General features: G+C 48.2%; 2 protein-coding genes across 3 annotated transcripts; one reads left to right on the top strand and one right to left on the bottom strand.

Annotated features, from left to right (window-relative positions):
- Positions 1 to 15,989: 15,989 nt before the first annotated feature.
- Positions 15,990 to 134,830, bottom strand: DDX49 (DEAD-box helicase 49). Of its 2 annotated transcripts, XM_075315102.1 has the most exons (13): positions 134,689 to 134,830; positions 129,985 to 130,108; positions 117,146 to 117,231; positions 116,938 to 117,059; positions 98,393 to 98,580; positions 98,132 to 98,272; positions 95,876 to 95,951; positions 72,672 to 72,748; positions 71,701 to 71,798; positions 27,696 to 27,770; positions 27,343 to 27,431; positions 27,168 to 27,239; positions 15,990 to 20,921 (listed from the first exon to the last, which is right to left on the bottom strand). In XM_075315102.1, exons 1-13 carry the CDS (start codon positions 134,801 to 134,803, stop codon positions 20,736 to 20,738), a joined length of 1,449 nt encoding a protein of 482 aa, XP_075171217.1. In that variant the 5' UTR covers positions 134,804 to 134,830; the 3' UTR covers positions 15,990 to 20,735. The 2 variants fall into 2 exon arrangements, with proteins under 2 accessions (XP_075171217.1, XP_075171224.1); XM_075315109.1 differs by lacking the exon at positions 129,985 to 130,108.
- An 89-nt stretch (positions 134,831 to 134,919) lies between these two features.
- On the top strand, positions 134,920 to 216,301 carry COPE (coat protein complex I subunit epsilon). The gene is made up of 10 exons (XM_075338373.1): positions 134,920 to 135,077; positions 138,509 to 138,571; positions 138,652 to 138,752; positions 150,620 to 150,772; positions 169,240 to 169,293; positions 174,249 to 174,330; positions 174,925 to 175,080; positions 196,745 to 196,813; positions 199,009 to 199,083; positions 215,971 to 216,301. The coding sequence occupies exons 1-10, from the start codon at positions 134,979 to 134,981 to the stop codon at positions 216,016 to 216,018; spliced, it is 900 nt and encodes a 299-aa protein (XP_075194488.1). The 5' UTR covers positions 134,920 to 134,978; the 3' UTR covers positions 216,019 to 216,301.
- The last annotated feature ends 27,492 nt before the right edge of the window (positions 216,302 to 243,793 follow it).

The following is a 243,793-nucleotide window of genomic DNA, read 5'->3' as shown; positions in this document are numbered from 1 at the left end:
GCAGAATGCTGCGTTTTGCTGCTACCGCCGTATCTCTCGCACCCATTCAAGTGAATGGATGCGAGAGATACATCGGACTGCACTCGGATGTTATCCCAGTGCAGTGCGATCTACGCACAGGCTGACAGTGGAGGAGATGGGAGGATTAACCCCTCCCTCTCCTCCGCAGCGCCTGCACTCAGCTTAGTAAGGTAAGGTACAAGAAGGTAAATATCGGGTAACCAACCCGATATTTACCTTGGTTACCAGCTCACGCAGCTACACGTGCAGAGAGCAGGGAGCAGCGCACACCGCTTAGCGCTGGCTCCCTGCTCTCCTAGTTACAGCACACATGGGGTTAATTACCCGATGTGTGCTGTAGCTACATGTGCAGAGAGCAGGGAGCAGCGCACACTGAGCGCTGGCTCCCTGCTCTCCTAGTACAGCACACATCGGGTTAATTACCCGATGTGTGCTGTAGCTAAATGTGCACAGAGCAGGGAGCAGCGCACACCGCTTAGCGCTGGCTCCCTGCTCTCCTAGCTACAGCACACATGGGGTTAATTACCCGATGTGTACTGCAGCTACATGTGCACAGAGCAGGGAGCAGCGCACACTGCTTAGCACTGGCTCCCTGCTCTCCTAGCTACAGCACACATGGGGTTAATTACCCGATGTGTCCTGCAGCTACATGTGCACAGAGCAGGAGCCGGCACTGACAGTGAGAGCGGCGGAGGCTGGTAACAAAGGTAAATATCGGGTAACCAAGGACAGGGCTTCTTAGTTACCCGATGTTTACTGTGGTTACCAGCCTCCGCAGAAGCCGGCTCCTGCTGCCTGCACATTTAGTTGTTGCTGTCTCGCTGTCACACACAGCGATCTGTGCTTCACAGCAGGACAGCAACAACTAAAAAATGGCCCAGGACATTCAGCAACAACCAACGACCTCACAGCAGGGGCCAGGTTGTTGCTGGATGTCACACACAGCAACATCGCTAGCAACGTCACAAAAGTTGTTCGTTAGCAGCGATGTTGCTAGCGATGTTGCTTAGTGTGACGGGGCCTTTAGATTAGGCAGCAAAAACCTGGTGACATCTGCTGCTGTCAGTCACTGTTCACTTGTCTAGTAATCATCTATTTGAAATTGATCTAGTAAGCAAAAAACAGATCTGATTCAAATGGGAGAAAAATAGAAAGCTATTTAACGGATACCTTTCTCATAGACTGTAAAAAAAACAAAACGCCAAAGAATCAGTTGCATTCAGTATTTTTTTTAGCCGGACAAAAAAAAAGGTAAGCCTCTACAACTTGATGGTCCAACTAATTCAACTGATTGCTGCTGGATCTATTTCAAACGGATGAAATACTGGACACGTGAACTAAATAGTTAACAACAGTGATTAGTGCTCATGTGCAGCCGCGGCTATTAATGATAGATGCCAGCTTTGTAAGGCCAGTTTCAGACGTCAGTGTTTAATCAGGTACAAGCTATATGTATTGGTATGGTCATACGTGTGTCATCTGTATGACACCTACTGGAGAAAACATGTGTTTTTGAAATAAAAAGATTTTCTATATACACCTGTATCCAGCGCTGCTGTATTCGGCTCTGCTGCCTCCTGCTTCTGACCTCCGCTAATTATGCTCATTTCATATTCACTGCACCTCAGACCTGTAAGCAAGAGCATCAACGGGGATAGTGCCGCTGACAGGTGAGTATCCAGCAAGCAGTGTGTGTGCGCAGTGACATCCAGGAACTCATCGGAGTTCTCAATGATCTCTGATGACCTCCTGATGACGCTACAGCGGGTGTCAAGAGGTGACTTCACGGGTTCATCAGATTTCATTGGGAACACTGATGACCTCCTGGACGTCACTGCATACACACTGCTTGCTGGATACTCACCTGTCACCGGTGATGCTGTCCCTGGCGATGCTCCTGCTTCCAGGTCCGAGGTGCAGTGAATAATCAATGAATATAATGAGCAGGGGTCAGAAGGAGGAAACAGCAGAGTCGAAGACAGCAGCGCTGGATACAGGTGAATATAGACAATCTTTTTATTTCAAAGACACGTGTCACACTGATGTCACACGGATCACATCAGTGTGCGATCCATATGACACCCGTGCTGCCGGAGTAAAAACAGACATGTCTTCGTGTGTCCTTGCGCTGTCACGAGGGGTCACATGGTCCATGTGAAAACACGGACGTGTGTGTAATTCCAGAGAATAACATGGGTACATGTGGCATCCGTATTAAAAACAGATGTCACATGTACCTGAAACACAGATATCTGAAACCGGCCTAATATAGACAGCATCCACCACTCTTGGGCTGTCCATACAGTCACACCAGTGCTTACGTACCTGTATGTCACTATGCTAAGGAGTTCTAGAATTATTTCCATTGTTTTAAATGACTGCTCTATTGCTGGGGCAACATTTGTCTTTTTGAGCCCAACAGCTAGTGATGGTCTGTAATGTCTCATCTAAGTACAGACTCATGTTAATAGAAATCTTCTAAAAATGTATTCCATTACAAGGGTCTATACTGCAAAGCTGATTAGTCAATTGTTCTCTGATTAGTCAATTGTTCCAGCTCATAGTAAAATATTGGTTATCATTAGTGAAATCCATGTCTTAAAGAATTCAGGCTGGTTTATTCTATATTATTTTTTTAGCTCTACCAAATCAGGAAAATCATGCTATAATAGAGCGATTCTACAATTCTTGCTAAAAGTTTTTCAATCCAATTGCTAACAAGTGAAAGATTGGATGCAGCACTGCAGAGTACACCTGCGCCTTCTGTACCCTTGAGATGACAGTTTTCTTAGTGGGGTTCTGGTACACAATGCTGTACTATGGTTTCAATGTGTTGGTACCAAGAGGAATTATAAAAGGAGCAGGTGTGCAGAGAGCAGTCAGAGCAACCGCAGCTTCTTGTGAGCCACTGTAATGTGACGCCTGCTTTTTCATGCTGCAGTGGTATAGAAAATAGCATGGTATGGGGCTGCTGTGATGCCGACGAGGTGACACAATTATGCATAATGTTAGGAATAATGAAACCATAAAATTACCCCATCATTTCATAACTAAGTTGCCTACGGTAAGCTCTTGACAGGTGTACAAATGTGTTCCTCCCTGCGAAGAAACCTGGAGCTACAGAATAGTCTCTAATGGATCAGCCATGATAATCTCCAGATCTCAACCCTACTGAGGTTTGCTATAGGATAATAGAAAAATACTCTACAAGAGCCTAAGACAGGGCCACAGCTGTTGTGGGCTAAAAGATCCCCTGAATATCTTCAAATTACACTGAAGATTTTGTGTCCTTAACTCTTTTGGGTGTATCTTATGTACTTATAGCTGCTGATCACAAAAATCACCTTGATATATTCCGGTCACTTACAGATTTTCTGAAATCTTCAGTTTTAGCAATTTTATTTCATATTTTCAAGCTGTCCATGTATTCTCCACAATAGATGTGTGGTTATGTAATTTTATCAACATGTTGACAACCTGTGCTTTGCACCGACATCAAGGGGTTGTTCACAGCTTTGGGTTATGATGAGCATGAGCTGAAACATTATCGTCTTGATATTGACTCATCAGTAGTGATGGGCAGACTTAGACTATAAAAGTCCAGATCCGCGTGGGTTCAAAAGTACCCACCGCCGCTCATTATGCTTCATACATATGCACTGCTTCCCCCGCTAAGCGGCTGTGCTGGCGTCTGATTAATTGCAGTCAGACAGTGCCCCCACCCTATATGACAGCATGTCTGTCTGCTTGCAATCACAGGCACTGTGTGTCCCCCTATCGTGGTGTAAAAATAAATTTTAAAAAATTGGCATAGGGTCCCACCATATTATGAAACCCAACACAAATAAAGCATACGGCTATAGGCTCCAGACCCCAGCCGTGTGCTCACCTTGGTTGTGTATCAAAATAAGAGGGACCACATGCAACTTTTTTTTCTTTTTTTTTTTTAATTACAAATAAATCATTTTTTAAAACACGGCGGGTTGTCTGCCCCAATTTTGATATCCAGCCATGATAAAACAGACAGCTGGGGAGACCAATTGTTATGGACACCCTTAAAAATAGCAGCCTGCAGCCTCCTAGAATTGTCGTATTCAATTTTACTCAGCTATTCCCGATTGCCTTGGTGCGGTGGCAATCGGGGTAATAAGGGGTTAGTGACAGCTCGCAGCTGTCACTAAGCCCTAGACTAGTAGTGGCAGGTGTCGATAAGACCCCCCATTACTAATCTGTAAGTGAAAAGAAATAAACACAAACACCGAAAAAAATCCTTCAATTGAAACAAAATACAAAAACCCCTATTATTTATTACACCACCCCTGCAGGTCCCACTTAATTCACACGAGGTCCCATGACGATTCCAGCTTTGCTGCATACATACTGGAGGCAAAGCGCATCGGCACAAAACATGTCCACACGCTGTAGGCTTCAGGCAGAGAATGACTGAGCCTCAGCTGTGAACAGTGACATCACTGCAACCGCAAATAATCTGATTGATGTCACTGCTCATCGCCTTGGCTCAGTCTCTGCCTGAAGCCCCCGGTGTACGAACATGTTCTGTGTCCGCGCGCTGTGCCTTCAATATGTAGCACAGCTGGAATCATCATGGGACCTTGTGAGGATTACATCAGACCTGCAGAGGTGTATAAAGGGGGTAAAGAGGGTGTTTTTTTGTATTTTACTTCAAATAAAGGATTTTTTTTGCGTTTATTTATTTTAACTTACAAATTAGTAATGGGGTGGGTCTCCGACGCCTCCCACTATCTATCTACCGCTTATTGGCAGTTGTGAGCGGTCATTAGTCCCTTATTACCCTGATTGCCACCACACCAAGGCAATCGGGAAGAGCCAGGTAACGTTCCAGGATTGTCGCATCTAATTGACGCGACAATTCTGGGCGGCTGCAGGCTGCTATTTTTAGGCTGGGGAGCCCAATAACCATGAGTCTTCCCAGTCTAAGAATACCAGCCCCCAGCTGTCGGCTTTATCGTGACTGGGTATCAAAATTGGGGGGACCGCATGCAAATTTAAATATATTTCTATTTAAAAAAAAAAAAAAAAAAAAGCCGCATGCGGTCCCTCTTATTTTGAAGCACAGCCAAGATAAGCACATGGCTGGGGGCTGCAGCCGTATGTTTCATCTGTGATGGATATCATAATATGGGAGGACCCTACGCTAATTTATTTTTACACCAATATAGGGACACACACACCACGCCTCTGATTAAATGCAGTCACACAAGCTGTCACACAGACTGCAACCAGAGACGTCGGGACTGTCGATGAGTGGGGGGAAAGCAGTGCATATGTATGAAACATAATGAGCAGCCCCGGAAGTTGTATGAATGGTTTGGAAGCAGTGTTACAGCCACAGAGAAGGCTCTGCAAGTATAACGCGCTTGCTCTAATCTCTCTACCACCATCTTAACCCCTTCACAACCTAGGACATAACGGTACATCCTAAATCTGCTGCGGTGAGCCAGCGGTAATTCCCGCAGATGTCTGCTGATGTGACAGCGCCAATTAAAGCGCCGCAGAAAGAAATGGACTTTTCCCCGCCGACATCGGCGGTTCTGTGACGCAATCATGGAGAGCCGATGGTTGTCATGGTAGCACAGGGTCACGTGAGGACTCCTGTCGCTATCATGACGTAGTTCCTGTTACAGCTGACAGAGCGCTGGCTATTACATTTCTTCTGATAAGAGATCAGATTCCGGTTATCTGTGGATCCACTCATTAGTGTTAAGCCTCAAGACTGTCATGTTACACAATAGTAATGTTCATCCTTTACCCCATTCACCCCTGGGCGATTTTCCGTTTTGTGTTTTTTTTTGCTCCCCTTCTTCAGAGAGCCGTAACTTTTTTTATTTTTATGTAAATCTTGCCATATAAGGGTTTTTTTTTTTGCGGGACAAGCTGTATTTTTAAATGAAACCATGAGTTTTACTATATAGTGTACTGGAAAAAAGCAAAAAATATTTCAAGTGCGAAAAAACTGCAAAATAAAGTGTGATCAGAATAGTTTTTGGGATATTTTATTCACAGTGTTCACTATATGGTAAAACTGATGTGTCAGGTCGGTACGGGTTTGTAGACACCAAACATGTACGTATAGGTTTACTATTTTCCTAAGGGGTTAAAAAAAAATTCACACGTTTGTCCAAAAAAAAAGTGCACTTTTAGCACCATATTCCGAAACCCAGTGTTCTCATTTTTCGGAATCTATGGCTCAGTGACTGCATATTTTTTGCGTCTCGAGCTGTTTTTAATGGTACCATTTTTGCGCAGATGCTACGTTTTGATCGCCACCTATTGCATTTTGCGCAAAGTTTGCGGCGACCAAAAAACGTAATCTTGGCGTTTGGAATTTGTTTTTTTGCCACTACACCATTTACTGATCAGATTAATTGATTTTGTATTTTGATAGAGCGGGCGTTTATGAATGCGGCGATACAAAGTATGTGTATATATATCTTTTTTTTCACCCCTTTGATTTTCAGTGGGCCGAATGGGGGATGATTTGAACTGTTTTTTTTCTAATTTTTTAAAACTTTTCTGATTGCTCTTCTATTTCTCCAGCTCACAGCTACACAGCTGAGATCTTGTGAAAAGCTGCTTTAGGCCAGTATCACACTTGCGAGTGCTTTGCGTGTAACTCGTGTGAGTCTCTTATTGCAGCACCTGGCACGGCTGCACACTCTCCGGACAGGAGCGTCTCATCTGCATAGCGATACATGGAACCAACCTGCACCTGTCAGGAGAGTATGCAGCCTTGCTGAGTGATTCAATGAGAGACTTGTGCGAGTTACATGCAAGGCACTCGCAAGTGTGACTCCGGCCTTACTGTCACACACCGGCCTCTGCCGGCAGTGAGAGAAAGTGACTCATGATAGCTACAGGAGTCATCACATGACCCTGTGCTACAATGGCAACACCGGAAGTCAAGTGATCACGTCACGTGTCTTCCGATGGGGGTGGGTAAGTTACCCTTATGGCGGCACGCATTTACATCTTTCTGTCAGATTTGGCAGCGAGATGTAAGGGGTTAATAGGCGCGGGTGGAAAGAGATTCCACTCGTGCCTGGCAGGCACACATCTCAGCTGTTGAAATCAGCTGAGATTTGTGTGGATCGCCATGGACTGCCCACGGGGATTAACCTCACACGATCCCAGACGTACCCAGTACGTAATGTGTTGTGAAGAGGTTAATACCTGTTGGCTATGCTGCACACACGAGAGAAACATACAAGAACCTGGAATTGTTGCAAAACATCAAGTACAGCAACTACAACTGGAACATCTGTGAAGATATAAAGAAGGGAATTTTGTTTACTTACCGTAAATTCCTTTTCTTCTAGCTCTAATTGGGAGACCCAGACAATTGGGTTGTATAGGCTATGCCTCCGGAGGCCGCACAAAGTACTACACTTAAAAGTGTTAAGCCACTCCCCTTCTGCCTATACACCCCCCGTGCTCCCACGGTCTCCTCAGTTTTGGTGCAAAAGCAAGAAGGAGGAAAAAGAATTATAAACTGGTTTAAAGTAACTTCAATCCGAAGGAATATCGGAGAACTGAAACCATTCAACATGAACAACATGTGTACACAAAAAAACAGGGGCGGGTGCTGGGTCTCCCAATTAGAGCTAGAAGAAAAGGAATTTACGGTAAGTAAACAAAATTCCCTTCTTCTTTGTCGCTCTATTGGGAGACCCAGACAATTGGGACGTCCAAAAGCAGTCCCTGGGTGGGTAAAATAATACCTCGTAAGAGAGCCGTAAAACGGCCTCTTCCTACAGGTGGGCAACCGCCGCCTGAAGGACTCGTCTACCTAGGCTGGCATCCGCCGAAGCATAGGTATGCACTTGATAGTGCTTCGTGAAAGTGTGCAGGCTCGACCAAGTAGCCGCCTGACACACCTGCTGAGCCGTAGCCTGGTGCCTCAAAGCCCAGGACGCGCCCACGGCTCTGGTAGAATGGGCCTTCAGCCCTGAGGGAACCGGAAGCCCAGCCGAACGGTAAGCTTCGATAATTGGCTCCTTGATCCACCGAGCCAGGGTTGATTTGGAAGCCTGTGACCCTTTACGCTGGCCAGCGACAAGGACAAAGAGTGCATCCGAGCGGCGCAGGGGCGCCGTACGAGAAATGTAGATTCTGAGTGCTCTCACCAGATCTAACAAGTGCAAATCCTTTTCACATTGGTGAACTGGATGAGGACAAAAAGAAGGTAAGGAGATATCCTGATTGAGATGAAAGGGGGATACCACCTTAGGGAGAAATTCCGGAACCGGACGTAGAACCACCTTGTCCTGGTGAAACACCAGGAAAGGGGTTTTGCATGAAAGCGCTGCTAGCTCAGACACTCTCCGAAGTGAAGTGACTGCTACTAGAAAAACCACTTTCTGCGAAAGGCGTGAGAGAGGAATATCCCTCATTGGCTCGAATGGTGGTTTCTGAAGAACCATCAGCACCCTGTTCAGATCCCAGGGTTCTAACGGCCGCTTGTAAGGAGGGACGATGTGACAAACCCCCTGCAGGAACGTGCGTACCTGTGGAAGTCTGGCTAGGCGCTTCTGGAAAAACACAGAGAGCGCTGAGACTTGTCCCTTAAGAGAGCCGAGCGACAAACCCTTTTCCAGTCCAGATTGAAGGAAGGACAGAAAAGCGGGCAAGGCAAAAGGCCAGGGAGAAATACCCTGAGCAGAACACCACGACAGGAAAATTTTCCACGTCCTGTGGTAGATTTTAGCGGACGTTGGTTTCCTAGCTTGTCTCATAGTGGCAATGACGTCTTGAGAACCCTGAAGACGCTAGGATCCAGGACTCAATGGCCACACAGTCAGGTTGAGGGCCGCAGAATTCAGATGGAAAAACGGCCCTTGAGATAGCAAGTCTGGTCGGTCTGGTAGTGCCCACGGTTGGCCGACCGTGAGATGCCACAGATCCGGGTACCACGACCGCCTCGGCCAGTCTGGAGCGACGAGGATGACGCGGCGGCATTCGGCCCTGATCTTGCGTAACACTCTGGGCAACAGTGCCAGCGGAGGAAACGCATAAGGGAGCTGAAACTGCGACCAATCCTGAACTAAGGCGTCTGCCGCCAGAGCTCTGGGATCTTGAGACCGTGCCATGAACATTGGTACCTTGTTGTTGTGCCGGGACGCCATGAGGTCGACGTCCGGCACCCCCCAGCGGCAACAGATCTCCTGAAACACGTCCGGGTGAAGGGACCATTCCCCTGCGTCCATGCCCTGGCGACTGAGATAATCTGCTTCCCAGTTTTCCACGTCTGGGATGTGAACTGCGGATATGGTGGAGGCCGTGGCTTCCACCCACATCAAAATCCGCCGGACTTCCTGGAAGGCTTGCCGGCTGCGTGTGCCGCCTTGGTGGTTGATGTATGCCACCGCTGTGGAGTTGTCCGACTGAATTTGGATCTGCTTGCCCTTCAACCACTGCTGGAACGCTTTCAGGGCAAGATACACTGCCCGTATTTCCAGAACATTGATCTGAAGCGAGGACTCTTGCTGGGTCCACGTACCCTGAGCCCTGTGGTGGAGAAAAACCGCTCCCCACCCTGACAGACTCGCGTCCGTCGTGACTACTTCCCAGGATGGGGGTAGGAAGGATTTCCCCTTCGATAATGAAGTGGGAAGGGGCCACCACCGAAAGGAAGCTTTGGTCGCCTGAGAGAGGGAGACGGTCCTGTCGAGGGACGTCGGCTTCCTGTCCCATTTGCGTAAGATGTCCCATTGAAGGGGACGCAGGTGAAACTGCGCGAAAGGGACTGCCTCCATTGCTGCCATCATCTTCCCCAGGAAGTGCATGAGGCGCCTCAAGGGGTGTGACTGGCCTTGAAGGAGAGATTGTACCCCTTTCTGTAGTGACTGCTGCTTGATCAGCGGAAGCTTCACTATCGCTGAGAGGGTATGAAACTCCATGCCAAGATATGTCAGCGATTGGGCCGGTGTCAGATTTGACTTTGGAAAATTGATGATCCACCCGAAACCCTGGAGAGTCTCCAGGGTAGCGTCGAGGCTGCGTTGGCATGCCTCTTGAGAGGGTGCCTTGATCAGCAGATCGTCCAAATACGGAATCACCGAGTGACCCTGCGAGTGTAGGAGCGCTACTACAGTAGCCATCACCTTGGTAAAAACCCGTGGGGCTGTTGACAGGCCGAACGGCAGTGCCACAAATTGCAGGTGTTCGTTTCCTATGGCGAAGCGCAAGAAGCGCTGGTGCTCTGGAGCAATCGGTACGTGGAGATAAGCATCTTTGATATCGATTGATGCAAGGAAATCTCCTTGGGACATTGAGGCGATGACGGAGCGGAGGGATTCCATCCTGAACCGTCGGGTTTTTACGTGTTTGTTGAGCAGTTTCAGGTCCAGGACCGGGCGGAAAGACCCGTCCTTCTTTGGGACCACAAACAAGTTGGAGTAAAAACCGTGGCTCTGTTGCTGAAGAGGAACAGGGACCACCACTCCTTCCGCCTTCAGAGTGCCCAGCGCCTGCAGAAGAGCCTCGGCTCGCTCGGGAGGCGGGGATGACCTGAAGAATCGAGTCGGGGGACGAGAGGTGAACTCTATCTTGTAACCGTGAGACAGAATGTCTCTCACCCAGCGGTCTTTTATTTGTGGCAGCCAGGTGTCGCAAAAGCGGGAGAGCCTGCCACCGACCGAGGATGCTACTAGAGGAGGTCGAAAGTCATGAGGAAGCCGCTTTGTTAGCGGCGCCTCCGGTGGTCTTTTTAGGACGTGACTTAGACCGCCATGCATCAGAGTTCCTTTGTTCCTTCTGAGACCCTTTGGACGAGGAGAATTGGGACCTGCCCGCGCCCCGAAAGGACCGAAACCTCGACTGCCCTCTCCTCTGTTGGGGTATGTTCTGTTTGGGCTGGGGTAAGGATGTATCCTTTCCCTTGGATTGTTTGATGATTTCATCCAGACGCTCGCCAAACAGCCTGTCGCCAGAAATTGGCAAACTGGTTAAGCGCTTTTTGGAAGCAGAATCTGCCTTCCATTCCCGTAGCCACAAGGCCCTGCGGAGTACCACCGAATTGGCCGCAACCGCCGTACGGCTCGCAGAGTCCAGGACAGCATTAATAGCGTAAGACGCAATTGCCGAGGTCTGGGTGGTAATGGATGCCACTTGTGGCGCGGCCGCTTCAATTTGCGCCTGACCTGCTGAGATAGCTTGTAGCGCCCATACGGCTGCGAATGCTGGGGCAAAAGAAGCTCCGATAGCTTCATAGATGGATTTCAACCAGAGCTCTATCTGCCTGTCAGTGGCATCTTTGAGCGAGGCCCCATCTTCCACTGCAAGTATGGATTTAGCCGCCAGTCTGGAGATTGGAGGATCCACTTTGGGACACTGAGCCCAACTTTTGACCACGTCAGGGGGAAAAGGATAACGTGTATCCTTAAGGCGCTTAGAAAAACGCTTATCTGGACAAGCATGGTGATTCTGGACTGCCTCTCTGAAATCAGAGTGGTCTAGAAACATACTCGGTGTACGCTTGGGGAACCTGAAACGGAATTTCTCCTGCTGAGAAGCTGACTCCTCCGCCGGAGGAGCTGAGGGAGAGATATCCAGCATTTGATTGATGGACGCAATAAGATCGTTCACTATGGCGTCCCCGTCTGGAGTATTAAGATTGAGAGCGCCCTCAGGATCAGAATCCTGATCAGCTGTCTCCGCATCATCAACCAGAGATTCCCCCCGCTGAGACCCTGAACAATATGATGTCGAGGGAAATTCTAAGCGAGCCCGCTTATTCGGTCTGGGGGTGGGGTCTAAGTCATAACCCTCAGCCTGGGATGTATGAGATACCCCGGGAGGACATTGTTGGACCAACTGAGGGGTGTCAGGGGACAATGATTCAACAGAGTCCCTTTGCTGAGATACCGGCCTGGACTGCAAGGCTTCTAGTATCTTAGCCATAGTCTCAGAGAGTTTTGCAAACTCAGTCCCCGTCACCTGGACAGTGTCAACAGGTGGCTCCCCCTGGGCCCCTCTTAGCAGAGGCTCTGGCTGAATAAGTGCCACAGGGGCCGAACAGTGCACACAATGAGGGTCAGTGGAACCTGCCGGTAGTGGGGTCATACATGCGGCGCAGGCAGCATAATAAGCCTGTGTTTTGGCACCCCTGCCTTTTGTGGGCGCCATGCTATTGTTTTCCCTGTGTAACACAATAGGGTATATAGCCAGAATGAACTGTGCTCATACAGTGTAGAGTATATACTATAAACAAATAATGGATCAATACACTACAGCACCATGGGGCTAGCACCAACAGGTGCTGCTTACCACCCGCTTTAAAACGGTTGTGAGGCCACCAGAGACCGTGTCTGGGTCTCCCAGGGTTTGTCCCTCTCTGCAGCGTCGGAGGAGCTGACAGGAATGGCTGCGGCGTCCTGACGAGAGGAGGGAGCCGTGGGCGTGGCCGAGAAAGTGCGGGAACTGGTGCCCGCACTGTGCACAGTGAGGGGGGGTGGAGTATGCAAATCATACTCCAGCCCTCAGTGCTGCTCGTTCCGTGCAGCGTCCCGCCCTTCCCCCTGCCTGTCAGGGCTGAGGGCGGGAGAAAGGGAAAACTAGGCCGCAAGCAAGCCGGGGACTCGAGTATAAGCGTGGCCGCCGTAAAAGCGCGGCACACGCCGAAGTCCCCGGCGAACTACAAGTCCCAGCCGCGCCGCAGTTTCCCATGGCAGCGGCGGTTAGCGCGGTAGCCCCTACATATAAACACACTCAGCGACGCTGAGTGTGTAATGGCACATTTAACCCGGTCAGCGCCGCGGCCCGGTGCACTAGCACACCCAGCAAAGCTGAGGTGTTGCCGTGCGCGGTCCCCACAGGGATACAGAGTACCTTCACGTAGCAGGGCCATGTCCCTGAACGGTACCCGGCTCCTATCCAGCAGTCTCCACAGGAGTTGTGGATGAAGCACGGTCTCAGTGCCTGGAGACCGATAGGATCCCACTTCACCCAGAGCCCTGAGGGGGATGGGGAAGGAAAGCAGCATGTGGGCTCCAGCCTCCGTACCCGCAATGGATACCTCAACCTTAACAACACCGCCGACAAGAGTGGGGTGAGAAGGGAGCATGCTGGGGGCCCTATATGGGCCCACTTTTCTTCCATCCGACATGGTCAGCAGCTGCTGCTGACCAATCTGTGGAGCTGTGCTGTGCGTGTCTGACCTCCTTCGCACAAAGCAAAAAACTGGGGAGCCCGTGGGAGCACGGGGGGTGTATAGGCAGAAGGGGAGGGGCTTAACACTTTTAAGTGTAGTACTTTGTGCGGCCTCCGGAGGCATAGCCTATACAACCCAATTGTCTGGGTCTCCCAATAGAGCGACAAAGAAAGTAGTGGTACTGCTACTTGGATCGCCACTTGGACATGCCAAGTACTGCTGTTTCCTGGGTGAATGGGACAACCGTGCTAAGCAGTCACATTACAGTAGAAAAGTGGCCAATCCGTAACCAGTTGACTGTCAGGCAGAAAAATGTCGAACATAAAAGCACTTGTGGACCCAGCAATGATATCTTTGCCTTCGCTTCACTTAAAACTCGGACTGTTAAAAAAAAGAAAACTTTGTGAAAGCAACACAGAAGCTGAAGATTTTCATTATTCGAATAACCAATGCAAAGATTGAGGAAGACTTTTTTTAAAAAAATATCGACATCATGAATGAGAAGCACTTAAAGCTGCTGGTGGGACCTAAGAAAATAGCTTGGAATTCATCCAAGGATGTTTCGGAGAATTTTCTTGGCAACTGTCGAGCACTACACTATATCCAATTGGTTGACATCCTTCTTGAAGCTTACAAAGAGTTGAAGTGCAACAGGTCATTGAAAATTCATTTTCTGCATTTACGTTTGGAATTCTTCCCTGAAAATCTTGGTGCAGTCAGTGATTAACATGGCGAACGGATATACCAAGACATTTCCAGGATGGAAAAGCATTATCAAGGCTTTTCCCTCTGTCTCGACCGTTATGCGCAAGCGCTGGCCATATGAACCCACGTCACCTATTACCGCAGGCGCGAGATTATGGGCGGGTACTTAGATGACGCTGCTGATGACAATCACAGCACCCCCACCATAATCTTGCGCCTGCGCAATCACTTCACCAGCGGTCACGCTTTACACAATGCTGTCCCGCGATAGTGCCACTGGGCATGCGCGAGACCTCGGGAGCACTGGGTGGTGTCCTTGTGTATGGAAATGAGCAATGGGGGATGGCGCAAAGATGCAGGAGGCGAATAACGGACGCAAGACAGCCCGCCCCCGTGACCATAAAAAAAAACAAAACATTTGCATACAAAAAGGTAAGACTTTATAAAGTATTTATTTAGGTCTCAAAGGAGGCACAATAGCAACAGGAACCTTTCTAGAATGCAGCCCAGGAGCTGCAGAAGGGGAATCTTTTAGGTTTATTGCAAAATTTGTGCTGACAGGTTCCCTTTAGCAACCTGCCCCAAAATTTGCGAATACATTAGATGCGCCAATCCTGGTGCTCTCCCAGCTCATACCAATTGTTAATTACAGCTGTGATTTGTAAAAACAATAAATAAAGTCACAGCGGTCATTGAGCCTGAGGTTAGTAATGGGTAGGGGGTCTATGACCTTTCCGCAATTTATTAGCCCCCAAAACACCCTTGTTGGTCTGACATAATCCACACATCACTATCCCAGCTCTGATACATCCTGAAGTCACAGTGCACAGTCACATTAGAAATCGCAACTGAGCACTGCAACGTCAGGGATACACGGACAAAGTTGCAGCTGTGACGTCAGTGAGTTCACCTGAGGTCACAGCTGCCAGTTTCCATGGTACTCTGAAACTGACACCATTGAAGTCAATAATATGGTAATCCAGGACCATTGAACTCCATGCCGGATTACTGGATTTGAATTCAATGAGTTCACCTGAGGTCACAGCTGGGGTACCATGGGAACAGACAGCTGTGACTTCAGCTGAACTCACTGACGTCACTGCTCTCACAGCTGCGGCTCCATCAGTGTGACCCTGACGCCACAGTGCTCAGTTGCATTTTCTAATGTGACTGCAAACTATAACGTCAAAATGAAGCAGAGCTGGGATAGTTGTGATGTGGAATACGTCAGACATGCAGCGGTGGTTAGGGGGTTAATAAACATGATTAGTAATGGGGGGTCTCATAGGCTCTCTATTAATAACCTTGGGCTTGATGACAGCTGTTTTTTTTTGTTTTTTTTTTACAAGAGACAACTATCATTAACACTTTATATTACCCCCGATTGCCACCACACTAGGGAAACCGGGATGAGCCAGGTAAGTGCCAGAATTGGCACATCTAAAAGGATTCACCAATTTGGGGCGGCTGCGGGCTGCTATTTTTAGGATAGGGAGGGCCCAATAACCATGGGCCTCGCCAGCCTGAGAATACCAGCACCTGGCTGTGTGCTTTATCTTGGCTGGGTATCAAAATGAGGGGGGACCACACACAGTTTTTTAAAATGCTTTAAATATTTTAAAAAAAGCCACATGGGGTCCCTCGTATTTTGATATACAGCCAAGATAAGGCACACAGCTTGGGCCTGCTGCCTCCAGCTGTCTGCTTTATCTGTGTTGTGTATTAAAATACAGGGCACCATATGTCATTTTTTCCAATTTATTTATTTTTACACTCCACTTCAGGGACCCATAAAGCTAGCCTGACTGCAAGCAATCACAGATGCTGTCACATAGGGTGTGTGGGGGAAGCACAATATTCATGAGATTGAATGAGGGGACCCGGAAGCAGTGTAACAGCCGCACGGAAAATTGTATAATTGTCCTGCTTTAATCCCCATTTTGTTTCCTTTTGCTGCCCCCTAGCCCTTACTAATAGCATTGTATAACACTAAAGTTCAGGTACCTTAGACTTATATGGGACTTGGCATCCAGGGTCAAGTCTGTTACCAATCCAGACTTTTAAAAAAAAAAAAAAAAGTCTGTCAGGACCTGCCAAATCTGGACATCCGCGGGTTCGCTCATCTCTAGTTATCATACTTTGAAAATACTTTCTATACATTTTTTTTTCTTCTTACAACTGAGCGTGAAAGATTAATTTTTTAGTAGCCTTTTTTCATACTTGACAGGTATTTTAGTAGCCTGCTAATTGGGGGGGGGGTTGGTCAGTTCCTAAGAGGTGCATAATCGCTAAATAGACTCCTGAACAGTACACAGCTCTTGCCTGAGTGCGCACACATTGCATTCTATTGAATTCATACCCTGCTAAGACTTCATTGGCTATGCTTTTGAGTGAATCCATGTTCCACTCTATAGATGCACGAAAGCAGGAGCTGTGCACTGTTCGGAGGTCTATTCAGCAATCGGTGGTGGATCTCTAAACCCAGATCCCCATTTGACTAAGCAAAAAAAAATACTTGCGGAATATGAAAAAATAAAATCCTGAAAGCCTGGTTACACTTGAAAGTTGGAATTAAACCAGGACCAAGAGCTACAGTCACTTAGCACAGGGTTGTCAAATCTTGACAGTATGCCAACATTCAAGTGCCAAGGTACCCTGATCACTGCATCAGCTGCAGGACCTCTAATTACACTGACAGAGAAAGAGTAAGAGAAAATGAGCAAGCCAGCGCTACACGACATTTATATCGGTCATGAGAGGGGCTTGTATTACCGCGTGATAATGAATACTTATAGGTCATTCTGATTTTAGGATGCCCACCAACATTATCCTAGCAGATATAATACACTGCAATATATATATTTTATATAAACTGTTGTAAATTCTATAAATGATCATTCTTATAGATGTTGAAGTCCCTCAACGGTCTCTGTACTGGTAACAGATAAAGCGATAGCTCCCATAAAAATCATACTAAGTCCCTTACAACAGTGAATGGAACATTTAAAATGCATTTTGGTGATGAAGAAAATGTGAATAAAATATATATTATATATCATATTGGTATGGCTGTAATCATGCTGATAGATTGAAAGGTAAGTCACTTGCACTGCAGGGACTGTCTGAGGGTCTGAACACAGCAGCCTCGTAGGCATATATGAGACTGTTCAGTGTGGGTCTTGGATTGTGACACACGGAGGTATAAATCCCTTATATTGCAGAGTGAATGTAAAAATTAAGGTGTAGCTCACAGAATACAATGAACAGAATATAGAAAACACCCACTTGTGCTCTATTGGGTGAATGAACACAAGTTCCCACACAGTGGGCACGTATTGTCCGGTGGTGTAGGGAAGCAGACTCTTCGGCTCTCGCATTTATGATAAGAGTTCCAGTAACCATGAGACATATATAGCTTTGGTACAATTCAATCTGTGATATAGGACATAGATTTCAGAAAAGGATCCATGAAAAATATTCCATTCAAGCAGATCGGATCCCTAAACACTTGTTGGTCTTTCATCCAGTGAGAAATGGTTAGGACATCACAATCGCATTCACAGCAACTTCAGTTGATTCAAAATAATAATGCCTTTAACATAAAAAATATATTACAATTATTACAAAATAGTTTTAAACAGGTTGCTTAAGGTGATAAAATAAATACACTAGTCACAAAAAGTTAGGGATATTTGGATTTCAGGTGAAATTTCTGGGTGATGCTACAATGCCCTCTAACCTTTTCAGGTGATCTTAATGTGACCTTCTCTAACCTCTTGAATGCTCATGTCCAACTGTTGAATGTTTCAGTACTTTTTACACAACTTGTTCTCCAACAAGGAGCTTAATGGCAAAACTCACAACAGGTATTTGATACATTATTCGCCCAATAAATGTGGGGATTCAATTAGAATTTGTGTTTAAATAGTCCTCCCCATGCTGTTCACACTTTGACATTATGAGACCAAGACAACGCCTAACAATTGATCAACATTACCTCGCCATTGCGAGGCTTCAAGCAGGATGTTCTCAGACGGAAGTGGCCACTGAGCTTAGAGTGTCACCAGCAGGTTGCAACAGAGATGCAGAGAGACATAGAAGTGGATGTCCTTTACCACATCCCACACTGATGACCACTCTGAATTGGATGATAAATGCCACACAACGCCAGGCACATTTAAGGAAAGTGACAGGCACCCAAGTATCGAGACAAATCATTGGAAAAGTTTTTCATCAGTGTGGTCTGCGTGCTAGATTACCTGCAAGGATACCAAACCACATCACCAAGCACGGGCATCATTATGTTGCATGGGCCAGGGAGCATCTACTCTAGACAAAGGACTATTGGACCTCAGTGCTGAGTCGATTCACGCTGAGCAGAAATAATGGCCGTCAAAGATGTTGGAGACATCAAGGAGAGCGCTGTGCATCAGCCACTGTTTTCACCAGATGAGCCTTTGGTAGTAGTGTTACAGTGCGGGCAGGTGTGTCTAGTCAATATAGAACTGCCTACACTTTATGAAAGGAACAGTGACAAGCCCCTACTACTTGAATAACATGATTAATCCAGTCATTGTGCATCTGCATGAACAACACAGGCCTAACTTCATCTTCATGGACAACTGTGTTCGAGGTCACATCATTAGGGAATGGCTGCTGGAGACTGGAGTTCCTTAAATGGAGTGGCCTGCACTTTCTCCAGACCTGAATCCCCTAGAAAACCTATGGGATCTGCTCAGTCGCTGTGTAGAGGCTCAGAACTCTGTACCCCAAAACCTCAATGACCTGAGAGCTTCACAAAAGAGTCGGATGCCATGTCTCAGCAGACAGTGACTCTGCTTGTGAACAGCATGAGACGTCATTGTCAAGATGTAATTGATGATCATGGCCACATGACAAGTTATTTAGACTGACATTTTTTGGGGCATATAGCCACCACTGTTGGCTTTTATTTCAAAAAATTGTTTGGGATTATTAAGGTACTACTGCATGCTTCTACATAAATGCCTTACTTTCATGATAAAATATAACTGTAGTGTGAACTTTTAATGTTTTCCATAACTTGCACCAGAAAGCCAAATATTCCTTTTTGGGAGTAGTGTATATAGATATTGCCAAATGGCCCATTTCTGGAAATTGTTGGATACTTATTAGATATCTAGGTGTTTGAATTCACGTTTATTATCTGAAATCAGGCTGTGGAGTCTGTAAGCGAAGATTCCTTCTGAAAGGGCCAATAAATCAGTAATAATACGTTAACTGTAGTAACATGATAGCATCAAGTAGATTGAAGAACAAAAACTATATAATATTAGGATTTTAAATTCCAATGACAATGAATAAATTAACAAGTATTACTAACGGATAATATTTATGTCTATTGACTTCATCAAAAATCACCTCCAACTCAGACTTAAGTCTTGATAAAAAAACTTTAAGATGTTTTGTGCACCACCACCAAAACCACGTGTTGTCATATACAGTACAACTCTATGGTAGGAGGTAAAAGCTTGAGGACAGATGTGGTTTCTTTCAAACACTTTCCACATAGAACAGGGACAGAAAATGATGAATGGATGTGGAAATGCCTTTTAGGATTTTAAATATTAAAAGGGGTTGTCCACCGGAGTACATGGTCAGCACGCCGGGCAAGGTTGTGGAATCCTAGCGGTCTATAATGTACCCACCATAAGGATTCACCACTAGTGTTGAGCGAGTATGCTTGTCACTACTCGGTACTCGCACGAGTATCACTGTACTCGGGCTACTCGGCGGGGACCGAGTAATTTCACGATACTCGTGCTGTACTCGTGGTCTTCATGTTGGCGCTCTTTTTAGAGCCAGCCCTTATGCAGGGATTGGCTGGCAGACCGCAATGCCACAGCCCTGTTACTTGTGGAATTGCAGTGATTGGCCGGCCCTCACAGAATGACCGTGCCTTTAGCCCGACACTTCCCCGCTCGGCTACGGCCCCTCCCGCACTCCACTCCGCGTGTATATATATATGCACGCTTACACACACACGCACGTTTTTTTTTTTAATTTACAGTTTTATGGTTTCTACATGCTGCCGATGGTCATTTCACAAAAATACTCGGGTCTCCCATAGGATAACATTGGGCTCGGTGCTCGGGCCGAGTACACGAGTATCTTGGGATGCTCGGCCCGAGCCTCGAGCACCCGAGCTTTTTAGTACTCGCTCATCACTATTCACCACTCTATAGATTACAGTGATCATCACGAGACCGTACATATGCGATTTGCATACTCAAATATAATGTAGCATCTAGAGTCTCACAATGAGCAATGAAGCAAGGCAGTTAAGACTCTAGTCGGCACGTGACAGTGCAAGTGTGCAAATCGCATACCTGCTGTTGTGAGAGGACGCTGAAGCCGGCAAGCGAAGTTGAATACTAAGGGTGGGTACTTTACATTCTGATAAGATTCTGCAGTTGCAGAAAATTTACTTGAGGTGGAAAACACCTTTAAAAAAAAGCATTATATTCTGACTTCGTAACCCACAACCACATACAGTAATGGCCAACATTGAAGAACTGTAAAGGTATGAGTATTCATTGTGGAAAGCCACAGATATCGACAAGCAAGTGGAAGTCTAAAAGCTGCTGATCCGCCAACAAATGATCCATACCAAGGGTAAAAAGATTGACGCAACCCATTTCCTGTCAACAATAGAGGAATCTTATGGAAGGACACATCTAATGATGCCATACATGTAGTGGCTACATCAGAGAACTGATCACCCTAGCTTTATCCATAGTCTGTCCTGGTGAGTATATAAAGCGGGCAGGTAGCTCCAGATTCAGACCGTGCTCAGCTGAGAATTGCCACCCTTCTTCTCTTGTCTGAGTTTTTTCTTTTTCTGTTTCCTGCGTAGTTGAGCATCTTGTTGTTTCTGGATTGTCTCATGAATGTGCTCCTTGAACTTCTTTTTCTGCTTCTTGATTTTCTCCAGCTCTGCTTTTCTTTTCTTTTCCAGATCTGGATCCTTATATTAAAATAAAAGTATTACATATATTATATTTCTTTAATAACTTTTTTCCATCACACTACCATAAATAGTATGTACACAGCAGGAACAGAGAGCAAGTGTTCGCTGACAAGCTGGTGCACACAAGTATAAAATCACCATGTGCAGCATAAATATGCATGGGATGGAGGGGTGTAAAGATGCAAAGCAGCAGTGCAAATGTGTTCTCTGGAGTCCAAAATCATGTACAAGCTCCATAAAAACACAGTGTGACTAGTTTGGTGTGGAAGAACTTGAGCATCTGCAACATCAAACATCCTTAGGATGAACTGGACCATTTTTTCTCATCCAATATCAGTGTTTAACAATGATCACTATGTAAAATCTCGTGGAAAGCCTTCACAGAATAGTGAGGGCCTCTTTTTAGCAGCAACTATTCAATAAGCTTGCATCAGTGTGATGACTTCCATACTACTTGCCATGAAAAATGATCAGATAATGATTATATGAGGGGCTGCTGATAAGTTTTTTTTTTGTGAGTTTTTTTGTTTCTATGGTAATGAATGTTACATCACATGAAAGCCTTGTGTGTCTAATATAGGTTTTCAAAATTTTGTGTTTCTTATGGCAACAGTGTTCTACCCATGCGGAAAAACAAAATGCTGGAGTCTAATGCGATATTCACATCAACAGAGCAGAGGAGCGATAAAATTCTTGTTTCTGCAAGGAGAGTCCACAAAATATATTCATGGTCATATCGCAGACATTGGGAGATCAATGCCTTCATATTCTACAGTTAAGAACTGGGCTGGTTTGCCAAATGTAAAATGGGCCACTTCAGCACCAATAATGAGGAACGTCCTGGACAACCAAGAGTGGTTATGTTTCCGGAGATCGTTGATGTTGTGCACAACCTCATACTGGAGAAGCGACAAATTTTAGCTAAAACAATAGAAATCATGGGGATTTCCAATGAACATGTTTGTGTCATTATCCATGAACATTTGGACATGAGGAAGCTATCTGCAAGTGGGTCCCCAAATGTTTGACAACAGATCAGAGAAGCAGATGAGTGAAAACTTCCGTGTCCATTTGTCAGCGTTTCCAGACTGATAAGAACTTTCTGGATCGACTGGTCACTATGGATGAGACCTGGATTTATTTGTATAACCCTGAAAACAAGGAGCAGTCAAAAGAGTGGAGGCACAGTGGTTCTTCTCGTCCAAAGAAGTTCAGGGTGCAAAAACCAGCCACTAAGGTGATGGCAACTGTGTTCTGGGATATGGAGGGCGTGCTGCTAGTGGACTACCTTCAAAAGGAGTTCCACCACCAATGCAAGGTATTACATTGAATGTTTGGACCAATTGAAGGCAGCTCTGAAGGCCAAAAGGCACGGAAAGCTGTCCAAAGTAATCTTGTTCCAGCAAGACAACACCTCCGCTCACACTGCACAAGCGACCACAGCAAAACTGGGCTTCCAGCTGGTTGACCACCCACCTTATTCACCAGATCTAGCTCCCTCTGACTATCATCCTTTTCCAAACCTGAAGAAACACCTCAAGCGTACCAAATTTCCCACCATTTCTGATGCTATGGCTGCTACAGATTCCTGGTTTGAGGCACAACCATAATCCTTCTATTTGCTAGGCTTACAGAACTTGGAATACCAATGTAAGAAGTGTGTTGTCATCAGTGGAGAGTATGTGGAATAAGAAGGGAATTTTGTTTACTTACCGTAAATTCCTTTTCTTCTAGCTCCTATTGGGAGACCCAGACAATTGGGTGTATAGCTACTGCCTCCGGAGGCCACACAAAGTATTACACTTTAAAAAGTGTAACCCCTCCCCTCTGCCTATACACCCTCCCGTGCATCACGGGCCCATCAGTTTTGGTGCCAAAGCAGGAAGGAGGAACTTATAAATTGGTCTAAGGTAAATTCAAACCGAAGGATGTTCGGAGAACTGAAACCATGAACCAAAAGAACCCTTCAACATGAACAACATGTGTACACAAAAGAACAACAGCCCGAAGGGAACAGGGGCGGGTGCTGGGTCTCCCAATAGGAGCTAGAAGAAAAGGAATTTACGGTAAGTAAACAAAATTCCCTTCTTCTTTGTCGCTCCATTGGGAGACCCAGACAATTGGGATGTCCAAAAGCAGTCCCTGGGTGGGTAAAAGAATACCTCGATAAAAAGAGCCGAAAAAAACGGCCCTCTCTTACAGGTGAGCAACCGCCTCGCCTACCTAGGCTGGCATCTGCCACAGCATAGGCATGAACCTGATAGTGTTTCGTGAAAGTGTGCAAACTCGACCAGGTAGTGCTGCCACACCTGCTAAGCCGTAGCCTGGTGACGCAATGTCCAGGATGCCCCTGCGGCTCTGGTAGAATGGGCTTTCAGCTCCAAAGGAATCGGAAGCCCAGAAGAACGGTAGGCTTCAAGGATCAGTTCCTTGATCCACCGAGCCAAGGTTGACTTGGAAGCCTGCGACCCCTTACTCTGGCCAGTGACACGGACAAAGAGCGCATCAGAACGGCGCGGGGGCGCAGTGTGCGAAAAGAAGAGCCGGAGTGCTCTCCCGAGATCTAACAAGTGCCATCCTTTTCACAACTGTGAACTGGATGAGAGCCAAAAGAAGGTAAGGAGATATCCTGATTGAGAAGAAAAGGGGGATACCACCTTAAGAAGGCATTCCGGGACCGGACGCAGAACCACCTCATGCTGGCGAAACACCAGGAAGGGGGCTTTGCATGACAGCGCTGCTAGCTCAGACACTCTCCGAAGTGATGTGCCTGCCACTAGGAAGACCACCTTCTGCGAAAGGTGTGATAGATATAACTCTAAGAACGCTAAGAGCCATGACTCAATGGCCACCCAGTCAGGGTGAAGACCGCAGAATTCAGATGGAAAATGGCCCTTGGGACAGCAAGTCTGGTCGGTCCTGGGAGTGCCCACGGTCGACCCACCGTGAGGTGCCACAGATCCAGGTATCACGACCTCCTCGGCCAGTCTGGAGCGACGAGGATGGCGCGGCGTCAGTCGGACCCGATCTTGAGTAACACCCTGGGCAGCAGCGCCAGAGGAGGAAATACATAAGGCAGTCGAAATTGCGACCAGTCCTGGACTGATGCGTCCGCCGCCAGCGCTCTGTGCTGGTGGTTGATGTACGCGACCGCCGTGGCGTCGTCCGACTGTATCCGGATCTGCCTGCCGTCCAGCCACCGCTGGAACGACTTTAGGGCTAGCTACACTGCCCTTATCTCCAGAACATTGATCTGAAGGGAGGACTCTGTCAGAGTCCAAGTTCCCTGAGCCCTGTGGTGGCGGAAGACCGCTGTCCACCCTGACAGACTCTCGTCCGTCGTGACCATAGCCCAGGATGGGAGCAGGAAGGATTTTTCTTTCGACCAAGAAGTGGGAAGAAGCCACCCCTGAGGAGAGGCTTTGTCTGCCAGTGAAAGAGAGACGTTCCTGTCTAGGGACGTCGACCTCCTGTCCCATTTGCGGAGAATGTGCCATTGGAGTGGACGCAGATGAAACTGCGCAAAGGGAACTGCCTCCGTTGCTGCCACCATCTTCCCTGGGAAGCGCGTGAGGCGCCTCAAGGGGTGAGACTGGGCCCGAAGGAGAAAGTGCACCCCTGTCTGCCGCGAACTCTGTTTGTCCAGCGGTAGCTTCACTATCTCTGAGGGAGAATGAAACTCCATCCCGAGGAAAGTCAGTGATTGGGTCGGTGTCAATTTTTACTTTGGAAAATTGATGATCCACCCGAACCTCTGGAGAGTCTCCAGAGCAATGTTCAGGCTGTGTTGACATGCCACCCGGGAGGGTGCCTTGACTTAGGAGATCGTCTAAGTAAGGGATCACCGAGTGTCCCTGAGAGTGTAGGCCCATCGCCACTGATGCCATGACCTTGGTGAAGACCTGTGGAACTGTCGCCAGGCCGAAAGGCAGAGTCACGAGCTGAAAGTGTTCGACCCGGAGGCGAAACACCGGAAGCGTTGATGCTCTGGTGTAATCGGCACATGGAGATAAGCATCCCTGATGTCGATTGATGCTAGGAAGACTCCCTGGGACATCGAAGCGATTACTGAGCGGAGAGATTCCATCCGAAACCGTCTGGTTCTCACGTGTCTGTTGAGCAGAATGAGGCCCGGAACGGACCGGAATGATCCGTCCTTTTTTGGTACCCCCAAAAAGTTGGAGTAAAGACCGCGACCACGTTCGTGAAACGGAACGGGGATCACAACTCCATCTGCAGAAACGAGTCGGAGGGCGAGAGCTGAGCTCTATCCTGTAACCGTGAGACGGAATGTGTCTCACCCATCCGTTTTTCATCCAATTGCTCGCCAAACAGACGGTCGCCAGAAAATGGCAAACCGGTTAAGAACTTCTTGGACGCAGAGTCTGCCTTCCATTCGCGTATCCACATGGCCCTGCGGACTGCCACCGAATTGGCGGATGCTACCGCTGTACGGCTCGCAGAGTCCAGGACGGCGTTCATGGCGTAGGACGAAAAAACCGACGCCTGTGAAGTCAAAGACACATCCTGCGGGGCAGAGGTACTTGCGACCCCATTAGTCTCGGACAGACAAGCCGATAGCTTGGAATGCCCCCACGACTGCGAAGGCCGGAGCAAAAGACGCGCCTATGGCTTCATAGATGGATTTCATCATGAGCTCTATTTGCCTGTCAGTGGCATCCTTGAGCGATGAACCATCTGCCACTAATACTACGGATCTAGCCGCCAGTCTGGAAACTGGAGGATCCACCTTGGGACACTGAGCCCAACCCTTAACTACGTCAGGGGGGAAAGGGTAACGTGTGTCATTAAGGCGCTTAGTAAAGCGCTTGTCCGTAAATGCTCCGTGCTTCTGGACAGCATCTCTGAAGTTAGAGTGATCGAAAAAAGCACTCCGGGTACGTTTGGGAAACCGAAACTGGTGTTTCTCCTACTGTGAAGCCGACTCCTCTATAGGTGGAGTTGGGGGAGAAGGACTAGCACCTGGTAGATGGACGTTATAAGGTCATTTACTATGGCGTCCCCTTCAGGTGTATCCAGAAAGAGAGCAACGTCAGGATCAGAGCCCTGAGCTGCGACCTCCGCTTCATCCTCCAGAGAGTCCTCATGCTGAGACCCCGAACCACGTGATGAAGTCGGGGAAGGTTCCCAGCAAGCCCGCTTAGCCTGTCTGAGGCTGCGGTCCGTGTCGGAGTTCTCACCGTGGGATCTGGGTGCCACCCCAGGAGCCCTTTGCTGTACCGACCGAGAGGGGCCTGGGGGCGATGAACTCACAGTGCCCTAGCCCTGTGTTACCGGTCTGGACTGCCAAGCGTCTAGTATCTTAGCCGACCATCTGTCCATAGACTGAGCCATGGAATGTGAAGCGACTCAGAGTTTCTCAGTCAAAAATGTAAACTCTGTCCCTTCCATCTGTGCAGTGGAAACCGGCGGTACCACCTGAGCCGAGGGTCCCACCAGTGCCGGAGGCTCCGGCTGAGTGAGTCCCTGTCCCTGATGATATCCAGGCTCCTGTCCATCAGATTCCCCCAGGGGCTGCGGATGGAGCTCGGTCCCAGTGAATGGTGACCGGTTAGGATCCCACTTCTCCCAGAGCCTCTAAGGGATGGGGAAGGAAAACGGCATGTGGGCTCCAGCCTCTGTACCCGCAATGGGTACCTCAACCTTAACAGCACCGCCGACTTAGTGGGGTGAGAAGGGAGCATGCCGGGGGCCCCGTGGGGGTCCTCTTTTCTTCCATCCGATATAATCAGCAGCTGCTGCTGACTAAAATGTGGAGCTTGTGTGCATGTGTGCCTCCTTCAACACAAAGCTAAAAACTGATGGGCCCGTGATGCACGGGAGGGTGTATAGGCAGAGGGGAGGGGTTACACTTTTTAAAGTGTAATACTTTGTGTGGCCTCCGGAGGCAGTAGCTATACACCCAATTGTCTGGGTCTCCCAATGGAGCGACAAAGAAATATAAAAGTTTCATAATTCTATCGTTTATTTCTGGGGAAAGCCAAAGACTTACCACTATTTACCAGGGGCTGCTGATTAGGAAAAGCAGTCTCAGTACATAGATTCAAGTGGGTATGTCCATTATAAAAGATTAACTAGTTTTGTATATCATGTTATTTGACAATATTTCTAGCTTTGATCATTAATGTAGGGAATATTTACTCTCCATGTATACATTTAAGCATGTCCCCATGAATTGACATCATAGAGCCAATTCCATTACTACAATGGGTTGCACCTCACCTTCCCTTCTAATATAAGCTGTTTCCTCTTGTTTATCTCCTTCTTCTCATCAAAGTCTGTACATTCAAGTTTCTAGGAGCAGTAAAGAATGATTGTCAGTACAGAGCAGACCATCGCGTGTTACCAATGTAATAGAAGGATTCCATGACAGCTAGGAGGAGCTGAGCAGACTTACAATTTCACATTCCCGCTTGGTAACATTGACTTGGGTGAGGATTTCCAGGACTTCACTTTCTTTTACCTTATGTTCCTGTAGTTTCAGATCTGCAAATGAGAAACATAGATTTAATAAAGTGAAAGCTTACGGTTAAACATCTTCTGATATATTGTCATGTCCATCACCCAGAACTCCAAATGCACATGATTAAGAAGCACGCAACATGAACCATGAGTAAGGAGATCCATGGCAAACTTAATAGGAGGAAAGATCACTAAGCTGAAGGCCAAAAAGGGCATGATCCACACAAAAGGAATTGTAAACCAATGAAGAATGCAAATAACCAAAAGGAGAAATAACCAAACACTCACTGATTTTTTCTTCTATAGCGTGCACCAGATGAATATCATACTGAGTCACCAGCGTTATTGCCATGCCATTACGCCCTGAAAAGAAAAGAAAAAAAAGTTATAAAAACACCACATGGGGATTTTCTCGTTTTTTTTTCTTCTTCTTCCAAGTGTCATAACTTATTTATTTTTCCACCAATATAGCCATATGAGGGCTCATCTTATGAGGAAGGCATTATACTTATGAATGACACCACTCTGCCACAATGTAATGGAAAATGGGAAAAATTCCAACTGCAGTGAAATTGCAAAAAAAAAAAAAAAAAATATATATAGCAGAAATATCTCCCATGAATGTCAGCTCGCAGCCAGCTTTCACAGGAAGATTGTAATGACAGACGCAAGGGTCAACAGCTAACCACTGGCAGTCATGACAGCCCATTATTGGCACCCTGCAACCATGTCAGGGGAATGACAATGCCCACATCGGCTTGTGTTAAATCCCACTGCGAGATTGACAGCTGGATTTAACTGGTTACCAGCAGCAGGCATGTGTTAGAGACACTTGATGGCTGATTAAATCAGCAGTCATGTGCCCAGTTTTAGTCTCAGGGGATGTGCGGGTTCAGTCACCACTCTGTGAATGGACAGGTTTAGAATGCTATTAAAAAAGAGAATCTGTCACCAGGTTATTGCTATCTCATGTGAGAGCAGCCTAATGTAGGGGCAGAGATCCTGATTCCAGCGATGTGTCCCTTACCGAGCTGTTTAGTATAATTTTGATAATCTACTGCTGATTAAACAAGGATCTCATTCATTACAGGACTATTTAGCGTGCTGCAGGTAGTCCAGCATATTCACGATCTCTGTATAACTGCTAGATCTGCAGAAGAGAGAACATGGATTATATAAAAATTGACATCAAACAGCTCAGTAAGTGACATCGCTGGAATCAGCAGCTCTGTCCCTACGTTATGCTGCTATCAGATCAGGGAGCAAAAACCTGGTGACAGATTCAGTTTAACCTGCAAATTAACCTCATATACATGTTAATAGCATTTTTTCAACGTGACAGATTACCTTTAAGTGAAGTATGGAGAGATTCCCAATTTAGCATTATGTATTGAGCAATAAAATAGTCAACAAAATGTACCCTTTTATACTAGTATAGGGGGCCATAAACTAAATCATACCAATCACCAACAGAAAACCAGAAGTATAAGGCCGAATATATATTTTAATTGTATCTAAATTAAAATTAACAAAGAATAAAAAGCGTCTATTATGGTGATACAGGTATGAAGACCGGACAGTGGGTCAAGATACGTGCATTGGGGCGGCTGGACTGGACGGAGCTCATTTGCATTCATCCACATGTAAGTTTACCCGATTAACATTCTTGTTTATACTATCATTTGATAAATACTCTGATCTCCCCTATTGTTGCATGTACAGCTATTTATTTTGACACCCAGACTAACTATACTATCAGTCTCTACACTGCACTCTGTATAGGCTCACACTTCGTGCTCAGCTGATGTGGCTCTGCCTATTTATTTTGACACCCAGACTAACTTATACCAGGGGTGGGGAACCTCTGGCCCTTTTATGCAGCCCCCGGGCAGATTCCCGGGGGGTGGCAGTGCTTGAGCTGCCACCGTCATCTTGTTCGCCACCGGCCCTTTAAATCCGCACATGTGCTGCTGTGCTTACCAATGTGTTCTCCCGCTGGCCAGTGCCAACGAGAGAGGACTTAGTTTGTGGGCGGGTTTAGTGCTCTGCGTTGCCCGGCCCTCTGAGCTGCGTTCCCGCCCCCCCCCCCCCGGCCCTCTGAGCTGCGTGTCCGGTGCCTGCTCTCCGATGCTGCGAGTCCAGCGCTGCTGTGTCCAGCGCCAGCCCTCTGCTGCTGTGTGCCCTGTCCAGTCCTTTGTGGCCCCCCCTCCCCTCAGTGCTGTGTACGCCCCAATGCTGTGTATCACCCCAGGTTTGTGTGTCCCTCCTCCCGCCCCACTGATGTCAGGGCTCCGCAAGTGATCTCTGCGCCCCAGCCCTCGTGTGGCGCCTGCGCCCCAGCCCCTCTTGTGATGTACATGTCCTCAGCGTCTCCTGTGACTTATACATCACAGGAGGGGCGGGGGGCATATACATCACAGGAGGGACTGGGGACATATTCATCACAGGAGGGGCTGGGGACATATACATGTCCCCAGCCCCTTGTGTGATGTATATGCCCCCAGTGTCTCCTGTGATGTACAGTTAGGTCCAGAAATATTTGGACAGTGACAATTTTCGCGAGTTGGGCTCTGCATGCCACCACATTGGATTTGAAATGAAACCTCTACAACAGAATTCAAGTGCAGATTGTAACATTTAATTTGAAGGTTTGAACAAAAATATCTGATAGAAATTGTAGGAATTGTACACGTTTCTTTACAAACACTCCACATTTTAGGAGGTCAAAAGTAATTGGACAAATAAACCAAACCCAAACAAAATATTTTTATTTTCAATATTTTGTTGCGAATCCTTTGGAGGCAATCACTGCCTTAAGTCTGGAACCCATGGACATCACCAAACGCTGGGTTTCCTCCTTCTTAATGCTTTGCCAGGCCTTTACAGCCGCAGCCTTCAGGTCTTGCTTGTTTGTGGGTCTTTCCGTCTTAAGTCTGGATTTGAGCAAGTGAAATGCATGCTCAATTGGGTTAAGATCTGGTGATTGACTTGGCCATTGCAGAATGTTCCACTTTTTTGCACTCATGAACTCCTGGGTAGCTTTGGCTGTATGCTTGGGGTCATTGTCCATCTGTACTATGAAGCGCCGTCCGATCAACTTTGCGGCATTTGGCTGAATCTGGGCTGAAAGTATATCCCGGTACACTTCAGAATTCATCCGGCTACTCTTGTCTGCTGTTATGTCATCAATAAACACAAGTGACCCAGTGCCATTGAAAGCCATGCATGCCCATGCCATCACATTGCCTCCACCATGTTTTACAGAGGATGTGGTGTGCCTTGGATCATGTGCCGTTCCCTTTCTTCTCCAAACTTTTCTCTTCCCATCATTCTGGTACAGGTTGATCTTTGTCTCATCTGTCCATAGAATACTTTTCCAGAACTGAGCTGGCTTCATGAGGTGTTTTTCAGCAAATTTAACTCTGGCCTGTCTATTTTTGGAATTGATGAATGGTTTGCATCTAGATGTGAACCCTTTGTATTTACTTTCATGGAGTCTTCTCTTTACTGTTGACTTAGAGACAGATACACCTACTTCACTGAGAGTGTTCTGGACTTCAGTTGATGTTGTGAACGGGCTCTTTTTCACCAAAGAAAGTATGCGGCGATCATCCACCACTGTTGTCATCCGTGGACGCCCAGGCCTTTTTGAGTTCCCAAGCTCACCAGTCAATTCCTTTTTTCTCGGAATGTACCCGACTGTTGATTTTGCTACTCCAAGCATGTCTGCTATCTCTCTGATGGATTTTTTCTTTTTTTCAGCCTCAGGATGTTCTGCTTCACCTCAGTTGAGAGTTCCTTAGACCGCATGTTGTCTGGTCACAGCAACAGCTTCCAAATGCAAAACCACACACCTGTAATCAACCCCAGACCTTTTAACTACTTCATTGATTACAGGTTAATGAGGGAGACGCCTTCAGAGTTAATTGCAGCCCTTAGAGTCCCTTGTCCAATTACTTTTGGTCCCTTGAAAAAGAGGAGGCTATGCATTACAGAGCTATGATTCCTAAAGCCTTTCTCCGATTTGGATGTGAAAACTCTCATATTGCAGCTGGGAGTGTGCACTTTCAGCCCATATTATATATATAATTGTATTTTTGAACATGTTTTTGTAAACAGCTAAAATAACAAAACTTGTGTCACTGTCCAAATATTTCTGGACCTAACTGTATATACAGCATCTGTTATGTGATGTATATGATTTACCAATCTTATCACAGAGTTGACTGCGCTCCAGACCCAGACAAAAATTAAAAAGCAGCTGTGAGAAGCAACAGGATTAGTATCACCAAACATCACAGCCGCACCAAAGAGAAGCCGCTCCGGCCACCACAGTAGGGGTAAGTTAATTAATTGTTTGACCAAATATAGCAGGGTCATTTTCACATTGATAATTTTGTGCGGCCCCCGAAGGTTGGTAGAAATTTCCAAATGGCCCCCGGTTGGAAAAAGGTTTCCCACCCCTGAACTATACTATCAGTCTCTACACTGCACTCTGTATAGCAGACCTGGGCAAGGGGCAGCCCGCCTACTGTCTGTGACCAGCCCGCCCCGCCAGTCTTGCTGAGAGTTGGAGGCGTGGCCTGATCTATGCCTCAGCTTCGCTCTCACTGCCGGGAGCTATGCATCCCGCAGTGCAGTCATAAGCAGCTGCCACGCCCCCACTCTGTCGGTCATGCCCCCTCTGAATGCCTTCTACGGCATCTGTTAGCCACGCCCCTTTTGATGTCGTCCACACCCCTTCAATGTTGGACACACACTCCTCGGATGCCTCCCTTGTCCCCTCCTCCTGCTCGCTCGATGCTGGCCACGCCCCCTCTGCCTGCCCCTTCTACCCAGAATCCTCACATATGACTGGCTTATCTACACAGCGGCTGCTTCAAAAACGTCTGTTCTACAAATTGAGGTAAGTGCACCAGTAGCAGCAGGGAGAGAGCAGAGTACCTGCAGGAGGGGGGAGAGCAGGGGAGCAGCGCTTGTGTCTTCTCAGGTCCCCCCTGTGCCTGCAATAGAAGAAGTAGACACACAGGGGACACAGAGAAAGCAGCCAGAGGAGCACTCAGGCTCTGCTGCTGCAGTGCTGCCTGCCTGTGCCCTCAGCACCCCCAGGGCCAGTATGAATGCCCCACTGGCCACCACTGTTAGTATGCATGCCCCACTAGCCACCACTGTCAGTATGCATGCATGCCCCACTGGCCACCACTGTCAGTATGCATGCATGCCCCACTGGCCACCACTGTCAGTATGCATGCATGCCCCACTGGCCACCACTGTCAGTATGCATGCCCCACTGGCCACCAGGGCCAGTATGCATGCTCCACTGGCCACCAGGGCCAGTTTGTATGCTCCACAGAACACCAGGGCCAGTTTGTATGCTTCACAGGCCCCAGTAATGTGTATGTTCCTACTGACCCCAGTAATATCTATGCTCCCCACTGACCCCAGTAATGTGTATGCCCCCTACATTTTCATTGAATCTTATGGCTATGTGCGCACACTGCGTCTTTTTGACGCTGCGTTTTTGGCCGCTAAAAACGCACAAAAACGCACCTGCGTCGAAAAAACGCGGCAAAGAAGGGAATTTTGTTTACTTACCGTAAATTCCTTTTCTTCTAGCTCCAATTGGGAGACCCAGACAATTGGGTGTATAGGCTATGCCTCCGGAGGCCGCACAAAGTATTACACTAAAAGTGTAAAGCCCCTCCCCTTCTGCCTATACACCCCCCGTGCTCCCACGGGCTCCTCAGTTTTGGTGCAAAAGCAAGAAGGAGGAAAAGAATTATAAACTGGTTTAAAGTAAATTCAATCCGAAGGAATATCGGAGAACTGAAACCAATCAACATGAACAACATGTGTACACACAAAAAAACAGGGGCGGGTGCTGGGTCTCCCAATTGGAGCTAGAAGAAAAGGAATTTACGGTAAGTAAACAAAATTCCCTTCTTTGTCGCTCCATTGGGAGACCCAGACAATTGGGACGTCCAAAAGCAGTCCCTGGGTGGGTAAAATAATACCTCGTGATAGAGCCGTAAAACGGCCCCTTCCTACAGGTGGGCAACCGCCGCCTGAAGGACTCGTCTACCTAGGCTGGCATCCGCCGAAGCATAGGTATGCACCTGATAGTGTTTCGTGAAAGTGTGCAGGCTCGACCAGGTAGCTGCCTGACACACCTGCTGAGCCGTAGCCTGGTGCCTCAAAGCCCAGGACGCGCCCACGGCTCTGGTAGAATGGGCCTTCAGCCCTGAGGGAACCGGAAGCCCAGCAGAACGGTAAGCTTCGAGAATTGGTTCCTTGATCCACCGAGCCAGGGTTGATTTGGAAGCCTGTGACCCTTTACGCTGGCCAGCGACAAGGACAAAGAGTTCATCCGAGCGGCGCAGGGGCGCCGTCCGAGAAATGTAGAGCCTGAGTGCTCTCACCAGATCTAACAAGTGCAAATCCTTTTCACATTGGTGAACCGGATGAGGACAAAAAGAAGGTAAGGAGATATCCTGATTGAGATGAAAGGGGGATACCACTTTAGGGAGAAATTCCGGAACCGGACGCAGAACCACCTTGTCCTGGTGAAACACCAGGAAAGGGGCTTTGCATGACAGCGCTGCTAGCTCAGACACTCTCCGAAGTGAAGTGACTGCTACTAGAAAAACCACTTTCTGCGAAAGGCGTGAGAGAGAAATATCTCTCATTGGCTCGAATGGTGGTTTCTGAAGAACCATCAGCACCCTGTTCAGATCCCAGGGTTCTAACGGCCGCTTGTAAGGAGGAACGATGTGACAAACCCCCTGCAGGAACGTGCGTACCTGTGGAAGTCTGGCTAGGCGCTTCTGAAAAAACACAGAGAGCGCTGAGACTTGTCCCTTAAGGGAGCCGAGCGACAAACCCTTTTCCAGTCCAGATTGAAGGAAGGACAGAAAAGTGGGCAAGGCAAAAGGCCAGGGAGAAAAACCCTGAGCAGAGCACCACGACAGGAAAATTTTCCACGTCCTGTGGTAGATCTTGGCGGACGTTGGTTTCCTAGCCTGTCTCATAGTGGCAATGACGTCTTGAGATAATCCTGAAGACGCTAGGATCCAGGACTCAATGGCCACACAGTCAGGTTGAGGGCCGCAGAATTCAGATGGAAAAACGGCCCTTGAGATAGCAAGTCTGGTCGGTCTGGTAGTGCCCACGGTTGGCCGACCGTGAGATGCCACAGATCCGGGTACCACGACCGCCTCGGCCAGTCTGGAGCGACGAGGATGACGCGGCGGCAGTCGGCCCTGATCTTGCGTAACACTCTGGGCAACAGTGCCAACGGAGGAAACACATAAGGGAGCTGAAACTGCGACCAATCCTGAACTAAGGCGTCTGCCGCCAGAGCTCTGGGATCTTGAGACCGTGTCATGAACGTCGGTACCTTGTTGTTGTGCCGGGACGCCATGAGGTCGACGTCCGGCACCCCCCAGCGGCAACAGATCTCCTGAAACACGTCCGGGTGAAGGGACCATTCCCCTGCGTCCATGCCCTGGCGACTGAGATAATCTGCTTCCCAGTTTTCCACGCCTGGGATGTGAACTGCAGAGATGGTGGAGGCCGTGGCTTCCACCCACATCAAAATCCGCCGGACTTCCTGGAAGGCTTGCCGACTGCGTGTGCCGCCTTGGTGGTTGATGTATGCCACCGCTGTGGAATTGTCCGACTGAATTCGGATCTGCTTGCCTTCCAGCCACTGCTGGAACGCTTTCAGGGCAAGATACACTGCCCGTATTTCCAGAACATTGATCTGAAGCGAGGACTCTTGCTGGGTCCACGTACCCTGAGCCCTGTGGTGGAGAAAAACCGCTCCCCACCCTGACAGACTCGCGTCCGTCGTGACCACCTCCCAGGATGGGGGTAGGAAGGATTTCCCCTTCGATAATGAAGTGGGAAGAAGCCACCACCGAAGGGAAGCTTTGGTCGCCTGAGAGAGGGAGACGTTCCTGTCGAGGGACGTCGGCCTCCTGTCCCATTTGCGTAGGATGTCCCATTGAAGAGGACGCAGGTGAAACTGCGAGAAAGGGACTGCCTCCATTGCTGCCACCATCTTCCCCAGGAAGTGCATGAGGCGCCTCAAGGGGTGTGACTGGCCTTGAAGGAGAGATTGTACCCCTTTCTGTAGTGACCGCTGCTTGATCAGCGGAAGCTTCACTATCGCTGAGTGGGTATGAAACTCCATGCCAAGGTATGTCAGCGATTGGGCCGGTGTCAGATTTGACTTTGGAAAATTGATGATCCACCCGAAACTCTGGAGAGTCTCCAGGGTAGCGTCGAGGCTGTGTTGGCATGCCTCTTGAGAGGGTGCCTTGATCAACAGATCTTCCAAGTACGGGATCACCGAGTGACCCTGAGAGTGGAGGACCGCTACTACAGTAGCCATAACCTTGGTGAAAACCCGTGGGGCTGTTGCCAGGCCGAACGGCAGTGCCACGAACTGCAGGTGTTCGTTTTCTATGGCGAAGCGCAAGAAGCGCTGGTGCTCTGGAGCAATCGGTACGTGGAGATAAGCATCTTTGATATCGATCGATGCAAGGAAATCTCCTTGGGACATTGAGGCGATGACGGAGCGGAGGGATTCCATCCGGAACCGCCTGGTCTTTACGTGTTTGTTGAGAAGTTTCAGGTCCAGGACAGGACGGAAAGACCCGTCCTTCTTTGGGACCACAAACAAGTTGGAGTAAAAACCGTGGCCCTGTTGCTGAAGAGGAACAGGGACCACCACTCCTTCCGCCTTCAGAGTGCCCAGCGCCTGCAGAAGAGCCTCGGCTCGCTCGGGAGGCGGGGATGACCTGAAGAATCGAGTCGGGGGACGAGAGGTGAACTCTATCTTGTAACCGTGAGACAGAATGTCTCTCACCCAACGGTCTTTTACCCGTGGCAGCCAGGTGTCGCAAAAGAGGGAGAGCCTGCCACCGACCGAGGATGCGGAGTGAGGAGGCCGAAAGTCATGAGGAGGCCGCTTTGGTAGCGGCACCTCCGGTGGTCTTTTTAGGACGTGACTTAGACCGCCATGCATCAGAGTTCCTTTGATCTTTCTGAGGCCTTTTGGACGAGGAGAATTGGGACCTGCCCGCGCCCCGAAAGGACCGAAACCTCGACTGCCCCCTCCTCTGTTGGGGTATGTTCGGTTTGGGCTGGGGTAAGGATGTATCCTTTCCCTTGGATTGTTTGATGATTTCATCCAAACGCTCGCCAAACAATCGGTCGCCAGAAATTGGCAAACTGGTTAAGCGCTTTTTGGAAGCAGAATCTGCCTTCCATTCCCGTAGCCACAAGGCCCTGCGGAGTACCACCGAATTGGCGGCTGCAACCGCCGTACGGCTCGCAGAGTCCAGGACAGCATTAATAGCGTAAGACGCAAATGCCGACGTCTGAGTGGTTATGGACGCCACCTGTGGCGCGGACGTGCGTGTGGCTGCGTCAATTTGCGCTTGACCTGCTGAGATAGCTTGTAGCGCCCATACGGCTGCGAATGCTGGGGCAAAAGAAGCGCCAATAGCTTCATAGATGGATTTCAACCAGAGCTCCATCTGCCTGTCAGTGGCATCTTTGAGTGAAGCCCCATCTTCCACTGCAAGTATGGATCTAGCTGCCAGTCTGGAGATTGGAGGATCCACTTTGGGACACTGAGCCCAACTTTTGACCACGTCAGGGGGAAAGGGATAACGTGTATCCTTAAGGCGCTTAGAAAAACGCTTATCTGGACAAGCATGGTGATTCTGGACTGCCTCTCTGAAATCAGAGTGGTCCAGAAACATACTCGGTGTACGCTTGGGAAACCTGAAACGGAATTTCTCCTGCTGAGAAGCCGACTCCTCCGCCGGAGGAGCTGAGGGAGAAATATCCAGCATTAGATTGATGGACGCAATAAGATCGTTCACTATGGCGTCCCCGTCCGGAGTATCAAGATTGAGAGCGGCCTCAGGATCAGAATCCTGATCAACTGTGTCCGCTTCATCAACCAGAGATTCCCCCCTCTGAGACCCTGCACAATATGATGATGTCGAGGGAAATTCTAAGCGAGCTCGCTTAGTCGGTCTGGGGCTGGGGTCTGTGTCAGAACCCTCCGCCTGGGACCCATGAGATACCCCGGGAGGACATTGTTGGTCCAACTGAGGTGGGCCAGGGAACAAAGATTCAACAGAGTCCCTGTGCTGAGATACCGGCCTGGACTGCAAGGCTTCTAGTATCTTAGCCATAGTCTCAGAGAGTTTTGCAAACTCCGTCCCCGTCACCTGGACAGTGTCAGCAGGTGGCTCCCCCTGGGCCCCTCTTAGCAGAGGCTCTGGCTGAGTAAGTGCCACAGGGGCCGAACAGTGCACACAATGAGGGTCAGTGGAACCTGCCGGTAGCGGGGTCGTACATGCGGCGCAGGCAGCATAAAAAACCTGTGTTTTGGCACCCCTGCCTTTCATGGGCGCCATGCTATTATCTTCCCTGAGCAACACAATAGGGTATATAGCCAGAAATCAACTGTGCACCATACAGTGTAAAATATATATACCATAAACATATAATGTTACACTACTGCACAATGGGGCTAGCACCACAGGTGCTGCTTACCACCCGCTTAAAGCGGTTGTGAGGCCACCAGAGTCCCTGCCTGGGTCTCCCACACTTTGTCCCCCTCTGCAGCGTCCGAGGAGCTGACAGGAATGGCTGCCGGCGTCCTGAGGAGAGGAGGGAGCCGTGGGCGTGACGCAGAAAGTGCGGGAACTGGTGCCCGCACAGTGAGAGGGGTGGAGTATGCAAAGCATGCTCCAGCCCTCAGTGCTGCTCGTTCTGTGCAGCGTCCCGCCCTTCCCCTGCCTGTCAGGGCTGGGGGTGGTAAGAAAGGAAACTAGGCCGCAAAAAAGCCGGGGACTCTAGTAATAAACGCGGCCGCCGTAAAAGCGCGGCCGGCGTGGAAGTCCCCGGCGCACTACAAGTCCCAGCCGCGCCGCGGTGGCAGCGGCGGTCAGTGCGGCAGTCCCTATACATAAACACACTCAGCAGCGCTGAGTGTGTAATGGCACATATTAACCCGGTCAGCGCCGCGGTCCCCGGTGCACAAGCACACCCAGCAAAGCTGGAGTGTTGCTGTGCGCTGTCCCCACAGGGATACAGAGTACCTCCAAGTAGCAGGGCCATGTCCCTGAACGATACCCGGCTCCTATCCAGCAGGCTCCACAGGAGTTGTGGATGAAGCACGGTCTCAGTGCCTGGAGACCGATAGGATCCCACTTCACCCAGAGCCCTGAGGGGGATGGGGAAAGAAAACAACATGTGGGCTCCAGCCTCCGTACCCGCAATGGATACCTCAACCTTAACCACACCGCCGACAAGAGTGGGGTGAGAAGAGAGCATGCTGGGGGCCCTATATGGGCCCACTTTTCTTCCATCCGATATAGTCAGCAGCTGCTGCTGACCAATCTGTGGAGCTGTGCGTGCATGTCTGCCTCCTTCGCACAAAGCAAAAAACTGAGGAGCCCGTGGGAGCACGGGGGGGTGTATAGGCAGAAGGGGAGGGGCTTTACACTTTTAGTGTAATACTTTGTGCGGCCTCCGGAGGCATAGCCTATACACCCAATTGTCTGGGTCTCCCAATGGAGCGACAAAGAAAAACGCACGCGTTTTGCCACGATTTGGTGCGTTTTTTTGCTGCGTTTTGCTGCGTTTTTGCTCACTGCGTCTTTATGAGTTTATCAGTAAACAAAAAAAAAAAAAAAGGTCTGATGTCATTTCCTTCTTCAATGTGTTCTTCATTCTCCACTAGTATATGCAGAAGAGCAGACAGCTGCAGAACTACAAGGCTCAGCATCCTCCTTCCAGGACTGTATGCAAGATTTCTTTGCGCCCCCCCCCCCCCCCCAAACCAAAAAAAATGACGTGGGCGTCACCATATTTTTGTATGCTGGCCGGGTACAGCAGGCAGGTACGGGCTGCCCCCAAGCTGCCTATTTGTACCCGGCTGGGAACCAAAAATACAGGGAAGCCCTTTTTTTTTTTTTTTTTTTTTTTAAATTATTTCATGAATTTCATGAAATAATTTTAAAAAAAAATGACGTGAGCATCGCCCAATTTTTGAGTCCAGCCGGGTACAACTAGGCAGCTGGAAATTGGAATCCACAGTGCAGGGTGCCCATGCTTTCTGGGCACCCCCGCTGTGAATTGCAGTCCCGCAGCCACCCCAGAAAATGGCGCTTTCATAGAAGCGCCATCTTCTGGCGCTGTATTCAACTCTTCCAGCTGCCCTGAAGCCGGGTGGCTAGCTAGGTAATAATGGAGTTAGGGCTAGCTGTATATTATCAACTGGCCCTAAGCCCGAAATTCATGGTGTCACGCCAATATTAGACATGGCCACCATGAATTTCTAGTAAAGATAAAAAAAAACCACAACACACAGAAAAATATTTTTATTAGAAATAAAACACAACACAATTAGTGACTCCATCTTTATTGAAATAAAGAACCCCCCCTCCGCAGTAATCCTGGGTCAGGGTCCCGCGCCGTCCAATCCGGATCCAATATCATCTGATCGGTTTGCTGGAAGGCAAAGTGATCAGATGATGTGTCAGGATCAAGTGCCTGAATCCCATCACACATCAGCTGATTGTATAATCGGCTTTTATACAATCAGCAGATGCATCGGTGCAAAAAAAAAAAAAAAAAAAAAAAAATAAGTGAGTATGTGCTGATTACCGGCAGCTCCTGCAGCGATGGGGCGGGAGTCTGATCCCGTCCGATCGCTGCAGCAGCTGCCGGTAATCAGGGATGAAGTCTCCTGACGCATCCGCTGATACCGGCCGGGCGCCCGCGTCACCGCGATACTTACGATCACCTGATGCGTCAGGTGACTGCATCAGGTGATCCATCGGTGGTTTCCCGGCCGTCTGCACACAGCCGGAGCGGCGATACCGTGACAGAATCTGGGAGCGGGCATAGCACCGGGAGGCTGCAGACAGGTGAGTATAACTTTTTTTTTTTCTACTGTTAACTTTTGTTTTCGCAGCCGCTTCCACCTCCCGCCCAGACATGGCGCCGCACGGCAGCATACATGCACAGGACGGGAGATGGAAGCGGCGGTGACGGTACCGGGAGGATTCACGCTTCTGTATATACTGACAGAAGGAATACTCTTCCTGTACACGTCACTTTACTACCCACCTCCTGCGTTTATAGCTGCGTTTTTGGTCTTAGAAACGCACCAAAACGCAGCTATTTGCGTTTCTCATTGCGTCTTTCAACATCCCATTGAACTCAATGGATGAAAAGCGCAGTGAAAAACGCGGGAATAATTGACATGCTGCGTTTTTGTGGCACCACAAAAACGCAGCTGAAAAAAAAACAGATGTGTGGGGACAGCAAAAATTAAAACTCAGACTTTGCTGGGGAAGCAAAGTCCTGCAGTTTTGAGGCCAAAAACGCACCCGAAAAACGCGCAAAAACGCCGCGAAAAACGCACTGTGTGCACATAGCCTATTAATGTTTAACTTACTGTTTGTTTATGAAGGGATAGTATATATTCAGTATTGGGTAGAACTGAGCTAATTATATTAGTCCGGCCCTCTAAAACAATCCCAATTTCTCATGCGGCCCATTGGGAAAATTAATTGCCCACCCCTGCTGTATAGGCTCACACTTTGTGCTCCGCAGATGTGGCTCTGCTTATTTATTTTGACACCTAAACTATACTATCAGACTCTACACTGCACTCTGTATAGGCTCACACTGTGTGCTCAGCTGATGTGGCTCTGCCTATTTACCTTGTTAGTTATAGTTGCTATACGTCTCAGCTTTTGCACTATATTGTAATGCATATAGCTAGACACAATCTGCTTTCTTTTGCACTTTATCCTTTCACAAGGAATTCATTTTTTTTGCAAAAACTTTTTAAATTTTATTCTTGTGCGATAGTTTAACCCCTTCACGACGCCTGATTTTTCGCTTTTTTTCGCCATTCTTCAGAGACCCGTAACTTTTTTATTTGTCAGTGGTCATGTTAGGGCTCATTTTTTGCGGAACGAGCTGTACTTTTAAATGAAACCATGAGTTTTACAAAAAACTGCAAAAAAAAAAGTGCGACAGCACTATTGTTTGAGATATTTTATTCAGTGTTCACTATATGGTAAAACTGATGTGTGGGAGTGATGCCTGAGGTCGGTGCAAGTTCGTAGACACCAAACATGAACAGGTTTACTTTTATCTAATGGGTAAAAATAAATAAAATAAAAAAAAAAAAATCAGAAGTTTGTCCGAAAAAAAAGGCGCACGTTTTACGCCATATTCCATGACCTGCAGAGTTCTCATTTTTCGGGATCTATGGTTCAGTTATGGCTTATTTTTTGGGTCTCAGGCTGACGATTTTTTAATGATACCATTTTTGCACAAAACTTGCGGTGACCAAAAAACGTAATTTTGGCGTTTGGAATGTTTTTGCCGCTACGCAGTTTATTGATCAGGTTAATTGATTTTATATCTTGATAGATTGGGCATTTCTGAACGCGGCAATGCCAAATGTGTATATTTTTTTAACCCTTTAATTTTCAATGGGGCGAAAGGGGGGGGGGGTGATTTGAACTTTTAGGGGTTTTTTTTATTTATTTTTTTTAATTTAAAACTTTTTTTTATTTTACTAGTCCCCATAGGGGACTATATGGATCAGCTGTCTGATCGCTGTGCCATATCTGATCACAGATACACAGCTGTGAACAGCAGATATGCTCATTTTCTGTCTCACCCAGCTCTCGGGCGGGTGAAACTAAAAGTGATTCATTTGAGCTACAGGAGTCATCACATGACCCTTTGCTACCATGACCACCACCAGAAGTCACATGATCACGTCACGTGACTTCCGGTATCTGCCGGTGAGTAAAGGTTTACCGCCGATGCCATAATGGTGCTGTCACATATTGACAGCGTCATTTAAGGGGTTAAACGGCACAAGCAGATAACGATTCTGCTCGTGCCTAGCAGGCACACATCTGAGAAGTGAAAAAACTGATTTTTGTGTACTCACCGTAAAATCGCTCTCTCTTAGCCATCATTGGGGGACACAGGACCATGGGTGTTATGCTGCCTATCCATAGGAGGACACTAAGTAGATGCAAAAGCATAGCTCCTCCTCTGCAGTATACACCCCCTGGCCGGGCCAGGCAAGCTCAGTTTTAGTACACAAGCAGGAGGAGAAAAAAAAACCCAAAAAAAACAAAACACAGTAAAAACTTCTAAACAGAGGAACATGAGGAGAAAAAAAAAAAAAAAAAAAAAAAGAGTCATTACCAAATAAGGTACTGAGAGAGCCAAGGCCCAACAGGGCAACAGGGTGGGTGCTGTGTCCCCCAATGATGGCTAAGAGAAAACGATTTTACGGTGAGTACACAAAAATCCGTTTTTCTCTGACGCCTCATTGGGGGGGACAGGACCATGGGACGTCCTAAAGCAGTCCATGGGTGGGAAACATAAAAGAAGACAACATAACCCAAGAACTAGGAACCAGTCCCGGACAGCCTGGAGCGCCTACTGAGAGAGGTGCTCTACTGCCGTTTGCAGAATTTTCCTACCCAGATTTGCCTCAGTTGAAACCTGGGTATGGACTCTGTAATGCTTTGAAAACGTATGTAGGCTAGACCAGGTCGCAGCCTTACACACCTGTTCCACTGAAGCCTGATGCCGAATGGCCCACGAAGCACCAACTGCTCGCGTGGAATGAGCCCGCAGCCCACTAGGAATGGGCTTGAGTTGCAAGCGGTAGACTTCCTGGATCGCAGAGCGAATCCAGCGAGCCAGCGTCGCCTTTGAAGCTGCCTGTCCCTTCTTAGGCCCCTCAGGAATGACGAACAAAGAGTCCGTTTTCCTAAAGGGGGCTGTCCTGGATATGTAATATCTGAGAGCTCTGACGAGGTCTAACGAATGCAGAGACCTTTCCACCCTATCAACTGGGTGTGGACAAAAAGGCAGAACAATGTCCTCGTTCAAATGAAACTGGGTAAGAACCTTTGGAAGGAAATCCGGAAGGGGGCGCAGAACCACCTTGTCCTGGTGAAAGATCAGAAAAGGCTCATGGCAAGAGAGGGCTGCCAGCTCCGAAACCCGTCTGATGGACGTAATTGCCGCTAAGAATGTTACTTTCCAGGACAGAAGAGCAAGGGAGGATTCTTTGAGAGGTTCAAAGGGAGACCTCTGGAGACCGTCCAGAACAAGGTTGAGGTCCCCTGGTTCCAGCGGCCGTTTGTACAGGGGAACTAGATGGGAAACGCCCTGGAGGAAGGTCTTTACTTGCGGTTTTTGAGCCAGGCGGCATTGGTAGAAGATTGAGAGCGCTGAGACCTGCCCTTTAAAAAGGGAACTGAGAGCCAACCCCGCTTGCAAACCAGACTGTAGAAAATCGAGAATTCTGGGGATCACCAGAGGCATAGGCTGGACGTTAGTTTCCCTGCACCATGAAAGGAAGATTTTCCACGTACGGTGGTAAATGCGGGATGAAGCAGACTTTCGGGCACTGATCATGGTGGCAATAACCGCGGGGGAGAATCCCGCTCTTGTTAATATCCAGGTCTCAATGGCCATGCCGTCAGCTTCAGGGCTCTGGAGTTCTGATGGGAAATGGGCCCTTGGGTCAGCAAGTCTGGGATGTCTGGAAGGTGCCACGGTGCGTCTGTGAGCATTTGTACTAATTCGGCGTACCAGGCGCGCCTGGGCCAGTCCGGTGCCATCAGTATCACCGGGACTCCCTCTGCCTTGATCTTCCCGATTACCCGCGGCAGCAGGGGGAGAGGTGGAAATAAGTAAGGCAGGCGGAATTGGTGCCAGGAGCAGACTAAAGCATCCGCGCCGATGGACTGTGGGTCGCGTGACCTGGCTATGAACGCGGGTACCTTTGCATTCAACCTTGAGGCCATTAGGTCCACGTCTGGTGTGCCCCAGCGAGTGCACATGTGTAGAAACACATCTGGGTGGAGAGACCATTCTCCGGCAGCCAGGCCTTGGCGACTCAGAAAGTCTGCTGCCCAGTTCTCTACCCCCGGTATGTGTACTGCTGATATCACTGATCCCGTCGATTCGGCCCAGCTGAGGATCTTGTGGGCCTCGACATAAGCCGCTTTGCTGCGGGTGCCCCCCTGCCGATTGATATAGGCTACAGCTGTCGCATTGTCCGATTGGACTCGAATCTGACGACCCGCTAGCAGAGGGCTGAACGCTCTGAGAGCGAGGAAGATCGCGCGGAGTTCCAGGATGTTGATGGGAAGGAAGGACTCCTGGGGCGTCCAACGTCCTTGAGCAGTGTGGTGCAGGTACACTGCTCCCCAGCCTAGGAGGCTGGCGTCCGTGGTCAGGACCAGCCAGTTCACTGGGAGAAAAAAGATCTCCCCTTCGATAGGGATGAGGACCGAAGCCACCAGCGGAGTGCGTACCTGACTGAAGGAGTCAGGTGAAGATGTCTGTCCAGGGAGAAGGGGCTTTTGTCCCAGGCCGATAGAAGGGCTAGCTGCAGTGGGCGGAGGTGCAGTTGAGCAAAGGGTACTGCTTCCATAGCCGCCACCATCCTGCTGAGCACTTTCATGCTGAATCAAATGGAGCGAGACGGAGGACGTAGAAGGCAGCGTACCGCTCATTGAAGAGCGAACGCCTTGTCCTATGGGAGAAGGATCAAGCCCCGACGGTTGTCCAGGGACATGCCCAGGAAGGTGATGGATCGTGATGGGATCGGGGATGATTTGTCCAGATTCACTAGCCACCCTAAGCGGGAAAGGGTGTCCACAGTGATTTGTACGCTGGTTGAGCAGTCGCGGAAGGAGGGGGCCTTGATGAGGAGGTCGTCCAAGTAAGGGAGAACGACTACTCCCCTGGCGTGAAGGACGCTGATGGCGGCCGCCATGACTTTGGTGAAGACCCTTGGTGCGGTGGCAAGGCTGAAGGATAGAGCTACAAATTGAAAGTGGGAGTCCTGAATTGCGAAGCGTAGGAACTTTTGGTGATCTGGGGCAATGGGTATGTGCAGGTACGCGTCCTTGATGTCTATGGAGGCGAGAAATTCCCCTTCGACCATGGATGCAATAATGGACCTTAGGGACTCCATTCTGAATCTCCGTACGTGCACATGTTTGTTCAGGTGTTTGAGGTCCAGGATGGGTCGAACTGACCCATCCTTTTTGGGGACCACAAAGAGGTTGGAATAACAACCCCCGAACTTCTCGTCGACTGGGACAGGTATTATCACTCCTGCTGTTTGGAGCGAGTGGATTGCTGAGAAAAAAAGCTTTGCGTCGTTTTCGAGTCTTTGGGGGGTTTGAGAGAAAGAACCGACTCGGGGGTCGGGTCCGAAATTCTATGTGGTAACCGGAAGACACAAGGTCTAGCATCCATTTGTCGTCTGAGGCAGCAGCCCAGATGTGTTTAAAGAGCCGTAGTCAACCTCCTACAATGAGTGTGTCTTCCGGGGCGCCGAAGGAGTCATGAGGGGGAAAAACCTCGTGGCCGAGTCTCCCTAGTCCTGGACTATTTCGGTCTAGGCTGCCATGACGAAGTGGGTTTCGGGGAGAGCTAAGAAGGTCGGTCCCTGCGTATTCCACGGCTGGTGGCAGGGACAGCACGGGATGTCGACCAACCAAATGAGTTCCGAAATGAGTTCCGAAAGGAGCGGAACGAGGACTGTGGACGTCTGGTGAAGGACGTCCTGGACTTCAGCTGGGGGTGGGAGGTACTCTTTCCTCCCGTGGCGTCAGAAATGAGCTTGTCCAGATGTTCGCCAAACAATCGGTCTGGAAAAAAAGGAAGGCCCGTGAGAGACTTCTTGGAGGCAGAGTCCGCTCGCCATTGTCGGAGCCAGAGAGCTCTACGGATGTCTTTGGTATTTGAGGCGGCAAACGCTGCGCAGGTAGCAGCGTCCATGGAGGCCTGGATGAGGTACTCCGCCGCAGCGGCAATTTGAGCTGTTACCTCTGTGAAGTTGTGAGTGAACTGGGATTCCTCAAGCGAAGTGTTAAGGGATTCTGCCCAGACCGAGATCGCCTTTGCGACCCACACAGAGGCAAAAGGAGGGCGAGAGGGAGGAACCCGCAGCCTCAAAAGCAGAGCACCTGTCTGTCTGTCGGGTCCTTGATGGAGGAACCATCGGGTAAAGACAGGAGTGTCTTTGTGGTAAGGCGGGAGACGGGGGGGGGGGGGGTCGACCGAGGGCGGATCGGCCCAGCCCTTAGGGGCAGGTGAGGCAAAAGGGTACCGGGACTCCATGAGTTTTTGGTTACCGAAGCGCCTGTCAGGCTTCTCCCTTTGCTTTGTGAGGATATCCTGAAACTCTGGGTGATCAGCGAAAACCTTTTGGGGTTTCCTTGCCCTCTTAAAAGAGACCGCATGGTCAGTGGTAGTGGATGGGGGATCCTCCACATGAAGAGTTTGGTTAATTGCTACTATGAGGGAGTCTATTGCAGCTTGATCATCTGGGGGGTGATGAAACCAAGGAATCCTCCTGGTACAAACAGCATTCTCCCTCCTCCAGCTCTTCAGAAGCCGGAGCGTGTGGGAGAGCGTGCCCCGTGTGCTCCCGAGGGAGAGCCTGCTTGAGACACCCGGCCGTGTGCCCTTTTCCTGATCCCTGCAATCGGTGAAGCATGTGCTCGGATTACCTCAGAAGGATCCTCCATAGGGGTATCCTCAGGCTGCGTTCCGTCCAGGGACCCAGAAGGGTGTGGAGGACAACATTGCATAGCCAGAACCAGGTTCTGTGACAGTTTTTCCATGGATTGGCACAGAAACTGTGCCCATTCCGGTGGGCTGGGGGCCCTAGGCTCTGGGCTGCCGATTGCGGCAGTGGTGGCAGGGGGGTCTTAGGGGGCTATAGGGGCACAGGACTCACAGAGAGAAGAGGTGTGTTTACGTGGTAGCTCAACGTGGCAGGCAGTGCAGGCTGAATAATAGACTATATGAGCCTTAGCCCTCTTAGTGCCTTTTGAATTCTGCATGTTCCTAATAGGAGTATGCCAGGAGGGGGAGCAATGCTCAGCAGAGCTACAATTGATAGCAAGCACCTTACCAGAATCAGCCGATGACCCTGACCTCAGGAAGGCTTAAGCTCTAAGAAGATCTCGCACGCTTCCCTGGGGGGTGGGGCTTATCACGGCCACGGGGGGGCGGGGCTTAGCGCTAAAAGAGCGGGAAGATGAGTCAGTGTGCCCCCCCCTGCTGTGGGTAGTAGAAAACGGCGGGAAGGGAGCTTCTAAGTTTTCCTCCCTCTCTCTACAGCAGACCTGGGCAAGGGGCGGCCCGCGGGCCACATCCGGTCCGCCTGCTCTCTGTGACCGGCCCGCCCGTCTTCAGCCGGTGCAGTGGAGCCGGGCTGCAGCGTGCTGAGCAGGGAGAGATCCTGTGCAGGTCCGCACAGTCAGTGCAGGCAGCGGAACGCAGGAGTCTTTCCTCTGTTCCCTGCCGGCACTAATTGTCAGTGACACACGCGCGCGCTCTGACGTTGTCAGTACTGCGCTGCGTGTGTCATTTCAAAAGTTCCCGCCCGGGAGAGGAAGAAGCAGCACAGCAGACGGAATAATTCATCTTGCAGGACCTGTGATGATGTCACGCCCATGTGACTGTGTGGGAGGAGACACGGGATGCCGGGCAGAAAGCAAAGATACTGAATCCTGAAGGAGATGTGGACACATGATGACTGGTAATGAGAAAAGAGGGGACATGAGGGGGAGGGGGGCTGCAGGGTGAGTGGCATATGAGGGAAGATGGAGTTGCAGGGTGAGTGGCATATGAGGGCTGCAGACTGACAGAAGGATGTGAAGGGGTGCAGAGTGTTTGAGAGGGGTATGTTGGGGTACAGGCAGGGTGAGATATGTGGGCAGGGTGTGTGACATATGGGGGTGTAGTATATTACAGGTGTGCTATATGGAGGTGTATATAGTGGTGTAGTATATGGGGGTATAGTGATGTAGTATATTACAGGTGTGCTATATGGGGGTGTAGTATATTACAGGTGTGCTATATGGAGGTGTAGTATATTACAGGTGTAGTATATGGGGTGTAGTGATGTAGTATATTACAGGTGTATATAGGGGTGTAGTATAATACAGGTGTATATGGGGGTGTAGTACATTACAGGTATATGGAGGGAGTGTAGTATAATACAGGTGTAGTATATAGGGGTGTAGTGGTGTAGTTTATTACAGGTGTAGTATATGGAGGGGGTGTAGTGATGTAGTATATTGGGTAGAACTGAGGTAATTATATTAGTCCGGCCCTCTAAACCAATCCCAATTTCTCATGCGGCCCCATGGGAAAATTAATTGCCCACCCCTGCTCTACAGTCAGCACACAGCTTGTCACCGGTGGTTATCAGCTGGCTTTTGCTGGAGCAAATAAACAGAGCAGATAATACACAGGGTGAGTCCCTGAGCCCTGGGTCCTCCCCCTGCCACCGGAAGTTATCTGCAAGACTTTCTGCAAACAGCAGAACTTCCCCCCCAGCCAGCAAGCTAGAGAAAGTTAACACTGTGTGTGCGCAGTATCCTTGCTCCTTGCACATAAATACTGTAAATGGCCTGGGAGCCTTCTGCAGCGTCCTTTCTCCCTTTGTCTGGGAAACCAGTCAGGGGGGATACTGCTTTCCAGGCAGTGAAAATAGCAGAGCCAGCTTGCTGTGTCGTTGTCATATTCATCTCAGAGCCTGCAGAGAGGGGCTGAGGAATTGGGCTATAGGGCACAGGCCTCTACCCTGGGCTTTGGAAAATCGGTGTCTGTGGAACCCGTTGTCTAAGCCCAGGATCCAGCGTCACGGGAGGGGGTACGTGTAGGCAACGCTTCACGTTCCCACCCGTTGATGGTAGTGGGAGATTGGTCCCAAAAGGAAACAGTCGCCCTCAAAAAATAACAAACCTTAAAAGGAAGTGCCTCCTACAGACACTAAGCTAAAACTGAGCTTGCCTGGCCTGGCCAGGGGGTGTATACTGCAGAGGAGGAGCTATGCTTTTGCATCTACATAGTGTCCTCCTATGGATAGGCAGCATAACACCCATGGTCCTGTGTCCCCCAATGAGGCGTCAGAGAAATCAGCTGAGATGTGCGCCGATCGCTGCAAGCAGCAGACTGCGGGCAGTAAAACTATGACCGCTAGGAGGTAATATTACCGCCCGCAGTCGTTAAAGGGTTAAGCTTACTTCTATATATTGACACTTTGGCAATTTTTGCACAGCCTAGATCTATGCGTTTGGACTTTTTCTAGGCATACTGTATATTACCATCTAATTGCAGTAATTTAATTTCTTTATTCAGTGACTTTTTATATGCACTTGGCACTTTTTTGTGGCTTTATTTATGCAAAAATTTGAGTTGTATATACGAAAAAAAAAGGTCCTCATACCTGTATCATAATATTAGCTTCTTATTCTTTGTTCTATTTTAATTGTAGCTAAATAAAAATTAAATTATTGAGCGAAAAAAGAATTTAACATTCCAGCTTCCAGGTCCATGAAGTATCATCTGATGCATTGCCAAGTGCATACTCAGTGAGGCTGACCTCCTTCATGAATTACAGAGGTGTCCGAAGGTGCAGGAATTTTGGGAGAAAATAAGACTGCTGGTGAACAGCTTGTGGAATATAGATGTACTGCAACACCCGCTACCGTTCTTGTTCCACTATTGGGTAGGCGATGAGGGAAAAGTAGAAAGAATGGAAGGTATTGCTCCTGGCCTTGTTCTACTCCATATATCTCATAGCCAAGAGGTGTTTGCTAAGACGGTGGCTGCAAGAGATTTTGCTGCCCAGTCAGAATATGATAATAGACCAAACCAAGGCTTTACAAACAACATCTGAACAGATGGGGGAAATTTTTGGTGGTCACATCCGAATACCATAACCCCTATATAGGACAGAAAGGGTAATAAATCCCCGGTAGAGACTCCATAAGTATCAAAAAACAACGAGTCATGACCACTACCTTGATGCAATTAAGTATACAAAGTTTATTAATCAGTTGTATAAAAAACACGCAAGTTAAAAAGGTTCAATAAGAGTGCTAGAGAGGATACAAAAAAGAGAGGAGCTGCACACCTATGCTGAATATGTGCGAAGCACATCAAGTACTGGCTAGGAGCCTGTGTCCTAGACTGATAACTCCATAAATAGCTCAAAGACTGCAATAGTTGCCATATAAATCAAGTGGGGTGCAACGTGGTGCAAAAATACTGGGCACAGAGATGGTACACAAAATATGCCCAATGCACATACACCAAACTAAACTAAAGGTAAGGCAAGGGGAGATAGTTCGCCCCTAGTATAATGAAAAAGGCAAGAAGGATTGCAGGTCAGAGGATTATAACAGGGACACATACCCATAATCGCCAGATCAGCAGAGATAAAGTGCAGCTCCACAGACCCCAACGCGTTTTGCGAGGGCTTCTTCACTGGGGGTCGCGCATATTCAGCATAGGTGTGCAGCTCCTCTTTGTATCCTCTCTTGCACTCTTATTGAACCTTTTTAACTTGCGTGTTTTTTATACAACTGATTAATAAACTTTGTATATTTAATTGTATCAAGGTAGTGGTCATGACTCTTTTTTCAAACCAAGGCTTTGTTTGGAGTGGTAGGAGGCAGAGCGAAACAAAAAAAGAAGCGCAACGCCATTAATTGAAAAGCAGAAACATTTTCTGCGCAATCATTACTTTGAAGAAGAAATTAATAAGATCCCTTTGTATTGAGTTGTTGGGCAGGGAAGGAAGGGATTTCAGTAGGGTTTTATATGCAAGTACAATGTAACAAGGGCAGAAAAATTGATACACAACATGATATTGTACAGTATGGTTGTGATTTATACATGTTGAAAAAAAAAGAGAATTTTGTTTACTTACCGTAAATTCTTTTTCTTATAGTTCCGTCATGGGAGACCCAGACCATGGGTGTATAGCTACTGCCTCCGGAGGACACACAAAGTTACTACACTCAAAACGTGTAGCTCCTCCCTCCCAGTATATACACCCCCTGGTAGCCAGTCCTAGCCAGTTTAGTGCAAAAGCTGAAGGAGGACATCCACCCACAAGAAGAGACAGTAGAAACCGGAAGAACCGGAACCTCTGTCTACAACAATAACAGCCGGTGAAGACACCAGAACAAGAAACCTGCCAACAGGCAATAGGGAGGGTGCTGGGTCTCCCATGACGGAACTATAAGAAAAAGAATTTACGGTAAGTAAACAAAATTCTCTTTTTCTTTATCGTTCCTATGGGAGACCCAGACCATGGGACGTTCCAAAGCAGTCCATGGGTGGGAATAAAACAGACAACTGAGAAGCAGGCAAAACCTAACTTCACAAATGGGCGACAGACGCCTGAAAGATGCGTCTGCCTAAGCCCGTGTCTGCCAAAGCATAAGCATGGCTTGGATAGAGCTTCGAAAAAAGTATGCAGACTAATTCGAGCTGCAGTCTGACAGACCTACTGAGCCGTAGCCTGGAGCCTGAAAGCCCAAAAGGCACCGACAGGTCTGATCAAATGTGCTCTGATCCCCGGCGGGGAAGGCACTTGAGTACACTTGTTGGGCCTCGGAAATGGCCGACCTAAGCCAACGACCCAGGGTCGGCTTAGATGCCGAGAGACCGCTACGCTGACTAGCGGTCAGCACCAGAGAGAGGTGCACTGCCTAATAACGGCAGTGCAAGACACATAGATCCGGAGCGCCCGCACCAGATCCAGGATATGCAACGCTTTCTCAAACGATGAACAGGAGCCGGACAAAAGGAAGGCAGGAAAATTGCCCCGGATAAGGTGGAATGCCAGACGGCTGAATGTCCCGCCCTGGAAGTTGATGTAGGAAAACGCTGTCACGTTGTCCGACTGGCTCGAATGTGCCTAGCCGCCAACAGATGGTGAAGGCTTAGAGAGCTAGAAATACAGCTCTGATTTCCAGCACATTGAACCAGAGGGCTGAATCGGACAGAGTCCAAGCGCCCTGCGCTCCACGGTGGAGATATACTGCTCCCAAGGCGGAAAGACCAGCACCCTGGTGAGGATCACCCGGGACGGGGCTAGGAAGGAGCATCCCTGAGACAGAGTGGCCGAAACCACCACTGCAAGGAGCCCCTGGTCAGTGGCGAAGCCACCACTCCGAGAAGGAGGGAGGTCGCGTGTACAGCGGAAACCCTCCAGTCTCAGAGGACGCAGGAGAAACTGGGCAAGGCATCGCTTCCATTGACGCCACCGTCTGACCAGCACCTTATTTGGTGTCTGATAGAACGACGTCGACCCGGAGGGACTACTGATCGACTAAGAGCAGCTTCACAAGTGCCGACAGAGTCTCGAATTGCGTCCCTGAAATCCTCTGGTGCGAAGTCAGAGTGGACCTGGACAGAATGACAAGCCACCCGAATAGATTAGAGTGGCGAGAGTAAGCGAAGTATTCTACTAAGAGTCTGCGCTGGATGAAACCCCGAGAAGAAAACCGTCCAGGGCAAACGATCACTGCCAACCCCTAGGGGTGCAGGACCCTAATCACAGCAGCCCCAAGGAGAATACTCGAGGGGCCGTGGCTAACCCAAAGGGAAGAGCCACGAATTGGACCACTCCGATGGCAAAACGTAGTCAACGCTGGTGTGAAACTGCGATTGATCCGTGCCGAAAGGCATCCCTGATGCCGATGGCTGCTAGGGAATCTCCTTGGGTTCTTGATTGATCCGGTGAAAAACACACGGAACAAGACCGAGACTCCATGTGAAAACGCCACACCTGACCATGCTTGAAAAGCTAAAGATCCAGGTCGGAAGGCACCGCCCTCTTCGGGGACTAGAAATAGATTTAAGCAAAAATCTCAGAACCGTTCCCAGTCGGGAACCGGAACAATTACTCCGTTGGCCTGCAAGAAATGCCACGGCCTGTGAGAAGGCGGCGGCCTTGGAGCCGGGAGGAGTTGACAGAAAAAATCTGTTTGGCGGGTGGACAGAATTCCATCCTGTAGCCATGGGAGATATAAACTCGCCCCCACTGAACGGAGACGTGGTAGAACCATACGTCGCCAAGTGGAGAGAGCCTGCCACCGACCAAGGAGGTGGTTGGCGTGGCCAGATAGCTCGGAGGAAGCTGACTCCGAGTCTCCTGCGGTCTTCTGAAGACGCAGCTTCAAGCCATTTGGTTCTATGAACTAAGGCCGAGCTAGAGGACGATCAGAAGGAGGAACGGAAACCACCGAAACCTCAACTGATTCCTGCCCTGGTTTAGGTTTGTGGCAAGGAAGAACTCTCGTCGCCGAGAGCTTCCTAAATTTCATCTAGTTGGTTCCGAAGAGACTGGTCCCACCAAAGGGGAGCCCAGCAAGGAACCTCTATAGAGGCATCTGCCTTCCATTGCCGAAGCCACACCTGCGGATAGTGAGGAAAGTAGCCAAAACCACCGCTGTGCGGTGTCCAGCATGGCAGACTTGGCAGAGGATGGAAAGACTGAAGTCTGGAAGTTCAGGCAACCGTCTTGGGCATAGAGTCCCTGTGAGGGAATGCATCTCCTCTGAGGAGCCATCAGCCACTGACATAACGGTCCGGGCTGAGCCACCTGAGGTGAATGAGCCCACCTCTTGACCATCATTGGTGGACGGGGGAAACCCAGTCCTCAGAATCACGCTTCATGGGAAGCGACTGTCAGAGCGGACCCTGGGCTGGTTACAGGGGCCTGACAACTGCGTGGTAAAGGAACACACGTTGTGTTCACCTAGATAAGGTAACTCCGGCGGATTGAGGTCCAGTACAAAGTTAATGTACCGTGGGATCCTTATAGAGGTGCCGTCAGCCACTGATACAACTATCCGGGCTGAAAGTCTGGACACCAGAATGGCCACGCTTGGCGAATGAGTACACTCCTTGACCACCTCTGATGGGAGGGGGAGACAGGCAGCAGAACCCCGCTGTGGGATCTGCAGGACAGGCTGCGGGCTTGGACGCAGCGGGTTGAAAACTGGAGTGGTTAAGGAACACACTCCTCGTCTTGTTAAAGGTATACTGATGCCTTTTTGCCAGCGGGGAATACTCCCCTGATACAGGCGGATGGAGGTCCAATATAATGGACGCAATCTAATCAATCGCATCCTCGTCATCTACGGACGGATCAAAGTACGTAAAGCAGCGTCCGAGCCCCTGATAGAGACATCCTCCTCGTCCAGTGGGTCAGCTCGTATCGGAGCTGCGGGACGGGGAGGACAGGGGACCCTGCGTCTCCCTGTCAGGAGGACGGGGTCTGTGAGCTTTGCTGAGCAAGCAGAAAACGCCCTGAGAAGGGGGTTGCATGCTCAGGGGATGCCGGGACAGCCGACCCCTGGAAAAAGAGATTCCCCCAGGGGTCAGCCACCGAACCCGGAGCAGCTGGAGGGACCATGCATGAGGCTCCAAGCTGAGGGGCCACAGCTGTTATGAGCTCGGTACAGCCGTACGTGACTACCAGCAGTGGATAATAAAAAACAGCCTGCAGCCTCGCTCTGTGAGACCTGCTGCAGAGGTGGGGGGCTCTGTCTAGAATGTGTAGAAAACACAAGACAGGGGTTCAGCCTGGGGAGACTCCATGCTGAGGCACCACCACCTAAGAACCATGACCGTATGGGTCTGTGCCGGTTCAGGCAATATGAGCTTACATGCAGAACATGTAGTGTACAGCCTTGGAGCTCTGCTCCTAGTGAGACATGCTGCTGAGGAGGAGGTTCTATAATAAAGAATTAACTCCTTCACGATGCCCTGATAGTATATAAAAGTGCACAACCAGAGGTTGTGACTTGTCAGGCCGCTGTGAGTGCCCCCCCAGGTTCCAAGCCTGGACCCCCAGCGCCGATCAGCGTACTAAGAACGCTGAGAAAATGGCGCTAGAGTGAGGGGGGAGGGCGGGGGTTAACCCAGGAGCGGGAATCGGAGGGCTAAGAAATGTACAGGGGAGGGAATCATCTCCTCAACAAGGAGTGTCCTCCCCTGTGCAGAGCGGCCGGCGGGCGGTGCTGCAGCGTCCCCCTGCATGACTGACATGCAGGGGAACGAGACGAAACTAGGCCGCGGCCGAAGCCGGGGCCTAGAGTTAAACATGCGGCCGAAAATCAGGCATCATCGGCGCGGTACACAGAAAAAAACAGTGGAACCGGCCGGAAACACAGTACAAGCAGCATTATCAAAGTCAAACACTGTCCCCCTAATAAAGTGCCCCACATTGCAGAAGGACCCTCTGAATAACGTCTCTATACTTAGCTTTGAGACGCAGGGTCCAGTCCCTGGTGGGGTGGGGGTCCAGTGCTCCGTCCAGCAGGGTCCTGTCAAAGGGCTGCGGATGGAGGCCGGTCTCCTGCAAAGCAGTGAGAACCGTGTTGGCTCCCACTTCAAGCCAGAGCCCCAGCATGGGATGGTGAAGGAGCGCGGCATGAAGGGCTCTTGCCCTGAATCAACCTTAACAGCACCGCCGCCAGGGGGGTGTGAAGGGACATGCCGGGGGTCCAGTGGACCCGCTTTTCTTCCAAATCTGTAGAAAAAATGAAAATCAAAAAAGGATGCATGTGTGTGTGTGATCTCTCCTGACACAAAGCAAAAAACTGGCTAGGACTGGCTAGCAGGGGGTGTATATACTGGGAGGGAGGAGCTACACGTTTTGAGTGTAGTAACTTTGTGTGTCCTCCGGAGGCAGTAGCTATACACCCATGGTCTGGGTCTCCCATAGGAACGATAAAGAAAAAAAAAAAAACCTGCTGATGCTGAAAAATGTAGCAAATTTTTAAACTGTTTAATTAATTGGCATTAGTGTTTCAAACAGAGGAGCACTGGGGTCCTGGGTTCAAATCTCACCAAGGAAAATGTCTACAAGGAGTTTGTATGTTCTCTCCGTGTTGATGTGGGTTCCCAATGTTTTCTTCCCACGTTCTAAAGACATGATGAGCCTCAATGGGGACAGTGATTATGTTTTTAAAAGCTTAGTCCTAGCTAAGTGAGTAAACTAAATAACAGTGCACGTCTAACAAGATCATAGAGTGATGGTAACATCTCTTTCAATACAGAGCAGCATGTCTGGGAATTCATAATACTATCAATGAAATGTAGCTCCTCAAGACCAGGAACACTCATACAATTCCACATAAAGACACTGCCACCACTATGTCTCACTGTAGTCACTGTGCATTTTCTTTGTACTCCTTATCTTGACTAGATATGAGCAAACCTTTGAAAATTTGGTTCACTGGCAGCAAATCAACCAAACCACCACTGGTTTGAACTTGAGGCCCCGTCACACTAAGCAACATCGCTAGCAACATCGCTGCTAACGAACAACCTTTGTGACGTTGCTAGCGATGTTGCTGTGTGTGACATCCAGCAACAACCTGGCCCCTGCTGTGAGGTCGTTGGTTGTTGCTGAATGTCCTGGGCCATTTTTTAGTTGTTGCTGTCCTGCTGTGAAGCACAGATCGCTGTGTGTGACAGCGAGACAGCAACAACTAAATGTGCAGGCAGCAGGAGCCGGCTTCTGCAGAGGCTGGTAACCAATGTAAACATCGGGTAACCAAGAAGCCCTGTCCTTGGTTACCCGATATTTACCTTCGATACCAGCCTCCGCCGCTCTCACTGCCTGTGCTGCCGGCTCCTGCTCTGTGCACATGTAGCTGCAGGACACATCGGGTTAATTAACCTGATGTGTGCTGTAAGTAGGAGAGCAGGGAGCCAGCGCTAAGCAGTGTGCGCTGCTCCCTTCTCTGTGCACATGTAGCTGCAGCAGACATCAGGTAATTAACCCGATGTGTGCTGTAGCTAGGAGAGCAGGGAGCCAGCGCTCAGTGTGCGCTGCTCCCTGCTCTGTGCACATTTAGCTGCAGCACACATCGGGTAATTAACCCGGTGTGCTGTAGCTAGGAGAGCAGGGAGCCAGCGCTCAGTGTGCGCTGCTCCCTTCTCTGTGCACATGTAGCTGCGTGAGCTGGTAACCAAGGTAAATATCGGGTTGGTTACCGATATTTACCTTAGTTACCAAGCGCAGCATCTTCCACGCTGCGCTGGGGGCTGGTCACTGGTTGCTGGTGAGCTCACCAGCAACTCGTGTAGCGACGCTCCAGCGATCCCTGCCAGGTCAGGTTGCTGGTGGGATCGCTGGAGCGTCGCAGTGTGACAGCTCACCAGCAACCTCCTAGCAACTTACCAGCGATCCCTATCGTTGTTGGGATCGCTGGTAAGTTGCTTAGTGTGACGGTACAGTTGGCCCGAGCCCAGTTCAAAATCACTTCCGGGGAAGAGTGGGCAGGCTTTTTCAAAACAGTTTTTTTGTTTCACACTACATCCAATCATGCTGTTGTTACCCCCAGTGTACGCCGTTTAAACACTGCAAGCGGCTCACACTGGGCTAAACAGCAAGTGTACCTGAGCAGTGCTGCGAGTGATGATCGCACGTAAAGCATACGTACTCAAACTCTGCTTTTTTTTTTAAACAGCCTTCATTTTTCTTGTGTATAGAAATGATTTTCTTTCTCAGGTCTAGTAACATCTCTTCAATGTGGTGCCATTGCAGATAACAAAGGGAGCACCTTCCCATTTCATGCTAAGTAATGCACTTTTAGGCTGAAATCACATGGTTGTAAATTCTCTCATGCAGAATCGGAACGAGCATGCTAATGACACTTGGTTCAAACTCTGATTACAGTTTGAGTAGAGTGTGTACGGTGATCTGATTCGCTTGCAATTCACAGAATTGGAGCACAGGTGCGGAGAAGATGGAGAACTTAATTTCTCCATTTTTTTCCATTGTATGTGTTGTCTTAAAATCGGCCTGCTGCACCCAATAGTATAACAGTGTAGAAAGCGTTATCTGATAAAACATCAGACAGCACTCTTCTGTTATATTCTCAACTGAGCGAGCCCTGATACAGGTGTCCAGCAGACAGCTGAGTATGGTGAATAATTAGACTGACCTGTGTGAGTTGTTGTTAAGACTTTTGTTGGGGAGTAATTTTTTTTTTTTTTATAACATGGCTTTGAGTTAATTTGTTAGGAAAATTATTTTTTGCGTGTTGCAAAGAAGGGAATTTTGTTTACTTACCGTAAATTCCTTTTCTTCTAGCTCCAATTGGGAGACCCAGACAATTGGGTGTATAGCTTCTGCCTCCGGAGGCCACACAAAGTATTACACTTAAAAGTGTAAACCCCTCCCCTCTGCCTATACACCCCCCCGTGCATCACGGGCTCCTCAGTTTTGGTGCAAAAGCAGGAAGGAGGAAACTTATAAATTGGTCTAAGGTAAATTCAATCCGAAGGATGTTCGGAGAACTGAAACCATGAACCATAAGAACAATTCAACATGAACAACATGTGTACACAAAAAAACAACAGCCCGAAGGGAACAGGGGCGGGTGCTGGGTCTCCCAATTGGAGCTAGAAGAAAAGGAATTTACGGTAAGTAAACAAAATTCCCTTCTTTGTCGCTCCATTGGGAGACCCAGACAATTGGGACGTCCAAAAGCAGTCCCTGGGTGGGTAAAAGAATACCTCGGTAAAAGCCGTAAAACGGCCCCTTCCTACAGGTGGGCAACCGCCGCCTGAAGGACTCGCCTACCTAGGCTGGCATCTGCCGAAGCGTAGGTATGCACTTGATAGTGTTTCGTGAAAGTGTGCAGACTCGACCAGGTAGCCGCCTGACACATCTGCTGAGCCGTAGCCTGGTGCCGCAAAGCCCAGGACGCACCCACGGCTCTGGTAGAATGGGCCTTCAGCCCTGAAGGAACCGGAAGCCCAGAAGAACGGTAGGCTTCTCGAATTGGTTCCTTGATCCACCGAGCCAAGGTTGACTTGGAAGCCTGCGACCCTTTACGCTGGCCAGCGACAAGGACAAAGAGCGCATCCGAGCGGCGCAGGGGCGCCGTACGAGAAATGTAGAGTCTGAGTGCTCTCACCAGATCCAACAAGTGCAAATCCTTTTCACATTGGTGAACTGGATGCGGACGAAAAGAAGGTAAGGAGATATCCTGATTGAGATGAAAAGGGGATAACACCTTCGGGAGAAATTCCGGAACCGGACGCAGAACCACCTTGTCCTGGTGAAACACCAGGAAGGGGGCTTTGCATGACAGCGCTGCTAGCTCAGACACTCTGCGAAGTGATGTGACTGCCACTAGGAAGACCACCTTCTGCGAAAGACGTGAAAGAGAAATATCCCTCATTGGCTCGAAGGGTGGTTTCTGAAGAGCCGTTAGCACCCTGTTCAGATCCCAGGGTTCTAGCGGACGCTTGTAAGGAGGGACTATGTGGCAAACCCCCTGCAGGAACGTGCGTACCTGTGGAAGCCTGGCTAGACGCTTTTGAAAAAACACAGAGAGCGCCGAGACTTGTCCCTTAAGGGAGCCGAGAAACAAACCCTTTTCCATTCCGGATTGAAGGAAGGACAGAAAAATGGGCAAGGCAAATGGCCAGGGAGTAAAACCCTGATCAGAGCACCAGGATAAGAAGATCCTCCACGTCCTGTGGTAGATCTTGGCGGACGTTGGTTTCCTACCCTGTCTCATAGTGGCAATGACCTCTTGAGATAACCCTGAAGACGCTAGGATCCAGGACTCAATGGCCACACAGTCAGGTTGAGGGCCGCAGAATTCAGATGGAAAAAGGGCCCTTGAGACAGCAAGTCTGGTCGGTCTGGTAGTGCCCACGGTTGGCCCACCGTGAGATGCCACAGATCCGGGTACCATGACCTCCTCGGCCAGTCTGGAGCGACGAGGATGGCGCGGCGGCAGTCGGACCTGATCTTGCGTAACACTCTGGGCAGCATTGCCAGAGGAGGAAACACATAAGGTAGTCGAAACTGCGACCAATCCTGAACTAATGCGTCCGCCGCCAGAGCTCTGTGATCTTGAGACCGTGCCATGAATGCAGGGACTTTGTTGTTGTGCCGAGACGCCATGAGATCGACGTCCGGCGTTCCCCAGCGGCAACAGATCTCTTGAAACACGTCCGGGTGAAGAGACCATTCCCCTGCGTCCATGCCCTGGCGACTGAGAAAGTCTGCTTCCCAGTTTTCTACGCCCGGGATGTGAACTGCGGAGATGGTGGAGGCTGTGGCTTCCACCCACAGCAGAATCCGCCGAACTTCCTGGAAGGCTTGCCGACTGCGTGTGCCACCTTGGTGATTGATGTATGCCACCGCCGTGGCGTTGTCCGACTGAATTCGGATCTGCCTGCCTTCCAGCCACGGCTGGAACGCCTTTAGGGCTAGATACACTGCCCTTATCTCCAAAACATTGATCTGAAAGGAGGACTCTGTCTGAGTCCAGGTACCCTGAGCCCTGTGGTGGAGAAAGACCGCTCCCCACCCTGACAGACTCGCGTCCGTCGTGACCACAGCCCAGGATGGGGGCAGGAATGATTTCCCCTTCGACAGAGAAGTGGGAAGAAGCCACCACTGAAGGGAGGCCTTGGCTGCCCGAGAAAGGGGGACGTTCCTGTCGAGAGACGTCGACTTCCTGTCCCATTTGCGGAGAATGTCCCATTGAAGTGGACGCAGATGAAACTGCGCAAAAGGAACTGCCTCCATTGCTGCCACCATCTTCCCTAGGAAGTGCATGAGGCGCCTCAAGGGGTGCGACTGGTCTCGAAGGAGAGATTGCACCCCTGTTTGTAGTGAACGCTGTTTGTCCAGCGGAAGCTTCACTATCGCTGAGAGAGTATGAAACTCCATGCCGAGATATGTCAGTGATTGGGTCGGTGTCAATTTTGACTTTGGGAAATTGATGATCCACCCGAATCTCTGGAGAGTCTCCAGAGCCATGTTCAGGCTGTGTTGGCATGCCGCCCGAGAGGGGGCCTTGACAAGCAGATCGTCTAAGTAAGGGATCACCGAGTGTCCCTGAGAGTGTAGGACTGCTACCACTGTTGCCATGACCTTGGTGAAGACCCGTGGGGCTGTTGCCAGGCCGAAAGGCAGTGCCACGAACTGAAGGTGTTCGTCCGCGATGGCGAAACGCAGGAAGCGCTGATGCTCTGGTGCAATCGGCACCTGGAGATAAGCATCCCTGATGTCGATTGATGCTAGGAAGTCTCCTTGGGACATTGAGGCGATGACGGAGCGGAGAGATTCCATCCGGAACAGCCTGGTTTTCACGTGTCTGTTGAGCAGTTTTAGGTCCAGAACGGGACGGAAAGATCCGTCCTTTTTTGGCACCACAAATAAGTTGGAGTAAAAACCGTGGCCCCATTGCTGAAGGGGAACAGGGATCACCACTCCTTCTGTCTTCAGAGTGCTCACCGCCTGAAGAAGAGCATCGGCTCGCTCGGGGGGTGGAGATGTTCTGAAGAAACGAGTCGGAGGACGAGAGCTGAACTCTATCCTGTAACCGTGAGACAGAATGTCTCTCACCCATCGGTCTTGGACATGTGCCAACCAGGCGTCGCAAAAGCGGGAGAGCCTGCCACCGACCGAGGATGCGGTTTGGGGAGGCTGAAAGTCATGAGGAGGCCGCTTTGGGAGCGGTTCCTCCGGCGGTCTTCTTAGGACGTGACTTAGACCGCCATGAATCGGAGTTCCTCTGACCCTTCTGTGGCCTGTTGGACGAGGAGAATTGAGATCTGGCTGAGGGCCGAAAGGACCGAAACCTCGATTGTACCTTCCGTTGTGGAGGTCTGTTTGGTTTGGACTGGGGTAAGGACGAGTCCTTTCCCTTGGATTGTTTAATGATTTCATCCAATCGCTCGCCAAACAGGCGGTCGCCAGAAAATGGCAACCCGGTTAAGAACTTTTTGGAAGCAGCGTCTGCCTTCCATTCACGTAGCCACATGGCCCTGCGGACTGCCACCGAATTGGCGGATGCTACCGCCGTACGGCTCGCAGAGTCCAGGACAGCATTCATGGCGTAGGACGCAAACGCCGACGCCTGAGAGGTTAAGGACACAACTTGCGGAGTAGAGGCACGTGTGACTGCATTAATCTCAGACTGACAAGCTGAGATAGCTTGGAGTGCCCATACGGCAGCGAATGCCGGAGCAAAGGACGCGCCAATAGCTTCATAGATAGATTTCATCAGGAGCTCTATCTGCCTGTCAGTGGCATCCTTGAGTGATGCACCATCTGCCACTGCAACTATGGATCTCGCCGCCAGTCTAGAGACTGGAGGATCCACCTTGGGACACTGAGCCCAATCCTTGACTACGTCAGGGGGGAAGGGATAACGAGTGTCATTAAGGCGCTTAGTAAAGCGCTTATCTGGAAAGGCTCGGTGTTTCTGGACTGTATCTCTGAAGTCGGAGTGATCAAGAAACCCACTCCGTGTACGTTTGGGGAACCTAAAATGGAATTTCTCCTGTTGAGAAGCTGACTCCTCAATCGGAGGAGCTGGAGGAGAAAGATCCAACACCTGATTGATGGACGCTATAAGGTCGTTTACTATGGCGTCCCCTTCAGGTGTATCAAGGTTGAGAGCGGTGTCAGGATCAGAGCCCTGATCTGCCACCTCCGCTTCATCCTCCAGAGAGTTCGCATGCTGAGACCCTGAACAGTGTGATGAAGTCGAGGGAAGCTCCCAGCGAGCCCGCTTAGTCGGTCTGGGACTGCGGTCCGTGTCGGAGTCCTCACCGTGGGACCTATGAGTCGCCCCAGGAGCATTTTGCTGCTCCAACCGAGGGGGGCCTGGGGTCAATGATTCAACTGTGCCCGGGGCCTGTGTTACTGGTCTGGACTGCAAAGCTTCTAGTATCTTAGCAGACCATCTATCCATAGACTCAGAAAGTTTGTCAGCGAATACTGCAAACTCTGTCCCTGTCACCTGGACAGTGGCAGCAGGTGGTTCCACCTGGGCCGGGGGTCCCACCAGTGGCAGAGGCTCCGGCTGAGTGAGTGTCACAGGGGCCGAACATTGCACACAATGAGGGTAGGTGGAACCTGCAGGTAGCATAGCCGCACATGAGGTACAGGTTGCAAAGTAAGCCTGTGCCTTGGCACCCTTGCTTTTTGCGGACGACATGCTGTTGTCTCCCCTTAGAGCAATCAGTGAGGGTATATAGCCAAAAGCAAATAGTGCAGCCGTATAGAGTAAATGCATACAAAATAAGCATATAAATATACACTTCGGCACCCAGGGGGGCCAGCACCTAGTAATAGGTGCGGCTTACCGACCGCCCGCAGCGGTTGTGTGACCACCAGATTCCCTGCCCGGGCCTCCCAGAGCTGTGGAGCTCGGTGTTGTCTCCCCTCTGAAATTCTTCAGCGTCTGAAGTGCTGACAGGAATGGCTGCCAGCGTTCTGAGAGGAGGAGGGGGCCGTGGGCGTGCCTCAGAAAGTGCGGGAATCTGGTGCCCCACGGTGCTCAGTGAGGGGGGAGGAGGATACGAAGTATGCTCCAGCCCTCAGCGCTGACGTCCAATGCAGCGTCCCGCCCTTACCCCTGACTGGCAGGCCCGGGGGCGGGAGTATGCGGTACTAGGCCGCAAAAGCCGGGGAGTAAAGTTATAAGCGCGGCCGGCAAACAAGCGCGGTCAGCGCGGTAGTCCCGGCGCACCAACACACCCAGCAGCTGCTGCAGCGTTCATAACACAGGCGCTCTGTGCGCCGTCCCCAAGGGGACACAGAGTACCTCAGAGTAGCAGGGCCCTGTCCCTGATGATACCCGGCTCCTGTCCAGCAGATTCCCCCAGGGGCTGTGGAGGGAGCACGGTCCCAGTGCCTGGTGACCGGTTAGGATCCCACTTCACCCAGAGCCCCTAAGGGATGGGGAAGGAAAACAGCATGTGGCTCCTGCCTATGTACCCGCAATGGGTACCTCAACCTTAACAGCACCGCCGACCAGAGTGGGGTGAGAAAGGAGCATGCCGGGGGCCCTGTTATGGGCCCTCTTTTCTTCCATCCGATATAGTCAGCAGCTGCTGCTGACTAAATTGTGGAGCTTGCGTGCATGTGTGCCTCCTTCGCACAAAGCATAAAAACTGAGGAGCCCGTGATGCACGGGGGGGTGTATAGGTAGAGGGGAGGGGTTTACACTTTTAAGTGTAATACTTTGTGTGGCCTCCGGAGGCAGAAGCTATACACCCAATTGTCTGGGTCTCCCAATGGAGCGACAAAGAAATAACATTTTGTTTACAATCAATGGCCCATATTTGTTGAAATATTTTGTAATGTATTTCATATAAAATATTGATTCTAAAAGAAAAATAAGGTTTTCGGATAAATCTTCTGTGGTGTACTCATTTATGCTGAGCATGGGCTATAATATACACGCGCGTGTGCTAAAGTGTATGTGTAAAGGTGTGAGTGAGAGAGAGTATGTGTGAGTGAGAGAGAGTATGTGTGAGTGAGAGAGAGTATGTGTGAGAGAGAGAGTATGTGTGAGTGAGAGAGAGTATGTGTGAGTGAGAGAGAGTATGTGTGAGTGAGAGAGAGTATGTGTGAGTGAGAGAGAGTATGTGTGAGAGAGAGAGAGTATGTGAGAGAGAGAGAGAGTATGTGAGAGAGAGAGAGAGTATGTGTGAGAGAGAGAGAGTATGTGTGTGAGAGAGAGTATGTGTGTGAGAGAGAGTATGTGTGTGAGAGAGAGTATGTGTGTGAGAGAGAGAGTATGTGTGAGAGAGAGTATGTGTGAGAGAGAGTATGTGTGAGAGAGAGAATGTGTGAGAGAGAGAGAGTATGTGTGAGAGAGAGAGAGTATGTGTGAGAGAGAGAGTATGTGTGAGAGAGAGAGTATGTGTGAGAGAGAGAGTATGTGTGAGAGAGAGAGTATGTGTGAGAGAGAGAGTATGTGTGAGAGAGAGAGTATGTGTGAGAGAGAGAGTATGTGTGAGAGAGAGAGTATGTGTGAGAGAGAGAGTATGTGTGAGAGAGAGAGTATGTGTGAGAGAGAGTATGTGTGAGAGAGAGTATGTGTGAGAGAGAGTATGTGTGAGAGAGAGAGTATGTGTGAGAGAGAGAGTATGTGTGAGAGAGAGAGTATGTGTGAGAGAGAGAGTATGTGTGAGAGAGAGAGTATGTGTGAGAGAGAGAGTATGTGTGAGAGAGAGAGTATGTGTGAGAGAGAGAGTATGTGTGAGAGAGTATGTGTGAGAGAGAATGTGTGAGAGAGAGAGAGTATGAGAGAGAGTATGTGTGAGAGAGAGAGTATGAGAGAGAGTATGTGTGAGAGAGAGAGTATGTGTGAGAGAGAGAGTATGTGTGAGAGAGAGAGTATGTGTGAGAGAGAGAGTATGTGTGAGAGAGAGAGTATGTGTGAGAGAGAGAGTATGTGTGAGAGAGAGAGTATGTGTGAGAGAGAGAGTATGTGTGAGAGAGTATGTGTGAGAGAGTATGTGTGAGAGAGTATGTGTGAGAGAGTATGTGTGAGAGAGTATGTGTGAGAGAGTATGTGTGAGAGAGTATGTGTGAGAGAGTATGTGTGAGAGAGTATGTGTGAGAGAGTATGTGTGAGAGAGTATGTGTGAGAGAGTATGTGTGAGAGAGAGAGTATGCGTGTGAGAGAGAGTATGCGTGTGAGAGAGAGTATGCGCGTGAGAGAGTATGCGCGTGAGAGAGTATGCGCGTGAGAGAGTATGCGCGTGAGAGAGTATGCGCGTGAGAGAGTATGCGCGTGAGAGAGTATGCGCGTGAGAGAGTATGCGCGTGAGAGAGTATGCGCGTGAGAGAGTATGCGCGTGAGAGAGAGTATGCGCGTGAGAGAGAGTATGCGCGTGAGAGAGAGTATGCGCGTGAGAGAGAGTATGCGTGTGTGTGTGTGTGTGTGTGTGTGTGTGTGTGTGTGTGTGTGTGTGTGTGTTGCCCTGCAGTCCAAGGGTACAACAGTGTCAACCCGTACTATCCGTCGGCATCTGAATGAAAAGGGACTGTATGGTAGGATACCCAGGAAGACCCCACTTCTTACCCCGAGACATAAAAAAGCCAGGCTGGAGTTTGCCAAAACTTACCTGAGAAAGCCTAAAACGTTTTGAAAAAATGTTCTCTGGTCAGATGAGACAAAAGTAGAGCTTTTTGGGAAAGCCATGAACAGAGTTTACAGGGGAAGAAAAAAAAAAAAAAAAAAAAAGAAGAAGGAGGCATTCAAAGAAAAGAACACGGTCCCTACAGTCAAACATGGCGGAGGTTCCCTGATGTTTTGGGGTTGCTTTGCTGTCTCTGGCACTGGACTGCTTGACCGTGTGCATGGCATTATGAAGTCTGAAGACTACCAACAAATTTTGCAGCATAATGTGGGGCCCAGTGTGAGAAAGCTGGGTCTCCCTCAGAGGTCATGGGTCTTCCTGCAGGACAATGACCAAAACAAACTTCAAAAAGCACTAGAAAATGGTTTGAGAGAAAGCACTGGAGACTACTAAAGTGGCCAGCAATGAGTCCAGACCTGAATCCTATAGAACACCTGTGGAGAGATCTCAAAATGGCAGTTTGGAGAAGTCACCCTTCAAATCTCAGGGACCTGGAGCAGTTTGCCAAAGAAGAATCGTCTAAAATTCCAGCAGAGCTTTGTAAGAAACTCATTGATTGTTACCGGAAGCGGTTATTCGCAGTTATTTTGGCTAAAGGTTGTGCAACCAAGTATTAGGCTAAGGGTGCCAATACTTATGTCTGGCTTATTTTTTGGAGTTTTGTGTGAAATGATCAATGATTTGATTTTTGTTTCAAGCTCGTGTGTTTTTTCATTGCAAGCAAAATAAATGAAGATCATGCCAAAGAATTTGTGATTGCAATCATTTTCAAGAAGAAACTGAGTATTATCTGACAGGATTGCAGGGGTGCCAATACTTTTGGCCAGCACTGTATATGTGAGTGAGTATTATATATACACATATATATATACATATATATACACACACATATATATATATATACACACACATATATATATATATATATATATATATATATATATATATATATATATATATGTATGTATATATGTGTATGTATGTATGTATATATGTGTATGTATGTATGTATATATGTGTATGTATATATGTGTGTGTATGTATGTATATATGTGTGTATGTATGTATGTATGTATGTATGTATGTATGTATGTATGTATGTATGAGATATTATATATATATATATATATCTATCTATATCTATATCTATATCTATATCTATATCTATATCTATATCTATATCTATATCTATATCTATATCTATATCTATATCTATACACACACACACACACACACACACACACACACACACACACACACAGTACAGAAAGAAGGGAATTTTGTTTACTTACCGTAAATTCCTTTTCTTCTAGCTCCAATTGGGAGACCCAGACAATTGGGTGTATAGCTACTGCCTCCGGAGGCCACACAAAGTATTACACTCAAAAGTGTAAACCCCTCCCCTCTGCTATACACCCTCCCGTGCATCACGGGCTCCTCAGTTTTGGTGCAAAAGCAGGAAGGAGGAAACTTATAAATTGGTCTAAGGTAAATTCAATCCGAAGGATGTTCGGAGAACTGAAACCATGACCAAGAACAATTCAATCTGAACAACATGTGTACACAAAGAATAACAGCCCGAAGGGAACAGGGGCGGGTGCTGGGTCTCCCAATTGGAGCTAGAAGAAAAGGAATTTACGGTAAGTAAACAAAATTCCCTTCTTCTTTGTCGCTCCATTGGGAGACCCAGACAATTGGGACGTCCAAAAGCAGTCCCTGGGTGGGTAAAAGAATACCTCGTAATATAGCCGTAAAACGGCCCCTTCCTACAGGTGGGCAACCGCCGCCTGAAGGACTCTCCTACCTAAGCTGGCATCTGCCGAGCGTAGGTATGCACTAGATAGTGCTCCGTGAAGGCGTGCAGACTCAACCAGGTAGTCGCCTGACACACCTGCTGAGCCGTAGCCTGGTGCAGCAACGCCCAGGACGCACCCACGGCTCTGGGAGAATGGGCCTTCAGCCTTGAAGGAACCGGAAGCCCAGCGGAACGGTAGGCTTCAAGAATTGGTTCCTTGATCCACCGAGCCAAGTTGACTTGGGAGCTTGCGACCCTTTACGCTGGTCAGCGACAAAAACAAGAGCGCATCCGAGCGGCGCAGGGGCGCCGTACAAGAAATGTAGAGTCTGAGTGCTCTCACCAGACCTAACAAGTGCAAATCCTTTCCACGTTGGTGAACCGGATGAGACAAAAAGAAGGTAAGAAGATATCCTGATTGAGATTAACAGAGGATACCACCTTCGGGAGAAATTCCAGAACCGAACGCAGAACCAGCTTGTCCTGGTGAAACACCAGGAAGGGGGACTTTACATGACAGCGCTGCTATGTCAGACACTCTGCGGAGTGACGTGACTGCCACTAGGAAGACCACCCTCTGCGAAAGGCGTGAAAGAGAATATCCCTCATTGGCTCGAAGGGTGGATTCTGAAGAGCCGGTATCACCCTGTTCCGATCCCAGGGTTCTAGCCGACGCTTGTAAGGAGGGACTATGTGGCAAACCCCCTGCAGGAACGAGCGTACCTGAGGGAGTTTGGCTAGACGCTTTTGAAACACAAACACAGAAAGCGCCGAAACTTGTCCCTTAAGGGAACCGAGAGACAACCCCTTCTCCATTCCGGATTGAAGGAAGGACAGAAAGTGGGCAAGGCGAATGGCCAGAGAGTAAAACTCTGATCAGAGCACCAGGATAAGAAGATCTTCCACGTCCTGTGGTAGATCTTTGGCGGACGTTGGTTGCTTGGCCTGTCTCATAGTGGCAATGACCTCTTGAGATAACCCTGAAGACGCTAGGATCCAGTACTCAATGGCTACGCAGTCAGGTTGAGGGCCGCAGAATTCAGAATGCCTCTGCCGCCAGAGCTCTGTGATCTTGAGAACGTGCCATGAATGCCGGGACCTTGTTGTTGTGCCGGGACGCCAATAGGTCGACGTCCGGCTTCCCCCAGCGGCAACAATCTCTTGAAACACGTCCGGTCGAAGAGACTATTCCCCTGCGTCCATGCCCTGGCGACTGAGAAAGTCTGCTTCCCAGTTTTCTACGCCCGGGATGTGAACTGCGGAGATGGTGGAGGCTGTGGCTTCCACCCACAGCAGAATCCGCCGGACTTGCTGGAAGGCTTGCCGACTGCTTGTGCCGCCTTGGTGGTTGATGTATGCCACCGCCGTGGCGTTGTCCGACTGAATTCGGATCTGCCTGCCTTCCAGCCATGGCTGGAATGCTATTAGGGCTAGAACACTGCCCTTCTCTCCAGAACATTGATCTGGAGGGAGGACTCTGCTGAGTCCATGTACTCTGAGCCCTGTGGTGGAGGAAGACTCCCTGACAGACTCGCGTCCGCCGTGACCACAGCCCAGGATGTGGGCAGGAAGGATTTTTCCTTCGACAAGAGTGGGAAGAAGCCACCACTGAAGGGAGGCCATGGCTGCCCGAGAAGGAGCAACGTTCTTGTCGAGGGACGTCGATTTGCTGTCCCATTTGCGGAGAAAGTCCCATTAAAGTGGGCGCAGATGAATCTGCGCAAACGGAGCTGCCTCTATCGCTGTGAACAGTGCCCGGGGCTGGACTGTAAGGCTTCTCTAGGAGTAGCCAAAAAGCAACAGTGCGACCATACAACAAGCATATATATATAATATTATATTATAATATTATATATATATATATATTTATATATTATAATATTATATATATATATATATTTATATATTATAATATTATATATATATATATTTATATATTATAATATTATATATATATTTATATATTATAATATTATATATATATTTATATATTATAATATTATATATATATATATATATATATATATATTATAATATTATATATATATTATATATATTATAATATTATAATAATATATTATAATATTATAATAATATATTATATATATTATAATAATATATTATATATATTATAATAATATATTATATATATTATAATAATATATTATATATATTATAATAATATATTATATATATTATAATAATATATTATATATATTATAATAATATATTATATATATTATAATAATATATTATATATATTATAATAATATATTATATATATTATAATAATATATTATATATATAATAATATATTATATATATAATAATATATTATATATATAATAATATATTATATAATAATAATAATAATAATAATAATAATAATAATAATAATAATAATAATAATAATAATAATAATAATAATAATAATAATAATAATAATAATAATAATAATAATAATAATAATAATTATATATATATATATATATATATATATATATATATATATATATATATATATATATATATATATATATATATATATTACACTTCGGCACTCAGTGGGGCCAGCAGGTGATCACAGCGGTTGTGTGATCACCAGAATCCGTGCCCGGGCCCCCCTGATGTTGTCTCTCCTCTCCAGCGTCAGAAGTGCTGACAGTAATGGCTGCCGGCGTTCTGTGGGGAGGAGGGGGCCGTGGGCGTGCCCTAGAAAGTGCGGGAATCTAGTGCCCCACTGTGCTGAGTGAGGGGGGAGGAGGATACAGAGTATGCTCCAGCCCTCAGTGCTGCCGTCCTGTGCAGCGTTCCGCCCTTCACCTGACTGGCAGGGCCTGTGGGCGGGAATAAGCGAAACTAGGCCGCAAAAGCCGGGGACTAAAGTTATAAGCGCGGCCGGCAAATAAGCACGGCCGGCGCGGTAGTCCCCGGCGCACTAACACACCCAGCAGTGCTGCAGTGTGTATGGCACAAGCGCTCCATGCGCGGTCCCCACGGGGACACAGAGTACCTCACAGTAGCAGGGCCTTGTCCCTGACGATACCCGGCTCCTGTCCAGCAGATTCCCCAGGGGCTGCGGAGGGAGCACGGTCCCAGTGCCTGGAGACCGATTAGGATCCCACTTCACCCAGAGCCCTAAAGGGATGGGGAAGGAAAACAGCATGTGGCTCCTGCCTATGTACCCGCAATGGGTACCTCAACCTTAACAACACCGCCGACAAGAGTGGGGTGAGAAGGGAGCATGCTGGGGGCCCTGATATGGGCCCTCTTTTCTTCCATCCGACCTAGTCAGCAGCTGCTGCTGACTAAGATGTGGAGCTATGCGTGGATGTCAGCCTCCTTCGCACAAAGCATAAAAACTGAGGAGCCCGTGATGCACGGGAGGGTGTATAGCAGAGGGGAGGGGTTTACACTTTTGAGTGTAATACTTTGTGTGGCCTCCGGAGGCAGTAGCTATACACCCAATTGTCTGGGTCTCCCAATGGAGCGACAAAGAAAAAAGCAGTTTAGTAATGAGGAGATATAAGCCCCGAGCATTTGTAACAAGTGATCTTAAGTAATCAAATGGTATTCGGTTAATATTCTGTTAACTTGGCAACGAGGCAGAAAGGATATTATTGCTTGGAGCTGACAGAACCCTACCTGCCCTTGCTGTACGGCCCACACGATGAATGTAGATCTTTGGAAGGCCTGGGGTATTATGATTGATCACAACCTGCACAGTGGGAATATCTAGCCCCCTGGAAAGATAAATTAATACAAAGTTAATAAAATACTCTCACGCACTGCTTCTTGGCTGCACTCAGACACTAGCCAATGTGGATCCAAATATTCCTATTGATTCACACACATTAATGGGGGATAACTGGTGCCATTCTTTTTCTCATGCTCACATTACAAGTGCCCAATAAGGAACATAGATCAGAAATAAAGGACGAGCCCAATGTCTTAACCCCACAAGCTGTAATGTAGGAGATTGTCATTCTTCTGTGGTTACAGACAGGCTCCCCCACAGCTTTCTATGTATGAAATGAGTGCCAACACTACAACATACCAGGACTCCTACATTACATTTGCTCTCAGATCATTTTCTCCCATCGCCTCTGCAGCTAATTTTTGTTTATACAATTGCATTCTTCCCTCTCCTCCCCAAAGCCGTAACCTTTATTGCCCCCTGTCGACACCATCGTATGAGACTTGATTTTTGTGGGATGACCTATACTTTGAATGACACCTATTTTACCATACTACATACTGTAAACAGAAAACTTTTTTTATTTTATCACCGAGAAACAACAATTGTCTTTTTTTTTTTAATTCCCTTTTTTAGAAAAGGCGTTTACCGTAGGAGTTAATTTTACTTTTTGATGAACTGCTCTTTAAAGAACACAGTAATGCAAATCTGTTTATTTTCAATGGGAGGACAAAAGTGATGATCTGAACCTTTTTTGTTTTTAGTAATTCACTATATAGTGAAAATTGCAGTCCCCTATGAAGGAATACCACAGGTATTTCCAAAAGCACCAATATGACAGCGAAGCTTTCAAAAGAATGAATGGAAACATGGCAAACAAGCAGGAAAGCAATCTGAATAGGCAAGAGAGTTTTCTTACCTGGCTGCTACGTCAGTGGCAATTAAAATCTTGTAAACGCTGGACTTGAATTTTGCAAGGGCAGCAAATCTTTCTTTCTATGGAGAAAACCCAAAGACTTTCAGATCAGAAGATCAAATATATGCCAGAGAAGGGGGCTCACATTCACATCCGGAGATAATGCACGTCTTTTTTTTCTAATGGCTGAAGTGGTATCACTACTGTAAGTTCCCTGCCCCTAGTAATATACTTACCAGCGGTTGGCTTCTTCTGTTCTGTGTGTGGGGCACGACGGTATCTTCTGTTCTCCTGGATCGCTGCAATGTTTGGTGGGCGATAATGAGGTCACTTATCAATGTAAGTCTATGACAGCCAGAATGAGGCTCTTGTAGACTTACATTGAGAACATGTGGCCATTAGCTCCGACTTCCGGTCAGTTAGAAGCCACAGTCACAAGATGGTCGATGGGCCTAGAGCAGTGCTGAGAACGTGGCAGCTGGTAAGTATATTACTTGAGGCAGGGAACTTACATTTGTGATACCACTTCAGTAAATAAATCTGGATATAAACGCTGGAGTGGTGCTTTGAGAGCATCCGGTGACATCATGTCTACAGATATCTGACAGTTCACACATGTGGCAGGTATAGTGCATCGATCATTAGAACAGGACAGATTGCATAAACCCCCATGAATAGATAGCCCAACTAGTAAGCATAACACAACCGACCCTGCTCCCCTAAAGAGGCACAAGTGACAGGAGCCAGATTACCTTTTTAAAAGAGTTTGGCCAGTACTTTTACATGGATGGCCTATCCTGGCTAGGTCATTAATGTCTTATCAGCTGTGGGCCGACATCCCGCACCCCTCCGATTGTAGTCCTGGCAGTGGTAGCAGGCAGCTGTAAATGCTCAGTTCTGGAGATGCTCCATCTTCTGATGGTGGCCACAGCCTAATACTGCACATCTGCCGCCAACTGATTTGAATGGTACCCAATACCCAGCCACTATCAGTTGATGGGGCAGCTCTGAAACTAAGCATTTTCATCTACCTGCTGCTGCCACCGAAACAGAACAGCTGATCGACGGGGGTGTAGGGTTCCGGACCCAGGCCAATCAGACATTGTTGGCCTATCCTTAGGATAGGTTAGCAATGTAAAAGTAGTGGACAACCTTTTAAACTATATTACATGTTGCAGGATATTGAGTTATGGATGCAGATCAAGGGAATACTGTAAGTCGTATGTAGCTGTGTGCACTATGCTGGGCTAAGACCGTAAAAAATGAAAAGGTTACCAATAGTAACTAACAAAGTGACAGGTTTCAAGATATGCTGTCACTGGGAGGGCCTGACCTCTGTATTGTAAAAGAGGGGGGGGGGAAATAACATGACCCTTTCACATAATTCTAACAAAGCCCATCCTAGTCAAATGTCAGGACAGGTTCCAGTCTGACTAAACACAGCTCCCAAGACCTAGGTATCATAACCACTGTGAGCTGAGAAGTGTGTGACAGAAGAAGAAATAAATCTTCTCGGCTGACTGAGCACAAAGGAGTTTTTTTTTCCTCCAGACTCACTCCTACATGCCCAAACAGCCAAGTAGAATATGTATTACTTCTTCTGTCAGAGGATATATATATATATATATATATATATATATATATATATATATATATATATATATATATATATATATATATATATATATATATATATATATATATATATATATATATATATATATATATATATATATATGAGAATTTTGTTACTTACCGTAAATTCTTTTTCTTGTAGTTCCGTCATGGGAGACCCAGACCATGGGTGTATAGCTACTGCCTCCGGAGGACACACAAAGTACTACACTCAAAACGTGTAGCTCCTCCCTCCTAGCATATACACCCCCTGCTAGCCAGTCCTAGCCAGTTTAGTGCAAAAGCTGAAGGAGGACATCCACCCACAAGAAGAGACAGAGTAAAACCCGGAAGAACCGGAACCTCTGTCTACAACAACAACAGCCGGTGAAGACACACGGAACAAGAAACCTGCCACCAGGCAATAGGGAGGGTGCTGGGTCTCCCATGACGGAACTACAAGAAAAAGAATTTACGGTAAGTAACAAAATTCTCTTTTTCTTTAACGTTCCTATGGGAGACCCAGACCATGGGACGTTCTAAAGCAGTCCATGGGTGGGAATAAACAGACAACTGAGAAGCAGGCGAAACCTAACTTCACAAATGGGCGACAGACGCCTGAAAGATGCGTCTGCCCAAGCCCGCGTCTGCCAAAGCATGAGCATGCCTTGGGTAGTGCTTCGAAAAAGAATGCAGACTAATCCGAGCTGCAGTCTGACAGACCTACTGAGCCGTAGCCTGGTGCCTGAAAGCCCAAAAGGCACCGACAGGACTGATCAAGTGTGCCCTGATCCCCGGCGGGGAAGGCACTTGAGTACACTTGTAGGCCTCGGAAATGGCCGACCTAAGCCAACGAACCAGGGTCAGCTTAGATGCCGAGAGACCGCTACGCTGACTAGCGGTCAGCACCAGAGAGAGGTGCACCGCCTAATAACGGCGGTGCGAGACACATAGATCCGGAGCGCCCGCACCAGATCCAGGATATGCAACGCTTCCTCAAAGCGATGAACAGGAGCCGGACAAAAGGAAGGCAGGAAAATTGCCCCAGATAAGGTGGAAGCAGTAACCACCCTAGGGAAAAAGTCCGGAGTCGGACGGAGACCACCTCGTCTTGATGCAAAGACCAAAAAAGGGGGTGACTCCGAAGAGAGTGCAGCCAGAACTCTCTGGCAGGAAATTATGATCACTAGAAAGACTACTTTCTGTGAAAGATGAAACAAAGAAACCTCCCTAAGAGGCGCAAAGGGGGGTTTCCGGGAACCGTGAGGACCGGATTAAGGTCCCAGGGCTCCATAGGCCGCCGGAAAGGCGGAATGATGTGAGATGCGCCCTTGAAGGAGCGCACCGGAGCCAGCCGGACGATACGCCGCTGGCACACACTGACAGAGCAGAGACCGGTCCCTTAATGAGGGATAGTCCTAGCTGTAGACCGGACTGTGGAAGGGACAGGAGGGTCGGCAAGGCCAAAAAGGTCAAAGGACACTTTGGAGCTCGAGTCATAGTGGAGATGACTTCAGGAAGGATACTAGAAGTAGTCAAGATCCAAGACTCAAGAGCTACGCCGTCAATCTGAGAGTCCAGAATTCTGGCGAAAAAAACGGACCTTTTGAGAAAAGGTCTGGACGGTCCGGAAGATGCCATGGCAACCTAACGGACAGAAGGAGCAGGTCAGGGTATGAGAATGACCCGACGGCCCTCTTTACTGATCTTGCGCAGGACTCTGGACAAGAGCTAGAGGGTGAATACGTAAAAGAGACGAAACTGGGACCAAACATGAACCAGTGCGTCTGCCGCAAAACCTGAGGATCGTGGACCACGGTTGGACAGCTGAAATAGTCTGCCTCGCAGTTTTCACATCTAGGATGTGGGCTGCGGATACGGTGGACTAGGAGTCCCTCGTCCACTGAAGAATGCGTTGAGCCGCCTGTCCCGCCCTGGAAGTTGATGTAGGAAAACGCTGTCACGTTGTCCGACTGGACTCGAATGTGCCTAACCGCCAACAGATGGTGAAAGGCTTAGAGAGCTAGAAATACAGCTCTGATTTCCAGCACATTGATCCAGAGGGCTGATTCGGACAGAGTCCAAGCGCCCTGCGCTCCACGGTGGAGATATACTGCTCCCAAGGCGGATAGACTAGCATCCTGGTGAGGATCACCCGGGACGGGGCCAGGAAGGAGCGTCCCTGAGACAGAGTGGCCGAAGCCACCACTGAAACGAGCCCCTGGTCAGTGGCGAAGCCACCACCCCGTGGAAGGAGGAAGTTCGCTTGTACAGCGGAAAACATCCAGTCTCAGAGGACGCAGGAGAAACTGGGCAAGGAATCGCTTCCATTGACGCCACCATCTGACCAGCACCTGTATTCGGTGTCTGATAGAACGACGTCGACCGCCAGCGGAAGGACTACCATTCGACTAAGAGCAGCTTCACAAGTGCCGACAGAGTCTCGAATTGCGTCCCTGGGAACCTCTGGTTCGAAGTCAGAGTGGACTTGGACAGAATGACAAGCCACCCGAATTGGTTAGAGTGGAGAGAGTGAGCGAAGCACTCAGCTAAGAGTCTGCACTGGATGAAGCCCCGACAAGAAGACCGTCCAGGGCAAAAGATCACTGCCAATCCCTAGGGGTGCAGGACCCTAATCACAGCTGCCCCAATGAGAATACTCGAGGGGCCGTGGCTAACCCCAAGGGAAAAGCCACGAATTGGACCACTCCGATTACAAAACGTAGCCAACGCTGGTGTGAAACAGCGATTGACACCTGCAGATAGGCATCTCTGATGCCGATGGCTGCTAGGGAATCTCCTTGGGTTCTTGATTGATCCGGTGAAAAACACACGGAACAAGACCGAGACTCCATGTGAAAACGCCACACCTGACCATGCTTGAAAAGCTAAAGATCCAGGTCGGAAGGCACCGCCCTCTTCGGGGACTAGAAATAGATTTAAGCAAAAATCTCAGAACCGTTCCCAGTCGGGAACCGGAACAATTACTCCGTTGGCCTGCAAGAAATGCCACGGCCTGTGAGAAGGCGGCGGCCTTGGAGCCGGGAGGAGTTGACAGAAAAAATCTGTTTGGCGGGTGGACAGAATTCCATCCTGTAGCCATGGGAGATATAAACTCGCCCCCACTGAACGGAGACGTGGTAGAACCATACGTCGCCAAGTGGAGAGAGCCTGCCACCGACCAAGGAGGTGGTTGGCGTGGCCAGATAGCTCGGAGGAAGCTGACTCCGAGTCTCCTGCGGTCTTCTGAAGACGCAGCTTCAAGCCATTTGGTTCTATGAACTAAGGCCGAGCTAGAGGACGATCAGAAGGAGGAACGGAAACCACCGAAACCTCAACTGATTCCTGCCCTGGTTTAGGTTTGTGGCAAGGAAGAACTCTCGTCGCCGAGAGCTTCCTAAATTTCATCTAGTTGGTTCCGAAGAGACTGGTCCCACCAAAGGGGAGCCCAGCAAGGAACCTCTATAGAGGCATCTGCCTTTCATTGCCGAAGCCACACCTGCGGATAGCGAGGAAAGTAGCCAAAACCACCGCTGTGCGGTGTCCAGCATGGCAGACTTGGCAGAGGATGGAAAGACTGAAGTCTGGAAGTTCAGGCAACCGTCTTGGGCATAGAGTCCCTGTGAGGGAATGCATCTCCTCTGAGGAGCCATCAGCCTCTGACATAACGGTCCGGGCTGAGCCACCTGAGGTGAATGAGCCCACCTCTTGACCATCATTGGTGGACGGGGGAAACCCAGTCCTCAGAATCACGCTTCATGGGAAGCGACTGTCAGAGCGGACCCTGGGCTGGTTACAGGGGCCTGACAACTGCGTGGTAAAGGAACACACGTTGTGTTCACCTAGATAAGGTAACTCCGGCGGATTGAGGTCCAGTACAAAGTTAATGTACCGTGGGATCCTTATAGAGGTGCCGTCAGCCACTGATACAACTATCCGGGCTGAAAGTCTGGACACCGGAATGGCCACGCTTGGCGAATGAGTACACTCCTTGACCACCTCTGATGGGAGGGGGAGACAGGCAGCAGAACCCCGCTGTGGGATCTGCAGGACAGGCTGCGGGCTTGGACGCAGCGGGTTGAAAACTGGAGTGGTTAAGGAACACACTCCTCGTCTTGTTAAAGGTATACTGATGCCTTTTTGCCAGCGGGGAATACTCCCCTGATACAGGCGGATGGAGGTCCAATATAATGGACGCAATCTAATCAATCGCATCCTCGTCATCTACGGACGGATCAAAGTACGTAAAGCAGCGTCCGAGCCCCTGATAGAGACATCCTCCTCGTCCAGTGGGTCAGCTCGTATCGGAGCTGCGGGACGGGGAGGACAGGGGACCCTGCGTCTCCCTGTCAGGAGGACGGGGTCTGTGAGCTTTGCTGAGCAAGCAGAAAACGCCCTGAGAAGGGGGTTGCATGCTCAGGGGATGCCGGGACAGCCGACCCCTGGAAAAAGATTCCCCCAGGGGTCAGCCACCGAACCCGGAGCAGCTGGAGGGACCATGCATGAGGCTCCAAGCTGAGGGGCCACAGCTGTTATGAGCTCGGTACAGTCGTCCGAGACTACCAGCAGTGGATAATAAAAAACAGCCTGCAGCCTCGCTCTGTGAGACCTGCTGCAGAGGTGGGGGGCTCTGTCTAGAATGTGTAGAAAACACAAGACAGGGGTTCAGCCTGGGGAGACTCCAGGCTGAGGCACCACCACCTAAGAACCATGACAGTATGGGTCTGTGCCGGTTCAGGCAATATGAGCTTACATGATGCCGATGGCTGCTAGGGAATCTCCTTGGGTTCTTGATTGATCCGGTGAAAAACACACGGAACAAGACCGAGACTCCATGTGAAAACGCCACACCTGACCATGCTTGAAAAGCTAAAGATCCAGGTCGGAAGGCACCGCCCTCTTTGGGGATAGATTTAAGCAAAAATCTCAGAACCGTTCCCAGTCGGGAACCGGTACAATTACTCCATTGGCCTGCAAGAAATGCCACGGCCTGTGAGAAGGCGGCGGCCTTGGAGCCGGGGGGAGTTGACAGAAAAAAATCTGTTTGGCGGGTGGATAGAATCCCATCCTGTAGCCATGGGAGATATAATCCCGCCCCCACTGAACGGAGACGTGTTAAAACCATACGTCGCCAAGTGGAGAGAGCCTGCCACCGACCAAGGAGGTTGTTGGCGTGGCTAGATAGCTCGGAGGAAGCTGACTCAGTGGCAGCATCTCCTGTGGTCTTTGAAGACGCAGCGTCGAGCGCCATTTGGGTCTATGAACCTAGGCCGAGCTAGAGGACGAGGCCGAGGGCCTAGAGAACGATCAGATGGAGGAACGGAAACAACCGAAACCTCAACTGATTCCTGCCCTGGACAGGTTCCCTGGTTTGGGTTTGTGGCAAGGAAGAACTCTCCCCGCCAAGAGCTTCCTTAATTTCATCCGGTTGGTTCCGAAGAGACTGGTCCCACAAAAGGGAGCCCAGCAAGGAACTTCTATAGAGGCATCTGCCCTCCATTTCCGAAGCCACAGGAGCCTGCGGATAGCGAGGAAAGTAGCCAAGGCCACCGCCGTGCGGTGTCCAGCATGGCAGACATGGCATAGGATGAAAAGACTGAAGTCTGGAAGTTCAGGCAACCGTTTCGGGCATAGAGTCCCTGTGAGGGAATGCATCTCCTCTAGAGAAGCAGAGAAGGCTACAAAAAAAACGCACTGCTGTAAAGCTGAGGAGAACGAAGCTTCTGCCGTCCCCATACAGATTTGGCCAGAAGGACAACCGGGCGGACCGCAAAACCTTAAGTGAGGAGCCATCAGCCACTGACATAACGGTCCGGGCTGAGCCACCTGAGGTGAATGAGCCCACTTCTTGACCACCATTGGTGGACAGGGAAAAAGCAGTCCTCAGAATCACGCTTCATGGGAAGCGACTGTCAGAGTGGACCCTGGGCTTGGTCACAGTGGCCTGAAAACTGTAGTGGTTAAGGAACACACATTGTGTATCTAGGCAAGGTAACTCCGGCGGATTGAGGTCCAGTACAAAATTAATGTACCGTGGGATCCTTATAGAGGTGCCGTCAGCCACTGATACAACTATCCGGGCTGAAAGTCTAGACACCGGAGGGACCACCCTTGGCGAATGAGCTCACTCCTTGACCACCTCTGATGGGAGGGGGAAACAGGCAGCAGAACCCCGCTTTGGGGTCTGTCAGGACAGGCTGTGGGATTGGACACAGTGGGCTGAAAACTGGAGTGGTTAAGGAACACACTCCTTGTCCTGTTAAAGGTATACTGATGCCTTTCTGCCAGCGGGGAATACTCCCCTGATACAGGCGGATGGAGGTCCAGTACAAGTATAATGGACGCAATCCAATCATTAGCATCTGTGTCACCTACGGACGGATCAATGGTACATAAAGTAGCGTCCGAGCCCCTGGTAGAGACATCCTCCTCGTCCAGTGAGTCAGCTCGTAATCAGAGCTGCGGGACGGGGAGGACAGGGGACCCTGCGTCTCCCTGTCAGGAGGACGGGGTCTGAGACCAGAAGGCCGTTTTGAGCTTTGCTGAGCGAGCTGTAGCAGAAAACGCCCTGAGAAGGGGGCTGCATGCTCAGCAGATGCCGGGACAGCCGACCCCTGGAAATAGGATTCCAGCCAAACCAGGGGTCAGCCGCTGAAGCCGGAGCAGCTGGAGGGACCACTAATGAGCCTCCAAGCTGAGAGGCCACAGTGGTTATGAGCTCGGTACAGCAGTACGAGACTACCTGCAGTGGATAATAAAAACAGCCTGCAGCCTCGCTCTGTGAGACATGCTGCAGAGGTGGGGGCTCTGTCTAGAATGGCCCCCAGCATATATAAACATAAAATAAGCAGCTGCACAAACCGGAGGTTGTGGCTGCCAGAACGTTTAAACAGACATGTCTGTGCCCTCTAGTCCCTCAGCCCAGCCCCCACTTGTCCCAATGTGGAATCTCTGTGCCTATGCAGGCACAGAGAACGCTGAGAAAATGGCGACCGGAGCGTGGAGAGGGGGCGGGGCCTACTCTGAGAGCGGCAAATGAGGTAGCCAGGGGAGGGAATCTTTCCTCAGTGAGGAGTGTCCCTTCCCTGTGCTGCGCAGCCGCTGGGCGGAGCCACACTGTCCCTCTGCCTGACTGACATGCAGAGACAGTGGAAACCGAAACTAGGCCTTAGGCGAAGCCGGGGCCTAGAGTAAAACATGCGGCCGGCGTGCAGGCACCATCGGCGCGGTTCTCCAGTGAAAACTGGAGAACTGGCCGGAAACGTTAACACAAAACATAAAACACACTCCCCCAATAAATAAATATAAAAGGACCCCTGGAAAGACCACATTCTGTGGTAATAACGTCTCATACACTTAGCTTGTGAGACGCAGGTTGCCAGGTCCCTGGGGGGTGATCGCTCCGTCCAGCAGGATCCTGAAAAAGGGCTGCGGATGGAGACCGGTCTCCTGAAAAGCAGCGAGAACCGTGTTGGCTCCCACTTCAAGCCAGAGCCCCAGCATGGGATGGTGAAGGAGCGCGGCATGAGAAGGCTCCAGCCTTGGAAAATCAACCTTAACAGCACCGCCGACACAGTGGGGTGAGAAGGGACATGCCGGGAGTCCAGCTGGACCCGCTTTTCTTTTAAATCTTTGATCCAGAAGGAAAAAATCAAAAATCAAAATCAGAGAATGCATGTGTGTGTGACCTCCTGAAACACAAAGCATTGAAACTGGCTAGGACTGGCTAGCAGGGGGTGTATATGCTAGGAGGGAGGAGCTACACGTTTTGAGTGTAGTAATTTGTGTGTCCTCCGGAGGCAGTAGCTATACACCCATGGTCTGGGTCTCCCATAGGAACGTTAAAGAAATATACATACATATATACATACACACATATACATACATATATACACACACACATACATACATACATACATACATACATACATACATACATACATACATACATACATATATATATATATATATACACACACACACACACACACACACACACACACACACACATATACATATACATACATATATATATATATATACACACACTATATCTCTCTCTATCTATATCTATTATATACAGTGCCTACAAGTAGTATTCAACCCCCTGCAGATTTAGCAGGTTTACACATTCGGAATTAACTTGGCATTGTGACATTTGGACTGCAGATCAGCCTGGAAGTGTGAAATGCACTGCAGCAAAAAAGAATGTTATTTCTTTTTTTATTTTTTTAAAATTGTGAAAAGTTTATTCAGAGGGTCATTTATTATTCAACCCCTCAAACCACAAGAATTCTGTTTGGTTCCCCTAAAGTATTAAGAAGTATTTCAGGCACAAAGAACAATGAGCTTCACATGTTTGGATTAATTATCTCTTTTTCCAGCCTTTTCTGACTAATTAAGACCCTCCCCAAACTTATGAACAGCACTCATACTTGGTCAACATGGGAAAGACAAAAGGAGCATTCCAAGGCCATCAGAGACAAGATCGTGGAGCAGTGTCTCTCAACTCCAGTCCTCAAGACCCACCAACAGATCATGTTTTCAGGTTTTCCTCAATCAGGTTTTCAGGCTTTCATTAATGCTGCACAGGTGATGGAATTATTCCTTGTCTAATATTGAGGAAAACCTGAAAACATGATCTGTTGGTGGGTCTTGAGGACTGGAGTTGAGAAACTCGGTCGTGGAGGGTCACAAGGCTGGCAAGGGGTACAAAACCCTTTCCAAGGAGTTGGGCCTACCTGTCTCCACTGTTGGGAGCATCATCCGGAAGTGGAAGGCCCCTCTCCCCCGTCCATTTCCGTGGTACCACTCCCGGGTTGGCACGCGGGGCAGAACCTTCCTGGGCACCCCCTATTCACCCTGCGGTATCACCCCAAAGGGTGCAAGGGGCTCGGCAATAGGGACTGGACCTCCGCAGCGCGTCTGGATTTATGATGGGGCCCGCAGCGCTGCTACATTTACAGAGGGGCTCTCACCCCCCACCGGCGTCCACCTCCCTGCCTTCCTCATTCTTCTCCCTGGTGCCCGCAGCCATTCCTTCGGTGTGCGGAGCACACAGGCACATGTGCAGAGCTTCACGCCTGCACACTGGACAGATGCGACGCCGCTGATCAGGTAGGACACCCTCTCCTACCTTCTCCTCCTCGGGCGGCTGCAAAATTTAGGCCCCGGTCTTGGCCTAGTCGCCGGGCGCCCCGGCCACGTCCCATCGGGCGGCGGAGTGCACCGGCACGCACGCAGAGCTCCCTGCCGGCATCCGGAAATCGCTGCTGCACCGCCGCTGTTCGCAGGTAGGACCGTCGGTCTCTACCTTCCCCTGCGCCGGCAGCTTCAAAATTTAGGCCCCGGCTTCGGCCCTGTCCCCGGCGTCCCAGGACCGCCTCACGCCGCAGCGCTATTGGCCGCCGGCCGCTCCGTCTCCGCCCTCCGCTCAGCCGCAGGCATCACAGTGGGGGCAGTGGATGTTTTTTCCCACTCTCCTCGGCGCGCCTCCAGCCTCCTCAGCGGCCATTTAAAAAAAAAAAAAAAAAAAAAAAGAAGGAGGGATTATGGCAGACTCCTGGTCTGCGGATTGCTGAGGCTGCAGCAACCCTTATATCAGGGGAAATAGACCCAAAATAGCCACAATCATTTAACGATAGTGTTTTTTTTATCATGGGTTGAGTTTATTACAATATATGTAGATTGAGTTTATTATAGTATATGTAGATATATATTAACTCTTACAAGTACTTATTCGGGCACTTGGTTTGCATCAGAGATACACATCTCAATAGGGTTAGTATATAGAGTTCTCAGAGCTTGAGATATTAGTTATTTTGGACCGGTAAGCTCAAGTTTGCGGTTCCCTCAATTGTGAATTCCCCCCCCAAATGATGTCAAATTAGTGTTTACAACTACCGCAGCCCCTGGCACTGCACGCCCCTGTATCCCGCCCCTGCCGGCTGGTTAGCGCCCTGTCTCAGGCCATAAATCCCCTCGCTGACGTCCCTCGGGTTGGTGCGCATGCGCTACGTCCCCAGCCGACGCTCTGTCATACCATCCACAGGACTGGCGCAATCCCCTCGGGAGGTGAGTCCCGTACCAGGGACCTTTTCCTCTGCTCGAAGCGGACCCGCCAGGTCTCGTCTTCTGCGGCCCCCAGGTTTCACCTTAATCCCCAGGTCCAGACTGCCTTTCCTCCGGTAGCCTTTCGACCTCTCGGGTGATGGCCCAGGCGTTCCACCTCTGCTGGACTCCGAGCAGGACCCGGATGTTTGGCGCATGACGAATAGCCTGGTAGAAATGGCGAGTCAAGCCGTAAAGGTACGGACAGCCCTCTTCTCTCCGTGCACACAAGTCTCCTTTAAGGCGTTTGGGACGGACCCTTGATGTATTCAGGGGACATCCAGAGTTCGCCGAATTACTGCGTGATCACAGACAACAACCAGACACGACGTTTACCAGCGGCAAGTCGTGTTATTGTCATTATCCCTTCTCCAAAGGGCTCCGGAGAGAATGGGCATGCTACCCTGGAGCGACGAATGTGGCGGACCCCTGCGGTTTTCACTGGACATCCAGAGTTCGCAGTGTGACTGCGTGATCACGGACAATACCCGGACACGACGTTTACCAGCGGTAGGTCCCTTTATTTGTCATTACCCCTTCTCCAAGGATGGGGAACGCTACCCTGTAGTCGACCCGCCAGTGTTCCGCCTGGCTTCTCGTCCCTAACGTGACGCCCCTCAGGGACTCCGCGGACACCCTACGCAGCGGACTACGTTCCATCTATGCCGACCCAGAACTGGTTAACATCTTCGGTGAGTACCTTCTCATCACAGCCCTGGCGTCTGCCAGCTGCACGGCCTGAGCCTCTAGCAGCAGTGTGACCACCCGTCGAGACCTCCGACTCAGGATCTGGAACGCGGAGGCGACATCTAAGGAGTCGCTGACTTCCCTTCCGCCCTTAGGTGAACGTTCCTTCGGAGATAGGCTAGTCCAGTTGATCCCCTAGGCTACGTGACGGAAGAGTACATCTCTCCCCTAGGCTACGTGAGGGAAGAGTACATCTCTTTCCCAGCATCTGCCCAGACACATCAGGATCGTCGCCTCACCGCTCGGTTCCAGTCCGTCCGCGCCGCAACCGTCAGGGCGCCTCTATCCCTCCAACAGTCCCTCCGCCTTGCGTTGCAGTGGACCATTCCAGTTTTTTTTTTTTTTTTTTTTTTTTTTTTAAGAGCGCTTGCAGGGATCATGGCGGCTGTCCCTGCACATCCTACTCTACAGAGCTGCTAGGTTCACTCCGCCCAGAAACGACCTGGTGGTCCAGAGTTCTTCCTTCAAGGACCCTCGTCTTGAGGTTTAGACTGTCATCGTCACTTTTTCGCTACTAGGGTAGCTGAGCTACTGGAAGGAGTCCGCTCAGACCCCGGCCCGGTGGATCATCCCTTTAGGCACGGTATTCCAGACAGTCCAAGGGAAGTTACTCTTCACGCAGGAGTAGTTTTGTTCCCTGCACAGAGTCCCGCGTACCCTTTGCCATCCACGCCCGGTTCCATCGGGTTTGGTATGCGAGTCCTCGGCAGTTGGTGGCGGTGATAGCGGCGGTACACTTACCAGGTTTCATCCTTGGCCTTCCAGCGGACCCCACTGAAGAACGGAGACAGGTAGGTTCAGTCTACGCTGGGGACCCGCCAATCCCTTCCTAGTGGACCAGTCTTCGCAACCGTCCCTTGGGAAAGTCCCCTCTCCTTCTCCTCTGGAGGATAGTATCAACCCGTCACCAGTCTCCTATGCTAGGGTATGCTATTCCACCATCCCACAGCACGGTCCCAAGGGACACCCCTAGAGTGTTGTCTCCCCTTCAACATTCCGGAAATCAGAGCCATCCGGTTAGCCCGGTTACGATTTCTTCACTGGGACGAGGTTGCCTGTCAGGTTGCAGTCGGACCATGCCACAGCGGTGGCGTGCATCATCCACCAGGAAGGCGCAGGGAGTGTCATGGCAAGGGAAGAGGTCAAGAAGATCTTGCTCTGGGCCGGATCTCTTCACTCTCTAATCTCGGCAGTGCACATCCCTAGCGTGGACGTTTGGACGGCCTATTTTCTCGGCAGGAAAGGCCTCGCTTAGGCAAATGGCTCCTCAACAGGGAAGTCACCAGCCAGATCTCCGGCGAAGGAAGACCTCCAGTCGTGGACCTATGACCTCCCGAACCACCTTTCAAGTCAACGGTGCATCGAGGGTGCCCCCTTCTCTGGACTAGGTGACGACGCCCTAGCCCGGTCGTGAAGCCAGTTCAGGCTCTCGGGCATCTTCCCACGGCTTCCCATGATCTCGAGGGTTCTCAAGATGGACTAAGGCAGAAGGTGGCTCTGGAGTGGCCCAGGCGAGCATAGTTCACAAAACTCACTCAAACTCCTCGCAGATGCCCTGTGGCGCCTTCCAGACCGTCCAGTTCTTCCGTGTCGGGGCCCTCTCTTCCACCAGGACTCAGAAGTCCTAAGTTTGACGGCCTTACTAGTGGATTCCGGGTACTAGCTCACACAGGCCGGTTGGCAAGAAGGTTGCAGACAATGATGAAGGCCGGGAAACCGGTTTCCTCGAAGATTTATTACCACACGTGAAGAGCTCCTCCGGTGGTGTGAGGAGCACATCTCTCTCTCTCTCCCTTCCTTGCTGCCATGCTTGCAGTCAGATCTGGATGCGGCTCTCCCTCTAAGGGCCAGGTGTCGACTCGGTCATTTCGGTTTCAGAGACCTCTCACTTCTCGTCCCACGATCAAGGTTTTCACTCAGAGAAGCGTCCATCTGGCTCGGCGGCATCACCGTCCACTAGAAACGTGGGACCTTAATCTAGCGATGGGTTTGCTTCAAGGCACCCTGTTTGGACCTTTCCGAGTTCTTCCTGCTCCCACCTGTTTTGATAGGTGGGCTCCTCGTGACCGTCTCTTTTCTACAAAGGGCATCAGGGCAGACAGCCCTCTCTAGTCTTTTTTTTTTTACCTCCTGTTTCCGGGTCCTCCAGCAGGACAAGGGGGGGTGCTCCGGCCACAACCCTCCTTTTCGGTACAAGGCAGCTCGCCGTTCCTTCCAGATAAGGAGATTGGGTTTCGGGTTCAGTCCTAGTCTCTTCTCTCAGCCTGAAAGGGGCCTAGTTCGTTCCTGAGCTGGTACGAGCCCTCAGTCGTTTATGTCTTCAGGTCCGCATTTTTCGGTTTAAACAGACAGTCAGTTCATCCTTCACCCGGTTCCAGGAGGCGCATGCCGGTGCCCAAGGCCAACATTGCCACATGGATCCATTCCGCCATATGTGAAGCCTATCGCATGAATGACGGACCTCCGCCGCATTCTGCCGTCCAAGGGGAGCCTCTTGGATGATTGGACTTCAGACGTCGACCGACCATGTCCGCCACCTGGTCTAGTCGGCATACCTTTACTAGTTTCTACCAGGTTCACACCCAAGCTTTGGCAGAGGCCAGTCTTGACGCAAGGTTTGCGGGCAGTAGTAGCACACCTGTAACAAGGTAGGTGTTTGTAGGTCTGGGTCAAGCCCGACAGGAGGAAGCGGTTTCCTGCCCATCTCCGGCGATGGTTCTCTTCCCACCCAGGGACTGCTTTTGGATGTCCCATGATCCTGTGTCCCCCAATGAAGACTCAGAGAAAGAGATTTTACGGTGAGTACACAAAAATCCTTAGATATATCATAATATATATATATATATATATATATATATATATATATATATATATATATATATATATATATATTATATATATATAATCTATATCTATCTATATCTTTGTATGGTGTTGGCCAGTAGATAAAAAAATATTAACCTCTTACCAACATTGGACGTACTGGGTACTTTATGGCTCATGTCAGTATAATCACCGCTGACTGCTGCAGTGAGCCGGTGGGGAGTCCTGCACATGTCCGATTTGTACAGCAGACATGTGCGGCTATCAGGCACAGGTGGATCTGCGATCTATCTGCGCCTGTTAACCCCTTAGATCGAACTGTCAAAATGTGGCAGCGCAATGTGAATGGTCGCAGTGGATAAAGCGCACTTACCCACCACCATAAGAGGCCCTGTAATGTTATCACGGGAGCCGATTATTGCCACTGTAGTACATGGTCACGTGAGGACTCCGTCACTGTCATTACTTATTTCCTGTTACAGCCTGCAGAGCACTGGCTTTAAGATGAGAGCAGCAGTTCAGCTGATCTGAGCTGTGCAGTTCTGATCAGGAGAAATGAACAAGTGATCAGATTGCTCTTCCATATAGCCCCCTAGGGGGACTAGTAAAATAAAATTAAAAAAAAAAGCAAACACAAAAAAACAACAAACAAGTTCAAATCACCCTCATTGAAAATGAAAGGGTCTAGAAAAAAAAAAAAAAAAAAAAAAATTCATTTAAAAGTGCAACTGGTCCTGAGCAAAAACGAAAAACTACCCGGGGGTGGAGGGGTTCAAATTTGAGAGTCTTCAGTGGTTGATTTCTTTTAATAGCTCACTGAAAACATAGTAAATCTCAAGCCTTTGCTGGCTGTGGGGCTTATCACGAATTGGCCAAACTGTATCAAGTACCTCATTTTTAACCTAGTTTCCTTGGCAGTAATGCAGCTCCAGATTTCTTATATTCAATGTATACCTAGTATGGTATTTAAGTGTGCAGCTGTATTCGCTTTAATTACATGGACTAACTAGTTCATTCAGTATGACCCTGTTCATATTTGTCTGTTTCTTGAATGTGCAGGTCGTATATATCCCCTTCACCCCCGGCCACTAAAACACCCTAATGACCGGGCCATTTTTTGCAATTCTGACCAGTGTCACTTTGACAGGTTATAACTCTGGAACGCTTCAACGGATCCTGGCGATTCTGAGATTGTTTTTTCGTGACATATTGTACTTCATGTCAGTGGTAAATTTAGGCCGATATGTTTTGCGTTTATTTGTGAAAATTTAGGAAATTTGGCGAAAATTTTGAAAATTTCGCAAATTTCAAACTTTGAAAATTTATGCCCATAAATCTGAGAGATATGTCACACAAAATAGTTACTAAATAACATTTCCCACTTGTCTACTTTACATCAGCGCAATTTTCGAAACAAATTTTTTTTCCGTTAGGAAGTTAGAAGGGGTCAAAGGTCATCAGCAAATTCTCATTTTTCCAACAAAATTTACAAAATAATTTTTTTAGGGACCACATCACATTTGAAGTGACTTTGAGAGGCCTAGGTGACAGAAAATACCCAAAAGTGACCCCATTCTAAAAACTACACCCCTCACACTGCTCAAAACCACATCCAATAAGATTATTAACCCTTTAGGTGTTTCACAGGAACCAAAGCAATGTTACTTTAGCCATAAAATTTTCATTTTTACAAGGGAGAAAAGAGAAAGTACACAATACAATTTATTGTGCATGTTCTCCTGAGTACGCTGATACCCCATATGTGGTAAAAATCAATTGTTTGGGCGCACGGCAGAGCTCGGAAGGGAAGGAGCGCCATTTGAATTTTTGAACGCAAAATTAGCTGCACTCATTAGCGGACGCCATGTCGGGTTTGAAGACCCCCTGAGGTGCCTAAACAATGGAGCTCCCCCACAAGTGACCCCATTTTGGAAACTAGAGGCCTCAAATAATTTTTCTAGATGTTTGGTGAGCACTTTGAACCCCTGGGGGCTTCACAAAAGTTTATAGCGTTGAGCCGTGAAAAGAAAAAAATTTTTTTTACCACAAAACGGTTGCTTCAACTAGGTAGCTTTTTTTTTCACAAGGCTATCAGGAAAAAATGCACCATAAAATGTATTGTGCATTTTCTCCTGAGTACGCAGATACCTCATATGTGGTGGAAATCAAATGTTTGGACACACAGCAGTGCTCGGAAGGCAAGGAGCGCCATTTGAATTTTTGAGTGCAAAATTAGCTGCACCTGTTAGCGGACGCCATGTCGGGTTTGAAGACCCCCTGAGGTGCCTAAACAATGGAGCTCCCCCACAAGTGACCCCATTTTGGAAACTAGAGGCCTCAAATAATTTTTCTAGATGTTTGGTGAGCACTTTGAACCCCTGGGGGCTTCACAAAAGTTTATAGCGTTGAGCCGTGAAAAGAAAAAAATTTTTTTTTACCACAAAACGGTTGCTTCAACTAGGTAGCTTTTTTTTTCACAAGGCTATCAGGAAAAAATGCACCATAAAATGTATTGTGCATTTTCTCCTGAGTACGCAGATACCTCATATGTGGTGGAAAGTAATTGTTTGGGCGCATGGCGGGGCTCAGAAGAGAAGGAGCGCCATTTGACAGCAAAATTGGTTGGAATCATTAGCGGACGCCATGTCACGTTTGGAGACCCCCTATGGTGCCTAAACAGTGGAGCTCCCCCACAAGTGACACCATTTTGGAAACTAGAGCCCTCAAATAATTTTTCTAGATGTTTGGTGAGCACTTTGAACACCTGGGGGCTTCACAGAAGTTTATAGAGTTGAGCCGTGAAAAGAAAATTTTTTTTTTTTACCACAAAACGGTTGCTTCAACTAGTTAGCTTTTTTTTTCACAAGGGTAACAGGAAAAAATGCACCATAAAACGTATTGTGCAATTTCTCCTGAGTACGCAGATACCTCATATGTGGTGGAAAGTAATTGTTTGGGCGCATGGCGGGGCTCAGAAGAGAAGGAGCGCCATTTGACTTTTCAAACGCACAGACGCAGTGCACTGATCGGCCGCTGCAGGACGCACGGTCTGATGCGATAAAAAAAAGCGTCGGGGATACGTAAAAAAAAAAGTCACGCCAAAAATTGACCATGGATGCAGATACGTTATGTGCATCCCTGATCAGCGCTTGGCGGGACGCACGGACGGATGCGATACAAAAAGCGTCGCAAATACGGAAAAAAGTCACGCCAAAAATTGAGCAGGGATGCCGATCCGTTATCTGCATCCCTGATCAGCGCTCGGCGGGACGCACGGACGGATGCGATACAAAAAGCGTCGTGAATACGGAAAAAAGTCACGCCAAAAATTGAGCAGGGATGCCGATCCGTTATCTGCATCCCTGATCAGCGCTCGGCGGGACGCACGGACGGATGCGATACAAAAAGCGTCGTGAATACGGAAAAAAGTCACGCCAAAAATTGAGCAGGGATGCCGATCCGTTATCTGCATCCCTAATCAGCGCTCGGCGGGACGCACGGACGGATGCGATACAAAAAGCGTCGGGGATACGGAAAAAAAAGTCACGCCAAAAATTGAGCAGGGATGCCGATCCGTTATCTGCATCCCTGATCAGCGCTTGGCGGGACGCACGGACGGATGAGGTGTAAAAATGGACAGGGGATACGAAAAAAAAAAAAGTTATACTCACAGTACCCAGAGGACTAGCAGGAGGATCACTGACCAGAAGAGCTGCAGAGGAACAGATGGCAGAGAGATGGACAGCTTTACAAAAGCAGCAGGCAGATCAGCAGAATGCCCAGGAAGGACCCAGCGATGGACGCAGATGTGATCAGGCTGGTGAAGACAGGTAAGAGGACGTCGGGGGAGAGCAGAGGGGGAGAGGGGGGGGTTGAGAGCAGAGGGGGAGAGGGGGGGGTTGAGAGCAGAGGGGGAGAGGGGGGGGTTGAGAGCAGAGGGGGAGGGGGGGGGGTTGAGAGCAGAGGGGGAGGGGGGGGGGTGAGAGCAGAGGGGGAGGGGGGGGGGGTGAGAGCAGAGGGGGGGGGGTGAGAGCAGAGGGGGGGGGGTGAGAGCAGAGGGGGGGGGGTGAGAGCAGAGGGGGGGTGAGAGCAGAGGGGGGGTGAGAGCAGAGGGGGGGGTGAGAGCAGAGGGGGGGTGAGAGCAGAGGGGGGGTGAGAGCAGAGGGGGGGTGAGAGCAGAGGGGGGGTGAGAGCAGAGGGGGGGTGAGAGCAGAGGGGGGGTGAGAGCAGAGGGGGGGTGAGAGCAGAGGGGGGGTGAGAGCAGAGGGGGGGTGAGAGCAGAGGGGGGGTGAGAGCAGAGGGGGGGTGAGAGCAGAGGGGGGGTGAGAGCAGAGGGGGGGTGAGAGCAGAGGGGGGGTGAGAGCAGAGGGGGGGTGAGAGCAGAGGGGGGGTGAGAGCAGAGGGGGGGTGAGAGCAGAGGGGGGGTGAGAGCAGAGGGGGGGGTGAGAGCAGAGGGGGGGGTGAGAGCAGAGGGGGGGGTGAGAGCAGAGGGGGGGGTGAGAGCAGAGGGGGGGGTGAGAGCAGAGGGGGAGACCGGAGAGGGAGCTGCAGAAGCAGAATAGAAATAATGGGGGAGGCAGTCAGATCACGGGGGGGGCGGATCGGGATGTCGGGGGGGGGGGGGTTAGTTGGGGGGAGCAGATCACGGGGGGGGGGCACGGCAGGGGCTATCACGGCAGCGCGCAGGGGCACCGCGGGAGCGCGCACGGGCTGCAAAGTGAGCACAGTACTCACTTTGCAGCAGCAGCGGTGACCTCAGCAGCAGCGGTGGGTGGCAGATCGGGGCGTAGGGGGGCAGATCGGGGCGTAGGGGGGCAGATCGGGGGGGGCACGGGCAGGGGCCTTCACGGGAGCGCGCAGGGGCCTTCACGGGAGCGCGCAGGGAGCGGAATACTTACCATTAGAGCTGCAGCGGCGGAGACATCAGAGGCGGCGGCGGCAGCAGCAGCGGTGGCGTGGTACCAAAAGTACCAGCCACTCCACGCTGCAGACATGCTGGGGGAGGGCTCGCAGGCCAGCACAGGCCTGGGGAGGGCGGCCACCGGCAGATCAGACCGCCCCACTGCACACTGATTGGAGCGATTGCGTGTCATAGCACGATCGCTCCAATCAGTGCTGCAGGGGCTGGGGGCGGCATGTTTGAGGTCCACCTATGATATGCTGCTGCAGCTGCGGCATCTCATAGCTGGATCTCACAGGATCGCACTAATTCGGGCATTATTTTTGCCGAAATTAGTGCGATCGATGTGGTTGGCGGTTCAGATTTGAACAGCCAATCACATCGATCGTCGATAGGGGGTGGCGATGCCACACCCCCTGGGGTCAAGCAAAGGTCCCCTGCTGTAAGAAACAGCAGGGGACATCATTTGAAAGCCGTTGCTATGGCCACGGCAATCAAATGAAGTTTAGGCCGTAAAATTACGTCCCTGGTCGTTAAGTCACGTTAAAATAGGACGTAATTTTACGGCCCGCGGTCGTGAAGGGGATATAGATATAGAGATATATCTATATCTATCTATCTATCTATCTATCTATCTATCTATCTATCTATCTATCTATCTATCTCTATCTCTATATATATATATATATATATATATATATACACACAATTTATATTTATATTTAGAGGTCTCTTCGTCAGGAACGGTATAACACAAAATCTGAAGAGTCAAAAAATGTATACACAAGACATAGCATAGTGCAGTAAATAAGACAAGTGATGTGAATCAGAATCATCAGATGGGAAGGGGAGACACAGTTGTGGCAGTAAATATTGGAGCAGTTCATATATAAGATGTGTGAAAGTGTTATTGTCCTCTAATTGAGGTCTGGTCCAGAGTTCTAATGCCCCCAGATGCTCCGAGGGTCATCCTTAATTGGTGTAAAAAGATAAATCCACAAGACACATTGCAAGTTTAAGAAGAGAAGCTCCCTGTCCTTTACAACAACGTTTTCCTAAAACCAGAAAAAAAACGTAAAAGCTGTCAAATTCTGACAACGGACAAGATAAAGATTCCCAGATCACATCAGGACTACAAGATCCCAGGTACCTTCAGCTGCACCACAACCAATGTGGTGTACTTAATTATATGTACCAAATGTCCAACTGGGGGTCTGTATGGAGGGGAGACAGGACAACAGCTCAGGACGAGGATGAACTCTCACTGCCACACAATTAGAGAAAAAAGGACAGATCTACCTGTGGCCAAACTTTTTTGTAACCCTGATCATAGTATCATGACGGACATGATATTTCTGGTATTGAAAGGTAACTTCAAATGTCAGAGAACAAGAGCGAGGGCGTACAAACGTATGATGACCTTTGCTCAGAGCAGGAATGAATGTGTCACATGGATTTAATGTATTTTTCCCCATCAATTAGAAAATGTGCTCCTCGGACCATTTGTGGGCATAACCCCTGACCAGACCTTAATCAGACAATAAAAATGTCACACTCCTCATCTATGAGCTGCTCCAATATTTACTGCCACTGTTTCTCCCCTTCACATACTGACAATTCTGCTTGACGTCTTATTTACAGCATTATCCCATGTCTTGTGACAAATATGTGACGCTTCAGATTTTTTGTTATACTGAGCCTGATGAAGAGACCTGAACAGTCTTGAAAGCTTGCTAAATTTTACGATCTTTCCAGTTAGCCATTAAAAAAAAAAACAAAACAAAAAAAAAAAAAAAAAAGTGTATCAACCACTGAGGACTCAAATTTTAATATTTTTCTTGTCACACTATTCCTCAGCTCATGGAGGTATAGTGTGTTTCCAGTACAGCTCCTGGCAGTTGACACAGCTCTTGGGAGCGTTTGAGACTTCATCCTGTTCCGACTTAAGTAGGACGAGCTTGCCATTTGAATGTGACAGGACATTATTACATGCTTTTCTGAACCTCTTTAAAAGGGGTATTCCTAATTCCTCCTTTCCTAGCCACACGAAACAGGTCAGGCTACAGAGACAGCTGTTTCCATAACTTACATGGAAATTAATAGGCGGTATGAAAAAAAGCATAGCACAGCCACGATCAAGAATTATGGAAATGCATAGCTAAAGTGACCCGGTGCCTAGGCACTTTGATTCTCGTCTATGCTATGAACAGTAAACATGAAAATGTATCTTTAGCTCTATTGTCAAGTAGTAGGAACAATTGGGTTAAGGTACAACTTGGAGCATGTAGCTTTCCCTCCTGAGGAACCTATTTCTGAGGGACACTTTGCCCAACCTTTCAGCTTCTCAGCAGATAATGCACTCATATCAGGTTAAACAGTAGATACTTTCTTCCTTGCCTTAGCAAAGCTCTGCACGAGGGTTAAAGCAACTCACTAACACTGTTTTATTGACCAAATTTGCTCTATTAAAACAGAACAGAGGCAAAGCAGAAGAATACTAGGGAACTGTTTGCTATTCATGAAGTTCTCATTTCTTAAAGTTGCTTTAAAAGTGAACATTCAATGTGTAGATGACACACTGCCGGCAGTGTTTTCTCTGGCTGGTCTCCCCGAGATCAGTGATTGTTTTGTCTTGTTGGTCTACTAGGCATTGCCCCCACCTGGCCAGAATCCTACTCCACACTGATGAGGGGCAACACCCCGAAACAGCTGTGTGTGGATGGATACCTGGCCTTGGTATTTCCCTTGTCATATCTTTAAACTTGTCAAAGAGTTGGATATTGACTAAAAGAGCCACTTAATATGGTGGCTATGGTGGTCTCCTAAAAAGAGCCACCCCTTGGCTGGGTCCTTCCCGGAGAGATATCTAGCTGGTTTCTGTGTTGAGACTCCAAACAGAGGCTCCACTGACTTTTTTGATTTGCATATGCAGGAATACAGTCATTGAATTCTGTTTAATCAAGATGCAGTCTTCAATTCTTCAAATGTTAAGATGCAGTTTACAAGCACTTACCTGCTTCATCATGGAGTGCAAAGCTACAGAGGGAAAACTGAACTCACGGAGCATCATATTGATGATCTGGCAACTCCTGGAATATTGAAAGAGAATAGTTGAGAAATGAGCTAAGCAGCTTTGGTCGCCAGGTTTACTCCTTTGGTTCTACTTTTATAAATGAAATGACAAAACAAATACAGATAGAAATTGTGTTTCCTCACAAGACTTAAGGGGGCTTTACAAGCTGCGACATCACTAACGACTTATCGTCGGGGTCACGGTGTTTGTGACGCACATCCGGCGTCGTTAGCGACATCGCAGCGTGTGACACGTACGAGCGACCTTCAATGATCGCAAAAGTGGCTAAAATCGTTGGTGTTGAAGAGGTCGTCCAAACACCAAAAATCGTTGTCTGGTGAGTAGCGATGTTGTTCCTCGTTTCTGCGGCATCACACATCGCTATGTGTGACACCACAGGAGCGATGACCATCTCCTTACCAGCATCCACCGGAAAAGGAAGGAAGGAAGGAGGTGGGCGGCATGTTGCAGCCGCTCATCTCCGCCCCTCCTCTGCTATTGGACGGCTGCCGTGTGACGTCGCACGAACCCCCCCTAGAAAGGAGGCGGTTCACAGGCAGCAGCGACGTCGCAGGGAAGGTAAGTATGTGTGACGGGTGTTAGCGATGTTGTGCGCCACGGGCAGCAATTTGCACGTGACGCACAACCGACGGAGGTGGGAACGCTCGCTAGCGATATCGGTAACGATATTGCAGCGTGTAAAGTACCCTTAAGGTCCTTAAAAGGTAACCGGTTAGGTAATTTATGTGTTCTAACCTAGTAGCAGTGTGATGTGTGGCCTAGTAACCCCTTCCTACCTATCCCTGTGTTGTAATAATGTGTATTGTGCATGTATAAAAATGTTTTTTATTACTTATGTGTTCTGTATGTAAATGAGCAGGGGCTCTAGCCCCATAGGCGTCGCATCAACCTGTGGGCATTTGCATGTTTTCCATGGTCTCACGCCCCTGTGGGCGTGACACCATCGATTTACATGAGCAACGTCCCCATCGCTCCTTGAGATCCTGCGCACTTACAATTCACGCAGCAGTTAACAGGGTACTTGCTTCTCGTCTTCAGACATGCATTGTGCATGCTCAGAAAACTCCTGCGGTTCCAGTCATGCACAGAGCATGCTTGAAGCTGGCAAGTAAAGATCCGAGACAGCGTATGACCGGAACCGCAGAAGTCTTCTGAGCATGCGCAGTGTGAGACTGCGGGAAGACTGCGGGAAGACTGCGGGAAGACTGCGGGAAGACTGCGGGAAGACTGCGGGAAGACTGCGGGAAGACTGCGGGAAGACTGCGGGAAGACTGCGGGAAGACTGCGGGAAGACTGCGGGAAGACTGCGGGAAGACTGCGGGAAGACTGCGGGAAGACTGCGGGAAGACTGCGGGAAGACTGCGGGAAGACTGCGGGAAGACTGCGGGAAGACTGCGGGAAGACTGCGGGAAGACTGCGGGAAGACTGCGGGAAGACTGCGGGAAGACTGCGGGAAGACTGCGGGAAGACTGCGGGAAGACTGCGGGAAGACTGCGGGAAGACTGCGGGAAGACTGCGGGAAGACTGCGGGAAGACTGCGGGAAGACTGCGGGAAGACTGCGGGAAGACTGCGGGAAGACTGCGGGAAGACTGCGGGAAGACTGCGGGAAGACTGCGGGAAGACTGCGGGAAGACTGCGGGAAGGGTAAGTGCGCATGCGCAGGATCTGAAGGAGAGACGGGGACGTCGCTCATGTAAATCCATTGTATCACGCCCACAGGGGCATGATACCATGGAAAGTATGCAAACGCCCACAGGGTGATGTGACGCCCATGAGGCTACAGCCACTGCTCATTTACATACAGAACACATACGTAATAAAACATTTTTATACATTCACATTACACATTATTCCAACACAGGGATGGGTAGGAATGGGTTACTAGCACACACACCACACTGCTACTAGGTTAGAACACATATGGGACCTGATAGGTTCCCTTTAAATGCAGCCATGCACAGAAATATTGATCTTTCATATTCCACCTTTTATCTCTAAAAGAAAATGCTGAGATCTTGGATTTGATGGAAACAAAAGTTTAACTATGCTATGTTTAATTTGGCAATTTGGAAACTTCTTTCTTCCCTGTGGTGTGTGCACTCAGCATCCCACCAGTAAGTGCTAATCATGTCCATTACAGAAACTCATCCTCCATAAAATGTATAGGGACTTACTTGCAAGTGCTAGTGAAGATCATAATGGACCAGTCTTCATGCTCATCCTGGAAAGTCTGGATCAAATGCACCAAATAAGCATCTTTCACCTTCTCAGGTACCAAGATAAATCTCTGGTCTAACTGCTCCACTGTTCGCACCCTGAAGAAAAGTATGTTTTCCCCATGTAATTGTGAGCCTCAAAACGTCCTCCTAAATGTCACCCCCCGGCATACAAACTGCGAAGTTACAAAACCATAAAATATAGATTCAGCTTCTTACTCTGAAGTGGATTCCCAGAAGAAAGGCTTGTTCATTGCAATGGATTTTAACTCCTGCAGGGTGTCAGTCAAGGTGGCGCTGAACAGAAGTGTCTGTCTTTGGGCAGGAATTCCTCCAAGGATCACCTGCAAGTCTTGAGTGAAATCAGTACAACCCTGTTCCAAAAGACGGTCGGCTTCATCTAGAACCTAGGGGTTAAAAATTGGGAGAGATGCTTAAAGAGAAGGCATAACGTTCCGGCAGCCAGGTTGCCTTCCCATATAGCCAGCACAGGGCCTTTACATTTCAGAAGCTAAAATAGACATGTTAGACAGTCTGGTTGCTTTTGATACACTGCTTAACAACCACATTTTCGAAACAGTTGTCTGACAGCTTACTTATCCCTTGCACAGTCGCAGATTGCAAAAAAGGATTTTCCCACGGAAAAAGTACATTTTAAAGCGCACCAATCCCCAGAATTTTCATAATAGATTATATTAGATTAGAATATATATATTATATATATATATATATATATATATATATATATATATATATATATATATATATATATATATATATATATATATATATATATATATATATATAAAAATTCTATACATACCTTTAGTGGTCAGCTAGGATGTTTAGGTTTTGAAACACAAGCAAGTAAAGTTTGAGAAAGAGCAGCTGTTTGAGTGACAGCAGCTGAGGATCAGATAGTGTCTGGGGGGTATTCAGTTATCCCCTCCCTATGTTATTTATGCTAATTCTATTATGCACTCATTTTACTTTGTGACTAGAAGGACCTGTGCTGATGTCATACCCATGTGACCAGAAGGGGCGGGGCCTGAGCCAACATTGCTGATACCAGGAAGCAACATTATTTTTCTGTTGGCTGAGGTTCCGCCCCTTCTGGTCACATGGGTATGACATCAGCACAGGTCCTTCTAGTCACAAAGTAAAACGATTGTATAATAGAATTATAAATAAACATGGAGGGAATAACTATGAAAACCCCGCAGCTATTGGCAGCTGCTGTCATTTAAGAACCTACTCAATTTACAATCTCTACTCGCTTGTGTTTCAAAATCTAACATCCTAGCTGACAACTAAAGATATGTAGAGAATCAGCATGATAGTGCCAGTATAGCACTGGCTTTAGGTTATATAGGAAAATCCTGCTGATTGAATAAGTTTCACAATTGGATGTGTATAAAAAAAAAAAAAAAAAATTCCTGTGCTGAGAATCTTATAAATGTGCCTCTGCCATGTACTGTGTAAAGGCCGAGTCTGAGCATATAGGGACATGGTCTGATCATACCACGTCTCCTGTGCTGGGGAGGGGAAAAAAAAAAAAATCAAGTAGGCGAATATAAGCTCAGTGGCAGCCGAAGCTCCTACTTCACTAACTTCATTTATGATGAACTCAAGAGGACTGGAGAAATGACAAACACTAACTCATGTGATAAAACATGTAGGGTAAAGTTTTACCTCACAAAGCAGCAAGTCACTGCTATGTTATCTGTAAAATGACCTAATCTTTCTTTTCTGGTCCAGAATTTTATGTGCTGACAAAGTACCCTGTACGGTCAGACATGGCCACTACACAGTATATAGCAGGGGTACATTTTTAATATCTCAGATCATTAATTTAATATTTTTTTTTAAAACATCCAATTGTAGAACTTATTATTCAAAGATCTATTGAATAATATACAATACGATACACTTTATTGATCCGGTGGGAAATTATGGTATCACAGCAGCACAACTTAAATAATAACATGAATTACTTAATTGACAAAACAGTAGAGTTGACAGAGAAGGGAATTTTGTTTACTTACCGTAAATTCCTTTTCTTCTAGCTCCAATTGGGAGACCCAGACAATTGGGTGTATAGCTTCTGCCTCCGGAGGCCACACAAAGTATTACACTTTAAAAAGTGTAACCCCTCCCCTCTGCCTATACACCCTCCCGTGCATCACGGGCCCATCAGTTTTGGTGCCAAAGCAGGAAGGAGGAAACTTATAAATTGGTCTAAGATAAATTCAATCCGAAGGATGTTCGGAGAACTAAACCATGAACCAAAGAACAATTCAACATGAACAACATGTGTACACAAAAGAACAACAGCCCGAAGGGAACAGGGGCGGGTGCTGGGTCTCCCAATAGGAGCTAGAAGAAAAGGAATTTACGGTAAGTAAACAAAATTCCCTTCTTCTTTGTCGCTCCATTGGGAGATCCAGACAATTGGGACGTCCAAAAGCAGTCCCTGGGTGGGTAAAAGAATACCTCGATAAAAAGAGCCGTAAAACGACCCCCTCCTACAGGTGGGCCACCGCCGCCTGAAGGATTCGCCTACCTAGGCTGGCATCTGCCGAAGCATAGGCATGCACCTGATAGTGTTTCGTGAAAGTGTTTCGTGAAAGTGTGCAGACTCGACCAGGTAGCCGCCTGACACACCTGCTGAGCCGTAGCCTGGTGTCGCAATGCCCAGGACGCACCCACGGCTCTGGTAGAATGGGCTTTCAGCCCTGAAGGAACCGGAAGCCCAGAAGAACGGTAGGCTTCAAGAATCGGTTCCTTGATCCACCGAGCCAAGGTTGACTTGGAAGCCTGTGACCCTTTACGCTGGCCAGCGACAAGGACAAAGAGCGCATCAGAACGGCGCAGAGGCGCCGTACGAGAAATGTAGAGTCTGAGTGCTCTCACGAGATCCAACAAGTGCAAATCCTTTTCACATTGGTGAACTGGATTAGGACAAAAAGAAGGTAAGGAGATATCCTGATTGAGATGAAAAAGGGATACCACCTTAGGGAGAAATTCCGGGACCGGACGCAGAACCACCTTATCCTGGTGAAACACCAGGAAGGGGGCTTTGCATGACAGCGCTGCTAGCTCAGACACTCTCCGAAGTGATGTGACTGCCACTAGGAAGCCCACCTTCTGCGAAAGGCGTGAAAGAGAAACATCCCTCATCGGCTCGAAAGGTGGTTTCTGAAGAGCCGTTAACACCCTGTTAAGATCCCAGGGTTCTAGCGGACGCTTGTAAGGTGGGACTATGTGGCAAACCCCCTGCAGGAACGTGCGTACCTGCGGAAGCCTGGCTAGACGCTTTTGGAAAAACACGGAAAGCGCAGATACCTGTCCCTTGAGAGAGCCGAGAGACAAACCCTTGTCCATTCAGGATTGAAGGAAAGACAGAAAAGTGGGCAAGGCAAACGGCCAGGGAGTAAAACCCTGATCAGAGCACCAGGATAAGAAGATCCTCCACGTCCTGTGGTAGATCTTGGCGGACGTTGGTTTCCTGGCCTGTCTCATAGTGGCAATGACCTCTTGAGATAACCCTGAAGACGCTAGGATCCAGGACTCAATGGCCACACAGTCAGGTTGAGGGCCGCAGAATTCAGATGGAAAAATGGCCCTTGAGACAGCAAGTCTGGTCGGTCTGGTAGTGCCCACGGTTGACCCACCGTGAGATGCCACAGACCCGGGTACCACGACCTCCTCGGCCAGTCTGGGGCGATGAGGATGGCGCGGCGGCAGTCGGACCTGATCTTGCGTAACACTCTGGGCAGCAGTGCCAGAGGAGGAAGAAGGGAATTTTGTTTACTTACCGTAAATTCCTTTTCTTCTAGCTCCAATTGGGAGACCCAGACAATTGGGTGTATAGGCTATGCCTCCGGAGGCCGCACAAAGTATTACACTAAAAGTGTAAAGCCCCTCCCCTTCTGCCTATACACCCCCCGTGCTCCCACGGGCTCCTCAGTTTTGGTGCAAAAGCAAGAAGGAGGAAAAAAAAATTATAAACTGGTTTAAAGTAACTTCAATCCGAAGGAATATCGGAGAACTGAAACCATTCAACATGAACAACATGTGTACACAAAAAAACAGGGGCGGGCGCTGGGTCTCCCAATTGGAGCTAGAAGAAAAGGAATTTACGGTAAGTAAACAAAATTCCCTTCTTTGTCGCTCCATTGGGAGACCCAGACAATTGGGACGTCCAAAAGCAGTCCCTGGGTGGGTAAAATAATACCTCGTAAGAGAGCCGTAAAACGGCCTCTTCCTACAGGTGGGCAACCGCCGCCTGAAGGACTAGTCTACCTAGGCTGGCATCCGCCGAAGCATAGGTATGCACTTGATAGTGCTTCGTGAAAGTGTGCAGGCTCGACCAGGTAGCCGCCTGACACACCTGCTGAGCCGTAGCCTGGTGCCTCAAAGCCCAGGACGCGCCCACGGCTCTGGTAGAATGGGCCTTCAGCCCTGAGGGAACCGGAAGCCCAGCCGAACGGTAGGCTTCGAGAATTGGCTCCTTGATCCACCGAGCCAAGGTTGATTTGGAAGCCTGTGACCCTTTACGCTGGCCAGCGACAAGGACAAAGAGTGCATCCGAGCGGCGCAGGGGCGCCGTACGAGAAATGTAGAGTCTGAGTGCTCTCACCAGATCTAACAAGTGCAAATCCTTTTCACATTGGTGAACTGGATGAGGACAAAAAGAAGGTAAGGAGATATCCTGATTGAGATGAAAGGGGGATACCACCTTAGGGAGAAATTCCGGAACCGGACGCAGAACCACCTTGTCCTGGTGAAAAACCAGGAAAGGGGCTTTGCATGACAGCGCTGCTAGCTCAGACACTCTCCGAAGTGAAGTGACTGCTACTAGAAAAACCACTTTCTGCGAAAGGCGTGAGAGAGAAATATCTCTCATTGGCTCGAATGGTGGTTTCTGAAGAACCAGCAGCACCCTGTTCAAATCCCAGGGTTCTAACGGCCGCTTGTAAGGAGGAACGATGTGACAAACCCCCTGCAGGAACGTGCGTACCTGTGTAAGTCTGGCTAGGCGCTTCTGGAAAAACAGAGCGCTGAGACTTGTCCCTTAAGGGAGCCGAGCGACAAACCCTTTTCCAGTCCAGATTGAAGGAAGGACAGAAAAGTGGGCAAGGCAAAAGGCCAGGGAGAAAAACCCTGAGCAGAGCACCATGACAGGAAAATTTTCCACGTCCTGTGGTAGATCTTGGCGGACGTTGGTTTCCTAGCCTGTCTCATAGTGGCAATGACCTCTTGAGATAATCCTGAAGACGCTAGGATCCAGGACTCAATGGCCACACAGTCAGGTTGAGGGCCGCAGAATTCAGATGGAAAAACGGCCCTTGAGATAGCAAGTCTGGTCGGTCTGGTAGTGCCCACGGTTGGCCGACCGTGAGATGCCACAGATCCGGGTACCACGACCGCCTCGGCCAGTCTGGAGCGACGAGGATGACGCGGCGGCAGTCGGCCCTGATCTTGCGTAACACTCTGGGCAACAGCGCCAGCGGAGGAAACACATAAGGGAGCTGAAACTGCGACCAATCCTGAACTAAGGCGTCTGCCGCCAGAGCTCTGGGATCTTGAGACCGTGCCATGAACGTCGGTACCTTGTTGTTGTGCCGGGACGCCATGAGGTCGACGTCCGGCACCCCCCAGCGGCAACAGATCTCCTGAAACACGTCCGGGTGAAGGGACCATTCCCCTGCGTCCATGCCCTGGCGACTGAGATAATCTGCTTCCCAGTTTTCCACGCCTGGAATGTGAACTGCAGAGATGGTGGAGGCCGTGGCTTCCACCCACATCAAAATCCGCCGGACTTCCTGGAAGGCTTGCCGACTGCGTGTGCCGCCTTGGTGGTTGATGTATGCCACCGCTGTGGAATTGTCCGACTGAATTCTGATCTGCTTGCCTTCCAGCCACTGCTGGAACGCTTTCAGGGCAAGATACACTGCCCGTATTTCCAGAACATTGATCTGAAGCGAGGACTCTTGCTGGGTCCACGTACCCTGAGCCCTGTGGTGGAGAAAAACCGCTCCCCACCCTGACAGACTCGCGTCCGTCGTGACCACCTCCCAGGATGGGGGTAGGAAGGATTTCCCCTTCGATAATGAAGTGGGAAGAAGCCACCACCGAAGGGAAGCTTTGGTCGCCTGAGAGAGGGAGACGTTCCTGTCGAGGGACGTCGGCTTCCTGTCCCATTTGCGTAGGATGTCCCATTGAAGAGGACGCAGGTGAAACTGCGCGAAAGGAACTGCCTCCATTGCTGCCACCATCTTCCCCAGGAAGTGCATGAGGCGCCTCAAGGGGTGTGACTGGCCTTGAAGGAGAGATTGTACCCCTGTCTGTAGCGACCGCTGCTTGATCAGCGGAAGCTTCACTATCGCTGAGAGGGTATGAAACTCCATGCCAAGGTATGTGAGCGATTGGGCCGGTGTCAGATTTGACTTTGGAAAATTGATGATCCACCCGAAACTCTGGAGAGTCTCCAGGGTAGCGTCGAGGCTGTGTTGGCATGCCTCTTGAGAGGGTGCCTTGATCAGGAGATCGTCCAAGTAAGGGATCACCGAGTGACCCGAGAGTGGAGGACTGCTACTACAGTAGCCATAACCTTGGTGAAAACCCGTGGGGCTGTTGCCAGGCCGAACGGCAGTGCCACGAACTGCAGGTGTTCGTTTTCTATGGCGAAGCGCAAGAAGCGCTGGTGCTCTGGAGCAATCGGTACGTGGAGATAAGCATCTTTGATATCGATCGATGCAAGGAAATCTCCTTGGGACATTGAGGCGATGACGGAGCGGAGGGATTCCATCCGGAACCGCCTGGTCTTTACGTGTTTGTTGAGAAATTTCAGGTCCAGGACAGGACGGACCTGACCTTCTTTGGGACCACAAACAAGTTGGAGTAAAAACCGTGGCCCTGTTGCTGAAGAGGAACAGGGACCACCACTCCTTCTGCCTTCAGAGTGCCCAGCGCCTGCAGAAGAGCCTCGGCTCGCTCGGGAGGCGGGGATGACCTGAAGAATCGAGTCGGGGGACGAGAGTTGAACTCTATCTTGTAACCGTGAGACAGAATGTCTCTCACCCAACGGTCTTTTACCCGTGGCAGCCAGGCATCGCAAAAGCGGGAGAGCCTGCCACCGACCGAAGATGCGGAGTGAGGAGGCCGAAAGTCATGAGGAAGCCGCTTTGGTAGCGGCACCTCCGGTGGCCTTTTTAGGACGTGACTTAGACCGCCATGCGTCAGAGTTCCTTTGATCTTTCTGAGGCCTTTTGGACGAGGAGAATTGGGACCTGCCCGCGCCCCGAAAGGACCGAAACCTCGACTGCCCCTTCCTCTGTTGGGGTATGTTCGGTTTGGGCTGGGGTAAGGATGTATCCTTTCCCTTGGATTGTTTGATGATTTCATCCAAACGCTCGCCAAACAATCGGTCGCCAGAAATTGGCAAACTGGTTAAGCGCTTTTTGGAAACAGAATCTGCCTTCCATTCCCGTAGCCACAAGGCCCTGCGGAGTACCACCGAATTGGCGACTGCAACCGCCGTACGGCTCGCAGAGTCCAGGACAGCATTAATAGCGTAAGACGCAAATGCCGACGTCTGAGTGGTTATGGACGCCACCTGTGGCGCGGACGTGCGTGTGGCTGCGTCAATTTGCGCTTGACCTGCTGAGATAGCTTGTAGCGCCCATACGGCTGCGAACGCTGGGGCAAAAGAAGCGCCGATAGCTTCATAGATGGATTTCAACCAGAGCTCCATCTGCCTGTCAGTGGCATCTTTGAGTGAAGCCCCATCTTCCACTGCAAGTATGGATCTAGCTGCCAGTCTGGAGATTGGAGGATCCACTTTGGGACACTGAGCCCAACTTTTGACCACGTCAGGGGGAAAAGGATAACGTGTATCCTTAAGGCGCTTAGAAAAACGCTTATCTGGACAAGCATGGTGATTCTGGACTGCCTCTCTGAAATCAGAGTGGTCCAGAAACATACTCGGTGTACGCTTGGGAAACCTGAAACGGAATTTCTCCTGCTGAGAAGCTGACTCCTCCACCGGAGGAGCTGAGGGAGAAATATCCAACATACGATTGATGGACGCAATAAGGTCGTTCACTATGGCGTCCCCGTCCGGAGTATCAAGATTGAGAGCGGCCTCAGGATCAGAATCCTGATCAGCTGTCTCCGCATCATCAACCAGAGATTCCCCCCTCTGAGACCCTGCACAATATGATGATGTCGAGGGAAAATCTAAGCAAGCTCGCTTAGTCGGTCTGGGGCTGGGGTCTGTGTCAGAACCCTCAGCCTGGGATCCATGAGATACCCCGGGAGGACATTGTTGGGCCAGCTGAGGTGGGCCAGGGAACAAAGATTCAACAGAGTCCCTGTGCTGAGATACCGGCCTGGACTGCAAGGCTTCTAGTATCTTAGCCATAGTCTCAGAGAGTTTTGCAAACTCCGTCCCCGTCACCTGAACAGTGTTAGCAGGTGGCTCCCCCTGGGCCCCTCTTAGCAGAGGCTCCGGCTGAGTAAGTGCCACAGGGGCCGAACAGTGCACACAATGAGGGTCAGTGGAACCTGCCGGTAGCGGGGTCGTACATGCGGCGCAGGCAACATAATAAGCCTGTGTTTTGGCACCCCTGCCTTTCGTGGGCGCCATGCTATTATCTTCCCTGAGTAACACAATAGGGTATATAGCCAGAAATCAACTGTGCACCATACAGTGTAAAACATATATACCATAAACATATAATGTTACACTACTGCACAATGGGGCTAGCACCACAGGTGCTGCTTACCACCCGCCTAAAGCGGTTGTGAGGCCACCAGAGTCCCTGCCTGGGTCTCCCAGACTTTGTCCCCCTCTGCAGCGTCCGAGGAGCTGACAGGAATGGCTGCCGGCGTCCTGAGGAGAGGAGGGAGCCGTGGGCGTGACCCAGAAAGAGCGGGAACTGGTGCCCGCACTGTGCACAGTGAGAGGGGTGGAGTATGCAAAGCATGCTCCAGCCCTCAGTGCTGCTCGTTCTGTGCAGCGTCCCACCCTTCCCCTGCCTGTCAGGGCTGTGGGCGGGAGGAAAGGAAACTAGGCCGCAAAAAGCCGGGGACTCTAGTAATAAACGCGGCCGCCGTAAAAGCGCGGCCGGCGTGAAAGTCCCCGGCGCACTACAAGTCCCAGCCGCGCCGCAGTGTTTCCATGGCCGCGGCGGTCAGTGCGGCAGTCCCTATACATAAACACACTCAGCAACGCTGAGTGTGTAATGGCACATATTAACCCGGTCAGCGCCGTGGTCCCCGGTGCACTAGCACACCCAGCAAAGCTGGAGTGTTGCTGTGCGCTGTCCCCACAGGGATACAGAGTACCTCCAAGTAGCAGGGCCATGTCCCTGAACGATACCCGGCTCCTATCCAGCAGGCTCCACAGGAGTTGTGGATGAAGCACGGTCTCAGTGCCTGGAGACCGATAGGATCCCACTTCACCCAGAGCCCTGAGGGGGATGGGGAAGGAAAACAGCATGTGGGCTCCAGCCTCCGTACCCGCAATGGATACCTCAACCTTACAACACCACCGACAAGAGTGGGGTGAGAAGGGAGCATGCTGGGGGCTCTATATGGGCCCACTTTTCTACCATCCGACATGGTCAGCAGCTGCTGCTGACCAATCTGTGGAGCTGTGCGTGCGTGTCTGACCTCCTTCGCACAAAGCAAAAAACTGAGGAGCCCGTGGGAGCACGGGGGGGGTGTATAGGCAGAAGGGGAGGGGCTTAACACTTTTAAGTGTAATACTTTGTGCGGCCTCCGGAGGCATAGCCTATACACCCAATTGTCTGGGTCTCCCAATGGAGCGACAAAGAAATACATAAGGCAGTCGAAACTGCGACCAATCCTGAACTAATGCGTCTGCCGCCAGAGCTCTGTGATCTTGAGACCGTGCCATGAATGCCGGGACCTTGTTGTTGTGCTGGGACGCCATTAGGTCGACGTGCGGCGTTCCCCAGCGGCAACAGATCTCTTGAAACACGTCCGGGTGAAGAGACCATTCCCCTGCGTCCATGCCCTGGCGACTGAGAAAGTCTGCTTCCCAGTTTCTACGCCTGGGATGTGAACTGCGGAGATGGTGGAGGCTGTGGCTTCCACCCACAGCAGAATCCGCCGAACTTCTTGGAAGGCTTGATGACTGCGTGTGCCGCCTTGGTGGTTGATGTACGCCACCGCCGTGGCGTTGTCCGACTGAATTCGGATCTGCCTGCCTTCCAGCCACAGCTGGAACGCCTTTAGGGCTAGATACACTGCCCTTATCTCCAGAACATTGATCTGAAGGGAGGACTCTGTCGGAGTCCAGGTGCCCTGAGCCCTGTGGTGGAGGAAGACCGCTCCCCACCCTGACAGACTCGCGTCCGTCGTGACCACAGCCCAGGATGGGGGCAGGACGGATTTTCCTTTCGACAGAGAAGTGGGAAGAAGCCACCACTGAAGAGAGGCTTTGGCTGCCCGAGAAAGGAGGACGTTCCTGTCGAGGGACGTCGACCTCCTGTCCCATTTGCGGAGAATGTCCCATTGGAGTGGACGCAGATGAAACTGCGCAAATGGAACTGCCTCCATTGCTGCCACCATCTTCCCTAGGAAGTGCATGAGGCGCCTCAAGGGGTGTGACTGGGCTCGAAGGAGAGATTGCACCCCTGTCTGTAGTGAACGCTGTTTGTCCAGCGGGAGCTTCACTATCGCTGAGAGCGTATGAAACTCCATCCCGAGGTAAGTTAGCGATTGGGTCGGTGTCAATTTTGACTTTGGGAAATTGATGATCCACCCGAACCTCTGGAGAGTCTCCAGAGCAGTGTTCAGGCTGTGTTGGCATGCCACCCGGGAGGGTGCCTTGACAAGTAGATCGTCTAAGTAAGGGATCACCGAGTGTCCCTGAGAGTGTAGGACTGCCACCACTGTTGCCATGACCTTGGTGAAGACCCGTGGGGCTGTCGCCAGGCCGAAAGGCAGTGCCACGAACTGAAGGTGTTCGTCTCCGATGGCGAAACGCAGGAAGCGCTGATGCTCTGGTGCAATCGGCACGTGGAGATAAGCATCCCTAATGTCGATTGATGCTAGGAAGTCTCCTTGGGACATCGAGGCGATGACGGAGCGGAGAGATTCCATCCGGAACCGTCTGGTTTTCACGTGTCTGTTGAGCAGTTTGAGGTCCAAAACGGGACGGAATGATCCGTCCTTTTTGGCACCACAAACAAGTTGGAGTAAAAACCGTGACCACATTCTTGAAGGGGAACAAGGATCACCACTCCTGCTTTCAGAGTGTTCACCGCCTGAAAAAGAGCATCGGCTCGCTCGGGAGGCGGAGATGTTCTGAAGAAACGAGTCGGAGGACGAAAGCTGAGCTCTATCCTGTAACCGTGAGACAGAATGTCCCTCACCCATCGGTCTTGGACATGTGGCAACCAGGCGTCGCAAAAGCGGGAGAGCCTGCCACCGACCGAGGATGCGGTTTGGGGAGGCCGAAAGTCATGAGGAGGCCGCCTTGGGGGCGGTTCCTCCGGCGGTCTTTTTAGGACGTGACTTAGACCGCCATGAATCGGAGTTCCTCTGGCCCTTCTGTGGCCTGTTGGACGTGGAGAATTGAGACCTGGCTGAGGGCCGAAAGGACCGAAACCTCGGTTGTATCTTCCGTTGCTGAGGTTTGTTTGGTTTGGACTGGGGTAAGGATGAGTCCTTTCCCTTGGTTTAATAATTTCATCCAATTGTTCGCCAAACAGACGGTCGCCAGAAAATGGCAAACCGGTTAAGAACTTCTTGGAAGCAGAGTCTGCCTTCCATTCGCGTAGCCACATGGCCCTGCGGACTGCCACTGAATTGGCGGATGCTACCGCTGTACAGCTCGCAGAGTCCAGGACGGCGTTCATGGCGTAGGACGAAAAAGCCGACGCCTGAGAGATTAAAGACACAACCTGCGGAGTAGAGGCACGTGTGACTGCATTAATCTCAGACAGACAAGCTGAGATAGCTTGGAGTGCCCATACGGCTGCGAATGCCGGAGCAAACGACACGGCTATGGCTTCATAGATGGATTTCATCAGGAGCTCTATTTACCTGTCAGTGGCATCCTTGAGCGATGAACCATCTGCCACTGCTACTATGGATCTAGCTGCCAGTCTGGAGACTGGAGGATCCACCTTGGGACACTGAGCCCAACCCTTAACTACGTCAGTGGGGAAGGGGTACCGTGTGTCATTAAGGCGCTTAGCAAAGCGCTTGTCCGGAAAAACTCGGTGTTTCTGGACTGCATCTCTGAAGTTGGAGTGATCGAAAAACGCACTCCGTGTACGTTTGGGAAACCTAAATTGATGTTTCTCCTGCTGTGAAGCTGACTCCTCAATCGGTGGAGTTGGAGGAGAAAGTTCTAGCACCTGGTTGATGGACGCTATAAGGTCATTTACTATGGCGTCCCCTTCAGGTGTATCAAGATTGAGAGCAGCGTCAGGATCAGAGCCCTGATCTGCCACCTCCGCTTCATCCTCCAGAGAGTCCTCATGCTGAGACCCTGAGCAGTGAGATGAAGTCGATGGAAGCTCCCAGCGAGCCCGCTTAGCCGGTCTGGGACTGCGGTCCGTGTCGGAGTCCTCACCGTGAGACCTAGGAGTCACCACAGGAGCACTTTGCTGCGCCGACTGAGGGTGCCCTGGGGGCAATGATTCAACAGTGCCCGGGGCCTGTGTTACCGGTCTGGACTGCAAAGCTTCTAGTATCTTAGCAGACCATCTATCCATAGACTGAGCCATGGATTGTGAAAGTGACTCAGAAAGTTTCTCAGCCAACACTGCAAACTCTGTCCCTGCCACCTGGACAGTGGTAGCCAGAGGTTCTACCTGGGCCGAGGGTCCCACCAGTGCCTGAGGCTCCGGCTGAGAGAGTGTCACAGGGGCCGAGCATTGCACACAATGGGGGTAGGTGGAACCTGCAGGTAACATAGCCGCACAAGACGTACAGGTTGCAAAATAAGCCTGTGCCTTGGCACCCTTGCTTTTTGCGGACGACATGCTGTTGTCTCCTCTTAGAGCAATCAGTGAGGGTATATAGCCAAAAGCAAATAATGCGGCCGAACAGAGCAAATGTATACAATATATGGATATATATACACTTCGGCACCCAGGGGGGCCAGCACCTGGTAACCGGTGCTGCTTACCGACCGCCCTCAGCGGTTGTGTGTCCACCAGATTCCCTGCCTGGGCCTCCCAGAGCTGTGGAGCTCGGTCTGAAGTTCTCCACCGGCAGAAGTGATGATAACAATGGCTGCCAGCGTTCTCAGAGGAGGAGGGGGCCGTGGGCGTGCCTCAGAAAGTGCGGGAATCTGGTGCCCCACAGTGCTCAGTGAGGGGGGAGGAGGATACCCAAGTATGCTCCAGCCCTCACCGCTGACGTCCAGTCTAGCGTCCCGCCCTTACCCCTGACTGGCAGGCCCGGGGGCGGGAGTATGCGGTACTAGGCCGCAGAAGCCGGGGACTAAATTTAGTAACGCGGCCGGCAAAAAAGCGCGGTCGGCGCGGTAGTCCTGGCGACACAACACACACAGCAGCCGCTGCAGCGTCCGTTACACAGGCGCTCTATGCGCCGTCCCGAAGGGGACACAGAGTACCTCAGAGAAGCAGGGCCTGTCCCTGATGATACCCGGTCTCCTGTCCGTCAGATTCCCCCAGGGGCTGCGGAGGGAGCCCGGTCCCAGTGCATGGTGACCGGATAGGATCCCACTTCTCCCAGAGCCCCTAAGGGATGGGGAAGGAAAACGGCATGTGGCTCCAGCCTTTGTACCCGCAATGGGTACCTCAACCTTAACAGCACCGCCGACCAGAGTGGGGTGAGAAGGGAGCATGCCGGGAGCCCTGTTAGGGGCCCTCTTTTCTTCCATCCGATAAAGTCAGCAGCTGCTGCTGACTAAAATGTGGAGCTTGCGTGAATGTGTGCCTCCTTCAACACAAAGCAAAAAACTGATGGGCCCGTGATGCACGGGAGGGTGTATAGGCAGAGAAGAGGGGTTACACTTTTTAAAGTGTAATACTTTGTGTGGCCTCCGGAGGCAGAAGCTATACACCCAATTGTCTGGGTCTCCCAATGGAGCGACAAAGAAAGAACATTTTACATTACACTAGCTGTACTACCTGGCTTCGCCCAGGGTAATAACTGTTAACAAAATAGAATGTATTAACAAAAATGTATTCTGCACACAAAAAACACAAAACAAATAGATAGAAATGTAATTATTAAAAGGCAAAAACTAAGCTAATAGAAGCATTTCACAACATATTTCAACACCACAGATATTCCACATCGATTTAACTAAATTGGCCAAGTAATGTGCTCCGTCTGTCTCTTTCCAGATCTCCCTCTCCCCATCTGCCTCTCCCTGTCTCCCCACCGACATCTTATTACCTCACATATAAGCTTCTTATACTATGAATGTCTTTTGTTCCTATAGCAACCAATCACAGCTCCTACTAATAACCTGTAGTTCCAGGCTCCATTTACTTTAATGGAGGCATGTTTTTTGGAGCGTAACTGTAAAACGCGGGGTTCAATTTTCCTGTCAAAACATAGTCTACGGCGTTCCCTGGGTCACATGGTGTCTGTGCAAAATTTCGTGATTGTAAATGCGACGGTGTGGATACACTTTTCGTTTCACTTTTTCCCCATTATGTAGATAGAGGCAAAATTGATTGGTAAATTGGAACGCATGGGGTTAAAATTTCACCTCACAACATAGCCTATGATGCTCTCTGGGTCCAGATGTGTGAGTGTGCAAAGAAGGGAATTTGGTTTACTTACCGTAAATTCCTTTTCTTCTAGCTCCAATTGGGAGACCCAGACAATTGGGTGTATAGCTATGCCTCCGGAGGCCACACAAAGTATTACACTAAAAGTGTAACGCCCCTCCCCTTCTGCCTATACACCCCCCGTGCTCACGGGCTCCTCAGTTTTGGTGCAAAAGCAAGAAGGAGGAAAAAATTATAAATTGGTTTAAAGTAAATTCAATCCGAAGGAATATCGGAGAACTGAAACCATTCAACATGAACATGTGTACACAAAAAACAGGGGCGGGTGCTGGGTCTCCCAATTGGAGCTAGAAGAAAAGGAATTTACGGTAAGTAAACAAAATTCCCTTCTTCTTTGTCGCTCCATTGGGAGACCCAGACAATTGGGACGTCCAAAAGCAGTCCCTGGGTGGGTAAATAATACCTCATAATAGAGCCGCAACCGGCTCCGTCCTACAGGTGGGCAACCGCCACCTGAAGGACTCGCCTACCTAGGCTGGCATCTGCCGAAGCATAGGTATGCACCTGATAGTGTTTCGTGAAAGTGTGCAGGCTCGACCAGGTAGCCGCCTGACACACCTGCTGAGCCGTAGCCTGGTGCCGCAAAGCCCAGGACGCTCCCACGGCTCTGGTAGAATGGGCCTTCAGCCCTGAGGGAACCGGAAGCCTCGAGAATTGGTTCCTTGATCCACCGAGCCAGGGTTGATTTGGAAGCTTGTGTCCCTTTACGCTGGCCAGCGACAAGGACAAAGAGTGCATCCGAGCGGCGCAGGGGCGCCGTACGAGAAATGTAGAATCTGAGTGCTCTCACCAGATCTAACAAGTGCAAATCCTTTTCACATTGGTGAACTGGATGAGGACAAAAAGAGGGTAAGGAGATATCCTGATTGAGATGAAAGGGGGATACCACCTTAGGGAGAAAGTCCGGAACCGGACGCAGAACCACCTTGTCCTGGTGAAACACTCCAAAGTGAAGTGACTGCTACTAGGAAAACCACCTTCTGCGAAAGGCGTGAGAGAGAGATATCCCTCATGGGCTCGAACGGTGGTTTCTGAAGAACCATCAGCACCCTGTTCAGATCCCAGGGTTCTAACGGACGCTTGTAAGGAGGGACGATGTGACAAACCCCCTGCAGGAACGTGCGTACCTGTGGAAGTCCGGCTAGGCGCTTCTGAAAAAAGACAGAGCGCAGAGACTTGTCCCTTAAGGGAGCCGAGCGACAAACCCTTTTCCAATCCAGATTGAAGGAAGGACAGAAAAGTGGGCAAGGTAAACGGCCAGGGAGAAAAACCCTGAGCAGAGCACCACGACAGGAATATTTTCCACGTCCTGTGGTAGATCTTGGTAGATCTTGGCGGACGTTGGTTTCCTAGCCTGTCTCATAGTGGCAATGACCTCTTGAGATAATCCTGAAGACGCTAGGGTCCAGGACTCAATGGCCACACAGTCAGGTTGAGGGCCGCAGAATTCAGATGGAAAAACGGCCCTTGAGACAGCAAGTCTGGTCGGTCTGGTAGTGCCCACGGTTGGCCGACCGTGAGATGCCACAGATCCGGGTACCACGACCTCCTCGGCCAGTCTGGAGCAATGAGGATGGCGCAGCGGCAGTCGGCCCTGATCTTGCGTAACACTCTGGGCAACAGTGCCAGAGGAGGGAACACATAAGGGAGTTGAAACTGCGACCAATCCTGAACTAAGGCGTCTGCCGCCAGAGCTCTGTGATCTTGAGACCGTGCCATGAATGTCGGGACCTTGTTGCTGTGCCGGGACGCCATTAGGTCGACGTCCGGCATTCCCCAGCGGCAACAGATCTCCTGAAACACGTCCGGGTGAAGGGACCATTCCCCTGCGTCCATGCCCTGGCGACTGAGAAAGTCTGCTTCCCAGTTTTCTACGCCCGGGATGTGAACTGCGGATATGGTGGAGGCTGTGGCTTCCACCCACAGCAGAATCCGCCGAACTTCCTGGAAGGCTTGCCGACTGCGTGTCCCGCCTTGGTGGTTGATGTATGCCACCGCTGTGGAGTTGTCCGACTGAATTCGGATCTGCTTGCCTTCCAGCCATGGCTGGAACGCCTTTAGGGCAAGATACACTGCCCTTATCTCTAGAACATTGATCTGAAGGAAGGACTCTGTCAGAGTCCAAGTCCCCTGAGCCCTGTGGTGGAGAAAGACCGCTCCCCACCCTGACAGGCTCGCGTCCGTCGTGACCACCGCCCTGGATGGGGGCACTAAGGATTTCCCCTTCGACAGAGAAGTGGGGAGGAGCCACCACTGAAGGGAAGCTTTGGCTGCCCGAGAAAGGGAGACGTTCCTGTCGAGGGACGTCGACTTCCTGTCCCATTTGCGGCGAATGTCCCATTGAAGAGGGCGCAGATGAAACTGCGCAAAAGGAACTGCCTCCATTGCTGCCACCATCTTCCCTAGGAAGTGCATGAGGCGCCTCAGGGGGTGTGACTGACCATGAAGGAGAGATTGCACCCCTGTCTGTAGTGAACGCTGTTTGTTCAGCGGAAGCTTCACTATCGCTGAGAGAGTATGAAACTCCATGCCAAGATATGTCAGTGATTGGGCCGGTGTCAGATTTGACTTTGGAATGGCTGCCGGCGTTCTGTGGGGAGGAGGGGACCGTGGGCGTGCCCAAGAAAAGTGCGGGAATCTAGTGCCCCAGTGTACTGAGTGAGGAGGGAGGAGGATACTAATGTATGCTCCAGCCCTCAGTGCTGACGATCTGTGCAGCGTCCCGCCCTTCCCCTGACTGGCAGGCCTGTGGGCGGGAATAAACGACACTAGGCCGCAGAAGCCGGGGACTAAAGTTATAAGCGCGGCCGGCAATAAGCGCGGCCGCGCGGTAGTCCCCCGGTGCACTAACACCTCCAGCAGTGCTGGAAAGTGTCTGGCCCAAGCGCTCCATGCGCGATCGTCCCCGGCGCACTAACACACCCAGCAGTGCTGGAAAGTGTATGGCCCAAGCGCTCCATGCGCGATAGTGCCCGGCGCACTACACACCCAGCAGTGCTGGAAAGTGTATGGCACAAGCGCTCCATGCGCGATAGTCCCCGGCGCACTAACACACCCAGCAGTGCTGCAATGTGTATGGCACCAGCGCTCCATGCGCTGTCCCCACGGGGACACAGAGTACCTCACAGTAGCAGGGCCTTGTCCCTGACGATACCCGGCTCCTATCCAGCAGATTCCCAGGGGCTGCGGAGGGAGCACGGTCCCAGTGCCTGGAGACCGATCCGGATCCCACTTCACCCAGAGCCCATTAAGGGATGGGGGAAGGAAAACAGCATGTGGCTCCTGCCTGTGTACCCGCAATGGGCACCTCAACCTTAACAACACCGCCGACAAGAGTGGGGTGAGAAGGGAGCATGCTGGGGGCCCTGCTATGGGCCCTCTTTTCTTCCATCCGACCTAGTCAGCAGCTGCTGCTGACTAAGCAGTGGAGCTATGCGTGGATGTCTGCCTCCTTCGCACAAAGCATAAAAACTGAGGAGCCCGTGAGCACGAGGGGTGTATAGGCAGAAGGGGAGGGGCGTTACACTTTTCGTGTAATACTTTGTGTGGCCTCCGGAGGCATAGCTATACACCCAATTGTCTGGGTCTCCCAATGGAGCGACAAAGAAATTTTGTGGCTGTAGCTGCAACGGTGCAGATGCCAATCCCGGACATACATACATACAGCTTTATATATTAGATTAGGTCATACACAGTGGGTAAACTGAGAAGTATATGTACTTTATGTATATGTACTTTGTTTAGTAGCAGTTGTGACTGAGTTAAATGGGTTTTCTCATGAAGAAATAGGTGTAAATAAGGGTAAAAATGGTAAGGCAGGCCCTGCTTCATCTTTCACCGCCATGTTAACCATATTTTTGTAAAAATGTATTTTGGTGAAGAATCCAAACATGACCCCTCGCCCCCCTCACCATACCCTCCTACTCGTCATGTGCGCCATCTTACCAGGAATTTAATCCTTTTGATGCTGAAAGTATTTGAGCTGCGTATATGGTCAGCCAATCGGCCAGGAGTTGCTATGACAATATGTGGCTTTCTGGACAGCTCCAAGGCTTGGGCAATCATATCTATGCAGAAAAATAAAAGCGTAAGCACATACTGAACACGATATACACATCCTACTAGAATCAGCAGTCAAAGTGGAGATACGTACCCATTCCACCAACAATTATACAGTCCTTCAGACCCAGCGGCTTCCCAAGGACACGAAACTGTTCAGCAATCTGATATGCCAGTTCACTGTAGACAACACAAAAAATGCGCTGGTAATGTAAGTATAAATAACAGGCATCTGCATTCTGTGGAGCGACCTTTAATTCTGAGCCCATGCCATAACCCCTGCAGCATGTCGGGGACTAAGGGGGGCTTCACACGTTGCGACATCGCTACAGATATATCTTTGGGGGGGGTCACGTCGTTAGTGACGCACATCCGGCGCCGGTAGCGACATCGCAACATGTAAATCCTAGGTGCGACGATGAACGAGCACAGAAGCGTACAATATCGCTGATCTGTGTAACGTCGTTCATTTCCATAATGTCGGGTCAACCACAGGTACGATGTTGTTTGTCGTTCCTGCAGCTCCACACATCGCTGTGTGTAAACCCGCAGGAACGACAAACATCTCCTTACCTGCGTCCGACGGCAATGCGGAAGGGAGAAGGTGGGCGGGATGTTACGTCCCGCTCATCTCCGCTTCTATTGGCCGGCCGATTAGTGACGTCACTGACGCCAAACGCACCTGCCCTTGAAGGAGGGATTGTTCGGCAGTCACAGCGACGTTGCCGAGCAGGTAAGTGCGTGTGAAGCTGCCATAGCGATAATGTTCGCTACGGCAGCAAGCACCAGATATCGCATGTACGACGGGGGCGGGTGCTATCGCGCTGGACATCGCTAGCAATTACTAGTGATGTCGCAACATGTAAAGCCCACCTAAGTCTTGAAGGCAGCCATCTGTCAATCACTACCAGAGGTGTGGTTACAGCTGACACCCACTATACACTGAGCGGTGACTGGACCTGCGTCGGCGCCTCCCCTATGACTGGAAGCCGAATGCTGCTGGGAGTAACAAAGATCATTTCTTCCTGGTAGTGGGGCTCTAAGTGCAGCCGCTGGGCAGGGTCAAAATGCTGTAAGCCTGCAGATTAACCTAATTTCTGCAGGTTAGTAGTGTTTTTTTTTGCAATTGACAGGTTCCCTTTAAGTGATAACGTTATTATTATTATCACCGTTAACCCTCTAGCCGGCTTGTAACTTCTTTGGCACACCATTAGTGAGCACTGAAAGTAAATAAAGTACCAGAGTCCAGCTCAGCCCCTGTAAAAGATATCCCATTCAGAGAGGTGAAATCAGCTGCAGCATTAACCCCTTCAGCCCCCAGCCTGTTTTCACCTTAGAGACCTGGCCATTTTTTGCAATTTTGACCAGTGTCACTTTGACAGGTTATAACTCTGGAACGCTTTAACGGATCCTGGCGATTCTGACATTTTTTCGTGACATATTGTACTTCATGTCAGTGGTAAATTTAGGACAATATGTTTTGCGTTTATTTGTGAAAATTTCGGAAATTTGGCGAAAATTCGCAATTTTCAAAATTTGAAATTTTATGCCCATAAATCTGAGAGATATGTCACACAAAATAGTTACTAAATAACATTTCCCACTTGTCTGCTTTACACCAGCGCAATTTTTGAAAAAAAAAAAAAAATTCCGTTAGAAGGGTTCAAAGTTAATCAGCAATTTCTCATTTTTCCAACTAAATTTACAAAAAAAAATTTTTTAGGTACCACATCACATTTGGAGTGATTTGGGAAACCTAGGCGACAGAAGATACCCAAAAGTGACGCCATTCTAAAATCTGCACCCCTCACTCTGCTCAAAACCACATCCAAAAAGTTTATTAACCCTTTAGGAGCTTCACAGCAACCAAAGCAATGTAGAAGAAAAAAAATGAAAATTTAACTTAAACACAAAAATGTTACTTTAGCCATAAAAATTAGTATTTTCACAAGGGTATCAGGAAAAATGCATCATAAAATGTATTGTGCATTTTCTCCTGAGTACGCAGATACCTCATATGTGGTGGAAATCAAATGTTTGGGCACACGGCAGGACTCTGAAGGCAAGGAGCGCCATTTCACAGCAAAATTGGTTGGAATTATTAGCGGACACCATGTTGCGTTTGGAGACCCCCCTGAAGTGCCTAAACAATGGAGCTCCCCCACAATTGACCCCATTTTGGAAACTAGACCCCTCATGGAATTTATCTAGCTATTTAGTGAGCACTTTGAACCCCTGGAGGCTTCACAAACGTTTGTAATGTTCAGCCGTAAAAATATTTTATTCTTTTTTTTTACCACAAAATTGTTTTTTCAAACAGGTAGCTTTTTTTCCCACAAGGGTATCAGGAAAAAATGCACCATAAAATGTATTGTGCAACTTCTCCTGAGTACACAGGTACCTCGTATGTGGTGGAAATCAATTGTTTGGGCGTACGGCGGGGCTCAGAAGAGAAGGAGCGCCATTTCACAGTAAAATTGATTGGAATTATTAGCAGACGCCATGTTGCATTTGGAGACCCCCTGAGGTGCCTAAACAATGGAGCTCCCCCACATGTGATCCCATTTTGGAAACTAGTCCCCCCCCCCCATACAAAAAAATTAGTTAGGCGAAATAAAAAATACAGACATCAGTAAAAAAAAAAAAAATAATATGAGCGCCTGCCAAGACCAGTGCCAAACGTGAGAGCAATGCACGAGTCTCGCATCGCATCATCCACTCTAGTCTGGAAGCAAGCAACTGCGCTGGATAATGCGAGGCGAGAGGGAGGGGCAGCAGATGGGAAAGGGCGCAGCGGATGGAAGATGGGAAAGGGCGCAGCGGATGGAAGATGGGAAAGGGCGCAGCGGATGGAAGATGGGAAAGGGCGCAGCGGATGGAAGATGGGAAAGGGCGCAGCGGATGGAAGATGGGAAAGGGCGCAGCGGATGGAAGATGGGAAAGGGCGCAGCGGATGGAAGATGGGAAAGGGCGCAGCGGATGGAAGATGGGAAAGGGCGCAGCGGATGGAAGATGGGAAAGGGCGCAGCGGATGGAAGATGGGAAAGGGCGCAGCGGATGGAGGAGCGGCAGAGGATGGGAAATGGCGCAGCGGATGGAGGATGGGGGGGGGAAGGAGGTGAGATGGGGATACCTACCTTACAGGATGGATCTAGGCAGCAGGATCACAGCAGACAGAAGAGGCAGCAGATGAAGGAGGCAACAGATTGAGGAGTGTGAGAGGGGGCAGTAGATGAAGAGGATGGGAGAGAGAAGGCAGCAGATCGGGGAGGGGGGCAGAGTCTGATGGGAGAGAGAGATGGCACATGGAGGAGGGGGGGCCCCCAGAACATGGAGGGTGGCGGGTGGCTTGCAGCACATGTGGGGGGAGGAGGTGTAGTGGCGATGGAGAAGGGGCAGCTGATGAAGGAGGCGGCAGCCGATCGGGAACAGTGGGGGCCGATTCGGGGGCAGCAGCGGCTGAAAAAGGTGGGTGCGACGGCGGCGGGGACAGTGGCGAGCGTGGCGGCGGGGACAGTGGCGGCGGATCGGGAGCAGCGGCGGGGCGATCAGAGACAGTGGCGGGGGTTGGCGGTGGCGATCGGGGACAGGGGCGGGGCGATCGGAGACAGCGGCGGGGCTGGCAGGGCGATCGGGGACAGGGGCGGGCGGCAACTTACCGATGGGCACCAGCAGAGACCGCTCTCCTCGGCTTTCAGGGACGGACACAGGTCACCGGCCCCAGATCCACGGTGATTGGAGAGATCGGTCACAAGACCGGTCTCTCCAATCAGAGCTGGAGGCGGGTGAAGCACCGATTACCCAACGCCAGCCAATGGCCAGTGCTACAGCAGCACTGATCAGGGCTGGATTTCAATGTTCCAGCCATTTTCAATGGCTGGAACATTACAGTGACTGTAATTGGCTAAGCGGCGTTCGTCAGCCAATCACAGCCTCTGCAGGTTCGGGGAGGAGGCACCACCCCTCCTGAGGTCAGGCAGAGGTCCCCTCCTTCCCGAATCTACCGTTTAATTAAACAAATTGGACTCCCCGGGGCTCCGGGACCGCGATTTCGCCATGACGTACTGGGTACGTCATGGGTCGTTTAGCACCATGTCACCGTGACGTACTGGGTACGTCAAGGGTCGTTAAGGGGTTAAATGCTACCCCAGCCCCCTGATCTCGTCCTCTGAGAATCCCCATGTATGCTGGGAAATTCATGTAAGGAAAAAAACAAAAACAACCAGAAAAATCAGCATAAAGAAGCAACGGTAGGGAATTTTTAATCGAAGTACATTACAAAAGTGGCTATAATTTAGTACCTAAATAGACATTAATATTAAATACACTTTTCAGATTTGGAAATCACTTTAACCTCTTCACGACCGGCCGATTTTTCACTTTCCGTTTTTTTTCGCCATTCTTTTTCTGAGAGATGTAACTTTTTTATTTTTCAGTCAATATGGTCATGTGAGGGCTTATTTTTTGCGGAACGAGCTGTACTTTTAAATGAAACCATCAGTTTTACCATATAGATTACTGGAAAACGGCAAAAAAATTCCAAATGCAGAAAAATTGCAAAAAAAGTGCGATAGCACTATGGTTTTTGAGATATTTTATTCACGGTGTTCATTATATGGTAAAACTGATGTGTGGGTGTGATGCCTCAGGTCAGTGCGAGCTCGTAGACACCAAACATGTATAGGTTTACTTTTATATAATGGGTTAAAAAAAATAAATAAATCGGAAGTTTGTCCGAAAAAAGTGGCGCACGTTTTACGCCATATTCCGTGACCCTTAGTGTTCTCATTTTTCGGGATCTATGGCTCAGTGACGGCTTATTTTTTGCGTCTCAAGCTGACGTTTTTAACGGTATCATTTTTGCGCAGATGCTACGATTTGATCGCCTCTTATTGCATTTGTGCAAAAGTTGTGGCGACAAAAAAACGTCGTTTTGGCGTTTGGAAATTTTTTTGCCTCTACGCCGTATACTGACTAGATTAATTGATTTTATATTTTGATAGATCGGGCGTTTCTGAACGCAGCGATACCAAAAGTGTGTATATTTTTTATTTTTTTAACCCTTTAATTTTCAATGGGGCGAATGGGGGGGTGATTTGAACTTTTAGGTTTGTTTTTTTTTATTTTTTAAAACTTTTTTTTTTTCATTTTACTAGTCCCCCTAGGGGGCTATTGCGATCAGCAATCCGATCGCTCTGCAGTATCTGCTGATCACAGCTACACAGCTGTAAACAGCAGATACGCTCTCTCTTTTGCTGTGCCGCTGGCACAGCGAAAGTGAAAGCAAGTCATGTGTAGTACAGGAGTCATCACATGACCCTGTGCTACCATGACAACTATCGGAAGTCACGTGATCGCGTCACGTGACTTCCGGTATCGGGCGGTAAGTAGAAGTTTACCGCGATCGCGTTTATAATGGCGCTGTCACGTATTGACAGCGCCATTTAAGGGGTTAATCGGCACGAGCAGATAACGATTCTGCTTGTGCCTAGCAGGCATACATCTCATCTGTGAAAATCAGCTGAGATGTGTGCCAATCGCGGCATGCTGCCGCCGGAGGACCACGGGCAGTAACATTATGACATTTAGGACGTAATTTTACTGCCCGCGGTCATTAAGGGGTTAAGAGTAAATGGCTGTGAATGGACAGTTCAGGTCATGTGATTAGAACAGTGCTGCATGTCCCAAAGGGGGTGTGGGAAAACTGGGTGCTGCAGGAAAGTGTGCAAGAAGCCTGCTAAAGTTAATAAGCAGGAAACAAGTAAGGCTGCTTTTACACTACGTTTTTCTAACATGAGTCATAAACGTTTTTTTTAACGCAAAAACGGATCCAATGCAAATGCGTTTTCATTTCAATGCACTTGCAATGGACTTGCGTCAACATGCGTTCACCTGCGTTTGCGTGCGTTATAGTGAGGATCCAGCGACTTGCAGTTTTTTAACTTTTTTCAAAAACGCTACTTGTAGCGTTTTTGAGCTGCGTCCAAATACTGCAAATTGCTGGATCCTGACTATACTGCACACAAACGCATGTGAACGCATGTGAACACTGGCATGCTGATAGACAGGATCCTGCTTGCTTTACTGAGCATGCCCAGAAACCAGCCTCGCTTGATCAGTCTCTCTCCCCCCTCTCTCTCCCGCCTGAGAGCGGGGGACGCTCGTAACCAAGGAAAATATCGGGTAACCACGGGCTTAGTTACCCAATGTTTACCTTGGTTTCGTGTGCAGGGAGCAGGCAGCCCTGCTCCTAGCAGCTACAGACGCTTGTAACCAAGGTAAATATCGGGTATCCAAGCAAGTAACCCGATGTTTACCTTGGTTACGAACCTCCGCAGCTGTCGGCTCCCAGTCTTTCACGTTCAGTTCCCCTCACTCCCGATCACGTGACTCCAATGCCCGCCCATAAACTTAAAGTGACAGGATCCTGCAAAATAACATGCGTTTGCATGCGTTTTTCTTTGCAAAAACAGGATCCGCTTTTGCAGCAAAAAAAAAAAAAAAACAAAACAAAAAACGTTTATGACGCATGCTAAAAAAACGTAGTGTGAAAGCAGCCTAAGGAGATACTACCCTTAAATGCTGCCATCAATGACTGAGAGCGGCTTTTAGATGGTTAACACTTAAGACACAGTTCACGGCCATGTAACATAGCTAGCATCTGCTGCAGCTCCCGAGTCCCCCTCAACACCCAGTCCACTCAGTGTAGGAGATAAAATGACATCCATATGTGCAAAGGGGCTATGAAAGTGTACCCACAAAATGGAAATGTGCGTAAACAACGTACTGTGCGAACAAGGCATGGGGTACAAATCTTTGTAGAGCGTGGCGTGATCAGTCACTTAAGCTGTATGCCAAAAATGCTAGTCAATAAAAAAGAAGGGAATTTTGTTACTTACCGTAAATTCCTTTTCTTCTAGCTCTTATTGGGAGACCCAGACGATTGGGGTATAGCTACTGCCCTCCGGAGGCCACACAAAGCACTACACTAAAAAGTGCAAGGCCCCTCCCCTTCTGGCTATACCCCCCCGTGGTATCACGGGTTCTCCAGTTTTAGTGCCAAAGCAAGAAGGAGGAAGCCAATAACTGGTTTAAACAAATTAACTCCGAATAACGTCGGAGAACTGAAAAACCGTTCAACATGAACAACATGTGTACCCGCAAACAACCAAGAAATCCCGAAGGACAACAGGGCGGGTGCTGGGTCTCCCAATAAGAGCTAGAAGAAAAGGAATTTACGGTAAGTAACAAAATTCCCTTCTTCTTCAGCGCTCTATTGGGAGACCCAGACGATTGGGACGTCCAAAAGCTGTCCCTGGGTGGGTAAAGAGATACCTCATGTTAGAGCTGCAAAACAGCCCTCCCCTACGGGGATGTCACTGCCGCCTGCAGGACTCTTCTACCTAAGCTGGCATCCGCCGAAGCATAGGTATGCACCTGATAATGTTTGGTGAAAGTGTGCAGACTCGACCAGGTAGCTGCCTGGCACACCTGTTGAGCCGAAGCCTGGTGTCGTAGCGCCCAGGACGCACCCACGGCTCTGGTTGAATGGGCTTTCAGCCCTGAAAGAACCGGAAGCCCTGCAGAACGGTAGGCTTCAAGAATTGGTTCTTTGATCCATCGAGCCAGGGTGGCTTTAGAAACCTGCAACCTCTTGCGCGTACCAGCGACAAGGGCATCGGAACGGCGTATGGGCGCCGTGCGGGAAATGTAGATACTGAGTGCTCTCACCAGATCTAGCAAACGTAAATCATTCTCATACCGGTGAACCGGATGAGTGCAAAAGGACGGTAAGGAGATATCCTGATTAAGATGAAACGAGGATACGACCTTAGGGAGAAACTCCGGAATGAGGCGCAGCACTACCTTGTCCTGGTGAAACACCAGGAAGGGAGCCTTGGATGACAGAGCTGCCAGCTCAGACACTCGCCGAAGCGATGTGATCGCAACGAGAACCCTGTTCAGATCCCATGGATCTAACGGCCGCTTGTACGGGGGTACGAAATGACAAACCCCCTGCGGGAACGTGCGCACCTTAGAAAGACGTGCTAGACGCTTCTGAAAAAACACGGATAGTGCTGAGACTTGCCCTTTGAGGGAGTCTAGCGACAAGCCCTTTTCTAACTCCTATTGTAGGAAGGAAAGAAAAGTAGGCAATGCAAATGGCCAGGGAGACACTCCCTGAGTAGAGCACCAGATTAAGAAAATCTTCCACGTTCTGTGGTAGATCTTAGCAGACGTGGGCTTCCTAGCCTGACTCATGGTGGCAACAACCCCTTGGGATAATCCTGAAGACGCTAGGATCCAGGACACAAAGGCCACACAGTCAGGTTCAGGGCCGCAGAATTCCGATGGAGAAAACGGCCCTTGGGACAGTAAGTCTGGTCGGTCTGGTAGTGACCCCGGTCGGCCGACCGTGAGATGCCACAGATCCGGGTACCACGATCTCCTCGGCCAGTCTGGTGCGACGAGTATGACGCGGCTGCAATCGGATCTGATTTTTGCGCAGTACTCTGGGCAAGAGTGCCAGAGGTGGAAACACATATGTGAGCCGGAACTGCGACCAATCTTGCACTAAGGCGTCTGCCGCCAGAGCTCTGTGATCGCGCGATCGTGCCATAAATGCCGGGACCTTGTTGGTGTGCCGAGACGCCATTAGGTCGACGTCCGGCACCCTCCAGCGGCAACAGATTTCCTGAAACACGTCCGGGTGAAGGGACCATTCCCCCGCGTCCATGCCCTGGCGACTGAGGAAGTCTGCTTCCCAGTTTTCTACGCCCGGGATGTGAACTGCGGATATGGTGGATGCTGTGTCCTCCACCCACATGAGGATTCGCCGGACTTCCTGGAAGGCTTGCCGACTGCGTGTCCCTCCTTGGTGGTTGATGTATGCCACCGCTGTGGAGTTGTCCGACTGGATTCGGATCTGCTCTCTTTCTAGCCACTTCTGGAAAGCTAATAGGGTAAGATACCCTGCCCCGATTTCCAGAACATCGATCTGAAGGGTGGACTCCTGCTGAGTCCACGTCCCCTGAGCCATGTGGCGGAGACAAGCTGCTCCCCACCCTGACAGACTCGTATCTGTCGTGACCACTGCCCAGAATGGGGGCTATGACAATGAGGTGGGAATAAGCCACTATTGCAGAGAGTCCTCGGCCGTCAGGGAAAGGGAGACTTCCCTGTCCAGGGAGGTTGACTGCCCGTCCCTTTGGCGGAGAATGTCCCATTGCCGTTGGCGCAGATGAAACTGCGCAAAGAGAACTGCCTCGATGGCTGCCACCATCTTCCTTAGGAAGTGCATGAGGCGCCTTAAGGGGTGCGACTGGCCTTGACGGAGAGACTGCACCTCTGTCTGCAGTGAACGCTGCTGGTTCAGCGGAAGCTTCACTATTGCTGATAGAGTATGAAACTCCATGCCGAGATACGTTAGTGATTGAGTCGGAGACAGATTTGACCTTGCCAAATTGATGATCCACCCGAAAGTCTGGAGAGTCTCCAGCGTAACATTCAGGCTGCGTTGGCATGCCTCGAGGGAGGGTGCTTTGACGAGTAGATCGTCCAAGTACGGGATCACCGGGTGTCCCTGAGAGTGCAAGACTGCTACCACTGCTGCCATGACCTTGGTGAACACCCGTGGGGCTGTCGCCAGACTGAATGGCAGAGCTACGAACTGAAGATGTTCGTCTCCTATCACAAAACGTAAAAAACGTTGGTGCTCCGTAGCAATTGGCACGTGGAGATAGGCATCTTTGATGTCTGTTGAGGCAAGGAAGTCTCCTCGAGACATTGAGGCAATGACGGATCGGAGGGATCCCATCCGGAACCGCCTGGCGTTCGCATGCTCGTTGAGCAGTTTCAGGACTAGAACAGGACGGAAGGAACCGTCCATTTTTGGAGCCACAAAGAGATTGGAGTACAAACCCTCGCCCTCGTTCCTGAGGGGGGACAGGGATCACCACTCCTTCTGCTCTTAGAGCGTCCACCGCCTGCAGCAGGGCATCTGCTCGGTGGAGAGGTGGGGCCGTTCTGAAGAATGGAGTCGGAGGACGAGAACAGAACACTGTCCTGTGCACGTGAGCACAATGTCCGTCACCCACCGGTCTGTGACCTGTGGCAGCTAAATGTCGCCAAAGGCGGGGGAGTCTGCCATCAACCGCGGATGCGGAGAGAGAGAGAGAGAGCTGAGAGTCCTGAGGAGACCGCCTTGGTAGCGGTTCCTCCAACTGCCTTCCTTGGGCGAGATTGAGCCCGGCCGGAATCTGAGCCCGTCTGAGGTTTTGTAGCCCTTTTGCACGAGGGCAATTGGGACCTGCCGGAGCTTGGGAAGGACCGAAACCTCGACTGTACTTTTAGGACAGTATTAACAGGGTAAGTCGCAGTGCAGACATTGCGGGGTTACGGACGCCTCTGCGGTACAGATGTCCCTGCTCAAGGTCAGCTGCGCAAGAACAGCTGAAAAGGTTAGGTTGCCAATACGGCTGTGGATGCCGGAGCAACCGACACGCCGATAGCCTCCTAGACAGATTTCAACCAGAGTCCATCTGTCTGTGAATGGCATCTTTAAGTGAAGCCCCATCTCCAGTGCAACTATGGCTCTAGATGCAAGCCTGGAGATTGGAGAATCCACCTTTGGACCCTGGGTCCAGCGCTGACCACGTCAGGGGAAAAGGGATAACGTGTATCCTAAAAACGTTTGGAGAAGACGCTTATCTGGTAAGCGTGGTGTTCCTGGACTGCTTCTCTGAAGTCAGCGTGGCCAGAAAAAAACTCAATATCTGCGTGAGATACTGAAAAGGAACTTCTCCTGTTCGTCTCCTATCTCCACTGGGGGAGCTGAGGGAGAAAGATCCAACCTTCCATTGATGGACGGTATAGGATCATTCCGTATGGCGTTACCACCCGGTGTATCCGGATTGAGAGCGATGTCAGTATCAAAGCCCTGAAGAGCTGCCTTTTGGTCAAGTAGATTGCCCATGGGTGCAAGTCTCTATATTATGACTACTCCGTCCCTGTCCATGGACAGGGTTGACAGGAGGTTTCTTTGGCCACAACTAGTAGAGCCCCGGCAGACGAAGTGCTAGAGACCCCGGCAGACGACGTGCTACAGGGGAGCATGCACACAATGGGACGGTGTCATGAACAGCATCCCATGTAGTAAAAACAGCACTGAAATCTGTGTTGCTTTTTTGCCGCTGCCGACTAGCTATCTAGAAGTATATAGCCAAGATTGGTGACCGTACAGTGCAATGTATAGCATACAGGCATAAAGTACAAATGACCACTGCAGCACAAGCAATACAAGCAGCATAGAAGCCTGTGCCCTGGCACCCCTGCTCTTCTGCTGCTGTATACTAGTCATCTAGGGGAATATAGCCCAGAAGAGTGACCCTACAGTGCAATGTATAGCATACAAGCACAAGTACAAATGAACACTGCAGCACATGCAATACCAGCAGCATAGAAGCCTGTGCCCTGGCACCCCAGCTCTTCTGCTGCTGTAGACTAGTCATCTCGGGGAATATGGCCCAGAAGAGTGACCATACAGTGCTATGTATAGCATACAAGCACAAGTACAAATGCACACTGCAGCCCATGCAATACAAGCAGCATAGAAAAAAACCTGTGCCCCAGCACCCTTGGTTTTCTGCTGCTGTGGTCTAGCCATTTCATGAGAATATAGCTAAGACTAGCGACTGTACAGTGCAATGTATAGCATATAAGCATAAACACAAATGAACACCTCAGTCGTGCAATACAAGCAGCCTAGAAAGCCTGTGCCTTAGCACACCTGCTTTCCTGCTGCGTCGCTCCCCCAGCGGGCATATAGCGACCTATGCAGTTAAAAACAACACATGTACACACTGCAGTTATATCGTGGTCAGCACTATGTGTGCCGCTTACCGCCCGCCTATAAGCGGGTGTATGATCGCCACCGTCCTGCCTTGGTGCCGAAAGTCCGAGCTCGGACTGCAGTAATGGCTGCCGGCTTCTTCCCCAGCTCATGTGAGGAGGGGCGGGCCGTGGGCGTGCCCCCAAGGCAGAGCGGGAATCCGGCGTCCGACAGTGTGCAGTGAGAGGGCTGGAGCATGTAAAAAGGCTCCAGCCCTCGGCGCTGCTGATTGCTCAGCGCCTGTCCCCTTCCCTGAGTGACAGGGAGGGGGCGGGAACGAAGCGGCACTAGGCCGCAGAAGCCGGGGACTGGATTTATAAGCGCCGCCGCCGTAAAAGCGCGGTCGGCGCCCAGTCCCCGGCGAACTACAAGTCCCAGCCGCGCCGCCGCTCCCGGAGCGTCCGGCGCGGTAGTTCCCAAAACACAAAGTCACTCAGCAAAGCTGCAGTGACTGTAACCCATTACTGTCCCCGGCGCACTAGCACACCCAGCAAGTCTGGAGTGTGCTGTGCCTGTGTGTACGGGGACACAGAGTACCTGTATGATGCAGGGCCATGTCCCTGAACGGTACTCCAGCTCCGTATCCAGCAGGTTCCAACGGGTCTGTGGATGGAGCCCGGCGTCAGAGCTTTGAGGCCGGCAGGATCCCACTTCCACAGAGCCCCTCAGGGGGATGTGGAAGGAAAGCAGCATGTGGGCTCCAGCCTCCGTACCAGCAATAGGTACCTCAACCTTACAACACCATCAACGGGTGAGAAGGGAGCATGCTGGGGGCCCTATATGGGCCCTCTTTTCTTCCATCCGAAATAGTCAGCAGCTACTGCTGACTAAAATCTGTGGAGCTATGCGTGGATGTCTGACCTCCTTCGCACAAAGCTTGAAAACTGGAGAACCCGTGATACCACGGGGGGGTATAGCCAGAAGGGGAGGGGCCTTGCACTTTTTAGTGTAGTGCTTTGTGTGGCCTCCGGAGGGCAGTAGCTATACCCCAATCGTCTGGGTCTCCCAATAGAGCGCTGAAGAAATGATGTACATAATCTTACCGAGTGGGTGTGAGCACCAGGCAAAATATTCCAAAAGGATCCTCAGACAGTTTCTGGAGTATGGGCAGGACAAAAGCAGCCGTCTTGCCACTGCCAGTTTTAGCACAACCCATGCAATCGCGACCTACCAAAAAAGAAAAGCCAGTATGCGATTACAGCATTTATACACAGAAGCTACAGTACAATACTTATGGTCTGTAACAACTATATAAAGACAAGACTTTATGCTTCATTTACAAGTACCGCTCCTTTAAAGAGCAGCTCTGCTAGTGCATATGAGAAATAGAAAAATTACCGGCATTTCCTAATCTCATAGTCTGAACTGGTGCATACTGAACATGACATACAATATCCAAAATAGCAATTGCATTCAAGTAAAGGGAAGGAGAAAAAAAAAAAAAAAAAGTAGATTGAACATTGGAGTGTAAATATGCATTACTACCAAGAAAACATGAATTTTTTTATTTTATTTTTTTAAAAATGAGTTACTTAGCAAATTAAAGTGACCAAATTTACTTGTGCCCAGACACCACGTCAAGGTGTAACTCTCATCTGGGTCCTACTCTAATTTTTATGCCTCTCTTGTCCAAACTGACCTTTTATATGGGCTAGAAGAGAACCTGCAAAAGGAAAATGAAAAACACCTGAAATAACTGGGAGGAGTGCACAAAGGACATGACTCCATATTACAAACTAGAAAAATTGCCGGCACTTCCTAATCTTATAGTCTAAACTGGCGCATACAATATCTAAAATAGCAGTTGCACTCAAGTTTTTCATTTTCTTTTTGCAGGTTCTATTCTAGCCCATATAAAAAGGTCACTTTGGACAAGAGAGGCCTAGAAATTAGAGTGGGACCCAGATGAGAGTTACACCTTGACGTGGTGTCTGGGCACAAGTAAATGTTGCCAGTTTTATTTGCTAAGTAACTCATTTAAGAAAAAAATAAATAAATCATGTTTTCTTGGCATTAATGCATATTCATATTCCAATGTTCACCATCTACATTCTTGTTTTCTCTCCTTCCCTTTACTTGAGTGCAACTGCTATTTTGCATATGAGAAATACAGCGTCAATGTACAAGAAGAGTACAGAAGAGCAGTTACCTCACCTCCAATTTTTTATAAACATCATACAAAAGAGGCATTGATGACCTGCCTGCCAGAGAGGTCATCAATAGCAAATCATGGAGGTCTAAAACCCTGACCTGACACTGATCAGCTGTTCAGATTGAACTACTGAGAGTTGAGCTGTTGAGCGCTGCTCCGGGCTGTTCACGGCTACTGCAGCACGAGTAAAGTTGTAAATCCCTTTTCCTATGCACTGCAGAAATTTAAGAAACTAGTATCTGACCACAAAGGCTGAGCTCAGCAGCATTGTTCAATATGTTTACATCTGGCCAGCATAAAAATACAGGAGATTGGTGGGGGCTCCACGTGATGGACCTCCACTACAATGGATCTGCTGCAGATACAAAAGGATATGGCACTGCCGTGGACTTGTAGATGAAAGACCAGCAAAAAATAAAAGATGCTTTATTTAAAATACAAAGTGTTTCGTCTGTAAACAGCCTTCATCAGGTGTTTCCCGTCTGTTGGAGCTCTTCACAGAGGAGACGCTCACAGGGTGTCGGGTGGGTTAAATCTAGACCAACTGCAATTTCTCTCCCCAAACGCTGGTTAGCACAAGCGCTATTTCTCCCCTTTTCCCTTTCTATCCTGCAGATCGCTTCTCAGTACCATATACCCAGAAAACCTCTTTAATCTCCTTCAATAACCACAAACCCCAATGAGCAGATACAGCAAATATCCATAGGCAAAAAAAAAAGTTTTAAAATAATTGATTTCAGGTGGATCTCCTTTTTTTAACATTGCAGACTATGGAAAAACGATCCATTAAACAAGGAAAAAAAGTCATGTCACCGTTTACCCAACGTTATTGCCATCAGATTGCTCCTGGATCCGTTTTAACGGATGATTACAGGATTTGGGAACATTAGGCTATGTGCGCACTAGGCGTTTTTGCACGTTTTTCAGGTGCCTTTTTGTTTAGCAAACGGCATGACTGCTTCACCAGCAAAGTCTGAGTTTTCATTTTTGCTGTCTGCACAGAGTTTTTTTTTTTAGCTCCGTTTTTGTGGTGTCCACAAAACGCAGCATGTCAATTATTCCTGCGTTTTTCACCCATTGAGTTCAATGAGATGTTCAAAAACGCAATGAAAAACGCAAATTGCAAATATAGCTGCGTTTCTATGACTAAAAACGCAGCTATAAACGCAAGGGGTGGGTAGTACAGTCACATGTACAGGAAGAGGATTGTACTTACCCAGCATTCCTCCCGGTACCGCCACCCCTGCTTCCACTTCCCGTCCTGTGCCATGTCTGCTCCCAGCTCCTCTCTCGGTACCGCCACCCCTGATCGGGAGTCTGCAGACAGCCGGACATGTCCAATCGCTCCAGGACCTGCCGGTGATCAGCTGATGCGGTCGCCTGACGGCATCAGCTGATCATTTAAGTCCAGCGGTGACGCCAGCTTTTTACCACCCAGCCGGTTTAAACGATCATCTGAGGCTGTCAGGTGGATCACCGGCAGCTCCTGCAGCGATCGTACGGGAGTCTGCACAGAGAAGTATAGTTTTTTTTTTCTACTGATGCATCAGCTGATTGTATAAACGGCTTTTAAACAATCAGCTGATGTGTGATGTGATTCAGGCCTTGAACCTGACACATCATCTGATCGATTTGCCTTTCGGCAAACTGATCAGATGATATTGGATCCGGATTGGACATTGCAGGACCCTTGACCCAGGACTACAGCAGAGGGGTTTCTTTAGTTCAATAAAGATGGAGTCACTAATTGTGTTGTGTTTTATTTCTAATAAAAATATTTTTGTGTGTGTGGTGTTTATTTTTTATCTTTACTAAAAATTCATGGTGGCCATGTCTAATATTAGCGTGACACCATGAATTTCGGGCTTAGGGCCAGCTGATAATATACAGCTAGCCTTAACCCCTTATTACCCAGCGAGCCACCCGGCACCAGGGCCACAGGAAGAGTTGGATAAAGCGCTAGAAGATGGCACATCTATGAAAGTGCCATTTTCTGGGGCGGCTGTGGACTGCAATTCGTAGTGGGTGCGGATTCCAATCCCCAGCTGCCAAGTTGCACCCAGCTGGACAAAAAAATTTGGTGAAGCCCACGTCATATTTTTTTTTTTTATTTCATGAAATTCATGAAATAATAATAAGAAAAAAAAAAAAAAAAAAGGGCTTCCTATATTTTTAGTTCCCAGCCGGGTACAAATAGGCAGCTGGGGGCAGCTCGTACCTGCCTGCTGTACCTGGCTAGCATACAAGCATACATGATGTTTTCCTGGTTAACTACTACTCTTTCATCCCACATCTACATTTTTTTTTTTTTTTTAAGAGGTTGCCTGGACTTGGGTTACAAGTCTGCAGTCAGCTTCCACCACTGTATTGAATTGGCCCTAACCAATAAACAACGTTCCTCCCACCTAGACCTTTATTCTGCCATGGACACAGTAGACCATTCCCTCCTATTACCCCTTGGCCCAGTCCTGAATACCCTCGTACTTCACTACCCATACTGTTGGGGTCTCTCACTGCTCTGTCCCGAATACCCTCATTCCACACTACCCATAATGTTAGGGGTCTCTCACTGCTCTGTCCTGAATACCCTCATACCTCACTACCCATAATGTTGGGATCTCTCACTGCTCTGTCCGATATACCCTCATACATCACTACCCATACTGTTGGGGTCTCACGCTGCTGTCCTGCACCCCCTCATACCTCACTACCCATAATGTTGGGGGTCTCTGGCTGCTCTGTCCTATATACCCTCATATCTCACTACCCATACTGTTGGGGGTTCCTTGCTGCTCAGTCCTGAATACCCTCGTACTTCACTACCCATACTGTTGGGGTCTCTGGCTGCTCTGTCCTGAATACCCTCGTACTTCACTACCCATACTGTTGGGGTCTCCAGCTGCTCTGTCCTGCACCCCCTCATACCTCACTACCCATACTGTTGGGGTCTCCAGCTGCTCTGTCCTGAATACCCTCGTACTTCACTACCCATAATGTTGGGGGTCTCTGGCTGCTCTGTCCTATATACCCTCATATCTCACTACCCATACTGTTGGGGGTTCCTTGCTGCTCAGTCCTGAATACCCTCGTACTTCACTCTCCATAATGTTAGGCGTCTCTTGCTGCTCTGTCCTGAATATCCTCATTCTTCACTACCTATACTGTTGGGGGTCTCATTCTGCTCGGCCTGAAGACCCTCGTACTTCACTACCCATAATGTTGGGGTCTCACGCTGCTCTGTCCTGAATACCCCCTCATACCTCACTATGCATACTGTTGGGGGTCTCACGCTGCTCTGTCCTGCACCCCTACTTTTCTCCACTGATACCTTCATCCTGGGACACCTGTAAGCCCATGGCTTCCATTACTACCTACATGCCGGACACTCAGATGTCATCTCCCTGCTTAGCCATATCCAGAGGTCGCTACACATCCAAGTGTCACTAATGCCCGTGCAGGTCATTAAGGCTCATGCCTATATCTACACATAAGACTCCTGCACTGCTCACACCTAATAAAGCGCCTCCATGACCAGTTACATATGGAGGTGACACGTCTCGGCATCCATGAGGCTTCCTGACAGTAGCCTACGTACCTTCCAGGATGGGCGGGATGCAGTTCTCTTGCACCGGGCTCGGTTTGCGGATCCCCAGCTGTTTGCATTGCTCGATGAGCCACGACGAAAGTCCCAACTTGGTAAAACCGTCCATCTTTTCCGACACACGTGAGCCCTAGTAACACTTCCGGTACATACGTCATCACTGTGCGCCCTAGTTCTGTTACGTAGGAGTCGTGCTCGCAGCGGTCACGTGCGCATGCGCAGAGAGGTATCCTCGCACAGGCGGAAGTGGCGCACGCCGGGCCGGGTGACGTGTCTGGTTAGAGATGGCTGCACAGGGAGAGGTTGACGAGCTGTTCGATGTCAAAAACTGGTTTTATATTGGCAGCTACCAACAGAGCATCAATGAGGCGCAGAAAGTGAAGGTGAGGAGCCAGGGCTTTCCATTAATGGAGCAGCACAGTCTACTAATATGCAGCATTGAAGCGTAATACAGAGTTAGCTATAAATATGTTCACAGCTGTGCAGAGGATTTCAGGAGATCACTTTTATTAATCAGTAACGTGATTATTAAACAGGAGGGCAATGGTGTAAATATTTAATAAATTGGGTTGAAAGACAATAATAATGACTGCAAACATCCAAAGACCATCATGGGCTGCGTGTGTGCCATCGGGAGATCAGACTGAGCCCCCAGAGGCCATCATGGGCTGCGTGTGTGCCATCAGGAGACAGACTGAGCCCCCAAAGACCATCATGGGGTGCATGTGTGCTATCGGGAGATTAGACTTAGCCCCCAAAGACCATCATGGGCTGCGTGTGTGCCATCGGGAGATCAGACTGAGCCCCCAGAGGCCATCATGGGCTGCGTGTGTGCCATCAGGAGACAGACTGAGCCCCCAAAGACCATCATGGGCTGCGTGTGTGCAATCGGGAGATTACTGAGCCCCCAAAGACCATCATGGGCTGCGTGTGTGCCATCAGGAGATCAGACTGAGCCCCCAGAGGCCATCATGGGCTGCGTGTGTGCAATCGGGAGATTACTGAGCCCCCAAAGAGTATTATGGGCTGCGTGTGTGCCATCGGGAGATTAGACTGAGCCCCCAAAGACCATCATGGGTTGCGTGCGTTCCATCGGTAGATTAGACTGAGCCCCCAAAGACCATCATGGGCTGCGTGTGTGCCATCAGGAGATTAGACTGAGCCCACAAAAACCATCGTTGGGTGCGTGTGTGCCATCGGGAGATTACTGAGCCCCCAAAGAGCATCATGGGCTGCGTGTGTGCCATCGGAAGATTACTGAGCCCCCAAAGACCATCATGGGGTGCGTGTATGCCATCGGGAGATTAGACTGAGCCCCCAGAGGCCATAATGGGGTGCGTGTGTGCCATCGGGAGATTACTGAGCCCCCAAAGACCATCATGAGGTGCGTGTGTGCCATTTTGAGATTAGGCTGAGCCCCCAGAGGCCATCATGGGCTGCGTGTGTACCATCAGGAGACTAGAGTGAGCCCCAATGGGCATAGGCGATGATGTGAGTGATATTATGCTGTGTTGTGTGGCAAATCATTGCACTGTACTGATGATCTTAAGAAGGTAGAGGAAAGCTAATCATGCTTGGCTGTACAGGTCATTGTGGATCTGAGGAGTGCTCTTGAAAAAAGTCTGCCAGGTGGACATGAATAGAGAAGGAAGTATCATCACATCCAAATTGCAAAAAATAAAACAATTTCTTCTTTATTTTAGAATGGTTAAAAACTAGTGCTAAAATAATTTCATGATAGTGATCCACCACAATAACATGAAAGTCAATGTGGTTTGCATTGTGACCAACCTGTTCTTTGAAGTGTACAATTTTTCACTTTTGGGCGACTTGCTGGCACTTTATTGGCTTTCAGTATGGTGCGGTGTGGCATCAACACAGAACACATTTGTGACGGTCTGAGATTTCTACTGGTCCGATCGGTTGTTTCCTTAGAAGTGCCAACCCCACATGGGCACGTACAGTGCCTACAAGTAGTATTCAACCCCCTGCAGATTTAGCAGGTTTGATAAGATGCAAATAAGTTAGAGCCTGCAAACTTCAAACAAGAGCAGGATTTATCAACAGATGCATAAATCTTACAAACCAACAAGTTATGTTGCTCAGTTACATTTTAATAAATTTTCAACATAAAAGTATGGGTCAATTATTATTCAACCCCTAGGTTTAATATTTTGTGGAATAACCCTTGTTTGCAATTACAGCTAATAATCGTCTTTTATAAGACCTGATCAGGCTGGCACAGGTCTCTGGAGATATCTTGGCCCACTCCTCCATGCAGATCTTCTCCACGTTATCTAGGTTCTTTGGGTGTCTCATGTGGACTTTAATCTTGAGCTCCTTCCACGAGTTTTCAATTGGGTTAAGGTCAGGAGACTGACTAGGTCACTGCAACACCTTGATTTTTTCCCTCTTGAACCAGGCCTTGGCTTTCTTGGCTTTGTGCTTTGGGTCGTTGTCTTGTTGGAAGATGAAATGACGACCCATCTTAAGATCCTTGATGGAGGAGCTGAGGTTCTTTGCCAAAATCTCCAGGTAGGCCGTGTTGTCCATCTTCCCATGGATGCGGACCAGATGGCCAGGCCCCTTGGCTGAGAAACAGCCCCCCAGCATGATGCTGCCACCACCATGCTTGACTGTAGGGATGGTATTCTTGGGGTCGTATGCAGTGCCATCCAGTCTCCAAACGTCACGTGTGTGGTTGGCACCAAAGATCTCGATCTTGGTCTCATCAGACCAGAGAAGCTTGAACCAGTCTGTCTCAGAGTCCTCCAAGTGATCATGAGCAAACTGTAGACGAGCCTTGACATGACGCTTTGAAAGTAAAGGTACCTTACGGGCTCGTCTGGAACGGAGACCATTGCGGTGGAGTACGTTACTTATGGTATTGACTGAAACCAATGTCCCCACTGCCATGAGATCTTCCCGGAGCTCCTTCCTTGTTGTCCTTGGGTTAGCCTTGACTCTTCGGACAAGCCTGGCCTCGGCACGAGTGGAAACTTTCAAAGGCTTTCCAGGCCGTGGAAGGCTAACAGTAGTTCCATAAGCCTTCCACTTCCGGATGATGCTCCCAACAGTAGAGACAGGTAGGCCCAACTCCTTGGAAAGGGTTTTGTACCCCTTGCCAGCCTCGTGACCCTCCACGATCTTGTCTCTGATGGCCTTGGAATGCTCCTTTGTCTTTCCCATGTTGACCAAGTATGAGTGCTGTTCACAAGTTTGGGGAGGGTCTTAATTAGTCAGAAAAGGCTGGAAAAAGAGATAATTAATCCAAACATGTGAAGCTCATTGTTCTTTGTGCCTGAAATACTTCTTAATATTTAGGGGAACCAAACAGAATTCTTGTGGTTTGAGGGGTTGAATAATAAATGACCCTCTGAATAAACTTTTCACAATTTAAAAAAAAAAAAAAAAAAAAAAGAAATAACATTCTTTTTTGCTGCAGTGCATTTCACACTTCCAGGCTGATCTACAGTCCAAATGTCACAATGCCAAGTTAATTCCGAATGTGTAAACCTGCTAAATCTGCAGGGGGTTGAATACTACTTGTAGGCACTGTATATGTGATGTGGGCACATGGCTGTGTCTGATTCCCCTTAGGTTCCGATCACACATAAATAGAATACAGATGGCAATGCCTGGACTAACCAATGGGTTTCCCAAACTAACAGCCTCTCAACAGGTGTGGGGATCTGTAGTCAACCTGGGCTTTATGGACTTTCTAATATTTACCTGTGAAAACTTCTGTTCTATTAGATTCACACATTTATCAATGCAGATTGTATTTAGCCTTTTACTTTTTTTGTGTTTTCAGACTTCCAGTCCAGAGAAAGAGGTGGAGAGAGATGTATTCCTGTATCGAGCATATATAGCACAGGTAATCGCTGAGCTTTTTCTTCACAGTTATGACCTGTTTTTGTGCTCTCATTAATACCCCTCCATCTTCTTTGGTAACAGAGGAAGTATGGAGTTGTTTTGGATGAAATTCGCCCTAATTCCAATGCTGAGCTGCAGGCTGTTCGTATGTTTGCAGAGTATTTGTCCAATGAAAGCCGCAGGTATGTGGACCCAATCTCATGGAACTGATTGTTCGCTTTTTTTTCCCCTTAATTAGTTCAGGACGTAGACATTATTCCTTGTCTCTCTGTGTGTATAATATAAGTAGTAAATGTGAAGCTTTTATTTATATAAATATATTATATATATTATATTATATATATATATATTTACACACCATATTTTTTGGATTATAAGACAAACTTTTCCCCCCAAAAATTTGGGAGAAAAATGAGGGGTGCATCTTAAGATCAGAATCAATATAGCTTCCCGGGAGGGAGAGAATTGGTACAGTGGCATCTCTGTGCGGGCGGCCAGCCAGCCGGCTGCCTCACTGTGTGGGCTGTGGTGGCAGCGGAAGCTGCAGTGGCTGTGTAGAGCAGGACGATGCGGCGGGTGTCCTAGATGCTTGGGCTTCAAATGATGACGCCCGGAGTCAGCGCGTGCACAGATGCGCATGCGCTGACTCTGGGCGCCATTTCTTTGAAGCCAGCAGAGCATCTGGGAGACCCGCCGCACCGTCCTGCTCTACACGGCCACCGCAGCTTCCGCTGCCACCACAGACCCCACCAGCACCGCCCCTGCCTCCTGTGACTCTGGTCCACCACTGCTGCGCCGCCCCCCACCTCCGGTAGACAACACCAGAGTATAAGACAGAGCCCGTTTTTTTTTTTTACCATTTTTGTTATCTCTAAATTTCAGGTGCGTCTTATAATTTGGTGCGTCTTATAAAACAAAAAATAAATATATAAAATATATATACCATATTTTTCGCTTTATAAGACGCACCTGATTATAAGACGCACCCCCAAATTTGGTGAAGGAAAAGAGATTTTTTTTTTTTTTTTAATGTTAAATAGGGTCCATCTTATAATGCCAGTGTCCCTCTAACAAATCATATAGGGTATATGTCCCTCATAGCCCCCCATCCTAAAATTAGCCCCCTTAATCTGGATATGGCCCCCTTATATTGAATATAGCCCCCTTGTGATGGCACACGTTCCCCTGTGCTGCCTATGGCCCCCTATGGATTGCATACATTCCCCTGTGCTGCCTATGGCCCCCTATGGATTGCATACATTCCACTGTGCTGCCTATGGCCCCCTATGGATTGCATACATTCCCCTGTGCTGCCTATGGTCCCCTGTGGATTGCACACATTCCCCTGTGTTAGATAGCGCCCCCATGCTGCTGCCCATGGCCCCTATAGATCGCACAAGTCCCCCTGTGTTAGATATCGCCCCCATAGTGCTGCCCATGGCCCCTATATAGATCGCACAAGTCCCCCTGTGTTAGATATCGCCCCCATAGTGCTGCCCATGGCCCCTATATAGATCGCACAAGTCCCCCTGTGTTAGATATCGCCCCCATAGTGCTGCCCATGGCCCCTATAGATCGCACAAGTCCCCCTGTGTTAGATATCGCCCCCATAGTGCTGCCCATGGCCCCTATATAGATCGCACAAGTCCCCCTGTGTTAGATATCGCCCCCATAGTGCTGCCTACGGCCCCTATATAGATCGCACAAGTCCCCCTGTGTTAGATATCGCCCCCATAGTGCTGCCTACGGCCCCTATATAGATCGCACAAGTCCCCCTTTGTTAGATATCGCCCCTAGGCTGCTGCCCATAGTAAAATAAAACCCTCTTTTCTTACCTCCTCCAGCGTTTATCTCCCTCCTGTCTCCTTCCGTGCTTCTGTTCTTCTGTTCCTTACTTCCTGGTTCTCAGTGCGGTCATGTGATCGGCACAGCAGACTGAGATCTCTGCCTGCCTGATCACAGTGGAAGCAGGGACACGGGGAGAAACGCTGGAGGGGGTAAGTAAAGCTTTTTTATTTTAGAATGAGCAGCAGCCTGGGGGCCAAATCTAACACAGGGGGGGGCATGTGCCATTACAGGGGGGCGCAGGGACAAATAATATGCACCGCTCCCCCAGACCGTCACTGCGTGCGATTTCAGCACCACCGGAGATGGACAGCGGCTGTGCATATTATATGAGTGGGAGCAGGAGATGAAACGCTGCCGCCGCAGCGTTCACCTGCCCCCAGCACAGCGCCCCCACCTCCCCTGGACCCTGCAGTGTACATATATATATACCCCCCCCCCGTATATTCGGCTTATAAGACGCACACCCTACTTTCACCCAAAATTTGGGGGAACAAAAGTGCGTCTTATAAAGCGAAAAATACGGTGTGTGTGTGTATATATATGTATATGTGTATGTGTGTATATGTGTATATATATATATATATATGTAATTTCTTTGTCGCTCCATTGGGAGACCCAGACAATTGGGTGTATAGCTTCTGCCTCCGGAGGCCACACAAAGTATTACACTTTAAAAAGTGTAACCCCTCCCCTCTGCCTATACACCCTCCCGTGGCTCACGGGCTCCTCAGTTTTATGCTTTGTGTTGAAGGAGGAACACATTCACTCGAGCTCCCATTTTAGTCAGCAGCAGCTGCTGATTGTATCGGATGGAACAAAAGAGGGCCCCCACAGGGCCCCCGGCATGCTCCCTTCTCACCCCACTAAGTCGGCGGTGCTGTTAAGGTTGAGGTACCCATTGCGGGTACAAAGGCTGGAGCCACATGCCGTTTTCCTTCCCCATCCCTTAGAGGCTCTGGGAGAAGTGGGATCCTAACCGGTCATCCATTCACTGGGACCGGGCTCCCTCCGCAGCCCCTGTGGGAATCTGACGGACAGGAGACTTGGTATCATCAGGGACAGGGCCCTGCATCTAAAGGTACTCTGTGTCCCCTTGGGGACGGTGCATGGAGCGATTTGGTCTCAGACGCTGCAGCGGCTGCTGTATTTTTATGACGACAGGGACTACCGCGCCTGTTTGCCGGCCGCGGTATTAAATTTAGTCCCCGGCTTCATGCGGCCTAGTGCCATAACTCCCGCCCCCGGGCCTGCCAGTCAGGGGTAAGGGCGGGACGGTCGACCTGACGTCGAGAGTGAGGGCTGGAGCGCACTTTAGGTGTCCTCCTCCCCCCTCACTAATCACTGTGGGGCACCAGATTCCCGCACTTTATTAGTCGCCGCCCACGGCTCCCTCCTCCCCTGAGAACGCCGGCAGCCATGTTTTAAACACATTCTGCCGGTGGAGGACGTCTGGCTGACAGCTCTGGGAGACCCAAGGCAGGGAATCTGGTGGACACACACCGCTTTGGGCGGTCGGTAAGCCGCACCGGTCACCCGGTGCTGGTCCCCCTAGGGTGCCGAAGTGTGTGTGTATATATATATATATATATATATATATATATATATATATATTTGTATACATTTTCTCTCTTCGGCCGCATTGTTTTGCTTTTGGCTATATACCCTCAGTGATCACTCTCCTAGGAGACAACAGCATGTCGTTCACAAGGAGCAAGGGTGCCAAGACACAGGGTTATTTTGCAACCTGTACCTCTTGTGCGGCTATGCTACCTGCAGGTTCCACCTACCCTCACTGTGAGCAATGCTCGGGCCCTGTGGCACTCGCTCAGCCGGAGCCTCGGGCACTGGTGGGACCCTCGGCTCAGGTAGAACCGCCGGCTTCCCCTGTCCAGGTGGCAGGGACAGAGTTTGCAGTTTTAGCTGAGAAACTCTCTGAGTCACTTTCACAATCCATGGCTCAGTCTATGGACAAATGGTCTGCTAAGATACTAGAAGCCTTGCAGTCCAGACCGGCCCTTACACAGGCCTCGGGCACTGCGGGATCATCGCCCCCAGGCCCCTCTCGGTCTGCGCCGCAGCGTGCTCTCGGGGTGGCCCCTAGGTATCACGTGGAGGACTCCGGCACGGACCGCAGTCCCAGACCGGCTAAGCGGGCTCGCTGGGAATCTTCCCCGACTTCATCACGCTGTTCGGGGTCTCAGCTTGAGGACTCTCTGGAGGATGAAGCGGAGGTTGCAGCCCAGGGCTCTGACCCTGACGTTGCTCTCAATCTTGATACACCTGAAGGGGACACCATAGTAAATGACCTTATAGCGTCCATCAACCAGGTGCTAGATCTTTCTCCCCCAACTCCACCTGTAGAGGAGTCGGCTTCACAGCAGGAGAAACACTAGTTTAGGTTTCCCAAACGTACACGGAGTGCTTTTTTCGATCACTCTAACTTCAGAGATGCTGTCCAGAAGCACAGAGCTTTTCCGGACAACCGCTTTACTAAGCGCCTTAATGACACACGTTACCACTTCCCCTCTGACGTAGTTAAGGGTTGGGCTCAATGTCCCAAGGTGGATCCTCCAGTCTCTAGACTGGCGGCTAGATCCGTAGTATCAGTGGCTGACGGTTCATCGCTCAAGGATGCCACTGACAGGCAGATAGAGCTCCTAATGAAATCCATCTATGAAGCCACAGGCGCGTCTTTTGCCCCGGCCTTTGCAGCCGTGTGGGCACTCCAAGCTATCTCAGCTTGTCTGTCTGAGATTAATGCGGTCACACGTACCTCTGCTCTGCAAGTAGCGTCTTTGACTTCTCAGGCGTCGGTATTTTCATCCTACGCCATGAATGCCGTCCTGGACTCTGCTAGCCGTACAGCGGTAGCATCCGCCAATTCGGTGGCAGTCCGCAGGGCCATGTGGCTACGCGAATGGAAGGCAGACTCTGTTTCCAAGAAGTTCTTAACCGGTTTGCCATTTTCTGGCGACCGATTGTTTGGCGAGCAATTGGATGAAATTATTAAGCAATCCAAGGGAAAGGACTCGTCCTTACCCCAGTCCAAACCAAACAGACCTCAGCAACGGAAAATTCAAGCGAGGTTTCGGTCCTTTCTGCCCTCAGCCAGATCCCAATCCTCCTCGTCCAACAGGCCACAGAAGAGCCAGAGGAACTCTTCTGCATGGCGGTCTAAGTCACGTCCTCCAAAGACCGCCGGAGGCACCGTCTCCAAGGCGGCCTCCTCATGACTTTCGGCCTCCCCAAACCGCATCCTCGGTCGGTGGCAGGCTCTCCCGCTTTGGCGACGCCTGGTGGCCACATGTCCAAGACCGATGGGTGAGAGACATTCTGTCTCACGGTTACAGGATAGAGTTCAGCTCTCGTCCTCCGACTCGTTTCTTCAGAACATCTCCGCCCCCGAGCGAACCGATGCGCTTTTTCAGGCGGTGAACACTCTGAAGACAGAAGGAGTTGTGATCCCCGTTCCCCTTCAGGAACGTGGTCGCGGTTTTTACTCCAACTTGTTCGTGGTGCCAAAAAAGGACGGATCATTCCATCCCGTTTTGGACCTCAAACTGCTCAACAGACATGTGAGAACCAGACGGTTTTGCATGGAATCTCTCCGCTCTGTCATCGCTTCGATGTCCCAAGGAGACTTCCTAGCATCAATCGACATCAGGGATGCTTATCTCCATGTGCCTATCGCACCAGAGCATCAACGCTTCCTGCGTTTCGCCATCGGGGACGAACACCTTCAGTTTGTGGCACTGCCTTTCGGCCTGGCGACAGCCCCACGGGTCTTCACCAAGGTCATGGCATCCGTTGTGGCAGTCCTACACTCTCAGGGCCACTCGGTGATCCCTTACTTAGACGATCTCCTAGTCAAGGCACCCTCCCGGGTGGCATGTCAACACAGCCTGACCGTTGCTCTGGAGACTCTCCAGAGGTTCGGGTGGATCATCAATTTCCCAAAGTCAAAATTGACTCCGACCCAATCACTGACTTACCTCGGGATGGAGTTTCATACTCTCTCAGCGATAGTCAAGCTACCGCTGGACAAACAGCGTTCGCTGCAGACAGGGGTGCACTCTCTTCTTCGGGCCCAGTCACACCCTTTGAGACGCCTTATGCACTTCCTGGGGAAGATGGTGGCAGCAATGGAGGCAGTCCCTTTTGCGCAGTTTCATCTGCGTCCACTCCAATGGGACATTCTCCGCAAATGGGACAGGAGGTCGTCGTCCCTAGACAGGAACGTCTCTCTTTCTCTGGCAGCCAAAACCTCTCTTCAGTGGTGGCTTCTTCCCACTTCTCTGTCGAAGGGAAAATCCTTCCTGCCCCCATCCTGGGCTGTGGTCACGATGGACGCGAGTCTGTCAGGGTGGGGAGCGTTTTTTCTCCACCACAGGGCTCAGGGAACCTGGACTCCGACAGAGTCCTCCCTTCAGATCAATGTTCTGGAGATAAGGGCAGTGTATCTAGCCCTAAAGGCGTTCCATCGGTGGCTGGAGGTCAGGCAGATCCGCATACAGTCGGACAACGCCACGGCGGTCGCGTACATCAACCACCAGGGCGGCACGCGCAGCCGTCAAGCCTTCCAAGAAGTTCGGCGGATTCTGCTGTGGGCGGAGACCACAGCCTCCACCATCTCCGCAGTTCACATCCCGGGCGTAGAAAACTGGGAAGCAGACTTTCTCAGTCGCCAGGGCATGGATGCAGGGGAATGGTCTCTTCACCCGGACGTGTTTCAAGAGATCTGTTGCCGCTGGGGAACGCCGGACGTCGATCTCATGGCGTCTCGGCACAACAACAAAGTCCCGGCATTCATGGCACGGTCTCAGGATCACAGAGCTCTGGCGGCTGACGCATTAGTTCAGGATTGGTCGCAGTTTCGACTGCCTTATGTATTTCCTCCTCTGGCAATGCTGCCCAGAGTGTTACGCAAGATCAGGTCCGACTGCCGCCGCGCCATCCTCGTCGCCCCAGACTGGCCGAGGAGGTCGTGGTACCCGGATCTGTGGCACCTCACGGTGGGTCAACCGTGGACACTCCCAGACCGACCAGACTTGCTGTCTCAAGGGCCATTTTTCCATCTGAATTCTGCCGCCCTCAACCTGACTGTGTGGCCATTGAGTCCTGGCTCCTAGCGTCCTCAGGGTTATCTCAAGATGTCATTGCCACTATGAGACAGGCCAGGAAACCAACGTCCGCCAAGATCTATCACAGGGCTTGGAGGATCTTCTTATCCTGGTGCTCTGATAAGGGTTTTACCCCCTGGCCGTTTGCCTTACCCACTTTTCTTTCCTTCCTTCAATCTGGAATGGACAAGGGTTTGTCTCTCGGCTCTCTCAAGGGACAAGTATCGGCGCTTTCCGTGTTTTTTCAAAAACGTCTAGCCAGGCTTCCGCAGGTCCGCACGTTCCTGCAGGGAGTTTGCCACATAGTCCCACCTTACAAGCGGCCGCTGGAACCCTGGGATCTTAACAGGGTTCTAAGGGCTCTTCAGAAACCACCTTTCGAGCCGCTGCGAGATGTCTCTCTATCACGTCTTTCGCAGAAGGTGGCTTTTCTAGTGGCAGTTACATCGCTCCGTAGAGTGTAGGAGCTTGCAGCGCTGTCATGCAAAGCCCCCTTCCTGGTTTTTCACCAGGATAAGGTGGTTCTGCGTCCGGTCCCGGAATTCCTCCCTAAGGTGGTATCCCCTTTTCATCTCAATCAGGATATCTCCTTACCTTCATTTTGCCCTCATCCAGTTCACCAATGTGAAAAGGATTTGCACTTGTTAGATCTAGTGAGAGCACTCTGGCTCTACGTGTCTCGCACGGCGCCACTGCGCCGTTCTGATGCGCTCTTTGTCCTTGTCGCTGGCCAGCGTAAGGGTTCGCAGGCTTCCAGGTCAACCTTGGCTCGGTGGATCAAGGAACCGATTTTTGAAGCCTACCGTTCTTCGGGGCTTCCGATTCCTTCAGGGCTGAAAGCGCATTCTACCAGAGCCGTGGGTGCGTCCTGGGCATTGCGGCACCGGGCTACGGCTCAGCAGGTGTGTCAGGCGGCTACCTGGTCTAGTCTGCACACTTTCACAAAACACTATCAGGTGCATACCTACAGTTAGGTCCAGAAATATTTGGACAGTGACACAAGTTTTGTTATTTTAGCTGTTTACAAAAACCTGTTCAGAAATACAATTATATATATAATATGGGCTGAAAGTGCACACTCCCAGCTGCAATATGAGAGTTTTCACATCCAAATTGGAGAAAGGGTTTAGGAATCATAGCTCTGTAATGCATAGCCTCCTCTTTTTCAAGGGACCAAAAGTAATTGGACAAGGGACTCTAAGGGCTGCAATTAAAGGTCCAGTCACACTAAGCAACTTACCAGCGATCCCAACAACGATAGGGATCGCTGGTAAGTTGCTAGGAGGTTGCTGGTGAGCTGTCACACTGCGACGCTCCAGCGATCCCACCAGCAAACCTGACCTGGCAGGGATCGCTGGAGCGTGGCTACACGAGTTGCTGGTGAGCTCACCAGCAACCAGTGACCAGCCCCCAGTCTCCTAGTTACAGCACACATCAGGTTAATTAACCCGATGTGTGCTGCAGCTAAATGTGCACAGAGCAGGGAGCAGCGCACAATGCTTAGCGCTGGCTCCTTGCTCTCCTAGTTACAGCACACATCGGGTTAATTGCCTGATGTGTGCTGCAGCTAAATGTGCACAGAGCAGGGAGCAGCGCACACTGCTTAGTGCTGGCTCCTTGCTCTCCTAGTTACAGCACACATCGGGTTAATTACCTGATGTGTGCTGCAGCTACATGTGCACAGAGCAGGAGCCGGCACTGACAGTGAGAGCGGCGGAGGCTGGTATCAAAGGTAAATATCGGGTAACCAAGGACAGGGCTTCTTGGTTACCCGATGTTTACATTAGTTACCAGCCTCAGCAGAAGCTGGCTCCCTGCTCACTGCACATTAGTTGTTGCTGTCTCGCTGTCACACACAGCGATCTGTGCTTCACAGCAGGACAGCAACAACTAAAAAATGGCCCAGGACATTCAGCAACAACCAACGACCTCACAGCAGGGGCCAGGTTGTTGCTGGATGTCACACACAGCAACATCGCTAGCAACGTCACAAAAGTTGTTCGTTACCAGCGATGTTGCTAGCGATGTTGCTTAGTGTGACGGGGCCTTAACTCTGCAGGCGTCTCCCTCATTAACCTGTAATCAATAAAGTAATTAAAAGGTATGGGGTTGATTACAGGTGTGTGGTTTTGCATTTGGAAGCTGTTGCTGTGACCAGACAACATGCAGTCTAAGGAACTCTCAATTGAGGTGAAGCAGAACATCCTGAGGCTGAAAAAAAAGAAAAAATCCATCAGAGAGATAGCAGACATGCTTGGAGTAGCAAAATCAACAGTCGGTACATTCTGAGAAAAAAGGAATTGACTGGTGAGCTTGGGAACTCAAAAAGGCCTGGGCGTCCATGGATGACAACAGTGGTGGATGATCGCCGCATACTTTCTTTGGTGAAGAAGAACCCGTTCACAACATCAACTGAAGTCCAGAACACTCTCAGTGAAGTAGGTGTATCTGTCTCTAAGTCAACAGTAAAGAGAAGACTCCATGAAAGTAAATACAAAGGGTTCACATCTAGATGCAAACCATTCATCAATTCCAAAAATAGACAGGCCAGAGTTAAATTTGCTGAAAAACACCTCATGAAGCCAGCTCAGTTCTGGAAAAGTATTCTATGGACAGATGAGACAAAGATCAACCTGTACCAGAATGATGGGAAGAAAAAAGTTTGAAGAAGAAAGGGAACGGCACATGATCCAAGGCACACCACACCCTCTGTAAAACATGGTGGAGGCAACGTGATGGCATGGGCATGCATGGCTTTCAATGGCACTGGGTCACTTGTGTTTATTGATGACATAACAGCAGACAAGAGTAGCCGGAGGAATTCTGAAGTGTACCGGGATATACTTTCAGCCCAGATTCAGCCAAATGCCGCAAAGTTGATCGGACGGCGCTTCATAGTACAGATGGACAATGACCCCAAGCATACAGCCAAAGCTACCCAGGAGTTCATGAGTGCAAAAAAGTGGAACATTCTGCAATGGCCAAGTCAATCACCAGATCTTAACCCAATTGAGCATGCATTTCACTTGCTCAAATCCAGACTTAAGACGGAAAGACCCACAAACAAGCAAGACCTGAAGGTTGCGGCTGTAAAGGCCTGGCAAAGCATTAAGAAGGAGGAAACCCAGCGTTTGGTGATGTCCATGGGTTCCAGACTTAAGGCAGTGATTGCCTCCAAAGGATTCGCAACAAAATATTGAAAATAAAAATATTTTGTTTGGGTTTGGTTTATTTGTCCAATTACTTTTGACCTCCTAAAATGTGGAGTGTTTGTAAAGAAATGTGTACAATTCCTACAATTTATATCAGATATTTTTGTTCAAACCTTCAAATTAAACGTTACAATCTGCACTTGAATTCTGTTGTAGAGATTTCATTTCAAATCCAATGTGGTAGCATGCAGAGCCCAACTCGCGAAAATTGTGTCACTGTCCAAATATTTCTGGACCTAACTGTATGCTTCGGCAGATGCCAGTCTAGGTAGGCGAGTCCTTCAGGCGGCGGTTGCCCACCTGTAAGAGGGGGCCGTTTTCGGCTCTTTTTATCGGGGTATTCTTTTACCCACCCAGGGACTGCTTTTGGACGTCCCAATTGTCTGGGTCTCCCAATGGAGCGACAAAGAAGAAGGGAATTTTGTTTACTTACCGTAAATTCCTTTTCTTCTAGCTCCTATTGGGAGACCCAGCACCCGCCCCTGTTCCCTTCGGGCTGTTTGTTCTTTTGTGTACACATGTTGTTCATGTTGATTTGTTCCTTTGGTTCATGGTTTCAGTTCTCCGAACATCCTTCGGATTGAATTTACCTTAGACCACTTATAAGTTTCCTCCTTCCTGCTTTTGCACCAAAACTGAGGAGCCCGTGAGCCACGGGAGGGTGTATAGGCAGAGGGGAGGGGTTACACTTTTTAAAGTGTAATACTTTGTGTGGCCTCCGGAGGCAGAAGCTATACACCCAATTGTCTGGGTCTCCCAATAGGAGCTAGAAGAAAAGGAATTTACGGTAAGTAAACAAAATTCCCTTCTTTTGTTATACATCCATCGTTCTATTTTTCATTTATTTTATTTTTTTGCAATATATATTTTTTTATTGCAGGTTTTAAACGATACAAATAGATCAGTGAAAGATTTTAATATTCAGTACGCAAACTCAAAAAATCCATCATAACATTGCCTTCTTATTCCCTTCTTCTCCTTACTTTAGTTAGGCATTAATACGGAGTTGTCATTTAGATCCTCCAGAATATAACAATTTGTCATAACATAGGGGTCTTACTTTCTTGTTTTTGTTTTTTTTTCCCTCCAGTATAAAAAAATTTATAATAACGTTTCCACTTTTGTAAAAATGTGCCTGCCTGTGTTTTTTCAACATCCTCCTTTCCATGTCCATACATCACTTTGTGTCATCAGTTTAGAAGTGCGGGGGTGGTTTCATACCATAGATTGGGAAGTAATCTTTTAGCTAAAAGTAATAAAGTATGTTGAGGGTTTGGGGTGACTTTTCAGGTGGCTTGCTTGCATATCTGCTGCTCTCCAAAAATGTAGTATCAGTGATTCCCTGTACCTCCCAAAATGAGGAAGGATTAGGACACAACCAAAAACCATGCTAATAATCTGGTAAACTGCATCTGAGGCAAGCAATCAATCTATCAGTGAGGATCTTCTCTGGGCAGATGGAATGCACAGTTTTATTTTCACACTATCTTTCTAATAGTCTCTCCATTGTCATTTAGGGGAAAAAGTGGCTAATATATGCATTGGGGTGCCCACGACCGCCTCTGTGTGAGGAAAGCCTGTGCTGTGCCACATTCTTACAATGGGGGTCTGTTAGTGATGTGCTGTGACGAGAAGAACCCTTTACTATATCACAGCATGCCATCTCATTACGTTTGCTCCTTGACTGTCTCCTATCTGCAAGCTTTTCACAGATTTCTTTACATTTCTGTGTGATAAATTTCTGATTGAAGTTTTAGGTTTGTCCTTCACTTGCCGCAATAATGCTTTACAGCTGTTAGCTGGTGTTGGGCTTGTGTGCGGTGATATTTCCACTGTTTTTCTATTTTAATATATCCTTTCTTTTTCTAGGGATGCTATTGTCTCTGAACTGGATAAGAAGATGGCTAAAAGTGTTGATGTCACCAACACAACTTTCCTGTTGATGGCAGCTGCAATCTATTTCCATGATGGCAATGCGGATGCTGCCCTTCGTACTCTTCACCAGGGGGACAGCCTGGAGTGGTAGGTGGCTGACCCTTTACCCCTACGTGTGGCATGTATTCTGGTGTGAATAGTTGCCCAGCTCATGTATTGTATTGTGTTGATAAACTTGCTATAGAGACTGAATGAATTTTTCTAGTATAGAACATAACTACACATGTACACTTTTTTTTATTTCTGTCCATGCTCAGCTGCCGGCGGAGCTAGTAACAGCTGATCAGTGTGAAGCTAGGGTTCGGATCCATAATTTTGCAGACAGTTGTATGGTACAAATAAACACAGAATACAAGTGAATTGCATATGTGATTTTAAAAACATTCGTCCACCATAGGGAAAGTTAAATATATGATTACTTAATGGGAGATATGACTCTCTGCTGTCTGTGTAATCTCCACAGACATTAAATGGAGCAATAATACCCAAGAATGATCATCTCTCCATTCAGTCACATCTTTAAAGGGCAAGTGCACTTCTTTTATGTAGAATAGATTATGCTTTAAAATCATCTCCACTCATCAGCGTATATTAGATATGGTTGTTATTTCTAATGTTTTTGGGGTTTTGTTTTTTTTGCTAAAAATATCATCGCACGTGTTTTTAATATGTCTTTTACAAAAGGAAATTGCTTGCCAGTTTAATACTTCATACTGATTATTAGAATTGTTGCATAGATGATGTGATGGGATACGTCATTGTAAGGAAGCTTTGAGCAAGACTCCTTCTGTGAAATGGAGTATACTGGCTTCATTATCTATATACTGCACAAGCTGCCAGATCCATCCAGTGGACTATTAGGTTGAGGTCACAATATAATATGAGATATCAATCATATATTATCCTGTATATAACATCTGATGTATGTCTAGTATATCACACACAAAATACATGAAAATGTGTGATGTTATATGATATACTGTGATTACAGACATAAGATATTATACCAGTCACATATTACCTGTATATATCATCTGATATATGTACATAGTATACCATATTCAGTATACAGGAGAATGTGACTGGTGTATGATATTCTGTGACTACCATATTGATACATTTTATAGATATATATACTGCGACTGCTTTTAGAAGAATTCACTACATTATCAATGTTCAGAGCTTTTTACTTTTTAATAATATTATTACCATAATCAGATATATTTACAAACTGAATATGCTACCTAAAATTGCAATATATTTCTAGCGATCAGACATTATACTAGTCACGTATTTCCTGTATATATATATACAGGACAATATGTGACTGGTGTATGATATACTGTGACTATAGCGCCGCACGACCATCTCTACCCTCACCTACTGTATTCTCACCTATCCCCTGTATACTGTGAACCCTCGCAGACAGGGTCCTCTCTCCTCCTGTACCAGTCTATGTCCTGTATTGTTTATGATTATTGTACTTGTCCCTATTATGTATATCCTTTTTCATATGTAAAGCGCCATGGAATAAATTGCGCTATAATAAATAATATTAATATTGACATCAGATGTTATATACATGATATGTGATGGACAGTACACGATCTACTGTGACCACAGACATCAGATGGTATATACATGATAATATGTGATGGTATTTTAGACTAAATACAGATATCAGATGATATACCAATTACGTATGATTCTGTATATAACCTCTGATGTCTGTGTGCATAGTATATTAAATACAGTATTCAGGAGAATATGTGAATGGTAGATATTACTTAGTGAAAATTATTACCAAGGAATAGAACAATGTACAGCAAATGGCAATAAAGTTAAAATTTAGCTTTTAATTAAGTCTATTAAAATCGACTCATGGTCTAGTATTCACCCGTGCAAGAAAATCACACAAATTAGACGGACACAGACAAATTGGGTATTCAATTCCAGGAGATATTCAAAACCTCACTGGAGAAGGATAGGTCAGATATCAATTACTCCTATGGTACCTCATTATCAAATGCTCTTATCCAAAGGGTAGTGCAATTACACACAATATCTGTTTTTTACCTCAAATTGCTGTTTTATATCTAGCAGAAATAGGGTATCATATTTCACCCATCCTCTCTGGCAGAAAAAAATAACATAGATATTACCTTAGATGGGACATGATGCTCAATGTAAATTCAGCCCAAAGGTAATAGCTAGAATATGCTCAATGCCCTCCTTTTTTTCTTTTCCCAACGCGTTTCCTCTTATCGATTCATCAGGGGAAAGTATTATTTGGAGGCTGTAGTATAGAAAAGACATAGTGAGCTAATACCCAGTCTAAGTGGTGCTCAAGTAGAGTAAAATCATTGCTATATACATCCCCAAATCATAAACAGATGTTACCTTATTAGAGGAGCATGGGACCTATATTGCCCCAGGTGTGAGCTTCATAACACACCGGGTCTGGGGACTACGCTTCTTGTGGAGTCCACATAAAATGCTGGAACCGCCGGTATTTTTATTTCCGGCCCTAAATAGCCTCATTTTGAAAATCGCACGCCATGTGACAATAGTCACATGACCGCCGAGTCAGAGCACCGCGTCATTTTTGCTTGCCATGTGACCACCGCGTCATAAGTCCCGGTCACATGCTCAGGTCAGTTCCTGGTCAAATGCATGCTGGGTACTAATCATAATGACGCGGTCACATGGTCATTGTTTAGGCCGCGCCCCCAAGCCCAGTTCCTAGTGAGGAACATATAGACCAATAGTATTAGGGGAAGTCGCGGTCATGTGACCTCCGTTCAGGCCACGCCCACAGCCCTTCGTTTCACAGGCAAAAGGGGACACTTGTATATGTAAAAACAAGCAGATGTCTTTATACAGTCAGTGGTCAGGCTTGTTCCCTTAAGAGGGGATTATATGTGGATTATATATCATTTTATAAATAGATGATATTGTAATACAGTGTGGTTTTCCCAATATGTAAAGTCATAACCTTTTAGTTATGTATATACCTGGAGTTCCTTCCTTAGCATAATCTTTATGAGGGAGTTTAGATGTATAATAAAGAAAAGGGGGGTATTTCTTTTTTGGGGTATAGCTATTTTCTCTACTTAGTTTAGGTGATGATAAAAAGGACGGAGTAACACGTCCGAAAAACAACTGATCCAAAATCAATGGATACAGAATAGAAATTGGTATTTTTTAGTAGGTTCCTGACAAACAAGGACAAGTAAATAGAAGGCAAAGAGAGATAAAGAATTTATATCAAGAGATATTAGATGGTTTTTAGCTTATTAATTTTATTAAATTAAAGGCCAATCCTCCAAATGGACGGTATCATAGACACAAATGACCCTAGTCCAAACTATCATCTGAACCTACCTGACTGCGGAGGTCGGCGCCCTATCCGTCACGTCATGGCGCCCCCGCTCTACGGTGGCTCACCCTATCTGGCCTTATTTTATCCCTTTCACAGAAAGTAACAAAGTAAGGATCTCATTTAAGCCCATAGGGGCCTGAGTCCTTAGTGTAGATCCAAAATGTCTCACGCTGTAAGAGGCCCTTGTCCCAGTCCCCCCCCCCCCCCCCGAAAAGGGCGGGTGACAGAGTCAATGCCCATAAACGTGAGGCCCTTTTGTGTCGCCGCCATGTACTTGGTTAATGTGCTTGGACAAGGGGGTATCTCGTTTATTAGCTATATCCTGCAGATGTTCTCCAACCCTGCGCCGTAGCTCTCGTTTCGTTTTTCCCACGTATTCGACAAGGCAAGAACAGGTGGCTTTGTAAATTACCCCAGATGTACGGCAATTGATGAATGACCTAACTGAGTATGTTTTACCCGTTTTATGACTCTGAAAGTCCTTTCCAGTTTTTATGACGGGGCAGGCAATACACCCACTACACCTAAAAGAGCCCACTATTCCATGCTCTAGCCATGTGGTTAGTAGAAGGTGGCAGTTACTGGGTGTGATGGTAACATGAAATCATACTCATTTTTGCTAATATAGTTGTTAGCAAGGCCATCTGCAAGAATTGTCTTTAGTTGTCCCAAAAATAGCATGGTGGGGTCAGAACTTAATTTGGTGTATCCAGCCGTATCATTTAGAAGCGACCGGCACATATTCCTATAATTACACCAATCCATGACCACGACATTGCCTCCCTTGTCAGAGGGTTTTATGACAATGTCGTGGTCATGTTGCAGTTCATTCAGGGCCTTCATTTCCTCCTGCGTGGTGTTAAACTCGGTGTATTGCTGCTTTTTACCCAGACTTTCAATGTCTTCACACACTAAATGAGAAAAAACATCTATTGCCGAGACATCACTCTGAAAAAAAAAAAAAAAAAACAATTTCTATTCTGTATCCATTGATTTTGGATCAGTTGTTTATTCATCAATAATACATTCAGTGGGGCTACACGCAACTGAATTTTTTCTTAAAATGCGTGGACGTCAATTTCAGGGACATAGCAATTTTCTCCTCCAAATTTTAGAATTCTGCCTTACAAAAAATTATTTTCTACTTGACGGACGAATCTATCACCAGCTCAGGGGTACTGCAATGGGGAGCCCTTGTGCTCCCTCATATGCAAATTTACTCCTGGGCTGGTGGGAGGAGACACTTATTTTTGGTGATGAAGACCCCCCAGGTATTGAAAACATAATTTTTTGGTCAAGATATCTGGATGATATTTTTGTAATATGGAGGGGTAACTCAGAAAGTTTTAACACATTTGTTACATACCTGAATGATAATACCATCGGCCTTTTTTTCACTAGTGAGAGCAGCGCCACCCAGCTCCCCTTTTTGGATGTTTTGATCATGAGAGATGACTTGGGGAGCCTCTCTACGAGAACATATAGAAAACCTACAGCCACCAACTCATTATTGCGGTGGGAGAGCAGTCATCCATTCCCACAAAAGAGAGGGATCCCAAAAGGACAATACTTCAGACTTAGACGCAACTGCTCCACGGACCGTGAGTTCCGGGAGCAGGCTGCTGATCTAAGAAAACGATTTAGGGAAAGGGGGTACCCGGATAAGATCTTAAAAACGGCATATCAAGAAGCATGTGCAAAGGATAGAACAAGCCTTCTGGTCCCCTCTCCTTTGCGACCTGACGATAATAAAATCAGATTTATTACTACATATAGTAATGGATCAAAGGCGCTACATTCCATTCTGAAAAGACACTGGCCAATCCTTCAAATGGATCTAGATATTGGGGACCTGATAGGGGGGCATCCACAGTGTACGTATCGACGTAACAGATTACTACAAGATAGATTAGTCCACAGCCACTTCAATCCACCAAAAAAAACCACATGGCTAGAGCATGGAATAGTGGGCTCTTTTAGGTGTAGTGGGTGTATTGCCTGCCCCGTCATAAAAACTGGAAAGGACTTTCAGAGTCATAAAACGGGTAAAACATACTCAGTTAGGTCATTCATCAATTGCCGTACATCTGGGGTAATTTACAAAGCCACCTGTTCTTGCCTTGTCAAATCGTGGGAAAAACGAAACGAGAGCTACGGCGCAGGGTTGGAGAACATCTGCGGGATATAGCTAATAAACGAGATACCCCCTTGTCCAAGCACATTAACCAAGTACATGGCGGCGACACAAGGCCTCACGTTTATGGGCAGTGACTCTGTCACCCGCCCTTTTCGGGGGGGGGGGGGGGGGGACTGGAACAAGAGCCTCTTACAGCGTGAGACATTTTGGATCTACACTCTAAGGACTCAGGCCCCTATGGGCTTAAATGAGATCCTTACTTTCAGTTACTTTCTGTGAAAGGGATAAAATAAGGCCAGATAGGGTGAGCCACCGTAGAGCGGGGGCGCCATGACGTGACGGATAGGGCGCCGACCTCCGCAGTCAGGTAGGTTCAGATGATAGTTTGGACTAGGGTCATTTGTGTCTATGATACCGTCCATTTGGAGGATTGGCCTTTAATTTAATAAAATTAATAAGCTAAAAACCATCTAATATCTCTTGATATAAATTCTTTATCTCTCTTTGCCTTCTATTTACTTGTCCTTGTTTGTCAGGAACCTACTAAAAAATACCAATTTTTATTCTGTATCCATTGATTTTGGATCAGTTGTTTTTCGGACGTGTTACTCCGTCCTTTTTATCATCACCTAAACTAAGTAGAGAAAATAGCTATACCCCAAAAAAGAAATACCCCCCTTTTCTTTATTATACATCTAAACTCCCTCATAAAGATTATGCTAAGGAAGGGACTCCAGGTATATACATAACTAAAAGGTTATGACTTTACATATTGGGAAAACCACACTGTATTACAATATCATCTATTTATAAAATGATATATAATCCACATATAATCCCCTCTTAAGGGAACAAGCCTGACCACTGACTGTATAAAGACATCTGCTTGTTTTTACATATACAAGTGTCCCCTTTTGCCTGTGAAACGAAGGGCTGTGGGCGTGGCCTGAACGGAGGTCACATGACCGCGACTTCCCCTAATACTATTGGTCTATATGTTCCTCACTAGGAACTGGGCTTGGGGGCGCGGCCTAAACAATGACCATGTGACCGCGTCATTATGATTAGTACCCAGCATGCATTTGACCAGGAACTGACCTGAGCATGTGACCGGGACTTATGACGCGGTGGTCACATGGCAAGCAAAAATGACGCGGTGCTCTGACTCGGCGGTCATGTGACTATTGTCACATGGCGTGCGATTTTCAAAATGAGGCTATTTAGGGCCGGAAATAAAAATACCGGCGGTTCCAGCATTTTATGTGGACTCCACAAGAAGCGTAGTCCCCAGACCCGGTGTGTTATGAAGCTCACACCTGGGGCAATATAGGTCCCATGCTCCTCTAATAAGGTAACATCTGTTTATGATTTGGGGATGTATATAGCAATGATTTTACTCTACTTGAGCACCACTTAGACTGGGTATTAGCTCACTATGTCTTTTCTATACTACAGCCTCCAAATAATACTTTCCCCTGATGAATCGATAAGAGGAAACGCGTTGGGAAAAGAAAAAAAGGAGGGCATTGAGCATATTCTAGCTATTACCTTTGGGCTGAATTTACATTGAGCATCATGTCCCATCTAAGGTAATATCTATGTTATTTTTTTCTGCCAGAGAGGATGGGTGAAATATGATACCCTATTTCTGCCAGATATAAAACAGCAATTTGAGGTAAAAAACAGATATTGTGTGTAATTGCACTACCCTTTGGATAAGAGCATTTGATAATGAGGTACCATAGGAGTAATTGATATCTGACCTATCCTTCTCCAGTGAGGTTTTGAATATCTCCTGGAATTGAATACCCAATTTGTCTGTGTCCGTCTAATTTGTGTGATTTTCTTGCACGGGTGAATACTAGACCATGAGTCGATTTTAATAGACTTAATTAAAAGCTAAATTTTAACTTTATTGCCATTTGCTGTACATTCAATGGTAGATATTACACTTAGGCTAGTTTCACACTTGCATTGAACGGCATCTGTTGCTATCCGCCGCCTTAAAGAATTACGGTAACCGTTGCAGGAAACCGTTTGATTCCTCATAGACTTTTATTAGCTACGGATAGCAATGGATGGCCTTGCGTTGCATCCGTCAGCTGACGCTGCATTGCATCCGCCTGGCGGATGGAATGCATCATGTAGCGTTTTTCTGCGCTTGGCGGAGCGTAAAAAAACCCGCAACCGGCAGGATTCCGTCGGCGTCCGTTGTTTTTATAATGGACGTCTATGGTGGCGGATTCCGTTAGAATCCGTTTGACGGATTCTGTTAACGCAACAGTCTTTACACAACTGCGCATGCCCAGATGTGTAAAGTCAAGAAAAAAAACCTATAACGGATTGCGTCATTTTGTACGATCTGTTGCATTTGTTGTGCCACTATATGCAACGCATCCGTTACGTCCGTCACACAATGCAATGCACAACGGATGCCGTTCAACGCAAGTGTGAAACTAGCCTAAGACCATCAGAAATGGCAGTCATTATTTTGTATATAATAAGTAATGTAGCCTGCGGTCAGTGCTGAGGACGGTTTGAGTTATCGCTGTAGATTGAACTTTCATGCAGATCGGGTGCCTCTAACACCGCTGAGGAAGTCACACTGACAGCTCGACCCAGATCTGCATGAAACATGAAGCTGCTGCTATAAGTCACATTGAGCCTCAGAAGGGTGACAACAGGTTTTACTATACAGAAATGTGTACACGATTAGAGTTGAGCGGGAAGGCAATAATCCGGGGCCGGCGGGTCGTTAAGGCCCCTTTCACACGTCAGTGATTCTGGTACGTTTGTGCTTTTTTTTTTAAACGTACCAGAATCACTGACACACAGACCCATTATAATGAATGGGTCTGCTCACATGTCAGTGATTTTTCACTGCACGTGTCTCCGTGCAGCGTACCCGCGTGTGCGTGATTGCTGCACGGATACATGTCCATTTTTTTCTGGCATCACTGATGTTCCACGGACCACGCAGTGGTGTGGTCCGTGAAACACGTGCCAGAAAAAAAAGTGCAGTTAAAATAATAAACATTTCTTTGTCGCTCTATTGGGAGACCCAGACAATTGGGTGTATAGGCTATGCCTCCGGAGGCCGCACAAAGTATTACACTCAAAAGTGTTAAGCCCCTCCCCTTCTGCCTATACACCCCCCGTGCTCCCACGGGCTCCTCAGTTTTTTGCTTTGTGCGAAGGAGGCAGACACGCACAGCACAGCTCCACAGATTAGTCAGCAGCAGCTGCTGACTATGTCGGTTGGAAGAAAAGTGGGCCCATATAGGGCCCCCAGCATGCTCCCTTCTCACCCCACTCTTGTCAGCAGTGTTGTTAAGGTTGAGGTATCCATTGCGGGTACGGAGGATGGAGCCCACATGCTGCTTTCCTTCCCCATCCCCCTCAGGGCTCTGGGTGAAGTGGGATCCTATCGGTCTCCAGGCACTGAGACCGTGCTTCATCCACAACTCCTGTGGAGACTGCTGGATAGGAGCCGGGTACCGTTCAGGGACATGGCCCTGCTACGTGAAGGTACTCTGTATCCCTGTGGGGACCGCGCACGGCAACACCTCAGCTTTGCTGGGTGTGCTAGTGCACCGGGGGACCGGGTTAAACTGTGCCATTACACACTCAGCGTCGCTGAGTGTGTTTATATGTAGGGGCTACAGCGCTAACCGCCGCTGCCAGGGGAAACTGCGGCGCGGCTGGGACTTGTAGTTCGCCGGGGACTTCGGCGTTGGCCGCGCTTTTACGGCGGCCACGCTTATACTCGAGTCCCCGGCTTGCTTGCGGCCTAGTTTCCCTTTCTCCCGCCCTCAGCCCTGACAGGCAGGGGAAGGGCGGGACGCTGCACGGAAGAGCAGCACTGAGGGCTGGAATATGATTTCCATACTCCACCCCCCTCACTGTGCACAGTGTGAGCACCTCGGCCACGCCCACGGCTCCCTCCTCTCGTCAGGACGCCGCAGCCATTTCCTGTCAGCTCCTACGACGCTGCAGAGAGGGACAAACCCTGAGAGACCCAGACACGGTCTCTGGTGGCCTCATAACCGCTTTAGGCGGATGGTAAGCAGCACCTGTGGTGCTAGCCTCATGGTGCTGTAGTGTACTGATACATTATTTGTTTTTAGTATATATTTTACACTGTATGAGCACAGTTCATTCTGGCTATATACCCTAGTGTGTTACTCAGGGAAAACAATAGCATGGCGCCCACAAAAGGCAGGGGTGCCAAAGCACAGGCTTATTATGCTGCCTGCGTCGCTTGTACGACCCAGCTGCCGGCAGGTTCCATTGACCCTCATTGTGTGCAATGTTCGGCCCCTGTGACACTTCTTCAGCCAGGGCCTCTGCTAAGAGGGGCCCAGGGGGAGCCACCTGTTGACACTGTCCTAGTGACGGGGACGGAGTTTGCAAAACTCTCTGAGACTATGGCTAAGATACTAGAAGCCTTGCAGTCCAGGCCGGTATCTCAGCAAAGGGACTCTGTTGAATCATTGTTCCCTGGCCCCCCTCAGTTGGACCAACAATGTCCTCCCGGGGTATCTCATACATCCCAGGCTGAGGGTTCTGACTTAAACCCCAGCCCCAGACCGACTAAGCGGGCTCGCTTAGAATTTCCCTCGACATCATATGGTTCAGGGTCTCAGCGGGGGGAATCTCTGGTGATAATGCGGAGACAGCTGATCAGGATTCTGATCCTGAGGGCGCTCTCAATCTTAATACTCCAGACGGGGACGCCATACTGAACATTCTTATTGCGTCCATCGATCAAATGCTGGATATTTCTCCCTCAGCTCCTCCGGCGGAGGAGTCAGCTTCTCTTACACCGAGTATGTTTCTAGACCACTCTGATTTCAGAGAGGCAGTCCAGAATCACCATGCTTGTCCAGATAAGCGTTTTTTCTAAGCGCCTTAAGGATACACGTTATCTTTTTCCCCCTGACGTGGTTAAAGGTTGGACTCAGTGTCCCAAAGTGGATCCTCCAATCTCCAGACTGGCGGCTAGATCCATTCTTGCAGTGGACGAGGGGGCCTCGCTCAAGGATGCCACTGACAGGCAGATGGAGCTCTGGTTGAAATCCATCTATGAAGCTATCGGAGCTTCTTTTGCCCCAGCATTCGCAGCTGTATGGGCGCTACAAGCTATCTCAGCAGGTCAAGCACAAATTGAAGCAGCCACATGCACGGCCGCGCCACAAGTGGCATCCATTACCACCCAGACCTCGGCAATTGCGTCTTACGCTATTATTGCTGTCCTGGACTCTGCGAGCCGTACGGCGGTCGCGGCCGCCAATTCGGTGGTACTCCGCAGGGCCTTGTGGCTACGGGAATGGAAGGCAGATTCTGCTTCCAAAAAGCGCTTAACCAGTTTGCCAATTTCTGGCGACAGGCTGTTTGGCGAGCGTCTGGATGAAATCATCAAACAATCCAAGGGAAAGGATACATCCTTACCCCAGTCCAAACAGGACATACTCCAACGGAGGAGAGGGCAGTCGAGGTTTCGGTCCTTTCAGGGCGCGGGCAGGTCCCAATTCTCCTCGTCCAAAAGGTCTCAGAAAGTACAAAGGAACTCTGATGCATGGCGGTCTAAGTCACGTCCTTAAAAGGCCACCGGAGGCGCCGCTAACAAAGCGGCTTCCTCATGACTTTCGACCTCCTCTAGTAGCATCCTCGGTCGGTGGCAGGCTTTCCCGCTTTTGCGACACCTGGCTGCCACAAATAAAAGACCGCTGGGTGAGAGACATTCTGTCTCACGGTTACAAGATAGAGTTCACCTCTCGTCCCCCGACTCGATTCTTCAGGTCATCCCCGCCTCACTAGCGAGCCGAGGCTCTTCTGCAGGCGCTGCGCACTCTGAAGACAGAAGGAGTGGTGATCCCGGTTCCTCTTCAGCAACTGAGCCACGGTTTTTACTCCAACTTGTTTGTGGTCCCAAAGGAGGACGGGTCTTTCTGCCCGGTCCTGGACCTGAAACTGCTCAACAAACATGTAAAAACCAGACGGCTCAGGATGGAATCCCCCCGCTCCGTCATCGCCTCAATGTCCCAAGGAGATTTCCTTGCGTCGATCGATATCAAAGATGCTTATCTCCACGTACCGATTGCTCCAGAGCACCAGCGCTTCTTGCGCTTCGCCATAGGAAATGAACACCTGCAGTTCGTGGCACTGCCGTTCGGCCTGGCAAGAGCCCCACGGGTTTTTACCAAGGTTATGGCTACTGTAGTAGCGGTCCTCCACTCTCAGGGTCACTCGGTGATCCCGTACTTGGATACTGATCAAGGCACCCTCTCAAGAGGCATGCCAACGCAGCCTCGACGCTTCCCTGGAGACTCTCCAGGGTGTCGGGTGGATCATCAACTTTACAAAGTCAAATCTGACACCGGCCCAATCGCTGACATATCTTGGCATGGAGTTTCATACCCTCTCAGCGATAGTGAAGCTTCCGCTGATCAAGCAGTAGTCACTACAGAAAGGGGTACAATCTCTCCTTCAAGGCCAGTCACACTCCTTGAGGCGCCTCATGCACTTCCTGGGGAAGATGGTGGCAGCAATGGAGGCAGTCCCTTTCGCGCAGTTTCACCTGCGTCCCCTTCAATGGGACATCCTACGCAAATGGGACAGGAAACCGACGTCCCTCGACAGGACCGTCTCCCTCTCTCAGGCGACCAAAGCTTCCCTTCGGTGGTGGCTCCTTCCCACTTCATTATCGAAGGGGATATCCTTCCTACCCCCATCCTGGGAAGTAGTCACGACAGACGCGAGTCTGTCAGGGTGGGGAGCGGTTTTTCTCCACCACAGGGCTCAGGGTACGTGGACCCAGCAAGAGTCTTCGCTTCAGTTCAACGTTCTGGACATACGGGCAGTGTATCTTGCCCAGAAAGCGTTCCAGCAGTGGCTGGAGGGCAAGCAGATCCGAATTCAGTCGGACAATTCCACAGCGGTGGCATACTTCAACCACCAAGGCGACACACGCAGCCGGCATGCCTTCCAGGAAGTCCGGCGGATTTTGATGTGGGTGGAAGCCACGGCATCCACCATATCCGCAGTTCACATCCCAGGCGTGGAAAACTGGGAAGCAGATTATTTCAGTTGCCAGGGCATGGACGCAGGGGAATGGTCCCTTCACCCGGACGTGTTTCAGGAGATCTGTTGCGGCTGGGGGGTGCCGGACGTCGACCTCATGGCGTCCCGGCACAACAACAAGGTACCAATGTTCATGGCACGGTCTCAAGATCCCAGAGCTCTGGCGGCAGACGCCTTAGTTCAGGATTGGTCGCAGTTTCAGCTCCCTTATGTGTTTCCTCCGCTGGCACTGTTGCCCAGAGTGTTACGCAAGATCAGGACCGACTGCCTCCGCGCCATCCTCGTCGCTCCAGACTGGCCGAGGAGGTCGTGGTACCCGGATCTGTGGCATCTCACGGTCGGCCGACCGTGGACTCTACCAGACCAAACAGACTGGCTATCTCGAGGGCCGTTTTTTCCATCTGAATTCTGCGGCCCTCAACCTGACTGTGTGGCCATTGAGTCCTGGACCCTAGCGTCTTCAGGGTTATCTCAAGACGTCTTTGCCACTATGAGACAGGCTAGGAAACCAACGTCCGCCAATATCTACCACAGGACGTGGAAAATTTTCCTGTCGTGGTGCTCTGCTCAGGGTTTTTTCTCCCTGGCCTTTTGCCTTGCCCACTTTTCTGTCCTTCTTTCAATCTGGACTGGAAAAGGGTTTGTCGCTCGGCTCCCTTAAGGGACAAGTCTCAGCGCTCTCTGTGTTTTTCCAGAAGCGCCTAGCCAGGCTTCCACAGGTATGCACGTTCCTGCAGGGGGTTTGTCACATCGTTCCACCTTACAAGAGGCTGTTAGAACCCTGGGATCTAAACAGGGTTCTGATGGTTCTTCAGAAACCACCATTCGAGCCAATGAGAGATATTTCCCTCTCACAACTTTCGCAGAAAGTGGTTTTTTCTAGTAGCAGTCACTTCTCTTCGGAGAGTGTCTGAGCTAGCAGCGCTGTCATGCAAAGCCCCTTTCCTGGTGTTTCACCAGGACAAGGTGGTTCTACGTCCGGTTCCGGATTTTCTCCCTAAGGTGGTATCCTCCTTTCATCTCAATCAGGATATCTCCTTACCTTCTTTTTATACTCATCCAGTTCACCAATGTGAAAAGGATTTGCACTTGTTAGATTTGGTGAGAGCACTCAGACTCTACATTTCTCGTACGGCGCCCTTGCGCCGCTCGGATGCACTCTTTGTCCTTGTCGCTGGCCAGCGTAAAGGGTCACAGGTTTCCAAATCAACCCTGGCTCGGTGGATCAAGGAGCCAATTATCGAAGCTTACCGTTCGGCTGGGCTTCCGGTTCCATCAGGGCTGAGGGCCCATTCTACCAGAGCCGTGGGCGCGTCCTGGGCTTTGAGGCACCAGGCTGCGGCTCAGCAGGTGTGTCAGGCGGCTACCTGGTTGAGCCTGCACACTTTCACGAAACACTATCAGGTGCATACCTATGCTTCGGCGGATGCCAGCCTAGATAGACGAGTCCTTCAGGCGGCGGTTGCCCACCTGTAGGAAAGGGCTGTTTTACGGCTCTCTTACGAGGTATTATTTTACCCACCCAGGGACTGCTTTTGGACGTCCCAATTGTTTGGGTCTCCCAATAGAGCGACAAAGAAGAAGGGAATTTTGTTTACTTACCGTAAATTCCTTTTCTTCTAGCTCTAATTGGGAGACCCAGCGCCCGCCCCTGTTTTTTTGTGTACACATGTTGTTCATGTTGAATGGTTTCAGTTCTCCGATATTCCTTTGGATTGAAGTTACTTTAAACCAGTTTATAATTCTTTTTCCTCCTTCTTGCTTTTGCACCAAAACTGAGGAGCCCGTGGGAGCACGGGGGGTGTATAGGCAGAAGGGGAGGGGCTTAACACTTTTGAGTGTAATACTTTGTGCGGCCTCCGGAGGCATAGCCTATACACCCAATTGTCTGGGTCTCCCAATTAGAGCTAGAAGAAAAGGAATTTACGGTAAGTAAACAAAATTCCCTTCTTTAACTCACCCAGCTTCAGGCGCGCTCTCTGCAGCCCGTCCTCCCTGCTGCTTCTAAGCCGGCTGATTACTGTCGCGCATATTCATTATGCGTGACACAGCCGACCCGGAAGCAGCTGCTGCAGGGGTCAGCGCTGGCCGGATGCTGCATCGCGGGAGGATTCAGCACCATGGTCAGCGGGAGCGGGTGAGTTGTTTTCTAAGTGCAATCACGGGCCACGGAGAACGGAGCCCGGATTGCACTTAGACAACCCACGTGTGCCGTGAATCACGGCACATGCAGGGAAATGTGAGTGTTTTACACGCCAGTGAAAAACGTCACTGTTTTTCACTGACGTGTGAAACGGGCCTAACAGACTTAAAAATAAGTCAGATCCGCTCCGGAATCCGTTGCCCATATAAGTCAATGGGGACCGGAATCCGGAGGGTTAAAACATTTGTGGAGGGGCTAGGGGGCTGGGAACGAGCGCGGCATACTCACCGAGGCGCTGTCATGGCGACACACTCCTTCCGGGTCACGCTGTTACCTTCCGGAGCCGACAAGTCAATATTCATGGTTTTCCCCGCCCACCGGCGTGTGTTGGTTGCAGATAGACACGCCCCCATCCTGAGTGGCAGCGTGTCAGCTAACTGCAACCAATCACAGGCGCCAGGACGGCCGGTGGGCGGGGAAAGCATTGCACTGTCGGTCACGGTGGTAAACACACTCGGCAGCGCAGTTATAGCGCTCTGCTGCAGCCCCAGCCGTCGCGCAGTATCTGTGCTGTTTATTCAGTGCCCGGAGTCACACGTGCGAGGCTGCCGCGCTTTCACTTCCTGTGCTGTCACACAGCTTTCAGTGTTTTCCCCACCCACCGGCCATCCTCTCAGCTGTGATTGGTTCCTGGCTGACCCGCCCCCCAGCCTGTGACAGTGTCTGCCGTGCAGTCATCGCTTATCGCGGTCAGTACTACGCTGCACTCAGAGCGGGCGGTCGTGCTCTATGGCTGCTCGCTCTAACATGTAGCAGAGCTGAAGCGGCGTGGGACTTCTCCTGTGGATTACATCGGAACTGCAGGGTGTTTGGGGGTTAATAAAGTGGTGAAGGAGGAGTGTTTTGTATTTTATTTCAAATAAAGGATTTTTCTGTGTCTGTGTTTATTTACTGTCACAGGTTTGTGTGATGCAGGTATCTCACAGACACCTGTGCCATCACACAAACCTAGAGTTTAGCAGCAGCTATGTGCCCCTGCTATTACCCCGACTGGCACCGCATCACGCCAGCGGGAAGAGCCGGTATCGCATCGGTATGTCGCATCTAACAGATGAGACATACCGGACGGCTGCGGGCTGAGGATATACCAGCCCCGGCCGGCGTTATCTTGGCTGGATGTGAAGATTAGGGGGACCGCACGTCGTTTTTTTGTTTGTTTTGTTTGTTTTTTTACTTTCACCGGAGTCACAGGTGCGAGGGGCTCTGGCAGCACCCGGCAGCCTCGCACGTGTGACTCCGGGCACTGGATAAACAGCACAGATACTGCGCGACGGCTGGGGCTGCAGCCGAGCGCTATAACTGTGCTGCCGAGTGTGTTTACCACCGTGACCGACAGTGCACTGCTTTCCCCGCCCACCGGCCGTCCTGGCGCCTGTGATTGGTTGCAGTTAGCTGACACGCTGCCACTCAGGATGGGGGCGTGTCTATCTGCAACCAACACACGCCGGTGGGCGGGGAAAACCATGAATATTGAATTGTCGGCTCTGGAAGGTAACAGCGTGACCCGGAAGGAGTGTGTCGCCATGACAGCGCCTCGGTGAGTATGCCGCGCTCGTTCCCAGCCCCCTAGCCCCTCCACAAACATTTTAACCCTCCGGATTCCGGTCCCCATTGACTTATATGGGCAACGGATTGCGGAGCGGATCGGACTTATTTTTAAGTCTGTTAACGACCCGCCGGCCCCGGATTATTGCCTTCCCGCTCAACTCTAGTAGGGGGGAAATCTCTTTGAAGCCCCAGCCTATAATGCCATACAATTAATGGATTGGCGAAGTATACGTCATTGATGGCGCAGGTAATCCCCCATCTGTCGTTTCTCACTGAAGCTCTAACAAATGACTTACTAGTACAAAATGTCAACTCATCCATGTTGTTGGAATTCTCATCTAAGGCAGTAGCCACAGTGACATCTGGTGGTGATGAAATGCACGACAGCTAAGAAGCACTAAATGATTATTATTATTTATTCCATGGCGCTTTACATGTGAAAAAGGGTACAAATAATAGGGATAAGTACAATAGTCATAAACAAAACAAGGCACAGACTGGTACAGGAGGAGGGAGGACCCTGCCCGCGAGGGCTCACAGTCTACAGGGGATGGGTGAGGGTACATTAGGTGAAGGTGGAGATGATTGTGTGGTGCTATAGCGGACTGAGGGTTACTGCAGGTTGTAGGTGGGTCTTCAGGTTCCTTTTTGAAGCTTGTCAAAGTAGGTGAGAGTCTGATAAGTTGTGGCAGAGAGGTCTAGAGTATGGGGGAGGCACGGGAAAGATCTTTAATGCGGTGGTGGGAAGAGGAGATGAGAGGGGAGTAGAGAAGGAGATTTTGTGTGGATCGAAAGTTGCGTGCAGGTAAGTACCGGGAGACTAGATCACAGATGTACGGAGGAGATAGGTTGTGGATGGCTTTGTAGGTCATGGTTAGGGTTCAGGGAACTGGAGTCGTTGGGCAGTGGGAAGCCAGTAAAAAGATTGGCAGAGAGGAGAGGTCGGGGAGTAGCGAGGGGACAGGTGGATTAGTCGGGCAGCATAGTTTAGAGAATAGATTGTAGAGGTGTGAGACTGTTAGAAGGAAAGCCAGAGAGCAGGAGGTTGCAATAGTCCAGGCGGGAGATAATAAGAGCATGCACTAGGGTTTTTGCAGCTTCCTGGGAAAGGAATGTTCGAATCCGGGAAATATTTTTGAGTTGGAGGCGGCAGGAGGTGAAGAGGGCTTGGATGTGTGGCTTGAAGGGAGACAGCAGAGTCTAGAGATATGCTTTTAGAAGAATTCACTACATTCTCAATGTTCAGAGCTTTTTCATATTACCAGAATCCAGTATATATATATACATACTGATTTTGCAACCTAAAATTGCAATTTATTTCTAGCCAATTTTTTCCCCAGTCCCTTCTTCTAGATGCCATAACCTTATCAACGTGAAATGAGGGCTGTTGTTTTTGGGGTTTTTTAAGCAACTCAATTGTAGTTTGTGAAACCATAGTTTAGTTTATTATAAAATGTACTGAAAGACAGGGGAAAAAAATCTTCGTGGGGTGGACTGGTGAGAAAAAGGTCTTTTCGGCCATTGGAGTAAAAAGGTGTGGTATCTTTATTCTGCAGGTTGTTAATGCAGTATCAAATGTGTTAACTTTTTTTATTTTTTTCGTTAAGTAGTAAAATATAAATGATTTATTTCGTCATACTCTGAGACCCATGAATTTTTAATTTTTTTTTTCTGTTCATTCAGCTGTGAGTGATTTTAATGAATTTTCCAGAATATGATTATTATTTTTTTCCTACAAGTGTAGGTGTGAAGCTTGCCATCTGTATATAAACCATAGCTTGTAATGTATAGTACAAGCGTGGCTGTAACAGGGCTCTGACACAGATTAAATTGATACCTTTAGGGAAGAAATCCCCTTTGTTGTTCTTCTGTAATCACCATTTGACGTGTTCTTCTAGCTAGATTTCGGTGTTCAGGGTCTGGACTGTAGGTCTTCTCCTCCCTGTCTGTGATTCCCCAGCCCCTCCACCTGCCTCCTGTCTGTGATTGACAGCTCACTGCTGAGAGTTCACACATAGGAGGCAGGTAATTCACAGGCTGGAGCTAGGCGGAGGGGCTGGAGAATACCCAGTGTACAGTATCCATTTATTCATTCTCACAGTGCCATTACAGTCATGTCTTTATATTACAAAATCATGCGGACAGGTTCTCTTTATGAGTAGTGGAATAATATCATCAAATGGTCATCTTTTCCATTTCAGCATGGCGACTATTATCCAGATACTTCTGAAAATAGACAGACTTGATCTAGCTCGGTAAGTACACTTTTGTCATTTTTTTTCCTCTGTTTGCTTGTATGTTGTATAGGACAAAAACTTCATACTGCCATTATTATTATACACTGACATGGCGATTACACTCTGTGCTTAAGTGGATTACCCCATAACAATGGCAGCAAGTGAGCAATCCATTCTTAGGCCCCTTTCACACGTCAGTGATTCTGGTACGTTTGTGCTTTTTTTTTTATACGTACCAGAATCACTGACATACACAGACCCATTATAATGAATGGGTCTGCTCACACGTCAGTGATGTTTCACTGACCATGTCTCCGTGCGGTGTACCCGCGTGTCCGTGATTGCCGCACGGAGACATGTCCATTTTTTTCTGGCATCACTGATGTCCCACGGACCACGCACTGGTGTGATCCGTGAGACACGTGCCAGAAAAAAACGTGCTTTTAAAATAAAAATCATTTTTACTCACCCGGCGTCCAGCGATGTCCTCTGCAGCCCGTGCAGCTTGTTGCTTCTGAGCTGGCTCATTACTGTCGCGCATATTCATGATGCACAACACAGCCGACCCGGAAGCAGCTGCTGCGGGGGTCAGCGCCGGCTGGATGCTGCACCGCGGGTGCGATCAGCACCATGGAGAGCGGGCACAGGTGAGTGAATCTCTAAGTGCAATCACGGGTCACGGAGAACGGAGCCTGGATTGCACTTAGACAACCCACGTGTGCCATGATTCACGGCACACGGAGATACATGTGCGTGTTTTACACCCCAGTGAAAAACGTCAGTGTTTTTCACTGACGTGTGAAACGGGCCTTAAAGTGAGGAATAAGTTCAAGTGTGAAGCTATACCTGGTGCAGTTAGAGGCTAAACCACCAGGTGTCGCCAAAGCACAAACAGACAGGAACTGTTAGAAGAAACACTAGGTGGCACAGAACCTAGGGGAGAGTAGTCAAACAGGCCCAAGGTCAAGGCACAGAGAGGTAACAGCAGGACAATAGGGAAAACCGACAGAGTCAGAGCACTAGCCGAAGTCTGTACACTGAGGGAGTCAGTCAGTAAGTAGGGATGAGATTAGGCCACAGGGATGGGAAGAAGTGAAGAAGGTGGGTTACGCAGAGGGAGGAGGACAGAACACCAGGACGAGCGGGACGGAGTCAAGGGATGGTACATAGAGGTCAGGGAATGCAGAGGGAGGAATACAGGAGAGATGGAGGAGGGGAGCAGTAGTAGGACAAGATCAGGGAAGACATGAGCAGACCAGAACAGAGTACTTGCCGAAATAAAGCGAAGGGGAGGGGGCAATAAGGGTAAGCAATTTCTGCAGGAAACCACAGGGCTGTGGAGTCGGAGTCGGAGTCGTGGAGTCGGAGTCGGAGCTCATTTTGGTGGAGTCGGAGTCGGTATAAAATGCACCGACTCCGACTCCTAAAATATATAATAAATTGGGGACAGGAGTGCAATGCAGAATGTGCTGAATATTTTACTAAATAATAACATTTAGTATAATGCTTATATTTAAGTGAAAAATTTATTGTAGTACAATGTGAACATCAGACATTTAATTGTTTTTATGATACAATAATCAAGATATTTGGATAGAACATAAAATATTTATTGGAATACAACTTTAGAACACAAAAAACTAATAAATTGTAAATATGTAAAATATATATATATATATATATATATATATATATATATATATATATATATATACAGTGTATACACACACAAGATATATATGTAATCTACTGTATATTACATAGTGTATTACATATTTACAATTTATTACAGTTTTTTGTGTTCTAAAGTTGTATTCCAATAAATATATTTTATGTTCTATCCAAATATCTTGATTATTGTATCATTAAAATTATTAAATGTCTGATGTTCACATACACATATTCATGTACTACAATAAATTTTTCACCTAACTATAAGCAATATATGTAGGAGTCGGAGTCGGAGTCGGAGCCGGAGTCGGAGTCGGAGCCGGAGCCGGAGTCGGAGTCGGTGCAAGAGAATTTGAGGAGTCGGAGTCGGAGTCGAAGGTTTGGCTTACCGACTCCACAGCCCTGGGAAACCAGCCTACAGAGCAAAGGCGAGAGACTGGCTATGCAGGATGGCGGGCCTGCAGAGCATGGTCATGACATCAAGTTTGTGTGTTGGAAGCAGGAAAAATGGACAAATGTAAAAACATGGCCTTCTTTGACACAGGGAGAATAGTGATGGCTAGAAGACTGGGTCAAAGCAGTGGCTAGTGCCTACCAAAGTGGTCTGTTTGAATCACTGTCCCGGTCATGGGTGCTCAAGGCTCATTGATGACATGGAGTGTAGGCTAGTCCATACTGTCCGGTCACATGGAAGAATCAATAAACCCAAGAGAATCGGAGCTAATCCGCAGCTCTCAGTAGCGGCCACTACACATTGCTGTTAGTCTTTGGACAGTGGCTACATCCTGCCATCGGAGCTAATAACCGCATCGGTGCGGGTGCATCCACTAATTTAATTTGACCTATCAGGATATCATAGGCCCAGAGAACTCCTTCAATGTGTACACACCATTTGGGTGAAAATGTGACATTCATTCACAATATTTTGAGCATATAACTATTCTTCAACTTTTCGATCCCCCCAGTTCTTCTTCTGCCTTCCTCAGCCGGCCGATATGTATTATAGCACGTTATGTGGATATTCTATGCAAAACAGTGAGAAGGCTTGGTTACATAGGCTGTATGATAGTGAGCACCACTATAGATAATTTACTCCTTCCACAAAGCACAAATGGGGAGGATACAAGAAGGCAGGTTGTATAAAGGGGAGGCACGAAGCATAAGACCAGAATTACAAGCCGTGAAACATTATTGGTAATGAAAGTATCATAAATTCTGTTTTAATTTCTACATTAGAACAGTAATAAGCATTTATGTATTATAGCAAAGTGACCCATTTATGAGCCCAGCCTATTTTGTCATTAAGGACCATGACTATTTTTCTAGAGCTGCTAAACCCTTCTGACTGTCCAATTTTGCGCTTTCCGTTTTTTTGGGGGGTTTTTTGCTTCCTTTTTTCTGAGAACCGTAACCTTTTTTCTTTTTTCCGTCAATCTAGCTGTGTGAAGGCTCGTTTTTTGCGGAACAAGTTGTACTTTAAAATGGAACGACAAGTTTTAGCATATAATGTACTGGAAAACAGCAAATAATTCTCATTTTTCGGGATCTATGGCTCAGTGATGGCTTAATTTTTGCGTCTCGAGCTGACGTTTCTAATGGTACCATTTTTGCACAGATGCTACGTTTTGATCGCCTGTTATTGCATTTTGCACAAAATTTGCGGCAACCAAAAAACGTAATTTTGGCGTTTTAGAATTTTTTTTGCCGCTATGCCCTGTACCGATCAGATTAATTGCCCTGTACCGATCAGATTAATTGATTTTATATCGGGCATTTCTGAACACGGCGATACCAAATGTGTGTGTATTTTTTATTTTTTAGCCCTTTGATATTCAATGGGGCGAAAGGGGGGTGATTTGAACTTTTAGCTTTGTTTCTTTGTTTTTAGTTTTTTTTTTTTTTCATTTTTCAAAACATTTTTTATTTTTTTATTTTATTTTACTAGTCCCCATAGCGAACTATAAGGATCAGCAGTCTGATCACTCTTTCTTTTCTTTTCTCCCGATCAGAGCAGCACTGCTCTGATCAGGAGAAATGATCATGTCTTGTAACCTGCAGTACTCCGCTGCTTGTTACAGGACCTGAGTCATGTGAGCTACAGCAGTCATCACATGATTCTGTGCTACCATGACAACCATCGGATCCATGTGATCACGTCACATGACTTCCGGTGGTGGGTGGTGTGTAAACCTTTACCGCGATCGCCATTACAATGGCGCTGTCACATTTTGACAGCGCCATTTAAGTGGTTAACAGGTACGGGTGGATAAAGATTTCACTCGTGCCTGCAAGCCACACATGTCAGCTGTACAAATCAGCTGAGATGTGCGCGGATCTCCCCCGGCTACCCACAACAACCAGTGGGGGATTAACACTATGACCGGTAGAATGTAACTTTACTGCCCGCAGTTGTTAAGGGGTTAAAGAAAATCTGTCACCAAGTTTTTGCCATGCAATCTGAGAGCAACATGTAGGGACATAGACCTTGATTCCAGCGTTGTCACTTATTGAGCTGCTTGCGGTCATTTTGATAAAATCATTTTTTTTTTCTCTGCTGCAGATCTACCAGTTCTCTGAATTCTGAGCCCTGTAAAACCCCACCCACACCACTGATTAGCACTATACGTTGACAGAGTTACACAGAACAGGAGGACTAATTGTCACAAGACATCTAGTCCTCCAGTCATAATCTCCTGCTGAAAACGCTGATTTCATTGAAACTGCAATAAGCAGCCTAGTAAGTGACATATTGCGGAATCTGGGTCCTTGCCCCTACATCATACTGCTCTCCCCTTTGATATAAATGCAAAATTATTTGATTGTTTTTTAAAACATGAACAAGAAACACAATTTTATAGACCCTGTAGTTTGGGAGAGGAGGTTGGTTGTGGATGGGAGTGAGTGTTGTTGGGGTAAGTAGAAAAGGGGGTCGGAGGGAGCCTCCTTACACTGACTGTTTAGGGCTACTCTTGTTATTCATTGTGTCAATAAGGACACAGTTGGGATCCTCTTTGATCCTGGTCAATACAGCAGGGCCCAAGCCATCATCAGGCTTCTTTGGTGATCACATCGGCACAACTCTTGTGCCTGTGCCATCACCATGAACTACATATGTGGCATGGCGCGGTAAGAGGTAAACCGCAGTCATTCCCGAGTTGGTAACAGTGGAGCACATTTTTAGTACAACACTTGGAAATTGCTAGCAACCAACTTAGCTGTTCTTCAAGGCATTGCGTCTTGGATAATATGTAAGGAAAGCTTACGATTTCCAGGTTGGTTTCATTATTGGTTTTTCATTCTAGTAAAGAACTCAAGAAGATGGTGGACACCGATGAGGACGCAACACTGACACAGCTGGCGACAGCATGGGTTAACATCGCCATGGTCAGTATGTGGTATTGGATGTAAAACAGACAAAGTTACTTTTTATAGGGGTTGTCTCAAAACAATCGATATGCTTCTTGCATATGAACATCGTAGAGGAGTTGCTTCCTGATCCGGACCTCCCTTTATAAGCCAGAATGGAAAGCCACCAGATAAAAACCACCTATTCTGGTGCAATCGAGCCGTCAACCCTTTAAGGGCATGTAGTTTAGAAGTATGATTAACCAGCATTAACCCTGGATGATTGGCAGCAGACACGTGCTCTCCTTGACTTGAATCTTGGCCTGATAGTTGTGACCTAATGGCCTCTAGGTGACTGACCCTATTCTTTCTTCTCGATATCCTCTCGTGTAACTGGATCATTGTCTATCATTAAGCAGACCCTTATAAAATGAGCCTTTCTTCTCCCTATGGCCAGTTGCCCTTTACTTTTGTGCATCTCACATAACTAGGATCGCGTTATATGTATACCAAGATAGTGTGATCACTCCTGAATATTTCATAGACTGAGGTACCTTTTTACACTGTGTGTTGTATCTATTGCTGCTGTATCTCTGTGCTCAGTTTTCTTATACTTGCTTCTTATTCCAATAGGGTGGGGATAAGCTGCAGGATGCCTTCTACATCTTCCAAGAGATGTCTGACAAATACTCGTCCACTGTCCTCCTGTTAAATGGGCAAGCTACATGTTACATGGGACAGGGCAAGTGGGAGGACGCTGAAGGAGTCCTACAGGAGGCTTTAGACAAGGTAGAGGTCTACTTTTTATGATTTTCTTGCCATTGCTTATTAATGAGAAAAAACTCCTATTCATATGGCCAAAGACGTCGACAGAGTGATTCGCCATTTTTTTTTTAACCTGTCTGGAAATCCAGACCAGTTTAGCTTTACTTTACATGGATCCTATTGTTTAAAGGAAAAGGTTATCAGAACACTACCTATTGTTTAAATCAGATATCGTATATTTCGTACACACCTTTCTTCACAAAAATGTGGGAGGAAAATCAGGGGTGCGGTGGGTGCTGTGGGGGCTGTGTGGAGCAGGGCAGTGCGGCAGTTGAGATGCTCTGTCAGCGGTGCGGGCTTCAAATAATGGCGCCCTAAGGCTACATGCACACGCTGCAGTTTTTTCTGCACACAAACTGCAACCAAAACTGCACCTTGTCAGAGAGAGCCTGGAAATGTCCCAAAAAACGCTTGTAATGTAGGTGCATTTTTGGTGCGTTTTTAACGCGATTTTCGTGCGTTTTTGTCATTGCGTTTTTTTAAAAGAGAAACAAAATATGAAAGGAAAGGATAATGGATAGGTAGCTAGTATAGATGATAGATAGAAGAAACAGAATAGATAGATAATAAGAACATATAGATTAGATAATAAGAAAGAACAGAATACATAGAAAGAAATAACCGAATTGCTTGATAGCCAGCTTGGTTAGCTTTTTTTTTTTTTATTTTTTTGGGGTAAAAAAAATAACATGGGGTCCCCCCCATTTTTCATATACAGCACAGGAACAGCAGCAGCTGCAGGCTGCAACCCCCAGCTCTCTGCTGTACCTTGGCTGGTTATAAAAAATAAAGGGGATCCCACACTTTTTAATTATTTGATTTATTAAAAAAAAAACGTGGGATCCCCACATTTTTCTAATACCAGCCAAGGTTCAGCAGACAACTGAGGGCTGATATTATTAGGGTGATAAGGGCCATCGTTATTTGGCCCTTTCCAGCCTAACAATAGCAGCCCACAGCTGTCCCAGAAGTGGCGCATCCATAAGATGCGCCAATTCTGGTGCTGGACCCGGCTCTTCTCGTTGCCCTGGTGCGGTGGCAATTGGGGTAATAAGGAGTTAATAGGAGCAGCCCATAGCTGCCACTAAGCCCTAGGTTAGTGATGTCATGCGTCTATGAGACACCCCACATCACTAATCTGTTGTAAGTGAAAGTAAATAACCACAAACAGCCAAGAAAATCCTTTATTTGAAATAAAATAAAAAGCCACCCTCTTTCACCACTTTATTAACCCCCAAAACATCCCTCCAGGTCCGAAGTAATCCACACGAGGTCCCACGACGCTTCCAGCCCTGCTACATCCCTGACCTGTCACAGCCAGCGGTCATACAGCATGGCTGCCAGCTGTGAGTGTCGGCAAATCTTATCTGCGATCTGGCGTGTCACATCGCTAACGAGATCGTCGCAGCGTGTAAAGTACCCTTAAGTCTGCGTGTACGCACATGGAGCTTTCAGCTCAAGATCACCTCTGCGCGCACTGCCTCCAGCCCATTGATCTCCCAGCAGTGGACTTAAGGAAAATGGCGCCTGGAGGTGGCGCGTGTGCAGATGAGATCTCTGCTTTCGTTATAAAACGAAAAATACCAATGTACGCTTTTACTAGTTATATAAGATGCAATATATTTTCTCTGTATTGATTCCTAATTGTTTAATAAAACAGATCTGATTTAAAAAAAAATAAAACGAAAAATACAGTTTGTTTTTATTTGTTTTACATTTATTTCTTAGTTTGTTTTTTTTTCTTTTTCTAAAAAAGCTGCAGCAGCTAGTGTAAAACTTTCAATAGGTTCAATTTTTATCTAAAGAGAGTGTACATTTTTATTGAAAGTTTTATAAACCAAAATAATTGTACAGTGTAAAATCCACAACTTCAAAAACTGATGACCTAAAATGATGGATGTGAATACTTTCGCAAGGTACTATGTTCCTGTATTAAAGAATTCATGTTTGGGAGGGAAACATGTATGTTTGAGGGAAAGCATTATATAATTTGCAAACAAATCTTGGATTTTTGTTTGATGCTTGGAAGAAGAGGGGTTGGTCATTAAACTAAAAGTTTAACAACTTTTGAAGATTGAACTTTAGTAAATATATGGGTCTATAGCTGGCGCTCTCAAGGGAATCTTTTCACTGTTTAGGAATGATCTTTATATAAGACTGAGACATTTGGGTTAGGGTGACTCTGTAGACCAGGGGTCCCAAACACCGCTCGCATGCGGCTGCTTGATGATCGTGGCCGCTGTCAGCGCTTGCATTGACTGATTTGCCCACGCTGTGCAGAGACAAGCTCTCTATACAACTACATACTCCAATGGCAGTCGCCAACCAATCAGAGGCCAGCAGCTGACGCCATACGCATCAGCTTCTGATTTGGCCCGGCGACAGCATGGGCAAATAGTCAAAGTAAGCGCTGGCAGCGGCAGGCCCCTGCATCGGCCGCGATTATCAAGGGCGCCACGGGCCTGCAGGCTGCAAGAAGCAGGAAAGAGGACACAGAGAGAACGGGGGACAGGTAAGGAGAATTGTTCTTGGTATGGGACATTGCTACAAGAAGAGGACCAGCATGTGCACATTAGTAAAAGGGGACAAGGATGGGCACATTACTACAAGTAGTTGGCCAAGGTTACTATATGGTGCTAATGTGAAACAGTATTACCTACAAGACGGGGATAAAATATAAAATCAAAATATAGAAGATAAAATATCGTACTAGTAAAAAATGTAATTTTGTCCTGCAAAGAATGCTGCCTCCCCACCCCCCAACCCCGCTCCCCCATAATTTTTTTTATCTATGTGCAGCCCATACACCCAGCTGTGTTTGAGACCCCTGCGGTAGACACTTGTTAAAATGCTTGAACATCTTAGAATCAGAAATAATCTGGGGGGAATACCGCTTTGCAAATTGCTCTCCTGCTGGGGTCAGACACAAATCAAATGAATTAATAAATAGTTGAGCACCTTTAAAAAGGTGTATCCAGGACATGTATATTTCTTTGTCGCTCCATTGGGAGACCCAGACAATTGGGGTGTATAGCTATGCCTCCGGAGGCCACACAAAGTATTACACTAAAAGTGTAAAGCCCCTCCCCTTCTGCCTATACACCCCCCGTGCCTCACGGGCTCCTCAGTTTTTATGCTTTGTGCGAAGGAGGCAGACATCCACGCATAGCTCCACAGCTTGGTCAGCAGCAGCTGCTGACTAGGTCGGATGGAAGAAAAGAGGGCCCATAACAGGGCCCCCAGCATGCTCCCTTCTCACCCCACTTTGTCGGCGGTGTTGTTAAGGTTGAGGTACCCATTGCGGGTACACAGGCAGGAGCCACATGCTGTTTTCCTTCCCCATCCCTTAATGGGCCCTGGGTGAAGTGGGATCCGGATCGGTCTCCAGGCACTGGGACCGTGCTCCCTCCGCAGCCCCTGGGAATCTGCTGGATAGGAGCTGGGTATCGTCAGGGACAAGGCCCTGCTACTATGAGGTACTCTGTGTCCCCGTGGGGACCGCGCATGGAGCGCTTGTGCCATACACATTACAGCACTGCTGGGTGTGTTAGTGCGCCGGGGACTACTGCGCATGGAGCGCTTGTGACATACACATTGCAGCACTGCTGGGTGTGTTAGTGCGCCGGGGACTACCGCGCATGGAGCGCTTGTGCCATACACACTGCAGCACTGCTGGGTGTGTTAGTGCGCCGGGGACTACCGCGCGGCCGCGCTTATTGCCGGCCGCGCTTATAACTTTAGTCCCCGGCTTCTGCGGCCTAGTGTCGTATATTCCCGCCCACAGGCCTGCCAGTCAGGGGAAGGGCGGGTCGCTGCACAGATCGTCAGCGCCGAGGGCTGGAGCATACATTAGTATCCTCCTCCCTCCTCACTCAGTACACTGGGGCACTAGATTCCCGCACTTTTCTTGGGCACGCCCACGGTCCCCTCCTCCCCACAGAACGCCGACAACCATTCCTGTCAGCAATTCAGACGCTGGAGAAGAGAGACAACACAGGGAGACCCAGGCAGGGAATCTGGTGATCACACAACCGCTCTGAGCGGTCGGTAAGCAGCACCTGTGGTGCTGGCCCCACTGAGTGCCGAAGTGTATATATATATGTATATATATATATATATATATATAGGCTTATAGGCTATACATTTGCACTGTACGGTCGCTCTGTTGATTTTTGGCTATATACCCTCCTGGTTGTTCTCAGAGGAGACAACATGTCATCCGCAAAAAGCAAGGGTGCCAAAGCACAGGCGTACTTTGCAACCTGTACCTCTTGTACAGCTGTACTACCGGCAGGTTCCACTGACCCTCATTGTGTGCAATGCTCTGCCCCTGTGGCACTTACTCAGCCGGAGCCTCGGCTACTGGTGGCCCAGGTGGAACCACCTGCTACCACTGTCCAGGTGACAGGGACGGAGTTTGCAGCCTTTGCTGACAAACTGAGAGTATGGATAAATGGTCTGCTAAAATACTGGAAGCATTGCAGTCCAGACCGGTGATTCAGGCCCCGGGCACTGTCCAATCCTTGACCCCTGGTCCCCCTCAATTGGAACAGCAAAGTGCCCCTGGGGTAACCCATAGGTCCCAGGGTCAGGTCTCTGACATGGACCGCAGTCCCAGGCCGCCCAAGCGGGGTCGCTGGGAAATTCCCTCCACTTCATCACATTGTTCAGGGTCCCAGCAGGGGGACTCTCTGGAGGATGAAGCGGAGGTTTCAGATCAGGATTCTGATCCTGAAGCCGCTTTCAGCCTAGATACACCTGAAGGTGACGCAGTAGTGAATGACCTTATAGCGACCATCAATCAGGTGTTGGATATTTCTCCCCCAGCTCCTCCAATTGAGGAGTCTGCTTCTCAGGAGAAATTCCGTTTCAGGTTTCCCAAGCGTACATTAAATATGTTTCTGGATCACTCTGACTTCAGAGAGGCAATCCAGAAAAACCGAGACTGTCCAGACAAGCGTTTTTCCAAGCGCCTTAAGGACACACGTTATCCCTTCCCCCCCGAGGTTGTCAAGGGCTGGTCTCAGTGTCCTAAGGTGGATCCTCCAATCTCCAGACTGGCGGCGGCTAGATCCATAGTTGCAGTGGAAGATGGGGCTTCACTCAAAGATGCCACTGACAGACAGATGGAACTATGGTTAAAATCCATCTATGAAGCTATCGGCGCGTCTTTTGCTCCAGCATTCGCAGCCGTATGGGCACTCCAAGCTATCTCAGCTTGTCAGGCGCAGATTAATGCAGTAACACGTACATCTGTCCCGCAAGTGGTGTCCTTAACCACTCAGGCGTCGGCGTTTGCGTCCTACGCCATTAATGCTATCCTGGACTCGGCGAGCCGTACGGCGGTGGCATCCGCCAATTCGGTGGTACTCCGCAGGGCCATGTGGCTACGTGAATGGAAGGCAGACTCTGCTTCCAAAAAGTTCTTAACCGGTTTGCCATTGTCTGGCGACCGCTTGTTTGGTGAGCGATTGGATGAAATCATTAAACAATCCAAGGGAAAGGATTCATCCTTACCCCAGTCCAAACCAAACAGACCTCAACCACGGAAGGTACAATCGAGGTTTCGGTCCTTTCGGACCGCGGGCAGGTCTCAATTTTCCTCGTCCAAAAGGCCTCAGAAAGGTCAGAGGAACTCCGATGCATGGCGGTCTAAGTCACGTCCTAAAAAGACCGCCGGAGGGACCGCTACCAAAGCGGCCTCCTCATGACTTGCGGCCTCCTCAAACCGCATCCTCGGTCGGTGGCAGGCTCTCCCGCTTTTGCGACGCCTGGTTGCCACATGTCCAAGACCGATGGGTGAGAGACATTCTGTCTCACGGTTACAGGATAGAGTTCAGCTCTCGTCCTCCGTCTCGTTTCCTCAGAACATCTCCGCCCCCCGACAGAGCCGAGGCTCTTCTGCAGGCGGTGTGCACTCTGAAGGCGGAAGGAGTGGTGATCCCTGTTCCTCTTCAGCAACGGGGTCACGGTTTTTACTCCAACTTGTTCGTGGTGCCAAAAAAGGACGGATCCTTCCGTCCCGTTCTGGACCTAAAACTGCTCAACAAGCATGTGAAAACCAGGCGGTTCCGGATGGAATCGCTCCGCTCCGTCATCGCCTCAATGTCCCAAGGAGATTTCCTGGCATCAATCGACATCAAAGATGCTTATCTCCACGTACCGATTGCACCAGAGCATCAGCGCTTCCTGCGTTTCGCCATAGGGGACGAACACCTTCAGTTCGTGGCGCTGCCTTTCGGCCTGGCAACAGCCCCACGGGTCTTCACCAAGGTCATGGCAACAGTGGTGGCAATCCTACACTCTCAGGGACACTCGGTGATCCCTTACTTAGACGATCTACTTGTCAAGGCACCCTCTCAAGGGGCATGCCAACACAGCCTGAACATTGCTCTGGAAACTCTCCAGAGTTTCGGGTGGATCATCAATTTTCCAAAGTCAAATCTGACACCGGCCCAATCACTGACATATCTTGGCATGGAGTTTCATACTCTCTCAGCGATAGTGAAGCTTCCGCTGACCAAACAGCGTTCACTACAGACAGGGGTGCAATCTCTCCTTCAAGGTCAGTCACACCCCCTGAGGCGCCTCATGCACTTCCTAGGGAAGATGGTGGCAGCAATGGAGGCAGTTCCTTTTGCGCAGTTTCATCTGCGCCCACTTCAATGGGACATTCTCCGCAAATGGGACAGGAAGTCGACGTCCCTCGACAGGAACGTCTCCCTTTCTCGGGCAGCCAAAGCTTCCCTTCAGTGGTGGCTTCTCCCCACTTCTCTGTCGAAGGGGAAATCCTTCCTGCCCCCATCCTGGGCGGTGGTCACGACGGACGCGAGCCTGTCAGGGTGGGGAGCGGTCTTTCTCCACCACAGGGCTCAGGGTACTTGGACTCAGACAGAGTCCTCCCTTCAGATCAATGTTCTGGAGATAAGGGCAGTGTATCTTGCCCTAAAGGCGTTCCAGCCGTGGCTGGAAGGCAAACAGATCCGAATTCAGTCGGACAACTCCACAGCGGTGGCATACATCAACCACCAAGGCGGGACACGCAGTCGGCAAGCCTTCCAGGAAGTCCGGCGGATTCTGCTGTGGGTGGAAGCCACAGCCTCCACCATATCCGCAGTTCACATCCCGGGCGTAGAAAACTGGGAAGCAAACTTTCTCAGTCGCCAGGGCATGGACGCAGGGGAATGGTCCCTTCACCCGGACGTGTTTCAGGAGATCTGTTGCCGCTGGGGCATGCCGGACGTCGACCTAATGGCGTCCCGGCACAACAACAAGGTCCCGACATTCATGGCACGGTCTCAAGATCACAGAGCTCTGGCGGCAGACGCCTTAGTTCAGGATTGGTCGCAGTTTCAACTCCCTTATGTGTTTCCTCCTCTGGCACTGTTGCCCAGAGTGTTACGCAAGATCAGGGCCGACTGCCGCCGCGCCATCCTCGTCGCTCCAGACTGGCCGAGGAGGTCGTGGTACCCGGATCTGTGGCATCTCACGGTCGGCCAACCGTGGGCACTACCAGACCGACCAGACTTGCTGTCTCAAGGGCCGTTTTTCCATCTGAATTCTGCGGCCCTCAACCTGACTGTGTGGCCATTGAGTCCTGGATCCTAGCGTCTTCAGGATTATCTCAAGAGGTCATTGCCACTATGAGACAGGCTAGGAAACCAGCGTCCGCCAAGATCTACCACAGGACGTGGAAAATTTTCCTGTCGTGGTGCTCTGCTCAGGGTTTTTCTCCCTGGCCATTTACCTTGCCCACTTTTCTGTCCTTCCTTCAATCCGGACTGGAAAAGGGTTTGTCGCTCGGCTCCCTTAAGGGACAAGTCTCTGCGCTCTCTGTGTTTTTTCAGAAGCGCCTAGCCAGACTTCCACAGGTACGCACGTTCCTGCAGGGGGTTTGTCACATCGTCCCTCCTTACAAGCGTCCGTTAGAACCCTGGGATCTGAACAGGGTGCTGATGGTTCTTCAGAAACCACCGTTCGAGCCAATGAGGGATATTTCTCTCTCACGCCTTTCGCAGAAAGTGGTTTTCCTAGTAGCAGTCACTTCACTTCGGAGAGTGTCTGAGCTAGCAGCGTTGTCGTGCAAAGCCCCTTTCCTGGTGTTTCACCAGGACAAGGTGGTTCTGCGTCCGGTTCCGGAATTTCTCCCTAAGGTGGTATCCCCCTTTCATCTCAATCAGGATATCTCCTTACCCTCTTTTTGTCCTCATCCAGTTCACCAATGTGAAAAGGATTTGCACTTGTTAGATCTGGTGAGAGCACTCAGATTCTACATTTCTCGTACGGCGCCCCTGCGCCGCTCGGATGCACTCTTTGTCCTTGTCGCTGGCCAGCGTAAAGGGACACAAGCTTCCAAATCAACCCTGGCTCGGTGGATCAAGGAACCAATTCTCGAAGCTTATCGTTCCTCGGGGCTTCCGGTTCTCTCAGGGCTTAAGGCCCATTCTACCAGGGCCGTGGGAGCGTCCTGGGCCTTGCGGCACCAGGCTACGGCTCAGCAGGTGTGTCAGGCAGCTACCTGGTCGAGCCTGCACACTTTCACGAAACACTATCAGGTGCATACCTATGCTTCGGCAGATGCCAGCCTAGGTAGGCGAGTCCTTCAGGCGGCGGTTGCCCACCTGTAGGACGGAGCCGTTACGGCTCTATTATGAGGTATTATTTACCCACCCAGGGACTGCTTTTGGACGTCCCAATTGTCTGGGTCTCCCAATGGAGCGACAAAGAAGAAGGGAATTTTGTTTACTTACCGTAAATTCCTTTTCTTCTAGCTCCAATTGGGAGACCCAGCACCCGCCCCTGTTTTTTGTGTACACATGTTGTTCATGTTGAATGGTTTCAGTTCTCCGATATTCCTTCGGATTGAATTTACTTTAAACCAATTTATAATTTTTTCCTCCTTGCTTTTGCACCAAAACTGAGGAGCCCGTGAGGCACGGGGGGTGTATAGGCAGAAGGGGAGGGGCTTTACACTTTTAGTGTAATACTTTGTGTGGCCTCCGGAGGCATAGCCTATACACCCAATTGTCTGGGTCTCCCAATTGGAGCTAGAAGAAAAGGAATTTACGGTAAGTAAACAAAATTCCCTTCTTCTCAGCCCATGGGGCACTCACTGTGACCATACGTAATCGGAGGTACAAATCAGGAGGGCTCAATGTTAAGGCTGTTTGCAAACCGTTCAGTTGCTGGAATGCAATCCCGGAACTGTGTCTGAGTGATCTCCAGTTACGGAGTGCTCATAATATAGTAGATCTGCTTAAACTTGCACCAACCTCGGTATGGCTCCTCGGTGTGGGGTACTGTGAGGGTCTATCCCAGCACAGTACAGCGATCCCCCGGTCTGCTGGGCGTGATGCTGCTGCTGGATGCCTTGGCCGTTGGCGTCCCAAACACAGCAAGGCACTCAAAACAGAACGCGCAGAAGCAGGAAAGGTGATGTCACCACTTAGTATGGCGGCCTGGATACACCTTTTTAAGGTGCTCAGCTGTTTATTAATTAATTTGATTTATGTCTGACCCCAGCAGGAGAGCAGTCTGTGCAGCGGTATTACCCCCAGATTTCTCTTGTTTGACACTTTGCAGGAGTGTTCGTTACTGCTTGCAGCATCCTTGTGCTCTCCATGTGTTGTGTAGTTAGGGTGCACATACTAACCTGATATTCTTCATCTTAAGCGGGCTTTACACGCTACGATATCGTTAATGAATTATCGTCGGGGTCACATTGTTTGTGATGCACATCTGGCGTCATTAACGATATTGTAGCGTGTAACAGTCATGTGCGACCTAAAACGATCGCAAAAGTGGCAAAAATCATATGCCGCGGAGAGGTCGTCCTAAAACAAAAAATCATTTACCTCTCATTAGCGATGTTGTTCCTCGTTCCTGCGGCACCACACATCGCTGTGTGTGACACCGCAGCAGCGAGGAACATCTCCTTACCTGCCTCCACTGGCAATGCAGAAGGAAGAGGTGGGCGGGATGTTACGTCCCGCTCATCTCCGCCGCTCCGCTTCTATTGGCTGTCGTGTGACCTCGCTGTGACGCCGCACGAACCGCCCCCTTAGAAAGGAGGCGGATCGCCGGCCAGAGCGACGTCGCCAGACAGATAAGTGCGTGTGACTGGGTAAGCGAGGTTGTGCGCGATGGGCAGCGATTTGCCCGTGTCGCACAACCTACTGGGGCGGGTACAATCGCAGCGTGTAAAGCCCGCCTTAGAACCAGGATGTGTGAGGGTTTTAGGTTATGTGCCCAAGGTACTTTTTTTTTCTTCAGCACAAAAAAGCATGTCTTGGCAGGTAAAAAGCTGCTGTAAAAATGTGCGTTTTTTTCTCCTGCTTACTCACATGCTTTATTTTGTGCTTTGTTTTTTGTTTTTTTTTAGTCATTGTGACAGCGGCGGTTCAGGCACTGTACCCTCGCGCTTGCCGCCGGTTCTCCTACTGATGTTACAGCCGAGACTCTGCTCTCCCTGCTTGGATCGGTGCTCATGGCAATTTAATCTCCTTAATGCTGCGATCAATGCGATCGCAGAAAGCAGGGAGAGGGATCTCTTACCCTCTCCCTGGCGATCAGGGCCCTGGGAAGTGATCACGGGGACCCGATCACTGCCATAGTAACCCTGGGTCATCACCATGATGACCCAGGCTTACTGAACTACGGATCGCCTTACAGATCAGGGCACTTACGTCATCGGTAGAGTTGATCGGACGGCCAATAATCCGGTACCGGCGGATCACTGCCAGATTTAAAAAAAAAAAAAAAAAAAAGTCCGATCCGCTCCGGAATCCGGTGCCCATATAAGTCAATGGGGACCGGTATCCGGAGGTTAAAAACGTTTGTGGAGGGGCTACGGGGCTAGGAGCGAGCGCGGCATACTCACCGAAGCGCTGTCATGGCGGCACACTCCTTCCGGGTCACGCTGTTACCTTCCGGAGCCGGCAATTCAATATTCATTGTTCTCCCCGCCCACCGGCGCGTGTTGGTTGCAGTCATACACGCCCCCACCGAGTGGCAGCGTATCAGCTAACTGCAACCAATCACAGGCGCCAGGACGGCCGGTGGGCGGGGAAAGCAGTGCACTGTCGGTCAGTTCACGGTGGCAGCACAGCACACTCGGCAGCACAGTTATAGCGCATGGCTGCAGCCCCAGCCGTCGCGCTGTATCTGTGATGTGTATACAGTGACCAGAGTCACACGTGCAAGGCTGCCAGGTGCTGCCATGGCAGCCTCGCATGAGCCCCTCGCATGTGTGAATCCGGTGAAAGTAAAGATAAAAAAAAAAAAGACGTGCGATCCTCCCAGTTTTCATCCCCAGCCAAGATAACGCCAGCTGGGGGCTGGTACCCGCAGCCGTCCTGTAGTGCCGCGTCTATTAGATGTGACCATACCGGTGTGCGCTACTGGCTCTTCCCGGTGGCGTGATGCGGTGCCAGTCGGGGTAATAGCAGGGGTTAATAGCGGCGCACGGCTGCTGTTAAACCCTAGGTTAGTGTGATTGCACAGGCGTCTATCAGATACCTGCATCACACAAACCTGTAAATGACAGTAAATAAACGACACCGAGAACAATCCTTTATTTGGAATAAAGTACAAACATCCCCTCCTTCACCTCTTATTAACCCCCCAACCTCCTGCAGCTCTGACGTAATCCACAGGAGAAGTCCCACGCCGCTTCAGCTCTGCTACATCTGAATATCACAGAGAGCGGCACGACCGACAGCTCTCTGTGAGCTCCAGAGAATGAATGAGCTGCCCATTGAGCGGTGACGTCACTCAGGTCATTTGCTGTCACTGCTAGAAGTTCCCACGGTCCTTCATCTGTGATCGCACGTAACCTGACCTCAGGTGGAGGTCACTGAGTTCACAGACCTGCATCTCCTAGCAGAAAAATCGTAGTTTTTTTGGCCAAGAGATGCAGATTTTGTGCTGATTTTTTTTCTACCATATTCCTGCATCCAATCTACACCTCCTGGCAAAAAAATGCGGTGTTTTGGCGCAATTTTTTTGCCACTGTTATTTTTCCGTGATTTTTGCCCCGTTTTTTTGCCAGGAGGGCGCACATTTGGTGCTGAAATAGTCTGCACCAGCTTTCAGCACCAAATTTCCACCTGCTTGCAGAATTTTTTTTTTTTTTTTTTGTTTTAACTCCTTTCAGAAGTGTGCAGCAGTGGCGGTGATGCTCTGTCAGACTCGTGGGGGTCTGACATCACCCTGCACAGCCTGCTGATGTCTGAACAGGAGCGTGCATGTACCTAGAAACACATGCACGCTCCTGTCAGAAGTTTGCAGTTGTTCTGCGATGTCAGACTCGCGGGAGTCCCTCACAAGTGTGACTGCGGCGTAGAAAAAAAACGCAGCTTCTTTTTTTTTTTTTTTTTTTTTTAAATAAAAAAAAAATGACATGCAGGCCCACCAGTTTTCATCCCCAGCCAAGATAATTGCAGCCATGCCAATACTTGACATGGCTGTGATGTTCTAGAAGAGGATGGTTTTTGCCATTCAATCATTTACTGATCCTTGGCAAGATATTTTTCGGTACGTGATCGGATGTCCAATCAGGCCAAAGATCATATGATTTGTTTCCGATCTTTGCCTATCAGGATCGTGGATCTCTATTGCAGGGAACCCCAGTGACGTCATAAAGCATATAAAAAAGCACACAAAAAAGTGGGCATTACACATGTGTTTTTCACTGACTATTAAAGTCAATTGGGGAAAAAATTAGGAAAAAAAATGCTAAAACAATTGATATGCTGCTTCTTTTTTCAGCAACAAAAAAAGCAAGGAAAAAAGAAGCAACGTGGGCCCAGCAAGTCACGATTCTCATATACTTTGCTGGGTTGATTTTTACTTGCTTTTTATTGATTAAAATCTGCAAGTAAAAACGCCCTGTGGGCACAAGGCCTTAGTAAGGGAAAAGTGCCTCAGTTGTGATTATTAAGAGAAGAGATTGCATCTTTAGATAACTTAGGAGTCATGTAAGGGTCAGTCATGTAATGTAGGGGCTGTAACACTCAGGGAATCTTAGTTTTCTGTGTAGGGTCATAGGTTAATTTCCCAGCTGTATCTTTGATAGCAGGGACGAGAGTATATTGCCCTTCACATTGAAATTAGCATTATGACTTTTCTCATAATAGGCATGTCTAATGAAAGTGAATAATTTAGCAGTATGATGGACGGCACAGTAATTTAATTAAGATCTTATGGAGCCTATTTAGCTGAGTAATGATTTGCAGGATGGGAAGATATTTTCTACTCCAGCAAGGCGTCAACCGTCAGTGCATTTTTTTTTTGGGCACAAGAAGACCACTCCATGCAGTGCCCCCTCAGAACAACATATTGGGCTTCCCATGAAGCAGACGGACTGTAACCAGGATTATCAAGTGTTCAGCTAAGTGTTAACTCTAGTCAAGGTCTCACTGTGAAATGAGTACATGAAGCCACTATTGGCATGATTGCCTCTGAGCAGAACTGATAGTTCAGCAGTAATGGGTGCATATCGTCTGACCACACAAAAGGCCCAATGTCCCCATTTAGGAAGACCCACAAAGTCACCAAAGAGTCAGTTTGAGGATGTAGGACTTATAGATGGGAATAAAAAGTGAACGGTTTAGCGGAAGGGTTAATTACTCTCCATAGGTCCAATATGTCTGTTTTTCTACAACGCTGGGAGTGTTTAGCAGTTGACAGGGCCTTGAGTCCGATACCCTGTACTTTTAATACCTGTATTAAGGGCATATATGGTGCATATTGTTAGTGAGATACCATATATAGACCCTATGTTAATGTTGAAGCTGGTAAGGGATCCATTTCCACCTTCGTTACAATCAATGAGCAACATTGAGAAACTAGAAAAGCAACCCCTGTCCCTTTTGCAACCAAAGTGGAGGTGTTAACTTTGAGATATGGATGTTTAACAAAGTTGAAAAAAAACAGGATGAGTCAAAATATGTTCCTTGTAGGAAAGCAATGTTTCTTTTGGGGTGGACATGGTCTCCTAAGGCCAAGTCTCTCTTTTTTTTTGCTTTTGGAGGTGGAGTTCAACCCCTCAACATTAATTATTTCATCCGTATCATTGTGAAAATGTAAGTATAGATGGGCAATGCCCAAGGAGATTAACTAAAGAAGTGGTTCACCAATATTTCTTTGTCGCTCCATTGGGAGACCCAGACAATTGGGTGTATAGCTTCTGCCTCCGGAGGCCGCACAAAGTATTACACTTTAAAAAGTGTAACCCCTCCCCTCTGCTATACACCCTCCCGTGCATCACGGGCTCATCAGTTTTTATGCTTTGTGTTGAAGGAGGCTGACACTCATACAATGCTCCACATTTTAGTCAGCAGCAGCTGCTGATTATATCGGATGGAAGAAAAGAGGGCTCTAACAGGGCCCCCGGCATGCTCCCTTCTCACCCCACTAAGTCGGCGGTGCTGTTAAGGTTGAGGTACCCATTGCGGGTACACAGGCCGGAGCCACATGCCGTTTTCCTTCCCCATCCCTTAGGGGCTCTGGGGAAGTGGGATCCTATCCGGTAACCCAGACACTGGGACCGGCCTCCCTCCGCAGCCCCTGTGGGATTCTGCCGGACAGGAGACGGAGTATCATCAGGGACAGGGCCCTGCATCTACAGGTACTCTGTGTCCCCTTGGGGACGGTGCATAGAGCACCTTGACCTCAGACGCTGCAGCGACTGCGGTGATTGGTATGACGCCGGGACTACCGCGCCGACCGCGCCTGCTTGCCGGCCGCGGTTTTAACTTTAGTCCCCGGCTTTTGCGGCCTAGTGCCTTAAACTCCCGCCCCCGGACCTGCCAGTCAGGGGGAAGGGCGGGACGGTCGGTCTAACGCCGACAGTGAGAGCTGGAGCACACTTGGCTGTCCTCCGCCCCCCTCACTAATCACTCTACGACACTGATCCCCGCAAGGTACTCAGGGTCCCCTTGGGGACGGTGCATGGAGCACCTTGGCCTCAGACTTGGCAGCGCCTGCGGGGTAGTACAGACTACCGCGCCGACCGCGCCTGCTGGCCGGCCGCGGTTTTTAACTCTAGCCCCCGGCTTTTGCGGCCTAGCGCCTTAAACTCCCGCCCCCGGCCCTGCCAGTCAGGGGGAAGGGCGGGATGGTCAGTCTGAGGCCGACAGTGAGGGCTGGAGCACACTCGGCTGTCCTCCGCCCCCCTCACGTTTCACTCGGGGCACCAGATTCCCGCATTTTTGGGGTTACGCCCACGGCTCCCCCCTCCACTGTAAACGCCGACAGCCATGTTTTTAAGCAGCACACACTGCTTGAGCGGTCGGTACGCCAGGGGGCTTCTTCTCGGTGCTGGGCCCCCTAGAGTGCTGAACTGTATATATGGATATTTAATGTTTGTATGCATCTTCACGGTTCGGCTGTACATATGTTTCCCTCAGTGATCACTGTGAGCATTGCTCGGGCCATGTGGCTCCCGCTCTGCCGGAGCCGGGGGCACTGGTTGAGCTCCGCCGGCGTCCCCTGTCCAGGCGGCAGGGACAGAGTTGCAGCTTTTGCTGAGAAACTCTCTGAGTCATTTTCACTATCCATGGCTCAGGCTATGGACAAATGGTCTGCTAAGATACTGGGAGCTTGCAGTCCAGACCGGCCCCTTACACAGGCCCCGGGCACTGCGGGATCGCCCCCAGGCCTCTCTCGGTCTGCGACGAAGCGTGCTCCTGGGGTGGCCTCTAGTTATTACGTGGTGGACTCCGGCACGAACCGCAGTCCCAGACCGGCTAAGCGGCCTTGCTTAGAATCTTCCCCGACTTCATCAAGGGTCTCAGCTTGAGGACTCTATAGAGGATCAGGCGGAGGTCGCAACCCAGGACTCTGTCCGGACGTGGCTCTCAAGGCTTCAGAGATGCTGTCCAGAAGCACAGGGCTTTCCCGGACAAGCGTTTTTACTAAGCGCCTTATAACACATGTTGTCCCTTCCCCTCTGACGTTGTTAAGGGTTGGACTCAGTGTCCCAAGGTGCCCCTCCAGTCTCTTGACTGGCGGCTAGATCAGTAGTAGCAGTGGCTGACGGTTCAATTGCACTAGAGCATCAACGCTTCCTGCGTCTCGCCATCAGGTCGAGTCTTCACCAAAGTCATGGCAACAGTGGTGCCGGTCCTACACTCTCATGCCTCGGGATGGAGTTTCATACTCTCTCAGCGATAGTGAAGCTTCCGCTGCATAAACAGCGCTCACTACAGACAGGGGTGCACTCTCTCCTTCGGACCCAGTCACACCCCTTAAGGCGCCTCATACACTTCCTAAGGAAGATGGTGGCAGCAATGGAGGCAGTTCCCTTGCGCAGATTCGTCTGCGTCCGCCTCTATCGGACACCGCAAATGGGACAGGAGGTCGACGTCCCTAAACAAGAACGCCTCTATTTCCCTTGCAAATCTTTCCGGCCCCAGCCGGGGCTGTGGTCACGACGGACGCGAGTCTGTCAGGGTGGGGAGCGGTCTTCCTCCGCCACAGGACTCAGGGAACCTGGACTCCGACAGAGTCCTCCCTTCAGTTCAATATTCTGGAGTTAAGGGCAGTGTCTCTAGCCCTAAAGGCGTTCCAGTGGTGGCTGGAAGGCAGGCAGATCCGAATTCAGTCGGACAACGCCACGGCGGTTGCGTACATCAACCACCAGGGCGGCACACGCAGTCGTCAAGCCTTCCGAGAAGTTCGGCGGACTCTGCTGTGGGCGGAAGCCACAGCCTCCACCATCTCCGCAGTTCACATCCCGGGCGTAGAACACTGAGAAGCAGATTTTCTCAGTCGCCAGGGCATGTAAGCAGGGGAATGGTCTCTTCACCTGGACGTGTTTCTAGAGATCTGTTGCCGCTGGGGAACACCGGACGTCGACCTAATGGCGTCTCGGCACAACAACAAAGTCCCGGCATTCATGGCTCGGTCCAATGATGACAGAGCTCTGGCGGCAGACACGTTAGTTCAGGACTGGTCGCAGTTTCGACTTATGTATTTCCTCCTCTGGCTCTACTGCCCAGAGGGTTACGTAAGATCAGGTCAGACTGCCGCCGCACCATCCTCGTCGCTCCAGACTAGCCGAGGAGATCGTGGTACCCGGATCTGTGGCACCTCACGGTGGGTCAACCGTGGGCACTCCCAGACTGACCAGATTTGCTGTCTCAAGGGCCTTTTTTCCAACAGAATTCTGCGGCCCTCATCCTGATGGTGTGGCCATTGAGCCCTGGCCCCTAGCGTCATCAGGGTTATCTCAAGATGTCATCGCCACCATGAGACAGCCAAGGAAACCAACGTCCGCCGAGATTTAGCCCAGGACTTGGAGAATCTTCTTATCCTGGTGCTCTGATCAGGGTTTACTCCCTGGCCGTTTGCCTTGTCCACTTTTCCTTCTTTCTTTCACTTCAATCCGGAATGGACAAGGGCTTGTCTCGGCTCTCTCAAGGGACAAGTATCGGCGCTTTCCGTGTTTTTTCAAAAGCGTCTAGCCAGGCTTCCGCAGGTCCGCACGTTCCTGCAGGGGGGTTGACCACATAGTCCCAGATTACGAGCGTCCGTTCGCACCCTGGGATCTTAACAGGGTGCTGACGACTCTTCACAAGCCATCTTTCGAGCCGATGCGGGAGGTCTCTCTATCTCGCCCTTCGCAGAAGGTGGCCTTCCTAGTGGCAGTCACATCACTCAGGAGAGTGTCTGAGCTAGCAGCGCTATCATGCAAAGCCCCCTTCCTGGTGTTTCACCAGGATAAGGGGTTCTGCGTCCGGTCCCGGACTTTCTCCCTAAGGTATCCCCGTTTCATCTCAAGCAGGATATCTTCTTACCCTCTTTGGGCCCTCATCCAGTTCACCAATGTGAAAAGGATTTGCATTTGTTAGATCTGGTGAGAGCACTCCGGCTCTACATTTCTCGCCCGGCGCCGGTCTGATGCGCTCTTTGTCCTTGTCGCGGGCCAGAGTACGGGATTTCAGGTTTTCAAGTCAACCTTGGCTCGGTGGATCAAGGAACCGATTCTTGAAGCCTACCGTTCTTGTGGGCTTCCAATTCCTGCAGGGCTGTAAGTCCATTCTACCAGAGCCGTAGATGCTTCCTGGGCATTGCGACACCAGGCTACGGCTCAGCAGGTGTGTCAGGCGGCTACCTGGTCGAGTCTGCACACTTTCACGAAAAACTATCAGGTACATGCCTCTGCTTCGGCAGATGCCAGCCTAGGTAGGCGACTCCTTCAGGCGGCAGTTGCCCACCTATAAGAGGGGGCCGTTTTCGGCTCTTTTTATCGAGGTATTCTTTTACCCACCCAGGGATTGCTTTTGGACATCCCAATTGTCTGGGTCTCCCAATGGAGCGACAAAGAAGAAGGGAATTTTGTTTACTTACCGTAAATTCCTTTTCTTCTAGCTCCTATTGGGAGACCCAGCACCCGCCCCTGTTCCCTTCGGGCTGGTTGTTCTTTGTGTACACATGTTGTTCATGTTGAATTGTTCTTTTGGTTCATGGTTTCAGTTCTCCGAACATCCTTCGGATTGAATTTACCTTAGACCAATTTATAAGTTTCCTCCTTCCTGCTTTGGCACCAAAACTGATGAGCCCGTGATGCACGGGAGGGTGTATAGCAGAGGGGAGGGGTTACACTTTTTAAAGTGTAATACTTTGTGCGGCCTCCAGAGGCAGAAGCTATACACCCAATTGTCTGGGTCTCCCAATAGGAGCTAGAAGAAAAGGAATTTACGGTAAGTAAACAAAATTCCCTTCTTTTTGGCCACATCGATGTTATGTTGAGAAACAAGGTTTCTCTCAAATACCTTGCGTTGGCAATACTGCCTATGAGCAGCGCTATTGCGGACCACTCTTCCCAATCGCCTGACCCCAGGGCTCCGTGATCTCGGGGGATCCGGTGATGTCACGTCAACTTCCTGCTCACCTGACATCACCGCGGCCGGCCGCAGTCTTCCTGAGTCACTGAGCTGTGGTCTGAGTTTCACCGCTCGTCACAGCCCAGCGTGTCTCCTGCTTACGCGCTCTGCAGTGAAGGAGGATGGAGCAGGGAGTTGCTGCGCTGTCACGCTGGGCTGTGCTAAGCGGTGAAACGCCGCCCCCAGTCACTCACGGAGACCGGAGCCGGACACTGATGTCAGGTGAGCAGTAAATTGACATCACCGGACATCAGATGTTACGGAGCCCGGGGTACAGGTGATGGGGAAGAGCGGTCTGCAATAGCGCCGCTCACAGGCAGTATTGGTAACACAAGGTATTTGAGAGAAACCTTGTTTCTCAACATAATATCAATGTGGCCAATAATAAATGTGTGAACCACCCCTTTTTTTTAAATCAGATCTTTTTTTTATTAAATCATTAGGGATCAATACAGAGAGTATTTCACTTTTCATATAACTGATAACAATAAACAGATAAACACATATGATTTATAAATCAGGTTCTTTCTCTGCATATATGTAAATATAATAATAGAGTTCTCAAATCATAATTATATTATATAACTTGAGCCTACAAACCTCGTGGCTCTACAAATAAACAAAACTTAAATTATGCAATAATGCCTCAGACTAACAGGAACACCTCCTCCATCAGCCGTGTCGCTGCACATCATGTGAACCACCCCTTTTAAATCACAATTTGGCAAATGGTGGAGTGGAAAAGCATGCCGCCAGCTATGGTTTTTGGTTTCCGATGGTCTTTGTACTTTGTTAGTGGTAACTTTGGGACAATATTTTGTGTGTGTGTGTGTGTGTGTGTGTGTCTGTGTGTGTGTGTGTGTGTGTTATATAAAAAAAAAAATGAAGAAAAAAAAAAAGAATTTGAAAATTTGGTGAAAATGTCACAATTTTCAAACTTTGAATAGATATGGCCTTCAAACTGAGATATGACACAAATCAATTAACAAATCACATTTCCCACATGTCCACTTTACATCAGATCCGTTTTTTAAACATGTTTTTTGTTAGGAAGTTTTAGTAGCAATTTCTCATTTTTTTTCAACAAAATTTACAAAACCATTTTTTCTAGGGTCCAACTGGTGTTCAAAGTGACATTGAGGGGCCTATGTGACAGAAAATACCCAAAAAGTGACACCATTTTAAAAACTGCACCCCTCAAAGTACTCAAAAATACATTCATAAGTTGATTAACCCTTTAGCTGCTTCTGAGAAATTAAAGCAATGTGGATGGAAAATATGCAACTTTTACCCTTTTTCCCACAAAAATTCCCCCCCTCCCCCCCAAAAAAAAAATATAACACAAAATCCTGATTTTTAACTATACGTTTTCAGATGACAACCGTCCATTTAATAGGTATTGGTTAAACAGTATATATATGTGTGTGTGTGTGTATGTATGTATGTATGTATGTGTGTGTATATATATATATATATATATATATATATATATATATATATATATATATATATATATATATATATATATATATATATATATATATATATATATATATATATATATATATAATATTGCTGCTCTATGTATGCATACAAACACACTGTCACAAATAGATTTACATCGAAAGCAATTGGTGTTGAAGTGTGAATGTGCATAAATGATCTACCGCCCCCTTAGGCTTACTGATTCCAAGGACAGTCTAGATTGAAAAACATGATCAGCTATTGCATTAAAATTATTATATATAATATAATTTTAATGCAATAGCTGATAAGAATAATGTTGAGACTTGATTGGGTTTCTCATAGAATTGCTAGAAGTACTGAACATTTTAGAAAAAAAAATTATAAATAAAACCTCACTTATGCACAGAGGTAGGTTCTATTTGTTAGGTTGGCAGAGTCCCACCAATGACTAGTAAAATGGTCTCACGTGAACCTTCCTCCTGACCAGCACTTCAGTGGTGAGTCTAGATTTTTCTGGGCTGGTTCTTCAACTTTGGCCTCTTTCACACATTTGTGCAAAACACACACGTTTTGCACGGTCTGTGGTGTAGGTGCGTATGTGTGTCCGTGTGTTCAGAGTCTGCTATCCGGGTGACATCCACATAGCACAATGACAGCATAAACCTCTATACTTACCTCTCCATGGTGCTGCTGCCTCCGGTCCTTTGTGCACTGGATATGCAATGAGCATAATGAGCTGGGGTCGGAAGCAAGTGACAGCAGTGCTGCAGACAAGTGAGTATAGAAAAGCATTTTATGTCACACGTGATCCGTATGACACCTGTGCTGCCGGAGAAAAATGGACATGTCTACATCTGGAACACAAAGACACACGTATGCTCCACACGGTCCACGGGAAAACACGCACGTGTGTGCAAACCAATTGATTTTAATGGGTCTAAGTTTGCCTGTGTCTCCGGTACATGTGAAAACGGACATCACATGTACCGGAGATACGGATGTGTGAAGGGGGCCTTTCATAGAGTTGTGTGGAGAGGCAGCGCCCATGTACAACTACTGCCTGATACAAACTAATCCTCACCAAAGACACAGCCCATCCAACCAGGTCCTAGAGATCAATAGATTTATCACATGGATGGGTATAATGCTGCTTGTTGGAATGAACTTACCGAGTGCTTCGAATATACGTATTATTTAGTGATTCTATTAATATGAGTAGTATTTGTATATTTGATAAATGTCACATTACAGATTCTTTTATTGATTTGCAGGACAGCAGCCACCCAGAAACGCTGATTAATTTCATTGTATTAACTCAACACATTGGAAAACCTCCAGAGGTAAGAGTTTTATGTGTATTATTACATACCTTTTACATCATCTGTGGCCAGTCTGCATATACACATATTTCCTTAATCTATCTGACCACTTGACATCCAACGTATATGTGTACACTACTACAGGGAGGGCCTTCTTCAAACTACTGTGCTTGTCTCCCCCAAAAAAGTGAAATTATACAAAATATCTATGATGTTGTTCATGTCATTAAAGCCTTGGTAGCTTCTGTAGTATAGCTGCATTACTGCACATATATTGTGCTTGTGTGAAATAGAGACCATAAGGATTACCTGTATACCCATCACTGCACCTAGGGGAGTAGGAGTAAATTTGACTCTCCCAACCCCCCCATCACTCTCCTCTATTCCATATCTCATAGGTGGAGATTAGGGACTTGTTAAAAGTAGGCTATTTGGAAAAGCTTTCCATGATCAGAACACTGATACCCATAATCTGGGCCAACAATATCAGATCGGTGGCAGACCAACTCATTTCTGCACATCTACGAGCAGTGTAAACATTACAAAGACTGCTGATCTGCTGTGGTGCCAAGAAACCCTGCTGAGCTGATATTCATAGCTTATCTTGACCATACACAATTGACAATCTGATCCTGCAAAAAAGGAACTCTGCCCATAGCAATCATAAGATGGCAGATTCTCTTTAACCCCTTAACGACCGCGGGCAGTAATATTACGTCCTAGCGGTCATAGTGTTAATCCCTGCGGGCTACTGCAAGCAGCCTGCGGCGATCAGCGCACATCTCAGCTGATTTACACAGCTTACATGTGTGCCTGCTAGGCACAAGCAGAATCGCTATCCGCCTGTGCCTTTTAACCCCTTAAATGGTGCTGTCAAGATGTGACAGCGCCATATTAATGGCAACAGCAGTAGATCCGCACTTACAGGCCGATACCAGACGTCCTGTGACATGATCACGTGGATCTGGTGGTTGTCATGGTAGCACAGGGTCATGTGATTACTCCTGTGCTCACATGACTCAGGTCTTGTAAGAAACAGCTGAGTGCTGCTTGTTACAAGATGCTGCTCTGATCAGGAAAAATGAATGAGCGATCAGACTGCTGATCATTATAGCCCCCTAGGGGGACCTAGTAAAATAAAATAAAAAAAAAAAGTTATAAAAAATAAAAGTTCCAATCACCCCCCTTTCGCTTCATTGAAGATTAAAGTGTTAAAAAAATAGAAAATATACAGACATTTGGTATCTCCACGTTCAGAAATGCCCGATGTATGAAAGTATAAAATCAATCAACCTGATCAGTAAACGGCATAGCGGCAAAAAACTTCCAAATGCCAAAATATGTTTTTTGGTCGCCACAAATTTTGTGCTAAATGCAATAACAATCAAAACGTAGCATCTGCGCAAAAATGGTACCGTTAAAAACGTCAGCTCGAGACACAAAATATAAGCAGTCACTGAGCCATAGATAACGAAAAATGAGAACGCTATGGGTCGCGAAAAATGGCGCAAAATGTAAGCCACTTTTTTTTTTACAAACTTGTGTTTTTTTTTAATCCTTAGATAAACGTAAACCTATACATGTTTGGTGTCTACAAACTCGCACCAACCTGAGGCATCATACCCACATCAGTTTTACCATATAGTGAACACAGCGAATAAAACATCCCAAAAACTATTGATCGCACCTTTTTTGCAAATTTTTCTGCATTTGGAATTTTTTTTGCCGTTTTCCAGTACACTATATGGTAACATTTATGGTTTCATTTAAAAGTACAACTCGTCCCGCAATAAACAGACACTCATATATGACCATATTGACTGAAAAGTAAAAAAGTTACGTGTCTCGGAAGAAGTATGGCGAAATAAAGAACGGAAAGCGAAAAATTGGCCGGTCTTGAAGCGGCTAAACATGCTTACCGTATATCATTGTTGTATTATTGGTGCTTGAGGATTTGGAGTTTTTTTTTTTTTTGAGGAATAATTCAATGCTAAGCCAGTGCAGACTAAGGTGAACAGTAAAAAAGAGTTGCATATGTTCTCTCTGCCCACAAGTTACCTCATTTTCTATTTTTAAAAAAGAAAATTATTGAAATAAGTGAAAGGAAAACTCAAGTCCGCCTGTATATTACAAGGCCTTTTTATTTTTGAATTCTCTAATTTGCTGCTCTCCTTGCGTTATTTTCATGATGTGCATTTTATCATCCCTTTCTCAAGGTTACAAATCGCTATCTGTCTCAGTTGAAGGATGGACATCGAAATCATCCGTTTATCAGGGAATTTCAAGCAAAGGTAATAGCCTTCAGCTTTACAACAGTTCTGTAAAGAGCAAACCCTGCCTCACTGCGCCATCCATCGCATATATCTGCTATATCTGCTCCTTAGTTCTGGAAAGATTATGTGACTTCTTTGCAATGAGAGACTTTTCTGGTATCTCCACACAATAATACTATTGTTTTAGATTTTGTTAGTGTATATGGCTGATATACCAATAAACTATTTTTATGGTTGCTGGAAGACTTGTACGCTGCCTTTCGGGGAGGATAAATCTAGAAACGTGTTGTTTTCCCTGTCATCGGTGTATCCTATCCTTCTTTTTCTTCATACTATGGTATCCTAGTCTGTACATGTGCGGATCAGAAGGAAAGCACTTCCCACATTGGATTTTAACTAAATGCAGGGTTCATTAGTGACTAACTGTTAAGGATGTCCACAAAGCTTTCATTCTAAACCCTAATGGTGTCACCTACTGTGTTTTTCAAAAATAAGACCTCCCCCAAAAGTAAGTTCTTGCAGGAATTTTCTGCATTTTTGGAGCAACGCTTAAATATAAACCCCACCCCGGAAATAAGCCCTAGTCGCCGATCAATAATGAAGTGTCCGTACAGCTAAAAAAGTTACAGATACTACCGGACACTTCATTATAAACAGTGGCTCCCCGCAATTACACTCACCCGACACTGAGCGGGAGGCTCTGCAGTGATCTCACACACACACACACACACACACACACACACACACACACACACACACACACACAATCACATCCGACACCTTCTGACCAGCAGAGATTCCTGAGAAGTAGTACGCTAGATTGCATAAGACCTGCAGTGGAATGAATGCACAAAGATGCGTTCCAGTGTCGGGTCTTTTATGCGTTTCCCTGCACTGCGTACCAACTATCTGATGGCTGGAAGCAATCGGTATCGCCGAATATGTTGGGTGTGCGATCTGATGAGTGATTGTGTGTGTCTGCGCGCGTAATCTGATGTATGTGTCGGACAGATGCAGGGGAGGCAGCATGCAGCAGCATAATTGCTGGGAGAGCCCGCCAAAGATCACAGGAGGACCTGGGAGCCATGCAGACACCTGGGGCTGGTAAGTATAACGATCCTGGAAGGAGGGGAACTCTTCTTTTTATGGAGGGTAAACTTACCCCCAAACAATAAACCCTAGTGCTTTATTTGGGGGCAAAAAAAATATAAGACCATGTCTTATTTTTGGAAAAACACGGTAGAAGTCATGTGGCTATGATGGGTTGGCTATATTTCACAAATGCTCCATCTGTTAGAGCCTTAATTGAGATATGGGAATTGGATTGCTTGAATCCTTAAACTTAAGAGAATACTAAACAAAAAGAATTTCGGTTAAAAAAAAAGAAAAATACATAATATTGGCCTGCTGCAATAAATTGACAGTAAAGCTGGTGTCACACATAACGACAACGACGTCGCTGCTACGTCACCATTTTCTGTGACGTTGCAGCGACGTCCCGTCGCTGTCGCTGTGTGTGACATCCAGCAACGACCTGGCCCCTGCTGTGAGGTCGCCGGTCGTTGCTGAATGTCCAGCTTCATTTTTTGGTCGTCACTCTTCCGCTGTGACACACACATCGCTGTGTGTGACAGCGAGAGAGCGACGAAATGAAGCGATCAGGAGCCGGCACTGGCAGCTGCGGTAAGCTGTAACCAGCGTAAACATCGGGTAACCAAGGGAAGACCTTTCCCTGGTTACCCGATGTTTACGCTGGTTACCAGCCTCCGCTCTTGCTGCCAGTGCCGGCTCCTGCACTGTGACATGTGGCTGCAGTATGCATCGGGTAATTAACCCGATGTATACTGTAGCAAGGAGAGCAAGGAGCCAGCGCTAAGCAGTGCGCGCGGCTCCCTGCTCTCTGCACTGTGACATGTAGCTGCAGCACACATCGGGTTAATTAACCCGATGTGTACTGTACCTAGGAGAGCAAGGAGCCAGCGCTAAGCGCGGCTCCCTGCTCTCTGCACATGTAGCACAGCGACGTTATGATCGCTGCTTCTGCTGTGTTTGACAGCTAAGCAGGGATCATAACAGCGACTTACAAGGTCGCTGTTACGTCACCGAAAATGGTGACGTAACAGCGACGTCGCTGTCGCTTAGTGTGACACCAGCTTAACAAATTCACCCTTAGGCCGGAGTTACACTTGCGCGTGACTTGCGCGTACCTCTTGTGAATCTCGCATCGCATCTCCCGCCACGGCCTGCCGCTCTCGACAAGAGCGGATCAGCTACATAGAAATACATGTAGCTGACCCGCTCCTGTCTGGAGAGTGGCTGTTGATGTCCATCTTGTTGATTCATAGCTATTATAGCATCTATTTCTAGTCTGGCATCAATGTGACACATTATTATTACTTTAGCTTGTTTTGGACCCCATTTATATATCTCGCCCTAAGAGCAATAAAATGTGTGATTATTTTCTGTATATACAGCATGTACCTTTTTAATATGCCTTCATATCATTCATATTACTTTTTTTTTGTTGATACTGAATTTCATATGTAGTAATTTCTGCAACAAATCTGTCACTTGTGAATTCGACCGTAAGCTTCCAGCAATGGCATTATCAGTATTGTTTCACATTTATGAATTATTAATTAAAACATGAATGCAAACTTTTTTTTTTCTGTGTTTGTAAAAAATGTCCATACACTTGTGGTTTGGGTGGGGAGGGGTAGTTTCATTTGGCCAAATGTGCACAATGTCTGGCATTGGACCTCTGCTGCATCAGCAGCTACCAGCCATCTAGATTGGTTTCAAGATTTTTCTTTGATGATGATGATGGGGTTAATGGTATCAGTGAAGCTGCTTAAATAGACCTATAATTCCATTTAGTCCAAAAACTTCAACTCTACTGCTTCCTTTCACAAACCATACATGATTTAAGAGAAATCTGTCACCAGGTTTTTGCTATTGTGATTCCAGCGATTTGTCACTTACCAGTCTGCTTACCGTGTTTCCCCGGAAATAAGGCCTAACAGGAGTTTTCAGCAAGGCCTAAATATAATAATAATAATAACAATAATATTCCCCTGAAAATAAGACCTAGTTTCAATAATGAAGTGTCCATGCAGCTAAAGTTAAAGATACTGCAGGAGACTTCATTATAGAAAGCAGACACCCCCAAAAGAGAGAAGAAAGAAGACCCCACGATCATACTCACCAGACACCGACCAGGAGCAGTGGAACGCATCAAGGACCTGCGGAGGAACACACCCACACGCACACATTAGATCACACGCACGGACGCACGCACACATTAGATCTCACACACACGCACACATTAGATCTCTCTCACACACACACACACACACACACACACACACACACACACACACACACACACACATATACGAGAGAGCGCGCACACACTCTCCACATCCAGTGATATTGATTGCTTCTAGCCGGCATAAAGTAAGGACCTGAGAAGCTGTGCAGTGACAGGACCTTCGGGTGGAACGTATGGAGGACCCAGTGCTTGAACGCATCATACAGACAAGAGCAGAGAGTCCCCGGTGGTATCACCAGATGTGGTGAGAGTGTGTGCACGATTGTATGTGCAATCTCATGTGTGTGTGTGTGTGTGTGTGTGTGTGTGTGTGTGTGTGTGTGTGATCTGATGTGTGTAAGTGTAACTGTGCAGTGGAGCTGTAAGCGAGAGTGTGTGCATGCACATAGCAGAGCTGTGTATGTAAGTGTAACTGTGCTTGTAGCAGAGGTGTTTGTGTATGTATGTATGAGTGTGTGTGCGATCTGATGTGTGAGTGTTGGCCAGAAGCAAGGGAGGACAATGTGCTGCATACCTGCTGGGAGCGCCCGCTGAGGATTGCAGAAGGACCTTGGAGCCACGCAGACGCCCGGGGGCTGGTAAGTATGACGATCCTGGGAAGGGAGATCTGCATTTTTTGGGGTCGTAAACTCTGCCCCAACCATCTTTCCCTGAGAATAAGCCCTCCCCCGAATATAAGACCTAGTGGGGGGGGTTTCGGGGCAAAAAAATATATAAGACAGTGTCTTATTTTTGGGGAAATAGGGTAGTTTGCAGACCTCGGCATTCAATACACTGCTGATTCTGTGGCAAAGCTATTTTTTAATTAAAACTGCAGCATCCTGTAATGTGTGTGATATCTGTGGAATTGAAGCCTCTTTGCCTACATCCTGTTCTCTGATTACATAGAAAAAAACCTGGTGACAGATATAGGTCCATGTAGCCATTATTGGGGAGCGCTCACTGCATTTACAGTCCTGTTCAGACGGTCATGCAGTCTGTTCATGCTCTTTCACCCCGTATATCTTGAGCTTAGCAACAGCTGTCATTCAGTAGGCTCATGTTTCGCAGCTGTGGTTCAGCTGGTACATGCTTCTGTTGTTTGAACTGGACCAAATTTGGCCTAAATGACCACATTTTTTTTCCGATTGTTGCATTCCAGGAGACTTTAATATTTTTTATATTTCTTTTTGTCAAATAAATGTATGTAAGTTATTTTCGTCAGTGGCATCATTTTGGGGAACCTACAACTCAATACTTAAAGGGCTTGTCCCATGAATAAAGTACAATTTTAATTAAGAGATCTTGGAATAAAATTAATTTTTACAATTTAATGTTTTTACATTTTTTTTTCTTTCCTGTGCTAAGATAATCTTATATACAGTGCCTACAAGTAGTATTCAACACCCTGCAGATTTTGCAGGTTTACACATTCGGAATTAACTTGGCATTGTGACATTTGGACTGTAGATCAGCCTGGAAGTGTGAAATGCACTGCAGCAAAAAAGAATGTTATTTCTTTTTTTATTTTTTTTTTTTAAATTGTGAAAAGTTTATTCAGAGGGTCATTTATTATTCAACCCCTCAAACCACAAGAATTCTGTTTGGTTCCCCTAAAGTATTAAGAAGTATTTCAGGCACAAAGAACAATGAGCTTCACATGTTTGGATTAATTATCTCTTTTTCCAACCTTTTCTGACTAATTAAGACCCTCCCCAAACTTGTGAACAGCACTCATACTTGGTCAACATGGGAAAGACAAAGGAGCATTCCAAGGCCATCAGAGACAAGATCGTGGAGGGTCACAAGGCTGGCAAGGGGTACAAAACCCTATCCAAGAAGTTGGACCTACCTGTCTCCACTGTTGGGAGCATCATCCGGAAGTGGAAGGCTTATGGAACTACTGTTAGCCTTCAACGGCCTGGACGCCTTTGAAAGTTTCCCCCTGTGCCGAGGCCAGGCTTGTCCGAAGAGTCAAGGCTAACCCAAGGACAACAAGGAAGGAGCTCCGGGAAGATCTCATGGCAGTGGGGACATTGGTTTCAGTCAATACCATAAGTAACGTACTCCACCGCAATGGTCTCCGTTCCAGACGAGCCCGTAAGGTACCTTTACTTTCAAAGCGTCATGTCAAGGCTCGTCTACAGTTTGCTCATGATCACTTGGAGGACTCTGAGACAGACTGGTTCAAGGTTCTCTGGTCTGATGAGACCAAGATCGAGATTTTTGGTGCCAACCACACACGTGACGTTTGGAGACTGGATGGCACTGCATACGACCCCAAGAATACCATCCCTACAGTCAAGCATGGTGGTGGCAGCATCATGCTGTGGGGCTGTTTCTCAGCCAAGGGGCCTGGCCATCTGGTCCGCATCCATGGAAAGATGGATCGCACGGCCTACCTGGAGATTTTGGCCAAGAACCTCCGCTCCTCCATCAAGGATCTTAAGATGGGTCGTCATTTCATCTTCCAACAAGACAACGACCCAAAGCACACAGCCAAGAAAACCAAGGCCTGGTTCAAGAGGGAAAAATCAAGGTGTTGCAGTGACCTAGTCAGTCTCCTGACCTTAACCCAATTGAAAACTTGTGGAAGGAGCTCAAGATTAAAGTCCACATGAGACACCCAAAGAACCTAGATAACTTGGAGAAGATCTGCATGGAGGAGTGGGCCAAGATAACTCCAGAGACCTGTGCCGGCCTGATCAGGTCTTATAAAAGACGATTATTAGCTGTAATTGCAAACAAGGGTTATTCCACAAAATATTAAACCTAGGGGTTGAATAATAATTGACCCACACTTTTATGTTGAAAATTTATTAAAATTTAACTGAGCAACATAACTTGTTGGTTTGTAAGATTTATGCATCTGTTAATAAATCCTGCTCTTGTTTGAAGTTTGCAGGCTCTAACTTATTTGCATCTTATCAAACCTGCTAAATCTGCAGGGGGTTGAATACTACTTGTAGGCACTGTGGAAAAAGGTTTTTTGCCCAGCTCACCTGTGCAATGGAAGCCAGTAATCCTGGGCTGTGCACGGAGAAGAGGTTTGGAGAGCCAGTCCATGTGCATTGAAAATGGTTGAAGGGTTTCACCAGCACAAAACTCCAGGCATTTTGTTCTTTAAAATAAAAATTCCTTTATTTTCTTATCATTAAAAAGTCCATGCTATGGTGGTCAAGCCCATGTCAGAGAGGACGCGTTTCGAACATCCAGTTCTTATTCAGTCTCTAAACCATCTAGTCACAGAACTGTTTAAAAAGGGCTGAACCCAAACATGTGATCAAATGCAAGGAGAGAGCAAGACAATTACAAAAACATTAACCCCTTATATCACTCCATATAATGCTTATAACACTTATATACATACATAGTATTTTTTTAGCCAGATTAATATGCAAACATTAATTCATTTCTTTTATTTAGACCTTTAGGAAATCTTGTGCCCATTAAAAACATCCATTTTATTTCTCTCTGAAAGAGGATATCTTTCAAATTTCCACCTCTTCTAGGTAGTTTAATTTTTTCAATGGCATTGACTTTCATGCCTTTCAAATCACCTGCATGTGCGTCGCGAAAATGTTGAGACACTCCTGATAATTTTCTTGTGGTGGCATTATTCACATCATAAATGTGTTCAGATATCCTCTTTCTGAGAGAACGACAAGTGCTGCCTATATATTGTAACTGACAAATAGTACACGATATTAAATAAACCACATGGTCTGAACCGCAGTTTATGAGTGACATTATTTTATACGTTTTTTTATCAGTAAATGAAGAAAAATCCTTCACATTTAACATATAACCGCATAGTCCACACAATCTGTGGCCACATTTGAAAGAGCCTGTGCTGGGTAACCAATTGCCGGTATTTTTTTCTTTTTTAGTGGAACCGCACCTATTCATGTGATCACTAGGTGATAACATGGATCCCAATGTAATGTTCCTTTTTGAAACAAATTTAACTCCATTTTTTAAGATTTGATATAATGTGTCATCTGTAGATAAAATGGGTAAATATTTTTTAATAATTTTAATTACATCATAATAATTCTTACTATATGTTGTTGAAAAAACAACTGACAATTCTTTCTGGGGACTGTCTCTGGTTTTATTCATGTCCAAATATTGTGACCTACTCACTTTGATTGCCTTGGTTTTGGCTTTCTGGAGATTTGTCATTTTATAACCTCTTGCCAAAAACCTTTTTTCAATAGTGCTGCATTCTACCTCAAAACCATTTTGGGTGTTGCAACACCTCCTGGCACGGACATATTCACCTGTAGGGATGTTATCTATAACATGCTTTGGATGGCAACTTCCCGCATGTAATAGTGAGTTGCCTGATATAGGTTTTCTGTAAAGACTGCAATTAATTTCTCCATTATCACCCTTCCCATGGAATTGTATATCCAAAAAATTGATTTTTGATACATCATGAAAAAAAGTGAAAAAAAGATTATGGGCATTATTATTGATATAAAATATAAAATCCTCAATTTTTTTATTTGGATTTTGCCATACAATAAGTACATCATCTATAAATCTCAGATATAATGCTATATCTGAGAAAAAAGGATTACATTGATTAAAAATATATTGTTCTTCCCACCAAAACATGAATATGCCTGCTAATGAGGGGGAAAATCGTGCGCCCATTGAACATCCCTGCAACTGAATATATCCTTTATTTAGAAAGGTAAAATAGTTGTTCTTAAGTAAAAACTCAGTTACATCAACCAAATAATCCTGTAGTTCAAGTGAGTAGTCAGAATATTTTTTGAGCAAATCTTTCAAAGCTAAAATGGCAAGAGAATGTGGAATGGATGTATACAGTGATTGCACATCACAAGTTAACCAACTGTAATTATCCTGCCATTTCATCTGAGAAATAATATTCAACACATGTTTGCTATCTAGGACATAGCCAGGAGACATTTTGGGAAGAAATTGAAGGTGGTTATCCAACCACTCTGCTAGATGTTCAGTATAAGAATCAATACCTGAGACAATCGGTCTCATTTTTGGGGGAAATTGGTTTTTATGTGACTTGGGTAAGGCATGCAATAGTGGTGTTAAACAATAAGAGGGATTAAGATAATCTCTCAATTTTTCATCCATTAAACCCAAATGTAAGCCTTCTTCTAGAATTTTTTCCAAGGATTTTTTTATATCTGCAGAGGGGTCATAATCGACTCTCCTGTAGGTATCACAATCCTGTAACATAGTCAATACCTCCCTTTCATAAAGTCCTGTATCCAAAACTACGACTGCCCCCCCCTTGTCAGAATTTTTTATTATGATGTTCAAGTTTTTTTGCAAGGAAATAACCGCATCCTTCTCAGTCTTAGACAAATTTTGAACCATAGGTTCTTGTAAATGAGAAAGAGCAGTTAATTCTTTTTCTACTATATTCTGGAAATCAGTCATCTGATCACACCTCGAAGGTATGGGATAAAAACTAGGATTAGGAACATTAAAGTGGGAAACCGCACAATGTGAATTAGATCTGGCACCACTATCACTTGACAAATCATGCAAATGATGTAAAGCCATTTGTTCTTTAAATGACATAGGAGAGAAATAAGTGTCGGCTGATGCATTTGAAACATTAGGAACATTAGACCCATTTTCATCTTGAAAAAAGTGTTTTTTTACTGTTAATTTTCGGATGAACTTATTAACATCTAGTATTGTTTTAAAAAGATCAAACCTCTTATTGGGAACAAAATTTAAACCCCTTTTCAAAACACTTATTTCACTACTGTTTAAAATGCATGCCGACATGTTTATAACAGAAAAATTATTATTATCAATATTCATTTCCTTTTCCCCCTCGTATAATGATTGTGTTGATACACATGACTTTCTATGTTTGCGGCCGCTCCTCCTTGTTTTTTTCGATTTTTTTTGGAAAAACGGCTGATTTTTCAAGTTTTTTGACACACTTGATGAAGTGGATGGGGTGTCAAAATTGTTATCGGACGTGTCAGTATTGTAATCTGTAGAGTCCACATCAGTCGTTTCAAAATCCGTAGAAGAAAAATTTACACGAGTGGCATTGTTGCGTCTTTTATTATTTTTCAATATGAATCTGGGACCAGCTTGGAAAAATCTCCTGGAGTTGTGCCAATTGTAGATTTTATTATCCTCATAGTCCCTCAGATCACGGACAAACTTTTTTTCTTTGAAAGCAGTGATTGTGTCCTCAAGGGCAATGATTTTAGTGTTTATCTGGTCTTTCATGGTCTTATAAGCATCCAGACCTGAATATTGTGCAAGGGAAACTTCAATTTCTTTAATCTTATTCTCCAACACACCTATTTTATTTCGTTCTTGTTCTATAATTAATTGAATAAGTTTTTTGGAGCATTCAGATAAGATTGTATCCCATTTTGCAACAAATTCTTGATTAAATTCAACTGTGGGTCTTTTATTCAGCCGAAGTCCCCTGGGAACCATACTTTTGTCAAGATATGCTTGCAAGGTTTCACTGTCCCACCAGGTACGAATTCTCGCTGACATTACTTTTTCTAATTCCCACATAATTTGATTCATTTCTGTGTGCGTTTCCAAAGGGGTATTTTGCTTATTCAATGAAAACATTTTTGCAGCTCTCTCCATACGTAATCTATCTGAAGTAAAAAAATTCTGATTGCTATTAGCATCATTCATCGTTCATTCATTCATCATTCATCATTCATCTGGTCTTCCATTTTATGACACAATTCTTATAAGGAACTATAAGTCATGCAATTTCATCATATATAGTATACAATGTCAGATCTAATTCACATTGTGCGGTTTCCCACTTTAATGTTCCTAATCCTAGTTTTTATCCCATACCTTCGAGGTGTGATCAGATGACTGATTTCCAGAATATAGTAGAAAAAGAATTAACTGCTCTTTCTCATTTACAAGAACCTATGGTTCAAAATTTGTCTAAGACTGAGAAGGATGCGGTTATTTCCTTGCAAAAAAACTTGAACATCATAATAAAAAATTCTGACAAGGGGGGGGCAGTCGTAGTTTTGGATACAGGACTTTATGAAAGGGAGGTATTGACTATGTTACAGGATTGTGATACCTACAGGAGAGTCGATTATGACCCCTCTGCAGATATAAAAAAATCCTTGGAAAAAATTCTAGAAGAAGGCTTACATTTGGGTTTAATGGATGAAAAATTGAGAGATTATCTTAATCCCTCTTATTGTTTAACACCACTATTGCATGCCTTACCCAAGTCACATAAAAACCAATTTCCCCCAAAAATGAGACCGATTGTCTCAGGTATTGATTCTTATACTGAACATCTAGCAGAGTGGTTGGATAACCACCTTCAATTTCTTCCCAAAATGTCTCCTGGCTATGTCCTGGATAGCAAACATGTGTTGAATATTATCTCTCAGATGAAATGGCAGGATAATTACAGTTGGTTAACTTGTGATGTGCAATCACTTTATACATCCATTCCACATTCCCTTGCCATTTTAGCTTTGAAAGATTTGCTCAAAAAATATTCTGACTACTCACTTGAACTACAGGATTATTTGGTTGATGTAACTGAGTTTTTACTTAAGAACAACTATTTCACCTTTCTAAATAAAGGATATATTCAGTTGCAGGGATGTTCAATGGGCGCACGATTTTCCCCCTCATTAGCAGGCATATTCATGTTTTGGTGGGAAGAACAATATATTTTTAATCAATGTAATCCTTTTTTCTCAGATATAGCATTATATCTGAGATTTATAGATGATGTACTTATTGTATGGCAAAATCCAAATAAAAAAATTGAGGATTTTATATTTTATATCAATAATAATGCCCATAATCTTTTTTTCACTTTTTTTCATGATGTATCAAAAATCAATTTTTTGGATATACAATTCCATGGGAAGGGTGACAATGGAGAAATTAATTGCAGTCTTTACAGAAAACCCATATCAGGCAACTCACTATTACATGCGGGAAGTTGCCATCCAAAGCATGTTATAGATAACATCCCTACAGGTGAATATGTCCGTGCTAGGAGATGTTGCAACACCCAAAATGGTTTTGAGGTAGAATGCAGCACTATTGAAAAAAGGTTTTTGGCAAGAGGTTATAAAATGACAAATCTCCAGAAAGCCAAAACCAAGGCAACTAAAGTGAGTAGGTCACAATATTTGGACATGAATAAAACCAGAGACAGTCCCCAGAAAGAATTGTCAGTTGTTTTTTCAACAACATACAGTAAGAATTATTATGATGTAATTAAAATTATTAAAAAATATTTACCCATTTTATCTACAGATGACACATTATATCAAATCTTAAAAAATGGAGTTAAATTTGTTTCAAAAAGGAACATTACATTGGGATCCATGTTATCACCTAGTGATCACATGAATAGGTGCGGTTCCACTAAAAAAGGAAAAAATACCGGCAATTGGTTACCCAGCACAGGCTCTTTCAAATGTGGCCACAGATCGTGTGGACTATGCGGTTATATGTTAAATGTGAAGGATTTTTCTTCATTTACTGATAAAAAAACGTATAAAATAATGTCACTCATAAACTGCGGTTCAGACCATGTGGTTTATTTAATATCGTGTACTATTTGTCAGTTACAATATATAGGCAGCACTTGTCGTTCTCTCAGAAAGAGGATATCTGAACACATTTATGATGTGAATAATGCCACCACAAGAAAACTATCAGGAGTGTCTCAACATTTTCGCGACGCACATGCAGGTGATTTGAAAGGCATGAAAGTCAATGCCATTGAAAAAATTCAACTACCTAGAAGGGGTGGAAATTTGAAAGACATCCTCTTTCAGAGAGAAATAAAATGGATGTTTTTAATGGGCACAAGATTTCCTAAAGGTCTAAATAAAAGAAATGAATTAATGTTTGCATATTAATCTGGCTTAAATACTATGTATGTATATAAGTGTTATAAGCATTATATGGAGTGATATAAGGGGTTAATGTTTTTGTAATTGTCTTGCTCTCTCCTTGCATTTGATCACATGTTTGGGTTTAGCCCTTTTTAAACAGTTCTGTGACTAGATGGTTTAGAGACTGAATAAGAACTGGATGTTCGAAACGCGTCCTCTCTGACATGGGCTTGACCACCATAGCATGGACTTTTTAATGATAAGAAAATAAAGGAAGTTTTATTTTAAAGAACAAAATGCCTGGAGTTTTGTGCTGGTGAAACCCTTCAACCATTTTCAATACTTGTAGGCACTGTATGTGCCCCTTCTATGTACTGTGTAATGGACGTGTCTGACCGTACGGGAACATGGTGTGATCATACCACAGCTCCTGTGCTGAGATAATCTTGTATATGCCCCTGCTATATACTGTGTAATGGCCGGATCTGACTGTGCAGGAAGGAACATGGTCTGAACATACAACATCTGGTTTGGGGAATTAACCAAACAGAACATGGGCATTACAGTATGGGATGGCAGCTGCTGGTTTTTGGGAAGTAACACATTTCCCTACCTGTTTTTAGACCTGTTTTACCTCACAGTAAGCAGCAGGTGCAATCCCATGCTGAAATCTCTGAATGATCTTTTTTACTTCCTCCTCTGCCCTGAAGATGTGATATACTTAGACAGTGTCCCTGTACACAGCCATTACACAGTACATAGCAGGGAGACATATATAAAATATCTCAGCACAGGAGATGTGGTATGATCAGACCATGTCCCTGTACAGTCAGACACGCCCATTACACAGTACATAGAAGGGGCACATATATAAGATATCTCAGCACAGGAGCTGTGGTATGATCAGACTATGTCCCAGTACAGTCAGACACGGCCATTACACAGTACATAGCAGGGACACATATATAAGATATCTCAGCACAGGAGCTGTGGTATGATCAGACCATGTCCCTGTACTGTCAGACACGGCCATTACACAGTACATAGCAGGGACACATATATAAGATTATCTCAGCACAGGAGCTGTGGTATGATCAGACCATGCCCCTGTACTGTCAGACACGGCCATTACACAGTACAAAGAAGGGGCACATTTATAAGATATCTCAGCACAGGAACATTTTATTTAAACACACACAATTGTGGAAATTCTTTTTGCTCCAAGATCTATTGGTTAGAATGTACTTTTATTTGTGAGACAACCACTTTAACTTTTATTAACTGTTTATAGGGAGTGAAATGACAGCAATTCTGTTGTTCTTCATGTTTTACATTTTTTTCATTTATATGTTGCATAAAGGTACCAGCACGATTAAGGCAATACCAAATATATTTCATAATTTATTGCTTTTGTACGAAACGAAAACCAAGACTTTTTTTTTTTTTTGTCTCCATATTTTGAAAGCTATTTTTTTTTTTTCACTTTATGTAGTGAAGTTTATGAAGGCAATTCTGACATTTTGTTTTTGTATTTATTGTACTTTTTTTTTTCTTTTTCTTCTCTCCCCAATCATGCTGGATAAATGAAAGTTTCATAGCAGGAGTCATTTAAACCTGGGATATTTTTATTTATTTACTTTTTTTTTGTAGACTTTTTTTTTTTTTTCTTCAATATTTTTTAGTCCTACAAAGGGACTTGAATATGTGATCCTTTTATTGTATAAACAATACACTGAACTGCTCATGTAGTGCAGGGCATTATGCATGTTAGGCCAGGCACATACTTTAAATCTGGCCATTAAAGTCTGTGAATTTTGAACGTGGCTGGCTCCTTCTGCAACTCCATGTGCTCATCCGCATTATGGAGGGGTGCAAGAACTGCCTTTAAATTGCATGCATTAGTCTGTTTTCTATAAAACGGGCTAAATTATTGAATGCTGTGATTTTTAAAACATTTTTTTCTTTTTCATCCACGCCTATTAATCCGCATGGAAAATCAACTATGTGTACTGGCTATAATGTGGTTGTGTGCAGTACATGGGTTACACAGATCAATTATTGCTGAACGAGCCCTTCCAATGACAGACAGCATTTTAGTTAAGTACAGTAGGTTGTCCTGTCTTAAGCTACAAGTTTCCAATGACTCTGTACAAAAAAAAAAAAAACGGCACTCCCAACATGCAGTCTGAATAGGTGTAAAACTGAACATGACATATAATAACAAAAAAAGACAGTTGCACTCTGAAATGCTAAACCATGCAAACCATGAATGTAAAAATATACATTACCGCTAAAGGAAATCTGGGAAAATTGAGATATTTAGCATACAAAAATGGCCATTTCTATGTCTGCAGAGTAGCTGGTTCAAGGCACATCTCTTATACTGAGTACCTAGTCTGAGGCCTCTGAGTTAAAAACCTCCATGTGTATGGGCAAGTAGGAACTTGCTGCTAGAGAATAAAATCCCCTGTGTCTAATGGGGGGAGGGGTGCACAGTCAGAGGGCATGAACCCATAATCTAAACAAAAAGACTGACGGCACTCCCAACATGGTCTGAACAGGTGCATAACTGAACATGACCTAAAATAACAAAAAAAGACAGTTGCACTCTGAAATGCCAGATTATGTAGTCATGCCCTATGACTGTGCACCCCTCCACCATTAGCCACATGTGATTTTTATTCTCTAGCAGAAGATTTCTACTAGCCCATACATATAGAGGTTTTTAACTCCGAGAGAGGCATTAGAGTAGGTACCCAGTATACAAGATATGCCTTGATGCGGCTATTGGGCAAATATAGAAATGGCCATTTGTTTTGTATGCTCAATATCTCAATTTTCCTAGATTTTCTTAAGCAGTAATTCATATTCTTCTATTCTTACATTCATGGTTTGCATGTTTTAGCATTTCTGAGTGCAACTGTTTTTTTTTTTTGTTTGTTTTTTTTGTAATTGCAAATCACTCTGAGTGCAGAATGTAATTTGCATACCTGCTGTCACGAGCCAACTAGACTATCTTGGTTTGCTCAATGTAAGTATCAATTAAGCTTACGGTCACTGGCACCAGAGAATCCTTGCAGTGCACTCGATATGAAGATTCACAAGCCTTCAGTTACTTGCGATAAAGCTAATCAGGAGAACTATACTACGTTTCTAATTGGAGGTATTTGCTAATTTTATTACTATACCTACTACATATTGGGATAGGATCTTGGGAGATTGGAATACCCCTTTAAAGACTGGACAACCTCTTTAAATAGGCTGCCTGTCAATAGAATGGCTAGTTCAGTTATAATTGATCGCTTCCTGCCGACACTGGAGAATTCTTGCACACGATGTGAGGATTCACAAGTTTTCAGTCACTTAGGCGGGCTTTGCACGTTGCGACATCGCAAGCCGATGCTGCGATGTTGAGCGCGATAGCCCCCGTCGCAGCAGCGATATCTTGTGATTCCTGGTGTAGCGAACATTATCGCTACGCCAGCTTCACATGCACTCACCTGTCCTGCGACGTCGCTCTGGCCGGCGTCCCACCTCCTTCCTAAGGGGGCGGGTCGTACAACGTCAGAGCAACGTCACACGGCAGGCATCCAATCAAAGCGGAGGGGCGGAGATGAGCAGGATGTAAACATCCCGCCCACCTTCTTCCTTCCGTATAGCCGCCGGCGGCAGGTAAAGGTGATGTTCCTCACTCCTGCGGCTTCACACACAGCGATGTGTGCTGCCGCAGGAACGAGGAACAACATCGTACCTGTCGCGGCAGCGTAATTATGGAAAAGTCGGAGCCTACACCGATGATACGATAACTACGCTTTTGCGCTCGTTAATCGTATCATCTAGGATTTACACACTACGATGTCGAAAGTGACGCCGGATGTGCATCACTTTCGATTTGACCCCACCGACATCGCACGTGCGATGTTGCAATGTGCAAAGCCGCCCTTAGAGTAACTACAGACTTGCAGTTTAAGGCCAGACAACCCCTCTAATACCTCTGTCAGGATCCATTAGGCTTTGGTCTATTGCCAGACCTGAAGACCATTATTAGGCCTTTGATTACTATAGCAAACTATTGGTGCCCTAATATAATAATAATATATTTTTGTGTTTTATATTACATCTATTCTATATTGTGTCACAGGAAAACTATATCAACTATGTTATGTGCCGGAAGGGATTTTAGTGATCCTTTTACAATTTTTCTTACATAGATATAGATTTTGGAAAAATGAATCTATGCCCTATGCCCAGCCCCGGTCTTGTACTCGCCCTCCGGCATCTCCATCTGTTTTCACCCCTGCTCTGGCCTGTCTTCTGCAGTTTATGACCTGCCAGCTGCTCCAGTGCTTCGTGGAGCGAGCCAGAGGTCACAACTGAATAGAACTCTGAGAGCCTCATCTGGTTCTCATAGACTTGTATTGAGAGCTTGTGACTTAAGGTCTGCCTTAAAGCCAGTCAGAAGTTACGGTCACAAGATGGCGCCAAACCGGAGCGACGCCGAAAAAGGGTGAAGTTGTCCTAGGGTGAGTGTAAGACCAAAGGCAGGAGACTTCGATTTAAAGCTCCACTCAAGCGGTTTAAAAAAACAACCCACTTGAGTATTGCTTTCCGGTATTTCAACATTACAATCTCGGTCAGATGGAAAACAATGTCTTTTTGTAAGAGTTGCTTCTAACACATTAACACATTATTCTCTTCTCTTTCTTCCAGGAGAATGAATTTGATCGCCTTGTGCTGCAGTACGCTCCTAGTGCATGACCTGGACCGGATTTAATTTATATTTCACTATATGAACACACGTTATAGCTTTTACAGTGAAAATGCGTATGTTTAAAGTCTAACGAGTGAAGTTAATGCAAGACTGGGGAAGGGGGAATATTCCTCCAAACTGGCATCTGTATTGGAATGTAATATACTTTTGTTAATGAGTCTTGAATGCCAGTTTGTCATGACTGGAATATTCATTATATGTTCTCAACTTATGTGCATTATGTCTAACATGGACATTCCCAATAAAACACTTTTTTTTTTTCCTTCTTAACACATGCCTCGATGTTGATATCCTTATTATACATATGATACATTTGTATCCTTGTAGCTTTTAATTATTTTCCTGCCAAGGATGTGCAGTCATGGCCAAAAGTGTTGGCACTATTTAAATTGTTCCAGAAAATGAAGCATTTCTCACATAAAATGATTGCAATTACACATGTTTTGTCATGCACATGGAAATAACCTTTGTGTTTATTGGAACCCCCTGCCCCCTTGAAAAAAATAAAAATTTGACAATTTCACAGAAAAAAACCCAAAATGACAACATTGTGGTAAACCACTTTGAACGAGCTTCACATCCTTGAAACAAACTCCCCTGGGGCAAATAATAGGTGAGGACAATATGAAAATCACACCTGAAACCACATAAAAAAAGGGAGCAGTGAACTCTATCTTTAGATTGTGTATCTGAAAGTGCCATACTAAGCATGGAGAACTGTGAGAGAAGAGAACTGTTTGAGGACTTGAGAACCAAAATTGTTGAACAATATCAACAATCTTAAGGTTACAGTCCATTTCCAGAGATCTTGATGTTCCTTTGTCCACGGTGCACATCATAATCAAGACGTTTTCAACTCATGGCACTATAGCTAATCTCCCTGGAAGTGGACAGCAGAGGAACAAATTAATGACAGATTGCAACAAGAGATAGTCTGGGTGGTGGATGAACAGCTCAAATCAAATTCCAAAGCAACTCAAGCTGTCTTGCATACTCAGTTTGCACTAACATGAGATGCACCCTGTATGTCGATAATTGAATTAAAGGCTATGACAGGAGACCCAAGTACCCCACTGCTAACACAGCGACATAAAAAAGCTAGACTAGTTTGCCAAAATATAGATAAGCCAGAATTTTACTCGGATTGTGTACAGTTGAAACCAAGATAGAGCTTTTTAGTGAAACACATCATTCTACTGTTTACCGAAAACATAATGAGACCTACAAAGAAGAGAACATACTACCTACAGTCAAATGTGGTGGAGGTTCAAAGATGCTTTGGGGTTGTTTTGCTGCCTCTGACACTGGGTACTTTGTGTAAGGCCCCCTTCACACCACCATGTCTCTGGTATGTGTGGTGTCTGTTTTCACATGCATCTGAGACACATTGACATGCATACTAATTAAAGTCAATAGCGATCTTCACACCTCCATGTTTTCACCAAAGCCATGTTTTCAGCTGGGGAAAAAACGGACTTGTTCTGTGTGAATCACCCGGACACGCAGCACAGGTCAAATGCGGAAATTGTGAGACGTACTGGAAAAAAATATTACTGTAATTTTTATGTGTAAAAGATTTGGAAATCTAGAAAAATGATAGATGGAATACATAGATTAGATATATAGATAGATATCTTGTATAGCTATTTATCAGAATTGATGACTGATTTTAGCAAAAAAAAATGATGCGGGGGTCACCCCCCAATTTTGATAACCAGTACAGCAGCAGCCGTCTGCAACCATCAACTGTCTGCAACCATCAACTGTCAGCGTGACTGGTTTTGAAAAATAGACGGGATCCCAAGCTGATTTTTCTTTTTTTTTTAATTATTTAAAAAAAATTAAAAAAAATCATTGTAGGGTCTTTCTTATTTTTTTCAAAACCATCCAAGGAACAGCAGGCAACTGGAGGCTGATATTTTTAGGGTGGGAAGGGCCATGGTTATTTGGCCCCTCCCAGCCTAAAACGGCATCCCGCAGTAACCCCAAAGGTGCCACATTATTAAATGAGCCAAATCTGGCACTATACTCTGCTCTTCCAGTTGCCCTGATGCAGTTACAAACGGGGTAATATATTGGGTTGATGGCAGCTGTGAATTGCCAGCTGGCATTAAGCCCTGGCATTAGTAACAGGTGGGCATCTATCAGACATCCCCATTACTAATCCAGTAGAAATATATATATATAAAAGAAATAATTTATTTAACCCCTTCACCCCCGGCCACTAAAACACCCTAATGACCGGGCCATTTTTTGCAATTCTGACCAGTGTCACTTTGACAGGTTATAACTCTGGAACACTTCAACGGATCCTGGTGATTCTGAGATTGTTTTTTCGTGACATATTGTACTTCATGTCAGTTGTAAATTTCGGCCGATACTTTTTGCGTTTATTTGTGAAAATTTAGGAAATTGTGCGAAAATGTTGACAATTTCGCAATTTTCAAACTTTGAAAATTTATGCCCATAAATCTGAGAGATATCTCACACAAAATAGTTACGAAATAACATTTCCCACTTGTCTACTTTACATCAGCGCAATTTTCAAAAGAAATTTTTTTTTCGTTAGGAAGTTAGAAGGGGTCAAAGTTCATCAGCAATTTCTAATTTTTCCAACAAAATTTACAAAATAATTTTTTTAGGGACCACATCACATTTGAAGTGACTTTGAGAGGCCGAGGTGACAGAAAATACCCAAAAGTGACCCCATTCTAAAAACTGCACCCCTCACACTGCTCAAAACCACATCCAATAAGTTTATTAACCCTTTAGGTGCTTCACAGGAACCAAAGCAATGTGGAAGGAAAAAATGAAAATTTTACTTTTTAACACAAAAATGTTACTTTAGCCATAAATTTTTCATTTTTACAAGGGAGAAAAGAGAAAGTGCACCCTACAATTTATTGTGCATTTTCTCCTGAGTACGCTGATACCCCATATGGGGTAAAAATCAATTGTTTGGGTGCACGGCAGAGGTCGAAAGGGAAGGAGCGCCATTTGAATTTTTGAACGCACAATTAGCTGCACTCATTAGCGGACGCCATGTCGGGTTTGAAGACCCCCTGAGGTGCCTAAACAATGGAGCTCCCCCACAAGTGACGCCATTTTGGAAACTAGAGCCCTCAAATAATTTTTCTAGATGTTTGGTGAGCACTTTGAACACCTGGGGGCTTCACAGAAGTTTATAACGTTGAGCCGTGAAAAGAAAAAAAAAATATTTTACCACAAAACTGTTGCTTCAACTAGGTAGCTTTTTTTTTCACAAGGGTATCGGGAAAAAATGCAACATAAAATGTATTGTCCATTTTCTCCTGAGTACGCAGATACCTCATATGTGGTGGAAATCAAATGTTTGGGCACACGGCAGAGCTCGAAAGGGAAGGAGCGCCATTTGAATTTTTGAACGCAAAATTAGCTGCACTCATTAGCGGACGCCATGTTGGGTTTGAAGACCCCCTGAGGTGCCTAAACAATGGAGCTCCCCCACAAGTGACGCCATTTTGGAAACTAGAGCCCTCAAATATTTTTTCTAGATGTTTGGTGAGCACTTTGAACACCTGGGGGCTTCACAGAAGTTTATAAAGTTGAGCTGTGAAAAGAATTTATTTTTTTTTTACCACAAAACTGTTGCTTCAACTAAGTAGCTTTTTTTTCCACAAGGGTATCAGGAAAAAATACACCATGAAATTTATAGTGCATTTTTTCCTGAGTACGACGATACCTCATATGTGGTGGAAAGTAATTGTTTGGGCGCATGGCGGGGCTCAGAAGAGAAGGAGCACCATTTGACAGCAAAATTTGTTTGAATCATTAGCGGATACCATGTCACGTTTGGAGACCCCCTGAGGTGCCTAAACAGTGGAGCTCCCCCACAAGTGACCCCATTTTGGAAACTAGACCCCTCAAGGAGTTTATCTAGATGTTTGGTGAGCCCCAAGGGGCTCCACAGAGGTCGATAATGTTGAGCCATGAATACAATTTTCTTTTGTTTTACCACAGAACTGTTACTTGAACCAGGTAGCTTTTTTTTCACAAGGGTATCAGGAAAAAATGCACCATAAAACGTATTGTGCAATTTCTCCTGAGTACGCAGATACCTCACATGTGGTGGAAAGTAATTGTTGGGCGCATGGCGTGGCTCAGAAGAGAAGGGCACCATTTGACAGCAAAATTGGTTGGAATCATTAGCGGACGCCATGTCACGTTTTTAGACCCCCCCCCCTATGGTGCCTAAACAGTGGAGCTCCCCCACAAATTACCCCATTTTGGAACTAGACCCCTCAAGGAATTTATCTAGATGTTTAGTGAGCCCCTTATACCCCCAGGGGCTCCACTGAAAGTTGATAACGTTGAACCGTGAAAATTATTTTTTTTTTTTTTAATTTTTGCAGCAACAAGGTAGCTTTTTTTTTCTTTTTACATCGGTAAAAGGAAAAAATGCACCATAAAACGTATTGTGCAATTTTTCCCGAGTACGCAGATACCTCATATGTGGTGGAAATCAATTGTTTGGGCGCATGGCGGGGCTCAGAAGACAAGGAACGCCATTTGACTTTTCAAACGCACAGACGCAGTGCACTGATCGGCCGCTGCAGGAGGCACGGTCGAATGAGATACAAAAAGCGCTGGGATACGGTAAAAAAACAAAAGTCACGCCAAAAATTGAGCAGGGATGCTGATCCGCGCTCAGCGGGACACACGGACAGATGCAATACTTTTTTTTCCGTATCCCCGACGCTTTTTGTATCGCATCAGTCCGTGCGTCCCGCCGAGCGCTGATCAGGGATGCACATAACGGATCGGCATCCCTGCTCAATTTTTGGCGTGACAAAAAGCTTCGGGGATACGGAAAAAAAAGTCACGACAAAAATTGAGCAGGGATGCCGATCCGTTATGTGCATCCCTGATCAGCGCTTGGCGGGACGCACGGACTGATGCAATACTTTTTTTTCCGTATCCACGACGCTTTTTGTATCGCATCAGTCCGTGCGTCCCGCCGAGCGCTGATCAGGGATGCACATAACGGATCGGCATCCCTGCTAAATTTTTGGCGTGACTTTTTTTTCCGTATCCCCGATGCTTTTTGTCACGCCAAAAATTGAGCAGGGATGCCGATCCGTTATGTGCATCCCTAATCAGCGCTCGGCGGGACGCACGGACTGATGCAATACAAAAAGCGTCGGGGATACGGGAAAAAAAAAAGTCCCGCCGAAAACTGACCACGGATGCAGATACGTTATCTGCATCCCTGATCAGCGCTCGGCGGGACGCACGAGGTGTAAAAATGGACAGGGGATAGAGGAAAGAAAGAAAAAAAAAAGTTATACTCACAGTACCCAGAGGAGTAGCAGGAGGAACAGAAGGCAAGCGAGATAGACAGCTGTACAGGAGCCGCAGGCAGGAAGTTGGACAGCTCAGCAGAAGACCCAGGAAGAAGGACCCAGCGATGGAGGCAGATGTGATCGGCCGGTGAAGACAGTTAAGAGGACGTCGGGGGGACAGCAGAGGGGGAGAGCAGAGGGGGAGAGGGAGAGCAGAGGGGGAGGGAGATACCGGAGGAGCTGCAGAATAGAGATCACGGGGGAGGCCAGCAGATCGGGATGTCGGGGGGCAGATCGGGATGTCGGGGGGGGGGGGGGTCAGATCGCAGGAGGGCACGGGCAGGGGCCATTACGGGAGCGCGCGGGAGCAATCACAAGAGCGCGCAGGGGCTGCAAGGAGAGCAGAGGAGGAGGGATACCGGAGGAGCTGCAGAATAGAGATGGCGGGGGGCAGATTGGGATGTCGGGGGGGGGGGGGCAGATCGGGAGATGTCGGGGGGGCAGATCGCAGGGGGGCACGGGCAGGGGCCATTACGGGAGCGCGCAGGAGCAATAACAAGAGCGCGCAGGGGCTGCAAGGAGAGCAGAGGAGGAGGGAGATACCGGAGGAGCTGCAGAATAGAGATGGCGGGGGCAGATCGGGATGTCGGGGGGGCAGATCGCAGGGGGGCACGAGCAGGGGCCATTACGGAAGCGCGCAGGGGCTGCAAAGTGAGCACAATACTCACCGCTCCTGCTCCGTGACAGCAGCGGCAGCAGCAGCGGTGGCGTGGTACCACTAGTACCAGCCAGTGCTGCACGCTGCAGACATGTTGGGGGAGGGTCCCCAGACCAGCACAGGCCTGGGGAGGGCGGCCACCGGCAGATCAGACCGCCCCACTGCACACTGATTGGAGCGATTACGCGTCATAGCACGATCGCTCCAATCAGTGCTGCAGGGGCTGGGGGCGGCATGTTTGAGATCCACCTATGATCTGCTGTACCTGCTACAGCACATCATAGCTGGATCTCACAGTATCGCACTATTTCCGGCATTATTTTTACCGAAATCAGTGTGAAAGATGTGGTTGACGGTTCAGATTTGAACAGCCAATCACATCGATCGTCGATGGGGGGTGGCGATGCCACCCCCCCTGGGGTGAAGCAAAGGTCCCCTGCTGTAAGAAACAGCAGGGGACATCATTTGAAAGCTGTTGCTATGGCCACGGCAATCAAATGAACTTCAGGCCGTAAAATTACGTCCCTGGTCGTTAAGTCACGTTAAAATAGGACGTAATTTTACTGCCCGCGGTCGTGAAGGGGTTAAACCAAGGTAAATCTACAGCTAAAAAAATGTACCAAAAAAGCTCTGTGTGAACATACACTAAGGCCATGTGCGCACTAGAAACTGACTTTTTCTTAAGGAAAAAATGGACTCTCTGAAAGAATCCTGCACCTGCGGTAAAAAACCGCACCAAAATCCGCATTTCAGACGTAAATACATTTGAACAGCGCGCTGGGACTGGGCCCCGCCCCCGACGTGCAGCAACGTGATGAGATCAGCACATTGCTGACGTCATCACAGTGCTGCGGGCGCCACACTGGATTCATCAGGAAGCGAGCGCTCCATGGAGGAGCCGAAGAGACAGGTGTAATTAATGGAGATGTGTGGGGAGGGGCTGAGGACACATAACGGGAACATTTGTGAAGGAGACACAGCTTTGTGACAGGCAGAGGAGGAGTACTGTATTCCGAGGGAGGGGGGAGGCAGGAGTGTGTAGTGATGGGGTAGTGTAATTTGTGTCTGCAGGGGGTGGTGATGTGGGGTGCAATGTATTATGTCTGGGGAGGGGGTAATGGAGGGTGCATTGTATTGTATGTGGGGGAGGGGTAATGGAGGGTGCACTGTATTGTGTGTGTGTGTGTGTGTGTGTGTGGGGAGTGATGGAGGGTGCATTGTATTGTGTGTGTGTGTAGGGGGTGATGGGGGGGTGCATTGTATTGTGTGTGTGTGTGTGTGTGTAGGGGGTGATGTATTGTGTGTGTGTGTGTGTGTGTGTGTCTGTAGGGGGTGATGCATTGTGTGTGTGTGTAGAGGGTGATGGGGGGGTGCATTGTGTGTGTGTGTGTGTGTGTAGGGTGTGATGGGGGATGCATTGTATTGTGTGTGTGGGTGTGTGTGTGTGTGTAGGGGGTGATGGGGGGTGCATTGTATTGTATGTGGGGGAGGGATAATGGAGGGTGCACTGTATTGTGTGTGTGTGTGTGTGGAGTGATGGGGGGCTGCATTGTGTGTGTGTGTGTGTGTATAATGGGTGATGGGGGGTGCATTGTATTGTGTGTGTGTGTGTGTGTGTGTAGGGGGTGATGCATTGTGTGTGTGTGTAGAGGGTGATGGGGGGGTGCATTGTGTGTGTGTGTGTGTGTGTGTGTGTGTGTAGGGGGTGATGGGGGGTGCATTGTATTGTGTGTGTGTGTGTGTGTGTGTGTGTAGGGGGTGATGCATTGTGTGTGTGTAGAGGGTGATGGGGGGTGTATTGTGTGTGTGTGTGTGTAGGGTGTGATGGGGGATGCAATGTATTGTGTGTGTGTGGGGGGGTGATGGGGGGTGCATTGTATTGTGTGTGTGTGTGTGTGTGTGTGTGTGTGTGTGTAGGGGGTGATGGGGGGTACATTGTATTGTGTGTGTGTGTGTGTGTGTGTGTGTGTAGGGGGTGATGCATTGTGTGTGTGTGTAGAGGGTGATGGGGGGTGCATTGTGTGTGTGTGTGTGTGTAGGGTGTTATGGGGGATGCATTGTATTGTGTGTAGGGGGTGATGGGGGGTGCATTGTAGTGTGTGTGTGTGTGTGTGTGTGTAGAGGGTGATGGGGGGTGATGCATTGTGTGTGTGTGTGTGTGTGTAGGGGGTGATGGGGGGTGATGCATTGTGTGTGTGTGTGTAGAGGGTGATGGGGGGTGCATTGTGTGTGTGTGTGTGTAGGGTGTTATGGGGGATGCATTGTATTGTGTGTGTGTGTGTGTGTAGGGGGTGATGGGGGGTGCATTGTATTGTGTGTGTGTGTGTGTAGGGGGTGATGCATTGTGTGTGTGTGTGTGTAGAGGGTGATGGGGGGTGCATTGTGTGTGTGTGTGTGTGTAGGGTGTGATGGGGGATGCATTGTATTGTGTGTGTGTGTGTAGGGGGTGATGGGGGGGTGCATTGTATGTGGGGGAGGGGTAATGAAGGGTGCACTGTATTGTGTGTGTGTGTGTGTGGGGAGTGATGGGGGGGCTGCATTGTGTGTGTGTGTGATGGGGGGTGCATTGTATTGTGTGTGTGTGTAGGGGGTGATGCATTGTGTGTGTGTGTGTGTAGAGGGTGATGGGGGGTGCATTGTGTGTGTGTGTGTGTGTGTGTGTGTAGGGTGTTATGGGGGATGCATTGTATTGTGTGTGTGTGTAGGGGGTGATGGGGGGTGCATTGTATTGTGTGTGTGTGTAGGGGGTGATGGGGGGTGCATTGTATTGTGTGTGTAGAGGGTGATGCATTGTGTGTGTGTGTGTGTGTGTGTGTGTGTGTAGAGGGTGATGGGGGGGTGCATTGTGTGTGTGTGCGTAGGGTGTGATGGGGGATGCATTGTATTGTGTGTGTGTGTAGGGGGTGATGGGAGGTGCATTGTATGTGGGGGAGGGGTAATGGAGGGTGCACTGTATTGTGTGTGTGTGTGTGTGTGTGGGGAGTGATGGGGGGCTGCATTGTGTGTGTGTGTGTGTATAATGGGTGATGGGGGGTGCATTGTATTGTGTGCGTGTGTGTGTGTAGGGGGTGATGCATTGTGTGTGTGTGTAGAGGGTGATGAGGGGGTGCATTGTGTGTGTGTGTGTAGGGTGTGATGGGGGATGTATTGTGTGTGTGTGTGTGTGTGTGTAGGGGGTGATGGGGGGTGCATTGTATTGTGTGTGTGTGTGTAGGGGGTGATGGGGGGTGCATTGTATTGTGTGTGTGTGTGTGTGTAGGGGGTGATGCATTGTGTGTGTGTGTAGAGGGTGATGAGGGGGTGCATTGTGTGTGTGTGTGTGTGTGTGTGTGTAGGGTGTGATGGGGGATGTATTGTGTGTGTGTGTGTGTGTGTGTGTGTGTGTGTAGGGGGTGATGGGGGGTGCATTGTATTGTGTGTGTGTGTAGGGGGTGATGGGGGGTGCATTGTATTGTGTGTGTGTGTGTGTGTAGGGGGTGATGCATTGTGTGTGTGTATGTAGGGGGTGATGGAGGGGTGCATTGTGTGTAGGGTGTAATGGGGGTGCATTGTGTGTGTGTAGGGGGTGATGGGGGGGTGCATTGTGTGTGTGTGTGTGTCTGGAGGGGGTGCATGGTATTGTGTGTGTGTGTGTGTAGGGGGTGATGGAGGGGTGCATTGTGTGTGTGTGTGTGTGTGTGTAGGGGGTGATGGGGGGTGCATTGTGTGTGTGTAGGGGGTGATGCGGGGTGCATTGTGTGTAGGGGCTGATGGACGGTGCATTGTGTGTGTGTGTAGGGAGTAATGGGGGTGCATTGTGTGTGTAGGGAGTGGTGGGGGTGCATTGTATTTGTGTGTGTGTAGCGGGTGATGGGGGATGTAGTGTGTGTGGGGGGCTAATGGAGCGTGTATTGTGTGTGTGTATGTAGGGGGTGATGGAGGGGTGCATTGTGTGTAGGGGGTAATGGGGGTGCATTGTGTGTGTGTGTGTAGGGGGTGATGGGGGGGTGCATTGTGTGTGTGTGTGTGTGTGTTTGGAGGGGGTGCATTGTATTGTGTGCGTGGGGAGATGGTAATGGTGGGTGCATGGTATTGTGTGTGTGTAGTGGGTGATGGGGGGATGTATTGTATGTGTGTGTGTGTGTGTGTGTGTGTGTAGGGGGTGATGGAGGGGTGCATTGTGTGTGTGTGTAGGGGGTGATGGAGGGGTGCATTGTGTGTGTGTGTAGGGGGTGATGGAGGGGTGCATTGTGTGTGTGTGTAGGGGGTGATGGGGGGGTGCATTGTGTGTGTGTAGGGGCTGATGGACGGTGCATTGTGTGTGTGTGTGTAGGGAGTAATGGTGCATTGTGTGTGTAGGGAGTAGTGGGGGTGCATTGTATTTGTGTGTGTGTGTAGCGGGTGATGGGGGGGTGCATTGTGTGTGGGGTGGTAATGGAGCGTGTATTGTGTGTGTGTATGGGTAATGGGGGTGCATTGTAGTGTGTGTTTGTGTGTAGGAGGTGATGGGGGGTGCATTGTATTGTGTGTGTGTGTGTGTGTGTGTGTGTTTGGAGGGGGTGATGCATTGTAGTGTGTGTGGGGGGGGGTGATGCATTGTATTTTGTGTGTGTGTGTATGTAGGGGGTGATGGGGGATGCATTGTATTGTGTGTGTGTGTGTAGGGGGTGGTGGAGGGGTGCATTGTGTGTGTGTGTGTGTGTGTGTGTGTGTGTAGGAGGTGATGGGGGGGTGCATTGTGTGTGTGTAGGGGCTGATGGACGGTGCATTGTGTGTGTGTGTGTGTAGGGAGTAATGGGGGTGCATTGTGTGTGTAGGGAGTAGTGGGGGTGCATTGTATTGTGGGTGTGTGTGGGGGGGTAATGGAGCGTGTATTGTGTGTATGGGTAATGGGGGATGCATTGTATTGTGTGTGTGTGTGTGTGTAGGTGATGGGGGGTGCATTGTATTGTGTGTGTTTGGAGGGGGTGATGGGGGGGTGCATTGTATTGTGTGCGTGGGGAGATGGTAGTGGGGGGTGCATGGTATTTGTGTGTGTGTGTGTGTGTGTGTGTGTGTGTGTGTGTAGGGTGTGATGGGGGATGCATTGTATGTGTGTGTGTATGGTGTGATGGGGGATGCATTGTATTGTATTGTGTGTGTGTGTGTGTGTGTGTGTGTGTGGGGTGTGATGGGTGCATTGTGTGTGTGTGTGTGTGTGTGTGTGTGTGGTAATTCGGGGTGCATTGTGTGTGTGTGTGTAGGGGCTGATGGGCGGTGCATTGTGTGTAGCGGGTGATGGGGGTTTGTATTGTGTGGGGGGGGGGTAATGGAGCGTGTGTGTGTGTGTGTGTGTAGGGGGTGATGGGGGGGTGCATTGTATTGTGTGCGTGGGGAGATGGTAATGGGGGGTGCATGGTATTTGTGTGTGTGTGTGTGTGTGTGTGTGTAGGGTGTGATGGGGGATGCATTGTATTGTGTGCGTGTGTAGGGGGTGATGGAGGGGTGCATTGTATTGTGTGTGTGTGTAGGGGGTGATGGAGGTGTGTGTGTGTGTGTGGGGTGATGCGGGGTGCATTGTGTGTGTGTGTAGGGGCTGATGGGCGGTGCATTGTATTTGTGTGTGTAGCGGATGATGGGGGGGATGTATTGTGTGTGGGGGGGTAATGGAGCGTGTATTGTGTGTGTGTGTGAGGGTAATGGGGGTGCATTGTAGTGTGTGTGTGTAGGGGGTGATCGGGGGTGCATTGTGTGTGTGTAGGGGGTCATGGGGGGGTGCATTGTATTGTGTGTGTGTGTGTGTGTGTGTGTGTGTGTGTGTGTGTGTGTGTGTTTGGAGGGGGAGATGGGGGGGTGCATTGCATTGTGTGCGTGGGGAGATTGTAATGGGGGGTGCATGGTATTTGTGTGTGTATGTAGTGGGTGATGGGGGGGATGTATTGTATTGTATTGTATTGTGTGTGTGTGTGTGTGTGTGTGTGTGGAGAGGGGCGCGGAGTCATTAATCGAGCTATAGTTACATTTAATACTCAAAATTTTCGTTTCATTCACCATGCACAGGCCTGAGTGGGCCCCGGCACCCAGCCTTTCAATCGTAAACTTCAGTGATCGTACAAGTTCTGTATGATCACTGAAGTTTTCGCAGTTGCAGGACCTTTAGTGACATCACATGTGTCATGTGACTCACCAAAGGTCCTAGCGGTGCACTGCGGGAGTCCCCAGGCCTGCACCGACCGCGCTGGTATTCAGATGTATGCGCGTCTTTCAGGCGCGCAATACATTTGTACAGTGCGGCCGGTGACAGGAGGGAGAGCAGCTCTGCTCAGCCCCGCAATGTACCGTCATCGCCAGGGCTGCAGAGGAGCGCGCCTCAGTCCTGCACCGACATCATCATCACCGGGGCCGCAGCTGCAGGGATGAAGAGGAGGACGCGCAGGCACAGATAAGCGCTCCAGAGGAGCCGAAGATGTACTTTTATATGAGGGGCTGCGGGTGGGGGAGGAGCAGTGTTATTTTACAAGTGGCATTAAGAAACGGTGGGGGACTTTATGGAGCATATTATGGGGCAGTGGGGGCCATAATAGGGCAGTGGGGGCCATAATAGGGCAGTGGGGGCCATAATAGTGCAGTGGGGGCCATAATAGGGCAGTGGGGGCCATAATAGGGCAGTGGGGGCCATAATAGGGCAGTGGAAGGACATTATAGGGTAATGGGGGCCATTATGAAGCAAATTGGAGCATTATAGGTCAGTGGGGGACGTTGTGAAAGAAATTGGTACATTATAGGGCAATGGGGGACATTATGAGGCATCAGAGATTTTGGAAGGCAGCATAGTATAATGAGGAGGGGGGGGATTTATACAGGGATGTAGTTGGGGGAGATATTATAGAAAGAGAAATTTTGGGGGGGACATTTTGGAAAGGGGCACTTTGTGGGACTATTTTGGAGGGGAGCAGTGTGTGGGGGGATATTTTGTGCAGGAAGCAATTAACAACCCCTTCTGATTCCAGTTGTTTCCCCAGACATTATTAAATAAAAGGGGCCAGGATGAGGGACATAATTACTATATGGGGCCAGAATGAGGGACATACATTATTAGTTTATGGTGGCACGTGGGGCATAATTACTGTAGGGGCAAGTTAGGGGACATTATTACTGATGAAATATCAGTTAATTTTGAGGATACTGTCTCCAATGGGGAAACAAGAGTCTGCCGTGGTGTAGAAATTGGGGAAATAGTGAGGAATGTGCCCTGGGAGTGATCGGCTATAGGTGACTGTTATTTTCTGCAGAGACACGTCATGGCAGGAAGAAGTGATGACGGTCAGCGCCGGATGAAGAGAAAAAGCGAAGATGAATAAAGTCAGCTAGAGACGTCACTGGTAAGTCAGTCACGGTATTTCTCCCTTGTATGTGGTTGTATTCGGTCACTATGTGGTCTGTTCACGGTGTGGTGGTATTTCTCCCTTGTATGTGGCTGTATTTGTTCACTGTTTGGTGGTAATATGTGGTCTGGTCACGGTGTGGCGGTATTTCCCCCTTGTATATGGTATTATTGATTTTGGTATAGTGGATTGTGTTGTGTATGGAGGTCACTTTTTCTCTCTATAAGGGGGAGATTTTTTCCAGTAGAAATTAAATACTTAAACATTTAACCCCTCCCCTCCCTGTCCTGCCCTGTCCTGTGACTATTACACTGCAGTAAATATGCATTTACAGAGAATCTCCAGTGAAAACAAGTAATCACCTTTACTAAGGCCACGTTCACACGCTGAGTATTCAGTGAGTTTTTTACCTCAGTATTCTAAGCCAAAACCAGGAGCAGTAAAATCAGAGAAAAAGTGTGTGAACGTGGCCTAAAGATAAGTGATAACTTATTCATCAGTGGGGTCCGATTGCTGGGACCTGCACCGATCGTGCAACTTTTATCCCCCATTACACTGGAGCTCGTGTCCGACTCGACCCCTGATCCATTCATTCCCTCAGTGGCTGCGAGCGCTGCGCTTGTTATTATCCGGCTGCTCCACAGAGAATGAATGGAGCTGCGGTCACACATCCCACCCCACAGAGGATGAATGGAGCTGCGGTCACACATCCCACCCCACAGAGGATGAATGGAGCTGCTGTCACACACCTCACCCCACAGAGGATGAATGGAGCTGCGGTCACACATCCCACCCCACAGAGGATGAATGGAGCTGCTGTCACACACCTCACCCCACAGAGGATGAATGGAGCTGCGGTCACACATCCCACCCCACAGAGGATGAATGGAGCTGCGGTCACACACCCCACCTGCTGCTGCAAAAAGTTCCCCAATCTTCCGATCGGTGCGGTTTCCACTGGTCTGGTTCCACCGATCAATAAGTTATCACCAACCTACGCTGTGGATCGGTGATAACTTGTTTTCACCAAAGACCCCATTACTTCAAACTACTATAATTGTACATCCCAGTTATGGTGCACAATATAGATGTGCAGGAGCTGCCTGTGTATACAGTCAAAGCAACACAATAATGGGGATAACGCTAATGGGTGTTTATATTTAGCTGTAGGGTGGGCCCCTGAAGTCAATTCTCCTGGTGGGCCCCAGACACCCCAGTCCTCCCCTGTCGCAGCGTGTAAAGCCCCTTTAGAGTCAGTAGTGTTGGTGTGCAGCATTACCCTCCATACACTCTTCCATCTGGAGACTGGTGAATATTTGTCTTCTGTTTCCACCGTCACACATTACATAATTATCGGTAATGATCGGCCCCGGTGTCTGTACTGGATGTGACCAGTCATTCTGTGGGGACAGAGGCCTATAAAAGCCGCACTATAGTTTCCAAAATAGTGTTACATGTTGGATAAACCCTTCTCTAGTCCTGTGTATTCTGACAACACTGCTCTATATCAAAATGCTGTGGAGAGAAAAGCGCACATAGGGTCTTATCTGGCAAACAATGCAGGCTTAGAAAATGAAAACAGGTGCTCACCTATGGAAGTTGTGACAGGCACAACTCCTATGTATGCAGTAAATGGTCAAGCAGCAGCCCCGATGATGCAACAGGGAATCATGAATGGATAAGAAAGTCGGGTTTAACACTGCGCTAAAACCATGAAGCCAAACGATGTGATGAATTCTTTGCTATATTTTCTTTATTTAGGCCAAGTCTACATGTTTCAAAGGCATGTCCGCCTTCTTCATCAGGACAAAGGAAGATCATGCTGTTTTTTCCTTTGTCCTGATGAAGAAGGCGGACATGCCTTTGAAACATGTAGACTTGGCCTAAATAAAGAAAATATAGCAAAGAATTCATCACATCGTTTGGCTTCATGGTTTTAGCGCAGTGTTAAACCCGACTTTCTTATCCATTCATGGAACACTGCTCTATAGACAGATCAGGCTTTTTTTTTTTACATATACAGTATTTATACTGAGGACCCTCCTGTACTATCACCACATATAGGCTATGTGCGCACGCTGCGTTTTTTTCTGACCACAAAGATGCAGCGTTTCAGGCCCCAAAAAACACACAAAATTGCATCCACCAGAAAAAAACGCATCAAACAAACCGCATGTGTTTTTGCTGCATTTTTGTCCGATGCATTCAATAGGTGAAAAATGCAGAGAAAAAGGCAAAAAGAATTGACATGCTGCAGTGGTCACCACAAAGACGCAGCCAAAAAAACTGCAATGTGCGGACAGCCAAAATAAAATCTCATAGACTTTGCTGGGGAAGGAAATTCATGCAGTTTTGAGACCCTGATGAGTATTTACATATAGCCTAAGATAATGACACTGGGGGTACAGGATAATGACACTGACACTGGGGGTACAGGATAATGACACTGACACTGGGGGTACAGGATAATGACACTGACACTGGGGGTACAGGATAATGACACTGACACTGGGGGTACAGGATAATGACACTGGGGGTACAGGAGAATGACACTGGGGGTACAGGAGAATGACACTGGGGGTACAGGAGAATGACACTGGGGGTACAGGAGAATGACACTGGGGGTACAGGATAATGACACTGACACTGGGGGTACAGGATAATGACACTGGGGGTACAGGATAATGACACTGACACTGGGAGTACAGGATAATGACACTGACACTGGGGGTACAGGATAATGACACTGGGGGTACAGGATAATGACACTGGGGGTACAGGATAATGACACTGGGGGTACAGGATAATGACACTGACGGTACAGGATAATGACACTGACACTGGGGGTACAGGATAATGACACTGACACTGGGGGTACAGGATAATGACAATGGGGATACAGGATAATGACACTGGGGGTACAGGATAATGACACTGACACTGGGAGTACAGGATAATGACACTGACACTGGGGGTACAGGATAATGACACTGGGGGTACAGGATAATGACACTGGGGGTACAGGATAATGACACTGGGGCTACAGGATAATGACACTGGGGGTACAGGATAATGACACTGGGGGTACAGGAGAATGACACTGGGGGCACAGGATAATGACGCTGACACTGGGGGCACAGGATAATGACGCTGACACTGGGGATACAGAATAATGATGCTGACACTGGGGATACAGAATAATGATGCTGACACTCGGGGTACAGGATAATGACGCTGAAACTGGGAGTACAGAATAATGACGCTGACACTCTGGGTACAGGATAATGACGCTGACACTCGGGGTACAGGATAATGACGCTGACACTCGGGGTACAGGATAATGACGCTGACACTGGGGGTAGAGAATAATGATGCTGACACTGGGGGTACAGGATAATGACAGTGACACTGGGGGTACAGGATAATGACAGTGACACTGGGGGTACAGGATAATGACACTGACACTGGGGATACAGGATAATGACACTGACATTGGGGGTACAGGATAATGACACTGACATTGGGGGTACAGGATAATGACAGTGACACTGGGGGTACACAATAATGACACTGACACTGGGGGTACACAAAAATGACACTGACACTGTAGGTACAGTATAATGACACTGACACTGGGAGGACAGGATAATGACACTGGGTACAGGATAATGATATTGACACTGGGGATACAGAATAATGACACTAGGGTTACATGATACTGACACTTGATACTCGGTGCAGGATAAAACACTTGGGGTACAGGATAATTACTCTGGACACTCGGTTCTTTTCCTCAGCGCCCAGCTTTTCTATATTCTGATAGCCATCTTTTGTCTTTAGCACCCAGCTTTCCCATGATATCAGAGAATGGGAAAGCTGGGAGCTCGGGAGCTGGGGACAAGACGGATATCAGAACATAGAAAGGCTGGGTGACGAGTAAGAGAGCCTCTTTCTCTCAGCTCAGCACCCAGCTTTCCCAATCCCATCCCATGCTCTGACTGCTGCTATCCCTCTTTCCCTAATCCTTACTGATATATGATTACTGTGTGGACTTCACTCATGTCATACAGCAGGGACTGGTGCACACACCCAGCACCCCAAAATCACACACACCCTGCACCCCCAAATCACGCACACCCAGCACCCCAAAATCACGCACACCCTGCACCCCCAAATCACACACACCACGAACCCCAATGTCCTGCATATCTCATACAGACTGGCTGTACCCCAAATTACTCCTCCTCTCAAACACACTGAAACCCCATGTTCTATACAAATAGTATCCCTTAACACCCCTGTGTCACAGCCTGGACCCCTGATATGCCACTCACACCCCCTCCCATATCTCTCACCAGGCACATCTTCCTCGGTATTTCCTGCCCGGCTTCTCCCACATGGTCACATGGGAATGACATCACCGCAGGTCCTCACTGCTCCACCACTGAATGCAATGCATCCTTTTCGCTGAAGCCGCTTCTGCTCTGCCCCTGCCGCGCTGCAGCTCATAAGCTCCGGGTGCCTCCAGGTCAGGAGCGCCCCTCCCCCCCCTCCCGCAAGCCAGACCAACGCTATGTGTGTATATATATATATATATATTACACGTTTTTCCAAGCATGGCGTTAAGAGTGTGGAAGGTTTGAGGGGTGGAGCCTGGGCGGAGTCTCAAGGGGGCCCAAAAATGTTGCCAGTATGGGGCCCTGAAATTCCTAGAGGCGGCCCTGCTGCACGATATGAGGTGCGCGCAGGACCTGCAGACTTCGCCTCTCATACTCAGATGTACGCGTGTCTTTGAGGTGCACAAACAGAACAGTGCGGCGCCAAGACTGAGGCAGAGGAGCTCCTCAGCCCCGCACCGACTTCCGTCATCCCCAGGGCCACACGGAAGAAAAGGACGAGCGGGCACCGGGTAAGTGCTCCTGAGGAGCCCAACATGACATGGAGAATCATTTTAGATGCAGGGACCATTGTGGGGAGGAGCGATGTTACTTTACAAAGGACATTATCTGAGAGTGGGGGACATTATGGTAGAAATTTAATTGGGACATGATAGGGCAATGGGGGAAATTCTTGGGCAATGGGGGACATGATAGGGCAATGGGGGACATGATAAGGCATACCTCCCAACTTTTAAAGAAGGGAAAGAGGGACAAAGTTTGCGTCGCGTGGAGCGCAGTGCGGCAAATTTTTAGGCCACGCCCATGGCCACGCCTCTTACCACACCCAGTCAGCAATGACAAACATTGTTTTAGAAACAATAATTAAAAAAATATACATAGATTTATTTCTAAGTAGTAAATTAAAATATAAATGCAAACTTGGCCGTGTTACTTTTAAACTAGAATATTTTAAACCACAAAATTCTGTTTTAAAGCAGATCTGTCCCCTAAATCTGCCCCATGTACAAAACTGCAGACTTTATGACAGATCCGCTCTATTAGATAAAATATCTGTAATAATACTGTGCTTTAATGGGAGAAATTAGTGAATACAGGCAACTTACTGTTCTGATTGTTCCAATTGTGGAGACACGGGGGTCAGTGGGTGCTCTCGTCCGCTGATCCGGCCGCCTTTAGAAAGACAGCAAGGCTCAGGGCTCATCCCAACTGAACGCCTGACATCCTTAATCCCTCCCTCTCCTCCTCAGCTGTGATCTGACGGCAGGATCAGATCACAGTGTAATGGCTCACGCTCACAGCACAGCAGGAGCCGAGGGTCATTAGCATATCGCATCACATGTGATATGCCAGTGTGACCTCAGCTTGGTATGTGCGCACGTTGCGTTCTGTGCAGTGCGGAAGAGAACACACCCTCTGGCAGACTGGACAAATGTAAACACTGCGTTTGTAAAAAAAAAAAAAAAAATGCACCCAAAACATTTTGGATGCATTTTCCATGCGTTTTACATGCGTTTTGGATGCATTTTTGACAGTGCGTTTCCCTGTCAATTCAGCTCTGCTACATGCCCGCTGACAGCAGGCACAGACAGAGTTGCGCGATGAGATTGAACTCAGATGAACTTCACCCGACTTCATTGTCATCCCGCGGCTCTGTCTGTGTGTCGCGTCCTGGTTAGCGGTCACACTTGAAGGACGCACCGGTGACCACAAATCCCGAGTGACTGAAGTGAGCAGCGCCATCAGCGGTGCCGTTACTCAGGTTACCCGTGGCCAGCTGGAGTCCTCCACCTGAGACCGCAACTCACCTGTGATGTCATCGCTGATCGCGCAGCTCACTTCAGTCACTCGGGCGACTTGCTGTCACAGTTGGAGGATCCAGTGGTGGCCGCGGGTAACCTGAGTGATGTCATCGCTGATCGTGTGGCTCACTTCAGTTGCTGCGTGGAGCTGACAGAGAGCAATCGTATTCTGTGGCCGCTCCTGTCAGCTTCATGTAGCGAAGCTGGATGCGTCGCGGGACCTCATGTGGATTACATCGGACCTGGAGGGGTATTTGGGGGTTTAATAAAATGGTAAAAGAGGGGTGTGGAGACACGGGGCTCAGTGGGCGCTCTCGTCCACTAAAACCCGCCGCCTTTAGAAAGACAGCGTGGCTCAGGGCTCATCCCAACTGAACGCCGGCCTCCTTAACCGTGGGCGTAACACTACTCAGACAACACAGGGTTAGGGAACCACAATAATTAGACTTTATTGGATCCCCAAACAATTAACGGCGCATAACCAGCAAAACACACAAATGTAACAGGCAACAGAGTCTCACCCTTCCGCTGGCTCACCAGGGATTAGAATGTCCATGCCTCACAGGTTCCAAGCTGTCTGAGGTCTGCAAAGTCTGTAACAGGTGACTGAACTGTCCCAACCTGAGTGTCCTCCTTAGGTAGTCCTGGTTTGATGATAAAATCCTGGCAGCCGGAGTCGAAATCCCTAGGCTGTGGATATGGTCTCCAACCGGGTCCGGAGTCCCTAGATTGAAGCCATAAGATATCCTGATCCTTTAGTCAGCTCCAAAGAGCTTAGACTGGATCCATCAGCATCCATCAACAACCCCTGGTGGCTTAAAGAAGTCCTTTTTATAGCCACAACCTTCCACTTAGATACACTGCGTCCTCATCGATTGGTTGGACAAGATCGCCTCTCCCATTGGATGAATCTCAAGCTGCATGGACAATGTTCATTTAAATGATGTGCATAGAAAGACTGAGGGTGTACATGTAAACTGGGAGTCACCGACTAGACAATGGCTACTAAGGTAATTACATTATCAATACACAACTACAATACAATGGTTACTGGAAATGTCTGGAGAACAATACTTTCAGTGACCAACACAATTACATTGAGTCAACAAGAGTCTTGTAAAAACAACGAGGGACTTCTCCCCCGTCTATAGACAATCTATCATGCTGTCTGGCTGGATTTTAAGAAACTTTAACCCATGAGAGTCCATGTCGTCACAAGGGGTTTTTTTTGTCTTTTATTCCAAATAAAGGATTTGTGGGTGTATGTGTTTATTTTCTTTAACCTACAGGTTAATCATGGAAGGTATCTCGGGGAGACGCCTGCCATGATTAACCTAGGACTTAGTGGCAGCTATGAGCTGCCATTTACTCCTTATTACCCCGATTGCCACCGCACCAGGGCAATTCGGGATGAGCCAGAAAGAGTCCCAGGACTGTCGCATCTAATGGATGCGGCAATTCCGGGTGGCTGCTGGCTGATAATGTTAGGCTGGGGGGCTCCCCATAACGTGGAGCTCTCATCCTGAAAATACCAGCCTTCAGCCATGTGGCTTTACCCTGGCTGGTATCAAAATTGGGGGGGACTGTTTTTTTAAATTATTTATTTATCTATTTTACTGCACGATATAGACCCGCTCACTGGCGGCTGTGATTGGTTGCAGTGAGACAGCTGTCACTTAGTGTGGGGGTGTGTCTAACTGCAACCAATCTTAGGCGCCGGTGGGCGGGGAAAGCAGGGAATATGAGATGGAATAATGAGTGGCCGGCATTTTGAAAAGAGGAAAAGCCGCCGGAGCAGTGTGACAGCCGTGCAGCAACAGAGAGAGAGACCGACCGACGGACAGAGAGTGACAGACAGAGCGACCAACTGACAGAGAAAGAGACTGACATCGACAGAGAGAGACTGAAAAGACCTGCATTTTGTTTGTCAGAAAAGCATGCAGAACGCAACAAAAATGCAGTCCAAGTGCATTTTGGTTGCGTTTTGACCCATATCATTGATTTCAATGGGTGGAGAACACAGCTACAACGCACAAAAGAAGTGACATGCTGCTTTTTTTTCCACAGCGATTTTTGGCATCCAAAACGCTGCGTTTACAAATGCAGCGTGCGCATTGAATTTTCGGACTTCTCATAGACTTTGATGGGGAAGCAGAACACATGCAATTTGGCACTGAAATGCTGCAGTTCAAAACGCAGCGTTAACATGGGGAAAAAACGCAAAGTGCGCACTTAGTTGTAGTTCGCCGATGCATCGCGACGAGGAAGGAATCCTCGCGGCGAACTACAAGACCCAGGAGGCCGGCGATGGGACGGAAGGTAAGGTGAGAATAATATGTGTACCTTCCGTTCCATCGCTGGCCTCCTGGGTCCTGTAGTTCGCCGCTCAAGGCTGTGTATCGGTAACCATCGGAGATGAAGCAGGAACGTCCGCTGTCAGACGCTACTCAAAGGCAGCGCGCTGACCAATCAGAGGCTCCTGTCTTTGACGTCAGCACTCTGGGTGCGGACGTTCCTCCCTCGTCGTCATGGTTACCTGATACACAGCCCATGCTAGCGAACAGCAAGTCCCAGCAGGCCGGCGATGGAACGGAAGGTAAGGTGAGCATATAATATGTGCGTGTGCATGTGTTTGTGTGTGTTTGTGTGTGTTTGTGTGAATTTGTGCATGTGTGGAATGGCACAACAGGGGACCAGGATGGGACATTTAACAAGTTGTGGAACGAATTGTCTGCATTGCAATGATTTCCTATACATACACATTACTGGGTCCTGTGGAGCCTACATACTGACAGTGGTGGCCTGTGGGGCATACATACTGGCCTTAGGGATGCTTAGCGCACAGGCTGGCAGCGGTGGAACACGCTGAGGGCCCAAGCTGGCAGCACTGGAGGGTGCTTAAGGCATAAGCTGGCAGCACTGCGGGGGAGCGCTGAGGGCACAAGCTGGCAGCACTGCAGGGGGGCACTGAGGTCACATGCTGGCAGAACTGCGGGGAGCACTGAGGGCACAGCCTGGCGTGGGGCTGGGTGGCGCTGAGGGCACAGGCTGGGGGGCACTGAGGGCACAAGCTGGCAGCACTGCAGGGGGGCACTGAGGTCACATGCTGGCAGAACTGCGGGGAGCACTGAGGGCACAGCCTGGCGTGGGGCTGGGTGGCGCTGAGGGCACAGGCTGGGGGGCACTGAGGGCACAAGCTGGCAGCACTGGGGGGCACTGAGGACACAGGCTGGTGGGGCGCTGAGGGCACAGATTGGCAGCACTGGGGGGGGCACTGAGGGCACAGGCTGGCGGGGTGCTGAGGGCACAGGCTGGCGTGGTGCTGGGGGGCGCTGAGGGCATAGGCTGGCATGGTGCTGAGGGCACAGGCTGGCGTGGTGCTGAGGGCACAAGCTAGCGTGGTGCTGGGGGGCGCTGAGGGCACAGGCTGGCGTGGTGCTGGAGGGCGCTGAGGGCACAGGCTGGCGTGGTGCTGGGGAGCGCTGAGGGCACAGGTTGGCAGCATTGCAGCACAAGAGCCTGAGAGCTCCTCTGGCTGCTTTCTCTGAGTCCCGTTTGTCTGCTTTTTCTATTGCAGGCACAGGGGGGACCTGAGAAGACAATTGCTGGACTCTCCCCTGCTCCCCCCTCCTGCAGGCACACTGCTCTCCCCTCCTGCAGGCACACTGCTCTCCCCTCCTGCAGGCACACTGCTCTCCCCTCCTGCAGGCACACTGCTCTCCCCTCCTGCAGGCACACTGCTCCCCCCTCCTGCAGGCACACTGCTCCCCCCTCCTGCAGGCACACTGCTCTCCCCTCCTGTACTCACTCTGCTCTCCCCTCCTGCACTCACACTGCTCTCCCCTCCTGTACTCACACTGCTCTACCCTTCTGCACTCACTCTGCTCTCCCCTCCTGTACTCACTCTCACTTATTAAGGGGGCGGGTCGTGCGGCGTCATAGCGACGTCACACGGCAGGCGGTCAATTGCGGCGGAGGGGCGGAGATGAGCAGGATGTAAACATCCCGCCCACCTCCTTCCTTCCGCATATCCTACGGAAGCCGCAGTGACGCCGGTAGGAGATGTTCCTTGCTCCTGCGGCTTCACACACAGCGATGTGGAGCGAGGAACAACATCGTACCGTCGCGTCAGCGTAATTATGGATTACGCCGACGCTGCACCGATGATACGATTACGACGATTTTGCGCTCGTTAATCGTATCATCTAGACTTTACACACTACGATGTCGCATGCGATGCCGGATGTGCGTCACTTTCAATTTGACCCCACCGACATCGCACCTGCGATGTCATAGTGTGCAAAGCCCGCCTTAGTGCCACATGAAAGGCACCAAAGGGTGCAAAATTACAAAATGCTGGAGAGTGGGACATTATGTGTCTTTCTGCCATTATAATGACAGAAAAGACTGATATAAAGTGCACAAGCACAAGAAAATCACCAGAGCGCTCTACGCTGTGAAAAGCAGTAGAAAATGGCACTGGAGTGAACATGTGACCGCCTGAGCTTTCTGGGCCCCACTGCTGCGAATTGCAGTCTGCAGCCGCCTCAGAAAATGGCGCTTTCATTGAAGCGCCATCATCTGGCGCTGTATCCAACTCTTCCAACAGCCCTGAAGCCGGGTGGCTTGTTGGGTAATAATGAGTTAATACTAGCTTTGTTTTACTAGCTAGTATTAAGCAGGAGATTCTTAATGTCAGGCACGTTTGACCCAGCCATTAAGAATCTCCAATAAAGGGTTAAAAAAAAGACACCACACAGAGAAAAAATACTTTAATAGAAATAAATACACAGACACATTAGAGACTCCATCTTTATTACCCCCTGTCAGCCCTCCACGATCCATGGTCTTCTGTCTTTCTCGTTCAACAAATGCAGCTCTGCTCCATCACTGCTGCATGGGGGAAGACGCTGCTTCCCGTGCAGCCTTCACTCCGTGAGAGATCAGTGCTGCTGGCTGTTAGCGGTAACAGCGGTAACGCTGACAGACGCGTTACCATAGCATCGGTGCTCCGTCATGTGATTCTCGGAGCCGCGGTTAGCGGTGACGTCACCGCTAACTGCGTTGCTATGGCAACGGTGATCTCCGTTAATGACCGGCTGTGTCAGCCGGTCCCTAACGGAACGGAACGGGGAGTCGACCATGTGCTAGAGCATGTCGCCGGTACACGGCGATACACAAATGTGCACCGTGTACCGGAGAGTGCAATGACAGGACCTAGGACAGGACATGACGTCAAAGCCATGTGACCAGTCTGTAGCCAATGAGATAATAGCCACGTGACTGGTCACATGGTTATTTTGACGTCACGATAGGTCCTGCATCACTGCTGGCAGTGCTGGTCACCGGGAGGATTCAGCGATCATCGGATGGAATAGCGGCAGGAGACAGAGTGCAGGAGGGATCGCGGGGACTGGTAAGTGTTATGGCAATGTTTATTAACTGTATGTGTACATTTATAATGCGTTTTTATGTGTTTGTGATTGCCTCCCATTATTTCCTATTGGTTCGAGTTCGGTTCGTCGAACGTTCGCCGAACTGAACTCGAACGAGACCTCCGTTCGACGAACCGAACTCGAGCCGAACCACGGCCGGTTCGCTCATCTCTAGTCGTCAGTAATCGGAGAATCATCAGTAATCTGAGAGCCCTGAGATCCACGGAGGAAGGAGATGGGTCTCAGGGCTTCCAGCGGCCACAGATTACTGACATGGCCGATATACTGGGTCGCACAAATCGATTTGTACCAACTGTATTCTGTGCGCCTGGAAGTGCGATGATCGGCCGGTCTAGAAAGACCATTAAATGACGGATGATCACCTGGATGTGGACGATCATCGGTCGTTGAACAGACATGATCGGCCATTGTAAGTGCACTGTGCGTCCCACTGCCTATAAGACTGTATGCAGATGAGAACAACTGGACTCATCATTCCCATAGCTCACAATTACTGGCTGATTGGCCACTAGTGATACACTTTAGATTAGGGCTACACAGACAGCGGCATGTACGGGCGACATCTAGATCATGCATCTCATTGCTACATTGAAAGACAAATATTTCCAAATGTTTCCAAATGTGTTTGATTTTCTGTTTTTCTTTATTGCAGGAAAATAAAGGAGATGACACAAAGTTATATTTATAATATTCTACCTTTTATTACTGGCATATTTACTATACTTATAAATGTGAGGTTCTTAGTGCACAGTTTAACCAAATTGTGCAAGCCCATCTGCCAACGACAAGGCGACCTCATCAGATGGGGCCCTACACTAACCTATTTATTGTATTTATAATAGTCTTATTATTATCCTAGTAACCTATTCATTACTATTACAATATTATTATACTTATTATTACTATCATTACTTTAGTACTATAAGATCACTAGAATTAAAACTGTTGATCCAGAAGAAGGCGAAAAAAACCCCGGACACATTCAGCCAATTTGTGTCAAGGGGAAAAATTCCTTCTCGACCCCGGGAAAAGGCGATCAGTCTGAGGACCCTGGATCAAACCTGACACTACCTAGTAATGTATTATGTTTTTATTATATTATTCCTAATAATAATAATAATGCAATATTACAATTTGTATTTCTATATTAGTATTAATATATATTTTTTTAAATACTATTTATGTGTTATGTTATTATATTACTATTATTTTTTTAAATACTATTTTTATTCTTTCTAATATTATGAATATTAGTACTAATATTTCTATTATTTCTCTATTTACTATTAATTAGATCCCTATTCCTAAAGCTGTTGATTCAGAAGAAGGCAAAAACCCCTGAACACATTCAGCCAATTTGTGTCTCAGGGGAAAAATTCCTTCTCGACCCCGGGAAAAGGCGATCAGTCCGAGGACCCTGGATCAAACCTGACAGTACCTAATAATGTATTAAGTTGTTATTATTATATTAATATAATGTAATACCTATTAATTATTTACTAATTATTCTAGTCATTATAATACTGTAATATTATTATTATTATTAGTTATGCTATGTTTACTTTGTTGCTATTTTACTGATCTTATTACTAATTTTTTAATATTATTGTTATTATCCTACTTTTTAATATTTTTTTTTAGATATGTTTGGATTATTGCTATTTTATTATTACTATTATTACTAACATTTGTATTGATATTTTACTAAAATTATAACTTAGATCCCTATTCCTAAAGCTGTTGATCCAAAAGAAGGCAAAACCTCCCGGACACCTTCAGCCAATTTGTGTCTCAGGGGGAAAAATTCCTTCTCGACCCCGGGAAAAGGCGATCAGTCCGAAAACTGTGGATCAAACCTGCTGAAATTATTTTTATGGCTCTAATTCTCATTATTATACAATTAATGATTATAATATTAGATACTATATTACTGCTCCTATTATATGTCTTTTTAATGCTTTTACTACATTTTCAACCTATTTCTAAACCTAATAATTACTATTTTATGGTTATTATTAATTATTATTATTATACTTACCAGATTTTATGCTGCTGTATGTTGGGGCCACAGTCCATCAGCGTCTCATCACTTTGAAGAGGTTGGTCCATATGGTGTTTTTTATTTTACTGAGGTTGGTGGTGATTTTTTTGAATATGGAAGACTGCCGGCGGATCATCTGTGTCGGTTGCTTCTTAACTTGTCTTTTGGCTGGCTTTTTCTAAAGTCTTTGTCTCTTTGCCAGGTGAATCTGAAGCCGTTGACTCTGTGCCGGCTGGTCCTGATCGCGTTTTCTCTTTGCTGGCTGGTTCTGATCGCGTTGACTCTGTTCCGGCTGGTCCTGATCTCGTTGTCCCTTTGCTGACTGGTCCTGATCTCGTTGTCTCTTTGCCGGCTGGTCCTGATCTCGCTGTCTCTTTGCCGGCTGGTCCTGATCTCGCTGTCTCTTTGCTGGCTGGTTCAGAGTGCTTGTTGTGGTATTTTGCACCGTTCTTCTATTAGCTCCTGAACCTTTCTTTTTTTCATCTTGGTGTCTTCATTCTCATCTTCTTCAAAGTCTTTTACCTCCCGATATTTCATTGGATCGGATATCACCACTTCATTCCGCTGCTGTGGTGTCTTCTTGGTATCTTCTTTCTCCCTTTCTTCCTGGTCTGTGACCTTCATTGGCTCTGCTATCTCCTCTTCATTCAGCTGCTTTGGCGTCACTGATGGCGGCTTTGGCGT

Source organism: Anomaloglossus baeobatrachus, chromosome 1 (genome assembly GCF_048569485.1).
Source record: "Anomaloglossus baeobatrachus isolate aAnoBae1 chromosome 1, aAnoBae1.hap1, whole genome shotgun sequence".
In the NCBI taxonomy this organism is placed as follows: domain Eukaryota; kingdom Metazoa; phylum Chordata; class Amphibia; order Anura; family Aromobatidae; genus Anomaloglossus; species Anomaloglossus baeobatrachus.
The sequence above is the reverse complement of the archived record's forward strand: the minus strand, read 5'-3'. Positions and strand labels throughout refer to the sequence as shown.

Excerpts from the sequence above, each read along its gene's own strand:
- DDX49 (XM_075315102.1), bottom strand. The coding sequence starts at position 134,803 with ATGGACGGTTTTACCAAGTTGGGACTTTCGTCGTGGCTCATCGAGCAA. Across the intron at positions 117,060-117,145 it reads TATAATTGTTGGTGGAATGG|ATATGATTGCCCAAGCCTTG; the intron begins GTACGTATCTCC and ends TTTTCTGCATAG. Across the intron at positions 27,771-71,700 it reads GGGCCGTACAGCAAGGGCAG|GGCGTAATGGCATGGCAATA; the intron begins GTAGGGTTCTGT and ends TTTTCTTTTCAG.
- COPE (XM_075338373.1), top strand. The coding sequence starts at position 134,979 with ATGGCTGCACAGGGAGAGGTTGACGAGCTGTTCGATGTCAAAAACTGG. Across the intron at positions 169,294-174,248 it reads GACAGACTTGATCTAGCTCG|TAAAGAACTCAAGAAGATGG; the intron begins GTAAGTACACTT and ends TTTTCATTCTAG. Across the intron at positions 196,814-199,008 it reads ACATTGGAAAACCTCCAGAG|GTTACAAATCGCTATCTGTC; the intron begins GTAAGAGTTTTA and ends CCCTTTCTCAAG.